This window comes from Lepus europaeus, chromosome 10, assembly GCF_033115175.1.
Source record: "Lepus europaeus isolate LE1 chromosome 10, mLepTim1.pri, whole genome shotgun sequence".
NCBI classification, from domain to species: Eukaryota; Metazoa; Chordata; class Mammalia; order Lagomorpha; family Leporidae; genus Lepus; species Lepus europaeus.
The window spans coordinates 55,275,691-55,564,048 of NC_084836.1; the positions used below are offsets into that span (position 1 = coordinate 55,275,691).

General features: G+C 40.9%; 2 protein-coding genes across 2 annotated transcripts; one reads left to right on the plus strand and one right to left on the minus strand.

Annotated features, from left to right (window-relative positions):
* Positions 1–70,942: 70,942 nt before the first annotated feature.
* HMGA2 (high mobility group AT-hook 2) lies at positions 70,943–202,961 on the minus strand. The gene is made up of 5 exons (XM_062202085.1): positions 202,851–202,961; positions 200,175–200,261; positions 189,534–189,584; positions 84,200–84,232; positions 70,943–71,085 (listed from the first exon to the last, which is right to left on the minus strand). The coding sequence occupies exons 1-5, from the start codon at positions 202,959–202,961 to the stop codon at positions 71,038–71,040; spliced, it is 330 nt and encodes a 109-aa protein (XP_062058069.1). The 3' UTR covers positions 70,943–71,037.
* A 54,419-nt stretch (positions 202,962–257,380) lies between these two features.
* On the plus strand, positions 257,381–258,942 carry LOC133768601 (acidic leucine-rich nuclear phosphoprotein 32 family member E-like). The gene is given in 2 exon segments (XM_062203290.1): positions 257,381–257,953; positions 257,955–258,942. Coding segments are annotated over 2 exon segments (792 nt in total). The 5' UTR covers positions 257,381–257,596; the 3' UTR covers positions 258,390–258,942.
* The last annotated feature ends 29,416 nt before the right edge of the window (positions 258,943–288,358 follow it).

Below are 288,358 nucleotides of genomic sequence, written 5' to 3' on the forward strand. Positions count from 1 at the left end.
AACCATCAGAGAGTTACTATACAATGATACTTGGAGCTCACAGAACAGAACGTGTTTCCACTTGTTTGAGTGAAGAAAAGTCAAAACACTATGACATCACGTGGAGTTCTCAGATAGGTCATGCCACAGTAGTGGGTTATGTTAGTGCTGGAATATAGGTTGCTCTGAATCTATACAAAGCTTAAAAGCAAACCCCCTCATGGATCAAACTGATCTGCAATAAGTTCCCAGTTCTTCAAAGGAAGACAACAAAACCTAGCACCCAACAAAAAATTTCACAATAGCTGTAGTCCAAAGAGTAGTTAGTTATGAGATATGTTGAGTATAAAAATATAATTTGTAATGACAGAAGAAATAATCAATGGAAACAGAATGAGAAATGACAGAGATAATGGAATCAGTAGTAAGGGTCTTAACAAAGCTTATCCTTCTGCTTAAAGATGTAAAAGGGAACATAAACACAATGAATCGAGAATAAAAGACATTTTAAAAAATCCCAATGGAACTTATAGAGAAGACAATGTAAGAATACTTCCAAAAGTTCATAGCAAAATGAAAATGAAGTTAAGTTTATTTTGTTGCAATTTTTTTTTAAATCTGGTGCTGGCACCATGGGTTAAGCTGCTTTTTGTTACATCGACATCCCATATTGGAGTGCAGGTTCCAGTTCCAGCTGCTTTGCTTTCAATCCAGCTTTCCACTAATGTGCCTGGGAAGGCAGTGGGTGATGACTCCTAATAGAGTTCCTGGCTCCTGGCTCCTGGCTCCTGGCTTCAGGCCTGACCCAGTTCTGGCTTATCATGGCCATTTGAGGAGTGAACCAGTGGATGGAAGCCCCCCTCCTCCCCAGTCCCCCATCTAGTTTCTCCCTCTCTCTCTGTCATTCTTTTTTATTATTTAAAATAAATCATAAATTTTTAACTCAATGTGTAGCTTTATCATGATGTACATTTACAATGAACTTTTCTTTCATATAAGTTATAAAAATAATAGGGTAGATAATATCACCAGTTTATTATATGATGCAGAAGTAAAAGACCATCATACATGAAAACATAGAAATAAGAAATATCCAAAATGAACTACAGATTAAAAAGAACTAAAAATAAAACCAAACACACACCCCCTAGTGAACTTTGAGATCATAATAAGCCATGTAACATATGTGTAATTGGAATCCTAGCAGTGTGATGTGGGGGGTAACCAGAACACTACTTGAAGAGGTAATGCCTAAGAGTTATCCAAATTTTATGAATATAAACCCAAGAAGCTCCATGCATTCTAAACAAAAGTTATATAAAGCAAACTACAGCAAGATGCATCATAATTAAATTTCTGAAATCAATGCTAAAGGAAAGAATCTAAATAACAGATAAAACAAAAAAGATGTATTAGGTACAGAGGAACACAAATGAGAATTACAGTAGATTTATCATCACAAACCACACAAACCACATTGGCCTAAAGACAATAGAAGTTCATCTTTCAAATGTAAAACAAAAACAAAACAGGATACAACCAAACAAATAAACTGCCATCCTAGATTTCTATACCCAGTGAAAGTATTTTTCATGGATAGAGGTTAAAGAAAGAGACCTTCATCATAAGAAATGTCAAAAATTTATTTCAACAGAAGTAACATGATCTCAGATGGAAATCTGGATCCACACAAAGAGGTAATGAACTCTTCAAGTGATAAATTTAGGGGTAAATGTTTTTTTAAAATGGGATAGTTTTCTTATTTTTCATTTCTTTATACTTATCCATCCTTCTATAAAGAAACTCCATGCTTTTCTACCACCCCTTTTTAGGTCAAGAGTGTCAAACTCTCTGTAGAGGCCCAAATGATGAGGTAAATTAATGATGCCTGTGTACACTTATAGAAAGAGAGAGGGACAGTGGACACTGGAAAATATATCTCTCTCTAAAAAGAGCATCTATTATTCAACATTAATTGATTGTTGTTAGGAGGGAATTGAGCACAGCTCTTCCTCTATTTAAATGTTAGCAACTAATTTAAATCAACCCAAACCAAAAATCTTAAATATATAACAAATTCATGGGCTGTATTTGGTGTTTGGACCAGCAGAATGTAATTACAACAATTACTGTTATATACATTCTTCATTTGTGGACTCTTAATACTCAGTAGATATCTCTGTTAAACTTATTAAAATGCATTTTAACGTTTGACATTAGAGTACTTCAAAAAGTTCATTGAAAGTGGAATTAAAAGATAGTGTACATTTTCCATGAACTTTGTGAAGACCTCTTGCATGTGTATCTTCCCAAATAAATTATAACAAACATATGGCAAAAAATACATATTATTCATTTTTATATTCAAAGTGACTAATATATAACCTGGAAATGTAAGTACCCTATAAGTGTTTATTAAAATTGAGGTTATTTTAATGAATTATTTTCACAAATGGGCTCATCATATCTGCCTGTCAGATAAGAGAAATGTTTAGAAGTTAAACACTTGAGTAAAATCTTGGTCGAGTACTCTGAATAATTTGGTTTATTCTTCCATTCAGTCTATAAGGTTATGCTATCCATATGGTGGAAATGTTCTGTGAGAATCACAAGTATGGGGGTTAAAGCAATATGGTGTTTTGGTAGCTGCAGCCTTACTTTTATTTTTGGAATAAAAAAAAACCCACAAAGGATGTCCCTGCTCTGCTCTAGGAAATGTCTCTCCTACGGTGGGTCACAGAGCTGCAGCTCTCACCGGGCAGCTTTCCATATGAGTATGAATGAAGATATAGATGGAGCTCCCTCTTTGTACTCCACTCCAGGTTTGCTTTTCTCCCCAGCTCTTACACCTGCCCCTCCACACACACATTCCATATCACCCTGTGCACCACAGTCTCTTAAAGAGCCACATAGACAAAGGACATCAGTCTTTCTGGAGGCTGATATACTACTCAAAGCAGTAAAAGTACACTGATGGTAGCTGATATCATTTGAGTGACTTGTATCCCACAGTCTCCACAGTCTTGTGTTAATGGCAGTAAGGTGGCAGAAACTTAATTCAACTCCACTGTTTAGAGGTGGGATCTTTGGAAAGTATACATTATTATACATTGGGGGATTGAGGCAGAGCGCTGTGATTGAATCCTTATGGCTATAAGGAAGGGGAGGGAGACTGTACCGTACAGATTTAGACAAACACCTGTTCTTCATATCTCTTGTTCACTTTTAGACTCTTGTCAGAAGAGGCCACTAGACCTTGCATCTCCATTACTATGAGCCAAAATAAACCTCTTTTCTTTATAAAGTTAGCCTGCCTCAGGTATTGTTTTACAGTAATGAAAACTGACTAATATTGTAGTTGATATGTGAAGTCCTTATTATGTGCTCAGTGACTGACATCATGCCATTTAATACAATAATCAGTACTATAGTACTTAAACAATCTCCATTTCGCAGATAAGAGCACTGAAGCCCAGCGTTTCACAGTTCTTACAAGTAAGTTCTGAAATTGGACTTTGTATTCTTACTTTCTACATTCTTGCTCAATTAAAGGATCATCATTTGAAAGTTTTTTTTTTTTTTAAGATTTATTTTATTTATTTGAAAGGCAGAGCCACGGGTGGGGGCTGGGTGTGGGGAGAGACACACAGAGAGAGGTTCTGCATCTGCTGGTTCACTTCCCAAATGGCTGCAACGACCAGGGCTGGGCCAGGCTGAAGTCAGAAGTCAGGAGCCAGGAGCCAGGATCCTCCTCAGGGTCTCCCACATGAGTGCAGGTGCCCAAACACTTGGGCTATCCTCCACTGCCTTCCCCGGTGCACCAGCCGGGAGCTGGATTGGAAGAGGAGCAGCCAGGACTCAAACCAGTGCCCACAAGGGATGCTGGCCTTGCAGGATGTAGCCTCACCCACCACGCCACAACACCAGCCTGTTGAAAACTTATATGAAAGTAGTATCTCAGATCTTGTCCCAGACTACCAAGTCAGAATCTGCATATTTGCAAGATGCCCAGCTGACTTATGTACACATTCAAATTTGAGAAGCAATAATCTACACTATACCACCTCCAATGAAGTACAAACGTCCTGATACTTTCTGTAGTTTGGAAGCTTCAACACACTTTCTAGTATGCCAGCTTTATCTCTAAGAGTGACTTAGGCAGCAAGATCCTGCTCATGGAATTCCATTGTGTTGGTGTGAATACTCACCCTGATACCCCTCCCTCCTTCCTACCATCAATCCATCATCATGTCTCATTTTCTGCTTCTGGGTATAGCTCAGGCACATGGACTTGGAGGACCAGGAGGTTTCCATGGAAGTAGATGAGCCATAGGATTTTCTGTGGCACTGGTGTTCCAAACAATCTATGACCTGAATTTCTGATTGATTTTGAAGAGTCACCTGTTAATGATTTCTCCAAGTTGCTGCTTCTGCCATGTGCATGCCAGGGCAGCATTATGGATGGGACGGCAAGGGAAACCTCATAGGAATCATTCATCAAGCAAAAATCTTAGCAGAACTGGAACCTTGAAAGTGTTTATGGGTCCAGAAATACACGGATGCTGGCAACTTTATTAATGCATGTTTTTACATGGATATCATCCACAAGCAGAAGTCTCACCGCATCATACACTTTTTATGGAGTCCAAAAGACTGTGGAACTGAGTTATTGTAAAAGTGGGCTTTCAAAATACTGCATAAGGTCAAAGTTGTTGGGTGGTCGATGAAAAATAATTTTTCCAGTTGACGTCCTTCACACACATTTGCTTTGCTATGGCAGTGGTGACAAAGGATGCTTTTATGACGTTCTTCTAAGGACCATTATGATGTTAATAAATAATGTATTAATGTTTTCTTCTTTTCAAGGGGTAGGGTGTCTCCAAGCTTTCTGTTTGCCAGTTCTCTCTTTAGAAACCTTTTGTATTCATCACCACCCTTGGGGGTTGAGTTGGGAAGAATGAGCTGCTGTAGAATTCTTTCCTCCTGAGACATGACCAGTTGGGGCAGAATGCTGGGACAGAGGCCAAGTTTTCTGCTACCAGTGTAGAGCGTGGAACTCTAGCATACTCTTTCATGTTGTTATTCATTTATTTTCAACATTAAGTTAATATAAATCCTTCATAGATTTTATAAAGCTGTTGAGTAGAGGCAGCATGGCATAACCAACACAGCCGTATTCCCAACCCTTCACCTTTTCATCCACCTGGATTGTAAAAAGACATCCTTTACAGGGTACTGCATTCACAAGAGTAAAATGTTATGGGAATATCATTATCATAGGAGGGTACTTCAGAAAATTCACGGAAAATTGAATAAAATATAAGTTTATTTTGGGGAGAACAATTGAAGTCCATGCATAATATGCATTTTTCATGAACTGCATGAAGACCTCTCTTTTGTATGGATTTCAAAATTTTTTGCATCAAAATAAACTTTTAATTCCATTTTCCATGGACGTTTTGAAGTACCCTCATACAATCAAAGTGCTCAAAGGGGGCGCTGTAAGATCATCTAATATGCTTTCTTCTTCAAAGATAGGCAGACATCCAGATTTTTACAGAGATGAGAGGCAGTGCGGTATAATGAAAAGAACAAGGAATTTGGGTGGATGCAAATCTTGGAATAAATCTTAGTTCTATTATTCATTAACATGACTTTGGGGGAAATTGTTCAACTTGTCTGATTTTTAATTTTCTCAAATTTAGAAATGAGGAAATGGGACTTTTATACTTTTGATCCTGAAAACATGCAGGCAAACTGATTGTAAGATAGTAAAACAATGGATTTAACATGAAAGGGAGGGGATGAAAGAGATCCTGTGTCTATGTAAGATTTGATTTTTAGACACATTATTTAAATGATTTAAATTCTAGTATCTCATGCACTGTTCTCTGATTTTGTTTTTCTTCACAGTTAAACATATAGTTAGCCTTTTTGAGTGAGGTTCTCACCAAGGTTAAAGATTTACCACTTTTAGGATTACTCCAGGCTTCTGGATCATAACACCTTAAAAAAGAAATTATATCCAAAACAAATCCTCTGGGGATAAATATAATGTGTTCTTCCTAGCTCTCCCACCTTCCAAACTAGTTGTCTTCAGTGAGAGTATACACTCTGTGGCTCTTGACTAGAATCATCTTCATTCTTGAAATCTATATGCCTTCCTATATGACTCAGTTTCCCACCCACATTTTTCTCCTCCTCTGAATCTCAGCGACAGTGAAAGAAAGGAGGATATGCCTGGCATCCTTGATAGTCCTGACATTGGTACTTACAACTTTATTTTTCTATTTTTCCACCATTTTAATAGAACAATAATGACAAATTCAACAGAATATTCAGATAATTACACAAATATTGATTTTTGGCTGGATTATTCTATCCATAGAAATTATTTGTTGGGGGTAGCTACTGTTAGTTATCATCGTTAAAAACAACTCCAAACGTCAGTGATTGATTTTTTTGCTGACAAGGGGCCCGAAGGGGCTGCTCTTGCTTGGGTAACTCTTTTTCAAGGTGGTATTCCCAGTTCCCAGCATCTTCTGCCAGTGGTTCTGCCATCCATTAGGGCCTCCCTGAGAGGTCTGTGCTGGGATCTGCAATATTCAGCAGCTGAAGAACAAAGAGAAGCAATGAACAGAATCTCGAGGATCTTTTTAAGTGCCAGAACTGGAAGTACCCACTCCACATCTGCTCACATTTCCCATTAGCCATCAGTTGTCACAAGACACCACGTAGGTGCCTAGGAACTGAGTGGGAGATGTAATTCTTCTGTGTGCCCAGGGGAGAAACTAAATGGACTGGGGAGTCCACGGCACTGCCTGCCTGCCAACACGGCCACCAAACAGAATTATTAGCTGGCAAGAAAGAAGTGAAGGATGTCAAAGTCTGCTCAGCAACTGTCAGACTTCTGGTGTGTGGCTTATAGGTGTCTGCACATGCTATATGGGAGCTGAATGCTTCACAGTTGAAGACTATCTGTCTACCTCTCTAAATTTTATCTATTTCTGAATTGTTGCAAAAAGCCCAGTCAGAAACTTGTGTGAAAATGCACACAGAGTTGGTGTTGATCATAAAAACAACTGGCAAGGACATTGATTTCCTTCTTTTCCTACAAGGAAGGGGATCCTCTTTTCAAAGAAAATGGATTCTTCCACAGACTTCTTTTGTAAACTTTTCTGGTGATGAATAAATTCCAGCTAGAATCTGCAATTTTTACGTATTGCCAAAATTGATTTTTCTACAGTTTAATCATATTCATCTTAAATTGTTCTCCTAGAAAAGAATGAAACATCTGATCATCACTCTTCCTGTGCCTCTCCATCAACGTCAAAGCCATTCGACCATCTGTAAGTCTTTTCTTTTGGCTCACTTAGAACTTTTTTTAATATGTCTAACATTTTCACACATGAGTCAAAGTATATTAACTGCTATTTTTTGTGGGTCTTTGTGTGTGAGAACTGAGACATTATGATAGATTTGTACCTGGGAAACTTCCCATTGGCTTTTGTTTTCCACTCAAAACTGGATGTTCATTTCCTCATTGCTCTTTCTAAAATAAGAATGTGTTTTATGTAAGAATACCATGGGAAAATAAGAATTTCTTTACAAATTTCAGAATGCTAATTTAGCCTAATGAGCTACTGCTTTCTGACATCCATCGGCCATACCCACTCAAACAAATGTTTTATAAATATAAGGCAATTTTCTATCCAGAACATATGAGTGACATCTTATCCCTTTCTTTAATCTTGTCTGCATCACAAAAGCAGGGTTACCCAGCACCTACTCTCTGCAGGGACTGAATGAGAATGTGACCTGAGCTTTTCTTCCTGAGTTGCCTGCAAAATTCATATCCTCATGAATCAGCAGCCACCTCGTAATGGGGACACTCCAGGATGGAGCCAGACAAGGTTCTCCTGGTCGGAATAGAAGCTGAGAGGGCTGATGTGCTCAATTACCAAGGTGTCCTGAGCAAGAAGAAAGGGAGCCACATTTCCTTGCTTACCAATCGACTTACTGGTTTCCTGTCCAACTCTCTTCCTTTGCATAGTAAGTTTCTGGGTATTTTCATTTATCCGTGCTTAAAAAAAAATGCCTTTTCTTGTGAATTACTCATTTGCACATTCAAATTAAGATTTTTCATTCTCCAGTTTTATCGCAGCTGGCATAATTAACATTGTCAAGTTTTAAAACTATATTGTGACAACATTTAAACTTGTTATACTTTGCCTGTGGATGTAATTAAGACAGTGTGTTTGGTATCAGTTTATTCTTAAAAAGCAAAGTAAAAGCAGATGAGGTATATTTATAGACTCATCAACCAATGAATGGATGAAAGAGAAAAAGAAATTAATGGGGAAATGTCAGCCAGAATGGAGGAGGGACCCTCTGCGAAGTTCATTTCCAGACCAACTATTTGGAATTTATTCCAAAGACAGCTGTCCCTTGATTTACAGTAGGGGGAGAAAATGACATTGTAAGACTATCAGGCCTCAAGTTAAGAAGCAGGCAAAGAGTAACACACTTCAAATAAACTTCTGCAGTTGGGGTGGGGGTGTAGGCACAATACTTTTAGTCAGAACCCCACCTGGAGGTGCATGCCCTCCTACAAAGATTGGGGCTGAGAAAAATCTGGGGAAGCAGGAAAATCTCTAGGAAATGTAGAGGCTTTGGAACTTGGTCCTGGCCACTTGAAAGCTGTTTTGATTTGGAGCCAAAGACTCCAGGGGTGGGGGAGGTGGTGGCGGGGATTGTGGAGGGGGGAGTAGAGAAAGGGGCAGAAGACGAAATTGTAGTATAAAACCCCAACTCAGGGAATTCAGTTTTCAGAACAAAGAAGAAAAATGAATTGCAGATCTTAAGGGATACAGATTGATTTCTCTGTTTCCGCGTGAGCTCGGGCAGCGCATTTCCCTGATTGTGAAATGAAACACAAAAGTTGTCAGAGCTTCTTGGGCATGTGTCTAACATTAGACACAGGTGAGGCAGAACAAATCTGCATTGTCTTGAGGATGTATAAAGGGGCAGTGTGGTGGGCGGAAGCATGGTTGCTTTATTGTCTTATTTTTAACCATCCATATTCCAGAGTCTGGGGGAAACGACTCGGATCCCCCCCACGTCCCCCCACCCTTACAGTGAACATCCTGGGCCCTGCAGTGGATCAGAAGGGGTGGGAGTGGGGGATGGCAGGGGAAATGGCTTCACCAGTTCTCTTCCCCAGAGGAAATAAAGGAGTATTCATGGATAACTTTTAGAAGAAAGATCCTTAGGTTTTCATGGGGGGAACGATCAAGAATCATTTTTCAAAACTCTTCTATTAAGAAAAGTGAAAAATTCCTTTTCTAGTTGATTAAAATTTATCGATCAAAGGTGAATTTAGTTCAGGAAAAAAAAAAAGTCCCCGGGAATTCAGGAACAATTTTGGGGGGTATGCTGGGGACATTTGTCTCTGTACCCTAGCTCCTGTGCATTTCCCAGCCATGGGTTTGTTTTCTGTACAGGCCTAATCTTTTACTCTTCCCTTCACCTCGGTGAATGCTATTGATGTGCATGAAGGCACATGCTTGGTTTAACTATTTAATGAAGTGAGAAGACGGTACTGTCTGTACACAGGAAAGAGACAAAGGAGGAAGGAAGGCAGGGAGGGAGAAAAAGAAGGAAGGCCTAGTAAGTCCGTTTGCTTCAATCATTTATTTATTTATTATTTGACAGGTAAAGTTATAGACAGTGAGAGAGACAGAGACAGAGAGAAAGGTCTTCCTTCCGTTGGTTCACCCCCCAAATGGCCGACACGGCTGGAGCGATGCCAATCCAAAGCCAGGAGCCAGGCACTTCCTCCTGGTCTCTCATGCAGGTGCAGGGCTCAAGCACTTGGGCCACCCTCCACTGCCCTCCCGGGCCACAGCAGAGAGCTGGACTGGAAGAGGAGCAACCGGGACTAGAACCCGGTGCCCATATGGGATGCCGGCGCCACAGGCAGAGGATTAACCAAGTGAGCCACAGCGCCGGTTCCTGCTTCAATCATTTAATCTGAACAGTCTCCTCAGCTGTGCCGCATCTGGAGAGACTGAGGAAATGTGTTCAGAGGGCTCTGCAGGTCATTTCTGCTGAGTTGGCTATTCTGTTATATGGCTAGGGCCTCGTGTGTGTGTGTGTGTGTGTGTGTACAAAATCCATATTTGGTTCACAAGACACTCACCTGACCATCCAGGTCACGTTGTACCTTAGGCCAGTGCACCTCAAACTGCCTGTGGCAAAGGGCTGGTTTCTAAAGCTCCAATTAGTTATGATCTGGTATTTTTTTAGAATGTGAGGCAAATGAGTTTCCAGAAATTTTAAATCAAATCAGGCAAACCTCAACCCTCTAATGTTTACTACTAGATTCAGCCCACACACACACACAGACACACACACATCCTGTGTCCAGTGACTCAGTTTCTACATGCTCATTCTCAATTTCTGTGCATAAGTCACTGAAGCATGGTGACAACCAACTCGAGGTCAGCTCTGCCAAAGAAAAGATCTCCAAACAAAAGGAAAAGAAAAATAGTTTATATTGTTTACATTGAGAACCATTCACTTGTTGTTGAAATACAGACAGTGGGATCAATCCTGGTATTTCTTAAATAACTTGGTTTTCTTATATAATTATGTACTCTTTTCCTTTGAAAGAAAATATTTAATTGGCTGGACAGTGCTGCTTCTTCTTATGTACCAGGAATTTCTCTGTTATTGTGTGGGCCCTGCTTGTACTCAAATGCTGGAAGAATGGCGACGTTAGCACTGAAATGGTTTTAAGAATGAAACAGTTTCTAACATGTCAATGAGGGTATGGTATTCTGAAAACACACAGCTGACTGATGAGATACACACATTTATGCATTCCATGCTATGCTTTTTTTCAACTGATCTTTCCTTACCCAAATATAATGAACTAATGTAGGCCATTTCCGTATCCAACACTGACTGAAGTAGTGAGAATCACACATTTCAATCACACAGATTGAAATGGACAGGAATACAGCAGAGAGCTGAAAAGATTCTGAAGATAGTTGTTTTCTCTTCTTAAACTCTAAGATGTTTACCAACTCTCCCTGATTCCAAGTTAACAGACTTTCCACACAGAGGCAAATGGAATTTATGTCCCCGAAAGCAGTAAGTTAAAGACATGAGTCACAAAGAAATTCCTTGCTATAAATTTATTATTTGCCAGGAAGAATTTCTTTTTTAACAAAAAAAATGCAGAGCAGAGCTATTGCTTATCATCCCCACATGGAACAAGTGGTGAAAGGACTGCGGCGTCGTGGAAATCATATTTATTGTTATCATATGTTTTCCTTAGCTGTGGCTATCAGAGCGAACTTTTGGGGAGGGTATCACTTACAATCCCCTATTGTTTGACATCCAGCTTTATGATGCTGTTTCAATAGTAGTTTATTACCATCATATCTTTCTTTTTTGTTTCCTTTCTAGATTTGACTTTAGATAAGTGTTGCACTCTAGTAATGAGATTTTTTAGAATTACTCAGTAATCAAACCATGTGAATTCAGTGATTTCCAAGCCTGGAGTCTTAAGAAATGACTGAGTAAGTAAATTTAGGATGGTGAGCATAAAAAGGGTTCACTGAAGTTGGAGGATTCTTCAAAAGTTCATGGAAAATGTATATTATGGAAAACCTATGCATGGATTTCAATTTTTTTTTTGCACCAAAATAAACTTATCTCTAATCTTAGCTTCCTACAAATTTATGTACCCTCTTATGTAACTTAAAAATAGAACTAAAGAAAGGCATTTGGTGGAAGTGGTTAGGACACTGCTTTGGATGCCCACATCCCATGTTGGAGTGCCTGGGTTGGAGTCCCGGCTCCCCTCCTGATCCCAGCTCCCTGCTAATGTGCACCCAGGGAGGCAGCAGGTGGTGGTTCAGGTAGTTGAGTCCCTGCCATTCACGGAGAGGGAGACCAGGAGAGGGGACGCCAGGATTGTGTTTCTGGCTCCTGGCGTCAGCCTGACCCAGCATCGGCTGTTGCAAGCATTCAGGGAGTGAACCAGTGGATGACAGCTCTATGTCTGTCTCTCTACCTTTCAAATAAATAAGTAAAAATGGAACTAAAATCCATCAGGCAGAAGTAGACTGATATGAACTGGCCCATGAGAGGAGCCAGCTCTTTGAGGGCTGAGTCACAAGCAGAGACAGGGACGTCAGAGCTGTGTGGAGACTGCGGTGGGTGGCACACAATGGCCACATGCACAGAGTGACTTTGACCCTGTGCTTTGGACAACTGCAGGATGCTGAAGCCTCTGGAAAACTGCCCTGTTTAACTTATTTGCCTCCATCGCAAGCTTTTCTGGTGTTCCTGGATGGCAGGAATTATCCAGTCCAAAGGCATAAATCTGAGCAGTTCTGGGTTTGGCGAGAGGAGGCCTCCTGGAGAAGACCATCATTCTCCCTGTCCTTCAGTCCCATCTGTTTTTGACCCCAGAGTGTGATTTGCCATCTTTTGGCACATGTTGAGCCTCTGTATTCCGTTCCTGCCCCCATTCTCGCAGGTGTCAATATACAGCCCCCAGCGGGCTGCTCCCTGCTTGCCAGTCACAATCCACATTTCTTCTGTGATGATGTCTGCTGCTCTGGTTTTAGAAACTGTCAGAAAAAACTATTAACCAGCAGAAAAAATAGCGAGCACTGGTTCTGAATGACTTGGTGAATGATGCTGGTTTTGTTGGCTTCATTTTCCCTTTGCCTCCTGGAAAATACTGAGCTATAAGGCAAACACTAAGAGAGGGTTGATGCCATGGCAACACCTGAACTTGGAAGAATGAGGATGAATTCTGTTGCCTTGTCTTCTTTCTATAGGATTTGCATGTTTTAGGCATTAGAACCAGGATATATTCTCTGATCAGGTCTGTTCTGTTCTTCACCTCATGTGCTTTTTTTTTTTTTTTTTTTTGGTACTGAGAATATTTAAAATATACTCTTTAGCATTTTGAAATACTCAATATACTATTACCAACTATAGCCATCATGCTGTGCAATGTATCTCCAAAACTTCTTTCTCTTGTCAAACTGAAACTCTACCCTTTGACTAATCTCTCTCCATTACACCCTTCCCCCATGTGAATAGCTTCTGAGAACCACTATTCTTTATTCTCTACAAGTTTGATTTTTTTTAAGATTCCGTATAGAAGCAAGATCATGTAGTATTTGTCTGTCTGGCTTATTTCACCTGACTTATTTCACAATGTCATTGACCTTCATCCATGTTGTCACAAGTAACAGAAGCAGCCTTTTTCTTAAGGGTTGAATTGCACATACATATCACATTTTCTTTGTCCTTTCATCTGTGAATGGATACTTAGGTGGATGCTGTATCTCAGCTCTTGTGAATAGTGCTGCAATGAACAGAGGAGAGCAGATATCTCTTCAGTGTGCTGATTTCAATTCCTTTGGATGTATACCCAGAAGGGAGACAGCTGGGTCATGTGGTATTCTATTTTTAGTTTTTTGATGAACCTCCATACTTCTCCATAAGGGCTGTACTGGCCGGCGCCGCTGCTCAATAGGCTAATCCTCCGCCTGCGGCGCCGGCATACCGGGTTCTAGTCCCAGTTGGGGCACCGGATTCTGTCTCAGTTGCCCCTTTTCCAGTCCAGCTCTCTGCTATGGCTTCGGATCAGCGCGGTGTGCCGGCCGCAGCGGCCATTGGAGGGTGAACCAACGGTAAAGGAAGACCTTTCTGTCTGTCTCTCTCTCTCACTGTCCACTCTGCCTGTCAAAAAAAAAGGGGGGGGGGTTGTACTAATTTACATCCTTACAAACAGTGTGCAATTATTCTCTTTTCTCCACATCCTTGCAAATATTTGTTATCTTTGGTTTTTTAATAATGGCCAACCCAACAAGACTGAAGTGATACTTCACTGTGGTTTTGATTTGTATTTCCCTGATGATTAATTATGTTCATCATCTTTTCATAAACCTATTGGCCATTTGTTTGTCTTTAAATAGCAAATCTAATGTGATGGATGATTCTCTCTCTCTCTCTCTCTCTCTCTCACACACACACACACACCCTACCCATTTTAGGTATTGATTGAGGTTGCAGTGGGAAAGATAATTATATAGCTATACCACTGCTTGAGTAGATTTTAAATTATTTGCAAGGCTTCTTCAAATCATATCCCAATAAACAGAAACATTTTGCTGAAGTAATGTTTCAAGATGGGAAATATTGGTTATTCACTACAGAAATGGTAATAAGTAATGCATTATGTTTTATTGCTGAGGTGTGTGAGATATAGAATTATAGAATTCCAAATGAGGGACTATCTTGAAGGGATGTTCTCCATGGAAACCTGTCACATTGTGAATTTGGAGAGTGCTAAGTGACTTCTGGTAAGGCCACATTCCTGGGAACGGTTATCACTTCACAGTGTTAGCACATGGCTCACTGTAATCCTGTGGTAACCACAGCCAACAACTCTTGGGTTTTTCTGGACAACTGCACAAATGTTTCTTTTTAGTGTGAAATTTAAAGGATTCTTCCCTAATTCTGAAGGCTTCTCTTAGGCCTCCGCATATGAAACAATTCAATGCTATCTTTATTTGAAGTCTCTCCTTGTTAGAGAGCTGGCTGTTGGTGATGTATCACATACTGTGGTTTCCCTGATGTGGTTACTGACCACTGCAAGATGAATGAGGATCACAATCACATTGAATTTGAGGACTAGGGTCAGACTTACACCATTATCCTTGAGGTGTATGGCTATTGATTTATCAATGTCTTCATTTTTAAGAATGAAATTTTCTCAAGATACCCTCTGTGTATGTTGTGTGTCAAATAAAGTATAATCTTATATTCTAGCATAACTTCATAAATAAAAATATATTGCTTTGAGGGACAGAATAAAATAACAAGTTTATTTTCATCTATATATTTAAAAGGTTACAAAGAGACTAATGGTTGTTGGCAGCTGATCAAATTTCTTTGACATACACTATTTTTTTTCCACTAGAATTCTGCACTTATCACTCCCCGGACGAGTTGCTCACACATTTGTGTATATAAATTTATGATGCATTTATTGTATCACTTTGAGCCTATCTAGATAAAGGCATGGTAGGATTTTTTTCCTTGAGTACAATTTCCATTTTGGTGGCGTTTCTACTTCCTAATAAATTCCAGCAAATCAAACTAAATACTCAAAGCTTGTTTTTATGTATTTCAGCTTTCTGTATTGAGTTACACTTTGTTTGCAAGATATCCTACTAGGAAGTTACTTAGATTTATGAATATTTGGAGAGTTCATCGCAGAAATGGGGGTCTGGAGATTCCTATAATCCCATTGTGTATAACATACCTTTATTTTAACACTGTATTTCAATTTTTGGTAATTTGGATGGGATATTTCATAATCTATCAACTTAATTGCATTGTTTACTAATGGTTTCAACTTTTATCTTTCTCTAGCTTATTATCAGAAGGGTGTTTAAAAAAGATCCAAAATGAACTCTGGGGCAGATCCAAAAGGTACCTTTTCTATTTATATTGCTTTTCTTTTGTCTTCAAAATAACTTCCCCCACTTTAATAGCATAGGATATAGAAGTCCCCAAATGTATGCCATTGACCTCAATCACACTAATCACTGTCTGATGCTTCTTTTCTTCATTCCCCTAAATTCTAGAGGCAGTCATCAATTTTTCAGTGACTCAAAACCAGTCTAAAGTAGGTGTGTCTACATATTTTTGTCTGGTGTTTATAATGTTCGAATGCCAACACAGCACTGAATAAACGTTTGATTGGCAAACAAAAATTCAATACAAATGCCAAGTTGATAAGGGAAGTTTTGTTTTTTTCTTTTTTTCATTTTGCTTAACAAATAGGAAAGTAAAAAATAAAAAATGTCACACTAAACATAGTAAGAATGTGGTATGATAAATTTTATTGGAGTTGGAAAGAAATCACTCCACCCTCCATGAAGATCTAAGTAACCATATAACTCCATTATCCAGCTTGATGAGTTCACAAAGATCCGGAGAAATATCAGGGCAAACTATTTTGTTCAGTAGTTTTAGCCACATCTAACCCATCTAATCTTCTCCTACTTGGATTTGCATTGCTCCCTGGTGAAGCTTCTCAGGGGCATCTTCAGAGGCTGGTGTGGGTGGGGGTTGCGTATGGATGTGGAGCAAACTTTTATCACCTGAACCAACAGACAGCTGAGTGATCAGAAAACTGACTCCAGTGCATGCAACACAGCCGACTTCAGTACTGAGCAACAACAACAGAAACACCTGGAACACAACGGGAGGAAGGGGCAGGACACCAGAAGGGTCCCATAGAGCAGACAACACCATGGACCTGTCTGCTCAAGTGCCAGGACCAAGATTCGGCACTGGGAAAACAGATGTTCTTTTCTCCCACTCTGGGTGCAGAAGTCCAAGACAATGGCCTTTCAGGGCTGGTTCCTGTGAGGCCTCTCTTCCTGGCTTGCTGACGGCTGCCTCCTGGCTATCTCCTCACGTGGATTTTCCCTGTGTGCCTGTGGAGGTAGAGAGAGATTTGGTGCCTCTTCCTCTTCCCTGAGAACGCTAGTCCTAATGGATCAGGGCCCCTTCCTTAAGACCTCTGGTAACCTTAATGATCTCCTTAAAGGACTTGTCCTCAGCCATAGTCACCCTAAAGGCTAGGGTTTCCATGTGTGCATTTCAGGGGGACATAACTCAGTCCACAACGATCCACAATTGCAGACACTTGTAACTCAGGGTGTTGTGAGTAACAGAGAGATGTGATCGGACTTTTCTTTTTTAAAGGATTGTCTTGGGGCAGCTGTCGTGTTGCCGTGGGCTAAGCTGCCACTTGTGAAGCCCACATCTCATATGAGAGCGCTTGTTCAACTCCTGGCTGTTCCTTGTCCTACCCAGCTTCCTGTTAATGCACCTGGGAATGCCGAGGAAGACGGCCCAAGTACTTGGACCCCTGCCACCCATGTGGAAGACCAGGATGGTTTCTGGCTTCGGCCTGACCCAAACTGGCTGTTGCAGTCATTTATGGAGTGAACCAGCAGATGGAAACTCTGTCTCTTTCTCTTCCCTCTTTCTGTTGCTCTGCTTTTCAAATAAATAAATAAGCCATGGCTCACTTGGTTAATCCTCCACCTGCGGCGCTGGCATCCCATATGGGCACCGGGTTCTAGTCCCAGTTGCTCCTCTTCCAGTCCAGCTCTCTGCTGTGGCCCGGGAGGGCAGTGGAGGATGGCCCAAGTGCTTGGGCCCCTGTACCCACGTGGGAGACCAGTTAGAAGCACCTAGCTCCTGGCTATGGATCAGCGCAGTGCTGGCCGTAGCGGCCATTTGGGGAGTAAACCAACGGAAGGAAGACCTTTCTCTCAGTCTCTCTCTCTCTCTCACTGTCTGTAACTCTACCTGTCAAATAAATATAAAATAAATAAATAAATAAATCATTTTTTATAAAGGGATTGTTTTGGTTGCTGGAAAACTGGGAGCCCAGTTGGACTAAAATGGGAGAGATAGATGGTGACAGACCAGTGTTTCAGCTCCTGTGCCGATGGAGTTGAGCATAACTTGATGGGTGTTTGCCAGGCCATTGAGCTCTTCCCTGAGCTTCTTGAGCTCTTTGTACATTAACCTGTCCTGATAAGACTTCTGAGTCTTAGTCTGTTGTGAAATGAGTAGGGAATTTCATATTAATTGTAGTCAAAATCTCACAGCTTGCCAACGAAACTTTAAAATTCAGATTGAACTAGTGTTATTCCTGTTCACTACCTTGCGAGCTAATAATTTATTTTAGGTGGAAGAAAAAACAAATTAAAGAGAAGTCCAATCATGTGTTTTAGTTGAAAACCTACTTCCCTCTGAACTTCGCACAGCTTGATATTCAGGGCTTAGCTCAAAGATGTCTGAAGCAGGCATTGTGTGTGGCACAGCTGCTTGGCTGCTGCTTGGGAGGCCACATACCTGTCAGAGTGCCTGCTCCACCTCTGATGCAGCTGCCTGCCCATGCACACCCTGAAAGGCAATGCTGAGGACTCCAGTCCTGTGTTCCTGCAACTCATGGGGGAGACTCAGATGGATTTCAGGGCTCCAGGCTTAGGCTGGTCCATACTGTGGGTATGTGAGGGAGGAAACTAGCAGATGATTGACTCTCTCTCTCTCTTTCTCTCTCTCCTCTCTCTCTTGCTCTGCCTTTCAAATAAATAAATTTTTAAAAAAATTATCCAGGCCGGCGCCACGGCTCACTAGGCTAATCCTCTGCCTTGCGGCGCCGGCACACAGGGTTCTAGTCCCGGTCGGGGCACCGATCCTGTCCTGGTTGCCCCTCTTCCAGGCCAGCTCTCTGCTGTGGCCAGGGAGTGCAGTGGAGGATGGCCCAAGTGCTTGGGCCCTGCACCCCATGGGAGACCAGGAGAAGCACCTGGCTCCTGCCATCGGATCAGCGCGGTGCGCCGGTCGCAGCGCGCCAGGTGCAGCGGCCATTGGAGGGTGAACCAACGGCAAAAGGAAGCCCTTTCTCTCTGTCTCTCTCTCTCACTGTCCACTCTGCCTGTCAAAAATTTAAAAAAAAAAATTATCCAAATCTCCTCTTAAGAGGCTCTCCTTAACTGCTCAGTTTAAAGCATGGCCTGCTGTCCCTTTCTGTCCTATTGCTCTGCTTTATAGTCCAGACACCACTTTCACCCAAAATATTTTCTCGTTTGTTGTTCATCACCCACCTGCACCTTTTAGAATCTGCACTCCAGGAGAACAAGTTGTTTGGGACACCGCGGTGTTGCCAGCATCTAGAACGGTATCTGACATGTAGTGGGCACTCAATAAATATTTAGCAAGTGAATTAAAGAATAAAAGAAAAAGAATATGGAGCCCTGCTCGTGCAGCCTAAAACAGCGTAAGGGGAAAGAAATCCCTTCTGGGTAGTGCAACAGCGAAGGTTGACAGGGGACCACACAGCAGTCAGAGGGTTGGGCACATTTCAGGACTAGAAGGTTTGTATTTTGATGGTTTATGTGCAGATCTGGGAATCCAGAGTTTGGGGGCTTGCATCTGCTCTATCTCCGACTCACTGAGTGACTCCAGTACAAATCATTAACTTCCGCAAGCGTTAGTTTCTCCATCTGTGTGGTGTTACTGGCTAGTTTAAACATTTAGAAACCTGCATTGGCAAATGTGACTCTATTTATGCTGCTTCTTTGAGGAGATTGAGTGCCTGTGGAAGGGAGCCCTGTTTTTCTCTTTGGTGCCTGAACTGCCCCTCCTCGCCAAGCAAGGTGATTCATTGCCTTGGATTTATCTTCCCCTGCTGACTTTCCCAGCCTTTCCCACACAGGGTCCTGATGCTGGCAGGGGCTACATAGCTTTGATGGGTAGGGCAAGGCCTGGAGCTCCCTAAGATGTACCTTGAGATGCCATTCTCTGCCTTCATTCCTATTCACTTGCCTGCCTCCGGATAACCCACCAGCTCACCACTATACAGACCCTGGAGTCTGTGTCGGGACCAGAAGGAGGCATAAAACTTATTCACCTCCTGCTTGATAGCATTGGGACGGTCAGTCTTTTTCCCAGACCCCAGAGCCTGCCCGTGCACCTCCCATTTTGCTTCCCTGCCAACCACAGCTGCTGTGCCAGGAGGGCCTCTTGACCCTGAGAGGGGCTGCCATGTGACTTCCTTCTTGATTGTGTTCTCACCTCCTGAGAGTCACCCCTCTCGCTAGGTTTGTCTCTGAACTCAGCCTCTGGCCCTGCCTAGCTCAGAAACAGGAGGGGCATTGGGTATAGCAGCTAAGAGCCCAAGTTTTGGACTCAGACAATCTTGGGCTGAAATTCCAACTGCACCACTAAATTTGGGATCTTGGGGAGCTTCCTGAATCCCTCTCTGTCTCCGTTTCCTCATCTGTATCAAGACTCTGAGGAGGGGTCGTGAGGATTCGGCAGAGCCTGTCACACAAGTCTGGTATGATCAGCTACGAGTGCTCTTTTCCCATCAGGGAAACCCACCTGAAAACGTGCCTTGCTCACTTTTTTTTATTATTATTCCTAAAGTTGTTATTGAGGGTTTAAATTTTTGGTCTAAGAGGTAGATGTTTTTCAAAGGATGTAAGATCCTGCTTGGAATGCCCACATTGCATGTTGGAATGCCTGCATCCATTTTTGAAGTGCCTGGGTTTAAGTCCTAGCTCTGCTTCCAAGTCCAGCTTCCTGCTGCTCTGTACCCTTGAAGGAAGCGGTGATGTATCAAGTATTTGAGTCCCTGTCACCCATTTGGGAGACCCAAATTGAGTTTCTAGCTTCTGACTTCATCTTGGCCCAGGCCTGGTTGTTGTGGGCATTTGGGAAGTAAACCCCTAGTGGGTGGAAGATCCCTGACTGTTTGTCTCTGTGTCTCTCTGCATTTCAAATAAATAAAAGATAGGGGCCAGCACTGTGGCAGAGTTGGTTTAGCTGCTGCCTGCGACATTGGCATCTCATATCAGAGAGCTGGTTCATGTCTCTACTGCTCCACTTCTCACCCAGATGCCTGTGAATGCTCCTGGGAAAACAGAAGATGGCCCAAGTACTTGGACCCCTGCACCCACATAGGAGACCCAGATGGAGCTGGGTTTTTTCAACTTGAAAAAACAAAAGCCTGGCTTTTGTCTTGCCCAGCTCCGTCTGTGCTGTCCATTTGAGGAGTGAACCAGCAGAAAGAAGATTCTCTCTCTTTCTTTCTCTCTCTCTCTCTCTCTCTCTCTCTTTCTCTCTCTCTCTGTGTGTGTGTGTGTGTGTCCCTCTCTCTGAAACTTTGCCTTTCAAATACATAAATCTTAAAAAAAAATAAAAGATAAGTACATAAATGAAACATTTTAAAAATTCACATGTAGCATTAAAAGATTTTTTTTAAATTTACGAACATTATGTCCACCTTAGTGAGACTTCTAATTTTTATAGTTGGGAAATCAAATTATTTTCAGCCCAGGCGATATCTACTCATCAGAGTCTGGTGGCTTGTTGTTACTGATGGACTTTGGCTGGTGCTCCGAATTGCAATGACCCTGAGAAAAGAAAATGCTATCTAAGGCTGCATCTACTCAGCCAAAATCAAGAAGTTCTTGTAATTTCTTGGAGAATGAGGAATACAGAGGCAGCCAATCTGGATGATTCCAATTGGATTATAATATGTGAATATTTTATGGACTACTTAACTTATCCTCAAATGTTTGATATTAGCGATATGTTTTAAATGACTTTATTCTAACTTGATCTAATCTGTTCCATGGAAATAATTCTGTATTGGTTTCCCATACAGCACAGATTGATGAAATATTTGCCTAGTCCCATAGATGGAATTTGTTTTCTCTCTTAAAAAAAATGCAGCTGATCAAGTTGTGCAGCAGGTTTTCTTTGGTGGTATGTAATGCTACCTTCTGATTTTAAGCTCCAACTTATCCTCTGGATTAGGGTGTGAAGGAGACCAGAACCTGTTGGTGTTGAGAAGTCAGTCTCAGCACTAAAAAGCAAAAAGAGAAGGAAAGAAAGAAAGAGAACAATGACAGCATTGTAAGAAATATTTGTATGTCAAACGTTACGGAGAAAAACCCCAAACCAAGACCTATTTAAAAAAAAAATGTTGGAGGAAATGGTATATCTTTTTATGTGCTTAAGAAAACAGAAAGAACTTCACAGCATTGGGTCTATTAAATACATTTATTCCAGTGATTTCCCAGATATTTCCAAGTTCCATTTAAAACAGAAGTCTCCTATCAAGCAATCCTTTGAAATTATTTACTCTTTTATGGTTGTAAAGTATGGAAACATAATACTTTTAATGGAAACCCTAATAAACGGCACATGCTACAGAGTGTCTACTGATGTGCTTTATAGGTTGAGATGCTTACATCACATGAACTCGCCAGTCTACATTTCTGGTCCCAGGCAATGCCCCGGCGATGAGGAAGAGGACACATGGAAGGGAAAGTCCATGCAAGGGCCCCAGGGGCCACTCATGCTCCCCAGAAAGATGCGGCAGCCGCAGGCCATCAGAAAAGGAGCAAGTCTGAAACAATCACGCAGATGAAGGACTTCTGCTCGAGGGACGGCGACTTGGTGGACAGCATAACTTGAAAAAACTTTTTTTATGTTTGATGTAAAGGATTGTTTTACAAAAAAAAAAAAGCTGATTGTGTAATATATTTAGCACATATTTAATTGGCGACAGAAAAATTAAAACCACTTGACTTATAAGGTTAAAATGGTATTCTGGATAAAATCAACTCCCAATTAAGAAAATTTAATTGTGCTCCTCCAAATGCACATGTTCATACAAATAAATATATTTTAGGATTATACATCCTTACTTTTACTCTGAAATAGTACCGGCAGCTCACAGATGGACTTTCTACCCCTGGCAAATTATTTTTCATTGAAATGTTTTCAAATTATTCTCACTTGGGTGTGCTTCGATTTAACAATTCTGGTTTCTGCATTAAATAATAATTGATTTATTGACATCTGATGGATTCATACTCACATTCCATGGTTAAAAAGTCTTGTTAAAATGTTGTTAATAATCTGTGGGCATATATTTCAAATAACTGTCATTAAATTTAGAATAACTGTCATTAAATTTAGAAAGGAATTAAATTTAATAGAGTAGTTGCTATATATTTAAATACCAATGAGTGATTAGAAGCAGACTTATTGAGGGTTCAATCATGGCTATATAGATTTCATGCCTTTTCAGCAAATACATTCATTTTGTTTCTTTTGTTTTATTTTTCTATTTTAAAGTAGTTATTTGACATTTATACTGGTAGTGCGTCAAAAGGTAAACTGTCAATTAGCATTCAAACTATACAGAATTCATTATATTACTCAAGACAATTCAAGACTGTACATTAATCCTTTGTGAACCTGGGAAAGTCCACCCCTATATACTCAGAGAAGTCCAAAGAAGAATTGCTGCTAGGAGTAGGGAGAGAGGAAATTCACCTGACTGTTCATATTGGCCACGTGGTCAAATGGTTGGCTAACTCCTATTAAAATGTGATGGGTAAAATATCAAAGACATACTTTTAATGACATTGCTCAGAAATGTCAGTTTGATACACTCAGACTATCATGTTTTACTTTTGTTTTATTTTTAAATAACAAGACATATCTCCCAAACTATCTGGGACGATTGGTTTCTTTTCACCGCCCTTCAGCCCACCCTACTCCCAGTTTGGAGCATTTTGTCAGATCTCTTTGATCTTCTGTTTGACTTCTGCTTCATGGAAAAATGCTCATAAAGCTTCAGAGAAAGGCTTTCTTTACTTTTAGCTTTATTCACGAATTATAAACAGTGGACAGGTCTATAGAAAGACGATTTTAAGAGCACTTAGGACCCACATGCTAATTTATTTGCTCACCACCAAAAAGAGGCTTGTTTGGTAAAAAGAAGTTTAAAAAGTTCAACTTTGCTTAGTGAAAAAGAGCTGCACTTTTAAGTGGCTGAAGTATTACATTTCGGGTTTTTTTTTTTTTGAAATATTAAGATCTCTAAAGCAACAATCTTTTTAAAGATGTTATGCACAAGGATTGGCATGACGTTTGAAATGGCTTCAAGAGCGCTGTTACTCTTGACATGCTGGCAAACTCTTCACAGATGTGCCTTCTCAATGCAGCCACGTCAAGAGAAAATACAAAATCTGCAACTACAAACAAGCCTTTGCATGCTAGTGTTACAAGGGCCCACAGGACATTGGGTTTAAGGGCACCCTAATCCACCATTATTCCAGCCTTATGATAGCTTTTCCACAAATGATGGGACCTACCAAATGAGCTCTACATTCTTAGACGTTGGATAACAACCATGGTCTCAGATAAAAAAAATATAAACAGATAAACAGAACTTTACATCTCTGCCATTGGCACTTTGCCATTTTAAAGAATATCTTTCTTTCAGTGTATTGGATGATAAAAAGTTACACATTATTTACACTACTCCTTTGTAAAAAATATAGTCCTCTCAAGTTCTATTGGGGTTGCAAACTGATGTCTCCTGGGCTGAATCCTTATTATTTGAGGGATTTTATTTAGAAAATCACTGAATTTCATGTAATTAAGACTTTGGCTTCTGAAAAATCAGATCTGATCATAAGCATTTTCTCCCCCAATACCAACTGGAAGTCCTAGTGGCTGCTTGTTTTATAGACAAATCAGTTTTTCATGGTCTTCCCCTACGCTTTAAGCATGGCTGTGGCCTTCTTGATTCATTTACTCAAATACCCCAAGTGCCTCCCAGTTGGCTTTTGAGTCTTCGGTCCCTTGCACATGCAAGTATCCTGATATATCAGCCATGTTACTGGTGTAACTGTATGAAGAGATCTGCAGAATTCAAATTGTTGATAAATATTCATGTTTCACAACTGGACCCTGTCCTTAGCAGAATATTATTATATTCATGAAATATTTGGAAATGTACAAGCCATTCTCCCAATAGGCCTAGTTCAGTGGCCTGAGTCATTACCAACGGAGCAGCAGTGGCATGAGAAATTCTACTCTGAGCTCAGTGGGAGAAATATCTGTTGCCATATGGGTGATATATAATAAATACACCTATAGAATGTTCCAGAAGAACACAGAGTTTTGTGGCTGTTTTTGTTTTTGTTTTTGTTTTGTTTTGTCTAATCCCATATACCTAGAAGAGTATTTGTGGCATCTAGTACGTACTCAATAAATATTTCTTGAATGGACCAGATAAATGTCCAAGTTTCAACTTAAACAGGAAATATAGTAAAATCCAGTTATATTTCAGTATGTGGGGATTGATTCCATGATTTCCCACACTTGAGTCCACATATATTCAGGTCCCCTAAATCGTATTTGCATATAACCTACACACATCTTCTTGTATACTTTAAATCATCGCTGGATCACTTATAATATCTAATGAAATGCAAAAGCTGTGTAAATAGGGGCTGCCATTTTGGTGTAGCCAGTAATGCTGCTGCCCGAGACACTAGCATCCCATTGGGTGCTTGTTTATATCTCAGCTGCTCCTCTTCTGATCCAGTCCCCTGCTAATGGCTTTGGAAAAGCAGCATAAATGGCCCAAGTGTTGGGGCCCCTGCTACCATGTGGAAGACCTGGAAAAAGCTCCTGGTTCCTGGCTTCAGCCTGGTCCAACCCTGGTCATTGTAGCCATCTGAGGATTAAACTAACTGACAGAAGATCTCTCCCTCTTTCTCTCTTTCTGTAATTCTGAATTTCAAGATAAATAAATAAATATTTTAAAAACCATGTAATAATTTTACTGCATTGTTCAAGGAATAGTGACAACAAAAGTCAGTATTTTTTCCAAATATTTTTGATCCATGGTTGGTTGAATCTACTGAACTGGACCTCATGAATATGGAGAGCTGGCTGTAAAAATCATTATTTATTATTGTTTATTGACTATTTCCTATGTAATAGATACTTTATGAACATTATGTCATTTATTTCTCTCAAAAGGCAGACATTGTTGATCCCATGTTCTTTATGGGGCAATAAGATTCAGAGATTTTTAACTGTCTATAGTCATGTACCTAGGAACAGCAGTGCTTTTTACTGAAGTTGGATTTCAATTTTTTTTTTTTTTGACAGGCAGAGTGGACAGTGAGAGAGAGAGACAGAGAGAAAGGTCTTCCTTTTTGCCGTTGGTTCACCCTCCAATCAAATTTTGTTCTTCCTGCTCCTCCATGTCTCTGTTTAAATATAAAATAATTTCTGGAAATGTTAAGCAAGAATGATTATGAATAGGCTCTGTCCTAGGAGCACCAACCATCTCACAAATTGATGACATGGCAACTCAATCAACTCCTGGGATTTTTTATTCCACAAAATCAGCTGTTTGGCTGAATTTACCAATCAGTTCTGGACCTTGACAGGGGAGCAGCGTGAGTGAATAAGCACACCAAGGCTAATCTGTGAATGAATCAAAAAATGTATAAGATACCACAGGTACAACCAGACTCTGTGCTAAGCTAGCAATTGGCTTCCCTGACCCCACCCACACTTTCTCAGCAGAAAGCCTGGAGGGTCAAATTTCCTCTGGATCTCGTCTTTGACCTCTGGCTTGTCCCACTATGGCTTGAAAGCCTGGTTCAGACTTTCAAAGCTCTTGGCCTTCCTTGCTTCCTGTTAACTGTGTCTGCTTTGTCTCAGATCTTCATCTCTGTATGTCTAGCTCTGCCTTGGTAATCTTACTCCAGCGCCTGATTTCTCCCTTAGCCAGGTTGTTTGGGTTGTATATTTTGACCTTGAGTAGTAGTAGCCAGACCCAGTTAGGACAATCACAAAAGTGCAGCAGATAAGACTCAGGTTGAATTGGTTTGTACTGGTTGGCTTAGCAATGAAGTTAGAAAATTTATTTGCCTTCTATGCCTCATGACTGCATTTGCTTCCCTTCTCATAGAATTGTGGAAACAGCTTTCATGGGGCTTATAAAGTCACTGATTGAAAACTGCTTATGATTTTAAGGTGGTACAATAATAACATCTCTTGCTAAATTTCTATTAGCTTACATAAGAAACAATCTTTCCACACAATCATCAAATGGAAACCCAGGTGGAAACTCAAGACTGAAGCAAATGTAGAAAGTGATGATAAAGTGAATAATTGAATGCCTGAGACTGGGATCCATTTTTTTTTTTTTTTTTGACAGGCATAGTGGACAGAGAGAGAGAGACAGAGAGAAAGGTCTTCCTTGTGCCGTTGGTTCACCCTCCAGTGGCCGCCGCGGCTGGACGCTGCGGCCGGCACACTGCGCTGATCCGAAGGCAGGAGCTAGGTGCTTCTCCTGGTCTCCCAGGGGGTGCAGGGCCCAAGCACTTGGGCCATCCTCCACTGCACTCCCGGGCCACAGCAGAGAGCTGGCCTGGAAGAGGAGCAACTAGGACAGAATCTGGCGCCCCAACTGGCGCTGCAGGTGGAGGATTAGCCTATTGAGCCACGGCACCGGCCTGGGATCCATTTTTAAAAACAATACTTTTATCTGTAACCTTCTCTACAATTTTTGCATTTAAAAAGTGTAGTTGAGATACAGTAAATTTTACTCTTTTGGGTAAAGATTTCCAGTTATGTCAAATGTATTCTATTATAACTGCCACCATATTCAAAATTTAAAAAATGTTATATCACCCCCAAAAACTTGGCTATACCTTTTTGTAGTCAAATTTCCCTCTCATTGCCAGTTCCTGGTTATCAGTGATAACCAGTATAAAATATGGGTGCCCTAACCACGGGCATTACATCTAGTCCTCATTAGGTTGCCCACTGTAAATTTTGTTGGAGGAATCAACACAAGAAAATGATGATACTCAGAAACTGCTATTGCAATAAAATACTTTTCTCTGGCCCAGTAAACCTATGGGTCCATGAAACCAGAGTAGGCTAAATTGATACTTTGAAATTAGGGTAACATTTCAGATTCCTTGTATTTTTCTTGACAACTCATTTCTCCCTTTCTAATTACATATGTTTTATTTGTATTGATTTTATTTGAGAGGTAATGAACAGAGAGGAGATAGGGCTGGCAGGACTCACATCCTATAGTTCATCCCCAGTTGCCATGATTGGCCCCCTGATTGGTACTGAAGTCGGAAGATCAGAACTGAATCTGGGTCTCTCATGTGGGTGCCAGAAGCCTGAAGTTTGCTTTGTTGCATGCGTTAGTAGGAAAGTGGAATCCAGAGCAGGAACTGGGAACTGAACCCATGAACTCAGATATAGAGCACGGACATTGTAAACAATATCTTATCTGCTATACCATAGGCCTGCTCTTGATTTTTAATTCCTTCTCTTCTATTCCTGCACTACTCAGGATTTCTGAGATAATGTTGACTAGGAGAGGTGAGGTTTTGTTAGAAGGTTTTTAATTACAAATGAATTTTCTTTAAAAGATGTAAGACCAGTCAGGTTATCCATTTCTTCTTAAAGGAGTTTTGGAGGTTGTTTCTTAAGAAATGTGTCCATTTTATCTGAGTTATCAAATCTGTGGTTATAGAGTTGTTCTTTGTTTTCTTTTCTTTTTTAAAAAATATTTATTTGAAAGGCAGAGTGACAGAGAGATAGGATGAGATGGGAGAGAGAGAGAGAGAGAGAGAGAGAGAGAGAGAGAGGAGAGAGAGAGAGAGAAATTGATTTTCCATCAGCTGATTCATTCCCCAATGGCCATAACTGCTGGGGCTGGGACAAGACCAAGCCAGGAGTCAGGAACTGCATCTAGGTCTCCCATGTGGATGGCAGGAACTCCAGGGCCTGGGCTATCACCTGCTACTTCCCAGCTGCATCAGCAGGGAGCTGTTTCCAAACTAGAGTAGCTAGGACTGAAACTGGCACAGAGGTGCGATATGGGTATCCCAAGCAGTGGATTAACTTGCTGTGCCACAACACTTTCTCCCCAACTTTTTTTTTTTTTATTATCGCTTAAATATCTATAGGTTACATTATGATGTTCCTTCTTTCATTTCTGATGTTTGCAATCTGTGTCTTCTCACTCTCATTTTTCTTCTTTGTAAATTTGACTAGAGGCTTACCAATTTTATGAATCTTTTCAAAAAATCATCTATTTTTACTAATATACCCCATGATTTTTCCATTATCAATTACATTGACTTCTGTTCAGATTTTTCCATTTTTCTTTCTCTTCTTTCTTTAGATTTAATTTGCTCTTTTCCAAGTTTCTTAAGGCAGAAGCTTACATCATTGGCTTGAAATCTCTCTTTTTGTCTAATATAAGCATGTTAGTGGTATACATTTACTTCAAGCATTATTTTGATTACATCTTACAAATTCTATTGTGTTGTATTTTTATGTTCTATTCCATTTAGAATATTCTTTAATTTTTTACTAAGACTTCCTTTCCTATTCATAGATCATTTAGAATGGGAAGAGTTTCCTAGCTCGAGTGCAAAGGGGGTAAGTCTTGTCTAACCACTCTTAAGTGACAGCAAGGGGAGGAGTTGCATGGCAAAATGGTAGTTGAAAGATTTCCCATTAAGGAAAAAGGTTCCCTTTTCCTCTGTGTTTCAGGCAAGTGTCACATCCAAACAGGCACAAGGAAAGTAGGAGATATCAGGAGAGAGTGTTAATCTTTTCATCCACAGTTATGAACTTTGCAATGAATAAGAAAAAAAATAACACCAGACAAGCAGTGAATAGTTTAGTTAAATCTATGGCTCCTATTTGTCTTTCACCATAACAAATGAGTAAGACCACAGTCAGATAAAAATGCAATACATTTACAACAAGATCCAAAACCAAATGAATCTTTTTTACACATCAATCACTAAGAAGTTGTTTTGCTTGGATTTTTCTAAGATGTGTGCTTAATTTTATTAATCTCTCAACATATGTGTTTCTCCAAGGCCCTAGATCATATTAGATCTTTCTTAAGCCTGGAATAGTTCCTTTCTATTTCCATTCTGCAACAGTAGGGTAGGCCTCCACCCTTAATTTGATTTGGGTATAAAGTCTGACAGTGCCATCCATATACTAAGAGGACATGAAAAGTTACTTACATAACTGAGGCTTTCCTGGGACGGGAAGGACAGGAAGATGGAGCAGGTCTGGAAATGGCTAGAACAATAAAGCAAGGCGACTGTTTAATATTTGTATGGTGTTTGGGTGTAGGTGCAGGCTTAGGGCTCCCATGTCATCGAGATCTTGTGAGGTTTGACTCTCTCACAGCACCTAAAAAAGGAATCCTTACTTTTTTAAATCAACTTGACCAGATGTGGGCCATGATAAAGAAGAGGGTGAAGCTTTAAAGTTGTCAGCAAACATCAGGAAATGGTGCCAGACTCCTGATGGAAGAAAGTTCTTTAGGAATGCACATCCTTGGTGTGTTACTTCTTCATCACTATAGCTAAGTACCTGAACCAAGCTGCTTATGAAGAAAAGTGAGATTTTTTTGACAGGCAGAGTTAGACAGTGAGAGAGAGAGAGAGAGACAGAGAGAAAGGTCTTCCTTCTGTGTTCACCCCCCAAATGGCCGCTACGGCTGGCACGCTGTGCCGATCCGAAGCCAGGAGCCAGGTGCTTCTCCTGGTCTCCCATGGGGTGCAGGGCCCAAGCACTTGGGCCATCCTCCACTGCATTTCTAGGCCACAGCAGATAGCTGGACTGGAAGAGGAGCAACCGGGACAGAATCCGGCACCCCAACCGGGACTAGAACCCGGGGTGCCGGGATTAGCCAAGTGAGTCACAGCGCCAGCTGAAAAGTGAGATTTATTTTGCCTCAGTTCTGGAAGTTCACAGTCTAAGGTCAGGCAGACCCCTTTTTTTTTTTTTTTTTTTTTTTTTTTTTTTTTTTTTTTTTTTTTTTTTGCTTCTTGCTGTTAGAGCCTTGAGGGGGCTCAAAGCAAGACAAAAGGTAGCCTACTCCTGTCTATGTCTACAGGGTCTCTGATAAAGCTACCAGGAGTTAGTCATAAGTGCTCCACCCAAATGACCCAATCCAATCTCTCACCAAAGGCCCCAGTTCCAAACAGCATAGTTTATGTTTCCACATATGACTCTGGGACCTAACTTTAGCACATGGGTCTTTGGGGGACATTGAACAGCCAAACTGCAATCCAAATCATGCACTTGGGAAAGTGCTTTGGATAGCCTGAGTCAGCCCTTGAGAGTTGAGTGGGAAAGCTCCAGGAAGCTGGCAACGAATGGAATAACCTCGCACACTCTTTTGCCAATATTAGCTACTAATTCTGGTTATGAATAAAATCAAATGGGCCGGCGCTGTGGCTTAACAGGCTAATCCTCAGCTTTGCGGCGCCGGCACACCAGGTTCTAGTCCCGGTTGGGGCGTCGGATTCTATCCCGGTTGCCCCTCTTCCAGGCCAGCTCTCTGCTGTGGCCTGGGAAGGCAGTGGAGGATGGCCCAAGTCCTTGGGCCTTGCACCCGCATGGGAGACCAGGAGAAGCACCTGGCTCCTGGCTTCGGATCAGCACGATGTGCCGGCTGCAGCGGCCATTGGAGGGTGAACCAACGGCAAAAAGGAAGACCTTTCTCTCTGTCTCTCTTTCACTATCCACTCTGCCTGTCAATAAATAAATAAATAAATAAATAAAATGAAATGGACGTGTATTTCATTTTCCTACTGCTGCTTCATAAGCAGGCTCTTCCTACCTCCTCAGTCCTCTGTCATTCACTAACTCTGGCTGCAGTGATGTTTTATTTTTTAAAATGCTTTACAGGTACAAAAGCATCTCATATTTTTACAAACCATGTTCTAAAATGCTTTCACAGGCCCACAGCTCAGATTGTAAACACAGAACTGATTCTCATTATTTGCAATCGTTAGGTTCTGTGAAGTCACTGTGAGCAGTGCATTAGTGAATATTGAACCACAGCTCCCAGGAGAAATGCAAGGTTAAGATTATGTGAGCCTCTGTTAATATATGCATTGACTGACCCAACATGTGACCTTGATTTATGTATGTTTCTGTTTAATGACATATTATTCAATATGTATGGTTGATTCTTTAACATTGAACTCATGACAGCAATACTGTAACTTGTGCCTGAACAAAGCTTAGTTAACAAAAATGTTTTCCCCAGGATGCATAATACAGATTTCTTGTGCTTAGGAACACTATACAGCACTTAAGCAAGATCCTTGGGGCATTTTAAAAAGGAAAATCACCAACAAAACACACAAAAACAAGACACTAAGTAGATCCTCCCCTAGGAAAACATTTGTTTCAAGTATGAGAGCTGAAACAGGAAGGCAGAGGGTTGCCTTGTTCCACTTCAGCTGGGAACATATACATACAGTGACCCAAATTCTTCACCACTCTGCACTTGTCCAAAATGACTGTAAACAAGCCACCAGTATTGATTTTGAGGTACAAATAAAGCATAGCAAGTAGATGAATTTGCTAAATATGGCATCCATGAATAGTGAAGACTGACTGTATATGTTAAAACATTAAATGTACTAACAATTTGACATTATTAAAGAAAAAAATACGGACTAAGAAAGAGCACTAAGAATGTGGTTTACTACCTAGTAAGAAGCCCAAACCAGCAATGAGTTTGAGCTCTGAAGGGAGAGGTTCAAGGGGAGTAAAATGAGGTAGATCAATAAAGCCACAAAACAAAAAACAAACAAACAAATAAATAAATGGTGGATTAGATTATCCAGAGAAACAGAACCAATAAGATATGTTGGGGCCGGTGCCATGGCTCAACAGGCTAATCCTCCACCTTGCGGTGCCGGCACCCCAGGTTCTAGTCCCGGTCAGGGCACCGATTCTGTCCTGGTTGCCCCTCTTCCAGGCCAGCTCTCTGCTGTGGCCAGGGAGTGCAGTGGAGGATGGCCCAAGTGCTTGGGCCCTGCACCCCATGGGAGACCAGGAGAAGCACCTGGCTCCTGCCATTGGATCAGCGCGGTGTGCTGGCCACAGCGCGCCAGGCGCAGCAGCCATTGGAGGGTGAACCAACGGCAAAGGAAGACTTTTCTCTCTGTCTCTCTCTCTCACTGTCCACTCTGCCTGTCAAATAAAAAAAAAAAAAAAGATATCTTGGAAATACAAAGAGAGAGCAAGAGGAGAGAGACACAGAGAAAGGAGGAGAGAGAAATTCATTATAAAATCTTTGGGGTGTCCTTGCAAACTGGAGACTCAGAGAGCTGGTGATGTAGTTCTGGTCCCAAAGCCTTCAGGCCCGAGGTGGAGGGAAGAGCTGATATTTTGAGTGTGGAGACAAGAGAACTCTGATGATGCTGTTTGCAAGCCATTGGACAGAAATAATATTGCCTTACTAGGGGGAGGTATGTTTTTTATTCTATCAAGATTGATAGGATGAAGCCAGCCCACATGAGGAAGGGCAATCTACTCAATTCAAAGTCCACTGATTTTTATGTGCTAATCTCATCCAAAAACTCCCTCTGACAGAGAGAACAATGTTTGACCAAATGTTGGGCATTGGTGGCCCAATCAGATTGACCCATGAGCAGTCACAACTGGGGACTATTTCTGTCTTACAAGGTTAAGGCATGTCTATAAGTGTGGTTGATGGACCAGTGACAGGTGAGAACTCAATTGGCTGGAGGTGACAAGCTCAGTGGGAAGGCTACTTCCGAATTATGGTGACCAGGGGCCATGCGTGTGACGTGTTCAGGTTCTGGTTTCCAGTTTTGCCTGTACTGGTCGTGAGGTTAGGCAGCCAGGTCAGTGCTATCATCTTTGTCTCAGATGTATTTCTTTAGCACTAAAATGTTATAGAGTTGGAGGTACTCCCTTGCTATTCTCTTTCCTCCCTCATCCAAAAGTATACTTGATTTTAGTTTTATATTTTTGTGGTTTTATTATATATGTATTTGTCCACAAATAATATGATATTTTACTTAATAAAATGTATCTTATTAAATCTATCACATATAATTTTGTAATTTCTTAAAGAAACTCGCTGTTATATTTATGGGATTTATCCATGTTGCATTTGTAAATTTGGCTCCTTTTAGAAATTACTTAATAGTAGTTCTACTAATCAGCATTAAATGTTTTCTTCAAATAGTTACAAAGTGCCACAATGAACACCACTCCTTTCACTTCTAGAAAGGAAACCACCATGGACAACACAAGCTCAAAATCCTTGTGATGAATCTCCTTTCAACTGGAAAGAATACGCTATCAAGGATGACTAGGCCACAGAAAAGGAAGGAAGATCTTTCACTTTTATCTGTAAGCCTTATCTTCTATTCACTTTCACCCTTGTTCCCTAAGATCAGTATAGATTTTTTTTCATTATTTAGAGAATACTTTATTAGTTCTGTAATCAAACCCACGTAGATAAGACCTTACATATTTAATACAGTGCGTTACCCCTGTACAAATGGAAAAAAAAATTAAGTTTAACGTTTCTAGACCAATATGGCTGTTAATTTCTGTACAATGCCAACTCAACATGGTAAACTGGGATACTTTTCTCAAAGTTGACAGCACAGCTAAAGTTTCCAAAAATTCAATTATATATATGTATATATATATATATTTATATAAAAAGACCAGTAATAGCAGTATGTTATGTATCAATAGCAGCAACAGCTTTTCCAGGTTCTGCAGTCATTTGAACAAAATTATAGAGACATCTAGCACACTCCATTAAAAAAAAAAAAGGAAAAAGGTAAAAAAACAAAACCCCGAAAACAGCAAAGTTTTGTTACTGTCGTGGTACCTGGCACCATTTTTTATAATTAGCTTCTCAATCATCTGGAAAGAAAACATTCTAGAATCATATCATTAAAAACAGCTCTGATAAAGCACAGTCACTACTACGTATCATGAAGCAGGTACAAGATATTTTACATTCACAGAGGTATGATACAGTACTGTCCTACATCTAAATCCTAGAGGATACAATTAAAAGGCATTATTTGAGACTTGATTCTACTTTCCCAGCAGAGTGCCCAAAGGATGGTATGACACAGCTCTGTAAAGAAATGTACCTTCTTTGATGAGATTTCCTTTCATTAGTGGCACAGTTCTAGGTACTCACTGCTCTTCAAGAACATCAGCTAAAAAACCGTTAAAAAAAAAAGGGGGGGGGGGCCACGCGTGAAAATTCGATTCATACAAAGATGACGGAGTGGAATAGGAATCTTCATACCACGATTATGCTGCTTTCCCAGAACCTCAGGGAATGGCAGGCAAGAGCTGTCCCAGCCTATCCCCAAGGCCCTCGCATGCCACCATCCTTACTCTCGTCTCCTGTGGGATTTTCCATAATGGAAAATATCTGAAACGCACTCTTTGAGGCAAAATGGCCCCAGGAGGAGAGTCAGGTTAATGTAACAAAGTCTGACAAGCAGTACAGCTCATTCAAACCCCTCATGCCTATCAGGATGCATATCTGAGAAAAACTGCCAAGTGCTTCGAAAAAAAGCAGCGCACAACTCCATTCTTGTGGTTTTTGTACCCCTAGTTCAGACAGGCTTGGACAAATTCTACTAACGCTAAGCGGTGCCTCTGAAGGCATTTCCAGCAACTCGAGGGAAAAAGGAGACAAGAAGGGAAGAGGCAAGGGGAGGTGGGTAAGGCAAGTCTGATGCACCCTGAGGGGACCACCCAACTGCTACAGGAAGCTGCTGCCACTCCGTTTTCAAACCTTTTGAAACTGGGCATCATGTTGGAAGAGATCAGTGAAGAATGAAGGAGAGCTCCTGAGGAGGGAAGGAAGGAATTGAAGCCCTCTTCTGCAAGGTGAAGTGCTCCAGTTTTGCAATACTGTGGACAGCAACTGTTGTGTTCAGATGCCCATTTGCTGGCTGAACTAGGTACCAGGTACCAGGTACCAGGGTTAATGCAAGCAGGCCTATGATTTTCAGTTTGGGGTATTCAACATGAAGTCTGGGGTAGGAGATACGGATGAGTCTGAAAAACCATTAAGTCTTCAGCATTTCATAGGCAATAAAACAAAAAGTTGGAAGCAAAGGGTGGGTAATCGGGCCTGGGGCAGGTTTAGGAAGCAAAATCTAGAAAAACCTCTCAGAGAGTACCTTTAAAGGGGATATCACAATGACCCCACAGGTGGGGTGGAGGGATGGAGATGGGGTGACAGCAGAGAGAGCCTGCCCTGATCATAGAAGTGAATTATAAGGGTTTTGCTCTCAAGGAATGTGCACACTGGAAGAGGAGACACCCATACAACAGATAGATGTATAGTAGATCACATGTGCAATGAGGGGTGTAATCTCTAAAGTACTAGGGTACAGAACAGAGGGGACTCAACAGACTGGTTATGGGGACAGCACCATGAGAAGCTTTGCAAAGGAGGGCATGGTTAGGCAGGATTTAGAGTGATGCTGGCAGATAGGGAGGTGAACAAGCCAGGATAACACGTGCATTGACACTGGAGGCATGAAACAGCATGGCATATAGGGAACTGCAGAGAAGGGAGAGGATCCTGGAGGGGAAGTGGGAGGGTGACAGTGAAGTCAAGACTAGAGAGACCAAACCACAGACTGGCATGGTGGAGAGCTTTGCATTCCACGCTAAGGCATTAGGTCATTTTACTTTTTAACAAAATACTTTGTGTGTTCCTAGGACTGTGTGAGTGATTATATCAGTTACAAGTGTTCAAAGGATCAATTCCTGAAAACAATAACTCTTCCCTTTTCTTATACTGCTCTTCTGTTTATCAGTGGTTTTTGAGTTTATCAATTAGTTGAATCATTGTTACAGTGGGAAACTCTGCAGCTGTAATAATGGAGAACTCTGCATTGCTGTCCTGGGGACCTGCCTCAGTGGGATCATGAAATGAACAAATGTCTATGCGGCCCCTGAGGGTGGGGTTGAGAAGAATACCTGTGATAGAGGCAGTCGACTCAGGTTGCAACTTGTGGGCTCCCGGAAATTCGTTGTCAGTCTCTCCGAAATGTGGGTTGAATAAAGATGAATGAACATTCAGTCTTGCTCAGAGGTTGAGCACGCATGTTAACACATCTGTCCTCACTTCCTAATTTATGAGTAAAAACATTGCAAATGCACCCACAAAGAAACATGTCAGGACCAAAGATTAATAAAGATATCTGAAGCCTTTGTAGAGATGAAAACTGTGACTAGTCTCTCCTACCTTCACCTGCCCAAGAGAAAGCTGGATGCAAGTACAGCAAGCAGTCAGGATTGTGGTTAAATACTTTGTTGGATTTTGTTCGCCTATATTTTTAATTTTATTAAGAATTTTAGTACTTCCTGAAGAAAGGATTTTATTTTTATTTATTTATTTTGAAAGGGAAAGACACACACTGAGAGAGAGAGAGAGAGAGAGAGAGATCACTCATCAGCTGGTTCACTTACCAAATGTCTGCAATAGTTCATATCCAGGTACTCGATCCAGGTCTCCCATGTGGATAGCAGGAGCCCGACTGCTTGAATCATCACTTCTGCCTTCCAGGGTGCACATTAGCAGGAAGCTAGAATCAAGAATGGAATCTGGACTTGTCTTAATCACTACTGCAAATATCCATCCTGGTTTTTGTTTTTAGTCTCCACAAAGGGGGAAAGGGCAGTATGTTTATGGTATAGACAATAAACAGTGTTGATAGAAACAGATAATCTGGAAGCGAGTCTCAGACGAGAGCCTGGTGGAGAGAATGGATCTGCATCTTGGTCTTAAGGGATTTAACATCCAGGGACCTGTAGTGCAGTATTTTTAGGCAGGTAACAAGAGATGCCTACGTGAGAATGCTTCTTAAAGTGAGCAGACTTCATGAAAACAAAGGCTGAACTTTATTTACTTACTTACTTACTTATTTATGAGATAGCAAGATGGACCAAAAATTCCCATCCACTGCTTCACTCTTCGACTGCTGATGATGGCCAGGATAGGTCAGGCCAAATCCAGAAATTAGGAACTCAAGCCCGGTTCCCGCAGGGATCACAAAGACCCATATTCTTGAGCCATCACTTGCTGCATCCCAGTGTATGTATTAGCAGGAAGCTGGAGTTGGAAGCAGAGCCATGACTAGAATCCAGGCACTCTTACTTGGCATGTGGGCTTCCCAAGGGGTATCTCACCAAATACCTGCTCCCAAATTCCTCTTCTTCTGTTCAGACACGGCCTGAACCACTGTGCATGACTTATCAAGAGAGCACTCACCAGATTTTGGTCTCATTTGCCACCGCAGCCAGGTACCCTTATGCAGTGGACAATCTGGACAGCCATACATGGTGGCCTGGCTCGCTCATCTTTCTCCAGCAAACCCTCCCATCATCTCTGGCTCCCACCAATCCAGATTCATCTGCAAGGAGGGAAATCTGTTCATCAAATTTTTGTACTTTGAGAAGTAATTTTTTCCTTCACGTAATATTCACATTCTTCTAGCCGGCGCCGTAGCTCAACAGGCTAATCCTCCGCCTTGCGGCGCCGGCACACTGGGTTCTAGTCCCGGTCGGGGCACCGATTCTGTCCCGGTTGCCCCTCTTCCAGGCCAGCTCTCTGCTGTGGCCAGGAAGTGCAGTGGAGGATGGCCCAAGTCTTTGGGCTCTGCACCCCATGGGAGACCAGGAGAAGCACCTGGCTCCTGCCATCGGATCAGCGCGGTGCGCCAGCTGCAGTGCACCAGCCGCAGCGGCCATTGGAGGGTGAACCAACGGAAAAGGAAGACCTTTGTCTCTGTCTCTCTCTCACTGTCCACTCTGCCTGTCAAAAAAATAAATAAATAAAAATTTAAAAAAATACAGCAAGGTGAGAAAATAAAGGACAAGATTTGTTATTTACTTACTCATTTTGAAATTTAAAAAGATTTATTAGAGTTAAAGACCTCCAGCCAGAGCAGCAAGGAAGGGAACTTCCAAGAGAGGAAAAGCCCAAAGGACCCTGTGGCACTGGGTTTTTTAAGTACAATGTTGAATAATAATAATAATAATAAAAAACTTGACAATCAGGTTGACATTCAATTACCAGGAGGGGGCAAAACCCATCAAAAGGCAAGCATTTGTTCTATCTGGCTTGCTCTTGAGAAAACAAAAACCATCCAGAAGGGTGGGATAGGTAACTTGCTTTCACAATAAACTGTGGTCACCATTCCCTTGCTGTTCTCATGGTCACTTTGGAGATTCCTAAGGAATCAAGGAGGTCAGTTTAGGGAATGAGGTCAGGACTCCTTAGGGCAGAGGATTCTGGGTTTGGGAAATGGAAAGTGTGAAGACTGCAAGAGTGACAGGTGCTTGAAGAATTTGGCAGACAGCAGAAGGCCCATGGTGGAGGATGGAAAAAGAGAGGCAGACAGGACGAAATAAAGGGCAGCTCTGCAGACTACTGAAAAGACCACAGATTTTATTCCAAACATGACATGAAGCATTGAAGGGATTTGCACAGGGGATTGACATGATGCTGCTCATATTTCAGAAGATGACTGCCAACTGTTATCAACATTAGGAGGGCGTGGGGAGTTGGGGGAAGAGAGGAGCAGATGAATTAGGAGACACAGCACAGCAACGGAGGTGAAGGATGGTGCCCTTGGGCTACTGTGGTAGTGCTGGAAGCTGGATACATGGTCAAATTCAAGAGTTATTTTTGATGTTAATGCTAATAGGCTTAGGAGAGGGGTTTGATACAGGATGTGAGGGGGGAAAAAGGAGTCGAGGGTAATTTCAAGGTTTCATGCTAGGGAAATAAGGGGAAAATTCCATCTGGCTAATAATATGTAAAGAATAATGGCGGTATGTCAACATACACACACACACACATCTTATTAAAAAGATCATCAACTCTGTTGCTTAGGATCTGGTACTCAATGTCTGCACATGTCTTGTAACCTTAAACATCCGCTCTCAACACTGACGTCCTTCCTGCCCCCAGGGAAATACTTCTCTCTATCTCCTGCCCCATATCCTGAGCTAGCACGCTTCTGACTGTCATGAAGGTGTAGAGGTTGTAACAGTGCCAACACTGCTTCAAGTGAGAACAGGAGGTGAGCAGAGGAAACACTGAAGGAAGAGACACAGACAAATGAACTTGTCACAACTTTCTTCTCTCATAGACAGCATGAATTCCCAGTGGTACCCAGCATCCCGTTTCTTGTTTCTTTTAGATCTGGGAGATGCTTGATAAATAGCTCATTATTCAATATGGTGGCATATGTCTTCCAGAGAAAACAACTTATAATCTTTTTTTTCTTTTTTAATTTAGTTTTTAAGGAATGGAAATTTCATATGTACAATGTTAGGAATATAGTTATTCTTATAATTTTTAAAAAAAATCTTGGCGCTGTGGCACAGCATCCCATGTGGGTGCCAGTTCAAGTCCCAGCTGCTCCTCTTCCCATCCAGCTTTCTGCCATGGCCTGGGAAAGCAGTAGGAGATGGCCCAAGTCCTTGGGTTCCTGCACCTGCGTGAGAGATCTGGAACAAGCTCCTGGCTCCTGGCTTCCAATTGCCTCAGCTCTGGCCGTTGCAGTCATTTGGGGAGTGAACCAGCAGAATGGAAGACCTCTCTCTCTCTCTGCCTCTCCTTCTCTCTGTGTGTAATTCTGACTTTCAAATAAATAAAATAATTTTTAAAATCTCATTACTCTTAAATTTATTTATGTGGGCTTAGGCCTAACATGTGAGATGTAATGTTTGATTCTCTATCCTGTTAACTAGATGAACACTGAACATTAGATTTATAAATACTTTATTTTATAAAAATATTCAAAAATATAACCAACTTTTCAAAAAGCTTAACTAAACATGTGAATATTAGAGGACAAAGGTGCAGAGCAACAGAGAAGCAAGCTTTAAACATGAGTTTCACAAAGGGATCAACTGAAGTTTCTTCTTGCTGGGGAACCATGCTAACCCCCACCACTTGGAATGAATGTTTCTGGAGATGGATTGATTTTATTTAAATATTTTTGATTTAAGATTTCTATATAAATTTTTGTACACATCTTTGCTTTTAATTTTATAGATAATTTAAAATATCTAGGTGAAATGACATTTTTGAAAGCAAATTTTTATATTTCTTGTAATGTACATTTTTATTAGGTATATTCAATTTTGTATTCATTGAAAACAACTACACTTTACTGTTTAATACTTTATGTCATTACTGTCAATATAATATCAAAAACTAATGAAAATCTTTGTAACAAAAATATTATACTAAGGTCAGGAAAAATCTATTTTAAGTGATAACTACATAAAATTTACATAATAATGTACAATAATATTAATTGTGTACATGGTTATCTTATTATTCATCCAAATATTTAGTCTATTAACTAAATAATGTTTAAGAATGATTATTACGTCTTCAGCATTTTGCTAATTCATAGTCATAGTAAACGATGTATTTACTCGCATACATATACATATGTGTATATATAGATAGTATTTGATAGGCAAGGAGATGGACTGAAATCTCCCATCTGCTGGCTCACTATCCAAACACTTGCAACAGCAAAGAGGAGCCAAGAACTCAATCCAGGTCTCCAACATGCCTGACAGGGACCCAGCTACCTGAGCCATCACCTGCTGCACCCCAGGGTACAGCAGAGAATAGGGCTGAGACTTAATCCAGCGCTCTGATATGCAAGCCTCCCAACCAGTGTGTTAACCACTAGTCCAAATGCCCACCCACTGTGTTTTTTATTCTGTTATTACAGATGGTATATTTGATAAGGAAGGAAGATTGAACCTATTTTCTTCGACCATTGGTTATCTTGATTTATAACTTCCTACACATTTAGACACATGATACATGGACCATTTACCGTCTTTCCAGGTCCCCTATATGTTCAGATTTGTTCACAGAGAAGAGTAACTATAAGGATGACCAGGGGAAGCTTCACTGAGAAGGTCCTTAATGGGGTTATCGGGGATGGTTAGGAACTTGTCAGTGGATGGCTTCCCATCAGACAACAGCACCCAGAGAGCAGGAAGCACACTTGCAAGTCTGGAAGCCCATGTCCTGTGAAATGCAGTAAGTTTGACATGGTCTGACATAAAATTGTATGGGAGGAAGGGGATGACTGACCATGGAGCTTGAGAGGAGACTCAGAGAGACATCTAGCACTGATATTTAGCTGTCTTGTAGGAACTCGTCATTTACCACCCTTATTCATTCGGAAGTCTTTGTGAACACTTACTGTATGCCAGGCAGTGAGCTAGATGCTGGAGGTGTAACTGAATAGTTTTTGCTCTGCAGGAGCTTATATGAGTGACTTTCTGTGCTACATGTTATGTCTAGTAACAGTCATGTGCACATCCTAAGAAATGACTTGAGTAAGGGAATCTTGGTACAAATATGTTTGCAATTCTACCCAGTTCAGCATCTTAGGCCAAGAGAACTCTTAATGAATATCTGCTGAATTAAAGTGAAAAAGCTACAATTGAAATATTTGAGTCCATTCTCCAGGTTATATTGCAGGAAGCACATTAGAGAACTATATTCCCCATGGTCCCAAGTCTGAGAGATGTTAGGAATCCATTAGCTGCTTATTAGAAATGCTACGAGAACGCTGAATCCTTGTGAGCCATGAAATATCAATGAAAATTAAACAATGAATTATTACCAATACCACCAACTGCCTCTGATCAGTAACTTCATATGTGCAGAGCACCCTGTTCAGTGCTCCACATGGATTATCTTTTTTTTTTTTTTGACAGGCAGAGTGGATAGTGAGAGAGAGAGAGACAGAGAGAAAGGTCTTCCTTCTGTTGGTTCACCCTCCAATGGCCGCTGCGGCCGGCGCATCGTGCTGATCCAAAGCCAGGAGCCAGGTGCTTCTCCTGGTCTCCCATGCGGGTGCAAGGCCCAAGGACTTGGGCCATCCTCCACTGCCTTCCCGGGCCATAGCAGAGAGCTGGCCTGGAAGAGGGGCAACTGGGATAGAATCCGGCACCCCAACCGGGACTAGAACTGGGTGTGCCGGTGCCGCAAGGCGGAGGATTAGCCTGTTAAGCCACGGCGCCGGCCATGGATTATCTTTTAATTCCCGCACCAGCCCCCTGATGTAGATGGGCGACCAAGGGGCAGTGAGATGAGCTAACTTGCCTTGATATAGCTAGTAAGTGAAAGTTCCAGGTCTTCTTGGATCTAGAAAGACATGGGAGGTGTTCCTCACTGCCACCTCTCCCCAAAAGAAACAGGCAGTGCTTTTTTTTTTTTTTTTTTTTTTGACAGGCAGAGTTAGTGAGAGAGACAGAGACAGAGAGAAAGGTCTTCCTTTTTCCGTTGGTTCACCTCCTAAGTGGCCGCCACAGCCGGTGCTTTGCGGCCGGCGCGCTGTGCTGATCCAAAGCCAGGAGCCAGGTGCTTCCTCCTGGTCTCTCATGCAGGTGCAGGACCCAAGGACCTGGACCATCCTCCACTGCACTCCCAGGCCACAGCAGAGAGCTGGACTGGAAGAGGAGCAACCGGGACAGAATCTGGCACCCCAACCGGGACTAGAACCCAGGTTCTGGGAGCCGCAGGCAGAGGATTAGCCAAGTGAGCCGCGGCGCCAGCAACAGGTAGTGCTTTTAAGGACTGAGATCACCCTCAAAATGCACTGCTTTGTGGAGTTTTTTCTTGTAGCAATTTTACAAGATTTGGACAATGGCCTTATCTCTATGATTAACAGATGAAGTCAGTTCTATGCACTGGTGCTGGGGTTTCTGTGATGGGTTAAGGGACCCCACCTCCCCAGCCAATAAGGAAACTGACTCACTCCACCGACAGAGCTAGACAACAATTTCCTTTTGCAGGGTTCCTAAGTCCCATTAGTGAAAGGATTTTTGCTCCATCAAGGAATCTGTGCTTTTTCCCCTCCTCAATGGAAAGCATTTGCTTCTACTAGAGGAGTATAGAAGAATGTAATTATTATTATTTTTTTTTGACAGGCAGAATGGACAGTGAGAGAGAGACAGAGAGAAAGGTCTTCCTTTTCCGTTGGTTCACCCTCCAATGGCCGCCGCGGCTGGAGCACTGCAGCCGGCGCACCGCGCTAATCCGATGGCAGGAGCCAGGTGCTTCTCCTGGTCTCCCATGGGGTGCAGAGCCCAAAGACTTGGGCCATCCTCCATCTGCACTTCCTGGGACTAGAACCCGGTGTGCCGGCGCCGCAAGGTGGAGGATTAGCCTATGAGCTGCGGCGCCGGCATCCTTGCTCTATTTTTTTTTTTTTTAATATTTATTTATTTTGAAATTCAGAGTTACAGAGAGAGAGAGGGAGAAACAGAGGGAGGGTGATCTTCCATCTGCTGGTCCACTCCCCAGATGTCTGTAACAGCCAGCACTGGGTCAGGCCATAGCTAGTAGCAGGAGCTTCGTCTGGGTCTCTCATGGGGGTGGCAGGGGTCCAGGCACTTAAGCCATCATCTGCTGCTTTTCCCAGGCCATTAGCAGGGAGCTGGATTGGAAGTGGAACATCCAGGAAACAAATTGGCACCCATATGGGATGCCAGCATCGCAGGCGGCAGCATTAACCCCCAGACCCAACGCCAGCCCCCAACACCAGCCCCACTTCTCTGTATTTTTGATTTTAAGTACATGTCTGAGACCAGAATGGCCATGGAGCATCCACAGTGAAACCTGTGAATTGCTCAACTTTTGGGAATAATTTCCCTTAGAGTATGGGGAATGTATCTAGTATAGAGATTCAGATTGCTTATTATTATATTATTATTATTATATTAATACTATCAGTGATCTTCAGAAAGTTTATGGAGAATGTGTATTAAGAAAAATTAAGCATAGATTTCAAAAGTTTTGCACCAAAATAAATTTATCTTTAAATTCCGTTTTCCACAAACTTTTTGAATGCCCTTGCATATTATCACATTGCATATTCTCTTTGGATGCATCAATCCTACAAATCCTACAAGTAAAATCTGATTTTACATCCTTGGATGAGAGTGTGGAGGCAAATACAGAAGCAGCACAGTATATTTTCATCAGAATCTTTTGAATGCAGCAAATAAAGCTGGCTTAAATGGAAAAAAAGAGGACTAATTGGATCATTTAACTGAAAATCCAGATGCTCAAACTATGTATTCATGCAACTCTCTTTCCTTCTCTTAGTTTTATTTTCCACTGTGTTGTCTTTATTTTCAAGCTCTCTGTCCCATACATGGCCACTGGTAGCATCAATTCAGCAATTCCATAAAAATCAGAGCTTCTAATTCTAACACATTTCTGTAATAGCACTAAATAAATGCTGTTTGCTTCACTTGCCTGAGACCAAACTAACCACTGTGAATAAACCTAGGTAGCATGTCCATTTCTGGAGCCACGGGATGTAGCAGACCCTTGAACTACCTCGAACAAACCTGAAAGGAGATGGCTCACACACAACTTTATTTTGGGGTAGGCTCTTGTGTTTCCAGATATTTCTGATTGCGATAAAAAAAAAAAAAAAACTATCTGAGAAGGAAAATGAACTAGACCTTAGCATCCTTGAAAATAGAATCAGTTCCCATATCAACCAGAAGAGGGCGGAGTCCCTGTGAGAATGTGACATCGGACAGATGTATTTTGAACCTGTGGAAAGTTTCCAGAGCACGTGACCCTGCCTCAGGAAGGTAGCTGTAAGTGGCAAACAGCATCTGATGGGGGACAAAGGAAGAAATAATCGGGTAAGAGGATAGGAGATCTTTTAAGGTTCTGTTTATCAAAATTCATGATTCATGTCTTAATTTCCTTCACCAACCATTATTGAGCACCTGCTGTGCGCTGGGCACTGTGCCTGGGACCAGCAATACGGAGATGAGGCCCTGCATCCTGGGACCAAAACTACCTCAGCTGGTCGATGCTCCTGGGTGTGGGCGCCCCTCTAATGGATGCCTTGTCTACCATAGTCCTGGGCATCACGGCAGTGGCCCTGGGTGCTCCAGGGCTCACGCTGCTGGAGACAGTCTTGGTTTTGCTGCTGCTCCACAGCAGTACTCAGAGTACCAGCCCAGAAATTGAAGCCCTCTTTCAAGAGGGAGGGACATTACTGGACCTGCCTTGCTACGCTTCAAATCTCTGGAGTTGAAAGGTCAGTGCCCAGCCGACCCCTTCTCTCTCCCACCTGGCTTTTCTGTAGAACATAGGAGAGTAGCCTCAACTTCTCCGGGGACTCCCAAGAGGAGCTTCCTTCATACCTTGGGGAGGGGTCAGGGACAAGGTTATTGCTAAAGGGAAGTTCCCTTCATCTCATCCCTGTTTCTCTTGGATGCAACCCATAGGCCTAAGTGAAAAGACCTCTGACCTGATGGGCTGCCCTGGAAGGCATGTGATAGATGTAGTTTTTCCACAGGGGGAAAAAAATTAAATGATCATAGTACTTATAGAACCTGCCAGAGGGAGCTTACAGACTAGTATGGACTACAGAAATTAAACCAATACGAACAAGTGATGTTACAAGTTTTGATAAGAACTATGGAAGAAAGTAACAGGACACTATCAGAATCACTCTAAGTCAGGAGAGATCTGTCTACTTGGTGAAATCTGAGGAATGTGGAGTCACATGGAAAGCTGGGAAGAAGCCTGTTCCCGACAGAAGGAATCATTTGAGTGAGAGCCCTGAGGTCAGAAGGAGGTTGGATGTCCAAGGAAGTCAAGAAGGTGGCTGCACAGAGTGAGGGATCATTGGCAAGAGATAAATGTGGAGAAACAGAGAGGACTCTGAAGGTCTTTTAAGCTGCACTAAAGAATCTGGATTTTTGGGGCCAGCACTGTGGCTCAGCGGGTTAATGCCCTGGCCTGAAGCGCTGGCATCCCATATGGGTGCCGGTTCTAGTCCTGGCTGCTCCTCTTCCGATCCAGCTCTCTGCTATGGCCTGGGAAAGCAGTAGAAGATGGCCCAAGTCCTTGGGCCCCTGCACCCACGTGGGAGACCCAAAAGAAGCTCCTGGCTCCTGGCTTCGGATCAGTGCAGCTCTGGCCGTTGCGGCCAATTGGGGAGTGAACCATCAGTTGGAAGACCTCTCTCTCTCTGCCTCTCCTCTCTCTATGTAACTCTCTGACTTTAGAATAAATAAATAAAAAATCTTAAAAAAAAAAAAAAGAATCTGGTATGAGCAACGGGAAGCTACTAAAGAGTTTTGATGTTGAGGAAAGACATTGTCTCATCCATGTTGTGAAAGATTGTCCTGGCTGCAGTGGGAAAATGGGCTGGAGGGGAGCTCTGGGGAAACAGGGCCATTAGTTAGGAAGCTGGTGCAGCAGCCCAAGGAAGAGAGGATGGCCCGGACTAGGGTGACGATGACAGGTGGAGAGGACTGGAGAGATAGAAGATGCATTTGTAGAGAAATCTGACAAGGCTTGGTCATCATATGTTGAAGACAGGTGAAGCATTTTCTGGCTAGCTTCTTCTGTGAGTAACTGGGGAAGAAAGGCAGGCTATGGGGTGGAGAACAGGAAATCAAGAGGTGAGTTTTGGAAGCATTATTGAAGATTGCCATGAGATAGACAGATGGAAATATTCTGGGATGGAGCTCTGACGGGAGGGCTATGTGAGAGATACAAACCTGTGAATGGGCAACATAAACAGACAGTATGTAAAGTCACACCTGGGGAGGGAGCTACAGAGCCAGGGAGATGGCAGTGGGGTAGGAAGATGTCCCAGGACTGCAACATGAGAAACTGCAGCAAAGGAAGGGATCACAAAGATTTACCATCCAGGGCCCTGAGGACTGACGGGAAGAGCGGTCTTTCAGAAATTGGTTCAGTCCATGGCTGCTTCATCTTTCTTCTTGTAAGGTAAACTAAGTATGTGTTTGTTTTCTGGAGGTCAGAAATCCAAAACAGGTCTTATTGGGCTAAAGTTGGAGTGAGCAGGACTCTGTTCCTTTGGAAGTCTTCAGGAACGTTTTCCTTCTTCAAAGTCAGCAAAGGCAGATTAAGGCTTTCCCATCCCGCATCCCTCTGATCCTAACTCTCCTGCCTCGCTCTTTCATTTTCCTGAGATCCTTTGTGATTTCATCCTGAGATAATTCAGGAGAATCTCCCCACCTCCAAGTCTCCTGAGTGGCAACCTCGGCTTCATCTGCAATGTTAATTCCTCCTTGCCATGCAGCAGGAACAGTGTTCATAGCTTCTGTAGATGAGGACATGGATATCTTCGGGGCTGTTAATCTGCCTACCATACTTAGCAAGTACTTGTTGATTTCCCTTAGGAAAAATATAAAAGAGTGCCTACCACTTATCATGCCACGGGAGAAAGTTCTTTCTGGTTGTTCAAAAAGGTAGCACTTGCTAGCATTTATTTGTATGTCTATGTGTGTTTGTGTACTCATAATATATTTATATTTAAGTTATATGCCCAATTGAACAAAAAAAATACAATGAGCAAAATTATTGATTAGGGAATTGTTGACTCTTCCTTTGTCAATCAGAATAGTTGTGTGTTCACAAGGGTCCTCAGGTTATTATCATCACAAACATCTCTTAAACAGTGTCACTTGGGGCCGGCACTGTGGTGTATTGGGTAAAGCCATCAGCTGCAGTGCCAGCATCCCATATGGGGGTCGGTTTGAGTCCCAGCTGCTCCACTTCCTATCCAGCTCTCTGCTATGGCCTCAGAAAGCAGTAAAAGATGGCCCAAGTCCTTGGGGACCCCTGCACCCATCTGGGAGACCTGGAAGAAGTTCCTGGCTCCTGGCTTTGGATTGGCACAGCTCTGGCCATTGTGGCCAATTGGGCAGTGAACCAGTGAATGGAAGACCTTTCTCTCTCTGTCTCTCCTTCTCTCTCTGCATAACTCTGACTTTCAAATAAATAAATAAATCTTTAAAAAAATCAAAACCAAAAAAACCAGTGTCACTTAACACATATTAGAATGGTGAAAAACACCCAAAAACCAAATCATCATAAAACAAAATAAACAACAAAACTCCTGACAATGCCTAGTGCTTGCAAGAATTACAGCAACTAGATCCCTCATTCATTGCAAGTGGGAATGCAAATGATACAGCACTCTGGAAAACAGCTCTTCAGAAGGTTCAACATGGAGCAATCCTACTTCTAAATATTTGCTCAAGAGAAATGAAAACCTGCTTGTAAGTGTTGACAATAGCTTTTATTGTAATCACCAAAAACTGGAAACAACTGAAATATCCCTTAATGAACAGTGGTACATTCATACAACGGAATACTACTCAGAAATAAAACATGAATGGACCGTGGAGACACAAAAACATGGATGAGGGACCAGCTCCTTGGCGCAATAGGTTAATCCTCCACCTGTGGTGCCGGCATCCCATATGGGCGCCGGTTCCAGTCCTGGCTGCCCCCTTGCTGTCTTGCTCTCTGCTATGGCCTGGGAAAGCAGTACAAGATGGCTCAAGTCCTTGGACCCCTGCACCCATGTGGGAGACTGGGAAGAAGTACCTGGCCTGGCTTCGGATTGGTGCAGCTCTGGCTGTTGCAGCCATCTGGGGAGCGAACCAACAGAAGGAAGACCTTTCTCTGTCTCTCCCTCTCACTGTCTGTAACTTTACCTCTCAAATAAATAAATCAAATCTTTAAAAAAAAAAAAGGATGAATTTCTAATACACAATGCTAAGAGAATGAAGCCAAAGTCAAAAGGCCACATACTGTGTCATTTTGGACTGTCTGTGAAAGTTAAAATTGTAGGGATATAAAATAGATCAGTGGTAGCCAACGATTGGGGATAAGAGAAGGAGTTGACTGTAAAGTGACAGAGAGGCATTTGAGGAGGTGATGGGACTTATTTTACATATTGATTTTGGTGATGCTCACATATCTATAGGTGTTTGTGAAAACTTGCAGAACTGCACACTAGATGGAGTTAATTGTTGTCTCAATGTAAATTATACTTATATAGTAATTTTTTAAAAACAGGAAGTATGCACAAATTCCACAGGTCTCACTGATCTAAGAAAGTTCTTATCTTAGGTCTAAATTTTTATAACATTAATTCTCCTAGTGTCTTAAAAGATAGGTAAGCAACCCTGTGTCCTCCTAGAATAAAGGTCCTTTACAACAGAGCTCCAGAGAGCAGTGCTGTTGAAACACATCCAAAGAAAGAACAAAGAACCAGGGAGTCAGGAAGTCAGGATTCCAATACCATACAGCCACTAACTAGTTTTATGATTTTAGACCAAGCACTTAAGCTCTCTGAGAATTAGCTGTCCTGCTGTAAAATGTGAATAAGGCCTGATCAAGTCTACCTCTTGGAGTGTTAGGAATTTTAAAAGCCAAGCAAAAAATGGACATTGTTGTGCTTGTCAAAATTAAGTCCCTGGGGCTGGTGCTGTGGCACAGTAGCCTAAGCCTCTGTCTGCAGTGCTGGCATCCCATATGGGTGCCGGTTGGTGTCCCAGCTGCTCCACTTCCTATCCAGCTCTCTGCTAATGGCCTGAGAAAACAGTAGAAGATGGCCCAAATCCTTGGGCCCCTGCGCCAACACAGAAGGAGCTCTTGGCTCCTTGCTTCAGATTGGTCCAGTTCCAGTCTTTGTAGTCATTTGGGGAGTGAACCAGTGGATGGAAGCCCTTTCTCTCTGTCTCTTCCTCTCTCTCTAACTTTACGTCTCAAATAAAAATAAAATAAAATCTTAGAAGAAAACAATTAAATTCCCTTCATTCATAATGTATGGACCTTTTTCTAATTCTACTAACTTACTATTTAGCCATGGTTAAGTCCGCTGAGCAACAGGGTGAATGTGGTGTGTACAGTAACTTGTGACTGTCTGTGGCTTGTACTGGTGGTGTGACAGCAACTCCAATTTACGGAGGTGGGACCTGAAGCGATTAGAGGTAAAGTGCAGCCAGAACTCCATGTGGTCCCCTGGACTCCAGGTCTTTTTGATTCGTCCATTCTTGCTTCTCTCAGTGCTCTTATCAATTTACAAACAACTTGTCCAAGTTGGATTCTGATATCTACCTCCAGAGATCATATTGCATATACATATAGATATGATAGCTACAAAATATATGTGGAAACCAAGTATCCACTAACCCACTGAAGTTTGTGATCAATACAGATAGTAAAAAGACTACAAGGGCAGAGCAAATCAAATCAGCACTTTTATTACTTAGCTGATAGAAATTTTACTTTGAGCAAATAAGGGCTTGTTTGTTTTCCTATTAATGTTTTGTATTAAGAAAAGATAAAATCTTACCTTTGTATCTAACTTTCCTTGGGTGACTTAATGTACTTTCTTAAAGTAAATGCTAATTTATTTTCAATACTTTTTAAAAAATACTTGAGGCTATATATTTATATCTAAAAACCACTTCATCTCTACCCCCATATATTCTAGTATATGATACTTTTACAGTTGTTTAAGTCTAAGAGTTTGGTAATTTCTATTGTCATTTCCTCTTTAAGTCATGAATTTTTTGGAGGCACATTTAATCAAAATGTGAATCAAATGTGTCTCATTTCCTAGATTGTTATTGTTGATATCTAATTTAGGGATCACACAGTTTTAAAATGTAATCTATAATATAAAACTTTTGAAAAAATTCGAGCCGTCCTTGATAATCTGGGATGTGGTCAGTTCTGATAGATGTTTTATGTGTGTTTGAGCAGGATTTGGAGAGTACAGAGTTTTATATTGCTGTAATGAGAGGATTGAATCTATGGTGTGTGCAGGCAACAAAAATGCAACCTTAAATGTATTCAGTGGGAGTACTTTCTCTTTTTCTGAATGTAAATTCTGGAAAATGTGCCATCTTTTCTGTGGACTGTTAAGTAATAAACAGTCCAACCCTCGCTTTGGTCCCTGCTGTGGTTTGAATGCCCCCTCCAGAATTCATGTTGAAATTTTATTGCCACTGTGATATTAAGAGGGGAGACCCTTAAGCGGTACTTAGGTCAAGAGCAGCTGACCCTCATTAGCGGAGTCATACAGTTAACATGTGGTAGGTTAATTATCAGGAGAGTGGGTGTGTTGTAAGTTTGTCCTGCTCTGGCTATTGCTGTCTCCCTCACACAGATGCTTGCTTGCCCCCCCCCCCCCCATGGTATGCTGCAGCAAGAGCCCTTGCCAGAAGCCAGTGCATGCTCTTGGACCTCCTGGCCTTCAGAATCATGCCTCAAATAAACCTCTGATCTTTCTAAATTACCCAGTCTTTGACTCTCTGTTACAGCAACAGAAATGAGCCAGGAAAGCCTCCAAATCACCTTCTCAAGTAGGTGTCCTATAGGAGATACCCATCAATGCGGCCATCTACCTTCTAGTGAGATTGTTCCTGCCTCCCTGTTGAGATCTGTCTGGCTGTAGCCTGCCTGGGTATGGGTAATTAGTTTCTGGTCTATTCTGTCTCCTCTCATCAGCTTCTTCTTAACCTGCTTTCTTCCTGGCTTTTTACTTAGTGAATGGTACCAGCACCCACTTACCTAGGTCAGGCCCAGGAACCACCTTTGGAATCCTCTTCCCACCCCCACCCCCACCTATAACAGATAACAAGACTCATCGACTCTATTTTCAAATAATGGTTCACTGCGCTTGCCTCTGATCAGGCCATCAGGATCTCTTCTTTGGACTACTGCAATCAGCTACTGACACCATCTGTTTTGCCCCTTCAGAATTCTTCCTACTGTAACCAGTGATAAATTGTTGCTCCACGGATATGAACTTTTACTTATGCAAGATGAATACAATCTAGAGATCTATGCATAACTTTGTGTCCATAGTCAACAATATTATATTATGAGATTGAAAATTTGTTGATGGTAGATCTCATGTTTTTGTTTTCTTAAGATTTTTTTATTTATTTGAAAGTCAGAGTTACACAAAGGGAGAAGGAGAGGCAAACAGAGAGAGAGAGAGAAAGAATTCTTTCATCTGCTGGTTCATTCCCCAAATGACCGCAACAGCCAGAACTGTGCCGATCTGAAGCCAGGAGCCAGGAGCTTCTTCTGGCTCTCCCATGCAGGTGCAGGGGCCCTGGCTGCTCCACTTCCAATCCTGCTCTCTGCTGTGGCTTGGGAAAGCAGCAGAAGATGTCCAAGTCCTTGGGCCCCTGCACCTGCATGGGGTGCAGATCTGACTCCTGGCTTCTGCCTGGCCCAGTCCAGCTGCTGCGCCCATATGGGGCATGAATCAGCAGATAGAAGATCTCTGTCTCTCCCACCCCGCTCCCTCCAGAACTCTGCCTTCCAAATAAATAAAATACATCTTTTTAAAAAAGTTCTTACTGCAATAACTAAAACTATGTTCTTTCACAGAAAAAAAAAATAGATAATCTGATTGCAGCATTCTCTGCTCAATGCAGCCAGTGGTTCTCTACAGATCACAGAATCTTAACTTTGATATGGACCTTTAGGGTCTGGTGGAGTTCCAAGCTACTGCATTCAGCCTAGCTCAGCCCCTACCGTTGCAGCCATTTGGGGGAGTGAATCAGTAGACAGGAGGTCTCTTTCTGTCTTTCCCTCTCTCTGTGGCGCTCTGCTCTTCAAATAAATAAAATTTTTTAAAAAATGATTTAGCAGAGCCGAAGAAGCTGCTGCTTTAACTACACACAAAGGTAGATAAAGACAAAAAAAAAAAAAAAAGATTTTCCCAGAGGAGTCCTGGGAATACAGGCTTCAGTTACAGGATGGAGACCCAGGTCTCAAAACAAGGAGATTGCCTGAGTCAGTTGGCTGCCATCCGTTTCTGTGGGCATAAAACGCCAAAGGCCTGATTTCTGTACCAAGCCTAGAGTGCAGGGGGCCTTTCCACGGACTTTCTGAGATCTTTCTCAGAAAGATCTCCATATCCTTGTTGCCTGTAGAGTTAAAAAAGTAAAATCAAGAAAGTCTGCCAGAGCACAGAACAAAAGATTGACAGAAAAAGACAACAAAGAAAATTCAAGCAGCAAAGATTAAAAGAGCAGAGTCAAATCCAACCCTGCTGTGATATAATCTGACTTTGAATATAATATTCAAAAAGATGAAATGGGGCCGGCACTGTGGCATAGTAGGTTAGACCTCTGCCTGTGGCATCAGCATCCCATGTGGGCTCTGGTTCAAGTCCTGGCTGCTCCACTTCTGATCCAGCTCTCTGCTGGTTGCCTGGGAAAGCAGTGGAGGATGGCTCAAGTGTTTGGGCCCCTGCACCTACATGGGAGACCTAGAAGAAGCTCTTGGCTCCTGGTTTCAGATCATCCCAGCTCTGGCCATGGCGGCCACTTGGAGATAGAAGCAGATAGAAGACCTCTCTGTGTCTTTTCCTCTCTCTGTCTGTAACTCTGCCTCTCAAGAAAATAAATCTTAAAAAAAGAAAAAAAAAAGATGGAATAGAGAAAATGAGTGAATAAATTATCAAAGAAACAACATAGGAAAAGTCTCAAGGTTAAAAATCTGTTTAACTATCAGCTTCTTGGGGAAGACATTTTGCCTAGTAATTAGGATGCCAGTTGGGATACCCACATATATTCCCATAGTGGAGTTTCAGCTCGCTCCTGGCTCATTTCCTGCTAATGCAGATCCTGGGAAGCAGCAATAATGGTTTAAGCAGTTGGGTTCTTGCTACCCATGGAGGAGACCTGGATTGAATTCCTGGCTCCAGACTTCAGCCTGGCCCAGCCCCAGCTGTTGGGGATGTGTGTGTGTGTGCGCGCATGTGTCAGTGTGTGTGGAGAAGAGGTTAATCAATGGATAGGAGCTCACTCTCTGTCTCTCTCTCTGCCTCTCAAATTAAAAAAGAAAAAAATCAGTTTCTCAATGAAGCTGTTGACCAATACATTTAAACTGTAGTCCTCTCCATTCAGTGCTCCTTGTCTCCTTTCCTGCTTAATTTTTCCCCCAGTGAATGCATAACCATGTGACACACCATGAGTTTCATGCGTCCAACGTGCCTTCTCCCCACTAGGATGTAAGCTCCTTACAGCAAGGATTTTTGTTAGCTTTGTTCACTGTGCTATCCTCAGTAGCTAGTTGGTGCTCGGCACAGTAGGAGTTGCATAATTATTTGCTGAGTTAATAAGTGCACAATGCAAGAGATCTAAATCCTCGTCTGCCATGTAAAGATGTCAGTGGATACTGCCTCCAGTTAGTTAATAACCATATATGGGCCTAGAGTGTAGACCTGAAAGAACAACTCAGAGTTAGGGGCACTTACTTACATCTGGGGAATGAAAGAAGCAGATGGAGTCAAGGCACTGCTGAGTTCATCATTAGTGTTTGAAAACTATTTGCTTTTTTCACCATGTGCTTATATTGTTGATTTGAAAATGGTGTACATGTCTTAGAAAGCATTTTGTATGTATTTACTGTAAATATGTCATATCAACAATAATAATAGCTAACATTTATTGAGCATTTATTGCATGCAAGGCATTGTGCTAAGCTTCCCATGGATTGTTGAAGAAAATATTACATACTGCTGTCATTTTACATGGATTGAAAACATCTGGATTTTAACCTAAAAACAAAGAAAAATTCAAGTCCAAAATATAAATATTTAGTATCATAAAACAAATTGAATAAATTCTGCATATCAGTCCTCATAATAGATATGCCTACTCAGGTCCTTAAAATGCAAAGGACAAAAACCAAAACCAAACCAAAGCATTGTTTGCTAGAACACAATTGTAGAGCTTGTCATCAGGACTTGGTGCGACAGGACCTGTAGAAAGTAAAAGGAAGTTTGGGTCCAGGCTGCTTTGGGAACCTCTGTCAGTGTCATCTGCTTGCTTTTGCGCCACACTTCTTTCCACGTTTCTTTTTCAGTCTGGAGCGCAAGTGACCTTTGTTTCAGGAAATTCAAGAGATTTTCGCAACATGCCATGGCTTCTGACCGTCCGCTTTAAGCTTCGGCTCGGACCCACTTCATCCGTTCTGTGCTGAGATTTGCTGCTGTGACCATAATTCACCAGTTGTTCAGGAACACACTGAGCCCCTTACCTCACAAATCATTCGCCAGTCATTTCGGGGGAGGAGGGGTGATCCAAAAAGCAGTTTTCAAAAAATCCTATGTGCCTCATTCTTTTGTTTGTGTTGGTCTGGTGTGTAGACCGTACCGAGGATTTCTCGGGGATCCTCTGCCTTCCCTGTTCCCTTCTGCTGGACTAACCTCCTCCTCATCTCTCGGACTCCCGGTTGGATGTGTGCTCTTCAGAGAGGACTTTCTCAACCGTGACACCTCCTGAATGGGGGTCTGTACTTCCAGCAGCTCCTGGCCCATCTTTTTGGCTTTGTACTCCCTGTACGTACTCCACTGTCTCTGCCATTGGCTTTTCTCCTCCCTCCTCTGGACTTCATGCTCTGTGGGTGCAGACATTGGATTGTTTTCTTGTTAGCCCAGTTCATGGCCCGGTACATAGTAGATGTTCAATAAACTTTGTTGAATGAATGAACATATGAGTAATAGTCACCGTCACTGTCTACAGTTCCACTTTAGCTCACACCTACTTGAGTTTGTGTGAGAAATGACACCCAAAATTATTGCATAGTCATGCTTAACACTGGCTAAGTTATGGCTAACGACTTAAAAAATATGGTCCTAACCCCAGAAGTTAAGGGAAAAACAGACAGAGAGACTGCAAGGCCTATTTCCTGTGTAACCTAGGAAATGGATATTTCCTCAGCTCCTCTCCTCCACCAATTTCCTAAGTAAATTGAGAATGCATCATATAATTTTATAGCCCCATGAAAGAAGAAAGGAAAATGCTTTCAAAACGGTTTGTGCCACATGCTATAATGAAGCCTCTTATTTATGACTTGACAAATAAGTGAGGGAAAGTTGTTATATTTTCCCATTTTTCTTCACAGCCTTTGAATAATAGTTAACAAAGGCCACATTGAAAACTTGACTTGCCTTATCACTCATGAGATCAGGTTCCGGGTTATGTGAAGCGAAAATGTTTTCAATACAGCCCCCTCCTGCTGCCCCTTCCTCCCATCAGCCCAGGCGTGGATGCCATAGAAGCCTCATAGACACTTCATGCTTTCCTATTGCTCCTCATTGGCCCACAGCTAATATGCACTGAATGCCCTTGCAAATGATATGAAAAACTTGAAAGAAAATCTGAGAGGTGGTTTTAACATTTTAATATGAGGCTGGTTGAAAAATGATTGTTTCAGGAGGTATGATTGCCTGTGATGATTGGGAAATTGAGCAAGATTTCATTACTTAGTTCAAGTCAGGCTCAGGAGTCACAACCCAAAGTGAAAACCATTCCGTGGAACTACTTTGTGGACCCACAAAGAATAGTAAGGAGGAAGAGAATGATGTGTTTTGTGTGTGGAGCTGGATTTTTCAGTTCATGTAGCTGAGGAAAGAGAGATACATTTGGGTGGGAGGATTTGCACTGACTTATCTTTTTTTTTTTTTTTTTTGACAGGCAGAGTGGACAGTGAGAGAGAGAGAGAGACAGAGAGAAAGGTCTTCCTTTTGCCGTTGGTTCATCCCCCAATGGATGGCCGCTGCGGCCGGCGCACCGTGCTGATCCGAAGCCAGGAGCCAGGTGCTTCTCCTGGTCTCCCATGCAGGTGCAGGGCCCAAGCACTTGGGCCATCTTCCACTGCCTTCCTGGGCCACAGCAGAGAGCTGGCCTGGAAGAGGGGCAACCGGGACAGAATTCGGTGCCCCAACCGGGACTAGAACCCGGTGTGCCAGCACTGCAGGTGGAGGATTAGCCTATTGAGCCGCGGTGCCGGCCTGCACTGACTTACCTTAATACGAGCCTCTGGCTCCACATCCATCTTCCTCTGGTAGCTTCTCCTTTTGTAAGAAAGCACTTCTTTGAAGCACACTGTACATTTGAGTCAAATGGTATTCCAGAGAATAGAGAGAAAAGTTACAATGGGCACGGTTGCACCTCTGCATTGTCACTCACTGTGAGCAGGGCAGCAGTCACATGGCCTCACCTCCAGCCGCGAGCTCTGGTGCCTGGCATTGCCTTCACTTTCTTCACCAGCTCTCCTTTGGTTACTAACCTCTGGCTAGAGTTTATAATTATTATTATTATGCTTCATAATGACTAATGGTATTTTTTAGTACCTTACATTTAAGAAAGGATATATCTCCTGCAAATGTTTTAATTTAAGGCAATATATAACATACACACACTCATATATATAAACATGTACAGATATAGGAATGTAAATATGGATATATACTCATATATGCATATACATACAAGAGTACTTCAAAATGTTTGTGGGAAAATGTAATTAAAAGATAAATTTATTTTGGTGTGAAAAATCTTTGGAAGCCTTACTTATGAGGGGTCTTCAGAAAGTTCGTGGCAAATGCATACCATGAAAATTTTCACATCAAAATAAACTTATCTTTTAAATCCATTTTTCATAAGCATTTTTCAAACTTTTTATTAATGTAAAGAGAACAGATTTCTTGTATTTCCTGGGTACAAACCTAAGAAGATAACCATATTTCCTTCCCTCCGTCAAAGCCCCTTCTTCCTTCCTTTCTTTGTGTTTTAATTTCTGCAAAAACATAATTTCAATCTACTCTGTAACCACAGGCTTCATGCACCACTATCCTTAAACACTTTGAAGTCCCCTCCTGCATGTACACCCACACACACAGCACGCGCGCGCGCGCACACACAAACACACACTCCTCTGCTGTCCCTGGGGTTGCTATTTTGTTATTTGTTGGCCTCAAACTCTGGCGGTTCTATTATCAGTCCAGGAAGTCCCTCGCTTCTCTAACCTGGAAATATACTAGGAAGCTGTGCACACGTGAGATATGGCAGGGCCAGGAAAGGTCCTCCATCCAGTGCTATTTCCTCTACAGGCTCTCAATCCAAGTTCTCACCACCGTGAACTAGCTCCTTTGTGTTTAAGCTTTGTGGCCACCTTGCCTCGCAGAATCCCAGAATTTTAAACCGAGACAGGATATTAAAGATCTGACCCAACCACCCTTGTCAGTCTGTAGGTAACGAGACTGAAACTCCGAGCTCTGAGATGAGAGCTGCAGAACCATGACAGGCCTCAGTTCTGCTGTTTTTCTCCAAATTCAAGGACTTACTCCTTCTTCCATTTGTGCCACAGTCGGGATTTTTCTGCGTGAAAGTGAGAGAAACCAAACCCTGAAAAAGTCAAAGATACTTTTTTTAAAAGATTTATTTTATTTATTTGAAAGACAGAGTTATAGAGAGAGGTACAGACAGAGAGAGAGGTCTTCCATCTGGTGGTTCACTCCTAGATGGCTGCAACAGCAGGAGCTGCGCTGATCCGAAGCCAGGAGCCAGGAGCTTCTTCTGGCTCTCCCACGAAGGTGCAGGGGCCCAAGGATTTGGGCCATCTTATTCTGCTTTCCCGGGCCACAGCAGAGAGCTGGATCAGAAGAGGAGCAGCCGGGTCTCGAACCAGCGCCCATATGATATGGGATGCCGGTGCTTCAGGCCAGGACTTTAACCCGCTGCACCATAGCGCCGGCCCCAAAGAGAAGATACTTGATGAGCTCCTGTGATGGAGAGTCTTCAGGCATGACAGGATCCAGTGACTCAAAAAAATGACTTCACTGCTTCCTCATGTCTCCACATCTTGTCTCTGCCTTCCTCTGTGCTGGATCCATTCTCAGGGAGGCTCATCGCAAGCTGCGGCCACATTCCTTCCTCCTTACCACCCTTCCCTCTGAAGCGCCAGGTGTGTGTCCTGCCGCTCTCCCAGGTGAGAAGCAGTGGCTCTCCTAGCAGCCCCAGAAAAGTGGCCACACTGTATCTCATGGGCTTGCCTTGGGTTGTATGCCTATTCTTGAACAAATCAGAGTGTTGAAATACATCAACCAGCCAGACCTGAGGCACATGCCCTCTTCTCACTAGGGAGTGATGAATATCCACAGACTGGGAGCAAACATTTTCTCAAAAATGGGTACTGTCAACTAGAGATAAAATAGTATAGATGCTGACTAGTTCGAGTAGTTCAAAGCAAGCTGTGCATCAAGTGCATCCTCTGTGAGAGACATGAGCTGTGGAGCATCTATCGTTCATTCATTTGATTATTGGATCTTGTTTTCAAGGTAAAGATGCTGCTAGAAAGTTGAACTTAGGGGCTGCGGCCGGCCTCATTTGGCTAATCCTCCGCCTGCGGCAACGGCACCATGTGTTCTAGTCCCGGCTGAGGCGCCAGATTCTGTCCCGGTTGCTCCTCTTCCAGTCCAGCTCTCTGCTGTGGCCAGGGAGTGCAGTGGAGGATGGCCCAAGTGCTTGGGCCCTGCACCCGCATGGGAGACCAGGAGGAAGCACCTGGCTCCTCCTGGCTTCAGATCGGCTCAGCTCCGGCCATAGCGGCCATTTGGGGAGTGAACCAACGGAATGCTGGGGAAGCAACACAGAGAGGTTTGGTGTGCAGAGCCCTGTGTACGGGAGAACTAGTGAGCTCTGAGTGACAGGACGGGGGAAGTCTGGAAAACGGCCCAGAGAGACCAGGAAGAGTCTTTGTGCTCAGAAGATCAGGCATGCTTCATTCATCCAGGGAGTCCTGGTGCTGCGCGCACGGAGCTGCGGAGACGTGGGCCTCAGGCTCCACAGGGCACATTCACTATACAACTGACTGACGACGAAGGCAGCAACCGCTAGCAGGGAGAAGCCTGGAGGACCTGACTCTGCCCCGCAGGACCGGACTCGTCAGATATGGAGGTGAGGTGTGGGGAGCGAGAAGGCAGAGAGGGTGCTCTAAAGAGAGACATTTATATGGAGACCTGAAGAATTAGGAAGAGGTTTGGTAGTGTGGAAGAAGGGCTGCGAGAAAGAGATGGATTCCAGGCGGGAAGTCTAGAGCCTGGGAGAAAATACTCGGGGCAAAGCGACGGATGCATGCAAGCTATCCCCGGAAGCCCAGGGGCACAGGCTGGGAAAGGAAGCCGGAGCCAGACCACTGCAGGCTATTTGGGCTGCAGGAAAGATTTTGAGGACTTTTTCTAGTAATATTTATTAATATATTTGAAAGATAAAGTTACAGAGAATCAGTGGGAGAGAGAGAGAGAGAGAAAGAGAAAGAGAGAAAGAGAGATGTCTTCTACCCTCTGACTCACTCCCCATATGACCACAATGGTCAGAGCTGTGCTGATTCAAAGCTAGGAGCCAGAAGCTTCTTCTGGGTCTCCCACGTGGGTGCAGGGGCCCAAGGACTTGGGCCATCTTCTACTGCTTTCCCAGGCCATAGCAGAGAGCTGGATCAGAAGTGGAGCAGCCAGGACTCAAACTGGCACCCATGTTGGATGCCGGCACTGCAGGCGGTGGTTTTACCCGCTACGCCACAGCGTCGGCCCCGGATTTTGAGTTTTGAGAGCATTAGATTTGTGATCAGATTTATGTTGTTGGAAAGATATCACTTGCGGTGAGCAGAGAAAGAACTGAAGTGGGGGGTAAGACCGCACAGTCATAGCATACAGGAGGTGAGGGTGGCTTCGATTGTAGTAGTGGCAATGAAGGTGAAGAGAAATCAGACACATGTAGGAGGCACTTACAGTTCTTAGTTTTATAATGGTAACTTCTTCTGCAATGGTTAGTCAGGCAGTACAATATATCTTCTGGATTTGTGTAAGTCTCACATTTTCATTAGCTGGTTAAATTGTAGGTTTTATTTTTCATGATAGTATTAAATTGACTGTAGATTAACCCAAATATAATTGTTTTATGGCTAAGCATGTCCAATTGTAATAAATAATGAACATATATCAGTCTGCCTACTGCCTGATTTAAGAGACAAGACCACATGAAAGTTTGTGGAGCCTAAAGATCCGGGGACTAAAATAAAATTAAAGGAATGGGACCTTAAATTCTGGTAGTCCTGCAGAATGTTCCAAGTCCTACAGCCAGCTTGCTTGCTGTAGTTTAGATAATCCCATAAATCTATTGGAGTTCTTATTCTCCTGTTGTGCTTTCTTGGATTGTTAAATGAGAGGAACAGGCAAGTGTAGGTGCTCTGCAATGAAATGAAAGAATTCTAGTGTATTGGGAGTGACAACCCAGAGACTGTGTTCTTATTTCAACAGTCCCTTGGAAAACCAGCTTTGGAAAATCAATTTTAAGCCTGGAAAACTAAGATGAAAAGTGTTAAGGCTGGGTTGTCTAAAGGAAAGCCTATGCTGAGCAGTGTTTCTGTAGGACACTACGGATGCTGCTAAGGTTTGAGTGTTCCTCAGGGGTCCATTATGATCAAAGACTTCATCTCCATATGGTGCTGTTGGGAGGTATTTGGACCTTTGTGAGGTGGGACCTTAGATCACTGGGAATGTATCCTTGGAAGGTGCTTCTCTGGATCTCTTTAGAAGTTCTCCCAATAGGGTTGTTATCCAAAGCTTGTTCGGCCTCATGGTCTTTCTTTCTCTGCTCCTGGTTTGAGGTGTAATCACTTCTTGGCTCCTTCATGCACTTTGCCCCCATTGCCATCTGCTGTTCGCCATGAAGTCCTCTCCAGCACTGAGCACACACAGGGACCCAACAGTGGAACCTCCCAAATTGTGAGATAAAGAAACGTCTTCTCTTTATAAGCCAGCTGCCTCAGGTGTGGTACTGATGGGAAGTCGACTCATAGAGACGTACATTAGTCTGAAGGACAAAGATTACTTGTGCCTCTACCATTTACGAGCTCTGTCTCCCCAAGTCAATCACTTATGCTCTCAGCTTCAGTTAACCCATTTGTAAAATAAGTACCTGCTGTATCATCCAGCACAGATGGAAAGATGAATCTTGCGAAAGTGGTTTGTAAGCCAAAAGTAAGGATGCAAAAAGAGTTGGCATTTGTTTCAGACTGGGGGAGGGGCAAGTGTTTGGTCCAGCAATTAAATGCCGATTAAGAAGCCCATGCCCCATGTCAGAATGCCTGATTCAATTCCCAGCTCCAAGTCTCGATTCCAGATCCTGCTAATGCAGACACTGGCAGCCAGCAGCAGTGATAACATAAGTAGATAGGTTCCTGCCACTCACATGGGAGACCTGGATTGAGTTCCTGGCTCTGGCCTCAGTCTCAGCCAGGGGCTGTTGCAGCCATGTGGGAAGTGAACTAGTTAATGTTCTATCTCTTCTTCTTCTCTCTCTCTCTGCCTCCCCCTAATTTTTTTTAAAAAATGGGCTCAAATGTGTTGTGGGAAGAAACAACAAAATCTCAATGGTTTAAAACAAGGCTTCTTTTGTGCCCCTAAAAAGTCCACTGCCAGACCAGCAACTCTGAAGGTGTTTGTCTTCCATTCACGTGAATTTTAAGGTATGTGATATTGTGGAGCTTTTTCACTTATCTCATCTCATTTCCTGGCCATTTAGTGAGAAATGCTGGCTGTACCATTGCAACATATTTTTTTAAAATTTATTTTATTTATTTGAAAGACAGAGAGAGAGGTCGAGACAGAGAGAGAGGTCTTCCATTCTCTGGTTCACTCCCCAGATGGCCGCAATGGAAGGATCTGCGCTGATCTGGCTGTTGCCAGGAGCCAGGAGCCAGGAGCCTCCTCTGGGTCTCCCACGTGGTTTTAACCCGCTGTGCCACAGCGCCGGCCCCACAGCTGCTTTTGTCTTTCCCTTCTTCTGTATTTATTTTCCCTTCTTCCAGATGTTTCCCTTCTCTTGATTTTTCTTTGGGGCATCATTCATGTTTCACATAGGGCTGGCCTTCCTTTCTTTCCTTCTGTCCCTTACAGAGGCTTCCTGGGTTGGCTCTGGTGACAGACAGGTACCCTGTATCTGGCCAATCAGTGTTTCTTTCCCTTGACCACAATGATTCATTGGCCTGAGATCCAAGTTAGCCCAATAATGTTCAAACCTAAGATTTTGTTGGAAACAGTAGAGGGGGAGAAATATCTTTCTGCAGCATTTTAAAAAAAGACTTATTGTTCGTTCATTTGAAAGGCAGAGTTACAGAGAGGCAGAGAGAGAGAGAGAGAGAGAGAGAGAGAGAGAGAAAGAGAGGTCTTCCACCCTCTGGTTCACTCCCCAAATGGCTGCAACAGCCAGAATTGGGCTTATTTGAAGCTAGGAGCTTCTGCCAGGTCTCCCACATGGGTGCTGGGGCTCAAGGACTTGGGCCATCTTCTACTGCTTTCCCAGGCCATAGCAGAGAGCTGGATTGCAAATGGAGCAGCCAGGACTCAAACCAGCGCCCATATGGGATGCTGGCACTGCAGGCCGATGGCTTTACCTGCTATGCCACAGCTCCAGCCCCATGGGGTCTGGGACTTTTCACAGCTACCTCATTACGCTAGAAGATAATCTATCTGAGGATGAAGCTAAGGTGGAGAAAAGTTGAACTGTGGGCTGATAGGGCCATATTCTTAGGTCCCTGGATTAAGCCATGCCTAAACATTCAGCATCCAGGAATTCTTGGTTGACCAGCTACTACATTTTGTTTTTGGTTCAAACCACTTTAAACTCATTTCACATCCCTTTCAGTCAAAGGAATTCTGAATATAGCATTCATTTCCAGTATAGGAGCTGCCAGTCTAAGGGTGTGGTAAAACAGGTAAAGACAGGCAGGTAGTCCCCTCACCCTGTCCCAGTTCTGATCAGCTAGGGGAAATCAAAAACAGGTGAATATGCTTCCTTGCCTACCCTCCTTTTTAAGTTTGTATTCTACTAAATATTCAATTATTCCTTTTCCCAGGATCCTGGTGTCCCTTTGGTAACCTATGGCACTAAAGGGATATAGAACAGTCTCAGTTCAATGGAAGTGGATGAGGCAGAAGAGGACAATATAAGTGGCCCAAAGAATGTGAATAAGGTACAGGTGCTGACTGCAGAAGTGTAGTTACTTTGATTCCATTAGGTGGGTGGGCTAAGCTAGAGGCTGAAATCTGAAGGAGTAACAGGAATTGTATGCTGCCAGCCAGGAGAAGGAGACCACCAAGAAACCCAGTACTCCAAGACTGTTATCCTTCCAACCAAGGCCAAAATCAAGAAGCTGAGCAACTAAGGCTGACAATGGCCTGGACCAAATGCAGGAAGACAGTGAGCAACCTTGCAAGCACGTCATTATTGCAGAGCTTCAGGGACCCCAAGGGCTGTCACTGCAGTGGAGGCAATTTGTAGTCTGCTCATTTTTCAGGAGTGACACCCTTTAATAGCTACATCCTTTGAGGTTGAACACAGTACAAACCACGTGGGAAAAGAAGTATGTGCACATAGTAATGATTTCCATGCATGGGATGTACAACCAAAATGGTGTTTGGAGCCCTGATAGGTTTTTGACCATGATCTGTGGCTATCCCTCTGTGCAAAAGATCAAATAATGATGGAGACTAGAAGAGGGGAAAAAGCTAGCTTTCAGGGCATTGCATAGGCAGTGGTAAGATAATAATAGCTAGCACTAGATAGTGCTAAGTGCTGTTAAGTATGCCACATATCTTGACTTATCTAGTCTCCACTACAAGATTTTAGGCAGTTTCAGTTGTTTTGATAAAAAAAAAGATCTCAGAATAGTAATGTAACTTGTCCAAGAGACCTGGCTAGTTATTGGCAGTGCTAGGATTCAAACCCAGAAGTCTATTCCCAGGCCCTACACTTCTAACTATTTGCATCCTGCAGTGCATTGAGATGTCTTATCCAGTGTCCCTAGACATTACTCATGACCACTTCTGAAAGGAGCTTTTCCTTTGTTTTGTGGTTTTCCTGGAGTGTCGTGGCTTAAATGGCAGCTCCTCTTCCTTAAGTTTCTCTAAGAGCTTGTTGACATGGCCAGCAGACAGAACAGCGAACACTGGTCAGTGACAAGGACACTGAAGTTTCTGAGATGTTGAGCATTCAGGGAAAAGCCATGGCATGCATTGAAGGCATCCTCTTCTCTCTCACCTCTCCAGGTTCTTAGGGGCAGAAACCTAGCTTGAATTAGATCTGAGTCTACCATTTTCCTCCCATGGCAAGTTTTGCCCAAGGTAGGTACCACATAACATGGGCTCTGCCACTGCAGTATTTGCAAATGTTGCCAAGAATGGCTAGTCCAGCTAGGACAAGGGCAGCCAAAAAGGCAGGCAAAACCTAAGAATGAGGAAATAGGTGATCAGTGACAGAAGGAGACAAGGTGTTGATAGATCCCAAGGGGTCATCCTCACAGTTGGTTGCAATACAGGAGAAGGAGTTCAGTCCCTTGGAAGGCTGTCATGAGTAAGCTAGGACCATATCAGGGCAGCAGGTCATTAAGTTGTTGAGTTAGGTTCGGAGGTAGAAAACAACTATGCAAGTATTGTAGACTAGATACCAGGTGGGGCAGTGCTCAGTGACATGAGGCCTCTTCCCTGTGACACCTCTGGGTCTTGGTTTGAGAGCAGAGCAGAGCAGAGGTTTGGCTGGCTTAGTGTGGAGGAGATCTGAACTCAGAGGAGGACTGAGGAATAGAGAACCGGCCAGAGGGCCCTGCTCAAGGTCATTTCCCACCTACTTTGGGAAGAGAACAGATTGTCTTACAGAAGAGTAAACTCGGACTAGGCTGTAGACCTTCGTTGGGGCCTTTTGACTCTCTAGTTGCTATTCATCTGCATTACATAGTTCCAAAGTAATTTTGATTTCATTCTTTCTCCTTTTAGGCCAGAGTTCCTAACTCTGAAGAGTAATTGTTCAAGGATGACCTTACCTAACTTTAAGAATTAGTCTTGTTCAATAAAAAGTCACCTCATGTAAATTAAACTTGAAAAGAAGTATATCCCATTCTGACCTCTTCTCCGATCTTGGACTTATTGTTTCATTTCTGTGAAGTTTCGTTAGTGTCTGAGCTTGCACCACATGCCCCCTGGCTGGAGTGTTATTCATTCCTTAGTTCTGTTTGTATTTCTGCCCATACTCTTAAAACCACTTACTCCTGAATTCACCAAAGAGTTGAGTGCTTTAGACTTGTTGAGAAATCCCTCCTCCTCCCTCCATATGAAATGTGACATTGGCTGAAACTGGTTATCCTTGCAGCCCCAGGATGCTTCTCCATGTTGACCTGTAAGCCTTTTCCCAAGAGGGCCTGAGACTTGTCCCCGATATTGGCAGGTGGTTCAGAATGCATCACTTTTCAAGGTAATGCATTAAAAGTCAGCTTACATAGATCTCCCTTAGGTATAGCTCCCTTATCAGAGGTTTTGTGTCTTTGGAAGCAAGGGTGAGTTTCATTTACCTTTATTGGCCCAGATACTACCTAGTATATGGTAGAGACTCCACTGTCATTGCAATGCATTGACAGATCTTTTGGGGGACACCCTCCTTGAGCCTTGATATAAATGTGTAGGAGCTCTTCATACAATACCTTTCTTGAGTGCACTACTCATTGTGTGAACTATTTTAATTAAAAACCAAGCCTATTTCAAAAATCATTTAGTGAAGAGCAACTCCATTTTATGGTAAAAATGTCATTCCAATCATTTATTTATTCTATTCTAGACATAAATCCTTTCTTTTTGAAGCCTAAGGTACTCTCTTGATTTATCTATTTTTTTTTATTTTTAAGAAATAACTGTGTCTTACATGCTTTCCTAGTGAAAATGAAAAGACCAAATATGGATTGTATTAAATGTGTTTGGCCTGTGTCCCTATCATTAGGCCAAGCTCAGGACGGTAAATGAAGGAAATGGTGTTTCCTCCTCTCAGTTCTTGCAAATGGTCACTAAATGATATTATTGGTTCTTTTCATATGCATCCAATATTGTTACTGTTTCTGTACTTGCAAGGTTTTTTCCAATGAGATAATCTTCTGAGGGGCCTCTTGGCCTGGGGCCTACTATATGGTAGGCATGCATAGAATATCAGTTGTGAGAATTTAAAAATGGAAGGGATGAAGTACTAACTTTCATGACAAAGTTCCCCTTCTAAGAAGCTAAATGAAGAAGTTTTAGTAACAATGGTGGTAGTACACACTGAAGGCTTTGCCTTTTTAAAAATGCCATGGTTTGCATCCAGTTTGAGTGTGTTCCCCAAGGATTCATGTCTTGGGAGCTTGGGCCACAGTGCGGTAGAGGTTAGGTGACAGAACATTTAAGAGATAGAGCCTCCTGGGAGGTGGTTATGTCTTTGGGGCCCTGCTCTTGGAAGGGGTTAAGGTAGTTCTCAGGGGACCCAGCTGAGTTCCTGTGAGGGTGGGTTGCTATAAAAAAGCAACACTCTACACCTTCTGGCTGCCTGTGTCACCACGGGATTTCTTCCACACTGTGCAGTCCTCTGCTGTGACGCTCTCATCTGGAGACCAAATCAGTGGAGCCACTGATATTGAACTTTTGACCTCCAAAACTGTGAGCTAAATAAACCTTTTCTTTTATAAGGTCTCCAGCTTCAGGGCTTTGGTTATAGACATGGAAAATGGACTAATTCTCGCATAATTCATAATCAGTGATTGAAGTGTAAAGAGGACCTTGAGCTTGGAGGAATAATTCTGAGTTTGCCAGCTTTTATAGAATTAAATAATTCGTACTTAGAAGAAATTCTGTGGCTTTTTTATTCTTTTTGTTCTTTTTATCAAACTTCTGAATTTCTTTCCAAATGTTATTTTAAGGCTAACTTGTATATCTGTTACTTCTCTTACAAACTCTGTATTTGCTAGCCTTAAGCAAAGACTCTGTAATTTTAAACCATAGTCTGTTTTTCCTTTATAGTTCTTCTATGGGTGTCTCTGTAGAATTCAATGTCAGACTATGAAAGCTGAGTTATGGGAAGTTGATTTAAGGGTGTAATACTTAAAGAACACACTTTATGTCAGTGGGTGCACAAATGTGGCCACACAATATGCAGAGGGTGCAACAAAATGACTTGTGAATGTCTCCCTCTTTGGCCTGTTTTGACCAAACTTTATTACTCGTTTAATGGAATTGTGACAAAGAGTAGGAATCAAAACACATGGGGATCACAGAGGCTGTTATGTTTATTGTGCAGAACAGACAGTGATAATCCACTAGAGAAATATTTTCAACAAGCAAGCGATTCAAAGTACAATCATAGACAGCAATTCTACATGAAGAACAAAGAATAAAGTTAGAAGACACTCAAAGGAACAGGGAGAAAGTCAACTGCAGTTAACGTCTTGATATTTTTCTCCTGCAAACATACCTAACTTGCAGAAATGGTAGAAAAGTTAAATGTCCAGTCTTATATAGCTGCGACCAACAACAGCAAAGAACAGTCCTATAAAATTTATCTCCCACAAAAATAAACTATATATATAAAAATTTTATGATGTTCTTACTGTTCCATTGGCCACCAGCTTTTTTTTTTTTTTTTTCAGTATGAAAAATGAGGTATACTGGGACTTAAGAGGTAGTAGTGTGTTTTGATTGTACAACGTACAGGAAATAAAAGAGTAACTTCATCAGAGATGGAAATCACTCGGTGTTCCGAGTTTGGCCAACATGAGCAAACTGCTTCAATTTTATGAGCTGGCCAACGAGGTTTCTAAAAAGCCCATCCAGAGATAGTGAATGGACTTTTGTTTTTATGAGCCACTATTTATTGAATGCACAGTTAACAGTAAACGTTGAGTTTTAATTCTCTCCATAGCTCCTTTGGTGATTCACGACAGTGAGCAATCTGCCAGTCTCAGGGAGGTCTAAAGCCTTTGCAGCTACCTCCCTGAAGTGGCTGGAAGAGAGATGGTTTTGAGTTTCATTTGGCTTCAGTACTAAAAGCCATACCGACACAAACCGTCATGAGAAACTACCTCCTGGCCCAGTTGATAATACCATGTTCAAAATCAGCACACTCACAAAAAGAGAAAGGCATAAAAACTCTACACAAGAAGCGTTTAAAATAAATCTGATTGAGACATATTACAAAAATCACATTTGTGTAAAATACATGAAAATATTTGTCAAGCATTTTCTTATATTCAACTAATCTCAAAAACACATATTTTGATTGCATTATGCAAAAGCTGAGCTTGTTGCATCTCACCTACAAAGCTTCAAGTTTCTTTGAAGGTTGGTTTTATTTTTTATTTATTCCTTTATTTTTTGCAAAAGTATGTAAAAATGCATTCCTTTCTATCAAATGTTTTACAAAAATAGTTTTGATTAAACATAGCTGCAGTCTGAACTACTTCAAACATTGAGAAAAAAATGAATGCTGCAAAGTAACGAGTTCATTCCTTTTGAAGTCTGGAGGTAGGTTTTTGCAAGTCAATTAGTCCATTTGCTTAAACAATTCATTTGAGGTACAGACTTGGAGGGTAACCTTTAAACATTACAGTCAAATTCTGTGTGATGTGTACTGTGATCACGGAAGATCATCTTTAAGAAGCTAGGAGCGACTTGGTTAAAAAATATTCAAGTTAATGTAGAAATCTAGCAGAGAAGCTGAAACAAGTATTTGTAAAATTTTAACTAAAAAAAATAGAAAAATACATAGCCATGCTGAAACACAGTAAGGAGACTGCTTCTATAACTGTATCAAAGTGTACAAAAAGAACTGCAGATGATGCGACTCACCTACCCAGTACGTTTTTTTCTTGCATTGCTTGTGTATAGCAGCATGTAATAAGTACTAGACTGTAAATTCATTGTAACATTCAGAGGTAGTATTGAGTAGTGGGGATATATTGCATCTCTGGCTAAAAGTGCAGTTTGAATGAAGGGATGGTGAACGGAAGCCAAAATAAAGCACCACGGTCAACCATCTTATGTCAAAACGTATTACTTGCAGTAACACATAAGCTTAATGTGAGGTAAGTGGTATTTAGGTCTTTCAAGGAAAACTGGTAACACAATGAAAAGAGAGAAAGACTGCCTTTTTTTTTTCTTTTTTTGCTTTTTTAAATTGTTGCCTAACTATAGCAAAAAGAAATGTAGATTTCGCGCGCTCCTCCCACCTCCTCATTCAGGTGAGTTTATCATGCATTAATTCTGTTGTACCTTTCCATCAAGTTACAAAGAGGATACTTTTCCTTGTCTAGGTTCCTTAAATGCTCTGAGGTCGACAAGTGTCACTTATCGCTAAGTGACATTTGGCTCTGTAGGAAGTGGATTTCCTGAAAACGAAGTGTTGTCCTGAACACGAGTGCTACGAGTAAATTTATTACTCCTGCTGATATGTGTGGTATCCATAAATACGGGAGTTGGCAACGTTTGTTTGCTTACTTCCCTTTTTGAAAAAAAAAAAAAATGAACGTAACCTTTTCTGGTTTGTTAGCTGAGTGAAAGGATACATCAGCATTTCGTCTCATTTAGAAATAAAAAAAACAACAACAAAAAGTTAAAAAAAAATCATCAAGTAAGTGTCTACAAGATTATACGAAAAGGAGAGTAGAATCTAGCCCTTATCTTTGGCGTTCTAAATGGGATTCACTACGGCGAGCGGGTGGGCTGGGACTGAGGTGTGCCCGGTGTCACACACCGCGCTTTTCCTATATGAATGCCCAAGGTCACGAGCGTGACTCGCTTCTTGTTTGTGTGCAGTGATTGACTAAACCCAATGCAGAGCTGCTCACCCACCCACTCTTGCTTATGGGATCAACAAAACTATTAGTAGGTTAAGAATAAAAAGAAAACAGTAATTAAAAGTTGCATTGTTAAACTGTGTCCCCTGTGTTTACAGCAGTTTTTCACTAAACCTGGGACTGTGAAGGGATTACAAAGAAGGTGATTAATATAGTCCTTTTCAAGGTTACGTGACTCCTCCCCGCCCCGCCCCCGCCCCGCGCCCGCCCCGCCCCGCCCCGCCCCAGAGGAAAGTGGAAAGACCATGGCAATAGAGAGTAAGTGGTCACTGCAGTGTCTTCTCCCTTCAAAAGATCCAACTGCTGCTGAGGTAGAAATGCGACGGCGGCGCCCCCTAGTCCTCTTCGGCCGACTCCTGTGAGGACGTCTCTTCCGTCTCCTCCTGCAACACAAAGTGCACAAGCCTGAGACGCCACCCTTGGCCCTGGCGGGGGCTGTGACCCCGCTTGCACAGCACACGATTGGCCTCTTAACGCCGTCATTGAGGAATCAAGGTGTTGTTTTTTCCCAGAGCGCTCATTAGCCGCTGTTGACTTAGCGCTTGACAGCATGGCGGCTGGTCAGCAAATTCAATTGTCCGCGGCCCGGGGAATGTCAGGCCCATGTCAGCTTACTCACCCACTGGGCTACAAACGAAATGGATAAATTTTTTTTCCCTACAGCAGGCCAGTCATCACTTTGAAAACCCGGCACACAAGCAAGAACAATATAGCTAGGGCGTTCCTCTCTTGAGGTACAAAGAAATCCACCTCCCAGACAAAAACTACTTTTTTCCCCTACATGGTGTTTACTAGATGCTTGGAAGGACTGCCTGCTCTGATTCCTGTTTTACAGATGAGAAAACCAAGGCCCCGAGCAGCAGCGTGCTGGAAGTCCCAGGGCCAGGATTTGAGCCGAGTCAGGCGGGTGCCAGAACCCGCGTGTGACCGCCACGCTCTGCGCAGGGGCGGCCAGGGAGCAGGCGCCGCCGCGGAGAGAGCCCGGAGAGCCGGCTGCGAACTTCCTTTCCAAATCTATTTCCTCCTTCTCGTATTTATTAAAGCACATTTTGAGACAATGACCGAAGTTTGGCATAAGTGCTCAATCTCAGCACTAAATCCGCATTGGCCAAACATTTAATGGTGGGCCAGCCAAGCAAAGAAAATCTAATATATATGTTTTTGCAGGGCCTCCTCTTCATATAAACCTTACTCCTCCTTTTCTTTCCCTTTTTCTGATTCCTTATGGCTCTGGAATTTGTTGGGGTTTCTGTAAGGCGGCTTGAACCGCAGAGTTCTCTTTCCTTTTGCTTATTTAACAAATGTGCAGTACCTTTCAGGACATGGGTGGTAAAGCGGAGACAATAAACATTTCTGATAAAAGCGTCGTTAGGGAGAGGATGATTTTTATCAAATGCTGCACGCTGTCTCCTAAAACGGCATGTGAAAAAGATCTGGGAGAAGAGGTAAACATTTACTCCTGCAGCAAACTAAGCCCCTTCAAGAATGGCCAGCTTACAATAGCTTATAACAGTCTTCATACTTTAATAGATTTGATTTTCCACATGGCTTCGTTTTGTCTGGGTGGCTAACTGACACAATTTATACCTCCCTTCCTTCCCCAGGTCACTACAGTACACCATTCAGTACAGCATGCCTTAAAGCTTGTCTGCATTATATGACCAAACTTCCATTCATTAGTGTTTGAAACACTTCAGCTGTGAAGGGGCTCCTAAATGCTACCATGTGTGACGCTTTTGCGTAAAAGCAGCAAACCGGAGGGAAAAAAAAGCCCACAGGAACCGGCACTCACACACTCACATGAGCGGTGGTTCGCACGCGCATGCACACACACACACACACAGAGGCTCCTACAGACTCTATCCCGGTCTTTAATCACAGGCCACTGCTTCCTGCAAGCCCTTTGCAAAAGGTTTCAAACATTCTCTTTCCCCCAAAGACTGAGAGAGCTGTAAATCCTGGGAATAAACACACATACAAATGAATGGATTACAGCTTAAAAAATAGAACCAGAACAGCATCAAGTCATGAGCTTTCACACCGGTTTTGTTTAGTCTGCTTTGGGTTTTGTGGGAAATGTGGAACGTATGAAGCTAACTCCCCTCTACCCCCAGCCCCCAAAACTGCAGGCCTCCCATATTTAAGCAGCAGGTTTATACCTCTTGACTAGGCAACAGGTCATGACCCTGAGATCCTCTGTGGAGTCCCGGCCACAGAGGGGACGCAGCATGATCAAAGCCACGGACAGACAAAAGGGAGTGGAGCCAGGGATCAGCTGCCCTGTGACATTGTCTTCTCCCGGAACATTTAAATTCCAGAAAGTCACTAAGCGGTTTGGCAGATACACTCTTCATCCACCCCCAAATGACTCACTCCTCATTATGACACCAGAGGTGCGGACACGGGTATCTACTCTGCATCAGAACACAGCACACAAGCCGGCAGGTATAATTTCCTCTTTCTCATGGTTAACAAATTAATAGAACTCCGCCGAGCTGAGCAACCTCCTGGGTCTAGCTGTGATTCGCCTATATTATCTGGAAACCAAGGTACTTCCAAATCCGGAAGGAAATAGAATTTTCAGGCCATGAACTCACAAAGACCTTGTGCTAGATGGAATGTGATCAGCTTTTCAAAAACATTCTCAGAAACTCTGCTTGATCTGAGCCCCGAGAAACTCCTGAGACTCAAATTGTTTAGACACAACTCAGCTGCAAATGATGGAGCTGCATTTTGTTTTCTTACTTAACAGTAAGGAAACATGCATAGTTGTTTTATTTACGTATCTTTCTGCTGACCTTGAAATTCTTCTACTAGTAACTATCAGTTAGTACTGGGAACATAACCAGGATGTCAGGAGTGGGAGTCTCACCCCGTTAAACTTTCGGTGGCAATGCAGCTCTCACACACTCGGCCGGATGGTTCTCTCAAACATCCAGTTAAGGGAGAGCTCTCTCTCTTCTTGGCATAGCTCCGACTGGCCACCCTCCAAAGGAAGGCATGGCTGCCAAGCGGATGACGCTGGCTGGGTGGGTGGCACTTCCCACCTCTGCAAACCTCAATTCTCACCTCTCCAGTGACTTGGCCTTCTGCTACATGTGTGGCTGCTGGGCCACAAATGTGTGTGCAATTAAGTGAAGACAAATCCTCCCTGTCAGGAATGAAGATGAAGTTGGAAAACCCACTGTGAGCTATCCTATGTGTTCTGATCTGGCCACACTTCACACTGCAAGGACTGCACAGACACAGGTGATGTGGGGAATAATCAGTCGACTCTAGTGTTCCCAAAAGAATCTTGTTTCCAGAGATAAGTAGTTGGTAGGGACTCAGGGCCCCTAAGCCTCAATCCTTTTTAGTAGCTTAGAATATAATGTGGCCATGTATTGCAGACAACAGCTTGCACCAAGAGATGATTTTTGAAAGTTGTATAATGTTTGCAACATAGAGCAAAGGATCTTTGAACCTATTTAGCTACCCACAGGCAGCCTTGAAGTAATAAGGAGATTGAAGCACTGTAGCCAAGAGTTTTACACATCTCATTAGGGGCGAGTTGATGGGGTGGGAAGGCCAAACAGCAGCTCTCTGGTCAAGAAGACTTACCTGTTGGAATGGGCTTCAGGAATGTTACGATAAAAGGACTTTTCAGAGTGGAAGTGCACAGTGACACTTTTATGAGCACCAGCCACTAAAACCTCTAAACACTGAACAGCTCCCAGCCATTCATGCAGCTACTTTGCAAAGACAATGGAGGCTGCCCCACACCAGGGTGAAATGGGGTTTTTTTTTGGCAGAAAACTGATGAGAGGGGGAAAGTGAATGGCAGAGTTGGAGAAACACACACACACACATACATAAAATAACTATTGGAAAATTGCACTCATTTTGCCTTACTTTTTCTTTTGTTCATGAAAAAACAAAATTTAATAAAAGTCACTTTCATTGCTTTAGTCAGCTTAAAACAAAACAAAACAAAACAGCACTGAAACCCAGAAATATGGCTTGCATGTATCACCGTTCTTTTCATCTGGCTCAGTGTGATACATGTGGTATATACCTTTAGGGACACTTAGACTAAGTAATTAAAAAGGAGGAATAAGATGGCCTAATGTCTAACCTTAACTTCTAATGCTTGATGGAATTTTCAGATGTCTTGAGTTTTATCATAGGTCTTACCACACAGGCACGTGTGAGGGTGTGGGCTGGAAGGAAGTGCAGAATGCAAGGCTGCAAGCTGAGGCTCTGGGTTTAATTTCCAAATGCAGACTAAACAGCAGGTCTGCAGTGGGAGAGAGCCGGCAATGGAAACGCTCTCCCTGCAAACCCTGCGGGTTGTGTCGCCGTGATGCCCCTCTGTGTAGAGTAAGGTGTGCAAAGTCACAGAAGCCCAGGTCAGCTTTAATAAGTGCTTCTGTTTTTGAGTTGACTGCAAATAATTCTGTAATCCTTTATTATATAATGCTGCAGACTAGAACTATGTCCAACTGTAATTTAAGTTAGCTTGCTGATGAAACTACTCATTCCGGGTAATTTAGAAAGCATAGTTTCAGTTGACCGACACTCTTGTTGTCATCTTAGTAAGTCCAACTGCTTAACGACTAATAATGACACCTTCATGAAGATCCTGACTTGGTCCTGTCAGAGCTGGAAAAAGGGGCTTTCTTCCTTCTCCACAGCAATGACCAGGAACCAATTTTTCAAGTTCCATCTGCAGCTAAGTGACCCGCAAGACCACAAAGCCAAGTTTTTCTACTTCTCTGTCAGATATTTTAATTTAAAATGGATTGGGGCTGTTTAACTTCATGGAAAGTGATTATTTCCTCCAACTAGGAAAACTTTGTAGCAGATTTTTAAAAACATGTTAAATGGAACATATATAAACCATATAGCGTGGCAAGTGCAAGGGATTCTAGAGGAAATGCTAAGAGGGAAATATGTTTTTCAAAAGAAGATTTGAGAAGTTGGGACATTTACATTTGTACTTGATCTTTTACACACACACGCATACACACACATATAAGCGGCAGGCTTACCAACTGTGTATTACTATTAACTTAGGAAAGTTGGTTTTAAGATCTTAATGGGGGTGCATTTAATATAAAGAAAGTTGGTCCTACATGCCACTGCCCACCCATGCCTTTAATGGGTTGAGTAACCTGTGCCTTAGTCCCACTGAGTCTGACACAGTCACAGGAAAACCCATGTGCAACACTGCAGGGCTGTGTGACAGAAAAAAAAAAAAAAAGAGAAAATCACATGAGAAAACTTTGAAAAAAAGGAACAAATCTAGTAAGACTATAGTGTGGAGCTATGATTGTTAATTTCAGTTACTCCTTCAGTGTTTATTTCTTTACCTGTGATTCAAAGATTCTCAAGCAAAAAGCTGTTATGAAACAATGTCCCCAAAAGAAAATAACACAAAATGCCTTAGAGTCCCAAAATGCATTCCTGTGTGTCTGGTTTGTGCCCTCAGCAGAGAACATCACTGAAGTTAACGAGATAGAGATAACACTGGATCCCAGAATAGGATGACTCTCTCTCTCCTGGGATCCAGGGCTATTTTTTAATTTTTATTTTTTCAAATTTTGAGATGGAAGTCACATTTTCCAGCCAGTGAAATAATTTTATGTGTAAAGTAACTGCAAGTTTCAGGAGTCATGATTTCTAAGGATCATGGGTTTGGTCAATTTTCCATGCCAGTTCCAATTCTCACTGAAGGAGCCTCACATCAAAAAATAGCTGAAGACATAGCAATAGGATGTTTGATCGAAGGAGGCATTCAAAAGAAGAGAATCTATTTCAATATCTCCAAACTGTTGAGGATTGTTCTTATTTTTACACAACATAGCTTTTGAAATATGGTTAGGTAGGCCGGCGCCGCGGCTCACTTGGCTAATCCTCCACCTGTGGCGCCGGCACACCGGGTTCTAGTCCCGGTCGGGGCGCCGGATTCTGTCCTGGTTGCTCCTCTTCCAGTCCAGCTCTCTGCTGTGGCCCGGGAAGGCAGTGGAGGATGGCCCAAGTGCTTGGGCCCTGCACCCCATGGGAGACCAGGAGAAGCACCTGGCTCCTGGCTTCGGATCGGCGCTGGGCGCCGGCCGTAGCAACCATTTGGGGGGTGAACCAACAGAAGGAAGACCTTTCTCTCTCTCTCTCTCTCTCTCTCTCTCTCTCACTGTCTAACTCTGCCTGTCAAAAAAAAAAAAAAAAAGAAATATGGTTAGGTTAAAGGCTGCTTCATGGTTATATTCCTGATGAGCTTATTGATGGCACAGAGCAGAAGAAATCTTTCTTCTTTGTTTCTTTTGTGTATAACATTTTGCTTAGCTGTTGAATGTGGTGCAAAAGAACAGAGTGATTCTGGATTTTAATCATTATTGCACCAATGCTTTTCATTATCCTAAATCAAGATTTTTAAATAAGATTATAAAAATAGTGATAATAACAGTAAGTCCACAAATAATGACTTAGTGGACATTTGAATGTCCAGTGCACCCTTCCTGAATGTAAAGGAAATGCATTAGACAAAGCCACATGTTTCTTATTTAACCGGCAGGAATTTTCTTAGAAAGACCAGGTTTAAAGCTAGCTACTATTTGTTCTATGTTAACTTGAATTAGCAGGCTTGGATAGTAAGAAGACAGTTTATGTATTGGATAAATGATTGGTTTTTCTCCAGCTCACACAAGAGGAAAAGCGCTGCACTCTGCAGTGGGAATAGGAAAAGCAGGCAGACACTGCCATTTTATTTTTAGACTCATCTACAGACTTCCTTACAGAGTTAAAAACAGTCATACTTAAAAAAATATTCCGATAGCAAATCCGTCAAGTCTATAACACTAAATTTTACCTTTTGGAGTTTTATAAGTTGCCCCAAACTGAGTGATGTTCTTTCATTTCTGTTAGAAGTTATGTCATCTCTACAAGTCATTCCCTGCCAAGAAAAAGCTGACTTCATCGTGCCAATATTCCTTTATTACAATGTTGGCGAAGTTAATTACTTCATCTGTTTACAGTTAATAATCATTTTGATATGCTTCCTTTGCCCTCCAATTTCCCTGTATAGTTATGTCCTTGAGCTACTTTAATAAGGATTAAACACTGGTTTCTGTTTTGCTCTCTCCTTTTCCTTTGACCTTTGCAGTGTCAGAGGTCAGAGGTTAAATCAAAAAGTATTTCCTATACAACAAAATAGTTGCCACTCAGGGCAGCTTTTGATAGGATCCTTCATGTTTTGCCAGTTGGTACCAAACATTTACTGGCCCACAAAATGTTTTACCAGCTTGAAAGAGCATAAGTAGGAAAATAAATAAATCAGCACTCTTTATGACTTCGCCGGTATAAATCACTGTGCTCCCTGAGTGAGCAGACAAGTAACTGTTTGCAAGTCTGATTTATTATGAACTATTTACTGCATCAGCCAAGGTACCACGTAAAAGATGAGTGTTAGAGTGAGAATGCTCTCTCCTCTCTCCTTCCTCCTTTGTATGCCTAGACTAAAAGCCCCCTGTAAAAAATGCCTTCTTTGAGAGTAAGATGCTGACTGCAATTCATCACTGGCTTGTCCCAAAATGAAATCTCTCATTTTGCTCCAAACAATGTTTAGGTTGTCTGAAATATAAACATTCTTAAAACTGCCCTTGAAGTCTCTGTAAAAACATTCAACATTTTTTTGAAAGGGGGGGAAATCCCATGATAACCAAGGCTTACTGCGACTTCTTTGCCCTACTGCACACCACCCACAAGATGCTCCTTGCAGGTGAAAGATCTACTGGGAAACAGAAAGCTTTGTCTGCAGTCATTCAGAAACCCAAGTCTTTCCAGTTCTCTCTTTGGGAAATGCAAAAGGAACAGGTTTTTACCCGTCCTAATTGCTAGAAGTACACAACAATGAGCAAAGTAGATTGAAATGGTGGAAATTTTTACAAATGGTGTTTTCCCTTTGGGTAAAGCTGAGGTGAGTAAAAACATCTGAATTATATATAAGAATCAAGAAGTCCCGACTAAGCTCAGGTGAAGCCTATGAAGGGAACACTGAGAAAAAGTGAGATATTTGATAAACCACAAAAGCTTTTGGGAGGCCTCAGATGGACAAAGATTTATTTTTATCAAAATAGAAACTTGAGAAAGAGAGCTCCTTCTATTAATAATAATAACCCAATACCTTTATGATGTTCCTTTTATTAAAAAAGAATGAGAAACCTACCCCTATTTCCTACTAAAGCTAAGAATATTCAAGTAACCCATATAGCTTAAGTTCTTCAAAGTATTTAAAACTAGCTAATTTCTATTTATTCCAAATAATTTCTAATTAGCTAATTTCTGTTTATTGCTTTTTAAAATGCTTTAAATGAAAATGTAATATCATTCTCTTGTAAGCTTTGTTTTCATTGGTTTTGGCATTTGAAAAAAGTTGATGTGAATTTTGCAGATTTTTCCCCCTTCAGATTTTTAAGACACTATTAACTTCCCTATTAGGAGTAGGGGACAGACTTGAGGTTTGCAGCTGAGGGCACCTGGTAGACTTTCCAAATACAAAGCCCCACAGTAGGGCTTCCCCTCAATGTTTATTCCTCTGTAGACACGTGCATTATATTGCACAAGCACAAATGCATTCCAGAGATGCTGAGGTTTGTTGTGATTCTAGATTTGTCTCCTTAGAATGAACTTTACTGCTTTGTATCCTCACTGAGAAATGTTTTTCCCATTTTTTAATTTGAAATGGAGAGAAAGAGAGAACGAGGGAGGGTGGGAGGAGGGAGAGAGAGAGAGAGAGAGAGAGAGAGATCCTTATGGACCAGTTCATTCCTCAGATGCCCATGATAGTTGGGACTGGGCCAGGTGGAAGCCAGGAGCCTGGAACTCCATCCAGGTCTCCCAGATGGTGGCAGGGAACCAAGCACTTGAGCCATCACTAGCTGCCTCCCAGGGTGCCATCAGCAGGAAGTTGGATCAGAAGTAGAGTCGTGACTCAACCCAGGTGCTCCGATATGGGACATGGGCGTCCCAAGTGGTATACTAACTGTTGGAGCCAAATGTCCACCTCAAAAGTTCTTAAGAGGTGTCAGAATGTGATGGGATGAGGATACTTTACCACAGAGTCTTTATAATCCTATATACATGCAATATATGTACAAGGAAGGTGATTCTGACTGCTTTAATCCAAAAATAGGATGTAGTGATTACAATAAAATCTCCCTTAGTTAAAAAAAAAAACTTATTTAAAAAACATGCAATGAAAACTATTGAGATAAAAAAGGTAGCAGTTTCTAATGAATTAAAATTCAAGAACTTTTTCAGAATATACATCTCTGGAAATGAAATGTTAAAGCCAAAAATAATTCAGAACATGACAGCACACTGCTGGAATTTATGTAATAAGGAACCTCTCACAATGTTCCTGGGAGCAAGAGCAGAGGCATTTGTTATCATCCCGTTGCCCTACATGGATAAACAGGACAAAGAGAGATTTATCAGCACAGGGATAGGGTCAGAACAAAAACCCAGGTCTCCTTACAGACTGTGCAGCCCTTTCCTTTAGGTGCAAGATACTTATTTGTGCTAAAATCTTCACTACCTCAAAACAGTATCTGAATGTAACTCCTCCAAGTGCTGCTGGTGAGGAAAAGACATGAGCCTAAATGAATCCAGGTTGCCACACGGAGAAGCCATTTGGGAGGGTATTTTGAGGTAACAGATGGAAAGGAAAGAAGTCTTCTAAAGGTGGTGTAAAATTTCTATCATCCTCCGCAAACTTCCATGTGTCCCCATGTTTACAGAATTCAGCACTGTGCCCTTTGACAATATAAATTAGGTAGTCCAGTGAGCTCATGTGCTTTTTCCTGATCCACATGTGAACTCCTTTCCTTGGATGGCTGACATGGAGCAGGGTCTGGACAACAAACAGATTGAACGGTAACAGCCCAGTCAATCCACTGAGGCTGCTTGGAGCTTCCTGATTATCTCAGCAACAGATAGATAAATAAATAAACAAATCTGTGCCTTCACTTACATTATCTTTAATGTTTTAATGCCCAACTGAGAATCAGTTCCAGACACATTAATGATCTCCACCTGGTGTACTAGGTCCTGCCTCGCCTACTTTTGTCTTTAACACTCATCTATTATATCTTCCTTTCTTTCCTTGAATTTATGTCTCCATTTTATCTTCTCCAACTAAACAACAACCAAAGCACAATACATCCCACTGTCCAGGGAATCATCCCTTTAACTACCCATGGAGTTGTATTCATTCATCGGTATCCCCTGTGGTCCCACGTACGTTGACATTTTGTGGTCATTTGCTCAAGAAATGTGCAAGCATCTTTTTGGGTGATTTTACTTTGTATCTTCATTCCCACCTACACGAAAAATAGTTCACGAAAAATATACTGGTACTTGGGTCTGCAGATCAAATAAACAGAATTGTTGAAGGGTGGGGATTTTTAGTTACTGGTCAATTTCATAGAGTAAATACTGGCACTATAATGTATTTCAAGCTACCTATTTGACCTCACCGAAGGTAGAGTCTGAACAGTTCCTAAGGGCTGGCTCTAGCACACCACTGAATAGAGCACAGACACAGCATATGGGTTAGTATATACTAAGTAAAGATTTCAACAGTTTGGGAGCATTATTTTTAAGAGACTCTAATATGCAGCCAGGGTAAAGAACCTCTGAATGAGACTACATACTTCTCAGTTGCAATAATTGTTTGTTTGGCTTATCTTTTCCTACAAAATCAAGAGCAGAATCAATGTTGTTAACAAACTACACAAGGTCATCACTCCAGTTCACAGCCTGTGTTGCAACAGGAAACACTCAGGTATCTTTTGACTCAAATGCACAGTATATTCCCGCCAATTAACTTTTTCTTGATTACTAATTAAGGATGACAAGCTAAATGTCTTTTGGATCTCCTATTTAAAATGTCAAGTCTTGGGGCCGGCGTTGTGGCACAGTAGGTTAATCCTCTGCCTGCGGTGCCGGCATCCCATATGGGCACCCGTTCGAGTCCTGGCTGCTCCACTTCTGATCCTGCTCTCTGCTATGGCCTGGGAAAGCAGTGGAAGATGGCCCAAGTCCTTGGGCCCCTGCACCCACATGGGAGACCTGGAAGAAGATCCTGGCTCCTGGCTTCGGATTGGCGCAGCTCCGGCTGTTGAGGCCAACTGGTGAGTGAACCAACAGAAGGAAGACCTTTCTGTCTCTCCCTCTCACTGTCTGCAACTCTGCCTCTTAAGTAAATAAAATCTTAAAAAAAAAAGTCAAGTATCTCATATTCTGTTTCATTTAATACTGTTTACAAATGAGTTTTTTTTTAAACATTCGTTTTATGTATTTGAAAGGCACAGTGACAAAGAGAGAGGGGAAGACAGAGAGAGAAAGAGATCTTCCATCAGCTGGTTCACTCCCCAAATGGCCCCAACAGCAAGGGCTGGGCCAGGCCAGAGCCAGGAGCCTGGAACTCTACAGTGTTGACAGGGGCCCAATTAGTTGGGTCATCTTATGCAGCTTCCCCAGGCTTATTAGTAGGGAGCTGGAACAGAAGTGGAGCATCTGGGATTCAAGCAGTGCTTCGATATGGGATGCTGGCATCGCAGATGGTGACTTCACCTGCCACAGCATAGCACTGGCCCCAAACGTGAGTACTTCTAGTGCTCCCTTACAACTCTGGGCTTTCAGGTATGGCAGTGACAGTGAAAAAGATAACTCTGATTTTATTCCATTTAAAGTATATGTATAATTAGCTGAATACAAATTCTTGCATTGTTACATGTGTTTAGAAGCTTTGGTTCTCTTCCAAGCAACATTTTAAAAGAACAGTGGACATATAAGATTTCCTGGATGGCCTTTCCTAGGCAAAGCAACATTCTTGTGCCAGGCAAATATTTAAAGGCCTCTTAGGAAAGGACTCCATGGATCTTTTAAATTACATAAATGTGATCTCTAGGGAACTTGGTAATTCATGACAGCGTTTAGTAACTTACTTCTTCAGGCTCTGCCTGATACAAACTAGATCTCTTGAGTCTATTTAAATTAAGAAGGGAAGAGAATACCAGGTCATTCTTATACTTTAATAGATTCTTGGCCATCACTTTTAACTTATTCTTCACTTTTGTTTTCTTCAAGATATACTTCCTCAATAAAGAGGACTTTTACATTTCTGTGTGTATCAGGACAAGGAACTCCATGCACATGGAACTAAAAAAGTAAAGTTGGGTCCTAATCTTGATGTTGCCAAAGGCTTCAGAGACTGTGACTTGGTCATTTAAGCAATACCTGAGTGTTCATGAATCTTCAGAATCAGGATAACTTAATTTCCCAGGGCTGTCATGGTGGCACAGCAGTTTAAGCCACCAATTGTGATGCCTGAATCCCATATCAGATTGCTGCTTCAAGTCCCTTCTACTCTGCCTCCAATCCAGATTCCTGCCAATGCACCTAGGAAGGCAGCAGATGATGGCCCAAGTGCTGAGGCCCTTGCCACCCATGTGGGAGACGAGGATGGAGTTCCTGGCTTCAGAATGTCCCAGCCCTAGCTGTTCCAAGCATTTGGGAAATGAACCAGTAAATGGAAGATCAATCAAATTTTTCTCTCTCTCATTCTGCCTTTTAAATAAATAAATAAATAAATAAATCCTTAAGCAAATTTCCCAATTTCTCAGTCTCCTTTGATGTGTTTTGGGATCATCATACGTTATGGAATAATTCAATGAACATATATTTTGCAACTAACAAATCCTGGATCAAGTCAAAGGAATATATACAGATGGAAAATAAAATCAAAATTTTTTTCATTTAAAATATTTATTTATCTATTCAAAAGAGTTATAGAGAGAAAGAGAGGGAGAGAACGAGATGGGGGAGGCAGAGAGGGAGAGAGAGGGGGAGAGAGAGATCTTCCATCTGCTAGTTCACTCTCCATTTGGTCACAACAGCCAGGATTGTGCCATGTTGAAGCTAGGAGCCAAGTTTCTCCCTCCCAGGTCTCCCCATGGGTATAGGAGCCCAAGCACTTGGGCCATCTGCTGCTGCTTTTCCCAAGCCATTAGCAGGGAGCTGATTGGAAGCAGAGCAGCCAGGACACGAACCAGCACCCATATGGGATGCCAGTGCTGCAGGTGGCAGCTTTGTCCTCTATTCTACAACACCAGCCCCGTGAAAATAAAACCAAAATTTAATTTTTAAAAATCAGCAAAGCACATGGTAAGATTTAACATTTGTTTTTCATTCAAGGGCACTAAATTAAATAGTGTTATTTTTAAACTCTTTGTACACTTAAGGCTTGTTTTGTTTTTTGGTTTTTAATGACACAGTCTTAGAATTTATATTTCTGACTTTGAAGGATACAACAATTTTTCAAAACTACTGCAGTGCTAAGCAAATCAAAATTAGAAAAATATTAGTTAATGGCTAAATATGGGACTTCTCCCAGGAAAACATCACTCTACTGTTTATATTAATTGAGAGGAAAAGAAAGTCTTGATCATGTCTTACCTGAGCAGGCTTCTTCTGAATGACTTGTTGTGGCTGAAGAAAAAACCAAGAAGAAATGTTATATTATAGAAATATATGTAATAAAAAAGTCTACAGAGTTTACACGCAGAATCTGTCTGCCAACCAGAGAAGAAAGTTTACAGTCCACGTGGTTTACCCAAGCTTAAAGAAGGTGTGTTCATGATCTCTATTTGTTAGGGTTATCTCAATTAAAGCAATTCCCAATTAGACTCTGGCAAACATCCCAACTCTATCCAAAGAAATTATTTGATTCCCTTTGTTTTTCATCTATCATGAAATTTGAAGAGTGAGTGGTCTAATTTGTTAGAAAATGGCTTTACTAAGGTATCTTTGACATGCCATAAAATTCTCTCATTTAATAATTTTATGCTTATAGTATAGTATTCTCTCATTTAATAATCTTATGCTTATAGTATATGTATATATGTAATTCAATTATATGTATACAATTCAAAATTTTTTTTAGTATATTCAGAGTTCTGCAACTATTACCACAATCTAACTTGAGAACATTTTAATCTTCCTTAAAACAAACCCTGTACCCCAATTTACAACCACTCCTTACTCACTTCACTGCCCCATGCCTAACTGACCACTGGTCTACTTTCTTTCTCGGCAATTTTCCCATTTGTGTGTGCAATCATATAATATATAGCTTCTTGAGTGTGGCTCCTTTCACTGGCATAGTGTTTTTTAGGGTCACCCATGTTGTATTATTAGTAGTGCATTTCTTTCTACACCAAATAATATTCCACTGTGCGGATATACCACATTGTTTCTAACTATTCACCAGCGGATGGATGTCTGGGTTGTTTCTACCTTTTGGCTATTATGAATCATTATGTTTTGTTTTGTTTTTTGTTTTGTGACAGGCAGAGTGGACAGTGAGAGAGAGAGACAGAGAGAAAGGTCTTCCTTTGCCGTTGGTTCACCCTCCAATGGCCGCCGCGGCTGGCGCGCTGCAGCCGGCGCACCGTGCTGATCCGAAGCGAGGAGCCAGATGCTTCTCCTGGTCTCCCATGTGGTTGCAGGGCCCAAGCACTTGGGCCATCCTCCACTGCACTCCCTGGCCACAGCAGAGAGCTGTCCTGGAAGAGGGGCAACCGGGACAGAATCTGGCCCCCCGACCGGGACTAGAACTTGGGGTGCCCGCGCCGCAGGTGGAGGATTAGCCTATGGAGCTGCGGCGCTGGCCATGAATCATTATGAATAATACTACTATGCACATTCATATACACAGTAGAGTGAGGATTTGTTTTTATTTCTCTTGGGTGTCCACCTAGGAGTGGAAATGCTGGGTGATATTGTAACTCTATGTTTCACTTAGATGCCAGTTTTTCAAAGCAGCTGCACCATTTTACAGTCCCACAAGCAAGGTTTGACATTTCCAGTTTCTCTACATACATGCCAACGTTTATTAATGTCTATGTTTTTTATTACAGACATCCAAATGTGTATGAAGTTGAATGTGTTCCAAATTGAATACCTCCTCCTGACCAAAGATGATGGACATTGTTCCATGTGCTTATGGACCATTTGTTTATCTTCTATGGATAAATCCATTCAAATCCTTTGCCCATTTGAAAATTTGAGGTTTATTTTTTAAGGTTTATGTATTTGTTTATTTTGAAAGTCAGAGTAACAGAGAGAGAGAGGGAAAGACAAACAGAGGAATCCGCTGGTTTACTCCCTAGATGGCTGCAACAGCCAGGGCTGGGCCAGACCAAGGCCAGGGGCCAGGAACTTCATCCAGGTCTCCCACATGGGTTGCAGGGGCCCAAACACTTAAGGTCATCTTCCCCTGCCTTTTCCAGGCCAATAGCAGAGAGCTGGATTGCAAGTGGAGCAGCAGGGAGCACCCATATGGAATGCTGGCATCAACCTGGTACAGTACTATGCTGGCCCCAAGTTGTTTTTCCATTGTTGAATTCTAAGGGTTCTTTTCATGTTCTGGACCCTAGTCCCTTATTAAATATATGACTTACAAATATTTGCTCCCATTCTGTGGGTTTGTTTACATCACTGAAATTTGCAAATATACCTGAGCCACATGGCTGTGGCCAGTGACATGCTTTCATGGTACGAATTCAAGAAACAAAATTAGTACCTTCCCCCAAATAAAGAGAAGTTAGGGTAGATTCACTGTATCATAAAGCTCTTATTCATTTCCTTTCCTCTCAGAATGTCTGTGTTAGGGTGATGTTTTATATCGCCTATATGTTTAAAACGTTATATAAAAATCATCAGAGCTGTTTTTAGATGAACAAGGTAAAAATAAAAGAGATGGCAAGGTAATTGTGCACATGGAAAACAAGAAAGCTCTTCCTTCTGACTTTACATCACAGTAGAGATGACATCACTGTAAAAGCCCAGCTTTGAGATGATGTTTCTTCCAGGTGGAATTGAACCAAGGACGGTTAGGACTTCTTGCCTCGTAGGAGGCAAAAGCCTGTGCTAAGAGGGTATCCATTTCAAAAGGGTCATTTGTAAGAACAGCACCCTTTTCTTCCTCCCCTTTCTTCCTGCCGATTACACCTGTACGCATGTTTACTCCAAGCCGTTTCAGATCCACACACATTCTCGCAGGCTGACTGGCTCCTACTGCTGAGAAGTCCCCCTCCTTTCTTGGCTGAGGATCCCGCATTCATGTGACTCCTGCACACTGCGGCTCAATGAAACCCTCCGAAAGGGCTGCCAGCTCACCCAATTTTCCATGAATTAGGTCCTGACACTTCAATGAGGGGAAAGACAATGTCTGAAACTCTGCCAGCCCTGGCTCCCGGCCTAGTCTGTGTCACTGAACTTCTACCAGCTCCCCTTAGACCCAGCACTTCATACTTTTCAGACCACCAAACAAACAGACCCTTGAATACTTCCAATGCTGGTTGCGGTTATGGCTGCCAAGATGTTTTCCCAGCCCCTGGCACCCACTGGCTCCAGACTGTGCTGAGAAAGTTTTGTGTTGTTGTTATTTTGTTTTGTTTTTATTTTTATGAATGGCTTTGGTAAAAAACGCAGACTGCAGCATAATACTACCGCCATTCATAAAAAGGGAAAGGAAACAAACTGCCGTCTGGAAAGCTTTTTGGACACCAGACTGCGAGTCTCTTATCTTCCGGGAGGCATCTCCCCGCTTAGCGCTAAGTGTTGATACTTGGAAACCAGTTGCTCCTCAGGGTTCTTGGCATTAAAAACACAGTTGGCCACTATGTTTTTGTACAGAGAACTGAATGATATCAACTGTGCATCTCCGTCTTTAGCGTGGCTAACCACACATGTTCACGCACCTTGACTCACATGCTGCATATTCATTCCCTTTATAGAAGCTAAAATCCTTTATATTTTTAACATCTGCCCCTTTGTGACTGGGAGGGCTCAGGCCTTGTTCTTTTCATTTTCTTACAGGGAAACTAAGGCATAGGAAATTTAGATAATCTCCCCAAGGTCATTTTCTAAAACTAAAACAACCAGAGTCTACTAATTCTCCTAATCCTCCATTGAGTGCTCTGGGGAAACGCGTTCTCTTCCTTGAAAGAAAAGAAGAAAAGGTCAAATCCAGAACAAGGAGGAGAAGCTTGTACTTCTGGCCGTAATTTCCACCTCCAGAATCACCTTCCTCACTGGGATTTCCCAGCTTCCTCAGTAGGGCCCAACCTGGACTCCCCAAGCGTCCTGATGAAAAGTGAATCTTCAGTGGGCGAGAGCTGGGCCTGCAAGGCCCAGGTGCCTCGGCCGGAGAGTCCTCTTCCTATCAGCTGTGGAGAAGCTGAGAGGCCCTTTCCAAGGTGTGGGTTGCAAGGGCTGTTCCACTGGACAGACAGCAAAGCCTGTTAGGTTGCTTTAGATCATTCTGACGACCATTTCTAAGTCTGTGCAAATGGTAAGTTTATACTCGTTAGGCACTCTGTCAATGCAGCATGCAAACCTTGCAACACACAGATTTTGAGTCTGTGAGGTTAACAGGCCATCTCCTGCCCTTCATGAAATGGTAGGCTCAATCCACTTGCTCATGGCCCTCTAGATTTACAGTTTAAAACTTCAGTATTCCAGGGGCTGATGTTGTTGCATAGTGGGTAACATGACAGCCTGCAACAACAGCATCCAATATGGGCACTGGTTCATGTCTCAGCTGCTCTACTTCCAATCCAGCTACCTGCCAATGAACAGGGAAAATTAGTAGAAGATGGCCCAAGTACTTGATTGAGCCCCTGCTACCCACATGGGAGATGCAGATGAAGCTCCTGGCTCCTGGTTTTGGCCTGGTCTTGTCCCAGCCATTGTAGCCATCTGGAGAGGGAACCAGTGGATAAAAGATCTCTATCTCTCTCTGCAACCCCGACTTTCAAATAAATAAATAAATCTCAAAAAAAAAAAAAAAAGCTTCAGTATTTTGGAGTGGCAAAATTTGTAGTTGGATCACTTTTTGAAAAAAAAAAAAAAAAAAAAAAAAGAACTTTGTACTCCAGAGGTTTTTGAACCATATTTTTCTTTCAGGTATAAGCATTTAAGCATTTTCTCTTTGGTTTTACACATCAAATTTTATGTGGAACCCTACAATAGGAAGCAGACGAAATGGTACTTCTCTTTGGGGTGCCAATGAAGGCTACCAAGACTTGCTCACCTGCCTCCCCTGCAACCTGCCTCTGCCCTCCCAGAATGCCTTGGAGACTCCCCCCCCCCCCCCCCAGTAGAATGCAGCGCTGCAGGAGAGGCCAGCTAAACATCTCTGGTTCCTACATGTAAATTCTGCAGCTCCTGTTTCACCAGGACAAGTGGAAGCACAGCCCATTCATAGCATTCACCTAAGGTGATTTACACTATCAGGGAGATCCTACATGAACTTGTCTTGTGCAGTCAAATGTCAAGGTACGATTTCTCTAATTCAGACATAAAATTTTCATGATTTGTCTTTAAGCTATGTTAGTTAACAGATTTGTTTGCCATCTGTACACCCAGACCCCACTCTCAATTTCCCTGCTTTCTACTCCCCAGCCTGTGAGCTGTCCCTTACATTTACTTTGCCATAGTCTAGAAGACTCTGTGGTAAAAAAACAAGATTTGCCTACACCAGGTGTGACATTCCACATTTCTGGCTTATGCTCCACCTCTTCATCCAGAGTACCCTGCCTGTCTTTGTGACCATCTGGTTAACTTCTCATACACATTCCAAGTCCATCTGAACTATACCTTCCCAGTGAAACTGATGCTGGGATAAATTACATGTACTAGTTCTCTATGGCTATTGGGAAACTCAAGAATTAAAACCATAAGTTCTAATTAAATTTAGAATTAATGGTTAAATCTCAGTTACTGTCACCAACATAAGGGAGTGGAGTTCAAGGCAATCTGTAATACAGAGTGGTCAAAACATATTCGATTTATCTCCGGAATGTAGTTCGACAGTTGATAGGAATATGGTTAAATTGGAAGCTGGAAGAATTTGTTTCGGTTCAAATATGGAAAAAGAATGTGACGAAGAGATTAGCTGTAACTGCACAAATCACATCCCCCTATGCTCTCTTCTGAGGTTAGTAGTTTTCTTGCTTTAGTGGCTTCCTCAGTTGAGAATGACCTTGCTCCCTAGTGATGTAGGCCTTGGTAAAGGGGAGAAACTACTCACCGTGAGAGCTAAGTGACAATTTTCTTTGAACTTGGAAAAAGCCTGGGATGGGTCATAACTTTGCTCTTTGTGGCTCCTTTGTTCACTTAGAGACAACTGTACAATGGGTGTACACAAAGTGCCACAGATAGTTACAACTCCACAGGAACATCTTGCCTCTACAGTGCAAAAGAGATTTTGTAGTTCTCTGCACAAAGTCTCCCAAGAAGTGATTAATCCAGGAGGAGTTTTGGTAAAATCTTCGGAATTTCTGCTTGGTATTGTGTAGGGGAAGGGGAAGTGTTCTTTGTTTTCTACACTACGTGGCTTTATTTTTAGCCTTTCATGCAAATGACAAATGTAAGCATCATTTCAAAAATATTTATTGGCTTGTTATGGCAAAATGGCCTTATGGCTGCTGGCCTCATTTCACGTGTTCAGAGATGAGGAAAGTCAAAACCTGCTCTTGTTAGTGTTGATTAACATCAGCCTGTGTGTGTACGGGAGAGTATGAGGACTGCTATTAAGACTGCAGCTTAAGGAGCCAGTGTTTGAGAGGTTTTGTCTTCTTCCTAGTGTCTTTGAGACAACTTTGGGTTAGAGGGGAAAAAAATCAATAAAAAATATTTAAAAATCATAGTATCCTGATTAGGTTCTAAATCATTCCTTCTGCAATCTGATCTAATGAAGTTATTCATTAGCTTATGAAATACCAACTGATATTTGATGGACTATACAGGTATATCAGACTTGGGTGACTGGGTGTACAAAAGAAATAAGAACTATTTCAAGAGGTCCAGGGTCTTACTGGGGATACAAATAAGAAAATAGACATCAGAGAACCATGCTCAAGTTTAGATTATTTTTTTTCTACAAGATATTCTTAGGTGGAGAGAGGCATGCTCATCAAATATAGAGAGGAACAATTATAGGAAAGTAGAAAGTGATGACCACAGACAATACGGCATCCATAGATTCAATCAGCCAGAGATTGAAAATACTCTAAAAAAGAACATTTTCTTTACTGAACATGAAGAGACTTATTTTTTTCTTCTTTTTAATCCCTAACCAATACAATAACAATGATTTACATAGCATTTCTATTGTATCAGGTATTATAGGTAATCTGGAGATGATTTAAAGGATATGGGAGGATGTGTATAGTCACATGCAAATACTACACCTTTTTATAAAAGGGACTTCAGCAACCAAGGATTTGGGTATCCACAAGGGTTCCTGGAACCAAAACCCTTCCAATACTGAAGAACAACTGTATTTTCTTTACTACAGAAAAAATGATAAAGTAGAGCAAGTTCATTGAAGAAGAAAAAAAAAAAAAAAACAGAAGAAATCCGAAGACAATATAGAATTATCACTTCTACACAAAGAAATATAGATTAAGAAAGAAACTCTTTACTTTTCACCTTAGAAAGCTAAAATTTTCAATTAAGCTTAAAAGTCAGAAAATGAGGAAACTAAAAGATGCAGTGATGAGAATAATGCTATTAAGGCACACGGCAGTACCTTGGTGTGTCAGAGCTGTAGCAGTTAAGCACTTATGTTCTACAGAAGATGTCCGTGCTCAGAGGAGCATAACACAGGCAGGAGTAAACAGCCACGCACAGGTGGGATGAAAGAATACCTGGTCTCTTAAGTCAACTTCTCATCTCAATTTTTAATATTCTGTAAGACTTAAGGGAGAAAAATTCACCCTCGGGCAAAGAAAGTTGCGAGATGAATGTCATTTCATAGAAAAATAATCAATCTGTTTCAGTTCTATTTCCTTATCCCACCAGATTTTTTTTTTTTAAAGAAACACTATATTTATATATTTTAAAGGCTTGGACTATTTACTCTGTACATATTTATTTTTCTGTGTATATAGTCATTCACAATGCAAGGTCCCTTTGCATACATACATTCTTACAAGAGCCAAAGGAAAATGCATAAATATTTGAAACACCATGCTGCTGGGTTTCAACAAATCAAACACATATGCATAGATGCTGTAGCCTCAGTTAAAACTTCAGCTTATGTAGACTTGGACCAGGTAGAAAGATTACTATTCAATATCAAGTGAAAAGGAGTTATCTATGAGATAATGAAAATGAAATATTTGAGTTACCATATTTGAAATGAGCAATAATTAATTAATATCCAGGTTTCTTTTTATTATTCTAATTTTGCTGGTGAAATATTTGTACATCATTGAAGTTACACATCTTCTCAACATTCGACCAATTGGTCAGGTACTGGCCACATTAAGTTGAACACAGAGTTGAGCCATATATACACGATTTTGTGTGTAACATGTATATCTTTCCTTATGTGCTTGCCTTTATGCTTATAATAGAAACAAAGCAATTTTTAAGGTTTTAATTATTTTCACTTTGAGTAAAGAGGTTTTGAACCAATACTCATAAAAGTTTCTTGGTTCTAAGAACATTTGTCTAGATCTTAGACTAAAATAATTGAAAATAGTTTTACAAAATGATTTGGCGAACTAGTTTTTCTCAGCAGCCAATATAGTAACACATGGAAACTGAATTTAAACAGCTGAATCATGATTTTAGGCATTTCCTTTCCTTAAGGAGAGAGTCAGTAAATTTATTTGTAATCTCTCTTATGTTCTCAAGGACTACAAAGGGATAGTTTATGAGTTGAGAGTTCTGTGATACTTAACTGAGTCATCTCTCTCCTAGCACCCTAATTTAGCGCTATTTTCTTGGCACTAGTTTAGGGCTGACTTTAGCAGTTGAGTTGTTTTCCTTGGAGGAAGCTTAATATTCAATCCGAGAAATGTTAACTATTCCCGAACATTAGCTTATATACTTAGACTTTTAAAACAGTCATAGAAAGGAGTTCTCTTTCTTCCACATTCTCACACTTCCACAGTGGCCCCAGCACCCTGGTCTTTCCAGAGGATACTTTCTGCCTGGATCTACACTCAAGGTTTTCTCTGTATTAATGTCCCTTTCCTTGGAATCCATTCCTTCTTTAGAGAATAAAATATTTCACTGGGCTGTCTCCCAAATCTACCCAATTTCAAATCTAAGCAGAGTTGCAAGAAACCTCCTGAACTACCTAACTCATCTCCACTTTCCTAAAGTAGATAACTCTTAGGTCAATATTCTGTTATCTTAGAAACTATACATCTTTGTCTAGAACTGTTTAGAATATTCCAGAATTGTCTCTAATTCTGTTTCATGATCACATCCACTGAACCAAACATTCTTCAAAGGCCATTCAGGATGAGATGAGAAGACTCTTTATTTTATATTTATATTGATCATATGATAACTTACAGCGTATAAAGTGATTTTATATGCACTGTATGATTTAATCCTCACAGCAGTCAGCAGAAGAAGTTCTGCCATTCTTTTGAAAAAATTCTTTCCCTCTATCTTTTATTTCTTATATGAATTCTCCAAATGTGCTAATCAACAGAAGAAATGAGGGACTGATTTTTTTTAACTTTAAATTTACTTATTTTCTTTTTTTTAAGATTATTTATTTGAAAGTCAGAGTTACGCAGAGAGAAGGAGAGGCAGAGATTGAGAGAGAGAGAGAGAGAGAGAGAGAGAGGTCTTCCATCCGCTGGTTCACTCCCCAATTGGCCGCAATGGCTGGAGCTGTGCTGATCTGAAGCCAGGAGCCAGGAGCTTCTTCTGGGTCTCCCATGAGGGTGCAGGGGCCCAAGCACTTGGGCCATCTTCTACTGCTTTCCCAGACCACAGCAGAGAGCCGGCTAGGAAATGGAGCAGCCGGGACTTGAACCAGCGCTCATATGGGATTCCAGCACTGCAGGCAGCTGCTATGCCAGAGCACCCATTCCCACTTATTTTCTTTATTTGAAGTTTGGAAGGGGGGAGAGAGAGAGAGAGAGAGAGAGAGAGAGATCTTCCATTCACTGGTTCATTCTCCAAATGCCCACAACAGCTGGGGCTGGGCCAGGCCAAAGCTGGGAGCTGGGAACTCAATCTATGTCTCCAATGTGGGTGGCAGGGGACTTCCCCTCACCATCATACTTACTTGAGCCATCCCCTGCTGCCTCCTAGTACGCACATTAACAGGAAGGTGGAATTGGGAGCAGAGGTGTTAACTTCAACCCAGGTACTCTGATATGGGACACAGAAATCCCAAGGAGAATCTTAAGTAATGTGCCCCGTGCCCACCCCAGTATTGCCATTCTTATTCATACATGAAGCAGCTAAGTCCTAAAGACAGTAAATGACTTGCAAAAGATTACATGGCTAGTAAGAATGAAGCCACAATGCCCACCAGCCCAGGTTGCAGGTTCCACAACTTTAGCTCTTTCTACTACATCACACTGCCCCAGAAAAGAATGTGAAGCAATCAGATAATTGTGTGCTTTTAATTTTTTATGAAAAAAATCATTGTTAAGTGTAACCATTCTGTTTTATCTGTAAAAATAGCATCATTTTACAAAAAAATAATAAAAATCTAGTCCCCTAGGACTGTAATTTCACTGAGAAGGGAAATGATCAAATAAGGAAGAAAACTGCATTTTAATTTTAATATAACAATTTTCAAGATATTAGTTTAAAAGAATGTTTCTAATATACTTTAAACACAGATACATATTAGAAAATTGTTTTATAACAGTTTTACTCTGAAAATAAACAAAGCTTTGCTCCTGTCAAAAAATTCAAGATGACTAGGAAAAAATACTTTGCACCTTGTTTCTCAGTAGATTTGTAGAAAAGTAGAAATTCTACCTTGAAATTCTTATCTATCTACCTATCTATCTTTTCCTTAATATTTTTATTTCTTACATTCCTTTCAAAAACACTAAGAAAAAAATTTCAGGTAAGGCTGTGAACGTTAAATATCTTCAATAAATGCCAGTTTCTTTCCCCTTTGGTTTATCACTTACTCTAATATTTGATTGGGCTAGGAATATTAGCTATAAATTCCATAGTATCTATGACACAGGAAATGAATGGATGCAGCTCCAGTGTCTACAGATTTGTAATTTCTTAATTTATATTTTACTATCCAGGATCCACACTTGAGGAGAAAAATGCACGCTTCCCATACGGATGTTATGCAGGTCCCTTCTACGCATGCCTGGCTACAGCACCAGACATCTTGCTTTCTCATCTCTGTGCAAGGAATCTGCACATCTCTTACCTTGACTCTCTTGTCCACTACAGGCTGTGCATCCCATGGCTGCTGCCTTTGCGCATACATTCATTTCTTTGGAATGTGACCACCCATGACACTTATTTTTTATTCATGATATATATATATGTATATATATATATATAAATACACACTGCCATACAGAGGGGGGCATTTCAAACACACCATTTAAACAAACACACATATATATTTATATTTCTTTGTATTAAGGCCCAATTACTAGACAAAGCTACTGGTACTGACCACTTCATGCCCCAATAGCAGAAAAGCTGTGTCTACCAGGGAAACTGCCCACCCACTTCACTTGGTCTTCACACGCTTCCCGTCTTCTGTGTGGAGTCAATGTAAAAAAATGCTTTCAATGAATTTCTTAACCCTCTTACAGCCTGTACATTCTCCTCCCTGTCAAACTCCTTTTCCTCAACTGGTAAGTCATGCCTTTCACAGATCTCATGAAAGGGTGCTTGTTAGAAATGCAGATTCCTGAATTCCACTCTTAGATTCAGGAAGTGCCCAGTGATTTTTTTCAAAAAAATATGAAAGGCATACTCTGAGAAACATTATCATAGGAAAACAATGCTTACACAGCTACCGTTCCTCCCTCCAACAGGGAAGCAGTTGACGAAGGGAGAGAATGCTTTTTTGAAACCCAAAAGTGGGGGAGGAGAAATAAAATGGGCATCCTTAGAAACATGACAAGACATACTAAATATGATTTTATCTTCCTATATTTCCTGTAAAACAGTGTCTGTGAGGAAGAGCAATGGACACTAATACAATCTGCAAGAACCTAGATAAAGAATTAATGCTGTGTCTCAGGGAGCCAACCAAAGAAAACTTCTCTTGTATGCTTTTGGGCATAACAGGGAGCCCCACTTTGAATGGATTTAAGCACATTAAATAATTATTTAATATAATAATTTAATAATTAGATAATTATAATTTAAGCACATTATTTAATGTGCTTAAATCTAGCATAACAAAATGCCTAGAGACGATGCACCCCAATGTTGGTAAATTCAGTGGGTCAAGAATCCTCAGAGCTTCCCATTCCTCCCATGATTCTGTGTCATCATCTTCAATCTATTCTCAGTTCATCCTCCTCGGAGTGAGGAGGATGGCTGTTCATGGTGGCACTTCCAGAAATGTCAACGTCCAGCACAAGGAGAAACAGTCTCTTACTAGGGCCCCAGCAGATTTCCCTGCCATCTGCAACAAGCCAGGCCGTCCCTGCAAGGACAATGGGATCACTTTGACCAGCTCAGACAAATCAGATGTGCCCTGGGATCCAAGAAAGGGTAATTTTCTGTGCATGAGGGGACATGAAGGATGGATATAGAGTAGCAACTGGTTTGGCATTGCACGTGTTACTATTCTCTGTGATGGGTCTGTCTTTGAGGACTGGTAAGAAAAGCCCTCTTGACTCAGAAATCAGCTGCACTACATTTCTTTTTTGTATTGTTTGTCATGGGCTAGAGCACAAAGCTCCTACCTTTATCAAGCTGTTTCTGAGGTGGCAGACAGTCCTCTTTGTAGAATGTACATGTTTCTGAGTTACAATTACTACGGAGATGGTGTCGGTGGTTTTTGCTTTCCTGGTCTGTTTGGAGTTTTCCTCTGGTACAACCAGATTTGTGTTCATTTCATTGTGGACCAAAGGGTGTAGCTGCTCCTGACAGCTAGTTAATGAGTGCGCCATGCTGCCTAAAATCCAGCTGAAACTCACTGGTCATGTCCAAAAGGAATTCCAAAGATGGGTAGTAAATAACTAACATGAGCTTCTGCACACAATCAGGAAGCGACTAAGCCCACTACGGACTCTTTTTAAAGGGAGTCAACCAGCGTTCTGCCTGGTTACACCTGAGAAGAGCAGACCCTGAGGGTGTGCTTGGGGCCTTTTGCTGCCCAGCCGATAACTGCTCTCTTTGTTTTCGACTGCTCTTCAGTGGTGTTCAAGTCCTTGGCTCTAGATAATGCATGTTCTGGTATGTCTGGGCTTATAGCCATCCGTGTGTAGGTATTTCTGATCTTGGGAGACACTGTTGGTGTTGGGAGCTTTTAAAAAAAAAAATCTTAATTTTTTTTAAATAGAGGAAAGATGTTTGTAAGGTTCCATCTTTGATTGTACTTGCTGTTTTCAGGATTATTACAGACACAATTTTTTTGGTACTGGGGAAAATTCTCCCTAAAGGAATTCCATTTGCTTAAGAGTTAGGACTAACATCTTGGAAACTTAAAGAGTTCCACTCCCTGCATATCCAGGGCGAGAAAGTTCTAGATAGGGGTGGCAAAGAATAGGGCCCAGAAAGACCTCCGAGGTCAGATCAGGTCTGGGACCGACTATGCACAAACTGAGTGACTCAGTAGCAGTTTAAACCTCAGTTTCCTAACTTGTGTAATGTGGATAACCTCACTGAATTGTTGGAGTGATTAAATACAATGAATACCACTAAAGTGCACAGTAAAACTGCTGGCTATAAGAAGTTAATAGACAGCATTTAGTAGCACTAGGGAGAGTGGCAGTGGTGGCAGTAATAGAAACAGCAGCTGCACTGGTACTGCAATCCTCAATGTTTATGATTTGCATTGTTCAGCATCAAAGAACCTGGTATCACCCTGGTGAATGATTACAGAACTCTCCGCATTCTAAACTTAAAGTCCACATTCTCTGATTTGTTCATTTGTCACTTAAGCCTTGCCATTTCAGTGACCTTTAAGATTCCGATTTCAGCTGTACAGGAATATGCATGGCAACCAGAATGGGATTTTTGATCTACTTTGTTCACCTAACTTGCACAGGACAATAGCAATTTCCTTTGTATTGTGTGATGCAGAGTTCATAGGCATACATTTCACAAAGATGTTATCTAGACTGATTTCCTTCATTCAGCTCTAGCATGGCTATTTTAAGCACTTGATTTGTGGATCGAGATGTCCTCCCCCAACATTCTTGTAAGGCAGGAAAAAAAAAATGAATGGAACAAAAGATTTACAGAGAGAGCAAAGAACACACTCATTCATAATATTAACAAGGAACCATTACTTAATAGTAAAAGTAAAACAGCTTAGTAATAGTGGCTTGCAAACTGCATCTGACCCACAGATCCCATTTGTGAATGAATCCAGCCATGTGAACATTAAAGCTATATGTACTAGGCACGGATGAGAATTCCCTGTAGCTTTTTTTTCATAATATTACTGTAACATGATGCTGCATCAAGAATGCAGTGCCTTAAGCACTTAACTGCAACCCTGCAAAACTTTATAGCTTAAAATACTTCCCTTGTTCTCCTCCTATCTTCAAAACACTCTGGGCTGCTGGGAAAAAGAACGAGGCTTTAAAAGGTGCTATTGTCAGAAATTTCTTTTGAGAGGAATCTATATTTTACTCAATTTAATTAATGACTACCAATTATACTTCAGATCTTAAAAGAAAAAAAAAACTTTCAGCAAGTCATAAAATTAAAATTTCAATAAAGCAAACAATTCTTCCATGTTCAAAATTATATGTTGCTTGCAAACTACCATTAAGAGTTAGGAAAACTTTCTTTAAGATAACAGCAGTAAATGATCACATTATGATGCCTGCATCTGTGTTACAAAGACAAAAGAAAACAAAAACCCAAATTCAAACAGATGCTGTTAGGCTATAATGAGCATGCATAATGTATTGCAATTACACAGATATTTCTGTCAAAAATATTTTATATACTCAACAAATTTTCAAGTACCTACTCTGTGCTAAGATTATTTTTGAACACCTGTTAAACAATCATCTAACAGATCACGTTCTACTCTAAGTGTATTGTTTAGCAACATTTATTAATGGTTTAATAACTGATAACACCCCCCTATAAATATATGTAAGCTAATTTTGAACCTATGGCTTGATATCAAACAGAATGCATGGCTAATAGAGAAGAGCTTGAGTCCTTGAACAACATGATTTTCCTGATGTTTCCCCAACAGACTCAACAACTGTACAGTATCTTCAGGATGCAAAGCTATAAACACTTAAAGTTTCCTTCTACTGGGAGACAATAAAGCCACCACTCCCAGCTATGGTGACAAAGGGAGAAGAATCAAAGCAAGAAGAGGGGTTTGGTTCTGTTCAGAACACTGACTTCTCTGCATTTTCTGAACCCTAGCAGAAGAAACCACCCCTTGGTTTTTCTTGCTCAAATCCTATAGGGTAACACCTGCTTCATGCTGCCACACAGATAGCCCAAGTCTAAATCTCCAAATACTTTAATGGATACTCACCACTCATTGAGGCTCTGTGGGAAGAAAATAAGGAAATCAATAGCCAACAGCATGAAGAATGCCAGCCTCTAAGTTGAGAATTTGCATTACAAGTTCCTTAACCTATATGCAGACCACTTTCAACCAATTAACTTTCATTCACATGAACAAAGGTAGGCATCACAAGAAAAGCTGTCCAGTACTACTCATCACTAAGAGATGATATTTCTGGGTGCTCCCATGGCTTTTTACAGAGAATGGATGCATGATGAACTATGAGTTGGTGGAAAAGGTAGAGACCAATGATCTCATGAAAGTAAATTTGGCATCGTCCAATGATAGCCACAACACATCAGATTGTAAAATCACAGGAATGTAAATGCACAAGTAGGTTGATGTAAGAAAAGAGCCACTCATAGCATGAGTCCTGGTACCACTCTAATGAAAAGCAGGGAGACCTATGTATTAGGAAGATGTTAATGTTATGAAATAATATGGTCATTGCTATACAGTTGGAAAAAGCACAGAGAAATGCCACTGGATCCAGGCAACCCTACCTTTATCTACTCTACTATGGGTGCTTAGGAAGTGCCACAGTTGAAAATCTTATAAATTTTTGATTACTTGAGTCTGGCATTGTGGTGTGGCGAGTTAAGAAGCTGCCTGTGACTCTGGCATCCCATGTGGGTTTGTGTCCTGGCTGCTCCACTTCCTATCCAGCTCCCTGCTAATGACCTGGGAAGGCAGTGGAAGACACCCAGGTTGCCCCTGTCACCCAAGTGGGAGACACAGAAGTTCCTGGCTCCTGGCTCTGGTCTGGCCCAGCCTTGGATGTTGAGGCCATCTGGGAAGTGAACCCGTGGATGAAAGATCTCTTCCTCTCTCTCTCTTTGTCTTTCACTCTCTCTTGCTGTAGCTCTGACTTTCAAATAAATAGATAAACCTTAAAAAATTAAATTTTTGCTTAGTCATACTGGAGTAGTATTTCACAATGCATTCACTTGGATCTTAATTAAAACACTGATAGCACATTTAATTAAAACATTTATAGCACTCTCTCGCACTCTCTTATAGTACATTCTTTTTAGGTGGTTCTTTTTAAGAAGATGTGAAAATTCTCCTTCTTTTTCTGAGGGTTACTGTCCGGTGAATACACGAACAAATGTTAACATTTCCTGAGGAGCTCAAACAGCTGACAGAGACTTACACATCTTCAGAAACTGACAATACTGTTGCAAACTAAGGCAGAAAAGGAGGTTGACAGAAGAATTTACAGCAGATTTCTGTTGTTTCCTTTTTTCCCCTAAGAACTCATTTCTGGCTGGACAGTCTCTGTCCTGGAGGTTTTATATTACTGTAAAATGGGGCTCTGTTGACATTGCGTTCTGCACCTAGTCTAGTGCTAGTGAACCACGACCTCATTGGTTTAAGATGAAGGATGGTTAACACATCTTTGAAATGGTAAATTAAAGTTTAGTGATCAGAAAAATATATCTTTGTTTACTGTTTACCCAGTGCACACCCATGTTATAAAAATAGACATTTTTGGTGGCTAGCTCCCATCATGTTGTGTATTCTTTCAGTGAATAATAATTTCAGAACGATAGTGCATAGTTACTGAGGAAGCAGTGTATGATTTTGTGAATATTTCTACAATCTTTTTATATCAGCATAATTACCTCTGATTCACTGTCTGGGTCACTCAATATGCGAAATGTTGTTACAAATGGATTTCATGAGAAACTAAGTTATTTTGCAGACTATATGTAGATAGTTGAGAATGAAATGAAATGAAACAAAGGGGTATACTGCACTATCTCTGATGCTTAATGGACAAATGTTAAGGAAACCTAAAATATACTTCTAGTTTGGTATTGTGTCTGACCAGGCGTATGTAATCTTTAGTACGATAATACACACAAACTTCCATGGAGCTCTGCAGAAGCTTTTCTCTATGTCACTATGTTTAGGAGAGTACCACCTTTACGGAGCACTGACATTTCCATGGTCACCCATGCAGCTAGTAACTGACAAAGCAAACATCCAAACCTATGCCCTTCTCCCTCCAGAGGCAACACCTTCCCCTCACATCACACAGGATAGAAGTGTCATGTAGGAATGTAATTCATCTCCAAAATATCCCAGCCCCAATTCTCAAAGTGAGGGGAATATTCCTCTCTCAGTCCAGGAATAAACTTACTGTACATGGAATGAAAGTTTGGTGGAAAAACCAATGACTTGGTGTCTGAGGTCTGTGCTAAGAATGTCAAAATCACTGATGATCTGAATGGCAGAGGCAAGGAAAACCTCACTGGCTTTGATTGTCCTGGTAATTGTTTTTTAGAAAGTAAGGAAAACTTTTTGGAAAATGGTTGCTTTAGATCATGAGTTGAACAGGAACTTTTGCTAACAGTGGCTCAATCGGTCCTTCAGCCGCATACATTTCTTTTAGTTTCATGCAAAGGTGAGCACTCTCAAGTCTAGATGAGTTTTCAAGGAGGGACAGGGCACCACTGCTTGCTATTGAACACATACACCTCTATATTCCACATTATTAAGACCATAGAGTTGCAGCTACAGTCACAGCACTGTGAATGGTCCTCTATCCCAAATAAGGTTGCTGAATTTCATTTACCCTTATGACTATCCATTGAACTCATTGTGCATCTTTTCTTTGTTTATTCACACACATTCATTAAGGACCTTTCCTACACCAAGGAGAGGGTACATAGTTCTTGGCATATAGTCAGATCTCAAGAAACAAGGAAGGAAAAAAGGATGAAAGAATATGATCTTTCCCACTCCATACATCTAGCAATGCTTACACCAGTAGTCAAACATTATCAACACATAAACTTATACTCATTGCATTCATAGATATAGATACACACATATAGATATAGAAGCAGAGACACACATATCATGTACATTAGCCAGACTTTCATACACAGCATTAATAATATTTTAAGTTAAAAATTGAAGACATTAACTCAACTATTTGGAAAATTAATATTCTTGAACAGTCCAAGATTGAATGAACTTTTACAAGACTAGGTTTTGAACCTACCTCTCACTTTTCCTTCCTTCTGGGAAGGAGGAGTGCAATGACAATTAATGTGAAGGTTAAATGAAATATATTGTCTTGCTTTACGTTTTTAGGATGAAAATGTAGTTTTTTATACTTGAAAAGCTGGAATTTGAAGCCAAATTTATGCTACAAAACAATTAAAGAGTAAAGATAACAATCCAAGTTTAGATAATGTGTCCAAGTAATTTAAACTACTTAAGTTTAAACTATTCAAACAAACCTCAATTTCTTGGATTTGTTAAATATTTTAGTCCTCCACTGACTGCGTCAATCTGGCCCCATCAACTAATAGGTCCAACACTCGGGATTTTTGCAGGAAAAAAAGAATATAAATGCCTAATCTGCCATGTTAAAAACACTGTGTAAATTTGGACACACACACACACACACACACACACACTTCTATTAACTTAGCTCCTGAGCTCCATTCTTGTTGCCCTCGATAAGCAGAGACGCTATAATCATATAAAGGCTATTTATAGGAACAAGGATCTCTTAAGTCTTTCAACATTGTATTGCTTTACGTAGTTGTGAGATGATGGTTTTGGGAGGGAGTGAAGAAGGAAATTCCAAAATGTGAATGGTATTTAAACCTCTTAAATTTTGTCTTCAAAAGAAGAGAAAAGAAATAAAATTATGTTTTCCCTTTTCAACAAGATGGCATGCAGAAGGGCTGTGGGCAGAAAAATAACTAAAAAGAATATAAAGACCCAGTGACTTGAGTCCCTTTCATGAAATATGTAGGTTAAAAAAAATCCAATAACCATAAAACAACCTTTTCTTTGATGCTGAACAAAAAACAAGCTTGAAATTTAGTGCTGCTGAGCAAATGAATGAAAAATACAGATGTCTTTACCTTCAGCTCAACCCATCTGAATAGCCTCACATTTAACTCTTTGTGAACTAAATGTATCAAAGCATTAGTTAACAGTAAAGGTTTAAAATAACACTTAAAAATGTTTTCTTTCTTTTAAAAATTTTCTTAATGAATTAGAACGTCCAGTTGTGTCATATCCCTTTTCTTGTCCTTCCTGAATTAAAAACTTAAAATAACACATGAAAGTAAAATACATATGTCTTTTCTTGAAGTAGTACTCCAGTCTAATTTTTAAAAATTAAGATATTGTTATATTTAAAATGTAGGACTTTGATGCTATTTTCATTTTCCAAAGTCAGCTCATAAGACCAATTTCCCCAAAGGTCAGAAACAATATATTAAGGAAATACCACCTGCTACTTAGAGCTTGCACAGGAAATTTGCATTTCCACTTTGTAATGTATTATTTAGGGGGAGGAAATGACAGCCTGCTTCATTATCCCAAGGCAAAGAATCCCAACTGCAAAGCAGCAGACAAAAAGAAAGACGGCTAGCATCCATTTTCCTACCGAACTCTGTGAAAATTAAAAATTCAGTAGGTGAAGGCCAAAAGCATGTGCTGAAGGTGCCAAAGGTGACCCCAAGCTCTCTTGTCTGTTCTCATTGAAGTCAGTCTTGCTGGCCAGTCCACTTGGGTTGGGCTAGTTGCACAGAAAGGCAGGTATGAGTGCCGAGCATATTTTTCAATCTACTATAAACAATCCCTGAAGGATAAGGTGGTGGTCATGGCTGTATCTTTTAACCTGCCTCAAAGAGTGAGGGAGAGCACATGGTGCCTGCCTGTCCAAAGTTCAGTAGACCCTGTCCACAGTTTTATTTACAAACCAAACAAAGTTGAAGATAGATTACTTCCTACTGTCCAGCCCACAGGAAAGAAGCATTTTGCTCAAATGTAGTATGTACATTAAGAAACAAAGGGGTTGCTGAAAGTATCTCTTCTTAAAAGCACTCAATTATGTTGAGTTGTACCACATATTTTACCCTGAAATAGGCTCTGTTCATTCAGCTTTTCCTGAGTGCAACATTGCTCCTCTCTCTCCATCTTTCATGGCTTCTCTCTCTTTATAGTTCTTACTACAAATAAGAACATCCTGCCGTTTCTGCCACTATCACATATTTAATGTCTGTGCTAGTTACAGCTACCTATGTCTTGACACATTATAAAAATTCATTCATTGTCAATGACTATATTTGGGTAAGGTCAAAGAATCAGTCTAATCAATTATTTTTCTTGATGAGTTGACTGAATATCCCCCTGAAAGTATAGAATATTTTCAGTTGAATTTAGTTTAAAATTGAGTAGAAATGTGTATTCATAAAAATACCTGACATAAAACCTTGGTTTATTGGTTTATTGTGTTATCTACCTGTGCAACTTAGCTACTTAAATATGCATCTCTTTTGAAAGATCAGATTGATAAGCTTTTTTTTTTTTTTTTTTGCAACAAGCATAGATTTTTAAAAAATTAACCCTATCTTCCTTTCACCTTTAAAGAGGAAAATGATTTAAATTTTGTGGTCATGATACACTATGAGCCAGTGAAACAGAACACTGCTTCAAAAAATCAAATGTTTGAAGGATGCAACACTAAATAAAAGAGATAGAAAGCATAAAGAAGTATTGCTCTTGAGAGCAATGGCTCAACGAACTTTGGTTAGAGAACAACCCCAGTGTTTACCTAGGAAGCAGCTTGCAGAGCTGAGAAATGTAGAACTTGACTGCACAGTATCCAAAGACATATATAAAAATTTTCCTAATTCTCTATTTCAGTTCAGATTCAGAAAGTTTGCATAGACCAGGTTAAAAATGAGAAGATTAGAAAAAAGAAATCTGAAAATAAGTGGGAAAAACTGGATTGTTGGGTCTGAAGGAGGTCAGAATGTTGGTGATTTGACAGGTGTCTTGGAGATACATGTTTCTGTCTTGGAGACCGTGTAGATGTGAATGATGGATGAAGACTAGCAAGCAGATATCTTCCATGAGGGCAGGTCAGAAGAAGTATTTATTAAACCAGCACAGATGATGTTTGCACAGCTGAAAACACAACCCCCCAAGGATCCTGGCTTCTAACCAATTTTCTGCTTCTAACTTGCTGTGAGATCTTGGGCAAGTCTCTTGAACTCTGTATGTTTCTACTTTTTCCATATGCAGTGGAGTTCACTATCAAATTGTGCAGTTCTCTAAGACATAAAGAACTAGTGGGTCCTGTCTTCTTGGAAACTGATCTAACAACCAATTGTGTCTATGACCCAGCTGCTTAAAAGCAAAGGACTGTCTTTTCCAGTGTGGATTATCTACCTGGTGGTGAGAACGAACACCCAGTAGAGGCAGAATGAGGAATCAAAAGGCTCGCTGCTGGGCTGGAGAAGCAATTCCTCTTTCCGGAAAGTTGTGATTCCCTCCTGGAGGCTGGCCTGACCACGGATTGTAATGCATAAGGCCAAATTTCACAATCAATGCTGTTCCAACAATGTAGCAGTTAACAGGCACCTGTGATCATCCTGTCTGAGGAGAAGGGGGCCATTTTGTAAAAAAACAATGCAAGGCTGGGACTCAGGCTGGTTCAAAAATGGTGTGAAGTTATGTTTTTAAAATGAGTGATAAAATGCCCACATGTTGAAAGAAGGCCATTAAAAGAGGAAGGGGGGGAGGTGGAGGTGGTGGAGGAGAGGGAAAGGGAGAGGGAAGAGAAGGAAGAAGAAAGGAGGAGAAGGAAGAAAGAAAATACTGACTCCTCCTTGTTTTCCCAAGAAGTAACATTCAGTCTTTCCTTCACCTGTGGATCCGCAAGGCGCTACCTGCCCCACGGTACAGGTGAGCTGCAGGAAGACCTCAATTACCCGCAACAACAGCGATCAACAGGGCCATGCGAGAGGGTAAATGCAAGGCCCCCTTTTGTTCCTCTCCTTGAATGAACAGAGGGCTGCTTCTGGAACTGGGGGTTGTATTCTTCTCACCACGTCCCTCCCTCCGAGCCGAGTGTGCGAGGGAGACAGCTGAAGCAGCGTCTAGTGGAACATTTCATGTGACAATGGGGCATTTCAGAGCTTCCTGCTGCTGCGGGTGATCCCGCTAACCTTTCCTTTGTGATCCTTGCAGTTAACGAGACTGTAAACCAGCATCCCAGCTGATTGAACGCACGTTTAAAGGGCGAAAGAAAATGGTCGTTGTTTAATGATTAAATAACTTTTTATGGCTAAACATTTAATTGTTTTATTTTAACATTTAAATCAACGTGCTCACAGGATGCAGACTGCTTTCAGAAGGAAACAGGACTCAGGGAGAAAATGCAGCCATTGCCGTAAATCTCAAATGTGTGAACTTGCCTTGAAAGCTCCCACTCCACTCTGCTCTGCCCGCCTCCCATGAATTAATTCTATAGAGACCAAGTTAAACACATAATTTGTAAAAGTAATGAGAAGTAAACGTCTCCTTCCACAGTAACTGGAGTAGTTGCCAAAGGCAGATAAATCTTCACCCAGAGGAGGACACCCCCGTGCTATTTTGAAAACAATTCCTGAACGCGGCCCTGGTGAAATGGATTGAGTGCTCAAGCCAGGCACCACCAATCCTTTGCTCTCACTATTTTTAGAGGTAAAGTTAGCACTTTTCAAAAATCAGCGCTTCCTTAATAAAGGTAGTGATTTAGTGGAGATTTTGATTGTCTTGGATTGATATTCCTGAGAACAGAATAGTTTACTTTGCTCGATGTGTAATGAGAATAGAGGCTGTGTTGATAAGAGATCCTTGGGAGTGGGTAATATATGATTGTCTGCAATTTCTTCCCAAAATAGACTTCATGGAAAGAGGATGCACAATATACCCCTTCTCAAAGGAAGCATTCCCCAATACAACAGAAGCAGTCATTCTAAAAACAGCTTTACGGCTCTTCAGTCAATAGCTCTATTTTCTCCTCTTTCACGACTTCCTTCCTTCTGCTATGTAAGAACCTATGAGGGGACACACACACACACACATTCACATCTCTGTGCACAGCTGGAAATGCCCCAGAGATCTGCATCCTCTTTCAAAGACCTGGAAACTCATGGAAGATTTAATGATTGTTGGACACAGTTTAACCTGAGTACTTTACAACGTTTTCATTTAATTTCATTCAACTTCGTATCTGATAGTGAAGAACTGTGATTCTGCCTCGTTTTCATTCAATTCAGAGAGTGACTGCTAAGCACCTACTGCGTTTGAAGCTCTATATTAGACACACGGGCAGATAAGACACCATGTTTGCAAAACAGCATATCACGCATGGAAACAAGAACGCTTCTCCAGAAATAAAGAGGATGGCAAGAGCGGGATCAGAACTCCAGTGTCCAAACTGCAGGTTCTCAGTCCTGCTCACACACCGAAGTTGCCAATCAGGTTGCCTGCCAGTCTTTTGGAGACATTTCCTTGCGGTACCCTAAGGTGTTTTCCTCAGCTGCATTCCGCACATCAGAGGAACATTTTCCCCTGTTCACCGCTAACCAAATCGTTATTAGACTAGAAGTGGCCCAATGTTGTCACAGTAATTGGGTATAAATTATTTCAAAGTTGCAACATGTTTTACTTTGTAGGAACAAAAGGTAGACATAGTAGTTAAGAGTCTTGGGTTGGTGACAAAAGCCTATGACCTAAAATGTAGTACATTTACAAAAGAAATTGTAGAGGCAGCACTGCGGCTCGCTAGGCTAATCCTCCACCTGTGGCACTGGCACCCCGGGTTCTAGTCCTGATCGGGGCACCGAATTCTGTCCTGGTTGCTCTTCTTCCAGTCCAGCTCTCTGCTGTGGCCCGGGAGTGCAGTGGAGGATGGCCCAGGTCCTTGGGCCCTGCACCCGCATGAGAGACCAGGAGGAAGCATCTGGCTCTTGGCTTCAGATCGGTGCAGCACGCCAGCCACAACGCGCCGGCCGTAGCGGCCACTTAGGGGGTGAACCAACAGAAAAAGGAAGACCTTTCTCTCTGTCTCTCTCTCTCTCACTGTCTAACTCTGCCTGTTAAAAAAAAAAGAAAAAAGAAAAAGAAAAGAAATTGGAGAAAAAAATGCTTTTCTGAGCTATTTTCAAGGAATTAAAAGAATTACAGAAGTTTATAAGAAATATTTTAAAAATTCGTCTCGGAATTTGACATTTGAGAAATACCAGGGTTTAATAAAAGACAGTGGAAGGAAACTTTCATGGAGGGTATGAATGGAAGCTTCTGGGCATTTTCAAGGGTAGGAGATAAACAGAATTCTTTATTTATTCTGTTACATTTTACTTCAAATTATGGTTTCTCCCTTCCCTGATACCTTTAATACCTGTGCTCCTCTGGAAATATGACAAGATGGTAGAAAAGGTATGGAAGAAAATGGGAAGATATATTCTGAAAGACCTGGAAGACCTGGAAGAGAGAGAAAAGTGGGGGGGGGTAGGGAGATGGAGAGAGAGAGAGAGAGAGAGATGAAGGAAGGGAACGTAAATTGGATACTTGTGTGTATAAAATACATGCAAGAACATAATCTCGAGGGGATGGAAAGGCAGGAAGAATCTCTGAGCCATCATACAGCAAGGTACCCTTTGTCAAAGACCCCATAGTTATTGCTATCTAGAGCAAATTCAGGGGTGTGTGTGTGTTTGTGTGTTGTGGGAGGCCGAAGCAACACAGAAGGCAATTGGTGATTTGTAATCCAAGGGCATTTACAAATTTGAGTGCCTGTCTTATCTCCAACTTATAGCCCAGAAATTAACATATTGCAAATTTGGAGACTATTTTCAGATACAGTGAAAAGAACAATGAGGTTGTAAGCAGGTGAGATGAAGAAATATTATCTTTTATGTTTGAATTTGAAGTTGGTTTGCTTAAAAATAACTTCAAAACCATGAAAGGGAATAGGAAGTGGGTAACCTTTCATTACCCCAAATAGACCAAGACAAAACTTCATTACAGTGAGAGGGATTTAAGTTAGTATTAAAGTAATATTGTTTCCCAGGCAGGCTGGGAGTGGATCTGAGGATGGCTTTTTTAGGAGTGATGAAGTTTTTTACTTTTTTAAAAATGGGATTCTCAGGCCTGGCTCCACATTTAAGTCACCTGTGAATCCTTTTTAAGTCAGAATTACAAAGAGAGAGAAGAGGGTGGGAGATAGGGAGAGAGGGAGAGAAAGAGCTATCTTCCATCCACTGGTTCACTCCCTAGATGGCCACAATATCCAGGGCTGGGCCAGGCAGCTCTCCCATGAGGGTGCAGAGGCCCAAAGATCTGGGCCATCTTCCACTGCTTTCCCAGGCATATGAGCAGGGAGCTGGATCGAAGTGGAGCAGTTGGAATGTGAACCGGCACCCACATGGGATGCAGCCTTGCAGACGGTGGCTTAACCCACTACACCACAGCGCCAGCCTAAGCAGTACTGAAATTTGGTATTTTGGGTGGCACAAATTCTAGAGCTCCCATTGCAAGCCACAAAAGGGCACTTACACCAGAGTCCTAATCCACTCTTTGGGGCCCCGCTGGGTTCAATTACACAAGTTATTCACCAAGCAAGTCAAGGAGTTGTTTGGTCTTCAACATGAGCATGGATTTGGTTTTACTGGTCCAGTGTTATAGCTGGCAAGGGAAGCCCCACTGCACCAACGGAATCCCCAAAAGCCTGGAGATTGGAAGGTGGCCTTCATGGGATACAGGGAAGTCCACAGTGGGTGATGCGTGTTCCTTCCATGTCCCCATCCTCTCCCACACACATCATCCTATATAAATGACAAAAACAGCGTTGCTCTGCCTTGAGGATAGCTGAGGACCCAAAATTTTGTCTGTGATTCCTTGAGGAGCCTTTTTTAGTAACGCTCATAGGGTTTTTTGTTTTTTGGTTTTTTTTTTTTTGCTTCTCTTTTACTTGACTGGACCCAAGTTTATCAATTAACTCTGCAAAAGGAGCAAGCTGCCTTTCTTTGAGGTACACCAAAGAAAGGGGTGAGCAGTTTGGGGACAAGAAGTTTCATTTTGTTTCTAATTGGAGAAGCCAAGGAAATGGTCATAGAAGTTTCCCAAAGTCATGTGGTCAGTAGGAGGATAGGATTTAAAATATACATTTTAAGCAAATCCTTTAGTTCCCTTGTCTTTTTCTCTGGAGTCTTCTACTATATTTTAGTATGCCCTTGATGTTTTTAAGGACTTGGCAAACCCCCAAACTCACAGTCTCTAAATTTGGGAGTCCAGGAAATATTTTGCTCAGGTTTAGAGATTTCTCCTGAAACTGTATTACTATCTAGAGGCAAGCATTTCCTGTACATATCCTCATACCACAAGTTAACCCCCTTTCCAACTTCTATCAAGGACTCATTTCTCACTTTATGGCTACTTTCACAAAGAAACAACCACCACAAAAATGGTATCGTCTCTTTAAGAAAGTTACTGTGTAAACTCAGATTCGGAAACAATCCAGCCACACTGGGATGTGACTTCTTGAATGTTGTTGGCTCACAGACTAATGATTTTCTTCCAAACATGAGCTTCCAGGAGCCAGAATTCAACTTTGTGCCTGAGAAAAACGACAAATTATTAAATGTCGCAGATCTCACGGTCCATCTTTGGTCATTGAAAACCGGTTGTCTGAGGTCCATTTGTTCTTTGTAAGGAGCCTTGAATCCTTTGTGCATTGAGGAACAACAGGATAATATTAAATAGGTCACAAACAAACAAGCAGTGTATCTGAACACCATCTGGTGAAAAAGTCTTGCTGTGCTTTTCCATTTACATACATATTCAACCACCTATTTGGTTCTATTGTATGTCTTCCAGTGGTACAGCAGAATTCAGACACCGTAATTCTCATCAGTTTAGTGGCAAGAAATAAAATATGCTACAACTCTCCACATGATTCTCTGTCTTCTAGGATTGGGAAAGCTAGCAGATTTACATAAATGTTTAAGTGCCCAAGACTTTAAAATTAATGCTTACTGTCTATTTCTAAAACTATTTCATCTGCAAAAAAAAAAAAAAAAAAAAAAAAAAACAACAAAACTGCCCTGGCAACTTCTCATTACTGAAGCATCTCCTAGGTCACCAGCATATGTACTACCTTGCTTCTACAGCTTGGGATTAACTGACTCTAGTTACCTGCCTTCTGCAACGCTTTCTCAATTTCACAGTCACTCACTCTTCTGGCAATCAGAGAAGTTCAGAAATAGGAGTGGAGCAGCACAATTGGTTTTCCATTAGGACCACTGTCATCTTTTTAATAGATGTCTTGTCTAATACATTGTTGCTCTCTTTTGAGCCAGGAGCTCAGGGTCTACTGTCATATTTGCATTAGTGACACTGTCTCATGTGTCATTTAAAAAAAAATTCCAAAATGCCTAATGTACTCACATGTGTTAGAGTGCATAATAAAGACTGGTTATTGTTTTTCCCAGTCTATACATTTTATCGTGCTTTCTGTATTCTATTTTGGGACAGATCTATGCCACATGATGTTCCCACAGGGAACAGATCTGTGTGAGGTCTGATAAACACTCATATTTGATATTTGTCCATCTTCCATGTGAAAATTCTTTCAGATGAAGCAAGCCTGTCTGGGTCTCCCTTTTCCTCTTCACCCTGTTAAGAGATGCACTGGAATGGTGCCCTTTGATTTTTTCACATCTCTAGGTGCTTTAAACATCTTGGTCAGGGTCTGGCACTGTGGCATAGTGGGTTAAGCCACCATCTGCAGCATCAGCATTCCAAATGGGCACAGGTTCAATCCTGGCTGCTCCATTTCCAATACAGCTCCCTGCTAATGTGCCTGCGAAAGCAGTGGAAGATGGCCCAAGCACTTGGGCCCCGTACCCATGTGAGAACTGAAAGAAGCTCCTGGCACCTTCCTTGGCCTGGCTCAGCTCCAGCTGTTGCGGCCATTTGGAGAGTGAACCAGCAGATGGAAGACCTCTCTGTCTCTTTCTGTCTCTCTCTCTCTGTGTGTGTGTGTGTCTTTGTGTGTGCAACTCTGACATAAATAAATAACTTTTAAAAAGTTATAATCAAATCAAGGGTAGGTATCTCCTACTAAACTCACTTCTAAAACAGAAATTACTACCCAGAAATGGACACAAACAACCCTGGTATATTCAATAAAATGAGTAACATTTTCCAGCTATTTCTCCATTGCTCTTATAGGAGCATTTGTGGTAGGACATTATAAAGTCAAGCACAGAAGCCACTCACTCCGCGACTTTCAGAATCAGCTTCTTAAATTGGCAGTACTTTCATCTTGATAATTAGCAAAAGGTGAATTGTGTTTCTTAAAAGTTTGAAAAACATGTTCATATGTTGTTAAAGTATATGAACGTGCAAATTGCTTTTTTTATTTTTACAAGAGCATTTTCTTTCTTTTAAAAATTTTTTTTGTTTACTTATTTGAGAGGCAGAGAGAGAAACTCCCATCCATTGATTCACTCCCCCAAATGCTTGCAAAAGCCAGGGCTGGGCCAGGGTGAAGAACTCAACCTCACCTGGGTGGCAGAGCCCCAACTACATACAGTCATGACTGCTGCCTCTTAGGGTCTGAATCTGCAAGAAGCTGAAGTCAGGTGCCAGTGCTGAGAATTAAACCCAGTCACTACGATGTGAGATGTGAGTATCTTAACCTCTAGGCTGAACACCTGTCCCAATACCATTTGTTTTACTTTTATATCATTATTGCATATAAACTAATGAATACAGAAAAGTTGAAGTTTTACAAGTATCCAGGCAAAAGGAGATCTGGTAGACTAACTATTGGAGTATTTCCCACGTTCAAAATTAACTGCTACCACCAAGTTTTCTCAACAGCCCTCTTTTGCTCCCACATATACACATCACCTTACGAAGTAAGCTCAAGTTCTCTTTGTAGGTCGTTATATCACAATATTAAAACAAAGTGATTTCCTTCCAGAATAACATTGCCTTGAATTCATCTGCATACACTGGTGGGTATTTCTATGAACAGCCACAAAAGAAGTGCGGGAAGACAGAAGCTTAACTCAAATTTCTTAGGCTCATTTCTTCATATTGTTAACATTGTGCAGCCCACCTAGAAGGACATTTCACACATGACACATTTAACAACTCTCCTAGAGATAGGAGTTTGAATAAATTATTTAGAAAATCAAAGTTGAAAAGTTTCTGAGGAGCCAGCGCTGTCGCGTAGCAGGTTAAGCCACTGCCTGCAGTGCTGGCATCCCATATGGGTGCTGGTTTGAGACCCAGCTGCTCCACTTCCAATCCAGCTCTCTGCGATGGCTTGGGAAAGCAGTAGAAGATAGCCCAAGTCCTTGGGCCCCTGCACACAAGTGGGAGACGCGGAAGAAGCTCCTGGCTCCTGGCTTTGGATCAGCACAGCTCCAGCTGTTGCAGGCAATTGGGGAGTGAACAAGCAGATGGAAGACTCCCCCCCCCCCCCCCCCCGCTTCTCCTTCTCTCTGTTTGTAACTCTAACTTTCAAATAAACAAAAAAGTAAATCTTAAAAAAAAAAGTGAGTGAAGAAAGGATTTAGTTTGATTTATTAACACTGGATGTTTTCACTGATGAAATTTCTGTATAATTATTCATTTTTAGAAATTACTGAAAACTTCCCTTTCTTTCTCTTCACCTATCATCAAGTGTGGAGTAAATCTTGTAGAACTGTATCAGGTATGAAGGAAATACACAAAAATAGTTCTGCCTTTGCCCAGAAGCTTGAAGTCAGAGAAACCAGGTCAATGTCTAAGAAACAATTAGAAATACAAAACAAATTAAAGGCTCAAGCCAGAGATGCAGGTTGTCCTGCACACTCCAGGAAGTGCCTGGCCTTCTTCACTCCCTGCTGTGGCCTTCTTTCTTCCCTGTCTACGGTGTTTCCTTCTTTTTCTCAACTCCTTTCCCACCTCACTCCAGTTTTGCATATTAGGTCTGCTAGTGATGTTTAAAGGCACTGTTTAGTATTGTGCTCTCAGTTATTAAAGAATCCATGATTGCCTATATTGGCTTGTTTTTTTGATTCATTTACTGCTTCCCTCACTAATTCATGAAACAAATGCTGTCTTCACAGAGCACTGTAGTGGTTCACAGAGAGGGACCAAGATGCCCTGAGCAAGATTTTGCCCTAGTTTTGCCTCTCCTTTCTGTAGTCCTAGCTTTTGTTTTTGGATTCTGTGACAGCTGTCAAATACCCTGGCTCCTTACAGACGTTCTCAAGTGGCTTCCTGGTTCTAGAGTTCCATGCCATCTTCCCCGTGGTGATGGACTTCTCGGCATTCTCAGAGCCTCCATGGCAGGGCCCTGGGCCCTGGGGCTTCTCAGACAGTTCCATCTGCTTGCTCTTTCTTCTGCCTTCTCCCTCCTCCCTTCAGGAGTTACCACCTCATGTCTCAGGAGTCAGGCAGGGGCTCCTTGCTCATCTTTTCCTTCTCTATATAATCCCTTAGGATACCCACATGAATTCAATTAGCACCTGCACTCAGATGAGCCCCAACCTTCAGGCCTGATCTTTCTTTTCAATCTCACATTTCTCAAGGCCTACAAAATATATAGACTGGATATTTCACTACTATATACAACAAACATGTCAAAATTAGATTGCATCATCTCTCCCCCAAAGCTGCCTCTTCTGGCACCTCCTCACGTGCAGCACAGCACGCATGCCCCAGTACCTAAGGTCTATACCTTCACCAGCCTCCTCACTCTGTTCACTGTCCTCACACTTCCTCCCAGTTTTTTATGAGTGCCAAGCCCTACTCACTCACTTTCTCTGTGATTTTCTAAGACTAAACTCTTTATGTCTAGCTCTAAAGATAAACAACAATCCCAGGCATTCGCTATCTCAATGTTGAAAATACATATATTAGTACACTTAAAGAAGCAACAAACAAGAAAGCTTTCTTGGAGCATTCTTTTATCCTAAGATCAGAAATGGTTCTGCTCACACATTCTAGTGACTCACAGAACAGAAAGACATGCTTCAAGCTGGAGTTACATGAATATTTATTAGGCTTTTCTACTTATTCAATTCAATAGTTGTTAATTACTTTTATAATCCCAGGAAGGCACTGGCCTCATAAGTACTTTGGAAATAAATGAAAAGAGATATACACAAGGTAAATTCTATAATGGCATCCCAAGAATAACCATCAAGAGATCCAACTGCACTCCATAACACCACTTTGTCATGAAACTTTGCGTCTGGCTCATCTTCAAGTTTCTCATTTCTTAATTTTCAGACTTTTTAACACTTTTTTTGCATTAATGTATTCTTCTTCCTCAAAATGAATTTAAAAACACTTAAATTGGATATAAGAACAAGCTGGCTGAGATCTGCAGATTCACTGATCAACAGAGCTGATTTGATTGAGCCCTGTTAGTGTATGGCTGCACCCCATTATTATTCTATGGAAGACTTGGTCAAAGTTCAAGCTTGATGTTAAGACAGTGCCATACTCCTCAAGAGAACTACTCAACTCCTTCTTCCTAGGCAATTATCAGTGTGTGCATTATCTAAATCTCTTCTTAAGCCCCTACCCTTTCTCCTCCCCTCCCACTATCTTGGTATAGGTCAGTTTGATGCTTATTTCTTGTAGAGATATGGCAGAGAAGAGGGAACAGCAACAACACTGCATGAAACAACAACCTAGATTTTGTCCATTTGCTATTAGCAAGAATCTATAAACAGGATGCTGGAATTCTGGGTAAATCTATGTGGCTCAATCTTCAAATGCCCAAAGTTTTGAACTCAAAGAGTAACTCCACAAAAAAGTAAGTTCAAGTAGGCATTCAAAGATGCACACAAAAAGCTAGAACTGGCAGAAGTTAACTGGAGCCCATTTGATGCAGTGAATGAAGTGCCATTTACAAATTGCATAGCGGATAACAGATACAGAAAGAAAGCCAATGGGATGAGAAAGAAAGGTTGATACCAGATGCCATCAAAGAAATAGGGGCAGAGAACACTTTCTGAGCACGTATTTTATGCACAAAAGAGCCAACACTGGTTTTGGAGAAAAAGTTAATCCCAGTGCTAGGGTTCCTGAAGTCCAGCCTGCGCTCAACTCTCTAAGCTATTCTCCCAGGCATGACTCTGCACTGGTCTAGAGTGGGTGCACAGGATGCCATCTTACAGTGTAGCAGGGACACTGCATCCTGTGGCTGGAAACCTAAGAATGAGTGATTCAGTGTTTTTAAATGACTTGAAGGCCACTTGATGGATGCCTATCTTGGAAAGTGTCATAAACAGACCTCCTAGGGGTAGCTTGGGAAATTCCTCCAGGTTAAGAGCTTGCCTGCACTCCTCCGATGCCACTGAAATGCACCTTTTCATCTTGCTTTCCCTCTTTGTTCTTTTCTCAGAGCTGGTTTCTGCGAGTAGCTGGTTCCTATAGGAACAACAGCAGACCCCAGGGACATACAGAAGTGACATAAATACTTCAGAGGAGTCCAGTGATGGGAAAAATTTTTTACAGCATGAATTCTGGGGGTAAGGCAATGGAGAGAGAGAATTATTTCCAATTCCAAACACTGTGTTCAAGCCTGAGCCTCATAACCAATAAGAAATAGTGATCTGATATACAGAAGAGGAGGAGGGAAGAAGACTAACATTTATTAGAGCATTGACTACACACAATCAGTGTTACATGTATGATAATTTCTGACAAGGACCCTGTAAAATAGGCCCCAGGAACCTCACCTGACAGATGAGGAAACTGAAGTTCAGAGAAGTAAGGGGCACCGACTGGGGTCAGACAGCGAATGAGTGACTAATACGGCCCAGATTCAAACCCAGGTCTAACAACAAAGCCCATCTTCTTTCAATTACACCATGTTGTTTATTAAAAGACTGAATAATACGCCTTATGAGAAAAAGTTAAAGGAAGTTCTATAACTCATGCTTGACAAAAAAGACTGAAAAGTGATATAATGTTTTTGAAGTACTGTCTAGGAAGGATTAACCTAAAGGATGGTGACCAGCTGTTTTGAAACTTGTTCTGAAGAAATACGGATAGGAAATGGGCTTCAACTGCAGCATGAAGGGATGTTTCCTCACCAGCAGGGCTGCACGTATTTGAGTCAGTGGCTGAGGAACACTGTGGAATCTTCTTCCTGTGCAGAGGTCAAGACGCCTGACCCCAGAGAGAGGAGGAGTTTGTTGAAAATGGAGAAAATCACTGAAGAGGTTGGCCAGAGAAAAGGAATGGGAGGAAAACTCACAGAAAGAGATGCTACGACATAGCACAAAATGGAAGAAGGAATGGAGGCCTAGAAGAAATGTTAAGTGGCAACAAAGGCAGAAAACAAAAGAACCATGATGAACCATAAACAATTAATGAAAAGGCTTCTCCTGTGGAGCAAAACCCTACAGCACCTCCTCCTCTGAAGGAATTTTCCAGCAATATAGATTTTTATCTGAATAGAAGCATTTAAGGGTCATCCTGCCTCAGAGGAGGAATACGTGCATGCTACATGACCACCTCTGGGATTTTTGTAATATTCAAAATCTTTATAAAGAGACTTAACAGTGTTCTCACTTTTTTTTTTTAGCTCTATATATATTTTAAAATGATATGCATTTTAAAAACTATATACTATCATTCTATGACAATCTACAATTTAGACTTGTGATAATTGTGAGGTCAAGAGATACATCCAATTAATAGCTGAGAACGTTAAGACTTGACATTAAGTTCTTGAACTGATTCCAAATCCAGCATTCTTTCTACAATCTAAATCTGTATCTTCAGGTACAATCTGAAGATTAGCTTATGGGTCAACCATACCATCTTTTACTTTAACTTTGAGATGAATCATTTATAAATCTAGATATTGTTCACATTGGTGGCAGGAGAATTGGTAAATAAAATAAAAAATCCAGAATAGCAGAAAAATAAGAAGGACCTAGGTACGTAGAACATTCATGTCACTTTGCAGACACACTGGTAAGACCAGCTTCCTCACGGGTCTAAGAGAGGGAAGCCACATCTACAAGTTTTTGTTCTTTATGTTGTTGAGGCCCACCGTGAAGGCTACTCCCAGAGAATATTCTTTACTTCACTTGTTTATTCATTCATTTATTCAAATTTAAAACAGACGAGGTCACAATTTTTGGGTTATTTTTGTAGCACAGAAAAATAGTGTTTCTTAGGAAGAAATACTTGCTAGAATATTTACAACAAATCACATTCACTTTATTTATTTATTTATTTATTTATTTATTTATTTATTTTTACAGGCAGAGTGGACAGTGAGAGAGAGACAGAGAGAAAGGTCTTCCTTTTTGCCGTTGGTTCACCCTTCAATGGCCGCGGCGGCAGGCGCACCGCACTGATCCGAAGCCAGGAGCCAGGTGCTTCTCCTGGTCTCCCATGGGGTGCAGGGTCCAAGCACTTGGGCCATCCTCCACTGCACTCCCGGGCCACAACAGAGAGCTGGACTGGAAGAGGAGCAACCGGGACAGAATCCAGCGTCCCGACTGGGACTAGAACCCGGTGTGCCGGCGCCACTAGGCGGAGGATTAACCTATTGAGCCGCGGCGCCGGCCTACATTCACTTTAACATTAAGAAAACATTTTAATTGACTGGCTTGCTGAAATAACATACATACATTTAGAACTTTTAATATTTGTTATGTATCTTAAGAATCATTCTGTGAAATGTGGTAAAATTTTCAGCTGCTGGGTATTTGGAGATTATAAAGAGAATGTAAATAGAAAGACTAGTGGAAGAAAGCACAGTTATAGTTAATACATTTTGAGGAAGTGTGGCATCTAAAGCAGAGATTACCAGTCTTAAGCCCTGACACTAGAGCTTCTATGTAATGAATTATCTTTAAGTATAGATATGCCCAGCTCCATAGAAGGCAGACATTAGTATAGAGATGCCACAACACTAGCCTCATTCCTGTTTGGCCATGCTTATAACATAACTTCAAGCATGAAATTGTTAATAAACATACTGCTTAATGGGATGAATCCAAAATTGTGGACACTCAATAGTACTTTACCACGGTATGCCATCATTTCTACACAGATGTCCAGGATCTCTGTGGGGATGGGGTGGGGTGAGGTTTACAGTACAAGGGATCCGCCATCTCAAAAATGACAAGGAAGATCAGGAGGAGTCCCAAATGGATTCTGGTTTGTTATTGATGGGAATTTAAATGACCAAGAGCTCAATAGGAGGTTTGGTTTTAGGGATAAGCAGTGTTAGTGGAATCAACCATGCTAAGGGACCAGGAGAAATAGCTTAGTGCATATGACCCGGTCCCACTTCCTGTATCCTAACCTTACTGTCATTGCATAGCTTTTCTGGGAGCTCTGCCAAGCAATGTGCCAGCAGAGAAGCTGCTCTGTTGAGTAGAGGATGTGAATGCTAACTACCCTGTCACCTACTTCTGGAAAAGGCTGAAAGCATGTGAAGGTTTGTAGAAGTCTGATCCTCCCAGCAACCAGTCCCATTATTAAGCTATCGTTTTATCTAAGAACGAATTTTAAGGAAAGTGATAGAGAAGGTGCATCTATTATCCCAGCCTTCGGACATCTGTTTTTCTACAACCAGCTCCCTCTCGTACCCAGTGCTTGAGCCCAGAGGCAACCTCTAAACTTGCTTCTACCATAGATGTTAGTATAAGACATCAAAGTAGTCCAAGTGAATGCGATATACAGCGTTGTTTGAAATAAAGAGCTAAGTCTCTATTAGTTATACATCAGCTTTTAGGACTGGAAAATGCCCTACGTGTATTGGAAGCCTTATTTCTTAATGCAGTTTCTCCCAAGGACCTCATCCATTGCTGCAGAGTCTGAGGGGCTTCACTGTCAAAAGGAATATGGTGACTGGGGTGTGAGACCAAGGGAGGGCAAAACACCAGCTCTCTTCACCATTGATGTTCAGGGATTACTAATTGTTCCTTTTTAGTCTGCACAGTTCAACATCTTAAGAATTGAATCTGAGCCTTTGGATTCAGTCATCCCTCGGAATGAGTACTTAACCTTTTTAAGGCAAAAGAAAACTTGTAAGATACCAAAAGAAAAGCATAAAGGTGCGTATTTCAATTTAAATTAAACTGCACTCTAAGAACTAATAAGGAGCTATTTTTTTAAAAAAAAGGTAACTGTAAAAAGTGGTCCAGAAGCCATGAAAAAACAGGGGCCTTAGAAAACAAATGGACAGAAACTCATGCAGGTGCTAAAGCAAAACAGCAACATCTTCTATAGAATTATCAACAACATGGATTTTGTTCATGGGTAGAGATTCATAACAACCCAAAGATGTGATGAGGATTGAGTGAGATGCACACATTTTAAGTAAGATATGAAAGACTTGGCACATTGTCTCAGTCCGTGGTAACATTGTTCACGGTTATATTAATCTTTGAGAGAATATCTAGATTACTGGACAAAAAAGAAAGACCTAGAGAAAGTACTATTCTTGGATGATGACTTACCTTACAATATTGGTCAGACAATGTCTGAGTCAGTCCTAAGCAGAAGCTCCTTCCACCCAAGGGGAGCAGGGAAGGGAGCATTTTTATCAAGCTGCGGCTGAGCATGGCAGAGTGCCACCTGGGCTAGATGGGCTGGCCATAGGGCATCAGGGATGCCAGCAGGGGGATTTGGTCATTGGTCATTGAGGGTATGAATGGCTATGGAGGGCTAGAGCTCACTCATTCATTCTCTCTCTCTCTCTCTCTCAGCAACTGGCTTGGCAGGTGCTATGTTTTGGATATAATTTCTCCCCCAGGGGCTGATGTGTTGGAGGCTTAGTACTCAGTATTGAGGTCTGACCTCTAAGAGGCAGGGCCTGATAGGAGGGCCTTTAGTCATTGGGGGATGAAGGTAGTTTTCATAGGATCGCTAAGCTGTTGAGAGAGTTCTAAGAGAGAGCCTGACCCCTAGATGGCTCTCTGTCTTCCTGTTTCTTTTCTTCCCACATGTGCTCACAGCACTGTGATGCCATATGTCACAAGGTCCTTACTAGAGCCAAACTACTGCCAGTGCCATTCCCCTGGACCTCCAGAACTATAAGCTAAATAAACCTCCTTTCTTTATAAAATTAACCTGCCTCAAGGATTTCATTATAGTTAGGAGAAACAGGCTCACAGTGTATGTGTTCTTGCCACACATTTAAAGTCCAACATCTTGGAGGCCAGCATTGTGGCAGAGCTGGCTATGCTACCACCTACATTGCTAACATCCCATAAAAATTCTAGTTCAAGTTCCAGCTGCTCCATTTTCAATCCAGTTCCCTGTTAATGCACCTGGGAAAGCAGTGGAAGATGGCCCAAGAACTTGGGCCCCTGCCACCTACATGGGAAACCCAGATGGAACTCCAGGCCCCTGGCTTCTGCCTCACCCAGCCCTGGCTGTTGCTGCCATTTGGAGAGTGAGCCAGCAGAAGGGGGAGCTCTCTCTCTGTCTCTCCCTCTCGCTCTCTGTAAATTCTGCCTTTCAAATAAATAAAATAAATCTTTAACAAAAAAGTCTAACATCTTGGTCTTACAAGCAGTGTACAAAATTGTATTCAATGAATTTACAAATGGGAGATTATGTCTGCATATTCTGCTCACGGATGTTCTATTCCTCTGTTCATGTCTATATAGACAAAACAGAGGCAAGACATCAGGCTCGAAGCATGATGATTTGATTAAATTAGGTCAAGGACTCCTATTTTTCCTCATCATCCTGGCTGAGTTTTTTTGTTTGTTGTTGTTGTTGTTGTTTCTAAATAGACTTTCTCAGATAATGAAATCTCTTTCTCACTTCACCATGATACCACTAGCTTTAGATATTTTTCATTCCCAAGTTTGCTTGAGAGTATATAAGAATTTTTAACTTGTCTTTTGAATGAATGCAAAATTCAAACTATTCCTGCAAAAAGATTAATCAGAAAATATGGGATGTTAAATATGCCACATTACAGGAACAAACCAGAGATTAAAAAAAAAAAGACAGCCTGTAGTTTAAATTTCCTACCTGCAGAGCATGCTACACCTTACATCCTCTTAAATTTCACAGGTAATAAAATTTATATTAAATATGGCAGGCCCCAACAGAAGTTTGTACTGGCGCCAGGCAAAACAATTACTTTGATGTGTACTTTTTGAAAGTATTGTGGCTCCTAGGTATGAAGTTTATAAACAAACAGTATAGAAGATTTAGGTGTACTTTTTCCTACTAAAATTACTAAATTGCTAACATGATTATTGTGCATAATATACAACTTAAAATTAATGTATTCATTTTTTAAAATAATTTAGGCCAGGAGTTATGAAGTAAGAAACATTTAAGTCAGATAGTATAATAGTTTGCTAAGCTACAGTTTCCTAGAAAAGAAAGAAAACAAATTCCCTGCCAGAAGATGTGTTCAGAACTGAACCTTTTTTTTCACTTTTATTTAATAAATATAAATTTCCAAAGTACAGCTTATGGATTACAATGGTTTTTTCCCCCCATAACTTCCCTCCCACCCACAACCCTCCCATCTCCCGCTCCCTCTTCCATTCATTCACATCAAGATTCATTTTCAATTCTCTTTATATACAGATGATCAATTTAGTATATATTAAGTAGAGATTTCAACAGTTTGCATCCACACAGAAACATATAGCGTAAAATACTGTTTGAGTACTAGTTATAGCATTAATTCACATTGAACAACACATTAAGGACAGAGATCCTACATGAGGAGTAAGTGCACAGTGACTCCTGTTGTTGACTTAACATATTGGCACTCTTGTTTATGGCGTCAGTAATCTCCCTAGGCTCTTGTCATGAGTTGCCAAGGCTATGGAAACCTTTTGAGTTCGCCGACTCCGATCTTATTTAGACAAGGTTATAGGAAGTCTACAGCCATACCACCCTGAACGTGCCCGATCTCGTCTGATCTCGGAAGCTAAGCAGGGTCGGGCCTGGTTAGTACTTGGGTGGGAGAACTAAACCTTCTTAAGATGATGGCAGGATATATGTTGTAAAGGCAATTACAGTGGAATTCAGGTAGGGCCAAAGTACATCAAGATTAGTCTTATAATAAAACACCTTTTGCTATAGGTTGCTACAGGATGTTATCAACCTATATGGGAGTCAGGTTCCAAAGTCTATTAGTAAATTGACTATCTGGAAAGCAGGGTAACATTTCTTACTAAAATTATGACAGTTCAAGACAGGAGCATCTTCTAATTTCCTATTAGATGCCAAGAAAGTCGCTGAAGACAAATGCTCCCTTGAGGCAGAACCAGATGTATCAACAAATCATTACAGAACAGTGTCCCCTGTGTGGAGAGGAACAGCTCTGTCCACTCCCCTGCAACAGTCGGGGTCAGAGTTAACTCACACTGAGCATGCCAAGAGGGAAAGAACAAAGAGAAAATCAAAGGAAAGAAAAGAAGGCGCTATGTAGAAAAGGGAAACCGTAGAGACAAATTCACAAGACATTAAATAGGTGGGAAAAGATCTAGAGAAGATGTTGAAACCAATGAGAAAGAAACTGCACAAAATGAGGCAGCGGATGGAACCACAGTGCAGGTGTGGTAGCCTACGTAGAAAGGAATGGCTCAGGCCATCAGTTAGTGCCTGTTTCCGAGGAGGAAGGGGAGTCCCAAGCTGTGTGTAGGCTTTGCATTTACACATGATAGCTCTTCGAAGTTTCAGAGATAGGTATCTTTTTTATGCCATCCCATAATTCGCTGTAAGAATAAGGTAAATATCTTACAAAATTATACCAGACTGATCTGAAGCTGGGAGCCAGGAATTTCTTTTGGATCTCCCAAAGTGCAGGGGCGCAAGGACTTGAGCCATCTTCAGCTACTTTCCCAGGTGTAATAGCAGGGGGCTGGATCAGAAGTGGAGCAGCCGACTTGAATCAGTGCCAGCACTCTAGATGGTGGCTTAACCTGCTGTGCCGCAGCACTGGCCCTATGAATAAGGTAAACTAATACAAAATTATATGAAATCTTAGGCAGATCCTTGGGCCACTTGATTGTCTAATTTGGTCCTTTATGTTCATAAAGAAAGAACATTTTGTTTCCTCTAACTGCTTAATTGGAAGACTCTACATATAGTGTCACTTTTATTTAAATAGACAAGATTCAATGTGAAGAGGCAGTCAAGTCACCTTTGTAAAGACTGAGAAGCAATGGGAGAAGTAAAAATAGACTGCCAAAAGGAACGTAGGTCATATGGCAGTTGATGCCACCCAGGAGCAGTTAGCAAGCCTGGAAATGATGTTGGAAACCCAATTACATCATTACTACCAGGGCAGCTGCTTAATTCCACATCTACCACTTCCCAGAACTACCTACCACAACAGGATTGTTACCTGGAAACATCCTTACTGGAAAAATTAAGCTCTTGTCCAATCATTTCCTGTTAATGACCAATTTTCCTAACTGTTGGCTTGTATGTCTCATAAGTGACCACTCCATCTTTCTGCTCCCCATCCCAAATTGCTGTGCACAAATAAAGACGTTCCCAAAGAACAGGCTTTCTTGGTGCTTCCAAAGAGGGAAACAGCCTCCTCTTTCAATTTTTCTGTCACTTTTCCCTGGTGCTTAATAGTTGTTTAACGTAGGACAAATCCACTGATGTGGGTCCAGTGCTGTGAGGCCCTAAACTCTCAGCATACATCTTACCACTTTTTGCTGATATAAACAAACAATTCACATTAAATAGTAGGACAATTACACTCATTTTTAGTGATAAGGACTGCCCATTCACCGTTGGGAGAAAGGTGCTAAGAGGCCCTGACACACTCTAGTTGATCAGCAATTTTGAAAGCAGCACAGTTCGAGAGGGTCTTGTGTTTGTAGCGCTCACGACACTGTATTTGATGTTGCACCACTGGAACGCCTGTAGACAATGGCATCAGCTCCTAAGCTTGTAATACCTTCTAAGCATGGTTTTCTGCCCTCAAAGAACTTATAATCTAAACAAAGAGTGATAAAAGAAAACTTTTAATGTTCAGCATGATTTGTTATTTTAAACCTCTTTCTTTTTGATCTTCTCTAATGCCCTTGCCTCTCCCCTCCATCCCTCTAACCATACCACTGACTCTAATCAGAGTCAAACAAAATATCCCCAAGGAGCATTTTGTGAGTTAAATCAGCTCACAGCCCCACATCTAAATGCTGGTGGGGAAGATAGCTGAGTCGCCTTCTCACTGAAGTATGAAAAGCAAAGCCACAGAGCAGCAGCTGACTTCTTAGCTTTTCTCTTCTAATGCACACAGCCTGCTAATAAACACAAAGATGCATCTAAACACTTATAAATGAATGTTGCTGGGAGACTGCAAACCCACTCCTGTAGGAACTCACCTAAAATGGCAACAAATCTGTGTGCCCATAAGATGCTATCACCAGAGGCACTGACCCCTTGGGCGACCCCTTGACAGTCCCCTCACCTCTCTCACAAGACTTCCAAAGGCACTCCCCCTCTGGCCATTGTTCCACGTGACCTCATGGCAACTTCCCGACATGAGTTTAGCTGCAGGCTGATGTCTAAAAGTTCAGGCACTATAAAAACTGGTTTATTGGATGCAAAAGAGAATTAGGACTTCAAAGACTCTTACTCTGTCAAATTAAATTAACATATGGAACAGCAACTAAGCTATGATTGGTATTCATAGCATCAGCTCTTTAGTAAGGCCCTGGCTGGGTTTTAATGCAGCTTGTGCACTGTTTTAAGTGAACTATTGCTGAGCTATTATGGTTCCTTAGGAGAATATTCAGTGACATGGGAAATGCTCATGGTAGAGTGTGAAGTGTGACAAGCGTGATACAAAATGATATGCAAGGTAACACAAATTTTCTAAATGAGATAGACTCTAGATTATAGCTTTTAAAAAAGCCTTTACTTCATATATGAAAAATATTAGACAAAACTATAACTCTGACTTTCTCTGGGTAGTAGGATTAAGGGAACAATTTTATTTCATTCATTGTACTTTTATGAAATATTCAAAATATTTACAGAGAACATATTACTTTCATAATCAGAGAAAACATATGTTTTAAGTAAAAATATTTTTAAAGAAAAATGCCCCTTGTGTAAGTAGAAATATGCAAAAATATTGTGCATGAGCAGGGCCAATCATTTGCATGGATATTACAGGCCCTGTGTGGTTATTCTCGGAAAAAAATGTAGTTGAGGGCTAATCTGCCCATGCGACATAGCTACCCACATGGGTTTCGACGAGGGGTATTTTATTTACCTTTTTGTTTACTTTTCTTTCTATTCATCAACCTGTTGTAATAATCAGCAAGCAAAGAATGAAAGCAGTGGCAAGAATTATTTCTCTCTTTTTTTTCCTGAAAGATGAATTAGTTTCAAAATATAGTGGCATGCCATTAAAGAAGCTTAATAAAAATAAAAACAAAATCAAGAAGGCTGAAGCATAAGAAACGGACCACATTCAGTCATTTTTGCTTTACAAAAGCAGCAATTTCATTTCATTTATCTGACTATATCAATATTGCTAGTTGTATATAATAAATGTTCATTTTAGTATTTATCTTTATTTCCCTGTCAGATATAAATATGTATATATACGTATGTATATGGATTAAGTCAACTTATTATAACCCACTTCCAAGATAGTCAGAAAGCCTAGTTTCAAAGAAATAAAAATTAGGACATGCATTTGAAAGTTGGATATAGATGAATTCCTATTTCTTTGCATTTTTAAATTTTTTGTGCTGTTTCACTCCACATCTAATCAGAAGCTAACTTGGTTATAGAATTATACATATAATGCTTAAGAGTTTTAAAATAAGTAGTTAATACCATCAAATTAGCAAGCAATTTAATTCTTAAAATATAAGAATAATTATTCTCTAGACAGTATCATTCAGAATCATCAGACCAATGAATTGGGTATCTTGGACTCATTCTATACTAACCTTGTCTTATTCATTTATAAATTAACATTACTTTAAATGTAAGGTTGAAACAAAAAATCAATTATAGAATAACTGCTAAAAAGTGAAAAAGATGGCTTGCACTGTTACCTTAATTCTGGATGTTTTGGCTGTGGAAAACAGAATATGCTATAATTATATGTGAAAGAGATTGCTTGATAGTTGTACACTGCCGCATATTAGAAGTCATTTTAAAATGAATTACTCTTCAGCTTGTATTTATTAGCTGAGTCTACAATCTCGAAGAAGATATAGTGACGCCAATGCTTCAGTGAGCGGATCGCTTTAACCAACAGATAGCCTTGAGTGCAAGCAGTAATCCAGATTCCAGTATTAGCCTCACAGTTTTTGAGTTCTGTGACCTTGGAAAAATCTCCCAAACTTCCTTAGCCTGGGATCCTCTGGAAAATGAAACTAATGACTTAAAATTGTCTGATTAAGTGGTGCTTTGTAAATTATAAATCTGAGATATTATAACCACTCACGACTGTCACTATGACATAAGTGGTCTTGTTATTTACTGTTACTGGCAAACATAACTCTACCTCCCTCAAATTCCTCAATGTTGAATACTATTTCATTTCAGCAACAATGAGGAATATTATCTGTTATCTGCTAATTGTTCACAGAAGCCGGAATCTCACCAATCAACGAGCCAAAAGACATGACATAAGTATGTGTTCATATATTAGTGACTTAATACAAATTCCTTCTTGGGATGAAGGAAACCTGCCCTTGGGACACTAACACCCTTTCTGGGTTTTCTGCCACAGTGTTTGACAGTGCTGTCCAGAACATTTTGCTAACACTTGACATATAGCAATGTTCACTGTGACAACACTTGGACATTGGCTCCTTCCTACAGTGGCCCTTCTTGTACCCTTCTACGACTCTGTGAAATAAGCACTTTTGGTGTATCAGTGTGTTCATTCCACTCTTGTGACTACTGTCTTATTGTCTTTCCCTAAAAGATCTTTTCTTTCCTTGCTAAATCCATTTCACAGTGAGTTTCTGCATTTCTCCAATGCTTCTTAACAGCCTGCAACTTACGTTGCTTCAAACTGATAGCCAAAAAAGAAATCAATTAATTAAAAAAAATCCTGTATCTCATCTTCTTTCCTAGTTTTCATTGGCCATATATACATTTAACTTTGGGACATGATTTTTCCTGCACTGCTGTGGTGAAGGGATACATTTCAATCTTCTTCCATCAGTGAAGTCACTGGTTTCAAACCGTTTTCCAAACTGTTTTGTGCAGAATACAGAAATAAACAAGTCCTAGATCAATTTGCAGTGGTATATAAAGCAGTTAAAGGGAAATGATATTTCCAATGACATCTCACGTCCTGATATTTGTTACATTTTTAAAAAATGTATGCACACACACACACGTATGTTTGTATTCTTGAACCAACATTTATAAATAATCTCTCTCCTTTCTTTTATATCACACTTCAGTATGCTATATTATCTTTCTAATCATACTAACTGGCTTAAAGTAGGGGTCTTTCATGGAAAGCACATATTACGAAAAGACAGGCTTAGATTTCAAAATGTTTTTTGCATCAAAATAATTGATCTTCTAATTCCATTTCCATGAATTTATTGAAGTTCCCTCTGATAGCCATCTTACTGCACCAAACGTAGATAAGATGCTTTGAATGAATACTGGTGAGCAGTGTGCTACCGTGCCGTACAGCACGCGAGGACAGTGAGGAAGTTGCAATGACCTCAGACCACACTGCAAATGGAATCACTAAGTCTTGTTGCCTCAGTAGGCCAAACACTTAGTTGTACTGGGGATGCCCAACAAGTTCAAACTAGAATTCTCTGCTTTCTTCCAAATGTAAACTGATCAGACAACATACTGCTGCCTGTTGCACTCTCTCATTTCTGGGCAGCGGTTTTTTCATAGTGGGCTGTCCACAACAGACACAGATCTGGCTACCCAGCTGTCACCTAGTGTTTTTTCTCACACTTTTTGAAAAGCATTTCCCTGGGCTCAGTGTGTGTTCAGGGATGATACACACACAAAAATATAACTTTGGTTTGTTCGTTTTCTTTTCTCTTTCCGGGGCCCTTGGGGCAAAAATATTTTCAAAAAGAACAAAGAATTTTTAATTCAGAGAAACCTGAATTCACACTCCATCTCTATCATGTATTACTGTTATCAAAAGTCCTACTTTTGTGTAAGATCAAAGTATTAGAATCTAGCTCAATCTCAGGCATGGAAAGACAAAACACTGTGGCAAAAAATGGCCTACATCAAAGATCTTTGTGAGTGAAATCCCAGTGGATAGAAGGGGCCATCAAAGAAGGAGGTACCTTTCTCTGAAGGGACGAGAAAACTTCCACTTTGCTTATGACCCTGTCTAAATAATGACAGAGTTTGTGGACTCAAAAGGCTTCCATAGCTTGGCAACTCATGACAAGAGCCTCAGGTGGTCACTGACATCATAAATAAGAGTGTCAATTGTTAAATCAACAACAGGAGTCACTGTGCACTTGCTCCCCATGCTCTGTCCTTAATGAGTTGTACTATAAGACTTGATGGTAAAACTAGTCTTCAAACAGTACTTTATACTTGGTATGTCTGTGTGTGTGCAAACTGCTGAAATCTTTACTTAGTATAGAGTTGATCTTCTACATATAAAGGTAATTAAAAATGAATATTATGAAGAATGGGATGGGAGAGGGAGTAGGAGGTGGAACAGGAGTGGGATGGGTAGGCAGGTATGGGGGAAGAACTGCTATATTTCAAAAGCTATACCTATGATATTTATATCTATTAAATAAAGGCTTTCTTAAAAAAGAATCTATCTCAAAGAATTCCTTAAAAGATGGATTTTATGACACACGCCTGGTACAGAATGGAGCACATAACAGGTATTGAAGTGGTTAGTTTGCAATGACCATTCTATGGAAGACAAACCCTGCTTATAACTAAATCTCACAAATTCACACCACTTATTTTAAGAAATTGAATTGACTCTTAACTTTTGGCTATTTATCTGGAATGAAAGCAAAATTTTTAAAGTTGGTTGATCCCTATCATGAACACACATTTGAGTTTGACTTGCAAAACAGAGACCAAGTCTAACTTGGACAAAGCTTGGTACATAGGTGGTTATCAGCAAATAAATTAAAGGCTTTTGTTTGTTGTTTTACAAATTAATAAATGCCATCAATTTTGACTTTACTCAAAACACTGTTGTATGGCCTCACATAAAAGACTTGGTTTTCATATACTTCAGTATATTTCAGTTATAAATACTTTGAATATAATGTTTTCAAAAACAAAACAGGTTGACAGAGATGGCTTTTCTTTCTTAGCTTTTGTGTGTGTACACACACAGGTACGTGCACATGAGTGTTTTCATTCAGTTTGAAAAGTTCTGCTTGTGTCCTTGGAATAAAGGGACCTAAAAACAGGGCTTGACAACAAATGACAGAGGATTTATGGATTCAGGTCATAGGCTTCCATTGTCGTTCATTATCTAGTAAATGTTTAATACCAGGCTTTCTGGGAGAAGAAAAAATGCATACATACATACATTTACAAGCTTGTTATAAATTTTGTGATATAAAAATATATGAAAAATAATTTACAAATGATAATAAAAGATATGATTCTCTATGTGGAAATATTATACATCTATAATGTCCTTCTCACTATTTTGCTATATCTTGCAAAATTCACTATCAGTTTCTATAATTCTATCACCAACAACAGAGTCACAAAGTCAGTCTACAAACAAGTGCTTGGTTACTATTCAATTCAGCAGAGAGATACCTCATGTCATTCACAAAAAAGCATAGTTCCAACATGCACATTAGTTAATGTTTTCATTTACGTTAACAAGTAAGACCAAAGTGAAACAATGAAGTCAGAACTTGACTCACTCATCAGTAATATGAGTGACTTCTTTGCTAAATTAAATGATAGCTTTTGAAAACTCAATATTTCCTTAACTTTCTTATGCTACTCACAGTGTAAGAGCTATAGACATAAGACTTTTTGAGGTTAACCTGTATTATTAAATTATTCCCAATAACATTCTTCAGTCTAGAAAGTCATCAAAACAATAGATCAAACCTTATTTATAGTATTTGTTAATTTCTGCAGGGCAAATGCTCCCACTATGGTTGATGTCAAGGTGCCAATGTTTCAACCCTGAATGAGTTGAGAAGATATGAGCAGTGGAACACTACTATATAGTATTTTGTCCATACAGATAAAACAAACAGCAGAAATCATAGTAAGATATGGAAAAATAATTTGAAAACAGTGAGCTTTGCATATTATATTTGGTACTAATAATTTTTAAATGATACATTTATGTACATTTATTTGTAATGATGGCCATGTTTTATAAGCAGGTCTCAAAACTCTTAAATATTTATAATTCTATTTATAAATAGCAAGCTGAACACAAGAGCCCTTGCTCTTTTTTTTGTTTCGTTTAATTTTTTTTTTTTTTTTTTGACAGGCAGAGTTAGACAGTGAGAGAGAGAGAGACAGAGAGAAAGGTCTTCCTTTTTCCGTTGGTTCACCCCCCCCACTGGGCGTGTCGCCTATCTGAAGCCAAGAGCCAGATGCTTCCTCCTGGTCTCCTATGCGGGTGCAGGGCCCACGGACCTGGGCCATCCTCCACTGCACTCCCTGGCCACAGCAGAGAGCTGGCCTGGAAGAGGAGCAACCAGGACAGAATCCGGTGCCCCAACTGGGACTAGAACCTAGGGTGCCGGCGCCGCAGGCGGAGGATTAGCCTAGTGAGCTGCGGCGCCGGCCAAAACTCTTAAATATTTAATAATTGGCTCGGGCTAGCACTAGCACATCACACAATCTCCCTACAAAACTGGCCAATTTGGGTGTATCGCGTTTTAGCTGTAACAGGTGAATTTAATGAACACTCAGAAATTACTAGTTTTACTACAAAAATTGTGCTAATTTTCCTCTTAGTTGTCTCTTTCAGAACAGAAAGAAATTGAATAGTTTTTGTAGACTCAGTAGCCTACCTTGTGCATTATCACAGTCCAATGTACTGGGAAATCTCTTTCTACAGTCTTTCACTAGCCAGTGGCTACTGTGAACTCATTGTAGCTACAGAGAAGAATCAGCAGTGACAGTTATTAGGTTCCTACCTGAACTGTGCTCAAGATTCTGGTCCTAGAAGCTCTGACTACTGGCATTCAGTTATATTCCCAACAAGGAACCGACTCTACTTGAAAACACCCTGCAAAAAGCCTTGAAAAAAAGAGCCTGACTCTATCTTGGGAGTAAGAACAAAAATGAGCCCTTGTAATAGCAGCAGTGTGCGTTTAGTCATGTAAAATCCAGTACTTTCATAACAAACCCATCATATACAAATTTAGAGAGCATTAAGGCCATACTACAGAGGGAGCAGTAAGCGAAATAATCCAGGGAGACTTCAGTTCAAACAAGTCCTGCAGTTTGTCTACGGAATAAACTTGACCTAATTTGTAATGGGAATTAACACAAAAATTTAAATTTATATATGCAAAACAATATGAAATTATACGTAATTATCCTATAGAAATCAAGATTTTTGAAAAAATACAAAGTATTCAGATGACTGAGACAAAAGATTTTTCCCTTTTATTGTCTGCTTAATTTCCGTGCATGCCTGCTTCAATGTGTGACTTTGAGAGAAGTAGAAAAATCCAAATGTTGGGAAACTAATTATTTAGGTAGCAAAAATGTAGGCAGGTGAAATGTGATGGGTGAGATTATGAGCCTGGAAATAGTAGCTTTCCTAAGATGCAGTGGGAGATCTGTAAATTAAAATGAAAACTATCTGGAGTTGAAAGACCTTCAAGTCTCATCATAAAAATAACACAGTTTGGGAAATAATAGCTTTCATTCTCAGACTATAAAATCCTGAAGGGTACTGACCACGGTAAAACATATAGGAAGTAGAGAATAATCTGTTGATTTAGGTGTTCTCTTAGTCAGCATTCACAAAATTGACCAGGATGTTTCCATTGAATTCCCTAGGGCAGAATACTGATCCAGAGAGAAATCTCATTCAAACTTCCATTTTCCTCTACTCCAGTCTTCCATAATTCAGAAAATATCCCATGATTATCACATCATAAGGTAGTTTTTCCAAAGTGCATACCTGTCATGGTAAAGAAGGAGCTCAGTGAAATAATGAAGTGAATTCTGAAGCAGGGAGAAGTACGATCTGAGGTCATTATGGGAAGAGGGAGTAAATAGAAGTATTATAGAGAATAAATAAAGATTGGAAAGGACTTGCTCCCAAAGGCAGCATAAACTCCAAGCTATATAATTCAAGGACACTTGAAAACATTTGGATATTTGCCTAAACTTTCAAGTTCTCATCTGTTTGGAAGCATGAGTTGCAAACTGATGAGAAGGCAGAATAAGAACATAGTCAATGCAATTTGCCAGACATAGTTGGACTCTGGCTCCACTGCCCTTTGGTACTATACTCTCCTTGAGCCTGTTACTTCATCTTTGAAATGGGAATAATCATAACATGATTCTTCAGAGTTGCTAAAAGGATTAAGGAAAATGTGAATCAAGTGCTCAAGACAGTAGATCCTTGATGTGTATATTGCTACCACTGGGATTACAGTAGATATACATAAAATTAAGGCACTTCAAGATGGTCAAATATATTCAATAAACCATACATGTGAATATCTAAATATTAAATCACATAGATATTTAGAATCTTGAAGTGATTTCTTAATGGGAAAACATGATACCTTGTTAGCTACTTTGCAGGATTATCATATTAGGGCACGCCACAGGAAACACTAGCCACTGTATGGTTCCACTGAGGCTGGGAAGATCCACTTTTCAAGTTGCAAAAGTCATTTGAAAGAGATTTGAACACTGGATTTATAATTTACAATAAATTATACTGAGCAGATTATAATAACATTCATTTATATGGCACCTGTATATTCTGCAAATATACTGAGGAGGGGCTATTACACAGCAATACCACATCTTGGCTAGGAAATATATCTGTGAAGAGACTGAGACTTGTACTCTAACGTGACTTAACGGCATGGCACCCAAATTAACATGAAGAATTAACATCAGGGGCTTGTGGGAACATGAAGACACTGCGCCATCCTTTCCTATGGAGGAATCTCTTAACTTTCTTATCTTTTAGGAGAATTGATAAGCATTGTTCCTCACCATCATCCCTGACCTCACAGCCCTTTGGAGTTTTAACACTGTGCTGCGTGCATCCCTGCTCTGTGGTCTCCCAAAAATTTCCTTCCTCTTTTTTCTGTCCTTCTGTTCGTACTCCAGCACTAAAACTGAAGATAAGAAAATTTACCAAAAATAAGTAAAATACTCCTAGAAGGTTGCCTAAATCTCTCCTTATTCCCAAGTTACATCACAAAGATTCCCATTTAAAATAAGAAATGTATTCCTTAATTTTTCTCAGAAATATTTAAAATAATATAGATGACATGACTTGCATGTTCTCTAATTTGTGATGTCAGTTTATTTAATCAAAAGATGGTGTTATGTCACTAAAATTAAGAACAGGGCTTTTCATTTTTTGCTTTTGTGGGAGTCAAGTTTTCAACTCACTAGCTTTGCATTCTTAGAAGCGAGTTAGTAGGATACAACAGCAACAACAACAGCCACTGATGTTGCCCCATGAAGTCTGACACTGATAACACAGTCAGAAATGCACCAGGCAGAGGAGCCACATGAGGTCAGATTCTTTGCTGAAGTGTTGGTTCTCACAGACTCATCTGTCTCAACTACCAGTTAGGAGAGTATTTCAAAAAGTTTGTGGAAAGTGGAGTTAAAAAGTTAGTTTATTTGGGAACGCAACTTTTTGAAACATATGCATGGTTTTCTCACAACATGTATTTTCCATGAACTTTTTGAATACCCTCATATGTGTGGATGTCAAAATTCTTTACATCAAAATAAATGTAATCTTTAATTCCATTTTCCATCAACATTTTGAAGTACCCTTGTATTATCAGTAATTAAATGCCAACATGTAGGAAAGATCCCTAAATCAGATTCTTCATGCAATGTTCCTCCACTATTTAATCAAGTAGGAAAACACAGACCTCCCCACAGGCTGCAGAACTACTGTAGATCAGTTTATAGAATAATCTCGAGTCCCACAAAGGCCTGCAACTGGCTTTTGACTTGTGAGCAGCAGTAAAGGTCAGAAGATCTGCCTCTAGAAATGGCGGTGCTGCACACACACAGATACACACTCACACACAAATGTACATTCAAGGGAAGAAAGAAGAGGAAAGGACGAAGAGGAAGGAGAAAGGAGAGAGAGAGAGAGCACCACACCTCCAGACAACAGCAGCGTTGTGATCCCTCTGGTAATGTTACCCAGTTTTGTTTATCATGAAAAGATCCCATTAAGGCCTCAGTCCTATCAAACAGCAGCCCAAGACCATGAATGGCACCTATCAGAGCCCAGGGTAAATCCAGTGATTAGAGGGAATTCGCCAAAGGGCCTTTGTAGCTGAGAAAAATGCCTACTCCAGAGAGGAATGCAGAAAATTCCTGGGAGCACAGGCCCTTCTTTGTTGGCGGTCTGGCGGTATTCTGGAGCAAATAAAGGAACAAAAATGGGATCTTAGATGCAATGAACATTTGAAGAAAATGGTTTTCAAAGACCTCCTTGAAACATTCCATTTTAAGACCCCTCAAAAAGAAAAAAATAGGAAAACTATAATGCTGATAGAACTATAGAGTTTCTACCCAAACCACCATTTTATAGTATTGGATAACCGTGGAGATTCTCAATAGAAATACAGTTTTAGTGAGATCTCCTTTGTCCTGCTGAGTTTCCTGGTTAAACAGTAAGCCAAAGTTAAAACTTAACAGATAAGAAAACACACACATGCATATACACACACATACACTCACTAACTTCAACTTTACTGGTATAATAAACTGAGATTTAGCATAACATAAAGGACCAGGCAAAGAAATAGGAAGCATACAACACCACATTGAGTGTATCAATCATCAGAGCAGAACAAAGCATAAGGAAGCTGCACTATCACCATTACCCAAATGCGCACACAACTAACCAGAAAATCTGTTAGGCAGACTAAGTAGGATGAAAAGGGGAAGTTAAGGCATAAGTACCCTAGACAGCAATAAGCTCTGCTTTTATCGACTTCTGCACACGAGCAAAGTTGGTTTGCTAAAACCCCCTAATATATAGCAAATATGGCATGCCTGTATTGTTTCTACCATACAATACCTTCCGTCTGTCTACCAGCACACACAAAGGAGTGCTAGCTAGGCCTACTGTACCCCCTTAGTAAAATGTTTCAGCTTTGTTCAGTGGAAAGAAGTTGACATAATAGGGAATGAATCCGAACCTCAAGGTACAACGGCTTTTTAAAAACCTAAAGGCTTAGGCAGCCATCAGCAAGGCATTTGGTACATCTGAGTTTCTCATTTTTCTCAAAAGGGTTTCCCTGCCCCCCTTCCTAAGGCCCAAACAATGTTAATGACTTTTCTGCACAATGTGCCCCTAAGTGTAATACCTTTCCTCATAAATCTTGTTATAGACTTATTTTATGTTCCATTTTAATGTTTGCTGGGTTGCGGGAGAAGCAAAGTAATAATCATGTAATTCTAGTTGAAGGTTTTCCTCCCCTTTCTCCTAGACTGAAATCTAATAAAATATTATTTATTTGCATCTTTGGAGAGCTATTCACTAACATTTTCAAAACTGTAGTAAAGTGGTTGCAAAGGTGGTGTCTTTACTGCTTTGCAAACGTTGTTCATTTTACTATTTGTTTTAAATGCCATTTTACTGGTACCAGTGGATTTGCATTATAAAGCTGTATTAGGATGCTATTTGGGGTTTACACAACAAATGCAAACCTTTAGACTGTGCTTCTCCACACTCACTGCTTGTCTGCCCATATGACCAATATAAAACACTTCTCCCAGACTTCCCTTCAAATAATTGAGCATACAAAATAGTGGGGTTATTGCATCACTGTTTATGGCCAACCTTGCCCTTTCTAAGAGTTACTCCAATAAGTCTCTACCTGGGGGTGTACTCCCATAAAGTTTATACATCTGTGCACCAAAAGGGAGAGGTCGATTTTACTTTTGCATCATTAAATATATAGTTTTGCAAACACTAATGAATACAATATTTTCTCAGCATACATGATGGCTTGAAAAACAATTGGCATACTTTCCTGATGCATTTTGTAAATTTCCTCTTATGTCTGGACTGAAAAGGCTTTATTATTAGAATTCTTATGAACAAAATGCTGAGTTCTGCCAACGTTAAAAAAGATCCATTTGAAAGAAATGTCCAGAGCACAAATAAATTTAAGCACAGAATGAAATAAATGCTCCGGAATGACCCTGTTCAGGATTTCCTATAAATGAAGTGTACCTCTCCACCACTATAGAGTTCTCTGAAATCTTGCCAAATGCATAAATCCTGGAAACATCTTCTAAAAGATAAGAATGAGCTTGGAAAACAGATCATCAAAGAAATATGCAGTGCCAATAAAATAAACCACACACATACACACACAATTTTCATTTACCAGATCCTCTTTCACAAATGTAGCAGATGGTAGAGTTTTAAGACTAAATTTTTCAAACTGAAATCTGATTTTCTATTTAAACCAGAATCCTTAATGTGTTTTTTTTTTTCTAAATGTGCTGGATGCAATACAGACACCAGAGGCGTATAACCATGCTCATGTTAAGTTTATCAGTGACAAGAGAAAGAGGAATAGTGAATTCAAAAACATAACACCTATTGTGAGCTATATAAATTTTTTATCCCTCTGTATCATTTCTTTATAATTTTACTCTATTTTAAAAAGTGAATTAAAAATACCATCACAAACACAGTGCTACCGCTAGGATTTTTTTGAGGGGTACTGTAGACAAAGCAAGCACAATGATAAGGAGAATGTGACCCATGAAGACTGGACTCTAAATGCAGTAGGACAGTCAACCACCAGTCTCACTGTTTTTCATCTTAGAAGACCAAAACTATTCTAATGTCTTCCCCCTTTTAAACAATAATGTATTATTACTTACTTGAAGAGGCAGAGAGGCAAAAGAGAGAAAGAGAGGTCTTCCATCCACTGGTTCACTCCCCCCAAATGGCAGCAACAGCCAGGGCTGGCTGTGGGAAGCTGGGGGCTGACAATTCAGTCCAGGTGTCGCCAATGGGTGGCAGGGACCTGACTACTTGAGAATCATCTATCACCTCCCAAGGTGTGCATTAGCAGGAATCTGGAACTGGAAGTGGGACCGGAAACTGTGATACAGATGCAGGCATCTGAGGTGGGCATCTTAACCACTGGAGCAGAGAACTGCCCCATTTTTGGTGTCCCTTTTTGACGTTCATTCTCCAATATTAGACCAATGATATCTTTGTCACTTGGTGCTTAACTCTTGGAACCACAGCTCTGATTGATCTCTTCTCCAGGAAGATCACCTTACCAGGACTCACAGGCTAGCTCAAGGGCAAGGTTCAACAGAAAGGGGTTCTCAGGGGCCCTGCTTCTGAAACCCTACAAATGTTCCCTAAGGATGAAAATGTCAGACAAGGAGGTGGTTTCAAAAACAAGCTCTATTCTGCATCCATTTACAAATATTAACATTCAAGCAGATTCAATGCTACCTTTTGGAAAACTTTTCTCACATTTTAACTTGCACTCTGGGGAACAAAACATAACCACTTTGAAGAGACAAAACCTCTAACAAAAGAGGCTATTTGCTCTTCTCCATTTGGCCTCTACTTTCACAGCGATGAGTTCTGGAGTGCCCCATCCCAGTAGATCTTGTCACTAAACAAAACGCCTTAGATTTTCGTATAAGCACATCTTGGTGAAGAGACAGTGCATGTTGCTAGGAACAAAGAGGGTCTTGCCATGGCCCTTAAGGGTCCTCCTGGATTAGCAGCAATTAGAGAGCTGAGATGTAATTTCACCCTTCTTCATGCAGACCCTGCCTCACCTTCCACAGGAAATGGGAGCTGAGTCAGTGGGGCATGACTATAGTGGGAGTCTGTGGCCGGGATGTAGTGTAGCCATCAGCATAAATCTGTCATGGACACTCTCGCAGAGGAAGAGGGACTTCCACACACTGCAGTCTTTACACTTTCTGATGCAGATACAGATTTATGGCACACGGGAAGCAGAGGGCCTTTGAGCCAAAGGGCCCTGTGAATCAAGGCCATTCTGTAGGTTTCCGCTGCCCGAAAGAGCCATACATTTATAATTGTGCTTGAAGGCAGCCCCCTTCCAGCCCCAGGAGGCAGCACCATTTGGTTGAAATAAAACGAAGACATTTCTCAACAGCTGGCCAGCTCTAGTTTTAAGTTTTAACAACAGGATGAATGGATGGAGTACGGCTGAAGGGATCAAAAGGCGTTATTGCCAGACTTTGAGACCCTGTCCCCCACTATGCCATTCCCACATAGCAGATTCACACAAGGAAGAGCAACTCTACTTTGAAGAGTTCCCTTATTTTCTTGTTCACCCAAATCAGATAACTCTTGCACCAAAAATACTTATGAACGATCTGGCTGAGACCTTACAGAAATATCTAAAAATGTGTCAGGCAAGAAAAGAAAAAAGGGAGTCAGCTACAAGTCAATGGAAAAAAAAAAAAAAAGCCTAGAGTTGGTGTTAATGAATTAAAAACACAATTTCAAAGCATCCTTAATAGAAGACTTCCTCCACGCAGCTAGTATCTGATTCAGGGAGTGACTCAAGCAATAAAATCACAGTTGGGACGACTCTCATGGTGCTGGCGGGCCAAGTTCAATATTTTCCCTGTGAGGCATGCCTGTACTATAAAAAGAATGTGATGTTTGAAAATGAGTGTCTCTGCTCTCTGAGTGCTGGCATTAGAAGCCTTTCCTAGCCCTCCTGCCACATTGCGAGAGTACAGTATGAATCACAATCATGTGACGAGCTGCTCCTTGCCAAACTCTTTCATGCTGCTACTACGGTGGTGCGTTCCCTCCTAGGTTTCTGCCAACAGCCTCTGTCGCCCAGCCAAGACCATCGTTGTGAGTGTCGGTGGAGAGGCACGGCGCTCTGCTCCAGACTCACCCGTGAGGAGACAAGGAGGCACATTATTGTAATATCTGTAATCGCTGACTTGACTAAGTGGGCAGGAAGGGATAAAAGTCAGCTGAGAGACGAAGCAAAGAGGCTGCCAGACAGGGTGAGATGCACAAAAAAGGAACTGATGCCTTTGGAGGGTAACTTTTGTTGTGCCCAGCATGGAGTTAGGCTCCTTAAATCCATGCTCTCTTTAGTACTCCTGAGCAAACAATTCCTATATATGGGTGAGGAGTCTGAGGACACACAGTAGCATAGGCTGGAATCCAAGCTAGGGTCCCTGACTCCTTCCTCTCTCCCCTGCCATCTCTGATTCCCAAGCTCACACTTGGAAAAGCCAAGAAACTGCTCTTCTCCTTCTTGGACTTTTTTTTATTTATTTATTTTTTATTTTTTTATTTTTTTATTTTTTGACAGGCAGAGTGGACAGTGAGAGAGAGAGACAGAGAGAAAAGTCTTCCTTTGCCGTTGGTTCACCCTCCAATGGCCGCCGCGGTTAGCGCACTGCGGCCGGCGCACCGCGCTGATCCGATGGCAGGAGCCAGGTGCCTATCCTGGTCTCCCATGGGGTGCAGGGCCCAAGCACTTGGACCATCCTCCACTGCACTCCCTGGCCACAGCAGAGAGCTGGCCTGGAAGAGGGGCAACCGGGACAGAATCCGGTGCCCCGACCGGGACTAGAACCCGGTGTGCCGGCGCCGCAAGGCGGAGGATTAGCCTGTTGAGCCACGGCGCCGGCTGGACTTTTTAATAGTAGTCCACTCTTTTAACTGCCTCTGTCCCCTAAGTGTCTATAATGCCACTTTCAACAATCCTTGTTTATGAAAATTCTGTCAGCCAGATTAAGAGCCGTAGGACCAATTTTGCACAGCCACAACCGCAAGCCCAACAGTCATCCCCAAATGCTGCCCCAGGGTCACAACGGGAACGGGGAGTGTGTATGGAGAAAAATATTATTGTAGTTCAACATCATGAATCACTACTGATGGAGCCACTCAAAGTTTATCCCCTACTTACATCTGCATTTCCTTTGTGCTCATTTATTGCTGTGGTTAACTACAGATTAATCGACTTCCAGTTTTCTGGCTGAGCCTCCCATAAGCCTTGCACTGTCTGGCCCCTAAGAGGCAGAAACAGATCATGAAGCCAGAAAGCTCTCTGAAGATTCAATACTTGTTCATCCCAGTCTTCCTAAATGGCCTGTTAGGTACACAGATTTGACATCAAAACTGTTGGAGAGCCCAGGTTTCTCTCCTGTACATTAAAAAGACAACTTGTTCCAGTGGATGGCAGAGGAGGTAGGAGAAGGCGCAGAAGGCTCAATTCCCAAGGACTCTACAGAAGAAGCAGTACAGTGTTCCCCTAGACCTCAGCCTAACCCAGGGACCCAGCTTTTCTTGGACTTCTGTTCCACATGAAAGCAGCTGGGTTGGGGTTTCGGTGGGGAGAGACAGTGTCAATTTTCATGGCATACGTGATTAGTTTGAAGCAGTTGTGTAAAATGAATGCTTCCCCCACAAAACATTTACATGTTAGGCATCATTATAGAAATATAGCATATAGACTACTATTACATGATGGTCTTGCACTTTTATGCATTGATCAAATCATAAGAATATATGAGTATGATTTACTCATACTCATAATCTAGCAAGATTTTGAAAAGACTGAAAACCAATCCTATGAATTTATCTAGTCCTTCATTTATTAACAAGCATAAGTTGTACAGCCATCATGTCTTAGGCACTGTGCTGAGGGCTGGTCATAAAAGACACATAAAACACGATCTCTGTTCTATTGGAGTTGAGGATGTTGGGGTAATGCAATGTTTTACGTGTCATACTTAAATAGTGGGCTGCAACTGGTAAATACTAACTTTGGAGTATAATTTGGGTAACTTCTATCTTGCTAAGTGTTTTTTGATAAAATTAGCCATGAGGAATATGTAATTTTCTTTGCTGCTTTTCTACTCTGTGAGCTGGTGCTGCTATGGCTGCATGGAGCCTTATTTGTAGTAATTTAGAAATAAAAGGTAAGGATTAGTAGGAAGACAGGCTGGATTTTCTTTAGTGAATGAGGCAGAAGCATTTCTCAGAGTCACCTGCTATGTAAGTAGAAGTAGCATGGAGAGAGAAATAGGTAGTAAAATATGACAACTCTGAAACCAAGCTGCCCTTCTTGGCTCTACCATTTATTAGCTGTTGAGTTCTCCAGCAAGTTACTTTACCTCTCTCTGTGCCTTGGTTTCTTCAACAGAAGAACAGGGGTGATAACAGTATCTACTTAAGAGCTATTATGAGAAAGAAGTGAGATCATCATCTTCATAGCAGCCCTGGCACTTACTTTCCCATAACCTAAACCATTTCAAACTAAGTCCAAATCTACTTACCTCAGAGTCCAACTCATTCGCCATTCCACCAAGCTGTAACATTCTGTTCTGTATCTTGTTGTCTTCATGTACTGTGTTTTCAGTTAGCATTCTTAGAATGGGAGCTTTATAGAACACTCACCTGTTTTAATCTTTAGTTTATTTATTAATGATGCATTTACTATCTATTTACTATACTAAGAGTCATCGGTAGACATCCACAATATATCTGAGCATTCTTGATTCAGTGCTAAGGTGACTTACTAAGAAAGAAGGAACAAATGTCAGGTAATACTGGCAGCTCCTAGTGTGCCCAGCTTTGTTTCTTTTTCTGGGATTTGAGAAGAAAACAAATTACCCTTGATCCTGTATCAATGACAACAATAAGTCTTACCAAAATCCATTTGAAGGAAGTCTGAAATTCTAGTTGAATACTGAAGTTTATGTGACAAGGGAAATAAAAAAGTTTAGGAGAGTAATGGGCACAATTAGTATTTAAGAAATGTTTAACACTTTGGATATTTTGGTGGAGACAGGTGTAGGGTGGCAGTAAAATTCAAAAGTATAATAAAGGGTAGGCATTTTTGGCACAGCAGTGAGACGCTGTTTGGGATAACCTGCGGCCCATATTGACTGCCTGGGTTCAAGTACTGGCTCCATTCCACATTCCAGTTTCTTGTTAATGTGTCCTCTGGAAGTCATCAGACGACAGAGCACAATTACTTGGGTCCCTACCAACCATGTGGGAGACCTGGATTGAGTTACTGGCTCCTGGCTTTGGTCTGACACAGCTCTGGCTGTTGCGAGCACTCAGAGTGAATCAGAGATCTCTATCTATCTCTGCCCTTTCAAATAAATAGAATACATTTTTTTAAAGACTTCTAAAACAAGATGTCAAGCATGTAGTTTTTCTTGCAAGTAGAGATGGAGCCAGCTAGACATTGGTGGAAGAAGGCCAGGATGTGAAGTCAGCCAAGCTGAACAAGAGTGGAACTCAAGGGGATGTGGTCCGTGGGTCTCCATGTCGTTGTTGTGATAACAGTTAGCTCACTACAGGCTCCCAATGTATTTGGTGAATGAACCAATGAGTCAAAATTACAAAGTTTTAGGCAAATACTTCTTTTAAAGGAAATATTTGTGTCTCCTCAAATCACAAACTATTTCCTACATAACTGCTATTTTGAAAAGGGGGATTAATAACCTCAGAAAAACCAATGGCTATTTCCTGTGGTTTGTGTAAAGGTGTGAGTGTGACTGTGTGTTTGTGTGTGTGTGTCTACATACATGAGAGAGATAAATAAGGACTCTAATATTAAACCTTTAGGGGACAGTCTAAAAGACACATTGTTGCCTTAAACTCAAAAGCAAGGAAGAAGCTTTTAGATAATAAGTTCAAATGTTATTACTGTTTTTGTTTTTATAAAAAAAGCTTGTCTATGGCAAGCTAATGTTGGTTTCTGTACAGTACCTTAACAGAAGTCTTAATCAAACTCCAAAGAATCTTTACTATTTAATTATTTTAACAATGGGAGTAAAGATCTGGCTAATGTTCTTTAAAATTTTAGAATTTCAAAAATTCTATGTATAAAATATTTTTCCTAAGCAAATGATGACTCACTGGAATACCAGCTTTAAAAAGAACAGTCAAGATGAGGTCTCCATTGCTTCATTGCAAGTCATCAAGCTCTTCCCTCTCCGAAACTCTTCCCTGAAATATCATCCATTGCACAGGGGGCCATTTGTGTAGTGACCTCTTTACAGAAAAGGCAGCACATAAATTGCCAAATAGAGTGAAGTAATTGGCCTTGTACAATCCTGGGCCAGGGGGAACATGCATTATTTTCTAAATGAGCCATTAAAAATCCTAAGAATTTCATAACTTACAGTTCAAGAGATTCTTGCTTGTTAAGGGGTACTGAAAAAGGCAATTAATAAAACAGGAAATGGGGAATTCAGTGGGCTGTGCCTTCAAAAGGCAAGAGTATGCTCAAGAAAAAACAGAAAGTGAAAGTGACTACTGCTGCCTGGGTCTGGGCTAGTGGACTGAGCGCTTTACTGGAAATTTCCCTTGGACTTAACGGTATACCTTGGCTGCATTTGTACCTCTTTGCCTAAACCCCCAGTGTTGCCAACGACCTTCCCAGTAATTCCTGCAGAAATGATGGATTGAGAGATTGAGAGAAGCTCCCACCAGAGGGAGTAAACGGGGGCTGAGGGTACCTGAGAGGTTTTTTTTTTTGGACAGGCAGAGGGAACAGTGAGAGAGAGAAACAGAGAGAAAGGTCCTCCTTTGCCGTTGGTTCACCCTCAATGGCCGCCACGGCTGGCGCACCGCACTGATCCAAAGCCAGGGGCCAGGTGCTTCTCCTGGTCTCCCATGGGGTGCAGCGCCCAAGCACTTGGGCCATCCTCCACTGCACTCCTGGGCCACAGCAGAGAGCTGGCCTAGAAGAGGGGCAACCAGGACAGAATCTGGCACCCCGACCAGGACTAGAACCCAGTGTGCTGGTATCGCAGGTAGAGGATTAGCCTATTGAGCCGTGGCGCCGGCTGGTACCTGAGAGTTTTAACCATAAGGGAGATGTAGCGTTGGAGAAGTTTGAGAACAGTCCGGTTTACATTCCACTCAACATTCTAGCCTCTTAAAACTCTACCTCCACTCAATGAGTATTTTGTAAGAATGGAAAGGATTGAGCAACAAAGATGTACATGTAAGCCCAGTCTAACATGTCTGACTTCTTTTTCTTGATTCAGTTACCTAGTGATTTTCCTCAAGGGAAAAAGAGATTTTCATGGCACAAATATTTGATATCATCAGGTCACATTTTAACCTAATTTTGAAACCCTGACTCTCAATTTACAGTCATTAGTTATAGAAATAGCCTCTTGTTGTTGTGATTATTTGGACCAAAAGATATGGGAAGGGCAGCCCACCTTAAGATTCCTTTTAAAAAAAGAGACTGGTTTGAGTTCCTTAGTATTCGCTGTAAGGTGCGTAAGTGAGGCTGTTGCCTTGAAGCAAACTATTTTCCAGTGTGTTATTTATTCCCAGGGATTGTACACATTCCAGATGATATCACCAGGGCTGCTAGTGCACAAGAAAATAAGCAAATGAGACACACATTAGCTCATGTGGCAAATCACTGGGTCTGCCAAGTGGAAAAGAACAAAAACTTAGAGGAAAAACATTTTGTTTTCAATCTACAAGGATATTAATAAAACTCAAACCCAGCATTCTGTGGCTACATTTCCCAGGAAGAAGAGTCTCTTCTGGCCAAAAGAACATAACAACAAACTTTTGTATCTGAAAAATATGTATCTCATGATATCATTCAAAAACCCACTATTTATCATGACCGAGGCTAAAAACATGTTTCTCTGAGACTTGGGCACCAGGAAAAAAATTGAGTACGAATTCTACCTAAAATCATCTGTAATTCAGAGTGAATAAATTCAGTGAGTGCAACTGGATCCATTATATGTCAGCTTAAAGCCACAATTTTCTCTAGATAAAATTCTAAGGAACAAACAGGAAGAAGCTACTACACTGCTAAAGAGAAGATGAAGTAGAATATGAAAATTTCTTGAAAGACAAAGCTTTCTGTATGTAATTTGCATACACCAGAGAGAAATGAAGGAAGCAGATTACACTAACAAATATCAATTAAAAATAAAATTGGAGGGGCCACAGCAGGTTAAGCCGCTGCCTGCAACTCTTGCATCACATATGGGTCCTAGTTCGCATCCCAGCTGCACCACTTCTGATCTAGCTCCCTGCTAATGGCCTGGGAAAGCAACAGAAGACAGCCCAAGTGTTTGAGCCCCCACCACCCACATGGAAAATCCAGATTAAGCTCCTGGCTCCTGGCTTCAGCCTGGCCCAGCCATGACTATTGCAGCCATGTGAGGAATGAACCAGTGGATGGAAGATCTCCATTTCTGTCTCTCATTTTCTCTCTTTAACTATGACTTTAAAATAAACAAATCTTTAAAAAAAATACAATCAGTTAGAAAGGTGATTATGACTTAAAACTTACTTCAACATTTCTAAGATTTCATTTTAGAAATCACAAGTGATGCAATTTGAAGACTTTATATAATTAACTCATTTAATGGTCTCAACAACCCATTACAATAATATGATGGCACCATTATCAGCCTCATTCTGTAGCTGAGACAACTAAGGCGCAGAGAGATTAAGAAACATGTCCCAGGTCACACAGGTAGCCATTACTAGCATATATCAATCCAGATGAGTCTAATTCACACATTTTCAAAGATACTAAGAAAATAGTGAAAACTTAGAGGCATAATCCCACTAAGACATGAAAAATTATCACAAATTTCAATTAGTAAAGTAAGAATGCTTAATGATCCTGATGATATGAAATTGCATGCAAAATACACCATCTTGCTTAGACATGAAGGTCATCTCAGATGAAGTTTAAACTCTGCCCATGAGAGCAAAAGGAGATGTACCTGTACATTAATATTGATTGGTCACTGTCAAGTATTTCCTGACAGGCACTGGGCATGCACATATATATCAAAACATCATAGGAAATTATTTTTCCCAGTTTTCCACCCTTCCTGAATTCTCTCTTAAACAATACTTACCTATGAAAGGGATAATTGTTTCATTGCTTTTAATAAGGCAGAACTTATTTGGAAAACAAGATTGTTCACAGTAAATTATGCCTCTTTCTGGAAACACGTAGAAATTTGAAAGAAGTAGCCAGTCGACAATGCAGTTCAGCTCTGAATTTACAGGTGGAAAAAGAGCAATGCATAGAGATCAGCCTAATTCAAGTTAAGATTAAGGGGCAGGCAGGACATAGCACAGTGGTTAAGAACACAGGCACCCTTACTTGCTGTACAACCTTGGACAAGTTAACTTTTCTAAACTTCCCTTTCTCAATATGAAAGGGAAGAATATTGCATAGGGTTGCTATGGAAATTTAGTGAGCTAAGGTATACAGAATATTTTGTGCAATATCTGACATCCAGTAAGGGCTGAATAAATCTTGACTATTATTGTTACTATTATCTTTATTAAGTGACTCACAACCAGTTAGTGCCAGAACAAGCAATGGCCCTCCACACACCTGGGCCCAAGGAGTCAAATCACATATCCTTATGTTTTCTCCAAACGTGCTACTGTTGACCACCTCTTCTCTTTTTATATCCCCAGAACAATCCCTCAACCTTTTAGCAAGTGTTTTTTATTAGAATACAACTTTGAAGTTGAACTTTTAAAACTCAGGAGGGTTCAAATACACATTTGCAAAGAGGACAAATGCAGATTTAGGAAATCTGAAGGAGATGATGCCTTGCCTCCTATAACCTGCTCCCTCCTGATTCCAACTGTGTTCTTCCTGGAAGTGGGAGGTGAGCTGGCCATTTGATTGGACTCTTCAACATCAAAACTGAACAAAACATGCAGCCGCTATGATCTCAGTTCAAGTGTGCTTAATGCTCCTTTGAAAAGTGGTCTGTGTTAAAAAAAAAAAAAAAAAAAAAAAAAAAAAAAAAAAAAAAAAACATGTTCCTGGGGACAGGTATTGTGGCACAACAGACAAAGCATCCTGTATGGGATGTGACACCAGCATCCTGTATGGGTATCAGTTTGTGTCTTGGCTGCACCACTTCTAATCCAGCTCCCTGCTAATATGACTGGGAAAATAGCAGGCGATGACCCAAGTACTTGGGCTCCTGCACCTAGTGGAAGACCAGGATTGAGTTCCCAGCTCCTGGCTTCAGCCTGGCTCAGCCCCAGCTTTTGTGGCCATCTGGGGAGTGAGCCAGACCTCTCTCTCTCTGTCTCTCCTTCTCTCTCTAACTCTGACTTTCAAAATAAATAAATAAATCTTAACAACAAAAAACATTTCCTTAAGAGATCAAGCACTTGGAGGCAACACCCTAGCTTTCCTGCTTCACTTGCGATTTGAATCTCAAGCTCTGGTTCACTAACACTGGCCAACATTTACTGAGGGCTTACTAAGTGGCCAGGTATTGTGCCTAGTGCTTTGTTTACACTTGTCATTTAATTCTTGGGGTATTAGTCTCATTTCCATTTTGCAGATGTGGTAACTGAAGCCTAGATTACTTGTTCAGGGTAACACCGTCAATGAGCAGCACAGCTACTAAAACTAAACATTAGGGTGGATTAGCCACCCCTACCTCCCCAGCAGCCACTGCCCACCCAGATATGTCACACTGTCTCTGGGCCTCAGTTTCCCTGCATGCAAGCCACGCTCCAAGCTTCTGATCAGCCTGACATTCCACCACCGCCTGCTGCTGCCACACTCAGCTGCCCCGGCTGGGCCTCCCTGGGCCCTCCCCTGCTTTGTTTTTGCTGCGGGATCTACTACAGACGCACCCTTGGCAGCGCAGCCCAGAGCCCAGCCGAGGCTTCCTCTCTCCCTTAGTGCTTGGCTGCTTCAGTATGAACAGGAAAGGTGGGCAGAGGCCAACTGGCAGAAGCCACAGAAAGAGCAGCACGTGATTCTCACAGGAGCAGCAGACAGCCAGCAGGCAGGGCCTTGCCAAGCTGCCCAGCTCACTCATTGACTAAGGTTGCTTTTGGCCTGCAGTCACCGGGGGTTCCCGTGCTCACTTCCCTCTGGCAGCGCAGCCAGCTAGGGAGACAAACAACTGGGAGGCACCAGAGGCATGGCTCCAACCACCCAGGAACAGGAGACAGAGACATTCAGCTATAAACACCATGCAGGCACCCCTCAATCTGAACCTCCCGGGGAGCCCACCAGGGGCCGGCTTAGGCAACGTCTTATCATGTGGGACAAGCGAGTAGTTTAAGGAAGGGGGGCTGTGAGTCATCCCAGCACACGTGAGGAAGGCCCACTGGGGGCTCAGCAGACTTCCTCGCCCAGCCGCCTAAGCCTCAAGCTCCCCTCAGCCCTGCTTCTCTGTCTCTCACTGTCTCTGTCACTGTCTTCCTCCCTCCCTCTGGGTCGTGGGTCCTACTTAGGCTACGACAGGTCCAGCCATAGCCAGATCTTTCCCCTGCTAAGTAGCACACACAAGGATTTGTTGGAATGGCTTTTTTTCCCCTTTGTTTTGTTTTGCTACTATTAAGCAAGATTGCTTCATAATCCTTTAAGTGTTTTTTAGCCAAGTCTTATTTACATACCCTGGCCAGCAGGCACGTGATTAACCCAAGGGAAGGCAGATGCTACATCTGAAAAATAATCTGAAGCCGTCTCATTCAAGACATGAACAGCTGAACTGTGAGAAGGGCAACTGTCTCTTGGGCCAATGACACAAAAACTCAGCCTCTGGAGATCCTCAGGGATGAGAAAGAGGAGCTGCTCAGGTAGGGGCACAGGAATCAACTGGATCTGACCTGTCTGTCTGTCTGTCTGTCTATCTATCTATCTTACCTCCTCTCTGGGGATAAAGCTGTAGGAGAGCTCAGTGCCCATAGGATTTAACACACAGCAGTAGCAGAACTTGCCTATTTCATGGTATCACCCTGCTATGTCTCAAATGTAGTGCCTTCCTACCCTTTACTTACCTCCCAGAAAACAAACAAGTGACAGTGTCAGAAAGGAAATTCGAAGTATTTCCCTAAATGTATTGTTTCAATCAATAGTTTACCAGGTGATTTTATGGGATAGCTTTTCCCAGTTTTCACCCGATGATAAGAACACAGAGAACCAGTTATGATCATTATCATTTCTCAAACATAAGTCTAATGCTCCACCAGAAGGCTGAAAGGGTTATTAGTCAAAATTAAAATGATACAAGAAATAAGTCCCAAGACCCCAGAAATGAGGAACAAGGACCTCTTCTTCAAGGAGAAATCCTTAAACATTAAATAAACACATGCCAGAAATAAGACCAGTGGGGTCTTGACTGTCGATTGTCTGATTCTCAGCCAAAACATACCACAACACGAACACCAGCCTTCTGTCCCCAACTCTCATCCTGCCGTACTATCCAGCTATCTGACCATGCACAAGTCATTTATCTTCTCTAAGCACACCTTTTATTGCCTTTCACATGAAGAGGCCCCATGAGGGATCTCTACTTTCCCACCTATCTCTAAGATGAAATATTTGCTTAAAGAATCGATTAACAATTTCAATGCCAGTTTTAATCTTCAAATACAAAGGGCAATACATGCTTCATAACACAAGAACATCTCCTTGCTATCATATTTGAAAGAAATATTTTTGCAATCTTTTCCTTGCTCTTCTTGGGAAATAAGATCACACCACTAGACTCTGTGGATGAGGACATGCCAATGACATGGGAAGGGGGCAAAAGGTCTTATTTATTTGCTTTGAGATGAAATGCTTTGAAAGACCTAGGGTTTTCCCCAAGGAAAATGCATTTGCCTCTAATATTGTCTCCAGTGATCAAGAGTTAGTGTCAAAGGTTTGTGAATGGAGTTCAGAATGTACAAGTGGCACCTCCCATCGTTAGTTGTCTACATTTTTTTATAACCACTTGCATACTTTTGGTCAACCACTGTAAAATAAACAGCCCTTCCCAAATGTTTTTGTTTTCTTTGACAGCACAGCAATAATTCACTTGGAATGCTGTAGAATAGAATCACACTCTAACGCTGCCATAAGGCTGGCTTTTTATGATTTCTATTCATCAAGTTGTTTTTAAGTTAAAAGACGCTAGACCGAAAAGGACATAAAAACACTTTAGAGATGTGTCATGCTTATATCTTCACTCCCTGTTCCCACCAAAACATACATATATATATATATATATGTGCAAACACATGTGCGTATGTGCACAAATATGGGTACATGCACACTACATATGTATTTCTAAGTGCTCATCTAAAGTGCTTGCTATTTTTGTTTTTGTACTTGTACTTTTGTTTCAGACTTGAGAAGTACAACTTCTAAATGTTGCGACAGTGAATTTTATGTTCATGTAAATTATGGTGTAAATTAATAGTTATTCTGTCTGGAAAACTTCTGTTTAAAAATGTGCTAAACATGCCCTCTGTGGCCTTACTTGGTAATACCCTCGAAACCTTCTCTCCAGAAGAGGTTTAGAAAAAAACTTCATATGGATTTTGTTTCAAACCTGATACCAAAGCAAAACAAAACAAAACAAAAACCCTTTTATTTTCTTTCTCTTGGGGTGTGTGTTTGTGGGGGAGGGTTATTATCTCAGATGTACTTAACAAAATAAAATGTATATGTGGGAAAATGAAAGGATGAAAAATGATTGGAGAAATGACACAGCCTCTAGGCCTCATTGTATAAGACACCTTTCCAAAAGGCAGCATTTGAAGTAAGAAATGGGAGTTTGGACACTGTTAGGTTTTCATGTTCTTCATCCTCCTCTCTAAGAAACCCATTTCTAGCCTGCACAACGTTGCTTGTAACTTGTGATCTACAACTGGCATGAATAAGTCTTGTGATGAGTTTAATTTCAGAGGCCTGGAGTTTATCAACTGAGCCATCTCACCTGCATTCCTTGCAGTGATTAGAGTCTCAGATGCTGGGCCTGGCTTTGGGCTTCTCCAGCAGAGAGCAGTGAAACACTGTCAATAAACCTCATCCTGGAAACCAGAGTAGATTCGAAGCAAGGAAAAAGTCAAAGGCAGAACTGGCAGGCTCATCTGAGTTGCAAAAAACTTGGGGAAAATGTGCTTGTAGATTTTTAAAAACTGGATCTGTGTTAATAATTTGATGTCACTATTATTAACAGCATTGCCTGTGTTCAGATATTTGTTAGTCAAAGTGTCTCCAGAGTATGGTAGATGATATAGAAGAGAAAGTGTGTCCTTTCCAAAATTAGCTTCTCATTTTAATCCTGCAATTACTATCCTGCTGAACACTCATTGGCTTTACTGTTACACATTTATTAGGTTGTTTTCATTTGCACTCAGTATTATCCCAAAGTCAACTCTCAGATCCCAATCTCCTGCCACCTACCTTGGCAATTCTTCAGCATCCCTTGTTTACAGCACAATAAAGGCTTAGTAAATCAAGTACAAGAAGTTTATACATATTCTACAAGAAACATCACTGCAGAGAACCATTTGGAGAAGTCTGGAAGCATATTGCTATGGCTCCAGTTCAAAATGAGGCTCGTCCTGGGGATGTATAACTGACACTTCCAGGTAAAATGATTTATGACATTACACATGAACTTGTTAACAGTATAACACAAAAGTGTGAATACTCCCTGGATACCTGATCCTTGGCTGCAATGCCAGTAGATTTTTCTCCTTGCAATCTACAATAGTATGATGACAGAAAACATTAGCAAATAGAAGATGTTTGTGCTCAGCTGTTCTTAAAGAAAACATATATTTTCACAAACAGAAGTCTGAGCATTTATAATTCCATGATGTTTTATATATGATCTGATCTGTTACTTTTCTCAGAAGAAAAATGATTTAATCTTGTTTTTAATGCACAGATATCAGAGATCTAAAAATCCAGGCAGATCATTCGTTTGCTCTATCGAAATGGGAGCTAACACCTTATGCATAAATCACACAAACTTTTGGCCAGTGGCTTGATGAGTTCCCATTCCAGAAGTTTTTTGCTATCTTCAAAGCACAGGGCTCAAATGCCAGCCTCTGGGTGCAGGCTGCCAAAATGCTAAGTGAAGCATGGGGCACTACACATTAAAGGGGAGAGGTCAGCATGGCACCATGCCCGAAACGCATGCTGTACAGCAGGATGAACTTTGAAGAGACCGGCTCACATCAAAAGTCACTGCGTGTTTTACTTTCTCCCAGTGACCAGTGTTATTCTACCTTCTCCTGGAATCTCCTCCTAGCCATTCCATCTCCTTCTCTCCTCTTTCTCTCCCCCTCCCCAAACTCCTCTCTCCAGTACCACCCCAGCTAAGAAAAAAAAAGAAACAAAAACAGCTCCTTCAAACCAGGACAGCACCTGCACCAGGCTAATCAAGCTCCAGCAAGCACATGTACTGGCAAGGCTTCCCTGTGACTGAGAACAAGACAGAAGCAAAGGCCGCTTTGCTTGGGAAAGCACAGCTCTGCTGCTCCATGTCCACATTCCACCCCCTTGGCTTTTCCCAAGGTCTCAGTGAGAAAACCCTTTTTTTCCCCTTTCTTTTTTTCTTTTACTTTCTTTCTTTTTTTTGTCCTTATCAGTTCAAACAAGAACAATGAATTCCTCCAGCCCACAAGAATGTGACAAGGTGTCAACAAAGCCAACCAGGAAGGTGATGTATGGCCTGTGCAGCTCTCATAAATCACTTCCCGACCAGGGCTACAAAGAACAAGCCCAGCAATCCAGAGCCCAGAGTGTTAGTTCTCTGCACCCTCATTCGCACCCCCCCACATCCTCCTTCCTCCTGCCGCCTCACTGACACCCACCTGTCAGCCCCTACCCACCAAGAGGCCTGCTGAGGGATTGAGACAAGGTTTTTTTTCCCTTTTGTTTCACATACTACACATACGCGCTAGAGCGCTATATAATTTAATGTGTTTTAGGGACATGTGTTGACATGGCTTTCTTGAAGGCTGTCTGGAAAGTTCTACTAAAAGCCTTAATTTTAAGAGTTTATGAATGGCAAAAGCATTTGTTTTCAGGTTAAAATTTGATTTAGAAAGTTTGGACTTAAGTGCTGAAATGACTATATGGCTCTCAAAAATTGGAGGCAAGAAATTGTTTTGCCTACTTTTGAGAGGATTCAAAAAGAGAAAATGAGAATTACCAATAGAGATTTCCCTCCTGGGATAACAGGATTTGTGGGTTTTTTTTTTTTTTTTTTTTTTTTTGGACAGAATGACTGGATGTGTACTTAAATGCACATTAAAATTAGGAGGCAGTGAGAGTATTTAACATGGCATAATGCAATGAAATTGGCAAATACAGAATTATCAAAAAACATTATTTTCTGTCACTGTTTTAATATATCTAGCTGAGATACTATTGACACCAGATTTGGGAATGGAGTATTTTATTACATGGTAAATTTCTAATGCAAAAACTACTGACAATATTTAAATAAAAATTAACTAATTTTGCTTGTGATTTGGAATCCATTCATTGAAAATCATGATTCAGAATTTCTATTTTTTAAAGCATGACTTAAGTACATATTTAACAGACCAGAACGGCTGAGTAAATGATTTATAAACATGCATTCATACGATAGGTTGACTTGTTGTAGCTACTACATTCTCTTTTAACAAAATTTAGGAGGGTAAAAAAGGAACATCAAAAGAAATTATTTTGTTGAACAACAGAGAAAAAACTCACCAGTCCCCATTTTCCCTCCACCCACTTTCTAAAAATCAGAGATGCTAAAAATAGCTGGAGCAACAGGGATGATCTCATTCTCTACTCACTCACCTTGCTCATTCTCTAATGATAGTGGAACTAATTCAAAGAAAAAAGCAAATAAAAAAGAGCATCAACTTTCAGAGAAAGTTCACAATGGTTGACATAACTCTTGATATTAAAAAAAACTGAATACTTGAGAATCAGAATAAAGGATTCTTTGCAGCACAGCATGGTCTTTGAAATAATAAACTGAAGGTTATAACAAATTGCAAGTTCTAGTGCATATAAATATATCAACTTAGAATAATATCACTTGTCCATTCAGAAAAGTTATTCAATTAAATGAAATACATCTGGCACCACTGATAATATGACAACCAAGACAAACACTTAGTGAGCTAGTGTCAGTATGTCATCTAGGTTGAGGATGGAAGAGTAAAAATTCAATTGGACTATTTTGGAAGAATTACTTGTTGTCTTGAGTCCACTTAAATATGAGAAGACTAGAGATAGCAGGGAAACCAGGAGGCTCTAGCAAATAGTTCAAGAGAGGGATGATGAGGGCCTGTGCAAAGAAAATAGCAGTGGCAATGGCGAAAAGGAAAACTCGAAACACATGGCTCTGGACACAGCTAGGAGCAATAAATGGCAAGACTGTGTGAGTGTTGAAACTGGAGAAAGAAGGGAGTCAAGGTGGACAATGACACTCTCAAATAAACTAAGAATACAGTCACTGAAATGCAGACGTGAGACAGCTGGCCGAGAATGAATACATACAGTGAAAAATAGACAGGGCTTGAGACACAGCCCTGGAGATGAGCAACATGCAGAGGGCAGGTAGAGAGAGAAGATCCTGGCAGATCCAACAAGGTTCGAGGACAAGTTTTTGTTCTGGGATCGAAGGAGGGCAGGTTTGAAATAGGGAAGCACTGCTGACTTGCCGGAAATTTCAGAAAACCCACCAGGATGAGGAGTGAGATGTGGCCTTTGGATTGTGTCGTTTAGAGGCATCTGGTGGCCTAATTTAGAGTACTTCCTGTGGGGTAGGGTGTTCTATGAAGGATGAAGGGGGTGGAAGCCAGATCAGGAGTGGCTGAAACACACACAGGAAAGCAGCTTGCATTTGGCATTATGTTGCCTCCCTGCCACTTCAGAATGGCTTCCATCTACAAATTTCAGGTGGACTGTCCCCCACCTCCTTTGGCCAGAACCAATGCCTCCTCGATCCAAGAAAGTCATGACACAGTGACGTAAAACTGCCAAGGACACAGGCTTTGATCTATCATTCTCCTGCTCAGAAATCTTTAACAGCTTCCAATTTCTCATTGGTAGGTGACTGCGACATTAGCAAGCCAAATAGGAGAGTTAAGTACATTGTTCATAATCAAAAATTATTCTGCTATCCTGAGCTTTCAGACAAAAACTAACTGGACTGAGGGACAGGCAGACATTGACCTGGAAGAGATTTTTTAAGAGACTCTATGAAGTACATTTGACATTGTTCTGTGGAGCTGACAGTCTTGAGTGTGCACTAAACATGGAGTGTGCCTAGAGAAAAGAACGTGGTTCTCTAACCTAAAGGGAAAACCACACTTTCAGAATTCCCATAGGAAAGATGTACAGTAATGGATAAAACATATTCCACCTCATTATTTTTCAGTTTTAAGAATCTAGATAGAGAACAGTCAAAATCCTCAAGAGAAGGGGAAAAATATCAGAAGACAAAGCTAAAGGTTCCTTCTATTAATAAACTTAAATCATTTTCCATTCACACACCAAAAGTAAGAAACCCATTTAGATGTATCAAGAGGGCCAAAAGACACATTGCTATGGGTCATGTATTTTAGTAAATATTTTAGGCTTTGTTGGTCAGATGGCCTCTGGCAGGTTTCAATCTGCCACTTTCATACAAAAGCAGCCAGCGACAACATGTGAACAAACAGGAGTGACTGTGTCCACTTAAACTTTATTTGTTGATACTGGCACTTGAATCTCACATAATTTTCACATGTCACAAAATATTACTATTCTTTTGGATTCTTTCAACCATTTAAAAATGCACAGACCTGTACTATAAATACATACTATAAAAACTGATTGCTGGGGCCAGCGCTGTGACATAGTGGGTAAAGCTGCCACCTGCAGTTCCAGCATCCCATATGGATGCCAGTCCAAGTCCTGGCAGCTCCACTTCCGATCCAGCTCTCTGCTACAGCCTGGGAAAGCAGTGGAAGATGGCCCAAGTCATTGGACTCCTGCACCCATGTGGGAGACATAGAAGAAGCTCCTGGCTTTGGATAGGCACAGCTCCAGCTGTTGTGGCCATTTGGGGAGTGAACCAGCAGATGGAAGACCTCTTTTTCTCTGCCTCTACCTCTGCCTCTCTGTAACTCTTTCAAATAAAATAAATAAATCTTTTTTAAAAAACTGATTTCTAAAGAAGAAAATTAGTGTAGCTAATAATTACGACACACTGATCTTTAAACTATAGCTAATGATGTAGAGTTTGATTGAGTCTGCATTTTTTCTAAATGAAATCAGATTTGACCTGTCCTTTTGCTTTAGAAATCTGTAAGCTTCCCACTTCCCATAGCATCCAATCTCATGCATGCTATACAAAGCCCTTGTGACCCATTATCACTTACTGTTTAGCTTCATTGTTTACATGCACTGCACCGTGTTACCCAGGCTATGATCCTAATTTACACTATCCAACCCAAACTAGCTGCTCTTTTTTGAATATCCGTGCACTTCCCTGCCTGCGATGATCTGTTTCTACTTTTCATATGGCATGGAAGGCTCTCTCCAGGAAAATTCCTCTTCCCGTTGTCCCAATCCTTCTCTAGGCCTCAGCTGAAGTATTACTCCTCTCTGTTACAAAGCTTTCCCTAGTTGGAACAAAGACCACATGATCTAGCTTTTGGTAAAAAGTTTATAAAGCCACAAACTGACAAGGATTTTGTAAAGATTAAATAACAAGGCAAGACAAAGTTTCTAATGCACCTAGCATAACATCTAACACATAGTTGGAGTTCAAAATACACAGGACTGGTATGGGCATGCATTTCTTTTCTTTTTTTATTTTCTTCCTTTTTTAAAAGATTTATTTGAAAGGCAGAGTAACTGACAGAGAGAGAGAGAAAGAGAAGCAGAGAGAAAGGTCTTCCATCTTCTGATTCACTCCCCAAATGGCCACAATGGCCTGAGCTGGGCTGATCTGAAGTCAGGAGCCAAGAACTTCTTTCAGATCTCCTACATGGGTGCAGGGGCCCAAGGATTTGGGTCATCTTCTGCTGCTTTCCCAGGCCATTAGCAGGGAGCTAGATCAGAAGTGGAGCAGTCAGGACTCGAATTGGTGCCCATAAGGGTTGCTGGCACTGCAGGCAGAAGCTTAACCTACTATAGCACAGTGCCAGCCCCAGGGCATGCATTTCTATACTGTAAGTTCTTGAAGCTAAGTACCCTATTTTGTTTGCTTACACAAAAGCCTATAACAATGAGCTGCACATACAGGTTAAAATGCTCAGTAAGTGTTTATTAAATAATATTAATTAGAATGATGAGCACTGCATTCTTTATAAAGCATAACCAATGTTTTCAAGCCTAAAGCTAAGTATAAGAAGAGCTGAAATTCGAAGATTTCCATAATCTTTCTAATTGAGCTTGCCACATAGTTTAGAAAATCACAGGCTATGAAGTCTGATGGACCTGGGTTAAGATTCAGTCTTACTACTTTCAAGCTTGTGTATTTGTGGTGTTATTTAAATTTTTCTGAGACTCATCTTCTTCTCCCTTTATAAAATTGTTAATCAAATGTGCATTTACAGTTCTATTTTAAGGTCTCTAGAATAATCAGGTATTTGGTAGGCATTTAATAAGTCTTGATTAAGAATCTTAAACAAGATTATACTTAAATGCCTCTATTTATATCGCCTACAGTGTGAAATGATGCTCAAAATGGTGCACATGGGATGAAATGTAAATTGTGCTTTGTTTAAAGGTTTATTTATTTATTTATAAGTCAGAAATACAGAGAAAGAGGGAGAGAGAGAGACAGAGAGAGAAAGAAAGATCTTCCATCCGCTGGTTCACTTCCCAGATGGCCGCAATAGCCAGGGCTGGGCCAGGCTGAAGCCAGGAGCTTCTTCCAAGTCCCCCAAGCACATGGGCCATCACATGCTGATTTCCCAGGCCATTTAGCAGGGAGCTCGATCAGAAGTGGAACAGCCATATGGCATGCCAGCACTGTAGAACACGGTTTAAACCGCTGTGCCACAGCACCAGTCCCAAATTGTCTTTCTTGATTATTCTTTCTTACACACATTAATAGAGAAGCAGCCTCTAGCTCATTCTAAGGGAAAGAGCCCGTGCAATGGAGGGTGATTTGCTTTGATCTCTGAGGAGTGACCCTATTGATGGCATCCTCTTCAATTTCTCCATGGTAAGGTCAGGAGACAGCAAGAGGTGGATGTGGACAAGGACATTAGATTAGACTGCAGGGTCCATCAACTCACCAGGTGGGGCTTTAAATGCTATGATAGCTCCATTTTCAGAGAGTGGTCCCTGAAATACAACCATTGTGTTTCTTTTCCATTTCCTAGTTGCAACTGTCACCTGTCTGAGTTGCTCTGTGATACATCATATTCTTTCTCCTATTTTGCTTTGATTTATGAATGTACGTGATTATGGTTACAGCAGTATGCTATTTCAAGCATAAAGTAATCTGGTTCAGGAAACCCCATACAAAACTGAATAAAAATCTACTTGATATTGATTTGAACTAACTGAATCATAAAAGAACAATTCCTAGATGCTTTCTAGCTAATCTTTTCATCAGCTGAATGTTTTGCAAAGATGTTTTTGCCTCATTCATCAAGAAAGTGTAACTGCCTACCAATGCCAATTTCCTAAAGTGTACGAAACAAAGAATCAGTGATAATCAGTTAGATTCACTTGTACACAACGTATATAGGGCACTGGTATTTATATATGACGTTGTCTATATTTTGGTTTTGGTACAAATTCTTAATTTTCTTTTAACTTCAAAATGAAATGATTCTATTGTTCTCTCAAGAATTACCAATACACACCACTAATTACCTAGCTGACAACTTATTAAAATTGATATCAGCATTCCTATCGATTCTAAAGAAGATTCAGGTGAAGAAATTCAGAACAGGCAAGACGGGCAAGATCTGGGTTTTTGTGCCATCTCATGCTTCACTAAACCATCCTTTAAGATGTACTGGATTGGACAAGAACCACAGAGAAAGCAGCAATTACCAATGCAGTATCTATAAGAAGAAACTCTTGTTTTAAGTTTCCTCTATATTCAAGGTAAATGGTATTTTGGGCCCAACTGAGGTGACTCACTGCCTCAGTTCTCCCGTTCCTGTTTCATGTTCAGACACAGCCAAGACTGGAACGTAATCTGACTCTTCCCTGCTCGTAATGGACTGCTTCCAGGATGATACTTAGTTTTCATTCTGCTTTTGCTCTGTAAAACCACCTACTGCTCAGAGAAGCTCTATGACATGTTCTGAACTCTCCGAACAAATGAAAATGGCATTTTGGAAAAAAAAAATGAAAGCAGAACAAAGAAGTCAGAAACATGATACTGCAAGATCAGGCACTTATCTGCGTAGCAAGTGAAAAAAGCTTCAGACTCAAAGAACTTAGCAATTTAACCACTAGTTTTCTCCTGAGACCTCACTGTCACAAGAGATCCTTACATTTCCAGTGGCATTCAACAGAGTCTCCCCTTTTAGTGAGGCCAGCTGCAGAAGGTTACTGGATATTTACTCCTTCTCAGATGCAGAGATTCTTTTGTGAGCACTATTGGAGGGAGACAGAGCTCAAAAAAAGAAAGAAAAAAAAAAGAGAGAATGAAACTCTTAAGACAAAAGCACAAATCTAGAAGGTACTTGTGATGTCTGTTTCACTTTGTGCTGTGGCCGGTGACAGAATAGAAGACCAAAGTTTAATTAAATTTTTAAGATAAAATTTTCATTTATTTATTTGAGAGACATAGAGGCATAAAGAAAGAGACAGAGACAATGAGCTCCCATTAGCTGGTCCACTCCCCCACAGCCTCTGAGCTTCCGGCTTGGCTGAAGCTTGGAGCTGAGAGCTCAACCCAGGTCTCCCTTGTAGGTGGCAGAAACACAACTTGAGCCATCTCTGCTGCCTCCAAGGGTCTGCATAGGCAGAGAGCTGGGCTGAGGAGTCAGAGCCAATGATCAAAGCAATGCACTTGATATGGAACAGGAGTGAATTAACCCCTAGACTAAACTTCCACTCCAAACTAGAACCAGTTTAACAACATGGTGCCCAAGTCCAGCCATCCAAGTCTTGGTAAACCCTGTAATAGAGAGCCAAACAAGAAGCAAGGGAATTCTGTGAATATGGAAGAAAAAAAAAACATGTCTTTGCTCTAAAGATGCTTGCAGTCTTGCGTAGGTGGCAAACTTTATGTACATTAACGCAAATATTTTCCTCACTTCCTTCAAAACTCCACCCCAAATCCTTCCCTTGTAGACAGCCCTCCAATACTGACTAATAGCTCATGCCTCAGCTCTGTGTCCCCACAAGACTCATATCCTCTACTTTTACACAATTTGAACTTGGCAGAAGTGTTCTTTAGTTGATTCATGCATACTCAGTCCAACTGATTTGTCAGTATCATGAGGATAGGGTTTCCGTCTTCTCATTCCTTTATGTATTTTCACAGTAATTAGTTCTGTAGCTTAAACATAATAAACACTCACTCAGGGAAGACTGGACAGCCAGTTCTGATGACTCTTGCTCAGATACCACCCCAAGTGTGCTGGTTCCTGGCTCTACTCTTAGCAGATTAAGTTCCTAGAAGTTTCTCTTCCTGAGAAGGCCCCTGGATTTTCATGCTGTCCTTGGATCCATCCAAAAGCAGACATTCTCACCAGCACACAAAGTCAGACAAGAATCCAAGGCCTCTGTAGGCTGGACTTCTGCTCATCAGTCAAACAGGACAAGCAGCTATTTCTACACAGTTTGTGCCCTAAGGTCTGTACAGATACTTCAGCTAAGATGAACGGTAGGTCCTAAATCCATAAGGCCCACATTTTTTTGTTCATGTGAGCAGGTAATTTAACTCAAAGATAAGAAATCTTGTGTATCTCTTTCCACGTCTTTCTTCACAAACTCTCTTTTCCCCTCTAATGTATTCTTCTGTAGTGTCCAGAAACCAGAAAAACAGAACTGACTTCTTCCCTTCCTCTCCCTCTTCCCTCCCCAAACCACTCCTCTACAGAGAAAACAGCAGTAGACAAGCAATGTTGATACATATCTCAGTTAGGTGCCAGTAACTTTTTAAGTCATCATGGTTAACTAGAATAAAGCAATTTGAATGTGTTCAGTATAAATAAATGTGAAATGTTTGAGGAAATGTTTGCCCTGATTGGGTATTATGGTGTACACATGTATAGAAACATCAAATAGGATCCTAATCCTATAAATAATGTATAACTTTGTAAGTCAGTTAAAAATTTCAAATAAAGTTCGCGATGTTAAAAAAATGTCTGCATTAATGATTGCTTCCTTAAATTTGTGATGAAGAGTGAGAGGCAGGCTATGGTAGAAGAGGTAACATTTCACTTTGAGGTTTGCAAATAATCATGCAGGTGTTACCAAAAGAACAGACACAATGAGTCATTTTACCTTTTACCTGCCTCTTAGTATACCTGCAAGTGTTCTGCCTGTGTCATTTTTCATAACCCAAAGGGTAAAAAAAAAAAAAAAAAGTAAGTGAATGCTCAGTTAGTTCCTCTCTCCTGTTTGCTGTTAATATCACCAACGATCTACCACAACAACCTGGCTCCTTCTTGTCCTTCAGGGCTATAGGCTCACACATGACCTCCTCCATCAAGCCCACTCAGTCTCTCTCCCTCATTGTTCTCCATCACATTAACTTGGTTCACTTTCCTTCTTTGCTGTTATCACTCCTTGAAATTACCAGCTTTCTTTTTTAAATAGCTAGACCATCACAAACAATACTTTTCTAGAATGTCAGAGCACTAAGAGCAGGCACCTCCAGATGATCTGCAGTGCCTCTCCGATATCCAGCCCAGAGCCCAGCATTAGCTGGGATGTGATCTGTGTTGGTTGAGTGAATAAACAGATGTCTCTCTAGGAGTCATTTCCAATTCTCCTCCTCCTATGTTTTTGAATTCTTTTTCTCTCCAATATGGAGACCCACCTTCCTGGGGCACAAAGAAATTTTATATTTGGTATGATGTTTAGAATTCACAAACTGATTCTCCACGATTTTAGCCAGTCACTATTGCTTGAATATTGGTGGGGATAAAGATGTTGAAAATGAGTATCTTGCTATCTTGATGGTGGAGAAACAGAAAAATGTCATTCCATAGAATACTCCAAGTCTAATTTAAAACTTCAGAAAGCCTCAAGATGAGCTTAGATTTAAGCTTAATGTAAGAGTTATCTTAACATCTATAATATTTTCAATGCATATTTAATTATTATAGAGTAACTTGGATTTCTACCTATAAATGCATAGTACAAAAATCTCACCCTTGTGAAATCCAATAAAATCACACCCGTGTGCCAGAGAGATAAAGTCATAAAATGGATCAAAACAATTCTAATCACAGTTAAGTAAGTTAAGAAATATGTGTTGTGGTGCAGCAGCTTAAGCTGTTTGCAACACCAGCATTCTATGTTGGAGCACTGGATCAAGTCCTGGCTGCTCCACTTCCAATAGGGCTCACTGCTAAAATGCCTGGAAAAGCAGTGGGTCCCTGCCACCAATGTGAGAGACACAAATGCAGTTCCAATCTCTTGGCTTCAGGTTGGGCAGCCTCAGCCATTGTGGCCATTTGGGGAGTAAACCAGAAAATGGAAGATCTCTCTCTCTCTCTCTCTCTGTCTTTCAAATAAATAAATCTTAAAAAAAAGGCCACTGACAATTTTATGCTGCTATTCAATGATCACTGCATATACAATCCAAACCTACTATGTATGTTAAATATGAACACTATAAAATCATTTGCAGTATATCCTAGGAAAAGAGGATTACATTATCATCACAATATTAATGTTAGTTTCATGAATGCAAGTCATTTTTTCCAATATGTTAAAAACTTCCTTATATTAAAAACTATCATGGCTGGCCAGCGCCACGGCTCACTGGGCTAATCCTCCACCTGCAGTGCTGGAACACCGGGTTCTAGTCCCGGTTGGGGCACCGGATTTTGTCCCGGTTGCTCCTCTTCTGGTCCAGCTCTCTGCTGTGGCCCGGGAAGGCAGTGGAGGATGGCCCAAGTGCTTGGGCCCTGCACCCACATGGATACCGGGAGGAAGCATCTGGCTCCTGGCTTTGGATTGGCACAGCGCTGGCCGTGGTGGCCATTTTGGGGGTGGGCCAGTGAAGGGAAGACCTTTCTCTTGTCTCTCTCTCTCTCACTGTCTAACTCTGCCTGTCAAAAAAAACAAAAAACAAAAAAAAACAAAACAAAAAAAAAAAAACCACAACTATCATGGCTGTTAATAGTAAAGTGGCATTCCTTGCCAAATACAAAGTGACAGTGTGCTACCTACAAAACAGCAAACAATGGAGTTAGTAACATATATTTTAAGGAGGCACAAGAAAACACTGTTATTTTCCTAATAATCATAATTCTGTTTCTGGCTATGTGATTTTTGTCTTTATAACACTACTCACTTAAATTGACAGTTGGGCTACTAATTAGCATGTTGCTTACTATGTGGCATTCTTGAAACCTCTTAAAATTCCTTGCTTACGTTTGCTTTTTCTGAAAAGCACTTACCTGTTCTCTGGGGTGTTCTGTGACTTAGGAATCCTGGAGTCCGTGGAGTCTAAACATGGCTAGCAGTTGGAAACTAACAAGAACAGTGGAAATGGGTCCTACTTAGTTACTATGGTGACCTCAGATATAAAGGATTCCTATTTGTGGTACTCATCAACAACTACCAGCACAAAATCCCTCATGCTGCTTGGACCTAAATATGATCATAAATGTTTACTGGGCATACATAATATTCACGGAGCTGTTCCAACACCTCCCTTCAGCGTGTTTGGGGGTCCTGTTTTCTATCTGAAGAAGTTAAGGTTTTGTTCTCCCATTAGCTCTACAGAATACAGTATTTTGTTGGGTTGTTAAAACCACTTAGCCAAAATCGGGCACAACTGTGACTTGTGTCAAGCCATCTTACCTAGAAACACTGAACCCTTCAAAAGATTTGAAAGCCTCATGTTGTCTGTTTGGTGTGAAGGTTACCACAACTGTGATCTGAAGACTAAGATCTCCGGTAGGATGGAAAGATTGGCTGGGCACAGAGCCTGGTGCTCCTGAACCCTTACAGTCCCATTCATGTGAAAATCTTACATGTCTTTTCTTGTGAATGAATCCCAATTACAACTCAAGTTTTTCACCATCAGATCCAGGCAAAGGATATTGCTGTAGGTTGTTTTTTTTTTTTTTTTTTTTTTTTTCTTTTGAAATCCAATGATCCTTGAAGCCAAGGCAGTCAGTTTAAACACATTGGGGACTTTTCACTCTTCTTTACAGATGTTCAGTTAGTACTGCAGAAAGGAAGGTGTAGCCAGCTTCTGGGACCAGCACTTGCACTTGTGCCCTATTTTGGCTTAGCAGTTTTTAGTAAACCAACAGAAATGTTTCCATCCTGTAAAGCTAATTGCACAACAAAACTCTAAGTTTTCCAGATGGAAAATGGAATGTCACTTGCTGTGACTTAATGATCTGGCCGAAAGGATTCTCCCCAGTTTCATTCCCGTTCTCCTTGAGTGTTGATAGCATCCCCCAAATTTAGGGTTTGCTGCTGTTCTCGGTATTCCTCAATGGTGAGCTAAGTCTAGTGAACTAACAGAGAAGTAACAACTGTGCTGAATGTGATGAGCTAAGCATGAGGGGCCAGGGAACGCTACTTTAGTTCTTGTGTTTGATGAGACGGCTGGAGAAAGATGTAGTTATGACCACTGGTACACAGGCACTGTTGGTAGCTGACAAACCTAGCTTTTACCTCCATGTTGTGCAATGGCACCCATTACTTCTTCACTTTCTGTATCCTTATTCTCGTGGACCTTCGCGGTTTCAGCTCCTATACCATTAATGGCTCCCAAATCTTTACCTTTGGCTTAGCTATCTCTGTGACACTTCACACCTGCATAACCAAATATATGAGAGCTTCAATTCTGCCTGGAACTCTGCATCCAGTCTTCTTTTTCCTGAGTTTTTCCTATAGTTTGGTTTCTGGCCATCCACCAACTGACCCAGGTTTGTAGTACAGGTATAATCCTTGATCCTTAACACTTTTAAATTTTTTGGTGTGGGGGCCAATGTTGTGGCACAATGGGTTAAGCTGCTTCCTGCGACACTAGCAATCTTTTTTTTTTTTTATTTAATTTTTGACAGGCAGAGTGGACAGTGAGAGAGAGAGACAGAGAGAAAGGTCTTCCCTTTTTGCCGTTGGTTCACCCTCCAATGGCCGCCGTGGTAGGCACGCTGCGGCCGGCGCACTGCGCCGATCCCATGGCAGGAGCCAGGTGCTTCTCCTGGTCTCCCTTGGGGTGCAGGGCCCAAGCACTTGGGCCATCCTCCACTGCACTCCCTGGCCACAGCAGAGAGCTGGCCTGGAAGAGGGGCAACCGGGACAGGATCGGTGCCCCGACCGGGACTAGAACCCGGTGTGCCGGTGCCGCAAGGCGGAGGATTAGCCTAGTGAGCCGCGGCGCCGGCCGACACTAGCAATCTTTATGGGCCTCAGGTTCGAATCCTGGCTGCTCCACTTCTGATCCTGGTGCTAATGTACCTGGGAAAGCAGCAGAAGATGGATCAAGTGCTTGTGCTCCAGCACCTATGTGGTAGACTGGGATTGAGTTCCCAGCTCTTGGCTTTGGCCTGGCTCAGCCCCAGCTGTTTCAGTCATTTGGAGAGTTAGCCAGTGGATGGAAGATTCCTTTTCTCTCTCTCTCTTTCTCTTTCTCTTTCTCTTTCTCATTCTCTCTCTCTCTCTCTTTTTCTTTCTTTCTTTCTTTCCTTCTTTCTTTCTCTTTCTCTCTCTCTCTCTCTCCCTCCCTCTCTCTGTAACTCTGCCTTTCAAGTAAATAAATAAATCTTTATTTTTATTAAAATAAAGAGAGAAGGAGAAGTAGAGAGAGAGAGAGAGAGAGAGAGGTCTTCCATCTGATGGTTCATTGCCCAGTTGGCCACAATGGCTGGAGCTGTGCCAATCCGAAGCCAGGAGCCAGGAGCTTCTTCCAGGTCTCCCATGCGAGTGCAGGGGCCCAAGGACTTGGGCCATCTTCTACTGCTCTCCCAGGCCATAGCAGAGAGCTGGATTGAAAGTGAAGCAGCCGGGACTCAAACCGGCACCCATATGGGATGCTGGCACTGTAGGTGGTGGCTTTACCCGTCACACCACAGCACTGGCCCCAATAAATAAATATTTAAATAAATAAATGTGTTTGGTGTACAAGAGATTTCTAACACTTGGACTCTAAATTGTATACCCAAGTAGATCAATTGTTCTAAAATAGTATGCATTTTCAGGATAACTTAGCTTTTCCTCAATTCCTGTGTAATAAAATGTAAAACTACCTAAAATATTTCAGCCTATTGGTAGTAGTTGTGAGGTACTGATTGTGGGAAGCAGGAGAGAAGCAAGCAGGTAGAAATCAATGCTCTATTGTTTGAGGCTGCAGTGTGTGTGTCTGTGTGTGTGTGTGTTACCGAGCTTGCTATAAGACTGCAAGAAAAGGTAAACATATCCAATACTTATCCTTTTGTTCATATCCTTTACATTTTCAAGTTACACTATGAAATTAGTAACATGTCCATGCATAAATTCATATTTTTCAAAAAGTATGTTGATAGGCTAAATTTCAAAGTATTATCTTTTCACACACTGAATATTTCTTTACTTGATTTACTCTTAAGAATTTATTTACAAGACACTTATAAATACAGATAATATGTAGGTTTTAACCAATTTAGGAGAAACTGACATACCTTAAAAAGAGAAGAAACACCAATACAATATTCTGACAGGAAAAAAACTAATTTATTTCCTGAATGTAGTGTTCCACATATCTAAAACAGTGATTAAAGAATAAGAAATACATTCACATACATAAGTTTTTTTACATGGAACTCATTTTTCCTTACCAATCAGCAAGTATTATTTCTTTAACTGATCTTTCTTTTTTAATCTATCATTGATGCATTGTTTGTTTTATGATTTAGAGGAAAACTCTCCCAAAAGAGAACCACCTCTTTCCCATCCCACATAGGAGCTGACCACCATGCTGTCCAATGCCCCGGTGGACAGCCTCATCCAGACTGCATCCCTGAACCAAGCCGAGCAATATGTCCTGCATTTTGTTATCTTTGAAGACATTTCTCCAACATCTGCTTCTAGGTCAGCTTTCTATTTTGTAATCTCATTGAGTGCAGTAGCAGTGTTAATGTCAATTATATTTCTGTTTCTAACCATTCGCTCCAAGAGATTAGCAGTAGCAATAACTCCTCAGGGCACAGTAATTAATGACATCATACTGTGGAAATGCTTTCTTATAAACTTCCAATTACACAATTTAAGAAATCCTTTTGTGGGAATGACCCGAGTAACGAGCCATGTAATTTTTTTTTTTTGTCCATTCAACAAACATGTATTAAGCAACTACTGTGTACCACTGTCCTAGGTTTTGAAGAAAATGCAAAAATCTTAACGAGCTTATAAAACTTTTTAAAAAATTAGAAATGCTCAAAAGTATCAGCACAAGAGAAAATGGATAATGCGATGAGGAAAGCATTCATAATGTGGTTCTGTGCTCTGTGAGGAGTCAGCCCACTCTGACAGGAGAGTCAGGGCTAGTGCCTGAGAGATCGCCTCTGACCTGGGCTTTGAGGATGTTAAATAGCTGACACTGGGAGAATGAGATTCCAGGAAAAAAGTGAAGCTGAGAAAGTATCTGTCCTGTTTACAGAATAGAAAATCTACTCACTTGGCTCCATAAAATGAGGAAAATAGCAAAGCAAGAGCCGAATAATTCTATTCATGAAGACAGAAAAATTTATAAATTATTCAGCCAGTTAGTAGTTTCTGAAGAGAAAAATGGCATGATGTAATCATGACATGAAAGAAAAATCTGAAAGTGACTCCAGAACACACATGTAACAAGATTAGGGAAGGCTCAAGGTATATGCATGAAAAACAGGCAAGTAATAGGTGGAGTTATCATACAAATACCATAGGTTATTTTGAGAGTGAAAAAAGTGCTACATCTGGAGAGTGTAAGTGAAATTTGGTAGAGAAAGAAGAGAAGTAGGACAAGATCTTGAAGGCCCAGCAGGACAAGAGGCCTTGGCTTGATTCTTGTTTCATTTAGTGCAGACCTGTGTCCTTCAAGTTTTTAAATCCCCCACCGAGCCTGGCACATAGCCGATGCTTGATAAGCATGCCAACTAATGATACGTAAAAACAGTCCCCGGACACCATGCCTGGGTGATACCATATTCACTTTTCCATAAGATCATGGGTGGCATTATTCCAGGATTGTCAAGGTTTGCCCTTTTATGATTTTCATAATATATTTGAAAAGCTTTGTTAATAATGAAATAGTGCAACAGGCCCATTCATCTAAATCACAGTAGAAATACAAGGACTAGCTCTTCAAAAGAATCAGAAAAGAGCATGACGGGCAATATTTGACACTTTGGCTTTAGCTTTAGGAGAATTTCTTGTGGTTTTCTGTTGAAGGATTTCCCATTATTGCTCTACTTAATATACTTTTATAAAACCCTGCAATGGGGAACAAGCATTTAAGCCTAGAGGTTAAGACATTCACATTCCACAACAAGGTGCCTGGATTTGGTTCCAGGCTCAGGCTCCTGACTTCACCTTCCTGCTAATGCAGACCCTGGGAGGAGGCAGTGATGGCTCAGGTAACAATTCCTGCCGTGTCTGTGGGAAACCTGAATTGTGTTCCCAGCTCCTGGCTTCAGTTCCTGCACAGCTCTAGCCATTATAAGCATTTCAGGAGTAAACCAGCAGGTGGAAGCTCGCTCTATCTGTTGTCTGTCTCCCCCACCCACTCCTACCCGCCATGCCTCTTAAACAGAGATAGACCCCAAAATTGGAAATAACAATAAAACCCTGGAATATGGGATAACTAGGGTGCACATTACTCTCTTGTGGATTCAGTATGTAAATACAAGGCTGCCTGTTAAGCCAACTGCAGGAGAAAAATTAAAGAAACACAATAAAATCATTACAGAGGTTCCCCACCCCATTTTTGGCAGCATTTATTCAAAAAATAATTTTCAGCACAGAATTAGAAAATAAACTTTATTTCCCTTCAGGTCGTATGTGAAATTTGAATATTATTTGAAGTTGATAACAGAAACTGGTGCTTGTAAATGTCACTGAACAACCCTACTAAGCCTCAAACCAATTCAGGAATTGCTGAATCAAATTTTCTTCCTTTTTTCCTATGTGGGAAAGGTAGGGAACTGTAAAACCAGTCATAAAACATATGGGATACTGAGGGAGGATTCAAATGATCTGACTTGCTATTGTATATACACACATTCATTTTCTCGAATTAGTACATGCCATTGGAAACTGTATCAATCCATAAAAATAACTCATATGCCTATTATGTTTTTCCATTTTAAGCCTATAATAGCAATAACGACCTCGGCAAAAGACATTTCCTTGGAATTAATGGCTGGCTGGGAGGCAGAGCCAAGGGCCACTGGTTCCTCCCAGCTGGTCATTAATCCTCAGGAAATGCCTGCACCGCCATCATTGTTGCTAAAGCACCATTCTAGAAAATTCTCACAGTTCCAATATATGGAAATTTGAGGCTATTTTGCAAGCCCACGGTATTCATGTGAGTTAATAGGCCACCACTGAGCACAGAGGACGTAATTATCCAAATGACAGAAGGGAAAATATTGTTCTCCTAGGTCTGTAAGATTATAGGAAATGGGGACTAGCCTTATGGGAAGAGGTATATTTGAAGCTAAAATACATTAAAGGGAGATTTGGAATCACATACATAAAAGTTAATAAAAGACATGCAATTCATTCTCATTACTTTGCTTAAAAATATTTTTTGAAAAATGTACAAATTGAAGTTATATGTACATTTCCTCCCAAATTGATCAAATTATATTGAAGGGAGTCAGGTCAGGAAGATTGTCTTTGAACACAAATTCTTAGAGCCAAGCAGAGTTTTGGGGGACGTGTACAGTTGAAGAGTGTTGAGTGAGTAGGATTTTGTTCTTTTTAAGTTTTATTTAAAATTTGTACACACACTATCAAATATTGTATAGCAAGCATTTTTATTCTGGACTTCAGTGCTGCAAAACTAACAGCAACAACAACAACAAAAATCCTAAGGTTCTACTTTTTTATCTTGGCTAAGAGGCTTTGCACATGTAGACAAAACTTTATTAAAACTGAAGACTGAAATAATAAACAAATACCGTGCTAGTGTTCTGCAAGAGTTTCTAGCTTAGATAAAAAACATTGGCCTTCAGGCTAAATTGAAAAATGAACATTAGGTGTTTTCAGATCTATTCATTCCCTCCCTTAAAAAAACTGGGCCCCCAAAAAATGGTTTCAAAGGAGGGAATTAATTCAAAATCACATCCCAAATGGTCCATAAATCTTTTCAATGTGTTACTGCAGCAAACTGCAAATGCTGAATATGATGCTTTACACTTAATGAAATTCATTGCAGGTTCTCTCTTTTTTTTTTTTTTTTTTTTTTTTTTTTTTGACAGGCAGAGTGGACAGTGAGAGAGAGAGAGACAGAGAGAAAGGTCTTCCTTTTACCGTTGGTTCACCCTCCAATGGCCGCCGCGGTAGCGCGCTGCGGCCGGCGCACCGCGCTGTTCCAATGGCAGGAGCCAGGTGCTTCTCCTGGTCCCCCATGGGGTGCAGGGCCCAAGGACTTGGGCCATCCTCCACTGCACTCCCTGGCCACAGCAGAGAGCTGGCCTGGAAGAGGGGCAACCGGGACAGGATCGGTGCCCCGACCGGGACTAGAACCCGGTGTGCCGGCGCCGCAAGGCGGAGGATTAGCCTAGTGAGCCGCGGCGCCGGCCGCAGGTTCTCTTTTTGCATTACAAACACCCACCTGGTTCTAAAAATGATTTTAAAGCTAGAGACCTTGTATGTGTTGAACTGTGTCCCAGTAAAAGATACATTAAAGTCCTAACCCACCTTGTATCTACACACCTGATTATATTTGGAAACAGGGTCTTTAGAGCTGTAATCAAGTTAAGATGAGGTCGTTAGGATAGACCCTAATTAAGCTGGCTGGCAGCCTCATAAAAGAAGAATAGTTGCACAGACAGAAAGATCACTGCGCAACATGGAAAGGCAGAGAGTTGAGTGATGCACGCTACAACCAAGCAACCCCAAGGCTGACCAAGCACATCAGAAGCTAAGGAAAAGCATGAACCAGATTCCCCCTTACAGCCTTGGGAGTGAGTATGGCCCTGCTGACTCCTTGATTTTAGACTTCCAGCTCCCAGAAATTGGACAGAACAAATTCCTGTTCTGTTAAGGCACCCGTGTTTGTGATACTTTGTTACAGCAACCCTAAGAAAAAGAACCCTAATACAGGACCTAAGGGAAGAAAGAATTGTGGTCAACACTGCAAATGGAAAAGGAAGGAAGGACAGTGAGATAAGAGTAAGCTGCTCGTTACTGGGAAGCAATAGACTGGAAGTCAGGAAACTTGATTCTTGTCAGAGCTGATGAGATTGTGTGACCCTGAGCTGGACACTTAATTACTGTCAGCTTTGATGTTGTCACCTGCAGAAATGAGAGGATTCCAGTATATAACCTTTGGACCAAATCTGGAGTTAGCATGGAGAAGAACACTCACCAAACAGACCAACATTCTAACAGTTTCAAAGCACAGTCTGGCATTGTTTAGACCTCAGTGATAGAGAGCAGGATGCAGGAAGTAGAAACCACCATCTTCCAAGTGTCCCCCAGCCATTCCCCTACCAGCAGTTAAGCAGGAATAACTAGTAGCTATTTGGGTTACATAATGTCCAAAGAAGTCTGTGATAGAAGCAATAGCAGATGGCGCTGGCGCTGTGATGTATTGGGTAAAGCTGCCGCCTGCAGTGCTGGCATCCCATATGGGCACCAGTTTGAGATCCGGCTGCTCCACTTCTGATCCAGCTCTCTGCTATGGCCTGGGAAAGCAGTAGAAGATGGCCCAAGTCCTTGGGCGCCTTCTTCTGCATGGGAAGACCTGGAAGAAGCTCCTGGCTCCTGGCTTTGGATTGGCGCAGCTCCGGCCATTGCGGCCAATTGGGGATTGAACCAGTGAACAGAAGACCCCCTCTCCCTCTCCCTGCCTCTCCTTCTCTCTGTGTGTAACTCTGACTTTCAAATAAACAAATCTTAAAAAAAAAAAAAGAAGTAATAGCAGCCTATCCCGATATTCTTTTATAATTTTTTTCTTTTAAACACAGTTTTCCCAAAATTCTCAAACATGTCTCTGGAGAGTTTAAAACTAAGATTATGTTTATATGAGAAAATAGCACCAAAAATAAAGAATGTCAATTGTAATTCATGGATTTTTAGAGTTCCATGAGGAAAAGGATCAGTCCAAAGAAAGGAAATTTACCTCGTTGTATGCTAAAGCATGGCTGGGATTTAGATTCAATAGGGCATTGGATCCAAACACAATAAATATACTTTTGAAAGGCTCCCGTGATGATCACATTTATGTTGTTTTGACCAGTCATCATCACCATCATCATCACCATCACCATCATCATCATCACTATCTAACCAAACACTCAGATGCCAGGAGTGATGAGTTAGACACAATAAACTGTTACCATTCTCAGTTTTCATGTTCACAGCCTGAGCAATGCAAGTCTAATTTTTCTCAAATTTAGCTTGAGAAGTGGCTTAGCCACCTGTCCAGTGTTAACATCTCAGCATGGCTTTGCTGTGTGTGTGCGTGCAAGACAGTTGCATTTTTTTTTAAATTGGTGAGCCTAAATTATGGTAGCAATCTCAAATGTAGATATTCCTTGTCAAGATGACCCAGTTCTACTCTAGAGACTAGGCCAAACAGCCAATGTACAATTATCAGGACAGTTTCCCCAATGAGTATCTCTCATGAACATGTTAAAACAAAAGTTTCTGGGTGTGTGGGGGGAGGTATTTATATACAACTTCAGAACTCTAGAGCAAACAGGTACTCAAATAGGTATGTTTTTCGTGACCTCAGGAAAAGCAGGTGTGCTACATTTCTAAGCCAACTTTTTGCTTCCTGGCCTCTGAAATTGGCAGAACTCTTACTGCAGTACAAAAGCATAAGTTACTCCAGGCAAGTAATTAGCTGTGTGCCAAGCCCACCTATGAATTTCCCTGGACAGCCAGCACTTTATAACGAGGGAAAGTGAAATAGAAACTGCACAGCCAGGGACAAGAACCGTCAGCCAGATTCCACTTTCCCCATTTCTACAGCCATGCAAAGATCTGGTGCATCCAGGGGAGAAGACACATCTTAATGTCAGCCGTCATGTGAATGTGCTGAGTACTGTCAAGCAACCAGCAGCTTTAAAAGGCAATACCTCTGATGGTGGCTGCATGTACCCATATATCCACACAGAAACACACACACACACACACAGTATACATAAAATGGGAAATCTGGATGTGATGAGTGGACTGTACTAATGCCAACATCCCTAGTTGAAATAGTGTACTATAGCTTCACAAAATTGGGAGAAACTGGTTAAAGCATACAAGGCACTTCTCTGTGTAATTTCCTACAACTGCATGTGAATCTACAATTATCACAATTAACATGAAAGATAAGAACATATTTGCTGGAACTTAGAATAAAGGAGAAAGGAAGCAAAAAAGTTTAATTTTTCTCTTGACCAGAGAAAGTATAGGGAAGAACATTTCTAAAGAAAAAATATATGTGCTACATTATTAAAATGTTCCTTTCTAGCTTGAGGTTTTTCTCATCTTGAGATTTGGAGAAAATGTGGAATGCCTTCCTTCTGAACCCTTGTGGGGGCAGTGTAGTCAATAACACACCAACAAAGTAGGGAGAACAAAGAATGCCTCTAAATGTGTAACTCCATCAGTTATTTTTCATAGCAAATACTTTCAAATGTTATCATATTACATATAGTTTAAAATGTTTACATCAAGTTAAAACTCATTTATCCCACAAAAGATTTCATTATGATTCACAAGCATGGGAAGTCTAGTTGTAAACTCAGTGCAATCATCTTTCCTAGATTCATGGAAGGGTCTAGGACTATGTATCCCACACGTCAGCCTCAGATGTCGCTGTGGATTTTAGTTGGAGAACTGAATGCAACGGTGGCATCCTCAAATCTGGATATTCTTATTCGAGATCCAGAGTGAGACAAGAGAAGCAACTAAATTTATTGCATGCTCACCATGCTCCAAGCACTATGCATGGAGCTGCCTAGACCAGGAAGGGTGGGATCTATGTGCGGTGAGGATACAGTCTCATGCCCCAGACATGACATCACACTACCACCCTGCCCGCTCAGAATCACTGACTTAGAAGGCCAAGAATGACTTAGTGAGTCAATGGCTAGGGTCACAGGCAGCCATGGAGGAAAGGCCTTCAGGAAACCAACATCTACAAATCCCCTACAGACAGCTGGATCACAGTGGCTGCTTTGATTGGAATACCGAACTATGGAAAACAATTGGCAGGGCTATTTAACCAAATTCTACCCTCGACATATGTATTTTCAGACCCATAATTAAACATGAGACAAAACTGAATTAGGGCAACAAAACAAAGATTAATATAATACAAATATGGGGACAGCTCTTTGTTTCTGCAAACTCTTAGCCGTAAATTCCACATATTTAAAATATAAAATCAATAGCACATGTAAGTATGCACTTCAGCATTACTACGCCCATTCCACCTTCTTCTTTCCTGCAGTTTCAGGGCTCGCAGTCTCCACGGTTCAGCTTTCCCAGGGCCACTTCCGCTCCAGGCAATTCCAACATCCCAACCAACGTTTCCCTCTGCTACACTGGTCTATGACATTCACTTGTTAGGCCTTGGCAGTGACCATCTGAAGAGAAGTAGTTCTACAGACCTCCCCTCTCGTGTCCCCCCCCAGGAGAAATCTCTTCTTATCTCCCTCTGCTGGATCATGCTCCTCTTTGCTCCCACTTAGATGCCCACCCCTGCTTATTTACTCAGTACCTCTGCACACCAATACACCGATATGCAACGCTGGAAATGTTTCAGGATGTATGTGTAGTATATCTGAAAATTGGTCGGTTTTAGCCTTTCGGTCATAACAGAAATGACAAAAGAGTAAATACCTCATAACTGCTACAAAGGGTGAGGGAGAGGCTGAAGATAATGAGCTAAGTTTTAGAAGTTACATATAGGGGCAGGTATTTGGCACAGCAGTTAACATAGCTGCCTGCATCCCATATCAGAGTGCCTGGGTTGAAGCCCTGTCTTTGCTCCCCATTTCAGCTTCCTGCTAATATGCACCTGAGAGGCAGCAGTTGATGTTTGAAATACTTTGTTTGGTCTCTTCCACCCACAAGGGGCAGCTGGATGGAGTTCCGGGCTCTTGGGTTTGGCCTTGGTTGTGGACATTTGGAGAGTGAACTAGTGATTGGGAGATCTCTCTCTCTCTCTCTCTCTCTCTCTCTCTCTCTTCTAAAAAGTTACAGACATAGAGAGGGAGAGACAGAGAGAAAGGTCTTCCATTTGCTGGTTCACTCCCAAATGGCCGCAACAGCCAGAGCTGAGCTGATCCAAAGCCAGGAGTCAGGAGCTTCCTCAGGTCCCCCATGCAGGTGCAGGGGCCCAAGCCCTTGGGCCATTTTTCACTGCTTCCCCAGGCCATAGCAGAGAGCTAGATCAGAAGAGGAGCAGCTGGGACATGAACCTGCGCCCATATTGGATGCTGGCACCACAGGAGGAGCCCGACCCAAAAGTTTAATTTTTAAAAAATTATATATAGGAGCCAGTGCTGTGGCGTAGTGGGATAAAGCCCTGGCCTGAAGTGCTGGCATCTCATATGGGCGCTGGTTCAAGTCCCAGCTGCTCCTCTTCTGATCCAGCTCTCTGCTATGGCCTGGGAAAGCAGTAGAAGATGTTTCAAGTCCTTGGGCCCCTGCACCCATGTGGGAGACCTGGAAGAAGCTCCTGGCTCCTGGCTTCAGATCGGCATAGATCCGACCGTTGCAGCCATCTGGGGAGTGAACCAGCGGATGGAAGACCTCTCTCTGACTCTACCTCTCTCTGTAACTCTGTCTTTCAAATAAATATAATAAATCTAAAAAAGAATTATATATATGCTGAAACTAATTTCAATCACTCTATTGACTCTTAATTACTTATCCTTACTGCTATCACCTTACAACTGTATGATGATTTACAATATAAATTATGTTCTTATGTTATCCTAACTTCAATCCAGGGAGGAAAACAGAGAAGCCATGATAATTATTATTTCCATTTTGTATATGAACCAACTGGCTTAAGAATGTTAAGTGATCTGTCAAACCTCACAACATTAGAAATTCATTAAGTCAAAAACAAGTCAGATAGACCTTTTATTTGCAAACCTAGTGTGCCATCTACAATACCATCTGAAGACTCGTGTAGAAACCTTTAGTGGGTTGGAAAAATAGGACATCGTCAGAGAGATCCAGGAATGCTACTGCAGAAAAGAGAAAGCTGACTTGATACAGTCTTACAAATTATAATAATAATGATAAGAGGGATCATATTTTGAGCATTCACTAGGCACTGTGCACTTTACCTAAAAATATCAAAGAAGGTATTATCAGCTTTGTTTTACAAAAGAAGATATTTAGGCTCAGAGAGGCAACAAAGGCCCAAGTTTAGTGAGTGACAGGGCTCACAACCAAACCAGATCTGTTAGGACCAAAGTGTGTACTCTCCATACTACCCCAAATAGAAAGGTTTATTTTGAAGAAGAACATAGCAGATGTTTTCTCTCACCTTTAAGAACATGACAAGAGGAAATAGACTGAGCACCATTTAAGGAGAAATTTATGTTGACTATATGAAGATGCTCCTGTTACAGGAAATATGATTAAACCTGTATACCATTATCAAGAGTGCATATGAAATCTCCTTTCTAGTTGGCTGTTTTCATATACACAAGGATACTTTCCTACTAAACATAATGTCAAACCAGCAAGTAAATGAACCCAAACATTTTCTGAGTCTCACAAATCTCTTCGATTCAAAAGTAAAAGTACCCCCTCAAAAAAAAAAAAAAAAAAACCCACACAATTAAACTTTCACACAAATTGAAAATTTTATGTTTGTCTTATGGACTCAAAATGCCGGCTTCTCAAATATGGGTCTGAATGTTTATTATAATGTATTTCCTAAGTGACTAGCAAATAGTAATTCTGAATACATTATAATAATCCCAGGCACAAATGAGGTCTATTTATTTTTTAGAAAAAATCATTTTCAGTCAAAAGACAATTCTTCATCCTGTTACTGGGGATGCCCTCTCAAACTATACAACCTATGTGCACTGAGCATCCCACTAACCCAACAGTGGGTGCAGAAACTCATTTGTTTTATCATAGCTAGCAGGAAAATATGATCTGAGTTCACAAGGCTTGGTTCCCTATGAATACTAAGGATCTCTAAGAAGTTCCAACAATACAAATAATATTTACAACAGTTGTCTCCATCGATGTTAACTCTTAAAAAGCATCTCAATTGATCTATACTAAGATCAGTGATTTATCAGCAAAGCAGATTATATATTAAATTAAGTCAACATTTTATTGTTTATAAAATTCTGGATTTTAAGTAGTTTAAGTTGTCTAAACAGGGAGAAAAGCAAAAGCCCTAAGCTTGACTGATTCACTGACAAATTTTAATACATTTATTACTAAATAAAAAATATATAATCCATCCTTGTCTTTGTTTGACAGGCTGGAAGTGAACAATTGTAAGTGGCAAATCCATACAGAATGTTGTTAAATTCTATGCTATGGATATGAAAAGAATTATAAGGAGTGAATCAGAATTGGAAATGAGATTGTTTTCATCGAATACATGTGCAAATTTCCAGATCCAAAGATAAGAAAAGGGAATGAAGGAATTAAATCAACCTCTATTTATTCCTCAAAGGGAAATTTAAGTAAGAGCATAGTAGAATGAAAAATTATAGGATAGAGAGAGTATCACCATGCATTGCTTTTCACCCTTTCTTTAAAACTCATAAGGTATACATCCTGTGCCACTAACGTCAGTCTCACAAGAGAATGGGAGATCATGGAGGCAGCCAGGTCCATACATTCCAATTCCACCCCCCGGATCCATCAGTGAGAGTGGGCCTGATGAGACGCAAACATTTCCCCAGCTTTCCATTAGAGAATATAAAGAACAGCGTAGCTGACTACCTGATAGAATAATGGCAGGAAAGGAACTGCAGGGACTGAGACCCTGTAATAAGGAAATTATACTCCAGGATCAGCTTCTGACACAACCTGGGTGGTACACACGATCTCTGACATCAGAATCATCTGAAACATAATAAAAGGCTGCCAAACAAATGGTACTTCATCAAACATTATCAGCTGTAATCATGAATCCGTGTTCCTCCCACAGTTACTCTCTCGCCTCTCTGGCCTACCGTGCTTCCTGCAACAAGTAGCTCCCGCAGGACCAAAAACATTTGAGTTGTCTGGGAACCTGGCAAACCTGCACTTCCTTTATTGGTAATGTTAATGCTTAAACTTGGAAGGTATGCTACACTGCTACCTATGTTATTCCGACTGTGAATTCTTATTCCTGTGGTGCTGTAAGCCTGGGTTTCAGGTCTTTTTTTCCTTAATGAATCCCTTGTTGTCTACCTTACTGCCTTAGTGTGTCACTCCAAGTGCTTCAAAATGCCCTTGAAAGAAGTCCCAGAAGCAATAGTTATTAACGTATTTTGCCCCTTTCTTTCTTTTTAGTACTGAGAATTAAGTGAAGAATGGAACACAAATAGGCCATTAAAATGAATTTTTGTAGGAAAAAAAATAAGAAATTACCCTAGAAAATTATTTTGAGATGTTTGACCAACAAAGTTCTTCTGCATTTCTCATGATCCAAAGCTGTGACAAAATTCATTCAAGGTACAGGAGTAGAGTCTATTTTGGAGAACAGGAATGAGGGAATGGAAACAGTAATAGAGGTCAAGGCATTCAAAGTCTGGCTGATAGTGGCTGATGGCTCACTTCCTAAGTGGAAAGACATAGCTGGGGTTTGAAATTATTGCAAAGACTGATTTCACGTCTATGGGTTGTACTTTTAAACCCAGTGCAGTCTCCTGGAAAACACAAATCATCAAATTAAAAAAAAAAAAAGCCAAAGGATGCAATTCAAATGCACATTTACTACTTGAAAACAAAAACAAAAACAAACAACACTAACAAAGGCAGTGCTTTATATAGACTAGAGGAAAAACTGTCCTTCTATTCGCTAGGTATATATTAGTGCTACTACGGGCCTGGAACTGTTCTAATATGATCAACTCTGACCTTTTGAGTGTCTGCTGCAAGTTGAACAAAATTTTTTGAAGGCTTCACATTTGACTCTTAGAAAGCAATCCTGTAAGATGAGTATTATGATTTCTCCTTGTCTTATACACAGGGAAAGCGACCAGTGACAATGAGCCACTTGCCTTGATTAGGCTGACACTTGAACCCAGGCAGTCTGAGCTCTTAATCACTTTACTGAATTCCCTCCTATGTCCCAAGTACTGAGGGTAAGAACATAAATATGATATGCTTTCATGCTATTAAAAAATACTGAAGTCTTTCATTAAGTTGCTTTAAGAGCTAGTGATTTAAAAGTTACTTGATCATAAACTATATTCAGCATGAACAAAAAGAAAAAATAAGATCAACATATGGTGGTGGCTCGATAGAATTATTATGGTCTTTGTGATGCCTTCTCCTGCCCCACCTCTTTTTGGAGCTTGTATGTGATCGTGTAACATATCTTTTGAAGCCTATCTTAACTAGATAAAATATGACTCATGATTTTGACATATCAAAACTGTGTACATTTGATACTAGCCTGCATATCTGCTATGACGATAAGGAGAGAAGGTAACCCCAGGCCCACACAGTACAACTAATTCATACATCATATATACACAAATTCAAATAATGGTATATAGAGTGCTTTTAGGATTTGGAACACAACATAATTACTTGTAAGGAAGAACTGGAATTCCAAAGAGCTCAAAATACTTGAAAACTATAGTTTAATTTATCCTCACCACATCTGAAGCGCAGACTAGTAATCAGCCTAGCAGGCATCAGTTCCCTTTGAGAATTCCACCAGACTGAGCTCCAGCCCCACTTGTCTACCCCTAGAAACTAGCCCAGGGCTTGATCCTTAACACTGTCAGAAGATGTTAGCAAAACGTTTAGACAAACAAAAAAAACCCACAAAATCGGAAGCCCAGGGTTTAAATGGTCCAGCCAAGAAAGAGAAAAGCAAACAAACAGGGGAATATAAAGGTGTTTAAATAGTCTTTGACTCTAGCAGTATTGACTGTCTTACATGCTATGCCTTCCACAGGATACTGCATTCACAGAGGTACTCCACAGTACTTCATCTGGGTGAAAGCATTAAAATTGCAGTACAGGGGTGGGTGTTTGGTCTAGCAGTTAGGATGCCCACATCCCATATCAGAATGCCCAGGTTCAAGCCCTGGCTCTGCTTCCACCTTCCTGCCAATGTGCAACCAGAGAAGCAGCAGTAATAGCTCAAGTAATTGAGCTCCTGCAACCCATGTGGAAGACTTGGATTGAGTTCCTGACTCCCAGCTCAGTCTTCAGCCCAGCTGCAAACATTTGAGGAGTGGAGCCAGTAGATGGAAATGCTCTCTTTCTCTCTTTTGCGCTGTCTCTCTGTCTCTGTGTCTCTGTCTCTCTCTAATAAATAAATTAAAACTTGGGGGAAAAAAGAAACTGCAGTATGAAGTGGTAACATGAACTTCCCTTGGTCATAACCTTTCAGTACCCAGATGGGAGCCCTCTGAGCATCATAAAACAATCTCCCTTTACCTGAATTTAAAGAAATACCATTCCACAACCAAGTCCAATGTAAAAATGAATTCAGTGCAGTTCTTCTGAATGTGAATATGAGTGAATGACTTGCTAGACTGAGCTTGATCTGCAATCACTTACCTATACTAAATAAATAATAAATATAGGCTATTGTTTTTAGTATCCTGAAAAAGATGTCTTCTCTCACGTGTGAAGTTCTATTTATTATAAGAACAAATACCTAATGAAAACACACCTCAGTGTCATGGCTGCATGGAACTATTTCCAAGGACAGACCTTGTGAAGCTTCCAGGCTGGACACTTCACATCCATAGATGATCTGAAAACCTTATGTTGGCCATTACTCCCAGCTTCATTCCCACCAAGCCTTTTACCAGAGCTGACCCCCTGTTCCTGATCCTGCTCGCCATCTGGTGGAGGCGCTAATGAGCAGTGAAATGGCCAAAGGGCAGGCAGCAGGGGGGAGCAGGGAAAACAAAGCAAAAAGGGGACAAGGGGCTGGAGCATCGACAAACTCAGTAACCAGTCCCTGATGGTGGAGCTGGTTGTGGCAATAAAGGTTTTTGTGTTTTACAACCATCAGTGCTTGACAGCCATTAGCTGTGGACAGAACGTTCCTGTCAGGTACTTAAATACAAGAAAATGCATGGGCAAATTAAGCAACCTGCCCAAAGGTATTCAGCTCATAAAATGCAGAGGTACTAGTTCCACTTAGAGAATTGGCTTGATTTAATCCTATTGGATTAAAAATTTGCCAAAATATGTGTTATGAATCATAAAAGTGATTAAATATCTGTGCCCAAAATTGAAACGTTTGGATTCAAAAATTCTTTGATTAAAAAAAATCCTAAAATAAAGAGACTCCACCCTTAAAAATATTACAAAAACGCTCTTTTGGAATATGCATTTACCTGCTTACCTAGTAAAAAACATAATAAAATGTGTAGGATACTAATTTTACTTATATACAACATGAAGATTTCTAAATTTGCATGAATACAAGTAAATATGTATATAGGGAGTATAGTACCTTAAAAAGGAAAATTCCAATTCACATTTGCTGTCATATAAAATTGTCATTGAATTCCAAAATATCTGTCATTTTATTAGAGTGAAATTAAGGTGACTGTCTTAGCCAGGAGTCTATAGATCTGAGATATCATATAGAGAAACAGGCATTCATCTGAATTCTTTCCTGTCTAGAATTTTCCACTACTTCACCAGTGAAAGAATAACATGTCCTTCCTTGATTACAGTTTAATTAGCTCACAAGGGTTTGTGGCACTGCAATAGCACTGCTTGAGCTGTGGACTCTGCAGTCCATGTCTTTATAATTCTAAATGGTTAAAGTCTGGTAGAGGTTGGCCAGACGCAACAGAACTGGATGACTGCATAGTGCAGATTATCAAACTCTATTTAAAGACTTCACTTTACAGAATCATTAAAATAATTATTTTTATCCAAAATAGCACTTCGATATTAAAACAAACAAAAAGGATTGATCTTGAATTCATATACTAATAATGATCAAGTCCAATTCTTACTATCTGGGTGTGACTTATTGTTTTGATGTTGAATCTCGCACTTTTAAGTAACCATTTTAGTGAATTTTGCAGTAAGCTACTAAAACAAGCTGAAGTTACTTTGCCCCACAGAGTTCTATTAAGAATTCGGAAGTATTCCATTTTTATCACAAAATATATCAAAGAAAGAGATCATTTCAGAAGATATTACTTACCAGTTTTAAATGAAATATATGCATTAGAAAATTTCTTTGTAGTTACTCAGCATACATCAAAGATACACTGCTTTAAAGAGATCATCTCCTGTTTTTTAAAGCATGTTATGATTGTAAGTTTCTAAGGGAAAATGATTTCACCTTCACACTCCATTAGCAGTTTTTTATGTTCTATCAAAGTTATTTCTTCTCTTCTGATTCCAGCATAAAATTACAATAATTGGGAATATATATATTATTGAATATTCCTTTCCAAACACCAAAGTTATATATCAGTTTAAACAAAGCAAGTGTTAAGTTATAAATAGTCTAAAGTTTTTTTATTTATTTATTTATTTATTTTTTTAAGTAACAAACATCTGGAGAGGAAAAGTAATGGAAATGAAAGCCTAGTGCTTTAACTTCAAAATTAGATTTCCAGGTTCTTCAGTACATGAATGCTTGAGATCTTTAGAAGACTATCAAAGAACTTGAATCTGGCTGGTTGTAGTGGATTTTATTCTGATTTACTTCCTCCCACTCAATCCTCAAATCATCACTTAAGTTTCTATGTTTCTACAAACCAGGAAAAACAAAAAGCCCTTGTTGCCTCTTTAGAAACTTACATGTTTCACTAACAAATGAAATTACATCACTTTCCTGTGTATCACAGACTCTTTAATAAAAGAAAGACAACTGCCCCCCCACAAGAGCTAGAATGGAAATGCATACTTTTAAATTCACATAAACTGCCACATCCTGTTAACAAATGAGAGAATCAGCATCCCCAGAAAACAGCTGGAAATTGCTAGTAACTTTTGAGTGACCAATGGAAGTGAAGTTCCAGCATCTGGTCCTTGGGTAAATTTCTAAGTCAATCTCAGTATCTCCAGAATGATATTTCTCCCCTTAAACAATCCATTCATATTGGGGAGTATCTTCCTTTTGTTGGAAATTTCCTTTCTTGCAGAAATATTCAGACAACAAAACACCTGAAGGCATTGCCTATTCTCACTAATGTATCTGTTGTTATTCTGTCCTTGCTGCCTTTCTTCCAGAAACACTAGCTGCTTCACTACACAACATCTGGATGGAGCATTTCATATGTGAGGTTAACATCTTCATTATTTCATTGTATTCTTAAGTCTTAGATCCACTACACAAAAACTTTCTTTCCAGATATTTTCCATCACTAAGCTAGTAATGTGAGGAGCACATTTCCTAGGCAAAAATTGAGAAAAGCAAATATTAGATGCCTGAATTCAATTAGAAGAAAGCCTGGCTAATGAAATTCTACACAGGTTCTGAGAACCAGTGCATCTCTACATGTGCATATAGGTGCACAGCAGAAATACCACTTTTCAAATGGACTAACACACATCACTGAACCTTTCTAAGAAAAAAGCCTTAGAACTGCAATATAAAAATTTCTACTACAAATAGACTGAAAATGCACTTCCATATTATTTATTACTAATTCTTAAGCTTGATAGGTTTCAGCATAGAAAAACTGAAGATGTCACAATACAGCCAAGGAATCTTGTTTAGTTTGACTCATATCTCCCCAGGAGTAACTGCAGTGGCTATAAGTAATTAGAGCTTAGGCTATGGTTGATAATAATATGAAAGTATGAAGTGGAATTAATCATGATTTCTAACATTCTACACTTTTTGAGTATTTATTATGTGCCATGCCCTTTATTAAGTACTTGTATGCATTATTTCACTTAATCTTCAAAAAATTCACACAAGAAATGTATCTGGACTTTGGAAAAAAGACAAGCAATCTGCTTCTGCTGGCCAGGTGGTAGGCTTGGATTTGAACCTCAAGCCACCTGAATCCAGATCTTGAGCTCCTAACAACAAAAAGCAGAAAAGTTAGGCCCTACTCCTCCTCTCTCTTTTCTGTGCCTCCTACACTTTCTACACATCTACACACACAAATGAAAATCCAGAGACCATTTCATCAAGATAACAGACCTGAAATCTAATGCATACTAATAGTGGGGACAGCAGACAAAGGAAAATGAAGTAAAGAGTAGAAGTGCTCTTAACCAAATCCAGCTGACATGCTTTGGATGACTGGATTAGCCAATGCTCCATCCTCTCCACAAGCAAAGCTGATCAAAGTTTCTCTCCTATTCTCACAGATTTTTGGTTAATCAACTTCTGATTAACCTACCAACTACTGATCCCAACTACATCAGAGGAGAGGGTTACACCACAGGCATTTTTTTTTTCTGGGTGTGTTACATGAATCTATAAGATTTATAGGACATAGTTTTAAATCAAAAGAACTTTAAAACAAAACAAGAATAAAGGAGGAGGGAATTTGGCTTCTAAATCATGTATCTAGCAAATCCAGTCAGTTCAAAAATATATCTCTAACTCAAGGAAATCAATGAATGACACTGTTGGAAAGAATTGAACTTAACATAAAGTGCAAGCTCATTTCCTATGGAAAAATGCAATGATTTATTTCTTCAGTACAAGCCACTGAAGGGACTGTCTTACTGTGACTGGCTGCAGTCTACCCAACAGAAGATATGCAAGCAAAGAGGAAACACACTGTTGAGAAAAAATACACAGTTTCCTTTTGTTTCCTTTACTAAACAGAATGACTCTTCTTTGGGGACCAAATCAAGGACTTGTAACAATTGACCACACGGTATTTTCCATGCTTGCAGCCAGTAAAAATTAGAAACTAAGAAAGTCAATGAGAATCCAGTTATTCCCAGAAAGGCAAGAGTTTCTATGGTGGATGCCTCCTCACATGGGCTTCTCACCCAGCAGCAAGATCTGATGTCTTGGATTCCAGATTTCCCTCACTCCAAATTAACAAGAAGCTATTAAGAAAAAATCATGCACATCCTTTTCTTATTCTATGTTTTACTCCACCTTGGCTGAAACATCAACTGTGGGAGGGAGAAGGGTGTGAACAGATGGGGAGGTATTAAACTGTGGTGCTTGGAAGTGCTGGGGAAGTTGTAATCAACCCATTGGCCAGTGGGGGAGCCACAGGAAGAAAGCTACAGGACTAAGACAAATGGATGGTAACTGGCAAATACTATAGGATAGCCCAAAGGTAGACTGATGAAAAGGTGGAGGAGTTAAAAGGCCTGCTTTGACAGAGGCTATGTTGCTGATAAATTTTCATTGTATCTGCTTACAATTTATTTTATTTCACTTTAGCCACAGTAATCCCATGAATTCAAAAAGCTCATCTATTTCCTATTATGTTGCCTTTTAGAAAGCCCATATAGGGGGTGGCACTGTGGCGTAGTGGGTAAAGCTGCTGCCCGCCGTGCCAGCATCCCATATGGGTGCCAGTTTGAGTCCTTGCTGCTCCACTTCCGATCCACCTCTCTGGTGTGGCCTGGGAAAGCAGTAGAAGATGGCCCAAGTCCTTAAGCCCCTGCACCTGCGTGGGAGATCTGGAGAAACTCCTGGCTCCTGGCTTCGCATCAGCCCAGCTCCAGCCATTGCAGCCAACTGGGGAGTGAACCAGCGGATGGAAAACCTCTCTCTTTTCTCTGTCTGTCTGTCTGTCTGTCTCTCTCTCTCTCTCTCTCTCTCTGCTTTCCCTTCCTCTGTTTAACTCTTTCAAATAAAATAAATATTTTTTTAAAAAATCATACAGGTTTTTCTTATTAATTGGTTCAATTGGATGGGATGTCTTTTCAGAGTTCTGATGGTTATAAAATATCAGACCTATATTTGATTTTTCTGTCATTGATTTAGTCCACAGTGTACTCGCTAATGTTTAATGGATGTAGCACTTTTTGAATTAAAAGTCTGCAGTTTCCCCCTCAGTTACCAGAACACTCTCTCTGAGAGGCCTGAGTGCACACAAGAAAGCTGATAACCTGAGACCACCAAGCGTGGCAGGCCACGTGTGAGCTGTCTAGTGGACATTCCCACGTATGCCCAGACTTCCAGCCAATCTGACAAAGCACCTGTCTTGCAAGATCAGAAGCCTACAGATTTTAGACCCCAAGAATTAGCCCCGTGAGTCTTTCCATTGGTGGTCCCAGATATCCTTGAAGCAGAAACAGGCCCTTCTGCTCTGCCTTGATCATACTCTTGACCCAAAGCATCCATGAGCATAATAAAATCTTTTTTTTACACTATTAAGTTTTGAAACAGTTGATGAAGCAGCAACAGATAACTGGAACCATATGTACAATAAGGGAGGTGATAAACCCACTGGTTATGGAACCCACACCTGGAATATGATACTTAGTTCTGGGTGATATATTTCAAAGATTAGAAAACAAACACATTCAGAAAAGAATAACAAGCATGTTCTTTTACGGGGGAAAAAAATGAAAGGATTAAAGATATTCAAAGCAGAAAAGAGAACAAAGAGTATGTGTTAACTGTCCTCAAATATCTGAAGTGTTATCATGAATGAAAGTGAAAACAATTACTCTGTATATTCCCAGGAGGGAGGCCTAGAGACAGTGACCAAGAGGTACAGGCAGTCAGATGGAAGAATATTTCAATGTTCAGAGTTTCTGAGGAAAAAAGAGGCAGCCTTAAGGACTAGTGAGTTCCCTAACATTAAAGGTAATCAAGCAAGGGCCAGATGAGCAGCATATGATGGGCAGGCTTAGGAGAATGCATTTATGGAACACAAGATTGAATGAAATCCCCTTACTTGAAGGTTACGCTCTAACACTGAGATGTTTTTAATCTAAAGATCATCCCTATTTCCTTGTGCTAAGAAATCTAATCCCAACACATGTTGAGCAGAGGAAAAAAAAAAAGATGAATAAATTAAATGAAAGGCAATACCAAAGTATAAATAGAAAGTGATGCAGAACTGTAGAGGAGAAAGGAATGGCAAACAGGAAAATATAACCCAGAATGGCAGGGGAAAAAAATGTGAAAAGAGATGGGACACGAAGAAAAAACAAGAGAAAAGAGAGGAAGAAGGCCAAAGAAGCCCTCACACACAGCAGTGGCTGCAAAGGTGCCTTCAGCCCTCTTGAGAAATGGATTTATTTGTTTGCAAGAGTTTTCTCCCCCATCAGTAGGTGACACAGGCCACAAGACTGAGAGTGGTATAGAAACAAAAGGATCAGGATTCAAGCGCTAAAATGAGCGCAGCTCTTCAGCGATGCCTGAATTTCTGGCCTTAAAAGGTACAGGACCTGTGTGTCTATAGGACCAAGCACACTAGTATGGGCGTAGTTGTCTCTAATGTCAGCATGTAGAGTGTGACCATTGAGGGAAGCAAGAAAAAGTGGAAACTAAACCCTCATTCCTTAACCAAGCCATATGAAAAAGGAAACCAGAACCACACAGAAAAGGAGAGATGTCCAAAACAAAGCCATGGAGGAAATTAAAAAGAAAGAAGGGAGGGAGGGAGGAAGAGAGAGAGAGAGGAAGGAAGGGAGAGAAGGAGGAAGGAAGAAAGAGGTTAAAAAGTTATCTCATAAACATTTCATATGAATTTTATCACCATTTGTAATCAACTTCCAAGGTTTCATGATACCCTTTAACCTTAGTTACTCCACCCACTGAACAAGCCATTTCATTGTTAGCCCCTTTGAAGGAAGAGTGGGCACCCTTTTGATGTTGATAAGAGAAAGAAAAAGGGGGTCACGTTCAGGAAAGGAAAGTGTTCTGAGTAAACACCTGGTCTAATGGTGATAATTTGTCATTCGCCTTAACCCTTTCAAGATTCATCAAACCAGAACCTAGAAATTCATGTCGTTGATGACATAAGAATATTTTTTTTCATTTAGAAAAAGCAAGGTTTTGGGTTTTTTTTTTTTTTTTTCAAATAAAAAACGTAAATGACACTTTATAACTCACCCATTTCCTAGGTCTGCCTCTTGGCCGTTTTTCTCCAGTGGCTTCTGCTTTCTGCAAAATAAAAAAGAAGTCACATAGTCTCCTCCCTGACACTATTGACAAGTGCAGAGCTCAGGGACACATTTCAAGAAACAATGTTCTGGTCTGCAGATGAGGTACCAGGATTGTCTTAACAACCTCCTTCCCCTTTAAGGATCACGTTCTGCACCCCTGGTTTTCACTGAGTAATGTAAAGATCCATCCATGCAACCCCTTACCCTAAAAGACTCCCAAGTAATGGCCTTTGCAGTACATGAAAAAAGTTCTTTAAAAGATATGTTGCTTTTGTTTCTGTCCATAAATTAAAACATTATCCTCACATTTCCTAACTACTGACTTAATATTTTGGAAAATTTATGTTTCTAACTTAATCAGGATTTTATTTCTGTATTGTATCTAAAGTTATAAAAATTAGTTGATATAGAAATTTAGATTTACAAAGCACATCCACTCACACTGCTAATCACAAGCAAGTCTAAACATAAAAAAAATACATTAAGCATTGGAATTCAAAATAACAAATATTTGTCCACTTCTTCATGGTTAATTTCCTGCTCTTAGCCAAAAACAATCATCTGTCAATCAGTTTAACTAAAGGGGGGGAGGGGGTGAAGAGCTGGCATAAATCATCATTATGGGCATTTAAAAATAATAATTAGTAAAAACATACATTAATAATAATTTTACACTCTGAAGAGCTGATACCAATATATTCAGAGTGTTTCATTGCTTTACTTTACGTAAGACTTTCTTGGTATCATAGTTTTTTTTTTTTTTTTTTTTTAGTTTTTGACAGGCAGAGTGGACAGTGAGAGAGAGAGACAGAGAGAAAGGTCTTCCTTTGCCGCTGGTTCACCCTCCAATGGCCGCCGCGGTTGGTGCGCTGCGGCCGGCGCACCGCGCTGATCCGATGGCAGGAGCCAGGTGCTTCTCCTGGTCTCCCATGGGGTGCAGGGCCCAAGCACTTGGGCCATCCTCCACTGCACTCCCTGGCCACAGCAGAGAGCTGGCCTGGAAGAGGGGCAACCGGGACAGGATCGGTGCCCCGACCGGGACTAGAACCCGGTGTGCCGGCGCCGCAAGGCGGAGGATTAGCCTATTGAGCCACGGCGCCGGCGAGTTTTTTTTTTTTTTTTTAATCCTTTTTGAATCAATCTTAACATTATAAATAAAGCATTAACCTTTTCTCTGTATTTGTGACCCTACTCTAATCCCCAGGTACGCCAACACACTAGCACACACACCTCACATAAATCGGAAAAAACATGTCTATGCTTTTCAGTATAAAGAGATCTTAGTCATACTGTTCTACGCATGTAAATCATCCCAATGCTACCTCAACAGAAGAATACAGGCATCTGAGCTAGGACAACTTGTTTACCATTTTACTTCTGTTTTGTGGGTTACCAGCCAGTGGTTACTTGGCACAATGATACTAAAACGACACTGAGAAATAAAACTTCCCTCTTCTTGTTAAAAATAAGTGGACATAAATGATGATGGATAGATAAATGACAGATAACAAAGGCTACAAGATTTCTCATCAAACAATATCTCATTGATCTGGCTTCATTGTCCAACAGGTCCCATGAATTAGCCCTAACTGTATATGATTGTTATGTCAGCTCCCATTTATTGAGCATTTAAAATATTTCAAACACTGAGCATTTAAAATATTTCAAACACTGCACTGTTAATCAGACGTGCTACTTTACTCCTTAAAGCAGCCTTATTAAGTGGGTGTAATTATTTCTCTTGTTTTGTAGAACTAATTCTAATAATTAGAAAGGTTAAGTAAGTAAATCACTCAGGGTCACATGAGATTGGAATACAGTTCTGTTTGGTTCTAAAAACGGTGTCTTCCTTCTAAACAATGTTATTTCCCTTAGTACTCAAGCTAGTGCTACCATAGAAAATATTTCCGAAAGCTAAAATTGTAGGTGATTCAGCTAATTGTCACTAAATCAGAGCACAAGGGAAGCTGGTCACCTTCAGAAGTTCTGTTCGACTCTCAGATTTGGGCTCTCTGATGTTGCTCACTACTTCTGAGCGATCACAGGTTAGTGGCATTGTCTCACCTTCCGTCCTAAGGGCATGAGTGAACTGAGAGCCAGGTATGCTCAGTAAAACCCCACCATCTTTCTTTGTTGTCCTGGACGGAGAGAGGAGCGCCAAGTGGAACACACGCTCCGCTCACCTCTAGAAAGCTTAGGTTCAAATGCCTGCTCTTCCATTTGAGTGTGACGACTTTGGGCAGGCTCCTGAAAACCTGAATTTGATTTCATCTGTAAAATGGAGATAACCTCCCGGGAGAAGTCACTGAGCTATGTGAAAATGCCCACCACAAATGAGGGGCTCAGCAATTTTTAGTTTTCTCTTTTAAGTCAGTCCAATCTCACAAAAGGTTCAGTCAATGCAAATATCCCATTACACCCATCTGTCACCTTTAAAATGAAGCTTTTAGGAAATGCTCTGGCTAGTGCATAGCGAATTGTGGGAGTACAGAGCTCCCTAGTACAGAGGCAGCACCTGCTTGAATCTTTGGGAGCAACTCCAAGATTGCACAGTTTATCCAGTAGTAAATTACACAAACATGGCAGATAGAAACTTTTCTAATAGCAATGGGTATGGTAGGTGGGGTTGGGGTAGCAGGCTGTTGACCTTGGAGGCTAACAGGGCTACCCCAGGTTTTTGCTGTGCAGTTGTTATGTTTCAGGGGCCATGATGAGATCTGGGTAAGCCTGAAATCCATTGAAGAGAGGCTTTTTTTTTTTTTTTTTTTTTCTCTGAAAGGAGTCTTCTTTTCAAAGTCAGAGGAAACAAATCTCTCAAAGAGAAAAACCTGCAAGTAAGAAGACTTCTAAATGATCGCCTCATTTACAAAAAGCCTATTGAGAAATAAAATTCGCACCATTAACTAAAGGGCAAAATATCACGATTATCACTCAGACTTGTTAAAAGCAAGCTTGCTCCTTGGACGTTGAGGCCAGTGTTACATGTAAAATGAAACCCTCTTCTGAGACTACATCTAGAAGAAATACATTAGTTGCACTGTGTGGCATCTATCTGGGAGGTTTTCATTGTTCTTTAAAACCCACATTATTTAATCATTCTAATCAAACTCCACAAAGTCTGCAAAACAAGCTAGGATTTTAGTTTGTAAACCAGCACAGATCCAGGATTTTTACATATTGGAAAACACTGACTTTAACGTTGTTCTGCTGTGTTTAATGCTCTTCAGGATATTATTTTTCAAAGAAGACAAAACAAAACATTCAAGGGGCGTGTTTTGTTTTAATATGTCAACATGTAATTCTGTAAAAGCATATATTTGGTTTTCCTTTGCTGGAGTACAATTTGAGTCTATACTACAAACTCCTGTATAATCGAGACATGACTACCAAGTTCTATTTATTTCTTATATACAGGGAGAAAAGAGTTTTGATAACTCCGCATTTGTTAAGGACTGAAATATCAGACTATCAACAATATGATTAAGCTTATTTTCAAAACTATCATATCATTAAAAATGTTCTTTTTTCATGTTTGTCATCACTCATAACTTTTGTTTTTTTTTAAGGTTTAGATTCAGAACTATCTACTTAATTTTACAATATGTTTAGGACAACTTGACTGGGATCGGGAGGAACTCTAAATGGGAAATGTATTTCTTTCTCTGAGAAGTTCTGGTAGTCTAGGCTCTTAAGTGTACTTCAGAGTAAAAAAAAAAAAATTTAAGGAACTTCATCTAGCAAGAAGATCACTTGAACCTGAAAATAGTGCTTACTGCTAGCATCTGATGTCCAGGAACATCTCAGTGCAAGGAAGGAAAAGGGGGGCAGGGAGGGTAAGAACTAGTCCTCATATTATACAAGGACGTTTCAAAAGGTGGAAAATGGAACTGGAAGTTGAGTTTATTTGGGCACAAAGAATTTTGAAATGCATGCGTAGTGTTTTTTTTTTTTTTTCATAGTATGCACGTTCCTTGAACTTTACACCCCACGTATGTATGTTTTATTTCCCTTTTACCATCAGAATTCCGGAACCTGGTAAAACTTTAAAAATCATTTTATCTAGCTCTCTTATTTAACAAATAAGAAAACTTCTAGATTAACAAATCCCCAAAGGCACGGCCTATAGTTTATTTGGGGGTCAGACGTCTGTGGGTATCAGTTGCAGGAGGCACACATTGCCAATGTCTTTATAAGCTTGCAGACCCTGCCAAAGGTTTCTCCAAACCCAATTTCCAAACTGCACTTCAGATCACTGGCGATATCAGAAATCTACCTTCTGAAATCGCCTGTCTATAGAATAGTTACAGTTGTGAAAAGGGCCTAAGTTTAGAGTCAAAGTCAAATTCAAACCCCAGTGCCACCATCTTCTGGAGCTAGGTATTAAACATGTCACAATTTACATCTCTGGGTCAGTTTTCTCATCTGTGGCATGGAGATCACAATTCTGACTCAGAAGATTAAAAGAGCTAAATGTATGAGGGGGACTTCAAAAAGTTCGTCGACAACACAATTTAAAGATAATGAAAAGGTTTCTGGGGAAAAAATAAATAAAAAATAAAGATAATGTCATTTTTAATGAACTTTCTTAAGACCACTCATATGTGAAGAGTTTGACAAAAGTCATGGCATTTGACAGGTACTCAAACATAATTTTCCTCTCTCTTATTTAAAAATGACACCCTTAAAAAAGAATACTGACCAACTCTACAAATTTGCACATCAATTTCCAAATGTTTTCTTACTTAATTAGGGCAGCTATTATTTCGCCTGTTTCCAGCTTCATGGGAGATTAAGTGACCTGCCCATGTTCATAAGTAGTAGAACTGAGATCCAATTTGATTTTATGGCAGTAAAGGGTCAGTTCTTTGGGAAGAGATTCCCATATAAAATAAAGTCACCATGGGGCAAATTTTAAAAGTAAAACAAAACTTTCTAGGGTGAAATCAAATGAGAAGTTAAAAGTAAAATGTTTCCAATTTTGTTATAAAGACTTGGACAAAAGCAAAGATGGGCAACCAAGAAAATAATTCTATTCTGACTTCAGGATCAAATTTAGTTAGCTGCTCAATTTTTGCTATTCTTAACGCTCTCATCATATCTTATATTAATTGTGCTAGAAGCAGAACTCCCTTGCTCCAAATCAATCCATGCATCTGAACAAGAAAGAGCTAGGAAAATACCTAATTATGATGGTACTTTCTTATGTTTTCAGGGTTTTGGTTTTTGTTTTTTGTAGGACTAAGATCAATGGACCTAAGAGTGTATGAAACAAACTAAGCAAAGTCTATGAAGTCACATTTTATTTCTTTTAGAGGCTCTTTTAAAAACTATAAACTGTGTGAATCAGTGTGCATTGGCATCAAAATCAACTGGACTAATCAATCAGACCAGGCATTGAGTAAATTCTCATTTTACTCTTTCGATAGCACAGTTCTGTGAGTTTCTCAATTTTAAGTGGAACCATTTTTAATCTTCAGAAGGCATCACAATTTTCTCTCACACTATATTTTTCAATAGGAAACATAAAAGTCCATAATCCATTGCAGTTCATACTCATTTTTCCCAAGGAATCCCTTGTTGTCAACTCTCTTGTCATCATTTTTCATACACATGTCTTCATGTACATAAGCATTAAATTAAAACCAAGACCAAAATGATAGGAGTATATTTCATTTCCAAAGTTTGAAATTCTCTTCTAAATCCTCCATCTACCTCTTTTGTAATCACAAAAATCAATAGGAGTAGGAGTTACCTTCTGAGCAAACTGCTTCCTATAATATCCTGTGGAAAAGAGAATGGCCTTACAGATTCTGATTAAATCAAATAGAATATGCCATTGAATATCCTTAGTATATTAAAGTAACACAAAAATCAACAATAGCCTAAAATGCAGTCAGTTCTCCACTCACTTTGCTCTAGTTAGCATAATAAAAATTCATAACAAAAGCCTTCAGAATCTAGGACAATAAAATTCAGTTTCTACCCTGGTGCCTAGCAATGTGGTTCTGAGTTCCGAAAACTACAGAAAGTCAGCTAACGAGACATGACAGCTTTGAATGATTTAACTGACACAAGGCGCTCTTCAGTACGTATCTACTGTCAAGGAAGAGCTGCAATGCAATAGAATACCAATCTGGTATATTCAATCTCCTGAGCGAAATGATCCCTTGAGATCTTGAGGTAGATATGAGCTAGAGATATAGGTCAGCCAAAGTAATGAGGAGCTCTTGATGAAAGAGTTCAGAAGGATGACAGTTTTTGGAGAATTAGAACTATGGGGCCCTTGAAATATGATTACTGCACAAAATAATTCATATATATATTTGAATCGTCCATTGTTGGGTCATAATCTATGCTGATTCAAAGGCATTACCAGAAAGAATTTACGGATGCCATTATAGGTCAGGAAGGTTTAATAACTCCTTAATGAAGTTAAGCAAACAAAAATTCAATGTTTTGGAGAAGTTAGCCTAAAATATCAAGATAACTGCGACAACAGTCGGGCTTTACTTGATTGCACCTACCTGAAATCATTTGTGTACTCAGACAGGCACCTGAATCCCACAATGGAACTTACATGCTCATTAAACATAGAGGAATAAAATTAAATCATACTAGTACTGTACAAACCATTGGCCCTGTATGACAACTTCTGGTGTCATCTATCCCTGACTTACCTTTAACTATGCCTTTGGTTACTCCAATTGGGCTACTACAGTCTAGGGAAAACTCTATCCTTACTCAGCATCTGTGCTCTAAGATTCATCTGAAAGGACGATTAAAATCCACAGTCTCTCTTCCTAATATATCTATAATGGGTAGTAGAAATAATTTATGAAAAATCAAATACATTTTAGGAATGCAAATGAGTAGAAGGAGCATGGACCTGTCTTTAGAGGATTCAGTTAACATCAGACCTTCTTTTTCCAGCAAATTGGACATAGAAATTAAATGTTTATTCTGACCACATTATTGGAAGTACACATACTTCACCGAGATGATATTTTCATTGTGCACTTTGTCTGCTGGGTCTGGACATTACACAAAAAGTCAGAAGGAAGGTCAAGCAAATAAATGCATGACATTAGGGCTCGGTCACATCTGAGATTTTTTTCTATTACTCATTTTCATTGTATCAAAATTTCATGAAACATCAGAAAAATATTTTTCTTCCTAACAATATTTGAATGAAGTTGACTTGAAATTTAAGGATGAATTTGACATGTGACCATTAACACTGAAGAATTAGTGAGCGCCCCCTCCAGTGTTCTCTCATGAGTAAAAAGGATCAGCAAAACTCTAAACAGAAAGAAGATTGTGTCTTCCTACTGTCTAAACATGGGAAATATTAAAATACAAAGTACTTCCACCCAGCACAGCCATGAGAAAACAAAACAAAAAGCAAATTTAGAGACAACTGGTCATAGGTATACCTCAAACTAAAAGATAAAAGGGTAAAGACACACATATGAGTATAAACACGCACATACACATACATACACACACACACAGATAAATTATTTATTTGGAGAAACAATTTGTGATTTCTTTTATTAAGGTAATGACATGAAACTGGTTCAGGGGCAGATTCTGAGCAGTCAGACTGGCATTCTCAGGAATGGCTAGAACTGCACACAATGATCATCCCTGGAAATTCATTTGAATGGAACATAAGTGGAGTGAGGAATAAATATCTTTTTTTCTACAAGTTCCAAGCACAATAAATTGTATTTTTATACTCTTGTCTGTTTGACATATTATATAAACCCATTTTTGATTGAATGTGGTCTGAAATTAAAGTGATAGCTAATTTAGTAGTCGTCCACATGATCTTGCTACATTCTGAATGCATTGTCAAGTTTCACACTGTTAATTTTCTAACAAGCAGTTTTGTTTTTAAATGCCCCAAGGCCAGTTATAGAGTCCAAACACACTTTGTAAGCAGCAAGAAATTTTAAACACACAACATCATCAAGATTTCAGTATATAGTGCATCTCCTCTAATTTTACAGCTCTTTTCTCTCATATACTTACCAGTTTTTGTAACAGATTTTTTCAATGTGATGTGTCTCAGCTTGCAGGAAAATACCCAATTTATTAATTACAGAAGACCCCCCCCATATCTACTCTGATCAGTCTAGTAGGATATGTTTATCTTACATGTTATGAACAATATAGCATTTTCTAAAAATATTGGCATTTCAAACTCCTAGCAAGCTTATATTTTGTGAGAATACAATATGTGTTTGACAAACAAGTATATATTCAATAATTATGTTAATATAGGGTAGTAGCATGCTCAATAAATACTTATTTGAATGTGAAAATACTTTGTTAACACATGGCATGAACAATTCATCAATGTCATTCATTATTTTGCAAAGTATTATCTTCTCCAAATGAAGCATAATTTATAAAACTGAAGAAAAATAACATATTATGGCAAATGTATTTATTCATTGTATTGGAAAAGGAACTTTTATAGCAGAATTGTATGAAATAATTGTGTCTGGGAAAATGAAAGATTTCAGAGATCTTCTCTGAGCAAAAGAAAACCCACTTCTCTTTTGGAACTTATAACAGTGCATGCATCCACATGAAGAATTATGCAGAAGATGAAAGGGTGGGTCATTTGTAAACAGCTATCACTAAAGTCACTAAAACTAAATGAAACTTTACTAAGGAATAGATTAACCTTTTTGTTGTATTTTTCTGTAGGTAGTAAATCAGGCATAAGTCCCAGATTTGTTTGTCTTCCTTTCTCTCCCTTCCTTCCTTTTTTTCCTTCCTTCCTTTCTTTTCTTTCTTTCTTTCTTTCTTTCTTTCTTTCTCTCTTTCTCTCTTTCTCTCTTTCTTTCTTTCTTCTTTTGTCAAAGATTTTGTACTCAGTGGTAAATTTTTTTTATTAAATGAAGAGAATGTGATGGGATTATTTCTATCTACTCATCTAACAAAATGTAATACAATGAGATCTGGAAAATAATAGTTTTCCATTTATGTAGTAACCTTTAAGTAATTATTTATGGTAAGACAATGATTTCTTCCTGGGGGATATCATAATGATGCAGTCTTCAAAGCAGTTGCATCATAGCTTAAGTGCTTGTTAACTACCTACCAAGATATTTCTTTGCCATCTCCTTAGAGTAAAATTAGGTTGGATAAACTCCATATTATGCAACATAGAAAAACTCCTTGGTAAAATCAGTCCTTTTAAGTTGATTTATAAACCAGTTAGAATGGGACAATAGAAAATAATCATATTAAGAAAACCAGTTTAAATAATCAGGTTATCTAATGTCCTTTAAAGTTTGTTGATTAAATATTAATCACAATTAAATCTAAACTCCAAGAAGGCATTCAGTTTAAATATATTAGAAGGCTGTTCCTTTAACTCAGCTGAAAACTGTGAAAACAAAACAGACAAGAGCTCACAGCTCCCTCCTAAATAATTTTATATGTATCACTAGTTGCTATGGCAGTTTACTTCACATGAAAACTATCACATTTAACATGGTTAATGCCCATAGTTACAGAGAAAGCCACATAAAACATTAATTTCAAAAAAGATGAGCATATAGCCTTTTAAAAAAATACTGTACCTGATGTACTCAAATCTACTAAAAACATGTATCAAAGTTTACTGTTAATTTTTTAACCTTTGTTTTCAACTAATATACAAACCTACAAATAAAATGAAGGAATTTTTTTTCAATTTACTTAGAAAGTCAAAAAAAGTGACTTCTATGTTGATCTTCACTTCTCTATACATGCATTGACCTGAGATATTTCCCCTTGGTTAACTCAAATACAACCAACATAAAGTTATTTTAAACTCTAATTTAAAATGTACTAAGAAAAACACAGAATGTCACATTTCATTGTGTTCTATCCTGCTCAAAAATATAGGATAAATCAAATATTTGTTTAAAAAATTTTTTCTCATTGTCTAATTCTGAGTAGATCACTTGATGGAAAGGCTTTTTGAGATTATGATAAACTGTATGGCAACTTTCTTGTAAAACAAATGGTATTCCTTATCATCACACTTAAAGATCTAATATTGAAAAAAATTTTTCCAGTATCCCATAATTGGGTTTACTCCTAATTATCATCTATCTGGTAAAGTACTAAACTTTAATAGAGGGACTTAGTTTTCAGCAGTCAAGTAAAGAAGCACAAAGTAAATTCATCTCTACTATTTTGCAGTAGAAGTTGCATAAATTTCACCACCAGGCAGGCAAAATCTATAGTTTTAGTTTGTCTTTAACTGTTTCATTACCATTGCAAATGCTGTGTTAATTTCCACCTCCTCTTCCCTTCTCATCCCCCCTCCTCGTTTTATTATTTGGTTTTTGTTTCTGGTTTTGGGTTTTTAAATAAAACATTTTATCTCCATGAACTTTAAATGCAAGGCATCTGCTTAGAAAAAAAGGTTAATTCTCACCAAACTAATGTCAAATGTAGGAAATGAGTCTTGGGTTACACAGGTGGGCCAAGTCCTTAGTTGTGGACTGAGAATGGGAAACTTACAGGAAGGTCCCTGTAAGTTATTGATGAAATTAGAAGAGCTTGACTTTAAAGATCTCACCTTTTGAGCTGCTTTAGAGGGACTCTTGTTTTTGCTGCCTTTAGGTCTTCCCCTGGGTCTCTTAGGAGAGGGCTCACAGGTTGGCTCCTAATTGTAAAGGAAAAAGAAAAAAATGCTGTTGTGGCAGGATGTCTGAAAGAAATTGACCCTGACTCTTTAGCTATATTTTCTGCTCAACAGAGTAGTTGTTAGAACACATTCAGTTCAAGCGTAAAGGGATGATGATGGCACAGAGTTTCCAAAAAGGGGAAGTAACCACACTTTCAATCCAAGAGTTTAAAGAGGAAACTATTTTGCATATGAAAACTGGATTCCAGTTCTAACCTAAAATGCTAACAAAGTGCGGAAAAAAAAAACGATGCAAGTTCTAGAAGGTCATATATTTTTAAGATGCAATTTGACAGGCTATGCATTTGGAAACTTAGAGCAACAGCAAGCCTTTTATAAGAATACCAGCATCCATTCTAGCAGATTTCACACAGAAACGAAAAACTAACAGCAGCTATTCCAGTCACCCTCCACACTGCGAAGGTGGCTTGTACCTGGATTCTAGGGTGAGTATGACACAATCGACACATTCTAAGTCAAACTTTGGAGCGATTATCCAAGCTCTTCAGCTCAGAATAACTCTATTCTCCCTAAAAATTCCAAATAATTAGGGTAAAGCTGTGGTGGGAGGTTTTGCTTGAATTATCTGGATAATTGCTTCAATAATTCTCCGCTTCCTTTTGGAGATGGCAGGCATGGCCTCCTGTCTAAACGTAAATATCTTTCGATACAAATAAACATATTTTCTTCAAAGCTTTTTTTGAGAAAACTCTTCTGGGGGTGAATTGGAGAAAACCAAAAGGGGACAGGGGTGGGGTGTGAGGAAGAATAGAAAGGAGAAAAAGAAGCAATCATTAGATTTAGCAAAACTGCAAAAGGCTCTTATGCCCAGTTGTAAATACTCCAGTGGTTAAGAGAATGTGACGATGAATATTCCAGATCCTAAATGATTGTCCAGTGAATCATCTATTCAGATTCGGTGATTAGACGAGACTCGTGAACCGAAAACTCAGGAAAGTGCTCATCAATGAAGATTTGCATCCTATTACCGAATCTGGGGCCAGCTTCACTACCAGCGTCTACGGGGCCGCCAGCGCCAGGGGGCACATCCAGAGCACACACACATCCGAGCCACTGGCTTCTTTCTTTGTGAATTCCTCCTTAACCCGAAAGGTAAAATCTCCAAGCGCCTCCAGATCCCATTGCATTTTCTTTCGTAGACAGGGGCGGGGGTGCCATTAGGAATTTAGAGAAAGCCAAAGCGGAGTGCCGGGTGGGAAGTGAGAGGGGGAAGGCAGAGACTTCTTGGGAGGTGTAAAACAGGATCCTAACGCGGGATACTGTGTCGCTTGGACAGAGCGGGAAAGCTCAGGCGCCTCTACATTGGCTTGTTCCCTTTGATGATTTCAAAAAGGTACAGCCCTCTCGCTTTTCTAAATCGCACGGGGCAAGCAAACGTTGTGCAGGGTCCCCACCTGGCTCTGAGGCACCTTTGGGACTCTGGAATGAATTTCTAACCGGCCTATTTGCCACGAAGGAAGCGATCTGAGGCTAAAGGACGAAGGGGAAGCTTTAAAGCCCGAGCAAGTGGAGTTTAAATGCTCTGCATAGACATGTCCCGCTCCAACCCTGCCCGCCAAGGCTTGGAAATTGCCGCGAACAAAACCCTCAGTCCTGGGCGCTGCGCGCAGCTCTGCAAGCGCCGGCTGCACGCTTAATTGGTTGCATCCGCAGACAAAACCCTCTACTCCGCGGGGTCCCGGGAGCCCCTCGAAAGCCGCTCCCAACCCCCCGCCACTCGCCCTGGAGAAGAACATTTACTGCCTGCAGCTCGGAGGTGCGGGATTCAGGGGGCAAAGGCGGCCAGGGGCGCCTGGCGAGGAAGTGACCCCAGCTACCGTATACCCTCCGGGACACTCCTTCCAACGTGCCTTTGGCGGAGCGAGGTCACCCCGTCCCGCGGGGGCCCAGGCTCCCCCGTAGCCCCTTCTCCAGGCCACCTCTGGCGGCCGCTGCGCCGCAATAAAATAAAGCCCTGAGAGGACCGGTCAGCCCGGGTCTCCACGCGTTCTTTGTCGGGAGGGCGCGAGTCTCGGGCCACCGAAAGCGCAGGGAGGGCGCCAAGGGGGCGGCTGCGGCACTCCAGCTTCCAGCCGCCTAGCAGCCCGGAGAGGCGTGAGAAAGAGCCTCGGGTCCCCAGGGCTCCAGCCCCATCCGCCCTGACCGGCTGGAGCTCCCCTGTCCCCAGCACCCCCGTCCCCCGCGGCAGCCGCAAGAGCGGCTGCAAAGCGCTGGCGAGCCGTGGTCCGCGGGACCCCGAGCGCCTCCAGTCACCAGGCGACACCGCGCCACTCAGGGCCGTGCACAATAGCGAAAGTCTGCGGACGCACTGCGCCTGACCCCACCTCCCGCCTTTCCCGGCCGCCCGCCGCGGCTCCCATCTCCCGGCGCGGAGGGACGCGGGCGCCCGGGGCTCGGCGGCGCCCTCGTGGGGGACTCTGCCGGCGGCCCTCGGGGCCCGGGGGCAGCGGTCACTGGGTTCCCGCGCTCGGGTGGCCCCCGCGCGCCGCGGGGCCCCTGCTGAGGGGCCGGGGTGGCCCGGCGCCCCCGCGGCGCCCGCGTACTGACTTGCTGCTGCTTCCTGGGTCGGCCGCGTCCTCTCTTCTGAGGCGTCGGGGCGGCAGGTTGTCCCTGGGCTGAAGTGGACGGCTGCCCGGTGCCTTCCCCGCGTGCGCTCATCCTGCGTCCCGCCGCCGCCGCCGCCGCCGCCGCTACCGCTGCCGCCGCCGCCGCCGCCGCTGCGCCTCGGCCGCCCGAATCTGCCCGGCACCTTTCGGAGACGGGGTGGAGGGTGGAGGAGCGGGCGCGCTGAGCACGGGCGGGCGCGCTGCGAGGGCTGCTGTGGCTCAGGCTGCCGCCGCTGCCACCATCCACACCGGACGTCCAGCGGCTGCCAAAAAGAGAGAGAGGAGGGGAGGAGGAGAGAAGGAGGCGCTGCCGGCGGCGGCGGCGGCGGCGGCGGCGGCGGCGGCGGTGGGTGGGTGCCGGAGGTGGAGGTGGCGGCAGAGGTGGAGGTAGCGAGAGGAGGAGGGGAGCGAGTGAGGAGGAGGAGAGGTCTGGGCTTTGGGGAGGCTCCCCTGTCGGGTCGGGATCAGGACGTGCGGGCACCGGGAGCACTTGGGAAGCAGATTGGAAGGGGAAGAGACTTGGAGTGAATTGTGTCCCTTGAAATGTTAGGCGGGGAAAGAATTCCTCCTCCTCTTCCCCTCCGCGCCGAGAGAGAGAGAGAGAGAGAGAGAGAGAGAGAGAGAGAGAGAGAGAGAGAGAGAGACAGGAGTGCTCTGGGCAGGCAGCAAAAGGAGGATGGAAAGATTGGCCGCGATCGGGTCGGGCACCCAGCGCAAGCAAGGGACAGAGCAGTGGGTGGCACCGCGCCTCCTCGGGTGGCGGGAGCAGGCGGCGGCGGCACTGCAGAGTCGAAGCGGGACCGCTGCTCGCTCCTGCGTCCTGCAGCAAGCGCGCGCGGCCGGGGCTGGAAGTTTTCTGAGCCCCTGGCCCGGGATCCGAGCGGGATGAGAGTGTGGGGGGGTGTGTGGGGGTGTGTGTGTGCGCGCGCGCGCTCGCCGGGGGCCGGGTGTGGGGGGGGGGGGGCGGCAGGGGGAGTGCCCACCTCTAATCGGGGGCGGATAAAGGGGAGGGGGCTGCGCAGGAGTAAAGTATGAGGAGGAGGGAGGCCAGGCGGACCGCGGAGCCCAGGCGCCTGGCCGCGGGCCAGACGCAGTGTTCGAAATACAACTGCCTTGGCGGCGGCGGCGCCCGGGTGCCACCCGGAGCCCGGCTCACGTGCTCCGGCCCGGCGGCGGGGTTAAAGGGACAGACCGGGGATCCCGGGCCCGCCCGCCGCGGGCCTCGCCCCACCGGCTGCCCGAGGTCATAGCAGGGCGGTCGTCCAGGGCAGGCGCGAGAGCGTTGACTGTCCCAGAAGCACGCTGCCGGGGCTCGGCCTTTACCTGTGCCTCCCCAGTACGGAGCCACCACTTTGTCGGAAGCGCCTAGCTGCCCCGACTTCAGCGTCCCGGTCCCCTGGGAGTGGGAAGCGACTGCCGGGCAGCAGGAGCAGGACCTCAGACAGCCCGCGGCCGCCGCAGGATGCCCTCCCTGCCTTGCGCGCAGTCCGGCGCGCACGGCAACCACGCGCACAAAGATGCACTCTTACAAACGTGTGGGCACGGGCACAGTGGCTCGAACGCAGATACACGGGCACGCACGCACTCCTAAACACACGCGAACCCCCACGCAAACACGCAGGCACGCAGATATGCCCATGCACTTTCGCAGACACGGGCACACGTGCACACAATGTGCACACGGCACGCCGAGCGCGCCCGACTCTGCGCCGAGTTCTTTCCTCAGCGAAAGTCCAGAGACTACACGAAGTCTCCCCAGGGCTCACGCTGCGTATCCCTGGTTCCAAAGATCGCGGGGTAAAGGGAACCGCGCGGGTCCCTAACATCACAATTACATCAGCTGCCCAACGTTCCCTTGAATTTGAATTTGCCTCCATTCAACCTTCTCCCTAAGAACTTTTTTTTTTTTTTTTTTTTTTTGCAAAGTCCTAATTTTATAGCCTGGGCTGTTTCTGAGTTACGTGAGTTACCATAATGGCCACAGTCCGTTTTTAGAAGGTGGAGTCCATTTAAAAACGTACCTCATTTCATCCTTGAAAAACACAAAACTCTTAAAAAAAAATTAGGTTCAGATTTTCACACATCACACCCAAAATTATTTTGGATTGATTCCAAAATAAAAACTTTCACCCAGGGAAGAATTTTTCTTTCAGAGATACAGACCACCGTGGAATACAAACGCCTACTTTCAGTCCTAAACAGCGAGTTAGGAACCGCCAGGTTCCGCTGTGCCTGTGGAGGAGGCGCAATGGCGCTGATTGGTCCGCGTTGCCATTTTAAATCCATTTCCAGCTGCCCTCTGCTGAGCTGGGACACTTCGCAGCCCGTTGAGTGCTCTGCAGGAACTAGGGTTTCTCCGGGATCTGGGAACGCTTAGCTAGGGTAGAGAGGGAGAGCCCCCATCCCTCCAGATGGAGCCCAACAGCCAACTGGGCAGGGAGGGCTCTAACAGGAACCCAAGGTTTTCTGTCAGAGCATGGTTGAAAGATGGTATCTTCATCAAAGGGACTGAAATTTCACCTCCTGACGGTTGCAGTAACACTTCCTAGCTGCCAAGCGTGCACATTTTAAATTCTGATCACGTATTTGCACGGCGGTGTGCACAGTGTGCACACACATGCACACTGGCTTCTGGGTTTGTTTTTGTTTACTTGCCTTTCATCAGGAGTGGACATAAACTAAGAATGAATGTAGGTGGAAGTTGCCAAAAATTTCTGCCACCCAGTTTTATACTCACTGTATCCTTTTTTAAAAAAAAAAATGTACACAGAGGTTGGCAAGGAGAGTATTCCAAAGTTTTATTTTATGCATTAATCCCTGAATCTACAAGAATCACAGAAAAATTGGGGCTTGGGGATTGTCCAGCCACTTGTTTTCAGGACACTTTGCTATCAAACTGTTTGTCTGCTTTTAAATTTATAACAAGATACAAAACAAATATTGCATCCTTTTGTCTCAATCAGTTTTGTGTATTTTCATTCTTTGGACTGTGTTTATTTAAATTTTTCAGATTTCTTTATATTTTCTGTAAGTGAGACATTATCATTTGTTTTCAATTTTGGAGTGATTGAGACTTTTACTGAAAGATGTTGTCCTTACATATTCGTTTTATAAAGTTAAATAGTTAGATCTTATTTTTAACCTTCCCCTACCCCCAGTTTCCCAATGGTTCACTTTCTCTTTGCTTTTCACTGCTTTACTATAGATTATCCATCCATCCAAGTTAAACTCTTCTTTTTAATTGGAGAACTTTGCAGGGGCTCCTATCCACGTTAAACTCTTGCTTTTCTTCTTCTGCATTTACTATCAAATTGAACAATACCTTGGTTGTTTATGTTAATAAGGTTTTTGATTATCTGTCACATAATTTAGAATAGTGTTTAGACCAGGTTAAGCAATTATTGGGTGGTAAAATTAATTTAGTGGAACCCAAAGATTATTTAAAAAAATAAATAAAATTGGGAAGAGACGATCATATGTAAATTTTCTCTTTTAGTTATATATCACATGTGCATGTTTCAAGGTGGATTTATTTTCATCTTTTACTGTCTTGAAAATCAGGATATATCCTGAAGTCCCAGGTATCTTAGTACTTGGCTATGCCACTATGCTGTGGCACAAGACAGTTTCTGTTTTGGTAGTCCACATAACACTAGTGTGTCTTGTAATCAATGGCATGGTGGTATGTACAGAGTATGTGTAAAATTGATTTCTTACTGTGAGTTACACTGAAAAATGTTTAAACTTCATTGACTTAGACAGTTACTGAGACCTGAGTGCCTCCACAACTCCACAAAACTGAATCTTTGTCACCTCTGTGAAGTTTGGCAAATTATTCCTCCTCTCTGTATCTCAGCATCTTCATTTCTAAAATAAAAGATCAGTGTAATCTCTGAGGGTTCCTCTGGTTTTACCAGACTGCAAAACATACCTAATATCTTATTATTTAATTATGTCAAGTTTATATGTAAATTATATGTGTATATTCCCTGGAGACAGGTGGTATTTTTTTTTTTTTTACACTTCTGGTTTGTATTGATTTTGTCTAGGGATCATAATTTTCATAATAGAATTTGCTACTTATTAATTGATTACTATTACAAAGTGGCTTCCAATAAGATTGCTATTCTACTGCATGCCGCACACAGAACAAGAAAAGCATTACATGTATTAGATTATCTTCAAGATCACTTTGACAAAAGGAAGATTCATCTGTGATAAAGGGATTGAGGTTTTCACATCGAATTTACACTCCAATACATTTGCAAATGGAAGAATCATTTAAGGATTTCCTCAGATTACAACTGATTGCATTCATCTTAGATGTATTTCATATGTAAACAGAAATTTATCCTAACCAGATATTTTGGATGTCACAGAAAAAAATTATAAAAAATATTTATTGAACTGAATACATTGCATACATAAAGGTATATCTGCATCCAATCTCAGTATAGTACAAAGAAAATGCCTTCAGCGTCTTGTATTCTAATTTGGCTAAAAAACCGTTTCAAGTATTTTTTAAATAAGCTCATTTACTCTACTTAATTCCATTATTTAGAAGTTATATCTCTTTGAATATATCCAGTATTTAATGGAACGCAGGAGATGTCTCTGAGGGTTTTCCTCCAGTAGCACTGAGAATGGGTTTGTGCTGCCCAGCTAGCCTGCTTCCTCTTTTCTCTTTCTTTCTCTTTTTTGGGGGGAGAGCAGCCTTCATAGTCCTATAATCAGATCACCAAACAAAATGAATCTGTCCATTCATTCAACATATTCTGAGTTGGTTTTGCTGGAATCTCACTTAAAATTCTTTCAGGGCTGCAGAAAGTAATTCATGTAAAACTAGAGAGAATTTCTTTTTAAAAATAACTATGTGCTCATTTAAAAATCCATAGTTTATTCAACAGCTACTTTTTGAGGACTTAATGTGTGCTGGAATTCATAGAACATTCCTTTGGACAAGAGTCATGGAAGCAGAACAGAAGTAAAAGACTTTACACTCTCTAACTCATCCATTGACTCCCTTTTGTCAACTCCAAACATTCCTAGTCTCTATACTTACCAAGCAGCTTTGATATAAAGAAGAATGGGGGCTTTGAAATCAGATTTAGAGACGGGGGTTTGGTAGGCAAGACAAAATGGCCCACAAGATCTCCTGCCATGTCCCCATGCCGTGCACAGGCATACATAATTCCTGGGCCTATAAAATACTGAATCTTATCTCCATGGTTAGGTTGTGTTACGCGGCATAGTTGACCTTAAGGCAGAAAAATATCCAGACAAGCCTGACCTGATTGTACATGTCTGAAATGCTCAGTTTTCTCTGGCTCCTTTTTGGAGATGAAATTGGAGATCTGAAGTAAAGGAAGGTTTTGACTCCTCATTGCTGCTTTGAAAGATGGAGAGGATGCATGGCAAAGAAGGGTGTGGCCTCTGGAAACAGCGCAGCCCAGTCTAACAGCAGGTGAGGCCAGAAGGACCTCGTTTCTGCAGCTACAAGGAACCAACAAACACAGAAGTGTGTGAAGGTGCCATCTTCCCCAGAACCTCCAGATGAGAACTCAGTGCTGCTGACACCTTGATTTCAGCCAGGTGACACCCAAGCAGAGAAACCAACCACTCCCTACCTGACTTTTGACATAGAAAACTTGACCTAATAGATGGGTATTTTAAGCTATTACATTTGTAGTATTTTTTTTTTTTTCATTTTATTTGAAAAGAAGAGACACAGAGGGAGAGACAGGCAAGGAGTTCTTTCACCTGCTGGATCAATCCCCAAATGCCACAGCAGCCATGTCTGGATCAGGCTGAAGCCAGGAGACCAGAATTCAATCCAGGCTTCCCATGTTCACTACAGGAACCTAAATACTTGTATCATCATCTGCTGCCTTTCAGGATGTATGTTATCAGGAAGCTGCACCAGAAGTGCGGGAGATGGGACTCAACCAGGCACTCCAATAGGGGATGCAGGTGTTCCGAATCAGGTGTTAAGTGGTGCGCCACATGCCCATCCCTGTGGTAATTTGTTATGCAGCAGTGGGAAATGAATACAAGAGGAATGTAGCCAAACAGTCTTCCTCTCCTTTCCAACCTAAGCACCATTCGTCGTACAATTCATCTAGACACGTTCCACATGGTTGCACCATCCCAATAAACCATTTTCCCTACTTATTTGGGTTTATTGAGAAGTAGTGGCCAGCAACTGAAATCCAACTTTGGGGTAGGTGTTGTGGCACAGTGGGTTAAGCTGCCACTTAGGATGCCCTCATCCCATATCAGAGTGCTGGTTCAAGTCCTGGCTGCTCTACTTCTGATCCAGCTCCCTGCTAATAAACCCAGGAGGGAGAAGATGATGATCAAAGTACTTGAGTCTCTGTCACCCATGTAGAAAACCCTGATGGAATTCCTAGCTCCTGGCTTCAGCCTGGCCCAGCTCTGGATATTGTAGCCATTTGGGGAGTGAACCAGCAGATGGAAGATCTTTCTCTCTCTCTCTCTCTCTCTCTCTGACATTCCTCCCACAAAAGATACAATTGAATTTCCTTCCATTGATTAAGAGTCAGCTTTACGAACTTGTTTGTAATAAATAAAAGGTTATAGAAGTGATGTTGTATAATTTTGGAAGTTAGATAAGAAAAGGCTACAAGGATAATGTAACTACTGCTTGATCCCAATCTTTTGCTTCTGGTCTCCCTTTCTCCTCTCTCTGCACCTTGAAATCCCTGAGCCAACATATAAGAAGCTTAGCTACTTTGAAGCCACCATGCTGGAAAGACCACAGGGAGAGGCCACACAGAGATGGACATGCCAAGGAGCCCTGGATATGCCAGCTCCTAGATATTGGTCTTCTCATCAGCTGCGTAACAGATGAATGTATGAGGGGCCAGCATTGTGGCTCTCAGTGAGTTAAGCTACTGCCTGCAACACCGGCATCCCCATAGTAGTGTTAATTCGAGTCTTGGATGCTCCTCGCTAAGGCACCTGGGAAGACAGCAGATAATGGCCTAGGTACTTGGGTCACCCACATGGGAGACCCAAATGGAATTGCAGGTTTCTGGCTTTAGCCTGGCTGCTATGGCCATTTTGGGAGTGAACCAGTGGATGGAAGATCCCTCTCTCTCCCTCCCTGTCGCTCTCTGTAACTCTGCTTTTCAAATAAATCAGTTATTAAATCTTTAAAAAATAAATGGCTGCATGCATATTCCAATAAATCTTGGTCCTTGAGAGGAACAGGACCAGTGGTTGGGACCACTGACATTAAGCCACCCCGAGCTAATGTGATGTATAGCAAATGGAACTTTGTTGAACTCTTCCCCAGCAGATGATGTATGTGAGTTGTATTATGTGTTGATTTGTACTTAAGGCACTAGGTTTTTTGGTGGATTGTTACATAACCATAGAAACTGACCTATCATTTTCTCCTCAAAAGTAATTTATTTCTTTATTTACCTCATCTCTATATTGTAAATTGGGAAAATAAAATAAAAAGCTCAAGTGAGTGCTTTAATTAATTAAAGATCACTCTAAATTGGAACTCACACTTAGCTAGGAACCACTTTAGGTCCTCCTTCTCTTTCCACGTCGAATGATCACCTCTTAAATATCTCTTGATTCATCTACTCTCTCCCTCAGCTGTCACTGTCCTAAGTAGGGCTCTTTTCATATTCCTTTTGAGTTACTTCAATATATTTCTTTCTAAACTTCTAGTCTTCAGTCTTACATTTTAAAAAACTATTCTTCATACAGCTTTCAGAAGAATGTATTTCTTCCTTTGATCAGTTATTTGTATAGTTTTTTCTTTCTTTTTTTTTTTTTTTTTTTTTGACAGGCAGAGTGGACATTGAGAGAGAGAGAGACAGAGAGAAAGGTCCTCCTTTTTGCCGTTGGTGCACCCTCCAATGGCCGCTGCAGCCAGCGCATTGTGCTGATCCGAAGCCAGGAGCCAGGTGCCTCTCTTGGTCTCCCATGTGGGTACAGGGCCCAAGGACTTGGGCCATCCTCCACTGCCTTCCTGGGCCATAGCAGAGAGCTGGCCTGGAAGAGGGGCAACCAGGACAGAATCCGGCGCCCTAACCGGGACTAGAACCCAGTGTGCCGGCGCCGCAAGGCGGAGGATTAGCCTGTTAAGCCACGGCGCTGGCCAGGTTTTTTTTCTTATCACAAGTATAATAGACAATACACTGCTGAAAATTCAGATGAAAGGGGTGGGTGTTTGGCCTTGCGGTTAAATAGACAGAATGCCCACATCCTACATTGGAGTCTGGAGGTCTGACTCCTTGCTCCAGTGACTCCTTGCTCCAGTGACTCCTTGCTCCAGCTCCTGAATCCCACTTTCTGTTAATGTGCATCCTGGAAGGCAACAGGTGATGGCTCAAGTGGTTGATCCCTGGCACTCACATGGGAGACCTGGAGTGCATGTCTGGCTCCTAACTTCAGGCCCCTGGATATAATGGAAATTTTGGGAGTGAACTCTTCGACAGCTCTCTTGCTCTCTCCTCTCTCCATCTCTCAAATAAGTTTAAAAAATTACAAAGAAAATGCAGGTGACATAAAAGTAGAGAAAAATTTTCTCCAGTCACCCTACCACTAAGAGATAATCCTCAACCATTTTAATCCTTTTAGACTTTAAGTGGACCAATACAGCTTTGCAATGACATTCAGTTTCATAACTGAATATTTTTGAATGTTCTATAACACCATTTATTTTTGGGGGGAGATAACATTTCTATTTTTTTATTTGTTTGTTTATTTTTCCCCAAAGAAACCTTTTATTTAAGGAATACAGACATCAGCATTTCGTAAGTACAACTTTAGGAATATAGTGATTCTTCTCACCGTACCCACACTCCCACCCACTCTCCTACCTCTCCTCCTCTTCCTTCTCCCATTCTCAGTTCCATTCTCCACTAAGATCCATTTTTTACTAACTTTGTACATGGAAGACCAATTCTATACTAGGTACAGAGTTCAACAATTTGCATGGTAAAAAAAAAAATCAAAAAACAAAGGGCCAGCACTGTGGCTCAGCGGGTTAACGCCCTAGCCTGAAGCGCCAGCATCCCATATGGGCACCAGTTCGATTCCCAGCTGCTCCACTTCTGATCCAGCTCTCTGCTATGGCCTGGGAAAGCAGTAGAAGATGGCCCAGGTCCTTGGGCCCCTGCACCCATATGGGAGACCCAGAAGAAGCTCCTGGCTCCTGGCTTTGGCTTGGTGCAGCTCTGGCCATTGCGGCCAACTGGGGAGTGAACCAACAGATAGAAGACCTCTCTCTCTCTGTCTCTGCCTCTCCTCTCTCTGTGTAACTCTGACTTTCAAATAAATAAATAAATAAATCTTTTTTTAAAAAAGACAAAACAAACAAACAAAAAAACACTGTTCCTCAACAGTTGAGAAAAGAGCTGTTGAAAGTCATTGAATCTTGAAGTTAATTTCTCTTCTTCCCCTTCCTCTTCCTCTTCCTCCTCGTCCTCTCCTCTCTTCCTCCTTCTCCTTCTCCTTCTCCTCTTCTTTAGAAACTTAATTAACTTCAACAAAGTACCCACAAATGACACATCTTTGGGAGCACTTATATATAGTTATAATACAACTCTTTGAGGACAGAGGTCCTACTTGGGGAGTTAGTGCACAATGACTCTTGTGAATTTAGCACTTAATACTCTTACATATGACATCAGTGATCACCCGAGGCTCTTGACATGAGCTGCCTAGGCTATGGAAGCCTTCTGAATCCACAAACTCCATCAGTATTTAGATAAGGCCATAAGCAAAGTGGAAGTTCTTGCCTCCCTTCAGAGAAAAGTACCTCCTTCTTTGATGAACACTTCTTTCCATTGGGGTCTGACCCACTGAGATCCTTCATGTAGGACATTTTTTGCCTGAGTGTCTTGGCTTTCCATGCCTAAAATGCTCTCGTGGGCTCTTAAGCCAGATCAAAATGCCTTAAGTGTTGATTCTGAAGTCAGATATAACACCATTTCTAATACATCTATTATATATATGTATTATATATATATATATATATATATACACAAATGAAATAGAACACCTGGCATTAAATAAGCATTTGAAAAAAAATTTATGACATCCTTGTAGAAAGCTGGAGAAATATGGCTTGGATGTTACGCATTCTTTTGTACTGAGATCAACTTCAAAGGCAGTCTCTTTTATCAGAATCCTGGTATAATTTTCAAATTTTCAGATATCCTAAAGGTAGAAAGGATAGCTAATTGGACCAATATCCAAACTAAACTTTAAAAAAAAACCTCAACAAAACCATCATACAATTTAAGAAGATAAATACAAAGAAGATAAATAATTAGTTCCAAGAGGAAAAAAAAAATAGCCATACTAGAATGGGGCAAGTGACTCTAAAATAATTCCTATAATCACATATAAAACAAAGATACAGATATTATGAAAATTACACCTAATATTCATTATTGCCCTCTGATTGAGTAATAGAACACTTATGATATTAGGTACAGCAAAATGTCCAACCATAAAATCACATTTCATGACCTCCCTTCTAGATTGGAGCTGTGAATTAAATATAAGCACAAGTATTTGGAAAGTTATTCTGGGAAAGACTTTTAAAGGCACTGTTTCAACTGGGAAGCTTCTCCTAATGTCCTTCCCACATCTTCCTTTTTTCTTTTCCTGCCAGGAATGCAAACAACTGAATTTCCAGTAGCCATCTTGGATTGTGTGGTAACTGCGAAAAGGGAAGCCACATTTTAAGGCTGGTGGAACGGAAAGATAGAAAGAGGATTGGTCCCTGATGACTTCATGGGGCTATGCTGATAGCCCTGACCTGCCTATCAATAGACTTAATTTATTCATCTTCTATTTTTTTAAAGGTTCTTCTAAGTTCTGTTAGAATTTTGATTCCATCATAAACATCCAAATGTAAGTCTTAACTGATAGAAAGTTCAATTAGTGCATATCTGGCATAAGTTACAGTGTACTGCTTAAAATTATTAATAAAAAATTTTAGGGACGTTTTAGGTTCATATTAGAATTGGACACAAAGTATAGAAAATCTTCAATTACCTCATCTTCATACACACACAACCTCTTTAGCCACCATCATATCAGCACAGGGTATTCCATTTGTGATAATCAATAAGCCTACATTGCCACATTTTATCACCCAAAGTTCATAGTTCACATTAGAGTTTACTCCAGCACACACTTTATGGGTTTAGACAAATATATAAGGACACAAATTCTCCATTGTAGTCTCATTCAGAATAGTTTCACTGCCCTAAAATTTCTGTCTTTTGCCTAGTCATTCCTCTCCCACAAATCCCTGACAAATGTTAATCATTTTATTGTATTCACAGTCTTATCTTTTCCAGAATTTGATAAAGCTGGAAGAACACAGTATGTATTCTTTCCATATTTGCTTCTTTCACTTAGCAATTTGAATTTAAGTTTCCTGCATGTTTTTTTCTTGTCTAAATAGCTCACTTCGTTTTAGGGCTCAATAATACTCCATTGTCAGAATGCACCAGGGTTTATCTGCTCACAAACTGAAAAACATCTTGGTTGCTTCCAAATTATGGCAATTATGACAAAGTTGACATGAGTACCTGTGGGCAGGTTTTCAACTCATTTGTGAAAATACCAAGGAGAGTAATTGCTGGATCACACAGTGAGAGTATGCTCAGTATTCAGAAACTTCCAAACTGTCTTCCAAAATGGCTGCAAAATTACCGTTTGGTCTTCCCACAAACAAGGAAGAAGGGTTCCTCTTGTAGGGACTGACATTGTGGCATAGCAGTAAAGCCTCCTCCTGAGACATTGGCATCCCATATGGGCACCAGTTCCAGTTCCAGCTGATCCACTTCTGATCCAGCTCCTGCTAATGGCCTGGGAAAAACAGCAGATGATGACCTTGGGCTCCTGCCACCCACGTGGGAGACCTGGATGAAGATCACGGCTCCTGGCTCTGGCCTGGCACAGCTACTGTTGTTGTGGCCATCTGGGAAGTGAACCAGCAGATGGAAGACCTCTCTCTCTGTAACTCTGACTTTCAAATAAATTGATAAATATTAAAAAAAAAATTTCCTCTTGCTCTGCATCCTCATCAGCTTTTGGTATTGTGAGTTTTAGGTTTTGGCCATTCTAATAGGTGTGTAGTTATACCTCATTGTGGTTTCAATGTGCAATTCACTAATGACATATAATATGGTTGCTATCTGTAGAACTTCTTTGGTGGGATGTGTGGTCAGGTTTTTTGCTCAATTTTAAAAAAGGATTGTTAATTTTTATTGTGAAGTTCAAAGAGTTTGTTTATTCGGATAATAGTCCTTTATTAGATGTGTCTTTTGCAAACATTTTCTCCTAGTTTGTGGCTTGTTTCTCGTTCTCTTGAAATTGTCTTTCTCAGAACAGAAGTTTTTAATTTAATTTATTTTTTAAAGATTTATTTTATTTATTTGAAAGAGTTACACAGAGAAAGAAGGAGAGGCAGAAAGAAAGAGAGGTCTTCCATCCGCTGGTTCACCCCCTAGTTGGCCATAACAGCTGGAGCTGCACCTATCTGAAGTGAGGAACCAGGAGCTTCTTCTGGGTCTCCCATGTAGGTACAGGGGCCCAAAGACTTGGGCCATCTTCTACTGCTTTCCCAGGCAATAGCAGAGAGCTGGATCAGAAGTGGAGCAGCTGGGACTTGAACCGGCGCCCATATGATATGGTAGCACTGCAGGCGGTGGCTTTACAAACTACACCACAACGCCAGCTCCAGAAGTTTTTAATTTTAATAAAATCTAAATTATTAATTATTTCTTTTATGAATCATGCCTTTTATGTTGTATGTAAAACATCATCGCCATACCCAAGGCCACTCAGGTTTCCTCCTATGATATCTTCTAGAAGTTTTATGACATTTTACATTTATATCTATGATATATTTTGAGTTAATTTTTGTAAAGGATATAAGGTCTGTGTCGCAATTCATTTTTTTGCATGTGGATGTCCAGTTGCTCCAGCACTGTTTGCTGAAAACATTATGTTTTCCCTATTGTATTGCTTTGCTATTTTGTCAGAGATCAGATGGCTAGTTATATGCATCTATTTTTGTACTCTATTCTGTCCCATTAAATCTATTTGCTTATTTTTCACCAGTATCACAGAGCTCTGGTTAATATAGATTGACAGTAAATCCTGGAGTCAGTGTTAATCCTCTGACTTCTTCTTCAATATTGATTTGGCTATTCTGAGTCTTTACTCTCTCCCTATAAACTTTGAAATCAGTTTGTTGACATTCACATTATAACTTGCTGGGATTTTCATTGGAAATGCATTGAATCTGTAATCGAATTAGGAAGAACTGGAATCTTGGCAATATTAAGTCTTCCTATTCATGAACATGGAATATTTCTCCATCTATTTAATTCTTCTTTGTTTTCATAAGGATTTTATAGTTTCTTTATGAAGATCTTATACACATTCTGTTAGATTTCTACTTAAGAATTTCATTTTGGGCAGTGATATTATATACAGTAATGTTTTTCATTTCAAATTCTATTCCTTCATTTCTGGAATATAAGAACAGAATTTACTTCAGTGGGTTAGCCTTATTCCTTGCTACAATAACTCACTAGTTCCAGGAGATTATCTGCTGATTCTTTCAATTTTATGCATAGAGGATCATGTTATCTGCAAACAAAAATAACTTTATTTTTTTCCTTTCTAATCTTATGCTTTTTATACCCTTTTCTTTAATTAGATTAGGACTTCCAGTACAGGTAGAAGGGGACAATGTTGGCTTGTTGGTAAACTTAGTAGGAAAGTCACAAGTTTCCCATCAAGTGTGTTAGCTAAAAGGCTTTTGTAGGGGTTCTTGATCAAGTTGAGGAAGTTTCTCTCCATTCTAGTTTGTTGAGGGTTTTTTTTTCTTATCATGAATGACTGTTGGATTTTGTCAAGTGGTTTTTCTTCATCTATATTGCTATGATCTTGATATTTTTCTTCTTTTATTTGTGATTATATAATTGATTTTCAAATGTTGAAACAGCCTTGCATGCCTGGGGTAATTCCCACTTGATCATGATGCATAGCTAATATTTTGCTGAGGATTTTTATATCTATGCTCATGAGATACACTGTTCTGTAGTTTTCCTTTCTTTTAATGTCTTTATTTGGTTTTGGTATTAGTAATGCTTTCAGAAAATGTTAGGAAATAATCTCTCAGCTTCTATTTTCTGGAAAAAATTATAGAGAATAGACATAATTTATTTAAAATTTTGGTATAATACAATAGTTAGTCCATCTGGACCTTATTTCTGTTTTAAAGGTTATTAATTATTAATTCAATTTATTTAATAGGCATAGGCCTATTTAAATTGTCTATTTCTTCTTTTATGCCTTGTAGAAGATTACTGTCTTTCAGTGATTTGGTTCATTTCATATAGTTTATCAAGTTTTGGGGCACAGAGTTGTTTGTAGTATTCCTTTATCAACTTTTCAATGTCCATAATATCTTTAGTGATGTCTTCTTCTTTAATTCTTCTTTAATATTAATAATTTATATCTTCTCTTCTTTTTCTTGATCTTGCTAGAGGCTTATGGATTTTACAGGTATTTTCAATGAACTATATTTTGGTTTTGTTGTTTTCCCAGTTCAACTTCTTTGATTTCTTGTCCATTTTTAAAAATTTATTTTCTTCTGTTTAGTTTGGCTTTAACTTACTCATCTACTCGCTTTCTAAAGTGGAAGCATATATGATTCATTTTAGATCTTCCTTCCTTTTTAATGTATGTATTCATTACTATAAATTTTCCTCTAAGCACTACTTTTGCCATATCACATTTTAATAATTTTGCAATCACTTAATTAGAAATATTTTAAAAATTTTCCATGAGGTTTATTTTTTGATCAATGTGTTATTTAGAAATGTATTGTTGTTTAACCTGCAAACATAGTTGGATTTTCCAGCTACGTTTCTGCTATTGATTTCTGATTTTATTCCCTATGGTCTGAGGGCAGATAGTTTATGATTTCTCTTCCTTTATGACCCAGAATTTGGTCTATCTCAAGAAACTGCTTCATGGGAAGTTGAGCAAAATGTGTATTCTGCTATTTTTAGATAAAAAGTATTCTATAGATCTCAATCATATCCAGTTGATTGATTTTGGTGCTGGAAATTGTTCTTGCTAATTTCCATGTGCTGCATCTATTCATTTCTGATGAAGAGGTGTTAAAGTCTCCAACTCTAATAGCAGATTTATCTATTTTTTTTTTTTTGCAGCTGTAAGCTTCATGAAGTTCTGCCTCATGCATTTTGATGTTCTGTTGTTATGCACATACACAAAGGGTTAATTTGTCTTATTGGAGATTTTGTTCCTTCATTCCTTATGTAATGCCTTTCTTTGTCTCTGATAACATTCTTTGCTCCAAAGTCTACTGTGTATGAAATCAATATAGCTACTTCTGCTTTTTTAAAAAAAATTAGTGTTAAAATGTTATATAATTCTTTTATTTTTAAGGGTTTGCTTCGTTACTCATTAATTTGAAGGACAGAGAGAAGGAGAAGCACAGAGAGATTGTTCATGTACTGGCTCACCCTCCAAATGGCTGGAGCAGCCATGTCTGGGCCAGGTCAAACCCAGGAATCAGAGGGTCCATCCTGGTCTCCTACATGGAAGGCAGAAGCCTAAGTGCTGGGGCTATCCTCCACTGCCTTTCAGGTACTTGAGCAGGAAGTTGGATTGGGACTTGAATGACATTCCAAAATGGGATGTGGCAGCTTAATCTGCTGCACGACAATGTTGGCCCCAATACGATATCTTTCTTCATCCATTTTCTTTTAATTTATATACATCTTTGTATCTAAAGTGGGTTTTTTGAAAACAACACATAAATATACCTCAAAATATTCATGGGAAAGTGGAATTAAAAGTAGGAGTTTGTTTTAGCTCAAATTTTTTAAAAATCTATGCAAAGTTTTTGCATAAAACACATTTTCCATGTATTTTGACCCACTGTGATGTTGAATTGGGGGGTGGGGAAGCAGGCAGAGACCACAGAAGCAGAAGCTAATCGGAGAACGTCAGAGAGCTAGAGAGGGAGACAGGTGGACACACAGACTTTTCCCACCCACTGGTTCACTCTCCAAATGCCCACAGTGGCCAGTTCCTGCTGGGCCGGAGTCAAAGTCAAGGGGCAGGAATGCAACCAGGTTTCCAATGTGGATAACAGAGATTCAAGCACTTGAATCTTGCTTGCTACTCTGTTCCTTTAATTAGTGTATGTAGACTATTCTTGTTCAAAGTGATTACTAACATAGTTAGATTTTATATATGATATTTGTTATCATTTTCCTTTATTGCCAATTGTCTTAGTTTCTATTTTTTAAACTTTGTATAGTCATTTTATTTGAAAGGGGGAGAGAGGGAGAGAGCTCTTCCATCCACTGGTTCACTCCCCAAATGCTTGAAATAGTCAAGGCAGGGCTAGGCCAAAGCCTAGCCTGGTTACTTATAAGTCAAGTGTAATTCTAATCTTTGCTCCTTTATAGATCAGGTATTTTACTCCTCTGTCTTCTTTTAAGATTATCTTTGATTTCCTGATGTTGGAATATGATATGCTTAGCTGTAGGAGGTTTTATTGTCAGGTTTTTTGTTTGTTTTGCTTTGTATGCACTTATCCTTGTCGGTGTTCTCTGAGCTTTCTGAATCTTTGGTTTGGTGTCTGACATTAACTTGGGAAAAATGCCCATTATTGCTTCAGACATTGCATCTCTTCTTCTCAGCCTTTCTTCCTTGGGTATTCCTTTTGTGTGCATTTTATACCTTGTGTAATTATTCCACAACTCTTGCATCTTTTTTTCAACCTGTTTTCTCCCTGCTTTGCAGTGTGGGAACTATCTATTGTCATCTTTATCAGGTTCAGAGATTTCTCAACCACGTCAAGTCTAGTAATGAACTTACCAAAGATGTTCTTCATTTCCGTTGGAGTAATTTTGATCTCTGGTGTTTCTTTTTGATTGTTCCTTGGAATTTCCATCTTTCATCCTCTATTAGCCATACGTTCTTGTATGCTGTCTATTTTTTCTGTTAAAGCCCTTTACATATTAATTAAAGGGTTTTGAGACTCTGTTCTGATAATTCCAACTTTCATGCCATATCTGACTCTGATTCTAATATTTATTCAGTAAGTTCTAACTGTGCCTTTGCCTTCCAGTATGCCTTGCTAGTTTCTGTTGGAAGTGAGCATGATGTACTGAGCAACAAGGAATGAGGTAGAGAGGCCTTCTATTGAGGTTAGGTGCAGAGGGCAGGGAAGCCTGCTGCAGTCCTGTCCTGTGATGAGGCTGTGCTCTTGCTGAGGGTTGTGCCCTTGCACTGTGAACAGCAGAAATGCTTCTCGCCTCCTTCCCTTGCCTTTAAGTAGTACCAGGTATCCAGAACATGAAGCAGTTGGATATTTCCCTTCCTGAAGCCCAGCTAGGCTCTAATAAAACCCCAGCAGGTTTAGCTCTAGTTAAATAGCTTCCCTCTCTCTTCCCAGCAGGCTAGGCTCTGATTAGATAGTTGAGAGAGACAAAGAGAGAGAGGGATCACATTTACATAACTTTCATTGAAGTACAGTGTTATGATTTTTCTCTTTTATTCTTAGGTATGTTGTTAATATCTTACTGTGCCTAACTTATTAACTTACTCATTGAACTTTATTGTAAGTATGCATATATAGGAAAAAGAACAGTAATTATATATAGATTTTGGTACTATTCACAATATCCAGCATCCACTAGGAGTATGTACCCCTTGTGCATAAGGTGAGACAACTGTAATATCATTATATTTTGCCCTGGGCAAAGTATGTCAGAAAAATCATTTATGGTCCTAGGCATCATGTTTGAAAAGGAATATTGACAAATAAAAATGTGACCAGAATGGGTTTTCCAAACATGTCATATAAAGACCATTTAAAGGAAATGGATAGTTTTAACATGAAGAAAGACCGGTGGCAGTGTGATCACCATTTCCACTGTCAATTTTGAGGGTGTCAATTTATATTTATTCTTTGTTATTTCAAGCAGAGAAATGATAGGCAGTAAGATTTTAGCTGAGTATAAGACAAAATGTTCTGGAAACATACTTGTATGGTTTAGGTAAGTGGTTAAGTGAATTCCCAGTTGGTGGAGGTGTTATGGCAGAAAGTTAGTTACCGAAGAGAGAGACACTGTGGTAATGTTTAGTGCAGGGGGCTAGAATAGATAATTTCCACTCTTTTTGAAAACTAGATCCCTTTGTTCAAGTGAGAGCTAGTTGAAGGCTTTTCACCCTATATCCACTCTTGGGAAAACTCTCTAGAACTTCCCAGAGCAGAGACTAAAAACATTGGAAGAAAAGATAACTCTGCTTTTGAATCCAATCCCTAGTGGTCGATAACCTAAATTACAGGTGAATATCGGACCTTAATAATTTTTTTCTTTTTAAAGGAATTATTTATTTTATTTATCTGAAAGACAGAAAGAGAGAGATTTTCCATAGCTGGTTCACTCCTCAAATGGCCAGGGGAGAGCCAGGCAGAAGCCAGGAACTAGGAACGCCTTCCAGATCTCCTATGTGGATAGCAGAGGCCCAAATATTTGGGCCATACTCTGCTGCTTCCCCAGGCCTATTAAGGAGCTGGATCTGCAGCAGAGCAGGTGGGACTCCAATTGGTGCTACTATATTGGATACCAACATTGAAAGCCGTGCTTAACCCACTGTGCCATAAGGACAGACCCCATGAATTCTTTGATATCCAAGAAAAGTATTAGGAAACAAGCAGATTTATAACTTGGAAATTTTTATATAAGAGTATAGTCTTGTGGGGCTGGTGCTGTGGGGCAGTGGGTTAAAGCCCAGACCTGCAGCGCCGGTGGGTGCCGTTTGGAGTCCCGGCTGCTCCACTGCTCCACTTAGATCCAACTCTCTGCTATGGCCTGGGAAGGCAGTAGAAGATGGTCCAAGTCCTTAGGGCCCTGCACGGGCATGGGAGACCCAGAAGAAACTCCTGGCTCCTGGCTTCAGCTCAGCTCAGCTCTAGTGGTTACCGTCATTTGGGGAGTGAACCAGCGGATGAAAGACCTCTCTCTCTTGGGTTCTACCTCTCTCTGTAATTCTGTATTTCAAATAAATAAAATAAATCTTTAAAAAAATAGAAGAATATAGTCTTGTATCCTATGTTATTGATTCTCCATACTGCAGGTTCTATATCCATGGATCCAACCAATCATAGTTTGAAGATATTGGGGGAAAAAAAAAGTGTCCATACTAAACATATAAAGGGGTTGTTTTTTTTCTTGTTCCCTAAAGTATAACTTCTATTTTTGTTGTATTTACATTGTATTAGAAATTGTAAGAAATTTAGAGATGATTTAAAGTATCCAGGAGGGCATAGGCATTTGGCCTGGTGGGTAAAACACATGTTTCCCACATCTAACTGCTTGGGTTCAATTCTAGGCTCTAGTTTCTGACATTCAAACTTCCTGATAATGTTGACCTTGGGAGGTAGGAGTGACAGCACAAGTGATTGGGTTCCTGCCACCTATTTGGGAGACCTGGATTAAGTTTCTGGATCTCAACATTGGCCCACTTCTGGCCATAATGGGTATCTGAGGAGTAAACTGGCAGAGGGGAGCTTTTGTTCTCTCTCTCTCTCTCTGTGTATGTCTCAGCTTCTCAAAAACAATAAATAAGTAAGTAAAGTGTACAGGAAGATGTGGGTAAATTTTATAGCAATGCCATGCCCTTCTATATAAGAGACTTGAGCAGGCAGGTTTTCAGTATCATTGTGTGGTCCTGGAACCAGCTCTTTCAGGAATACCAAAGGGTGACTGTGTGTCTCATAGAAAAATGACTGTTGCATAGTTTAAGTGCAATAAATTCATTATTTGTATCACCAAAGGGTAATTTCAGCCTGTTCCAAAATTTTCATAGTTTTTTAAGGTGTATAGTGTAACTGTTATCTATTATAGTATTAACAAGAAGCAGTAATAAGTAGTAATAAGAATGAATGATAGAACACTGATTTTATGTCAAACCTAGTTTCAGGTGCTTTTGGGAGAGGGAAGCAAAGGTAGAACAGAAACAGAAAGAGAGAAAAACAAAAACATATCAGACCTGGATTTGGGTTCAGACTTCAAAGAGTTTACAAACTGTCCAGAGCTACATGTATGAGTACGTAAGTCACTATAATTTAAAGCAGAAAAAGATAATCACTATCAAGTATATGCTGAGTGAGTTCAAGGAAAGAAGAGATTTCCCCTGGTGTGGGGATTAAGGAAGGCTACTTGGGAGCTATAGCATTTGAGGGGGCCTTGAAGGACAGTTTGACACAGAGATGGGAGGAAAGGGATTTCAAGCAAAGGGGGGATTATGAGAAAAGTTGCCGAAATGCAAACCCAAAACGCATGTACCAGGAGAGGTTTTACTGTGTTAGTCAGATGGCAGCTGGAAACAATTCACTGCAGATGTTTCTGGTGAAGGCACTTAAATGCAAGGACCATGTATAGCGAGTGGGCAGGGCTATAGGAAAGGAAAAGAGATGTTGAGGCATCCAGACACTAGCAGCATTGAGAAGCTATTATCACCCTAGGGCTTAAATGGTAAGGGAAGGAAGTAATACTGAGGAACCTGGTGTGAGTTGGAGCCCAGGAGAAGGGGCCTGTCTGGTTGCTGCAGAGGTCAGGGAGGCATGTGTCCACTGCCAGAGAGAAGACACCAAAGCAGGGAGGAGGTGGGAAGAAATGCCTTGGCCCATGCATCCCATCCATATAAGTGGCCAAAAAACAAGGCAAGTTGGGTGACTTAGACTACCAGATTCAGCCTTCAATTGGTGCAGAAAAAGATGAAGAATCAATCTTGGACAGGTGGGTGGTGAGGGATCAAAGAATGACCATGAGATGAAAATTTAGAATCTGTTTAGAGATTTTGGAACATATTATTATCCTATAAAGAAGCTTGCAAATTATTTGATAGATAATGTAAAGGTTCTGGTGCTTTATCAACAAAAGTGGAACATGACAGAAAAATCCAGAAGTGGGCAGGCCAGGCGGGGCAGAACTCCATGATGTATCAGAGTTCACATTTCTTCATACATTTTGGGCCCAGTTCTTAGCATCCACCTTTAGTCTACATGCTCACCTCACGGCTAAAGCATGTCCACTCCACCTGTAGTTTCATATCATGGACTAGACAATACAATGAGAAGAAAATGAGAAGAAAAACAAGCTTTTCAAAAAATCTACAGCAGATTTTTTACCATGGGGTCAGCCCCAGATGTAGATAAAGAGACTGGGGAAAAAGCACATTGCTACACTGAATTTGTTAAGGTGGTTTTTCTTTTTCTTTTTTTTTTTTTTAGAAGAAAGGAAATATATATACCAGCAAGAAACATTCAGCACAAAAGAAGACAGGACCTAATGGAAGAAAGGCATTCTAATTCTCAACCATTTGGACTTTTAATAATTCCAAATTTTAAACACTGTTGCCCTAAATGGAAAAATTGAGAGAAGCAATTATTTGGGGGAATGAAGAGGGTTTTGAGACACACTGCATTTTGATGATGGCAATATGTAACACACAATGATTAAGCAGAGTTAGAAAACAGGAAGAGGAAGGAGTAGCGATAGAGAACCGAGTGGGGAGGCAGATTGGATCATTGTTCCCAACACTTCACTTCCTTATTAAAATCATCCACTCTTGCCCTGGCCATTGCAAGCCACATGTGCTTACTGGCTCTATTTCAGTAGGGTTTAGTGACATGGATTTTTGGACAATGGTTTGAGAACAGAAATAAAGTGCACAGCTCCGACCTGCAGAGTAGTTGTGTTTGCTGCTTCAGATCCTCAGCTTCACTGTGAGAGGAGCAGGCCCAGTCCCAGGATCAAAATATTCATGTATCAGAGTCTAGAATCAGAACTGATGCCCAGCTAAGCCCATGAGGGAGAAGTAGATGTCAGTGGAAAAAGTCATCGAATTCAGAGCTTGTTTACTATGCAATGCTGCTTGAGCAGAAGCCTAATTAATTCAGGTGGACATCTTTCGGAACACAAAAACATATGGAAACCACTTCACCCCAACTAGGATGATTATGATCAAAAAGAAGACAAAAGAAGTGTTGGCAAGGATACAGAGAAATTGGAACACTCTTATATTGCTGGAGGGAATGCACATAAAATGGTGCAGCCACTTGGGAAAAGAGTCTGGCAGTTTCCTAACGTGTTAAAAGTAGAATTACCATGTGACCCAACAATTCCTCTCTCTCTCTCTCTCTCTCTATATATATATATATATATATATGCAATACATATGAATATTACATCCATACAAAAACTTTTTGCATCTGTTTATGATAGTAAACACAGCACAAATATCCATCAACTAATGAATAGACAAGCTGTTATATGGTAATATAATAAAATATTACTTAGCAATAAAAAAATGAAATAATGCACATGCTAAAACATAGATGCCCCTTGAAAACACAATGCTAACTGAAATAATCCAGAACCAAAAGGCCACATATTATACAATTCCATTTATATGAAATGTCCAGAAAGGGCAAATCTATTGAAACAGAAAGTAGATTCAAGGTTTATGAAGAATGAGGGGATGGAGGAGGAGTTTCACTTCGAGGTGATAAAAAAATATTCTAGGGGCCGGCACTGGTACAACAGGTTAATGCCCTGGCCTGAAGCGCCAGCATCCCATATGGGTGCTGATTCAAGACCCAGCTGCTCCACTTCCCATCCAGCTCTATGCTATGGTCTGGGAAAGCAGTAGAAGATGGCCCAAGTCCTTGGGCCCCTGCACCCACGTGGGAAACCTGGAAGAAGCTCCTGGCTTCAGAACAGCACAGCTCTGACCATTTTGGCCAATTGGGGAGTGAACCATCAGATGGAAGACCTCTCTCTGCCTCTCCTCTCTCTGTGTGACTCTTTCAAATAAATAAATAAATCTTTAAAAAAATGTTCTAATATCTGTTATGGTGACGGTTTCACAACTCTGTTAGTACAAAATAAAACCAGTGAGCTATATACTATAAATGGGTAAATTGTGTAATATACAAATTATATATCAATAAAGCCATTTAAAACAAAGAACACAAGGTGAGACTCGCCTTGTGGCTTAGCAAGTTAAGCTGCCACCTAAAATGCTGGCATCCATATGGGCACTGGTTCAAGTCCCAGATGCTCCACTTTTGATTCAGCTCCCTGTTAACGCACCTGAGAAAGCAGTGGAAGATGGCCCAAGTGCTTGGGCCCCTGCACCCACGTGGGAAACCTAAAAGTTCCTGGCTTTCTGGATTTGGCATGACCCTGGCTCAGCCCCAGCCCCAGTCCCAGCCATTGCAGACATTTTGAGAATGAACCAGCAGATGAAAAATCTCTCTCTCTCTCACCCTCTCTCTGAAATTCTACCATTCAAATAGATAAATCTTTTAATTTTTTTATTTGAAAGGCAGAGTTACACAGAGAGAGGAGAGGTAGAGAGAGAGAGAGAGGTCTTCCATCTGTTGGTTCACTCCCCAATTGGCCGCTATGGCTGGAGCTGCACTGATCCGAAGCCAGGAGCCAGGAGCTTCCTCCGGGTCTCCCACATGGGTGCAGGGGCCCAAGGACTTGGGCCATCTTCTACTGCTTTCCCAGGCCATAGCAGAGAGCTGGATTGGAAGTGGAGCAGCCAGGTCTCGAACTGGAGCCCATATGGGATGCCGGCACTTTAGGCCAGGGCATTAACCTGCTGAGCCACAGCACAGGCTCCAAAATAAATAAAGCTTTAAAACAAAGAACATAAAATTAAGACACAGCCTGCAACATCAGCATCCCAAATAGGCACCAGTTCCAGTCCTTGCTGCTCCACTTCCGATCCAGCTCCCCGCTAATGGTCCTTGGGCCATGTTCCATCTCTTTTCCCATACCATTAGTAGGGAGCTGGAATGGAAGAGGAGCAGCAGGGACTGAAACTGGCACCCACAGGGGATGGCAATGTTGCAGGTGACAGCTTTACCCATTACACCACAATGCCAGCCCCATTCCACAAACTTTTTGGAGTATCCTCATACAAATTTGTTTCATAAATAGGACTATTCTACACACATTTTATTGAAACTTGCTTTTTAAAAACATAACATGTCCTAACGTTATTTCCATGAATATTTACCAGTTATACAGTATTTCACAATGTGATTATACCACAGCTCGATTAACTATTCTCCTGCTGAAGAATATTGGGTGGTTCTCTCAGTTTCCTGCTCTACAAAGCAATGACAAAGAAGCTCTTGGTCCTTACATCTTATGGCACGTGTGCGAGTATTTCTGGGGCAGAGTTTCTAAAGGTTCTATTTGGAGTTACAGAGAATGTGTATTTGAACTTTAAAATCATTAAGTTTTCCATTAGCAGAAACCTTTTTCCAAACAAATTTTTATACAACAATTTTTATGCAAAATTAAAAGCAAATTTATTGAGGTGGGGCAGGGATACAGAGCTTTGAAATTCCCAGCCTTCCCTCTCAATCCCTGCCTCTTGCTGCCCCAGTGCATTCTGCAGAGCCCTGAAGTTCTGCAGAACACAGATTGGAAGCCGTTACTTTCATTAACTGAGCTGACATATGTCAGAACTTAAGGATAGATTTCAAACAAGATTTGCATAACAAATTATGTCTAAGTCAAAGAGTTTTAACTACCTATGAGAGTAATGTATTATTTTCTGTCAACCAATTGGGCCATTGTCAACCAGGACTACTTTATGAAGCAGGAGTAGCTCTACGTTTCTAAATGGACGGTAAACTGACCAAAGAAGGGACTGGACTGATCCTGCTGCCACACTGGCAAAGCGCGTTCTTTGCCTGAGGCGGCTTTGGGCACTGAGAATGATCACCAGGAGTGGGATAAACTCTTACAGCTACTGCTAAGCTCAAACATGTCATAGATGTTTCATAAAGCAAAAGTAGATGTCAGGGAGACAGCATAATTTCCATGCTACATTTTTATACACATCTTTATTACCTACGTCTTGTATTAAGTCCCAGGTTTAGAATTCGGAATTTTTAGGATCCTAATATTACAATCAGCTAATGGAATACATCTGAATAGCCATATGTCTTTTGTAAACCAGCAGAAAACAAGGTGGTGTTATCTAGTTCTAATGAAATCCTTAAAAATCAAATTCAAGAGCATAAAATATTTCCACAGTAACTCATTTCAGAGATACCAATGTCACTTAACTTGGAGATCATCATGAAGATATACATATTCCATGTATTGAGAAAAAATATAAATAAATCTAGCTAACACTGCATAGTTAAGGACAATTATTATCTGAAATTAAAGTCTTGTCAATATTTAAGAAAATAAAACAACCCCCTCACATTCAAGGATATCTCATTCCTACTTCTTGCAATAATCATTAACTCCTTTCTTGAGATAAGAGGCTCAGTCTTTTATCTTTATATCTCTGGGGCTTTGAACAAATATCTGCCAATGAGTGAAAAATATTACTGGTAGCCACCAAATCAGAGTGATCTTTCTTGGAATAAAAGGGTACATAATTTAATTAAAACATTATCTTAAAAGCAGTCTTAAATAAAGGTATGTGTATTTTTCAAAAAGCAATCCAGTTCTTTAAAATAAAAAAGAAATATGTGCCCTTATAAATTCTCAAATACTACAGAAAGATATAACATGAGAAAATTCTTCCCCCAGCCACTCCCCAAATTCTAGCCTAGTTCCACTCTCCAGAGGTAATTCCTGCTAATAACTTATTGTTAATACTAGAAGTCTTATCCATGTGGACTATCTGTGGTGAATACCTCTTACTTTTCTGTTGTTGTTGTTGTTTGTTTTTTGTCCACACAGAGCAGCATCCTCTTCCTGTGGTTTGGGAATTCCTAATTAACACTAAATAGATAGATCTTGCTCTCAATAAATAAGCCAACACTTTTCTTGAACTTTTTAAAAAGATATATTTATTTATTTGAAAGACTTACACAGAGAGAAGGAGGAGGGAGAGACGGAGAGATCTTCCATCTGGTGGTTTACTCCCCAGATGGCCACAACGGCTGGAGCTGGGCCGATCTGAAGCCAGTAGTCAGGAGATTCTTCCGAATCTCCCACGTGGGTGCAGGGGCCCAAGCTCATGGACTATCTTCCATTGTTTTTCTGAGCTGCATTAGCAGGGAGCAGCAAGGACTTGAACTGGTGCCCGTATGGGATGCCGGCACTGCATGTGGTGGCTTTATCCACTCAGTCACAGTACCAGCCCCTTCTTGAACCTTTTGCTGCAGAGATATAGACACATATTCCAGCCTCTATCACTTAACTCCTGAGACTTTAGGAGTTGGAAACACCAAGAGCAGGAGACAGGTGAAATCCATGCTGGGTAGAGTGGGGCAGCAGTTACATTCAGCAATAGAAGAAGCCGCAGTGGGTTAGTGGTGCTGGCAGTGCGCCAGCCACCTCAGAGATTTCCTTGATGCTGAGTGGACAATTGAATCATGTGGTCTGAAGCTCTGTGACTGTGTGATTCAAAGCTGATTGCGCCAGAGCAGTGCATTGTGTTTGTGCTTTGCCCACATCTCACTGTGCACTGTGATCTCCCTCTCCTATATCTTAATGTGCTTTCACTTCCAAAATGCAGCAACTGCATCTTTTTCCTCAAGGACTGTTCTCTAGCTCCTGGAGTTAGTTTTTACCAGAATGAATGGAAAATCAAACATCCTGGAAACTTGCCCTGCAGGAGCACCCTGAACCAATGACTCATAGGTACGGAGTAGAAAATCCCAGTTCCCATGCATTGGGTTGAGGCAACACTGAAACATAACTTCTGGTACAAAGTTCTCCTGTGGAAATCAACCCTACTTCCTCCTCCCTTGCTGGTTTCTCTTGATATCTTTCAATAAATCACTATGGTGCAAATCTTCTGGGAAATGCTCTTGGTGGTCTGACTTAAGGCATCCAACGTCCCTGAAGATTCTGCACCAAATTCTTTTTTTTTTTTTTTTAAGTCTCCTTTTCTTGGGAGGGACTTTAGCCTAGCCATCGAGAAGTCAGTTAAGATAACTATGTTTCATAACAGACAGCCTATGTTCTATACTCAGTTCTAGCTCCTGACTCCAGATTCCTGCTAATGTGATCCTGGGAGACAGTAGTGATGACTCAAGTACTTTGGTTCCTGCTGCCCATGTGGGAGCTGGGTTAAGTTCCTGGCCCCTGGATCTTCCCCATAATTTCATTTTTCTCACTTTCTCTCCCCTCTTAAAACTTGAAGGACATGGGAATGCAGTTTAGAATCAGGGAAAGAAACTCGGAAAGGTGATGAAAATGCTTTCACAACTTTTTAAAGCTTGATCTCTTTCTATTTTTTTTTTTTTTTTTTTGACAGGCAGAGTTAGACAGTGAGAGAGAGAAAGGTCTTCCTTCCGTTGGTTCACCCCCCGAATGGCCGCTATGGCCGGTGCTGCGCTGAGCCAATCCGAAGCCAGGAGCCAGGTGCTTCCTCCCGGTCTCCCATGGGGTGCAGGGCCCATGCACTTGGGCCATCCTCCACTGCCTTCCCGGGCCACAGCAGAGAGCTGGACTGGAAGAGGAGCAACCGGGACAGAATCCGGCGCCCCAACCGGGACTAGAACCCAGTGTGCCGGCGCCACAGGTGGAAGATTAGCCTAGTGAGCTGCAGCACCAGCAATCTTTTTTTTTTTTTTTTGACACATAGAGTTAGACAGTGAGACAGAGAGACGGAGAGAAAGGTCTTCCTTCCATTGGTTCACCCCCAAATGGTCGCTATGGCCGGAACTACGCTGATCCGAAGCCAGGAGCCAGGTGCTTCCTCCTGGTCTCCCACGCGGGTGCAGGGCCCAAGCACTTGGGCCATTCCTCCACTGCCCTCCCAGGCCACAGCAGAGAGCTGGACTGGAAGAGGAGCAACCGGGACTAGAACCCCGCACCCATATGGGATGCCGCTGCACCCTCCCCCCAATCTCTTTCTATTTTTTTTTTTTTTTGACAGGCAGAGTGGACAGTGAAAGAGAGAGAGACAGAGAGAAAAGTCTTCCTTTACCTTTGGTTCACCCCTCAATGGCCACAGCGGCTGGCGCACTGCAGCCGGTGCACCGCGCTGATCCGAAGCCAGGAGCCAGGTGCCTTTCCTGGTCTCCCACGTGGATGCAGGGCCCAAACACTTGCGCTATCCTCCACTGCCCTCCTGGGCCACAGCAGAGAGCTGGACTGGAAGAGGAGTAACCGGGACAGAATCTGGTGCCCCGATCGGGACTAGAACTGGTGTGCCGGTGCCACAGGAGGAGGATTAGACTATTGAACCGCGGCGCTGGCCAATCTCTTTCTATTTTACACTCAATCTAATTTATCTATCATTTTTGGTTCTTAGAGTTATGATACTTCAAAGGCTTTGTTGGTAACAAGCAAATAGTAATCAAAGATTGGAACATGAGTATTTGTGAAAGCATATTACTGCTCCATCACTTACTGAATGAACATCTCCCAGAAAAGTCAATTGCTCTTCCTTTTGGTTCAATTATATGAAGGGTTTTATAATATTTTACACTTTTTTCAGTGTTTTCCTTTTCAGATAAATCTTTCCACTAAATATTCATTAGTTTTTCTCTATGTGTTTAGTTGAGCAATTGTATAGAACAAAGAAAAAGTTCTGCTGAAGTATTTGGATATCTTCACAGCACAGAGAACTGAATTTTTAGTAGCTTGTCACCAGAACTTTAGGATAAAATTGCTTTTGTGGTATAGTCTTAGTCTTAAAGTATACAATTCTCCAAAATCTTATTGTAGAGAGGTAATAATAAAAATAACATTAATATTGATATGGGAGCAAACTTGTAGCCTAGACATCTATATCCCATGGTGGTGGACTGGGGTTTGAATGCTGGCTCTGGCCCTCAACTTCAGCTTCCCACAACTGCAGAGCCTGCAAGGCAATGGCTGTGGCTCAGATAGTTGGGTCCTTAGTGTCTTCATGGGAGACCTACATTGTATTCCAAGTTCTGGTGCTGGCCCCAGCCCAGCCCCAGTTGTTGTGGGCGTTTGGGGAATGAAGCAGTGGATGGGAGCTTTCTGTTGGTCTCTCTCTGCCTCTCATAAAATAAAAAGTCATAAAATATTTTAAATAACAATTATGACTTATTATTTATAATATGGTCTGTTGTAAGTCTGACTTCCCTTAGAACATATAATCACTTTAACTGAAACATTTTAGCTGGGAATATTTTGGTTAAATTTTAATACCAAGTAAAGATATAAAATGATTTAAAGAACAGTATTTTTCTCACAAAGCACTAATTACATGTGAATAAAATATATTTTCCCTATATATGTCTTCCCAAGACATTATTTAATGCTCATCTTTCAGTTTTAATCTACTCATAATTTATTCATTTGTATTTGTAGTCAACAAATAACTGTTGAGTATCTGTTATGCACAAAGTACTGTGTGAAGTTCTTTTCTTTTTAAGATTTATTTATTTATTTGAAAGTCAGATTTACACAGAGAGAGGAGAGGCAGTGAGAGAGAGAGAAGTCTTCCACCCGATGGTTCACTCCCAATTGGCCACAATGGCCGGAGCTGCACCAATCTGTAGCCAGAAGCTGGGAGGTTCCTCCGGGTCTCCCACTTGGGTGCAGGGGCCCAAGGACTTGGGCCATCTTCTACTGCTTTCCCAGACCATAGCATAGAGCTGGATGGGAAGTGGAGCGGCCGGGTCTCAAACCAGCAACCATATGGGATGCTGGCGCTTCAGGCCAGGGCATTAACGTGCTGTGCCACAACACCGGCCCCAGGTGTGAAGTTCTAATATAAAGGGTTGAGAGCTAAAAGTGAGTAAGTCTCCACCTACAGCTCAGCTTATGTTGAGTAGAGCTGAGATCCAACATAGAAATAACTAAAAAAATTATGTATGGACATGAAATATGAGGCAAGAAGGCAGACCAAACCAGGGAGTACTTAATCAAAGGGAGAAAGGGAAAAGCATGATGTATATGTGTGACTTCTCCTATTCCATCTGGAAGAGTATGTGCAGAGGAGCAGTGAAATGTAAGGGCAGACAGGGTAGGGCAAACCATAGGGATCTTGCAGATCAGTCTGAGCACTTCATGCTAGAGAAAAGCCAAAAGTCATTGGTATGGGTTCAAAGAATTAAATCTGGATTTTAGGGATTATAATGTCAGAATGGCACACAATGAAATACAAATCAATACGAAGTAGAGGCATTATCATTGATGGTGTTGTGCAAATACTTAATTTGCCTTAGACAAATATATATATATATATATATATATATATATATATATATATGTATAGTTCATCCAACATCAGTACTTCACTAAATAACACTCTTGAATAAATATTGGAGCTTATGGAGAATGATGGGCCTGAATTTCATCAATAGCTAAAAATATAGTCATTTTGTGGAATCTAAAGAGTCTGCTAGACTTGCTGAGAATGCTTAAAATGACTCTGCAAGGAGCAGGTTTTCACCACTCCTGGGACATTGTGGATGGAGATGGCAAATTGGATCCACCATTCTTTTAAGCCCATCAAGTCGCACCATATGTTTATAAATAGTGTTTTTGTTATGACCCTAATTGAGGGAGATTTAGTGCTGTAACTGGCCTATTTCTGACTTGCTATTGCCTAAGATCTTGCATTCTTTTAAAAGTTGAAACAGAAAGCTCAAGTAAATTACACATATCTGCTGCCCAAAGGATTTATATTTTCCCTTTGTTTGCTCTTAAATACCATCATTCTACTCATCTGCTGACTATTCAATTGCAGGGCATAGCAGTATAAAGCCAGATATCCTGTCCCGTGATTCCTCCCCCCTCAAGAGACTAACAGGGAAGGAGGGTATGGAGGGGAAAGAGGAAAAAGGCAAGGAAGTTACTCTGTTTTACAGAAGACCTGACCCCAAAAATAAAAGAAAAATATGTTCACACAAACACCACTACAAAGAAAATTTCTGATTAGCTTTCAGTGTTGTAGCTGGTGAGGGTCCACTTATTCTACACAATGGGAAACATAGACAACATGAATTTCAACAGCACATTGAAGTACTTCGTAATAGCACCAAATCTCAGACTAGCAGGCAGATGGAAGGGGCCTGCCTCCATTGCCACCTAGGGTCTGAATTTAAAGTGCTGCTTCTCTTCAGAGGCTGGGCTGCTAGCGTCCCTTGCCACTGTTCTCCTTGGGACCCCTCTGTATTGTGTAGGTCATCTGTGCCTATGCCTTTGTCTTTCTATAGTCAACTGAGATAGGCAAGGTCAGATTTTAATAATACCTTAAAATATGTTCTTTTATGAGAGCAATCTGAATTACATGCTTACTATGTAATAGTCCACATGCAAATATCAGCAGGGCTCTCCCTTCCTCCATCTCTCTCTGTTTTTCTGTCTTTCCTCGTCACCCCATCTTTCTACTTTGCCTCCCTTCCTTCTCCCTTTCTCTCCCTTCTTCCTTCCTTTTTTGCTATATTCTTTTTCTGAAGGGGCAGTAAGTCATTTCATATTATTCAGTTTAACAGGAATTAAAAGGAGTGACTATTTGGCACAGGGCTAAGATGCTTCTTGGGATGCCAGCAGTGCTGATCAGAGTGCTTGGAGTTCGGCAGTGGCTGTACTTCCAAATCCGGCTTTCTGCTAGTGCACACTCTGGGAGGCAGTGGTGATGATGTGAGGACTTGGGTCCCTGCCACTCACATGGGAGACCCTGGATTGAGCTTCCTGGTTCAATCTCAGCTGTTGCAGGTGTTTGGGGGAGTGAACCAGCAGATGGAAGATATCTCCTCTGTATCTCTCTGTCTTTCAAATAAAATCACTAAATGTTTTTAAAAAATAAACAGAAACTAAAAAGATGAATTGTATTATGCTCAGGAAACTTGTGCTACCTTCAGGGAATGATAGGTTTTGTTGCAGAGAACATAGGTTTGTCTTTAGTTATATATATATATATATATATATATATATATATATATATATTTTAAATTTTTGACAGGCAGAGTGGACAGTGAGATAGAGACAGAGAGAAAGGTCTTCCTTTTGCTGTTGGTTCACCCTCCAATGGCCGCCGCGGTAGGCGCACTGCGGCTGGCGCACGGCGCTGATCCGATGGCAGGAGCCAGGTGCTTCTCCTGGTCTCCCATGGGGTGCAGGGCCCAAGCACTTGGGCCATCCTCCACTGCACTCCCTGGCCACAGCAGAGTGCTGGCCTGGAAGAGGGGCAACCGGGACAGGATCGGTGCCCCGACCGGGACTAGAACCCGGTGTGCCGGCGCCGCAAGGCGGAGGATTAGCCTAGTGAGCTGCAGCGCCGGCCCTTTAGTTATATTTTTTTTAAAGATTTATTTATTTGAGAGGCAGAGTTACAGAGAGAGAGAGAGAGGAAGACAGAGAAAGAGAGAGAGAGAGAGAGAGAATCTTCCATCTGCTGGTTCACGCCCCAAATGGCCACAATGTTGGAACTCCTGTCTAAAGCTAGGAGCCAAGAGCTTCCTCCAGGTCTCCCACATGGGTCCAGGGGCCCAAGCACTTTCACCCATCCTCCACTGTTTCCACAGGCCATTAGCAGAGAGCTGGATTGGAAGTGGAGTAGTGGGGACATGAACTGATACCCATATAGGATGCCAGCACCATAGGCAGAAGCTTAACTTACTATACCATGGTGTCAGCCCCTAGATTTCTAACTGTAGGCATTTGGTGTTGGCATTCCTAGCTAAGGAAAGCTGTACTTGAAGGATATGGGAGAAATTGGGTTGTTATCCATGACACTGATATTTGCGAGCAAAGAATAAATTTTTATTCTGGCCCTAGGCTTCCAGCCACTGAAGCCAACATAAAATGGTGTGGGTTCTCATTTTGGGAAGAACATATCTGATGGGGAAACATCAGTTGTGCCGTCTATAGATGCAACTGCATCACATTCTAACAGCTTCTAAAACAAAAGAACTATCCCATGTGCCACTAAGGAGACTTATGGTGTGTATAAGTTTCCTAGGGCTGACAGAACTAATTACCATAAACTGGGTGGCCCAAAGGAAGAATACATTTTCTTCTTCTTTTTTTTTTTATTTGACAGAGTTAGACAGTGAGAGAGGCAGAGAGAAAGGTCTTCCTTCCATTGGTCACCCCCCAAATGGTCGCTACAGCAGGCGCTGCGCTGATCCGAAGCCAGGAGCCAGGTGCTTCTTTCTGGTCTCCCATGCGGGTGCAGGTGCCCTAGCACTTGGGCCATCCTCACTGCCTTCCCGGGCCACAGCAGAGAGCTGGACTGGAAGAGGCGCAGCCGGGACTAGAACCGGCGCCCATGTGGGATGCCGGCACTGCAGGCAGAGAATTAACCAAGTGAGCTAAGGCGCCGGCCCCAGAATATATTTTCTTATTCTAGAGACCAAAAGTCAGAAATCAGGACCTTAGCACAGTCGGTTTCTTCTGGAGGCTCTCAGGGAGAATGTGCTCCTTGCCTCCCTTCCAGTTTGGGTGACTACTGGGAATTCTTGCTACAGAGATCACTGCTGCAATCTAGCCCCCATTTTTACCTGGCTTTCCCCTCTGTGTGTGTGCCTGTCTCCTGTTTCAGAACTTCCTCTCCTTTTCCTTCAAAGGCACCAGTCTTTATATTCAGCGATCACCTTGAATCTAGGGCAATGTCATCATAATATACTTAATTACACCCAGCATGACCCTATTTCCAGGTAGCAGGGGTTAGGATTTGGACAAATCTGTTTTGGGGGATGTGGGGGGTGAAGGGGAAGGAACAAAACTCAATCCACAACACATTGTTACCTTAAAACAAAAATTCAAAGATTAGAATCTGTAAAACAACTCCAAAACATAATCAACATTCAAGTGGGAAAGGAAACTTGAGCTCCAGAAATTAATCTGAGCCTTGTCACTAAGCAAAAATATACCCATTTACTTTTTGTCTAGAGCGATTTTTGTTGGGTTTTGTAAACAATGCTCTCCTTAAATACTGATGTCATATTTACAGTCACTTCAGAAACCCAGCAGAGGAAAACAATGCTGTTAACTTGCTTCTGAAATTTGTATTAAAGCTACAAGAAGAGGCCGGCGCCGCGGTTCAATAGGCTAATCCTCCACCTGTGGCACCGGCACACCGGGTTCTAGTCCCAGTTGGGGCACCGGATTCTGTCCCGGTTGCTCCTCTTACAGGCCAGCTCTCTGCTGTGGCCCCGGAGGGCAGTGGAGGATGGCCCAAGTGCTTGGGCCCTGCACCCCATGGGAGACCAGGAGAAGCACCTGACTCCCGGCTTCGGATCTGCGTGGTGCGCTGGTTGCAGTGGCCATTGAGGGGTGAACCAACGGTAAAGGAAGACCTTTCTCCCTGTCTCTCTCTCACTGTCCACTCTGCCTGTCGGGGAAAAAAAAAAAAAGACTACAAGAAGAAAAACCACGTGCATGGCTTCACTAAAGATTTTCTTGGGGTTAAGAACCATGCTCTGTTAGCTGAGGCTCGATCTCTCAGGAGACACAATCCAGAGGAAAGTCAAGGGCAGTATTGATTAAATCAATTTAGCAGTCTTAGTGCGCTAAAGTTAAATGGTCGGTTTGAAAGAAAAAATTAATCTGTCAACTTCATTGTTTTAATTCTAAACTAAAATCAAATGGTAGGTTTCATTTAACCATCAGAAAGTCTCTGATGGACCATAACTTTTTCATGCTTCTATTATTATAATCATGCTTGTTCCCCTACCTCAGAGCAGAGTAAAAAGTAAGTGAATGGCTCAAATACATGGGCGTTTTCTGTGAGCAGAGCAGCCAGCACGATTTTATTATTGCTCAAAACTCCTTCTTTACCATTTCTACACACTTGATGTTTTCTGGATTGAAAACCCCCAGTTATTTATGTACAAATTTTCCGACATCTCAACAACTGACTTTGTATGCAGAGAAGCCCTTTGGAAAGCAAATACCCAAGGAAAATAACTCAGTGAGCACAAATGGTCATTATTTGGAAAGATGGAGTCTTCCGGGTAACTAACTCAAGTTCCTGGAGCCAAGCACACTAATAGGACCTTAAGCTGGAATTTAATTATTCATGGCCTCATTCAAATACTACTACAACAATGTACACCCCTAACATGCCTTTCACACGGTCTGTCAGTTCAGTTGACCCGTGCCTCGGGGACTACTCACTCCTCACCTCCAGTGTGAAACAGCACAGCCGAATTTATGTTTACACCTAATTTTGAGGGCCATTCCAACCTGATCCCATTAGCTAGAAAATGGTTAAAGTTGATATTGTAATGTAATTCTGATACAAATGTTACTTTGAAGATGAGGCAGCACTCAGATTTTGGCAGTAATTTGACAAGAATATATGGCAATAATGTGACATGACTTCAACAAGAAAAATCTTGTCTGTTATAATTATTGGCTATACAGACATTTGGAATTACATATAAGACTTCTTCAAAAAATCACTGAAAAATAGAATTGAGGTAGAGAGTATAGAATTGAGGTAGAGAAGTTTATCTTGATTCAGAAACATTTGGAAATCCAGGCATAGTTTTCTCACAATACACACTTTCCACCTTTTTGAAGATGCACTATTAAAAACACAAATAGGGGCCAGCACTGTGGCATAGCTGGCAAAGCCTCCACCAGCAGTGCCAGCATCCCATGGACACCAGTTTGAGTGCTGGCAGCTCCTCTTCCAATACAGCTCTCTGCTGTGGCCTGGGAAAGCAGTAGAAGATGGCCCAAGTCCTTGGGCCCCTGCACCTCCTTGGGAAGATCCAGAAGAAGCTCCTGGCTCTTGGCTTTGGATCGGCCCAGCTCTGGCCGTTGCTGCTATTTGGGGAGTGAACCAGTGGATAGAAGATTTCTCTCTATCCCTCTCTCTCTCTCTCTCTCTCTCTCTCTGCCTCTCTGTAACTCTGCCTTTCAAATAAATAAATAAATCTTTAAAAAAAATACACATGGGAGCCTCTTATACAGGCATGTGATCTTGGGAGTAATTATGGATCTAGGTACTAACACCTGTAAAAATACATATGGAATATAAACCTTAATTGAAATGTGCTCATCATGTTTAATTGAAGAATGCTCCCATAGAAAGCAGATGAGGTTTATGCTCACATAAAAAATTGCAGACTAGGGTCCAAAGGTAACACAACATTCTTCGTTTAATAGGGCTTTATTATTTAACAAAACTGTAACACAAATATCTAATGTACTTGGCTCATTAACAATACTTATTTTTTTATCAGAATTAATATTCTACTATATTTTCTTTGGAAACAGTAATATTGATGTTTATATGAAATGTAAACAAATGATGCAATGTTTCACATTTTCCAGTTTTTCACTGTGATATATTCATTCTTTAAAACTTTATGTTAGCTCAACTTAAAAAAATTGCTTCCACAGTTCATTTCAAGATAATATATTGCTCTGTTATAGCAAATGCAATATGACTTAGGCTTAGGAATTGGAAGTTAAAAAGCAATCTTTGTACATGTGTTCATTATATCCTGAACAAGGCTCATTTGGTAGGTCTTGGACCACTGATAAGTTATTAAAAAACACAGTTTCAAGAAAGTGGCATTACCTTTTAAATTCATAGTTGTAGGTATTGATATAGACATTGATGAATTTCAGTTGTTGTTTTGCCAGCTTTGCCTGAACTATTAAAATATTTAGAAGGACCATCCTTGCAGAAAACAGAAAATTGGAAATATATAATTATGAGAAGCTAAATAAACTTTACAAGACAAGACAAAGTTGACTTTGACTTTCTATATTTTACTTGGTCTTAAATTACACATTTCATTCAGCATAACCACATGTCTCTAACCGCTATCCATTTACTTTATCACTAAAGTATATTAAAAAGAGCTTTGTTGGGCCGGCGCCGCAGCTCACTAGGCTAATCCTCCGCCTTGCGGCGCCGGCACACCAGGTTCTAGTCCCGGTCGGGGCACCGATCCTGTCCCGGTTGCCCCTCTTCCAGGCCAGCTCTCTGCTGTGGCCAGGGAGTGCAGTGGAGGATGGCCCAAGTGCTTGGGCCCTGCACCCGCATGGGAGACCAGGAGAAGCACCTGGCTCCTGCCATCGGAACAGCGCGGTGCGCCGGCCGCAGCGCGCCTACCGCGGCGGCCATTGGAGGGTGAACCAACGGCAAAAGGAAGACCTTTCTCTCTGTCTCTCTCTCTCACTATCCACTCTGCCTGTCAAAAAAAAAAAAAAAAAAAAAGCTTTGTTGGTGTACATCTGGGTTGATTCCATATCTTAGATATTGTGAATTGAGCTGGTATAAACATGGGGGTACAACCAGATGTCCATCAGCTGATGACTGGATAAAGAAAATGTAGTGCATATATGCATGATGGATACTACTCAGCCATAAAAAAAGAATGAAATCCTACCTTTTGTAACAAAACTGATGCAACCGAGATCACTAGGATTAGTGAAATAAGCCAGTTACAAAGAGTCAAATATGTTCTCTCTGATATGTGGTAGTTAATATAGAATATAAAAAACAACGTGTAAGAACAAAACCGGGGGCCAGTATTGTGACATAGTATGTAAAGCCACTGCCTCTGATGACAGTATCCCATATGAAAGCTGATTCGAGTCCCGGCTACTCCATTTCCTATCCAACTCCCTGCTAATGTGCCTGGGAAAGCAGCAGAAGATGGCCCAAGTGGAAGCGGAAGATGGTGCCTGCACCCATGTGGGAGACCAGAGAAAGCGCCTGACTCCTAGCTTCAGTCTTGCACAGCCCTGGCCATTGTGGCCATTTGGACAGTGAACCAGAGGATGGAAGATCTCTCTCTCTCTCTCTCTCTCTCTGTCCTTCCCCCATTTTCTGTAGCTCTGACTTTCAAGTAAATAAAATAAATCTTTAAAAAAAAGAAACTGATATCTTATGATTGGTTATCATTTATAATCTTTGTCTATAGTCCTGTGAAACAATGGTCTTTCTACTTTTTACTTGTTGAACATTATGGTCACTGGTGCATTAAGCCTGTGATTATAAAGTAAACTGAAAGTATGTTATTGCGAAAATCAAATGGAAAAAAGAAAAAAAGGGAGGAAGGAAGATGGATGGAGGGAAGTATGGTTATCTTAGAATTGCTTCTATGAAATACATAAACTCTGTTCTCCTTTTATTAATAAACATTTTTTAAAAATTAAAAAAGTATTTTGCATATCATTTTATGTAATGTTTCATGAGACTTGTAAAAAATTTGGGGGCTGGCACTGTGGCATAGTGAGTAAAACTGTTGCCTACAGTGCCGGTATCCCACATGGGCTCTGATTCGAGTCCCAGCTACTCTACTTCCGGTCCAGCTCTCTGCTAGGGCCTGGGAAAGCAGTAGAGGATGGCCCAAATGCTTGTGCCCCTGTTCCCACGTGGGAGACCCGGAGGAAGCTCCTTGCTCCTGGCTTTGGATCAGCCCAGCTCCGGCCATTTCTGACATTTGGGGAGTGAACCAGCAGATGGAAGACCTCTCTCTCTGCCTCTCTTTCTCTCTTGGTGTAACTTTGATTTTCAAATAAATAAATAAATCTTTAAAAAAAATCTTAAGGAGGCCTGCACTGTGGCATAACTGGTTAAGCCTCTGTTCTACATTGCTGGCATTCCATACGGGCACTTTTCAAGTCCCAGCTCCTCCATTTCCAATCCAGCTCCCTGCTAATGGCCTGAGAAACGTAACAGAAGATAGCTCAATTTCTTGGGCCCCTGCCCCCATGTGGGAGACCTGGATGAAGCTCCTGGCTCCTGGCTCCTGGATTTGGTCTGCCTCAGCCCCAGCCATTGCAGCCATTTGGGAAGTGAACCAGAAGGTGGAAGCTCCCTCTCCTCTCTCTCTCTCTCTCTCTTTCTCTCTCTCTCTCTCTCTTTCTCTCCCCCTCCCCACCCCATAACTCTTCCTTTCAAATAAATAAAATAAATCTTTTAAAAAAAAATTTAAGGAAACCCAGTTAAAAATTCTAAACCAATAAATTGGGAAATTTTGATAGAAAATTTGAGAGATTTACATCAAATTATAAGTAGCTGAACTCAGATAGTAATGTCTATAATACATCCTTACATTATATTAAGTTCTTACTGTCTGTCAAGCACACAGAAAAAAAAGTAATAATTCTCATGACAATCCTTTGAAGTAGCTATCTTGAATTTTAAAACAAACAAAGCTGAAACTTAATTTTCCACCTTTTTACTTCAAGTAAATGGTTGAATCTTCCCTTTTAACCACAATCTGGGGGCCGGCACTGTGGCATAGCGGGTAAAGACGCCACCTGCAGTGCCAGCATCCATATGGGTTGCTGGTTCGAGTCCTAGCTGCTTCACTTCCAATTCAGCTCTCTGCTATTGCCTGGGAAAGCAGTAGAAGATGGCCCAGCTTGGGCCCCTGCACACTCGTGGGAGACCCAAAAGAAGCTCCTGGCTGCTGGCTTCAGATAGGTCCATTTCTGGCCATGGCAGTCATCTGGGGAGTGAACCAGTGGATGGAAGATTCTCTCTCTCTCTCTCTTTCTCTATCTTTCTCTGCCTCTCTGTAACTCTGCCTTTCAAATAAATAAATAAATCTCTAAAAAAAGTTATTAAAAAAACACCACAGTCTGTATTGTCTCTCTAGAGATGATTGATTCACTTTATATATATATCATTAGGGTCATTTACATTCTTAAATGTTGTATATACTATTTATTATATTTAAATGAACAAAATAATTCTCTTATTTAAATGGAAAAATGTAGGTAAAAAAAGAGAACTTTAGATTGTTGAAGTAGTTGAGCAATGTGCATTAGTGCCAGAGACTAAACAGTAAGGACTGCATATTTTTTTAGGTATACATTCTTCCTAAAAGATCATAAATTTAAAGCATAAACACACAGTAGAGTGACAACCAAAATAATTCTTGATTCAGTGTGCAATTTTTTTTCTCTTTTAGATTGCTAACTACACAGTCTGAATTTATTTATCAATTGCTAAATATCCACTTTGCCCTGAATGTTCAGCTATAGCCTTTATTCGAGACCTTAACTTACAAGATACTTAATCTTCAAGACCTCTAGAAGACCTTGTGAAATTAATTCATGAAAGGAGATCGTCTACAAGAATCCATTGTTATAGCCTTAATTAATATAATTCAAGTACTTCAGCCATTACCAACCATTACCCCACTTCATTATTTTTGTAATCGTTTTAAGTTTACAATCTTATTTATTAATCATGTATGTGCATGAAATTGTTGGGTTTACCTCAAATATCCATTCTTCCATTCTTCCTCAAAAAGAGAACTCCTGGAGAAGTGTAGTGGCACAGCAGGCAATGCTGTCAGTATCCCATATCAGAGCACCTGGTTCAAGCCCTGATGTCACTGCTTCTGATTCAGCTTGCTGTTCATGGCCCGGAAGGCAGCAGATGCTGGTCTAAGTACTAGGGACTCTGTGACATCTATGGGAGACCAGGATAGAGGTTCAGGCTCCTGGCCCAGCCCTGTCTACTACAGACATTGGGAGTGAAGCAGAAGATAAAAGTTTCTCTCTCTCTTTCTCTCCCACCCCCTCCTTGTCTCTGCCTCTCTTCTGTCACTCTGCCTTTCAAACAAATAAATCTTTATAAAGAAAAAGAAAATCTCTGAGTTTTAACTGGACACATTTCTTTCTAGAAAAAAGACTACTTTTTTTTTTAAGCTTCCCTAGCAGCTAAGTGAGGCCCTTTGCGTATTCTAGCCAATGGAAAGTAAATGGAAGAACAGGGCTAACGCATTGCCTTTCTTAGTGTCTTTCCTTGTAGAATAAAACGTAGACACAACATTTGGAGCTTTAACTACAGTCTCTGAGCATGAAGTTATCTCGAAATGGAGGCTGACTTTACATAGGGAGGTAACCACCTGGCAGGAGGCAAATCTATCCCTTTGGGAATTCTATTCCAATCAGGACCAATGGCCTCCTGACTTCTAAACATAAGAGATATATTTCCAGCTTGTTTAATTCACCTCTTGCATCTTACAACCAAGCCAATTTATCTGAAACAATACACAATTTAATATACAATTTGATCTCCATTGCTTATACAGCGCCATGACAATGACTAGAATAGTTTAGTTTTATATTCTTGTAGAAGGCATTAACAAAGACCTCAGAGAATTACAACGTTGCTGAGTTTTTATTGATTATGAATTGACTTGCTGGTTTATAGCCTATGTATTTTACATGATACAAAATGACTTTTCTCTGTCCTTCACAGCCACTGACAATGTGTAGTTCATCAGGTTTTGCAGGTAAGATGCCCTTTGAAATGATTAGCTATATTATAAGTCTACCTTATAAAGCTTCCTGAAAGTGTATTTGTGTGGACAACATGGAGATTCACCCACATGCAAAAAAAATCTAGTGTTCTTCATTCTCTGGTTAGGTATGTGAAGTGAGATATTTAACTTTAAGGCTGAAGAAGAACTTGGAACCTGTAGATCCTAGGAAACTGCTGAGGTCACCTTAAAGATTCAAAAAAAAAAAAAAAAAAAAAAAAGATTTTCCTCAGTAGGAACAAATCACTAAAAGTAAAGAGGCAGGGGCCAGCCTTGTAATGTAGTAGGTTAAGCCACTGCCTGCGGCACCTGAATCCCATACTGGCGCCACTTCAAGTCCTAGCTGTTCCACTTCCAATCCAGCTCTCTGCTAATGGCCTAGGGAAGCAGTGGAAGATAGCCCAGGTCCCTGGACCCCTGCACCCATGTGGGAGACCTAGAAGAAGCTCTTGGCTCCTGGCTTTGGATCAGCCCAGCTCCGGCAGCAGTTGCAGTCACTTGGGGAGTGACCCAGCAGATGGAAGACTTCTCTTTCTGTCTCAAATAAATAAATAAAAATCTTAAAAAAAAAAAGTAAAGAGGCAAATCCTAACATGACAACCTTGCTAGCTTTGCCATGGGCCTTAATGGTATTTGAACAGAGGGGACTACGACATTTTTATCTTGACTCCATGAGTGGTTATGGAAATACATTAGTATTTAAATACTTGATTGAAGAATCAAACTTCAATCATGTGTTTAGTCAAATCAATCAAACTGTAATTCTATAACATTATGTCCACTTTTACTCTAAACTTTTAATATGGCAAACAATTTATTGAACTTTGTAAAATTCTATATAAATTTTTTTCCTAATTTCCCATAGAGCAAACAGATCAATAATTGAGTGCTACCCAACTTTATATAATATTTTAAGTATTTAAAAGTTTGAGTCTTGTGGTATTTATAGTTAAAGAACTTTGAAAAAAGTAGCTGAATAACTATTTCCTTCTTGGATGGAGAAACAAATTTTCCTTTCAGTTAAAAAAAATTGCATTTGGGAGGCAGCCACCAGGGACAGTTTCACTTGGAAAGAGAATTTTTGAGAAAGTTCCAAGTGACTGAGAAAAGAGAATTATAATGGAATTTGCACCACAACTTTTATTCTGACAGAGGGGCTATTCATCCTATGGAATTCTTTTAAAATCACTGACCTGAACAATATGCTTCTGAGAATGTTTTCCTGCTTAGCTTATAAAGATATTATTATGTATCTATGATATAATCACTAGAAAATGCTCCCTCTGGGGCATGTGTTGTTTCTCTAATTATCTTAGTTGATTGTAGAATTGATATACCTGACATGCTTCAAGGTAAAAGGAGAAAGTCAATACAATCCTTTAAGCAAACTTCATGTTCTGTTTTTATACCGAAATATATTACACATAATCGTTCTGTCAATTAAATGAGACTATAGACAGAATTTTCTTAATTTAAGAGAATAAAAATTATGGTAAAATAATGATTCCTGTAGTTATTTGTGATTCTGATGCCAAGACAAATCAAATTTCCACTCTAATCTGTGATTTGTTACTTGTCTGAGCCTCAGTTTCCTTTTGGTGAAATAGAGATTCCTCCAAGCTCAAAGGACTGATTTGAGTCTAAAGAGAGATGATATTGGAAAGGGTCTAGCTCTGTGCTTAATTCATTTCTAACAGTGTTTTTTTAGAAGCTGTACACTTATAAAGCACAGAGCTACAAATAATAGAGGTACATATTTTATTATACTGATTTTCATCATTTTGATTGTGAAACTGAAGGAGAGTAACTACAAGATTGACCAACCACAGAAAAATCAGTCTTTGTCACTTAGATATCAGTTATTCAAACTATATGGGAAGATTACAGATCAGGTTAATGTAAAACAGCCATGAAACTAATTTTTTTTCACATTTGGTTTTGGAATGTGTTTGATTCTTATATTTGAAAATAGTGTGTGTGCTGGTCTAGATATTTACTTCCAAGAAGACAATGAAGACATATTGAGGTGAGGAGATATGGTTGTGCAAGAAAAACGTCCATTCCTCCCAACTAGCCTCTTGTCTAACTCTTCCCTTAACCCATCAATGCTAAAAAAAAATTCTACTTTTGTCCTTCACTGACAAGAAAATTTGTGCTATACCAAAACTTTCTTCAAGGAAGGAGCCAGCTCAGTATTTGAGCTTCAAAGGACTTCTCTGGATGCACATTAAGTAGAGGAAATTGAAATGGATAAAAAGCTACAAGTAAGCAAGTGCAATAGTAACGGCATGGAACTTAAAAGCAAGTTTATTATGGATAATCCCAAACTCTGATAAACCACCCAAGGAAATACTGATTAATGTCTGTGTGCTTTGAATAGTTATGAAGCATAAATGTGAATTTACTAAGGCAAATTCTGCATCAATGGTTTTATTATTCATTTACAAGATTTAAGTTACTTGTAAATGTTTAGCTTCTAAAGAGCTGACATAGTAATAATACTAAGCTAGAAAGATTTTGAAGGGGGGCATAATCAATTCCAGGAAATTCTCAAATTCCTTTATTTTATATCAAATATTTCATGCTTGATTTTGAATTTAATCAAATTAATTTAGCTGCACTAATTTACAGTCCCACCAACAGCATGTAAGTGTTCCCTTTTATTCACATTCTTACCAGCATTTGTTACTCTCTGTGTTTTGGATTGCAGACATTCTGACAGGGGTGAGGTGCTATTTCATTATGGTTTTGATTCACATTTCCCTGACAGTGATGCTAAGCATTTTTTCATATATTTGTTGGACATCTGTATTTCTTCTTTTGAGAATTATATATTGAAGTCCTTTGACCATTTCTCAACTGGATTTGTTGTTGTTTTTTTTTTGTTGTTGTTGTTGAGTTTTTAAAGTTGATGATATATTCAGGATATTAATCCTTTGCTGGATAGGGGATTGCAAATATTTTTCCCATTCTGCTGGATGTCTCTTCACTCTATTGGTAACTTTTTGGCTGTGCAGAAGCTTCTGAGTTTGATATAGTCCCATTTACTTAATTTTACTTTTGTTGCCTGCACTTATCCAAGAAGTCATCACATACACCAGTGTCTTGGAGTGTTTCCCCTATGTTTTCTTTCAGGAACTTCATAATCTCAGGTCTTAAATTTAAGTCTTTGGTCAACCTTGAGTTTATTTTTGTATTTAGTGAGAGATACAGATCTAATTTCATTCTTCTACATGTATAAATCCAGTTTTGCTGGCACCATTTGTTGAAGAGACTACCCTTACTCCACTGTATGATCTGAGTACTTCTGTCAAAAATCAATTGGTTCAATGAATGTGGATTAATTTCTGGGTTTTCTATTCTGTTCTACTGATCTACGTATTGGTATGTACACTAGTACTATGCTGTTTTGATTACTATAGCTTTGTAGCATTCTTTGAATTCAGGTATTATGATGCCTCCAGCTTGATTTTTCTTGTTCAGAATCACTTTGGCTATTCAGGGACTTTTGTGTTCAAGTACCAAAGAGATACTTGAACTACCATGTTTATAGCAACACTGTTCACAATAGCCAAAATCTTGAATCACTGAAGGTGTCCATCAGCAAATGAATAGATAAAGAAAATGTGGTATATATATACACAATGGAATATTATTCAGCTATAAAAACGAATGAAATTTTACCATTTGCAGCAAAATGGATGCAACTGGAGGACATTTCAACCAATGGTTCATCAGCACATGGAACATTTTCTAGGATAGACCACATATTAGGCTAGAAATCAAGTCTCAGCCAATTTTAAAAAATGGAAATCATACCATTTATCTTCTCATACCATAAAAAAATAAAACTAGAAATCAACAACAATAAGAATAGAGCACTCACAAATACTTAGAAATTAAACAACATTCTACTGAATGATCAATGGGCCATTGAAAAATTAAAAAGGAAATCAAAAACTTTCTTAAAATAAATGAAAATGAAAACACAACATATCAAATTCTATGGGAAGTTTATAGCATTAAGTGTTACATTTAAAAAAGAAAAATGTCTAAAATTAAAGACCTAATGATATATCTTGAAGGTTTAGAAAAACAATAACAAACCAAACCCAAAATTAGCAGGAGGCAAGAAATAATGAGGATCAGTGCAGATATAAATGAAATTGAAACTTTAAAAAATTACAAAAGATCTGCAAAACAAAAAGTTGGTTTTTTGAGAAGATAAACAAAATAGTTAAACCTCTAGCCAGAAAAAGAAAAAAGGAGAAAATCCTCAAATAAATGAAATTAGAGGTGAAAAGGGGACATTACAACCAAGATCACAGAAATACAAAGAATCATAAGAAACTACTATGAAGAACTACATACTGATGAACTGGAAAACCTCAAAGAAATGAGTAATTTCCTGGATTCATCTAACCTACCAAGATTAAATCAAGAAGATACAGATAACCTAAACAGACCCATAACAAGCAATGAGATTGAAGCAGTAATCAAAAATCTTCTTGATAAATAGAACCTTTTATCAAAACTATAATGTTCTTCTTCATCTCTTTTTACAGTTTTTGATTTAAACTTTTTTTAATTTTTATTTTATTTATTTATTTTTTTTTGACAGGCAGAGTTAGACAGTGAGAGAGAGGAGACAGAGAGAGAGGTCTTCCTTTTCTGTTGGTTCACCCCCGAAATGGCCGCCAGGTGCTTCCTCCTGGTTTCCCATGGGGTGCAGGGCCCAAGCACCTAGGCCATCCTCCACTGCACTCCTGGGCCACAGCAGAGAGCTGGACTGGAAGAGGAGCAACCAGGACAGAATCTGGTGCCCCAACTGGGACTAGAACCCAGGGTACCAGCACTACAGGCAGAGGATTAGCCAAGTGAGCTGCGGCGCCGGCCAAAACTTTTTTTTTAACATCAGGGTAGCTATGTCTGCTTGCTTTTTGTTTCCATTTGCTTGGTCTATCTTTTCCCAACCCTTCACTTTCAGTCTGCATGTATCTTTGTGAACTGAGTTTCTTGTAGGCAGCATATTGTGTGGTCATGGTTTTTTATCCATTCAACCAACCTAAGTCTTTCAGTTGGTGAATTTAATCCGCCTACATTCAAGGTTAGTTTTGATAGATAAGAACTAAGAGTTGTCATTTTGTTGATTGGATAATGATTCCACCTGCTCTATCAGTGAATTTGATGGTGACATGTGTTTCATGTTTAATTCCAGTGCAGGACATCCTTCAGAATTTCTCATAAGCCTGGTCTGGTGGTGAATTCTCTCTGTTTTTGCTTATCTCAAAAATACTTCACTTTTATAGGATAACTTCATTGGATATAATTTTCTTGGTTGAAAGTTTTTTTAAGACCTTGAATATATCATCCCACTCTCTTCTGGCCTGTAATGTTTCCACTAAGGAGCCTTGTGATCTAACTGGTTTTCTTTTATATGTAACTTGACACTTTTCTCTTACTGTCTTTATGATTCTTTCCTTGTCTTTAACTTTCAACAATTTGATGACAATATGCCTTGGAGAAGATCTTTTTTGGTTGAGTATGCTTGGGGTTCTTCAAGCTTATTATATCTGGTTGTCCACATCTTTTTAAAGACTTTGAGAAACACTGGCTTACCACTACCATCACAAAGAAAAATATATGTATTTTTCAAGGTTACAATATGTGATATTATTAGCTGTTAGGATGGCAAGTCATTATTATCCTCGTGCTAGATACAGATTTCTGGATCTTAGTCAATTTTAGTCAATAAATGTTTATCATTGCTTTTGTGTGCCAGGTACTGTGCTAATAGTTGGCTACTTAAAGTCAAATAAGAAATTGCCACTGTTCCTGATGAGCTACAAAATTAGACACAAGACAAAACAGTTACCATGAAGTAATGGCAAAGTTGTATAGTGTTCAGTTCTAAGTGCTTTTTACAATTAGTTCAATTAGCCCCTACAACAACCCTATGAAATAGATCTCTCTTTGACAGATGAGAAAATTAAGGCTGGGAAAATTTAAATAGCTTACTCAAAGTGATACAACTGCCAAGTGTCAGAGCTAGGATTCAAATGAAAGGGAAGTCTGCCCACCAAGTTTAGCTCTTAGAATTGTGAGCATGCCTGATAAGTGATGTTCTTCCAGATGTTTATAGGAACAAAAGGAAGGTTGCCAATATCTCTGGGATAGGGCGCTAGGAGAAGCATCACAGCAGAAGTTCTCATTTTGGCCAGATTGTAAAGGGTAACAGAGTTAGCCGGGTGGAGAAAAGCGAAAGCTTCAGCCTTTGGACTCCACATTCCCAAAGGCACAGAGCCCTGTCCCTGAATTGTGGGTTTAGAGAATTCTCGTGTGAACTGAGACGACCACAAATGACAGGGGATCCTAAGACAAAGAAGTGAAGCTATGTTAACTATCTGGGAAGTGAAACTTGGAACAACAGTATTATTTAGCTCTTATCTGCAAGCATTTGATATAAGTATTCACCTTTGCAAACAGTGATTCACCAAGCCAGGAATTTCTGGTTAAGAGATACTTGAAGATCAGGCATGGTAGACACTGTGATGTGCCACCCAGAACCCCTTGCATGGCCAATGTGCTAACCCCCTTATGGAGAGTTTTTTGGCTAAAGAGCACTGCCTTTCCCAGAAGTATGCCTTTTCCCAGGACAGTTGCTTCCAATAACTGACAAGTGTTAGGGTATAACGGCTGCCTCCACTCCACCTCACGGTAGCACCACAGTTTCAGAGGTCTCTGTGTAGTCATGTACAGCCTGAGCTGAGATGAGTTGTCACAGACTGCCCCCTCTGCCTAATCCTGTTTTCATCTCTTTTCCCAGGTAGCAGCCCTAGGAGCCTTCCTAATAAACTTCCTGTGCTCTAGTCTCCACCTCAGAAACTGCTTCCTGGGAAACTCAACCAGTTGACACCATGAATAGTTAAGAAAGCAGGGACTGGGCTGTAATTTGGGAGCCTTGGCTGGCAATTCAAATCCCATCATGGGGGAGATGGTACCCAAGGTGCCCTCTGATTCAAGATAGCAGCACAATTGTTAACAGCTCTGCCAGTGGTCATCTGGGGGTTGGTGACCAATGGAAGGGAGAAGGCTAACTGCTATGTTTCAAAGGAGTTGGAGAAATGCTTGAGGAAATATAATTAAAGGAAGATTGAACATTTTTTAAAAAAAGATTTATTTACTTATTTATTTGCAAGTTAAAGTTATAGAGAAAGGTGGGAAGAGACACACAGAGAGATCTTCCATTCACTGGTTCATTCTCCATATGGCTGCAATGCCTGTGGCTGGGCCAGGCTGAAGCCAGGGGCCAGGAGTTTCTTCCATGTCTCCAACATGGGTAACAGAGGCTCAAGCACTTGAGCCATCTTCTTCTGCTTTTTCCAGGCCATTAGCAGGGAGCTGGTTTTTTGGAAGTGGAGCAGCCTGGACATGAACCGGCACCCATAAGGGATGCTGACACTGCAGGTGGTGGTTTTACCCACCATGCCACAATGCTAGCTTCTTGGTTGGCTATTCTTAAGCTCTACTGGCATCCTGGGGGAAAATATTATGACAAAAACCTGATGAGAGTGACTAATTAACAAAAAGCTATAATTGGCTGAAAGCTAAGTGACAGAACCAAAAAGAGGCCTCATCTCCAGGGGAGACTGAAGACCAGACTCAGGACTTCATCCTAATGGTAGCAGTGCTCTAAAGAAGGTCAAGCTCCCAAGCAAGGCAAATCTGAACAGGGGGACTGCTGTCTCTAGCACATGGATGGGACATTGGGGTCACTGTGCCTAAGACTCATGAATTCCTGTATTTCCCTAAAACCACTGAACCTGAACAGTTGCATACTTTTCCCAAGGATTAGCATGTCTCCTTGCCTGATACTGAGCCAATATCTAGGACTCAGTCATAAAATAACCAAGCCCAAGGACATATTCAAGCCTGATAAGAAGGAAAGAAATCAGACTCTCAAAGAGCTGGCGAACCAGCAGGAGCCAGATGAAGGTATACAGGACTGAATTCTGCAGTTGCTTTATCAAAGGTGCTTGAATGTAATGTGTAACAGAGAATTTATCCAGGATATAGGAGTTAACACCCTTGCAAGGACCCTAGGAAATACAAACACACTACTAAAGATGATCCTAGAAAAAGCAATAGATCACACTAAGAAGGCATGTGTGGAAATACCAGAATTGCCATGATAGGCGGTGTGATAGGGAATTTGAAAACTCAGAGAAATAGGCATGCTAGAGTGTATTTACTATGTAAGACCAAAAAACCACCAGAGCCCTTGACCCACAAGATGCCTGGGAGGAAGCATCATCTGCCAACCAACAAGGGATACACTAAGAGAGGGTATCAACATCCCTAAGGAGTTCAGCAGTGACTGCCCCTAGTGGCTAGGTATAATGGTAAGAGACCATCTGTGAGAGTGATGGAGGTGATAAGACCCCCAGGTAGAACCAATCATTCTAATGAGAAGCAAAGTCATAAAGGTAGGCAGAGGATTCTCTTGCTCAAAAAGTTATGGGCATTCTAAACTGAATAGTGCCCTAAGGTCAAGATAGATGCACATACAGCAAGAGTATTACTCAATTCATAAAACCAAAAGACATGAAAAAATGAATGACTGGGAGGCTAAGGGTCTGTCACTCCAGTAAAATGTTTTTTAGTCAGGGGGCCAGCATCCCATATGGGCACTGGTTCAAATCCTGGCTGCTCCACGTCCAATCTAGCTCTCTGCTATGGCCCGGGAAAGCAGTGGAAGATGGCCCAATTCCTTAGGCCCCTGCACCCACAAGGGAGACCCAGAAGAAGCTCCTGTCTCCAGGCTTTGGATCAGCTCAGCTCCGGTCGTTGTGGCCATTTAGGTATGAACCAGCAGATGAAAGACCTCTCTCTCTCTGCTTCTGCCTCTGTCACTCCATAACTCTGCCTTTCAAATAAATAAATAAATCAGATTAAAAAAAAAAGTTTCTGAATCTGAGTCAGTTACTGAACCTGAATCTCAGCTACTGAAGAGGTCAAGTCTCCCAACATACCACAACAAATGAACACAGCAATGATTCCCTCTGTCATTCCCTAAAGACGCCTATGGCCATTTACTGAAGAAAGGGGACATTGCTAACCAAGAGACCCAAAGTTTGGCCTTATCTTTTTGTAAGCATGTGGCCACATAGGGATCAAGTATTTTTTAAAATAAACTTTTAAAATGCATTTATTTATTTTCATTTTATTTGAAAGGGGGAGAGAGAGAGAGAGAAAGAGAGAGAAAATATCTTCCATATGTTGGCTACACACACACACACACACACATACACACACACACCCAGCAAATGGACCAAGTTAAAGACAGGAGCCAGGAACTCAATATGGGTCTCCCACATGGATGGCAAAGACCCAAGTACTTGACCTATCTTCTACTGCCTTTCTAGAGTGCACATTCAGAGGAAGGTGGATTGGAAGCAGAGCTGGGACTCAAACCATGCACTTCCATATGGGATGTAGGGTCCCACACAGTGTCTCAACAACTGTGCCAACTGTCTGCTCCAGAAGCCAAGTACTAAATAGAGTTCTGACTCAGATCTGGCTTCCAGTGGGTCCACTACAACTACAGACCCATCCGTGTGGTAATTTCTCCAGTCCTCAATTCTATAACTGAAATAGATACAGTTGGTAGCTAGTCAACACCTGTACTGGTCTCTAAAACTATAGAGTCAGAATTGTTAAAAAGGCTAAGAAAAGGCCAAGTAGAAATGCCCCAACTGCCACCTCCCCCTACATCCAAAATAGTAAACCAACATTACTTCCCAAAGGAATGATAGAAATTAGGGAAGGAGGGGCCGGGCTGTGGCACAGCCAGTTAACGCCCTGGCCTGAAGCGCCAGCATACCATATGGGCAACTATTCTAGTCCCAGCTGCTCCACTTCCAATCCAGCTCTCTGTTATGGCCTGGGAAAGCAGTAGAAGATGAACCAAATCCTTCGGCCCCTGCACCCACATGGGAAGCCCGGAAGAGCTCATGGCTCCTGGCTTCAGATCAGCGCAGCTCCAGCTGTTGAGGCAGGCCAATTGGGGAGTGAACCATCAGATGGAAGACCTCTCTCTCTGCCTCTCCTTCTCTCTCTGTGTAACTCTGACTTTCAAATAAATAAATAGATCTTTTTTTTTAAAAAAAAAAAAAAAGAAATTAGGGAAGGAAAGGATGTTTGAACTCTCTTGTGTATTTCATACTGAGGTAAATGTACTTCTTAGGTGGTTCACTTAAGAAGATGGAAAAAAAGCCTATATCATTTCCAAAGCCTCTGAATTGAAAAAAAAAAATTCCTAGAGATGATTTTACTATAACACAATACTATTACAGCTAAATGATTTAGAGAAATCCACAAAAAAAATTTTTGGTTTTGCCTATATATGCTGTTGATACAAATACTCTTGAAAGCATTCCAGTAAAATAATTTTAATTTTGTTTGCTGAAAAGCAAAGTTTCTCTTAAGAAAAAAACTATTTTTATTAAGTGTGTGTGTGTGTGTGTGTGTAGAAGTTATAATGGTCCTATTGATTTGACCTCAATTCCTAAAATATCAAATCTTAGAGAAAATAGTAAAATGGGCACACTTGGTGTTTGTCCTTCCTTTTCTTCTCTACCTCTTCAAACTTTTCTCAACCTTCTTTTTTTAAAAAAAAATTTTGCTTTATTTGAAAGGTTGAGAGACTAGTTCAGTGAACTGCCACTGGTTCACTTCCCAATGCCTGCAACAGCCAAGACTGAACCAGGCAGAAGCCAGGGGACTGGGACTCCAACTGGGTCTCCCATATAAGTGGCAGGGTCTCAAGTACTCGGGTCATCACTGGCTTTCTCCAACAGTGAGGATTAACAGAAAACTGGAACATAAGTGGAGTGGCCTGGACTCAAATCAGGCACTCCTATATGGGATGCAGGTGCCTCAAGTGGTGGTGTCCTAACAGCTGTTCCACATACCCACCCTGAGTTTTCTTAATACTGTCTGCAAGTCCAGAAAAGTGAGGTCACATTATGATATTTGGCATTTGATATGCTATTGGCTATCTTTTTCAACAAGGGTTTACTTTTTGTTCTTGATAATGTTTAAAAACACAATTAAGGAGGGGGCAGCATTATGGCATCCTGTGAAGAAGCAGGAGATCAAGAATGTGATAAATACCCCCTTGAGGAAAGGCCTAAGAACTTTGACTTCCAGCCCAAAAGGGACCTCACTGAATTGGTCAAATGGCCCTGCTACACTCAGCTGCATTGGCAGAGGGCCATCCTGTATAAGAAGCCGAAAGTGCCTCCTGCCATCAACCAGTCACTCAGGCCCTCCAGCTCCTGACAACTACTCAACTGCTGAATCAGGCTCCAAGTACAGACCAGAAATGAAATAAGATAAAAATCAGAGGCTGTTGGCCCACACTGAGAAGAAAGCTTCTGGCAAAGGGGATATTCCCACTAAGAGATCACCTGTCGGGCCAACATTGTGGTACAGTGGGTAAAGCAGCTACCTGCAATGCTGGAATCCCATATTCATATCAGTGCCAGTTCATTTCCCAGCTGCTCCATTTCCAATCTATCTCCTTGTTAATGGCCTAGGAAAAGCAGTAGAAGGTGGTCCAATTGTTTGGGCCCCTATACCCACATGGGAAACCCCAATGAAGCTTCTGGCTCCTGACTTCAGCCTGCAGTCTAGCCCTGGCCATTGCAGTCATTTGGGGAGTGAAACAAGTGGATAGAAGATCTCCGCCCCCCACACCCCATCACTCTGTAATTCTGCATTTCAAATAAATAAGTCTTAAAAAAACAGAATTAAGGGATGAGTGTTTGCCCCAGCAATTAAAAGACACTGGCTGACACACACCCTTGCCATTTTGGAGTGCCTGTGTTCAAGTCCTGGTTCTGGTTCCTAACTCCAGCTCCTGCTAACGCAGATCTTAGGAGGCAGCAGTTGTCACTCAATGGTTGGATCCATGGCACCCAAACCGGGAGACCCAGACTGAGTTACCAGCTCCTAGCTTTTGGAGAGGGAAGTGAATGGGTACTCTCACTCGCTGTCTCTCTTTCTCAAGGAAACATCTAATGGGACATTTTAGTCACCACTGGTGGACAATTTGTATAACTTCAGTGGAGTGACACTCCTGGACCCTTCTCAGACAGCAATTGATAGAATTCTCAGAAATTACAGACTGTACCCTTCTCACATCTATGAACGCCCCACAACTGATGCAATGCTTGGTGCATGGCAATGAAAGGCATGGGCTCAGACAGACAGATCTGACCTCCCTACTTCTTCCATAAATATTCATAGGTACTCCACATTCATCTTAGCAGGGTACACAAGGCCCTGTTTGACCTCATTTCCATTCCAGGCACTTGTTTAAATAGTCTAGGACATAATTAAGAAGAATTGAGACCCAATTGTCGAGTTTTTTTTTTTTTCCTCCAATATTGTGCTTAAAAACCCCAGTACCACCAGCCCCGTCAGGTTTATCCTCTCTTGGGGCACCCCTCCATGACACTCTGACTGGAGGTCTCTTATCTAAATAAATACATCTTGCTTTTGTCAAAAAAAAAAAAAAGAGGAATTGAGGACAGTTATTTAGAATTATCTATACGTTAAGCCGGCGCCGCGGTTCACTAGGCTAATCCTCTGCCTTGCGGCGCCGGTACACCGGGTTCTAGTCCTGGTCGGGGCACTGGATTCTGTCCCGGTTGCCCCTCTTCCAGGCCAGCTCTCTGCTGTGGCCAGGGAGTGCAGTGGAGGATGGCCCAGGTCCTTGGGCCCTGCACCCCATGGGAGACCAGGAGAAGCACCTGGCTTCTGCCATCGGATCAGCGCGGTGTGCTGGCTGCAGTGCGCCAACCGCGGTGGCCATTGGAGGGTGAACCAATGGCAAAGGAAGACCTTTCTCTCTGTCTCTCTCTCACTGTCCACTCTGCCTGTCAAAAATAAAAAAATTAAAATAAATTAAAAAAAGAATTATCTATACGTTAATGTTATTTTTGCTTCTGAAACACAAAAGCATAAAGTCATACAGTATATTGGACTCTTGATGTTAATGTGATGCTATATATTATTTTGAATTAAAAGAGCTAATGCCTGAGTGTGTGTGTATGTGTGTGTGCATGTGTGTGCACGCGCGGGTGTGTGGACAAGGAAGTGGGGGCAGCTGAGTTAGAGTCCCAACTCCTTGGACTCCATTTGCTATTCTTTTCTTTCTCCTTCACACCTATCTGGTGGTAGTAGGCGTTTATATTTGCATTTCTTTTCATTCATTTCCAAACCTTTAAAATTTTTTTAGGGTTGGGGGTAGTGGGAAAGGCAGGAAAGGGGTAGGGAGGAGAGTAGTCGCAGAAGAGCAGGAGGAGGACATGGAGATGAAGAAGAGGATTAACCTGGAGTTAAGGAACAGAGCCCCAGAGGAGGTGACAGAGTTAGTCCTTGATAACTGCCTTTGTATCAATGGGGAGATTGAAGGTCTCAATGATACTTTTAAAGAACTGGAGTTTCTGAGTATGGCTAATGTGGAACTCAGTTCTTTGGCCCAGCTTCCCAGCTTAAATAAACTTCGAAAGCTGGAACTTAGTGACAATATAATTTCTGGAGGCTTGGAAGTCCTGGCAGAGAAATGCCCAAATCTTACCTACCTCAATCTGAGTGGAAACAAAATCAAAGATCTCAGTACGGTTGAAGCTCTGCAAAATCTTAAAAATTTGAAAAGTCTTGACTCTGTTTAACTGTGAGATCACAAACCTGGAAGATTACAGAGGAAGCATTTTTGAACTGCTGCAGCAAATCACATACTTGGATGGGTTTGATCAGGAGGATAACGAAGCCCCAGACTCTGAAGAAGAGGATGACCAGGATGGTGATGAAGATGATGATGAAGAAGAAGATGAAGCCGGTCCACCTGAAGGATTTGAGGAAGAGGAGGAAGAAGAAGAGGAGGATGAGGATGAGGATGAAGATGAAGCAGGCTCAGAAGTGGGAGAGGGAGAAGAAGTGGGCCTCTCCTACTTAATGAAAGATGAAATTCAGGATGAAGAAGATGATGATGACTATGTTGAAGAAGGGGAAGAAGAGGAAGATGAAGAAGAAGAGTGTCTTCGAGGGGAGAAGAGGAAACGAGATGCTGAAGATGATGGAGAGGAAGAAGATGACTAGATCATTCTGAGACGGAGTCCCTAATGTTCCTGGGTGTGCAATGGAGTGATCACTTCTTCCTCTGTTTCTCTGTGTACAATAGCTGTCCCTTCAGAAGAGATTGTGTAACTTTTTATAGGAGAAGTTTGGTTTTACTATTTTTGCCTTATCATTCCAAATAAGAGTTACTAGTATGTTAATGATCATATTGTATGTAGAGAATAATTTCCATCGGCCCCCATTGTGAAATTCCCTAGCAGTTTATTTAGAATCTTAATTTCTCTAATTCAGGCTCACTGTATTAGTCATTTTTAGCTCATAATTAAAACATGATCGCTTTTACACAGGTGTAGTTTGGTGCATTTCATTCATAAGGTTTTAAAGTTATTTATAAATTAACTAAGATTACAGTCAGTTGTAATATGAAATAACAATCGTCGCTTGAATAAGCTGGTTATTTTTTTAGAGGTGATCCAGAGATCTTCAGTTGAAGGAAATGACTTGTTTTTGGGCTGAGGACATTTGGGTGCTTTCTCTGTCACAAGAGTAACTTGGAAAGGAGCAGAGTAGTACAGGTCCTATTCAGCAATCTGGTTCATGGTTGTGTGGAGGTTCTGTTCAGTAATGTAGTCCATGGCTTTTGTTGTGACTGATGATTTTATCTTTGAAGGAAGAGTCGCTCAAACTAAATCTGTAGCCATGCAGGTGAGCCCTCTCCTCAGGCTGCAGATCACAGCATGCCAACGCTTGGCTAGTTTTTTGTTTCTAGCTGTGAGCGTTCTTTTTCCTCTCAGCAGTTCCTTTATGATCACCTTCTTTCAATATTTTACTCCCTCCTTTATCCCAAAATAAAGTAGGAAACTTGTGGAGATACCCAGGAAAACTTCTAGTTTTAAATCTTACCTCCCTTTTCAGACCTGAGTTTTAAACAAGGAAAGGAAAAGAAATGGACTGTCTTCTGAGGCACAGATATTATTATTGATATGATTTTATGCAACAAGCTGTGCTTACTGTAGGTCTTTCCTGGTCGACAACAGCTCAGACTGCATTTCTTGACTGATAACATGTGAGACTGTAAGAGAGGATGAAGAGAGAAAAGAAGCAGAGGCGGCTTTGGGGAGCACATTCGTGTTCTGAGAAGTCAGAAAATTGCCTGTTGATCATTATGATGTGTTCAAATGAAACTTTTAACTTGGCTTCTCAAATGATTTGCATACCACTCTACAAAGTATTGATAACACTGAGTAGAACCTTTAATTATTTTTCCTATAGTTTTAAAGCATTGTGGATATGGCATTTAATTGAAATACACTAGGCAGCTGGAAAATATTTTAAACTAAATTGATACTAAAATTGAGTTGCTTTCAAGTGGATGTCCATTAAAATTACAAAGTATCTGGGATAAGTGTGAGTGTCTGTTTCCTTCCATGGCTACTAAATAAAGTTCACCGAGTAGACGAGTGCATTTCCCTTGTCACTGAGGCTCCGTGTTCAAGGCAATTGCTTTTTTTAACTTCAATTATCTAAAGTTTTGTTTGTTAAAAATTTTCATCATACTAATTGAAATTTCGCTTCAATACTGGGACACATTTAAATTACTGAGTATAGTTTTTCTGCTGCTTTATTAGTTTAAAATGTATGCTTTATGTTTTAAAGTAAAAGTGAAGTTATTTGTGGAGAAACTGAAAAAGTTGCACAACTGACTGTAAGTTTAGTGGAGGGATCGGGCTCTTCCAAAAGACTTTCACATTTTCCTCCTAATTTCCAGAGTTGAAATGCCCTGTTTTAGTCCCTAAGAATTCTCATTGCGTACTATGCCAGATTATAAAATACTTATTTTTAAAATGAAATCTATATATTGACTTTCTTATAAATCATCATATTGTGCAATCAAAATTAAGAGTTCTTTGGTTTGAAAACAACACCTAGAATCTCCAGATAACTTTTAAGACTTCTGTAGTTTTGTGGGTGGTATTTTCATGCAAACAGGTAAGGGTGGGTTTTATATTTTGTAGACGTTTTTGGTCCTACTTTAATGCCCTTTGTATGGCAGTATGTAGGTAGTGTGTTAAGTTCCTCAAGAATCTCTCCTTAAAAACTTTGAAGTTAATACTTTTGTGCAACTGTGTTTTTGAATAAAGCCATGACAGTGTTAAAAAATACAGTAAAAAAAATAAAAATAAAAGAGCTAATGCCTGTGAAACACCTAACTACAGGTGCTCGCAAGCACTGTAATAGAATCTGAACCAGGACCGGCGCTGTGGTGTAGCTGGTAAAGCCACTACCTGCTGTGCCAGCATCCCATATGGGCACCGGTTCATGTCCTGGCAGCTTCTCTTCCGATCCCGCTCTCTGCTATGGCTTGGGAAAGCAGTAGAAGATGGTCCAGGTCCTTGGGCCCTTGCACCCATGTAGGAGACCCAGAAGAAGCTCCTAGCTCCTGGCTTCAGATTGATGCAGCTTTGGCCATTGTAGCCATCTGGGGAGTGAATGAGTGGATGGAAGACCTCTCTCTCTCCCTCTCTCTGTCTCTCTCTGTCTCTCTGTAACTCTGCCTTTCAAATAAATAAATAAATCTAAAAAAAAATCTGAACCAAAATAAATTATATTATTACCATTGCCATCATCATTGTTGTTGGCTGAAAAATATCTTAGTCATATACCACGGATCATAGAGCACAATGTTTATTTGATCAAGACAGTGTTTTAAACTTTGAAAATAAGTTGGCAACATTTTAAAGTTTAGGGCTTTACAAAGCATAGATGTTTCACCTGCAGGATCCACTTTCTCATGTGGGACAATCAGCAAGCCCTGACTGTGGAATAGGCTGAAGCTCACCCTGCTCCCTGACACCAAAGCAGAGTGTCAATAGCTATTCATTGTAGCACTTGCATTTGCACTTTTATTGTAACTTCCTACTTCCCTTGTTCTTTTTGTTTTTTCAATTTTCCAGGTTGCCATGGGTATTTCAACTTGTATGTCTATTATAGAGCACAGTATTAGCAAGTTGAAAGGTACCTTACAGAATTGCTCCATCATTTTCCCTCCTTTCTGCTTTTGTCACTGCATGATTGCGCCTACCAACCTGCTTCCTCATTTGGACAACGTGGTCTGAATAAAGGCTGCAAGCTGGTGACATAGCCCTGTTGGAAAAATGTGTGGCCTCCTTGCCCAGTCACCTCACTGACTTGTCTGGGTCTCATCACTGCTGCAAGTATCATTTCTAGTAGGAAGGCTGGAGCAGACAATAGGCTGTCTCATGGAATCTGGGTGTTTTTGCACTTATTCCCAGCATAACTCCTCCAAATAACCCTTCCACTCTCCAACTATGTTTACATTCACCACATACAGTAGGTAGAAGTTTAAATTCTTTTTAACAAGAAATCTATGACTGTATACTTGTACGGTTCCAAACAAAAAATAACTTGTGTAATTTAGAAGACAACTGTTATTTGATGTTGTGTAACTGCAAGTAATTACATATGTTTATTTTCACCTCCTAACTCCTTACTGTGTAAGTATTTAGACAACCTATGGAAAATTGTGGCACTTCAAAAAGTCCATGGAAAATGAGTATTATAAAAAAGTTCACCAAAAATGTGTATTATGAAAAAATTATAGACTCTAAAATTTTTTGCACTAGAATGAACTTATTTTTTTTAATTCTTTTTAATTTTTATTTATTTATTTTAATAAATAAATAAATAAGAGAAAGAGACAGACAAATAGAAATCTTCGATCTGCTGGTTTACTCCTCAAAAGCCCACAAGCAGCCACCACTGGAAGCCAGAAGCCTGGCACTCAATCTGGGTTTCCTGCATGCATGGCATGGCATGGCATGGGATGAAGGCTTCCGCTTTGTTTCTTTTTTTTATTTTCAATTATCTTTATATACAGAAGATCAATTTAATATATATTAAGTAAAGATTTCAACAGTTTGCACCCACACAGAAACACAAAGTGTAAAGTACTGTTTAAGTACTAGTTATAGCATTGAATCACAATGTACAGCACATTAAGGACAGAGATCCTACATGGGGAGTAAGTGCACAGTGACTCCCATTGTTGACTTAACAATTGACACTCTTGTTTATGGTGTCAGTAATCACCCTAGGCTCTTGTCATGGGTTGCTAAGGCCTTTTGAGTTCGCCAACTCCGATCTTATTTAGACAAGGTCATAGTCATAGTGGAAGTTCTCTCCTCCCTTCAGAGAAAGATACCTCCTTCTTTGATGGCCCATTCTTTCCACTGGGATTTCACTCGCAGAGATCTTTCATTTAGTTTTTGTTTGTTTGTTTGTTTTTTGCCAGAGTGTCTTGGCTTTCCATGCCTAAAATATTCTCATGGGCTCTTCAGCCAGATCCAAATGCCTTAAGGGTTGATTCTGAGGCCAGAGTGCTGTTTAGGACATCTGCTGTTCTATGAGTCTGCTGTGTATCCTGCTTCCCATGCTGGATCATTCTCTCCTTTTTAATTCTATCAGTTAGTATTAGCAGACACTAGTCTTGTTTATGTGATCCCTTTGACTCTTAATCCTTTCATTATGATCAATTGTGAACTGAAACTGCTCACTTGGACTAGTGAGATGGCATTGGTACATGCAACCTTGATGGGATTGAATTGGAATCCCCTGGCACGTTTCTAACTCTACCATTTGGGGCAAGTTCGATTGAGCATGTCCCAAACTGTATATCTCCTCCCTCTCTTATTCCCATTCTTATATTTAACAGGGATCATTTTTCAGTTAAATTTAAACACCTAAGAATAATTATGTGTTAATTAAAGAGTGAATGAATTTATGTTTAAATTCCATTTTCCAAGAAATTCTTGAAGTGTCTTTCTCTTCAAATTTTTAATTATTTTCATTTTTATTTGAAGGGCGGAAAGACAGAGAGATGTATTGTATCTGCTGGTTCACTCCCCAAATGGCTGCAACAGCTAGGGTTAGGCCAGGCTGAAGACAAGAGCCTGGAATTCCATCTTCCCTGTGGGTAGCAGGGACCCAACATCTTGAGCATTATCAGCTGCTTCCAAGGGTGTGCTTTAGCAGGAAGCTGGATCAGAAGGGGAGTAGCTAGACTTGAATCAGACTCTGATACGTCATGTTATCATACAAAGCAGTGATTTATGCTGCTGCACCAAAATGGCCACCCATGAAGCACGGTCTTATTGACTCGAATTTTTCTAAGTCAGCTTATCTTTTCCTATGATCTTCTTGGGGACTAAGATCTATCAGAACTGAGGGTGAAAGCTTGGCACCCAACCACAAGATTCTTTGTGGAATACTTCAATATTTACTTCTGAAAGTCACTCTATATTTTTTATTGTACATTACTTAAGATTCTTATTCTTGGGTCTGGCATTAGTGGGTTAAGCTGCTGCCTGCAATGCCAACATCCTATGTGGGTGCCAATTTGAGTCCTGGCTGCCCCACATCTAATCCAGCTCCCTGCTAATGTGCCTGGGAAAGCAGTGGAGGATGGCCCAAATCCCTGGGTCCCTGCATCTATACAGGAGACCGGAAGAAGCTGCTAGCTCTTGGCTTCAGCCTGGCCCAGCTCCGGCAGTTGCAGCCATTTGGGGAGTGAACCAGAGGATGAAAGATCTCTCTCTCTGTATCTCCCTCTCTCTTTGTGACTCTGCATTTTGAATAAAATAAAATAAATCTTTAAAAGAAATTCTTATTTCTCAAAGATGTTCCATCCTGATGAATGTGACTTACCTTCATCATTATTTTAAGTGGTAATTTATTAAGGTTTTGGACTTAATGTCTTCAGAAAATCTTTTGAAAAAGAAAGCTAACATTTGTAATCAGTAGTCTGACTGATTTTGTATTAAAAAGTTATGAGGAAAAACCAAATTCCTAATGTTGTTCTTCTTCTGCTCTTCAAATTTGACTTATGGATTCCTTCCTATCCCTCTCCCACATTATGTAGACAGTTTGTCTAGTTTTTTCCATTGCTCTTGGATAACAAATGAAGAGTCCTTCATTTGGGCACTAGAAATGATCCACTCCCTAAACACATGGCTTTATATTCAGTCTACTGTAATATGCACAACTGCACATTTTTATGCAATTGAAAGCATTCTGTGTCAACTTTAGTGGGGCTTGGGCACTGCTGTTGTATTTTCCTTCCTCATTTAACTTTTGCCTCCCTCATCGCTGTAGCTGCTGTTTCTTGACTCCTGGAGAACTGGCTCAAGAGTCACAGGAGAGGAAAGGAAGAGCTGTAACATAGCACTAGTAGCAGAAAATGGTCCTGGCCCTTGGACCTCTGTCCCATGCAGGAGACTTGCATGGAGTTCCTGGTTCCTGGCTTCGGTCTGGCCCCAGCTGTTGTAGCCATTTGGGGAGTGAATCAGTGAATGGAGGTCTTCTCTCTCCCTCTGTCTCTGTAACTCTGCCTTTCTAATAAATAAATATTTTTTAAAAAGATAACAAAGATAGTTGGCATCCATATCTCCAGGTTCCAAATCCACAAAGTTGACATATGTTGATTTGACCAACGTTGGAAGGAAAATATTTCTGTAAATAGTGTCTGTACTGAACATATAAAGACTTTTCTTGTCATGATTCTCTAAAGAATACAACAGCTATTTACATAGCATTTGCACTGTATTAAATTGTAAGTAATCTAGACATGATTTAAAGTATCTAAGTGATACTTTTTTTTAAAGATTTGTTTATTTGAAAGTCAGAGCTACACAGAGAGAGAAGGAAAGGCAGAGAGAGAGAGAGACAGAGGTCTTCCACCTGCTGGTTCACTCCCCAATTGGCTGCAACGGCCGGAGATGCGCCGATCTGAAGCCAGGAGCCAGGAGCTTCTTCCAGGTCTTCCCACGCAGGTTCAGGGGCCCAAGGACCTGGGCCACCTTCTACTGCTTTCTCAGGCTGTAGCAGAGAGCTGAATCAGATGTGGAGCAGCCAGGATACGAACTGGCACCAATATGGGATGCTGGCACTGTAGGCAGCAGCTTTACCCACTATGCCACAGCACCAGTCCCTAAGTGATACTTTGAATATACACTAATATTGTGCCATTCTTACAAAGGGAACTTAAGCACCTTGGACTTTTGGTATCTTTGGCATGCAGTTCTGAAACCAACTCCCATGGATGCTGAGGGATGACTGTTTAAAGGTCATAACTTCCTAATTATTTCATCTAATTTTACTATGATTTGGAATCTTAAAATTATTTAATCTATTGTCTCTATATGGTAAAAAGTATTATAGGATGCTGTGCCACTGAACACTTTCCCCTAACTCTGTATTCAGTGATCTAACTGGTAACTTGAAATTAGCTTTGGCAGGAGTATTTACATCAAGGAAATTGGCTAGTCTCTCCAACTCCCAAGCTTGTTGTTAAATATTTATCAATGCAACACTGTTCCGGATGCACTCTTCAAAGACGTCTAAGGGCTAACAAGATAGCAGGTGCAGTCTAAGTTCATTTCAATAGAAAGGGGCTGCTTCCTGGGTACTAACACTTCCTAGCTCCAATAGATTTCAGCGTGTTCAAACAAAGTGTGTCCTATTCTCCAATGCTTGTAATTCTTAAGAGATCAAATTGGTTCCTCTTCACAGGTATCCACCCTTAATACATTTTCAAGTACAAGTCTGAGATTAGAGAAAGAAGCTCCTGCAGCTGCACATTCCTTGGCAGCCCACATCATAAATGCTTTTGCAAAAATGCCTCACCCAATTTTTTAAACTGTTCTGGGCTACATTTAATAGATGATGAAAATAATGACTTTTAAATATGCCACTGCACAATTAGGCTACTAAACCAACTGAGACACTTTGCAAAACTTGAACCTAGGAAACAATACAAAAATACCTGCAGGAACAAAGCAAGCTATCTGCAGGAAAAAAACGTTGGAGAATACGTAGGTCAAAATTTGCATCTACACAGTCAAACCAAGTAAATATGAATGACACTGTGAAAGAAACGACCTCTCATTTCTTTTTGACTAGTATATATTTGAGCATTAAGTCATGTCTCCATTTTTTTTCTCCTGAGCAGACTAAGGGAAGAGCTAATGGTATCATTGTTTCTCAGAAGTGGGAAGGGTGTCAGGAATGCACATTTGTTAAAAGTAGAATCAATTTCACAAATTTTACAAAGAATATATTAATGTGATGGTTTTTGAAAATTTGAGACATTTTTAAAGTACAGGAGAAAGCAAAACTCTGAGCCTTACAGAGAAGTTGTAGATTGGAAGGGTCTCCCTTACGAACTTGACCTCTCCTCTCCTTGACCTAGACGCAGGCTTTCACACATGGGTATTTGAACTTGGAAATACCTTTCCCAACTGTCCTACAAGAAATATTGCCAGGTAACCAGTGTGACCATACTGCAATGACCAGCATCCTGCACTGACTGATTGTTAAACATTTTGAATGCAAGTTGAGCATCCCTAATCCAAAAATCTGAAATTATTGTATTTTGGAACATTTCAGATTTTTGGATTTAGGGGTGCTCAACCTATAAATATATACAAATATTCTCACCTGAAAAACTCCACAATCTGGTCCCAATCCTTTCTGATAAAGGATACTCACTCTATATCACCTTTAGATAGCCTTTTGTGTTCCACGAGAACATTCCACTGTTTCGGACAAACTTCACAGCTATTCTTTCAGATAGGACACACAACTACTATAGCTCCAATTTGAAAATGAACTGCCCCAGTCCTCTGAGCCAGTACCTGATGGAGCAACACATAGAATCTGAATTTTCTATCACCTGACTATAAGTCCAGCAGAGCCTAGTTGAAGGGACATGTATTATTTTCTATTGAAGTGCAACAATGTCCCACAGACTCAGCCGGTTAAACAGTACTCCTCCCCATTATTTCACAGTTTCTGTATACTGGAAATTTTGTCATGAAAATTCTAAGTTCTCTGCTCAGGGTCTCACAAGCCCGAAATCAAGATGTTGGCCATGCTATGGTTCTCATCTAGAGCACAGGCCTCTTCCAAGCTCATGCAGATAGTTCCGAGTTCAGTATCTTGTGGTTGTAGGACTGAGGTCCCTGTGCCCTGCTGGTTATTGGTCAAGAGTCACCCTCAGCTCCCAACCACTTGGCTCTGTCTCATGGCAGCTAATTTCTTCAAAGCCAGTAGGAGGATCGCTCTGACTTCTTTCAAACAAACTCTTAAATCTGTAATGAGGACACAGGAATGACTATCCCATTGTATTCACAAATCCCACCTACAGTCAAGGGCAGATGTTTGGAGGCATGGGAAACTTGGGAACCATTTTGGAATTCTGCCTATCCCAGGGGATGAACCTCCTACAAACAAAAGTGGATCCGCTCTCAGCTCTTCACTTGCTAGCTTTGTGGCTTAGCTTTTCTGAGCCTCATGTTCCTCAACATCAAGGTAACACTGCTCCCTCCTAGAGGTTCTGAGAAATCAAAGTGCTAACATCTGGATAGTATTTGGCACAGGAAACTCATTTGAAAAATGCTTTCCCCTGCCCTTACCGCTGCATGTATGTCCACTAGATAAGTTCCCTGTTTCTTTTGTCATAACAGTCACCAAGTAGCATGTTGCAAACTATGACGGTCAACCTTGAGCATTAACATTGGAATTTGGAAAGTAAAAATTGATCCAGTCATTACTCATTCAATCGTTGATGGGGATCTCCTTCATGGATTCTTCTCCCATTATCTGTCCCGTTAATCCCCCAAACCCGGCTCAGTAGGTATCACTATCCCCATTTCTTAGGTGAGGAAATTGAGGCTCATAAACTTCCTTGAGTGCTCAAATGCACACAGTGAATACGTGGTAGAGCTCACAACGGGCACTCTGCGCTTGTGACAGGACAGCCCACCAAAGAGCTACTGACAAACTAAGAAATCGTGTGTGTGTGTGTGTGTGTGTGTGTGAGAGAGAGAGAGAGAGAGAGAGAGAGAGAGATTCATGAGGATGGAATGTAAAGAATTTCCCTTCCCCTCAGGGAGAAGGCTGGGCCCCTTTACCCTCAACACAGAGTGCACAGATTTTAAAATGTTGCAAAGGGCCATCAGCTCCTATTGTGAGAGAAAAGGAGCTTTGAAAGAATATTTTGTGAATACTACTCCAGAGTAGGAGCTGAATTAGTGACCACCATCTATTTCTCACAATTTAATGCTATTTTCAAGGTATAACCCAATCCTTTGTTGTTGCAATGTCATTGTTTCCATATTTAAAAAATTTTTGAAATCAGAAACAAGGTCAATGGTACAAGTACTTAATTCCCAATTAAAAAAATAAACTGTGCAATGAATCTTTCCGTTCAAAGGATTAAAATTTTTATTTTAAAAAAAGATATGTTCACTTAGAAAGATTATTCAAAAGCTTTCAGAAAGGGAAGGGAAATTCGTAACTGACAAGGCAAAGTTGATACTGTAGAAATGATTTTTATGGGATTTTTGTTGTGTTTGCTTTTATTTATTTTATATTCATTCAGATACATGTGCAATGAATCAAGAATGCATTGTGTTGATAGAAAAATTGGCAAGAAAAAGAAAGTATTAAACAAAGTAGTTTTTTTCTTTTTTAAAATTCTAATTAAATGTTATTAAAAATTTTGTCAAGGGAAACTATTCACAATTTTACATCTTTGCCCAATTAGCTATGCAAAGAATTGAACAAAAATTGTTCCAAAAGATCTCAAAGTGCTGGAATAAGAGATGTACACTTTAGAAGCTGGAAATCTCAGATGTACACTTTAGAAGCTGGAAGTCTATCTCTGGAGATAGATTATTGCCACCACTTCATCATTTCCCCAACTACCATAGAGTCAGAAAGAGCTCTTCAACAGCCAACTTTTAAATTACATTTTACAGGGGCCGGCTCTGTGGTGTAGTGGGTAAAGCTGCAGCCTGCAATTCCAGCATTCCATATGGGCACCGGTTCAAGTCCTGGCTGCTCCACTTCTGGTCCAGCTCCCTGCTAATGCATCAGGGAAGGCAGCGGAAGATCACCCAAGACCTTGGGCCCATGCACATGTGAGAGACCTGAAGGAAGCTACTGGCTCCTCACTTCAGCTTGGCCCAGCCCTGGCCATTGCAGCCATCAAGGGAGTGAACCAGTAGATGGAAGACCTCTCACTTTGCCTTTGCCTCTCCCTCTCTGTAACCCTGACCTCCAAATAAAATAAACACCTTTAAAAATTATATTTTATAGGTGATTTACTTCCAAACAATAATGAATATATTGAATATAAAAAGATTTTCCTAGGCTGAAATGAAAACTCAGTTCTAATCAGGTAAAGTTTAGGGTCCTTTACTTGAGTGCAAAACCTAATGGTAGCTATAAACTGAGGACAGAAACATGTTGTATATTAACAATAATATACAACAGACAGAGATGGCATGTTGTCTATCAATTCCCCCACCCTGCTTCTTCAATAATAAAATCTGAGTATTATTTGCAGCAGAAATATGCTTACCTATGACTGTGTTTTCATCTTCTTTTTTAAAATTCTTTTTCCCACTAAGTTTTTGTTTATTTATTTATTTTTTTTTATTTATTTGACAGGTAGAGTTATAGACAGTGAGAGAGAGAGACAGAGAGAAAGGTCTTCCTTCCGTTGGTTCACCCCCAAATGGCCGCTACCGCCGGTGCTGTGCCGATCCAAAGCCAGGAGCCAGGTGCTTCCTCCTGGTGTCCCATGCAGGTGCAGGGCCCAAGCACTTGGGCCATCCTCCACTGCCCTCCCAGGCCACAGCAGAGAGCTGGAATGGAAGAGGAGCAACCGGGACTAGAACCCGGCGCCCATATGGGATGCCGGTGCTGCAGGCGGAGGATTAACCAAGTGAGCCACGGTGCCAGCCCCTGTTTTCATCCTCTTATGAAGAAAGATTTGGTCAATGAGATATTAATAGAATCTTCGCAAATAATTTTTAAGAGGGCTATTTAAAAGGTTATGACTCATCTGGGAGGGATGTCTCTTTGGCTCTTCCTCTTCTTCCTGTCTGTAATATATATGTAATGGCTGGAGCATGAGTAGCCACACTGTATCACTGATGATGGATGAGAGTAAAGGTAGAGAACAGAAAGACAAGGGAGCATTTAATCTCTGCTGACTCATAGAGTTCCTGTACTAGCTCTGGACTTCCTTTATATGAGGAAGTCATATAACCAGCTATCCCTAGTTAAGTTCTGAAACTAGCAGAGAAACTCAATTTCTGATACAGTCCAGCAATATAACATGATTATGCAAATGATCCAAGTAATCCAAGACTACATTAATCAATGTATAAATAACTAAAAGCATACATAAATGATTAAGAGAAAACAAAACAAAGCAATAATCACAGAATAACAATCACAACAGAAATTAATGTCAGAATTTTCCTCTACTAGAATATCCAAAAATGAGACAAAACTGATCTTTAAGGCTTCTGAAGGTAAATGATGTTGGGCTGATCCAGATTTGGGGAAATTCAAAGATATGCTTGGAGGGTAAATACTCCCCTTGGAAGAGGGGAGTTCTGTAAGCCTGGAATGGAGGAGATGTTGTGGCATCCACAGGAGGAAGGGAGCCTTAGAAATGGCTACATGGTGCAGCAACCACATTGCCTTAGCCAAAACCCCAAGACTCACTCCTAGAAGGAAAAAGACCAGGGTTTCCTCTCTTCACATGGAGCAAAATGGACTTGAACAATCAACTTCTCAGGGGGAATTAAGGTGACCCAAAGATAAGAGACACATTCCATACCTTTCAGGACCCACACAATTCCTTCTCAACCTACCTTTATATGACCCTAAAGCAGCTGTACTGGATAACACTGAAGTTTTCATCAGCATAGTAAAAGAAGTCTCACTGATTTCATTAGATTTAGAAAAGAAAAAATATTTTACCACATCTATATGTGATGAAATGAAACTCCTACTTTCAAAGTGTGGTACATTTAAAAGGCAAAAAGATTTATGCACTCTGAAGAGAAACCAAGTATATAAAAGTGTGGTACATTTGAAAAAGAAAATCAGGCAACAATAGTTCTGCTCAGATTTGGTTCAGCATTGCATGAGAGGCAGCGAGCTCAGTGGGATAGTATGGTAAACAGAGCTGGTTGCTTTCAAAATTCATTATTCTGGGACAGGCATTTTGGCTTAGTAGTTAAGCTGCCAGTTGGGGTGTCTCCTTTCTGTAGTGGAGTGCCTGGGTTTGAGCCCTGACTTTGCTCCTGGTTCCAGCTTCCTGCTGATGAGCGCTCTGGAACACAATAGATGATGGTCCAAGTGGTTAGGTTCCTGCTTTGGGAGACCTTATTGAGTTTTGGTTCCTAGATTTAGCCTCGTGGGTATTAGGGGGATGAACCTGTGGGTGGAAACATGTGCACTCTCTCTAAAAATAATTTTAAAAATGTCCATCACCCCTTCTTCAAAAAAAAAAAAAAACAACAGTATCTACATCCAATTTCTAGGGGGGCCTATAGCTTCCTAGAATACATTGCATTTCCTCATCTTTCATTTATCCAGTAGCAGACTTGTCACTAAATTTGAATCAAGGAAACAAGCAGCGGCATCAGCTTCTGCACACATTTCCTAAGGGGTTGTGTGTGCCTTTTCATCCTTCTCTTTCCCCTCCTGCATCCTGCCATACAGAGCTTGGGTGCTACCATTCAGACCTGGAAACATAAGCCATGTGCCGGACGGATCCCAAGCCTTACCAGATAGAGATCACTGCCGGAAACTTTACAAAGAGAAAAAAATGGCACCCTCTCATTGCACGCTCCAGCACCGAATGCCCATCCTAGATAAGGGATCTTTGAGGACTGATGTTCTCCCCGCATTCCCATCTTGTTGATACCACTATCGGTCAGGTTTTCAGTTACTCATAGCAAAACCCACCTGCTGCAGAGATCTGAGAAAATTCATCATTATGTGAGAGTGTTGGAGGAGCTGGGTCTAGTTAGCCAGGAGGAGAGCTCAGTCAGAGTTAAGAGGGGCCGGTTCTGTGGTTAAGCCTCTGCCTGCAGCGCCGGCATCCCATACGGGCATCAGCTCAAGCTTCAGCCGCTCCTGTTCCAACCCAGCTCCCTGCTGATGGCCTGGGAAAGCAGTGGAAGATGGCCCAAGTGCTTGGGCCTCTGCATCACGTGGGAGACCTGGTGGAAATTCCTTGCTCCTGACTTCAAACTGGCCCTTGCGGCCATTTGGGGAGTGAGCCAGCAGATGGAAGACCTCTCTCTCTGCCTCTCCCTCTCTCTGTCTGTAACTCTGCCTTTCAAATAAACAAATAAGTGTCAAAAAAACAAAAACAAAAACTTAGAGTTAGAAGTTGGCTCTTTCCTAAAACTTCTTGCAGAAGGGAGATGTCTTATTCCATGTTGTTCCAAGAGCCAAATCCAGCACCATGGAAGGAAATTCTAGACAAAAAAGATATGGGTAAAATATAGGATGAACTGACTGATTAGAACTTTTAATCATGGCAAGCTTCTGACTTACACACCATCACTGGCTCTGTCACATGATGTAACCGCTAATTTAATCTTTGAACTATAAGATTATGGGGGAAAGGAGAGCAGCCCCTCCACCCCACTTACCAGGGTTAGTTTTGTGGGTGAAAGGACAAAGTGTAACTGCAAGGTGGAGTGAGAGGCTTTTGCACAGGCAAGAGAAAAGTTCTCTTTTTCTGCTGTTAATGTGTTTATTTGAGAAGCAGAGAGAGAAAGGGGAGGCAGAGGGTTAGAGGGAAAAATAGGCAGGCAGACAAGGGGAGAGAGCTTTCATCCTGGTTCACTCTCCGAATGTCTACAATGGCCATGATGACTGATGCCAAGAGCTAGGAACTCAGTCTAGGTCTTCCACCTGAGTGCTTGGAACCCAGTCGCTAGCACAATCACTGATGCCTCTCAGGGTCTCCATCAGCAGGAAGCTGGAATCAAGAGCCAGAGCTGGGTATTGAATTCAGGTACCGTGCTGTGCAAGGGCAGCATGTTAACTGATGTTTTCATTGCTAGGGCAAATGCCTGCCCTGGAGAACAAATACTTGAGGACAGATCTTTCTCAGCAGTGAGCAGTATTTCATTTCTGTTTGAATTCAATCCTTTTTCTTATTTGATAAAGTCAAAACAAAATCTGCAGGAGGCACTGGAGTGTTAGTGTTTAACAGGTACAGAGTTTCAGCTCTGCAAGATGAAAACCGCTCTGGAGATAGAAAGTGGTGATGGATGCACAGCTTTACAAATGTACTTAATAGCACTAAACAGCACACCTAAAAGATGGCTAATATGGTAAATTTTGTTATGGATCTTTTACAACAATTAAAAATCTTAAAAGACTTATTTAAAAATTACTTACAGAAGTAAAGGCTGGAAAGTAAGTTACCAAACAGTAATGATTGTAGGGCACAGACAGGGAAATTCTCCATTTGCTTTCCCCACTGTGTGTGTCCATATGTGGAAATATCTAAGGAGAAACACAGCAGGAAATATGGTATAAGACCTTCACCACTAGTGCTCTCAGAAATGTAGACATTTCAGTCACATTTCAAACCATGCCATCTTGATCCCATTCAGAAAATTTGAACTTTGCAAGTAAAACTATATCAGATGTTTTCCCCACAATCAATTTTCTTTGTATTCCTTTTATCCCCAAAGCTAATTCAGGTGTGCCTGGTTTTAAGTGAGCCAAATACAGTGTACTGAAACTCAAACTTGACAACATATAAATTAGGGGGTGAAAATTTACATTACAAAAAGTTTCGGAATACTAACTTCTTGGGAGAAAGAGCAAACATATTGAAACCACAGCTGCTTCATTTGAATAAAATTTAAATATCTCTGAAATTATGTCAAAAACCAATGGGAAAATACTATTTCAAGGACAAAAATTCACTTGAGACATTTTTGTAATTAGGCCATTTAGTTGTTAATAGACATGGAGATACGTTTGGAGTCTGACAAGAAATGAAAACCTATGATACACAGAGCTTTCTGTAAAGGGAGGTTTCCCTGTGCTATTTTGGATGTTATTTTATATAAGACAGACTTGTATATAGTCTCAGGAATGACACAACACTGTGTTTTCCACCATGCTTTTATATAAGGCGTTCTTTGAAGCAGAAAGTTGGTCATTCAGGAATTCATTTCTTCAGTAAACATTAAGTAGAGTCCACTGTTCCTGGCCCTAAACGGATGCTGAGTAATCAAGGAACGAGTCTTCGTTACTTTCAAATAGTCCATTCTTGACAAGTAATCGTAGCAGTTGTGTAATTAAGTATTACTAATCTTGACATCAGCTTTCCAAAATAGTGTTTGTGGCTTAGGCCACTTCCTGGTCTTTAGAGTGATTTGATGTATGCTTCTCTGACCCAGTTTCCACCAGCTAACACTGGGGTCAGTGGAGGAGGCTAGAAGAAAAATCACAGCCTCTAAGGGTCTTCATTATTCCCACAGCAATCATATTGACAATTGACTCTGGGAGAGTTTCTGTTTATGTGTTGTGCTATGTAACAGAAACTTTGTTCACATTAGGTTAGATACGAAAAATGGAAATCAATGTTTCTTAATATCTTTTATGTGTTGGGCATTGTCCCAGGAATACTGATAAAAGATGTTCTGAAAAGTAGCCATAATATGAATAACACTCCATTCTTTTTTAAATATTTATTTTATTTATTTGAAAGGAAGAGTTACAGAGAAAAAGAGGGAGAGATAGAAAGGTCTTCCATCCGCTGGTTCACTTCCCAAATGGCTGCAATGGCCAGGACTGGACCAGGCTGAAGCCACGAACTTCATCCTGGTCTCCCGTGTGGATGCAGAGGCCCAGGGACTTAGGCCATCTTCCACATTTTCTACTGCTATCCCAGGCACATCAGCAGGGAGCAGCTGGGACTCAAACTGGTGCCCATATGGAATGCTGGTGCTGCAAGCAGAGGCTTAACCTTCTATGCCACAGTGCTGGCCCCAACACTCCATTCTAGAAGATAAAGTGTATGAGGTGGCACAGTAAGAAATTGGCAGAATCAGGGGCCGGTGCCATGGCTCACTAGGTTGATCCTCCGCCTACGGTGCCGGCATCCCATATGGACGCTGGGTTCTAGTCGGTTGCTCCTCTTCCAGGCCAGCTCTCTGCTGTGGCCCAGGAAGGCAGTGGAGGATGACCCAAATGCTTGGGTACCTGCACCCGCATGGGAGACTGGGAAGAAGCATCTGGCTCTTGGCTTCGGATTGGTGCAGCACCGGCCGTGGCAGCCATTTGTGGGGTGAACCAACAGAAGGAAGACCTTTCTCTCTGTTTTTCTCTCTCACTGTCTAACTCTATCTGTCAAAATAAATTAAAAAATTAAAAAAAAAAAAAGAAATGGGCAGAATCAGGCTGGGAGCTCTTGGATATTTCATGCCAAAGCCCATGCTCTCTCCCCAAAGCTCAAAGTATACTATTTTCAAATCTGTAGCAAAAGATTGCTTGCTTCTCCATAATTCCAGAAACCAAAGTTGGGTGAAGGGACTCTGTATGCCTTTTCATATGTTCCCAGTCCAAAGAGTTTTTCTATCATGAGATCTTCAGACTGAGACCCAACTGGTGCAAACAGTAGGTAAATATGTGCAGCTGGAAGAGACTGAAACCCTTGTCCACAGAGGAGGGGAGAGTGGAGACCGAGCATCAGCTCACCCCATGGTGGCCTCTTGAAGGGGATGTTGTCAGGGAAGGAATCAGGATAAGGATCAGGCAGGCTTTCACTCGGACAGAGTTTTAGAAGAAAAGAACTGAGCAGAAGACTTAACCAGGAGAAGGAGTGACTTGCCTGATTGCTGAGTTTGGAAAGAGAAACTGGGCATACACTGTCCATGCCTTCCTCTTTGTCTTACTTTTGGGAGCTACCTGTCTTTGTCTCCCTTTTCATGTTACACATTTTCCAGAGGCGAGTCCCCTCTCAGGGGAGGAGTTACGGTTGCCAAATGCCAATGATGACTGGGTTGGTAAGTCTGTCTAACCCTGGAAGCCAATTTGCTCATAGAGGAAGTATTGGCATCATCATTTTTCCGAGTAAAAAAGTATTGTTTATTACACTCATCTCTGCTTTAGCCTTTTTACTTCTCACTTTCAGTCCAAAATTTAAGTAGGAGAGAGCAAGTGTGTTACCAGTTGGGCCCCCTCAAATTTCAGTGATGTGAAAGGGAGGAGAAAGCACCATCGGGGAGATGAAATAGCTTGAGTGCTGGAGACAGGAAGAATTTGAACCCACACAACTGACAGGAGGGAGACAACCAGTCCAAATAGCAGGAAGGCCTGTAGACAGTGTCATCTGAAACTCTTGTCTTCTGGAGAGATGGGCTCTGCAGGAAGGACCTCCTGCAGATCCGTCAAGCAGGCATGCAACTCAGCAGAGGAAAAAGGAAGCCAGGAGTTTCAGATTAGCCCAGTTTCTGCTCCAAGCCTACGCAGGTATGTTCTTTTCTTTTAAAATCCCTTTCACTCTGTTACTTGCTGTCAGAAGGCCAAATAGAAGACAATTCAGCTTGTTTCTCTCCCAGGATTTTAGCCAGAGGACCAGAATCCATTTGGAAGCACACCATCAACAACTAAGCCTTTGGAGCTATCTCTGAGTACAAAACGAAGCGGCAGGAGGAGGATGACTGGCTCTGTAATTCAGGATTTGATTCTCCCTTCTCTGGATGAGTAGAAAAGGAAAGAAAAAAATGTCCTACCTCAGCTTTAGACTAAATATTTTCTTCACAACCAACTTCAAGTGATTGCACACATACACACATATACTACATATGTTCATTGTAGAAAATGATAGGTTGAAAAAAGAAGAAGAAAATTCCAAAGTATCCATCTGTTAGGATCACACATTGGCTGCAACAGTAAGTTCATAGGAAGTAATATAAAAATGGTGCAGCAGATCTATGATGCCTTTAAGACCCACGTTGTAGCTTTCCATTTCACCTTACTTATGAATGCTTATGCTTCATAATTGGTGCCTCATGTTCACAAAATGGCTGCTGTGGTTCAAGGCCTCATATCTTTCTAGGCAGGGAAAAGCAAAGCAGGAAAGGGCGGTGCCTGTATCAGAAAAATAAAAGCTTCTTAAGAGGGATAGGCATTTCCCACAGTGGTTAAGATTTCAGTTGGGATGCTGGCATCCCATATCAGAGTGCCTGAGTTCAAGTCCTGACTTCATTCCCAATTGTACCTTCTTGTTAATGAAGATCTTGGGAGGCAGCAGCTCAAGTAGTTGTGTTTCTGCCACCTACCTGGGAAACCTAGATTGAATTCTTTGCTCCTGGTCATTTGGGGAGCAAACCAGTGGTTGCTAGGGTGAGCTCTCTCTCTCTCTCTCTTTCTCTTGCTCTCACTCTTGCTCTCTCTCTGCCTCTCAAATAAATGAAAAAGTTTTTTAAAAGGTTTTTTAGACAACTTCATTTGAGTTCTCATTGACCAGAACTTTTCACACAATCTCCTAATTCGAAAGGTGAACTTAATGAAATGGGGATTTTGTTGGAAGAAATGGAGACTGTCAGCTTCTAAAGTTGTACATCTCTTACTCCAGCACTTTGAGATCTTTTGGAACAATTTTTGTTTTCCTTTTGAAGAGACTTCTGTTGTTAGAGAGATATAATTTTTATCTAAAAAATAAAACCACAGGGGCCGGTGCTGTGGCGCAGTGGGTTAACGCCCTGACCTGAAGTGCTGGCATCCCATATAGGCGCTGGTTCGAGTCCTGGCTGCTCCTCTTCATCCAGCTCTCTGCTATGGCCTGGGAAAGCAGTAGAAGATGGTCCAAGTGCATGGGCCCCTGCACCTATGTGGGAGACCGAGAAGAAACTCCTGGCTCCTGGCTTCGGATCGGTGCAGCTCCGGCCGTCATGGCCAATTGGGGAGTGAACCATCAGATGGAAGACCTCTCTCTCTCTCTCTGCTTATCCTCTCTCTGTGTAACTCTGACTTTCATATAAAAATAAAATATTTTAAAAAAATAAAACCACAACAAGCCTGGGAACCATTTTGTAATCTGCTCTTTTCTTTTACTGTTGTATTGTCAGGGGCTTTGTCAGCAGATTAAATTAATTGCATCTCAGTGGCACAGTGTACTTCCTTGACTCACATTTGTAAATCCCAAGCAGTACTGGAGCTGCTAGGGGTAGACAGTGAATAAGACACATCTCAGGCTTCATGGAGCTGATATTCTAGTTGGAGACCAGACTGGACAGACAAATGAGGAAATACATAATATATCAGATGGTGAAAAGCATCAGGGAGAAGAGCAAAGCAGAGTTGGGTAGGTAGGGAGAAGAGCCTTATGGTATAGACACAATGGCTGGGGAAGGCTACATTGATGAGTTGAGGACCCAAATATGAAAGAGGCCAAGTTGTGTGCACGTCTTGATGTCTTCCAAGCGAGGGAATACTACATGCAAAGGCCCTGAGATGGAGCATTATGCCTGGATCAACAGAGCATTTATGCCTGGATCAGGGTTTGCAGTGTGACAGTATTCAGAGAGTAGGCAAAGAGGTAGCACTGGAGATTCAAAATGGCATCAACAGAATATTTTTATCAGTTACGTTGTATTTAATCATTTTGTGGGACATTCAAGTTCTTTGCAGTTTTTCATATCTAAATGAGTGAGGCAGAGAAAGCGCCCAGGTCTCCCATATGGGTGGTGGGAACCCAATTACTTGAGCTATCCCTGTTGTCTGCCAAGAACTGCATTGGCAGAAAGATGGAGTAAGGAGCTAGGGCTGGAAATTAAACCCAGGTATGTTGATGTAAGATGCAGGTGTCTTAACTGCTAGGCTAAACATCCACTCCCTAATTTAGTTTTTTACAAGAAAATTTTAAGTACAATTCATATTCTTCTAAAATAACAAACAAGTGGGAGGAAGTACCAAACCTCATTTACAAACCAATATATATATATATAGGGACCAGCATTGTGGCATAGTGGGTTAAGCAGCCATTCCGAACGCTGGCATCCTATATAGGTGCTGGATCCAGTCCTGGCTGCTCCACTTCTGATTCAGCTCCCTGCTTTTGGCATGGGAAAACAGCAGCTGATGACCCAAGTGTGTGGGCCCCTGAGCCCATGTGGGAAACCTGGATGAAGCTCCTGGTTCCTGGCTTCAGCTTGGCCCAGCCCTAGAATTGAGACCATTTCAGCGGTGAACCAGCTGATGGAAGATCTAGCATTCTGTCTGTAACTTTGCCTTTCAAGTAGATAAGTAAATCTTTTTAAAAGTCTACTCATTAATTTTTTTTAAATATTAAAATATATAGTTATATTAGTATAGTGGACAGGGGAAAATAGTGATGACAGATGGGGAAAAAGAAATAAGAAAAAAGGATGTAGAAAAACACAGGAGGGGCTGGTGCTGTGGTACAGCGAGTAAAGTCTGCCTGCAGTGTTAGTATCACATATGGTTGCCAGTTCGAGTCCTGGCTGCTCCACTTCTGATCCACCTCCCTGCTAATGCACCTGGGAAAGCAGCAGAAGATGGCCCAAGTGCTTGGGCCCTTGCACCCATATGGGAGACCCAAATGAAGCTTCTGGATCCTGGCTTCAGCCTGGCCCAGCCCTGGGCATTGTGGCCATTTGGGAAGTGAATCAGCAGATGGAAAACCTCTCTGTTTCTCCCTCTCTCTCTGCCTCTGCCACTCTCCCTCTGTAACTCTGCCTTTCAAACAAATTTTTAAAAAAAGGAAGAAAGAAAAACAAAAAAAAAGAGGGGAAAAAATAAAGGAAGGAAAGGGGGGTAAAGTTTCCAAAGTAGAAGAAAAGCTGTTAGTTCTGCTTTCTATTATGTAACCAACCATCTCAACGTGGTGATGTGAAACCATTCTCCTTCACTGACTTTGTGGTTTTGTGGGTCAAGAGTTCATGTAAGGCACAGCAAATATGGCTGGCTTCTGCTCCACGGTGTCCAAAGTCTCAGAGAAAATGGCTTGAATGGCTGGAATTGACAGGGCCAGCTCAGTTAGGGCCCTACAGCTGGAGTTTCCATGCTGGATTTTGGGTTAGTACCTTCCAATGTCATTTTCCAGTGCTGATATGTCCAAGATGGCTTACACATAGAACGTGCCCAAGCTGGGTTGGCAGAGTGGCTGGAAGACTTCACTCTTTCTCTCTTGGCACACTACCTCTCCACATGGCTATTTTTGTCTTCCACTTAACATGGCAATGTTAGGATAGTCCAACTTGTTCAATGGTGATTGACTTTCATTAAGCTAGAGTGGACGTTATCAGTCCTCTTTAAGGATAGACCTGGAACTGGTATGGTATTATTTCTGTTATATTCTGTTGATCAGAGCAGTCATAGGCCAGCCCAGATCCTGGGAAAGGGGAAATAGATACTACCTATCAATGGAAAGAGTGTCAAAGAGTTTGAAGCTATTTTAAATTTACCACAATATCAAAGAAGAGAGAGATGGATTCCTAACTTTTTCCTATGAGAGTTCCATAGCTGTGGTTACACAGAGATGACAAATAGGACAAGACTCAGGGTCATTCTGGCTCACAGCCATGAAATGTCTCCTCAAAACCCAACCACATCTTGTATATGGCTTATACTTTTCTAGATCTTGCTAAATAATCAATTACAGACCTCTATAATCTTTAGAAAAATACTTACCATCCTGCAAAGCTTTTGTTTTATTTTGCTTTTCACTCTTTCTTGGTGATATACTACTTTTTTTTTTCTTTATTTGGCTTTTAGAGTAAGTTCATGTATACAGTTTTTTAAATGGTAACATGTCCAAACTAACAGCTTATGCTAAGAGAGTCTAAGAAAATGTTGATTGCATTTATTTTACTACCTGTGTACTTCCTGAAAGGAGGACAGTTTGATAAAATATTACTGTGAAGCTTCTCTGTTTTGGGTACTTATTTGCAAGGCTGCATTAGCTAATTCCCTCCAGACTTTAGGATTCATGTCATCTGGTCTCACTGATTTGTGTATGCTCAGATTTTTCAAGTATTCCTTTACCTGCGTTGACAGAGCATATATTTGGCAGAATAATATTAAAAAATATAAGATGGCAAGCAGATGGTCAGAATCTTGACTGGAAAGAGATCTCATTGAAAATGGTTGTGAATGCAGCCCATTCTTTTGTTTACTGGAATGTCCTTTTAAATATTTGGCTTGATCACCAATGCAGGTCTTGAAAGAGTCCAATGCCCACAGGAATATGTTAGCTGATATCTTCTACCTGAAATAATGGTTCCCTTACCAAAAAAAAAAAAAAAAAAAAAAAAAAAGAATAAAGTAAAGGAGTTTTTTTTTTTTTTTTTTTTCATACTCCTTGCTGCCAGATGTCTGTATTACTACCTAAATCATGGAGGTGGAAAAACTTTTCTTGATCCCCGATGCCTGGTGCAGCTCTTTTGTCAGTGAAGAAAGGCATGGAATTCAATACAGTGAAAACAAGAGGAGAAAAAAAGAAATGGAAAGATAAAGACTCAAACCAAGAAGAATTTCTGAGGCTCTTAAGTTTAGTCCCTTGGTGTTAGCAGGACAGATCAGTAAGAGGTCTCTGCTCCCTGGAAGAGAAAGCTAACACTTTTTAATTTAAAGAATTAAAAAAAAAAAAAAAAACTAAATTCCTGGATACGTCGCACAAGTTGCAAAGGGAGACTTGTTAGTATAGAAACGCTCGAGTTTTTTCTAAAAAGATTTTTCTCCTGTGGATGCCTGTGTCCTGATACTAGAAAAAAAAAATGTAGATTGATATTTTGGCAGTAACACCTCATACCTTTCATTATTTGTAGAGTCAGTTCTAGAACCTTCTTGCCATCAGTCTCTGGTTGTCACCATTGAAAACATTAGTGGAGATGAGTTTGTTCAGTGCCATTAGAATGTCTGACTTAATGCCCTTCTTTATAGTCCTTGGATTGTCATTTCAATTGCTAAGTATATGGACCAAGTGATATCAACAAAACAAACCTGGAAATTGCTTGTATCTATTACCAACAATATGTTGTTGAATAGTTTGGAGAAGTTGAATGTTTGGGGAAAGCGGATTTTATATTGTTAATACATACGTAACTGTCTTTGTCTCATACCAAGATACACACCCATCTACATGAAGCACACAACTTTAATGGCACTATGCATTTTATTTTTCTCAGACATCATCTACTTATTAGTCTTAGTATTTTTACTCATCTTTTCCATATATATTCCTCCCTCATCTTTTTATATATACTGAAACTCTTTTTACTTCCTAGTCTACACCTCTATGGGGTTATGAATAAGCCTTTATAGTAGTTAAAATGAAACTTCATTTTTAATGCTATCTCAGTGAAATGTTCAATGACTAAAAATATCCTTCAGTTTCTCCAAAAAGACAACTTAAAGAGATATTTTCTGTATATGGAGTGCAATTTATCATTGTGAATCTACAGGACTGGGAATTACAGCAGAAGTTTCATTCATCTACTTCCAGATAGACTGTTTTTGGCAATTCAGGTAAGTAGGTCTCTCTTGGGAGATGGAAGATGATTTCATAAAAGGCAGACTAGTGTGTAGAAAATAAGTCAAACAGTAAGTCATTGATCACTAATTCATCAAAAATCTAATTTGCCAAAAGTAGCTTTTAGTACAACTGCTTGAAAAATTGCAAGGTTAAAACCATTGATTATTTACACATATGTATCTTCACTCTCTCATTAAATCAACACATGCACCAGAACCCTCCTCATCCATGTAGGAAAACATTCTTAGTAGACTGCTTATAATTCAATTCATTTCCCTCCTTATCAAGAAAGAAAATCTTCAAATCATGGGAAAAGCAATAGATTGCATTGAAAATATATTGAAAGATAAAAACTCACCATATTTTTTAAATAAATGAAATTAGTAACATCCATACATTAAAAAAAAAAAACAAGAAATAGTCTTCTTCCAAAGTAAGCTATATATTGACAAAGCCACACTGAAACACAAATTCCTGTTATTCTATTACTTGTTATAAAAAATTGTGAGTCATTAAGTGAGCAAATAAGTCATTGGGCCTATTAATCTATTAACAAATTGCTATTACATGAAATCAATTTTAATGTATTCATGTGGAACCATTACTTAAGTTCTCTTTTAAACAATTTCAGAACTTATATAAATCCTCTCTCCAGAATTTTTCTGCCTAAAAGCATAAGCTCATTCCTTTTTGGGGAGGAGGTAGTATAATTCCCAGTAAGTATGCTGATGAGCTGATTGAAATGAAGTCATTTATTAATAAATAGCTATTAACCTAACATTTTAGTATTATTTACAGGTGAATTAAAGAGAGGAAATCTTAAAGAAATAGATGATGAAAATTCATTTGCTTGCCGATTCAGAAGACAAAATATTTCTCTGTTGGTTACCTTGAAAATAATTACAAAACATCCTATCAACAAGTTCACAATGATGCTGCACCTTTAATGCCAGACAGCTGCGACCTCCTGCTGGGTCATGCCCACAACCCGTCCCAGTGTTCCTGCATGAAACAAATTATTTTTCCTCTGGCATGGTGTTTTTTCCTTTGAAAGTAAGAAAACCTCTTCGCTATTTGCAAATCATAAGATATTTTTCTCCCCATGAAAATTATTCTAGACATTAGATATTTTTACCATCTACTTTTTGATTCACAGGTGTCTTTTTCTTATTTTAAATTCAAGAGGAAAAACAAATTCAAGAGGGTGGCTGGCACTGTGGGGTAAAGCTGCCGACTGCAATGCCGTTATCTTATATGGGCACCAGTTAGAGTCTAGGCTGCTCCACTTCCAGTTCAGCTCTCTGAATGGCCTGGGAAAGCAGTAGAAGATGGCCTAAGACCTTGGGCCTCTGCACCTGTGTGGGAGACCCAGAAGAAGCTCCCAGCTCCTGGCTTTAGATCAGTGCAGCTCCTGCCATTGTGACCATCTGGGGAGTGAAGCAGTGGATGGAAGACCTCTCTCTCTCTCTCTCTGCCTCTCCTTCTCTCTCTGTGTAACTCTGACTTTCAAATAAATAAATAAATACATCTTTTTTAAAATTTCATGAGAAAAATATTTTGAATTCAGCATATTTCCTACCATGGAAATATACTAAGCTAATATATTTTTAAATGTGCACATATTTGTAAATGATGTTTTTAAGCTATATGAACATCAAGGATCAGATATCTTTAAAATCTACTTTTGAAATCCTTATTGTATTCAGAGAAAGTTTGGCTCAAGCTAAAAGACCAGGTGACTAACCAGTGAACCAAATGAAGATCTACAGAGAATACAGGAGGCTTAAAAAAAAACTGTACTCAAAAGATGACTTTTCTAATTAAAATGCAGCTAAAGTTCCCAGGGATGCAGAAAGGAATCCAGCCGGTGTTAGGTCCCAAGGTTTTGAGCCTCTGACATTATGCATAATTTTTCTGACATGCATCTTAATTACTCGGAAATACCTTTAAAAATAACCAAAACGTTACAACGGGTCTTGAGGCATGAGGAAAGAGTCCCAGAATGGAGCAAACACAGTCCTCCAGGGTAGTGACCACATTTCCTCTATTGTTTCATGTAACCGTGTGCATAACATTGATGGGCAATAAATAAATTAATAAAACATTCCCATAATTATGAGCTTCCATGACTGCAGGGAGTTTCACAGAAGATATGAATAATATTTTACAAATACCGACAAGCAAAATGGTACAATTATGCAGACAGATTTTCCTCAAATACTTACTGATGTCAATATAATCAGACATGGCCCACTTCCATGTATTCAGCCTTTACTCTCTTTAGAGACTATTCAAAATTTAACTAATGTACTGAATGCCTAGTTTGCTATGGTTAAGCATTAGCACAGTAAGAATTGATAAAACAGAAATGCCTGTTTTTAAAATACCCATTGCACTCTAAGATTTGTTACAGGTCCACATCTGCTGTCCTGGTCCTACCTCATCTGCTTAATTTATGAGAAAAAAAATCTATAAGGCTGAATTTTTAAGTCCTTGAAATGCAGGGTTGGAAGAGCCTTTAAAGATGTTCTAGTCCAGCCATCCAAGTCCAAATTCCTCCACATTCAAGTCTAGACACAGATTCATTGCTGGACTGCAACATTGAAACATATTTGGTCTGCCTAGAGCAGGGGTCAGCAAATTATTTCTGTAGAGGGTCAGAAAGAAATATTTTAGGCTTTGTGGGCCATTAAGTCTTTCTTGCAGCTACTTTTCTCTGCCTTTGTTGTGTGAAAATAGCTACAAACAAAACATAAATGAATGAGCATGGCTGTGTTCCATTAAAACGCTATTTACAAAAAGAGGCAATGGGTTACATTCTGCCGACCTGTGATCTGAAGAATTTGCTATGAAACCTGCAACATCAAAATGGGTGTGGTGGCAGGGGGGAACTAAATAGTTCAAATAAAATATTATGAGTACCAATAAAAACTCACCTCTGGCTTCTCAATCCAGAAGACAGAGTTTTCTGAAATAAATTTGGCTCCTTGCAAAACACTTTTCTTGGGTTATATTAAGTAAAGATCACCTCCCCTATCCATCTCCCTTCTCTTGCCAACCAAAGTCCAGGTAAAAGAAAGAAGCTAGCAGACATCTAAGCAATTTTGTATGTGTATTCTGGATATTCTTAAAGTTGACATTATACTAAAATAAAATTAGATCATCTCTGCTTGAGAAGCCAAGGATGTTATAACGGTGTCCTAAGTGGATGATACCCAGTGACATGCAGATAAGAGAGAACTAGGAACACAGAATCAGGAAGTGAAAGCAGAGATCAATTCCAAGTGTAGGATCACTTGGTGAAACTGATTTTGAAGACAAGGAGCAACATGGCTTTTGGAGTCAGAACCATTTGTATCTGATTGAATTCTGCAATTTAGCAAACCTGAGACATTGGACATTTTCACTAACCTTCTTGAGCCAATGGTGCCTTATCTAAAAGTTGCAGACTATTACAAGAGTTTTTGTTAAGATTTATTTTTTTATTATTTGAAAGGCAGAGTTACAAAGAGAGAGGGAAAATAGAGAAACAGAGAGAGAGAGGGAGAGAGAGAGATCGATCTTCGATCTGTTGGTTCACTCCCCTAATGGCTTCAATGGCTGAGGCTGGGCCAGGCCAAAGCCAGGAGCCAATATCTTCCGGGTCTCCCACATGAATGGCAGGACCTAAGCACTTGGGTCATCCTTTACCACTTTCCCAGGCGCATCAGCAGGGAGCTGGATCAGAAGTGGAGTAGCCAGGTCTCAAACTGATGCCCAAATGGGTGCTGCCCTCACAGGCAGTGGCTTAACCCACTAAGCCACAATGCCAGCCCATATTATGAGAGTTGTTATTACCAGGGTCACATTAGATAAGTTCTACAAAGAATCTAGCACAGTTCTGGTACACAAGAAGCACTGACATTCTACACTGGAAGAATAACAAATGCTCTGTTTTGAAATTTTGCCAACTGATTGCCATTCGGAAAAATCCGCAATGTGAGATGCAAAAGCCCAAATTTTAAGGAAATAGTCTGCTTCTGTATTTCTAGGGGAAAAATGTCAACTGCTTCCACCTTGCTAAGTAACAATTATGATCAACAGCTTGTAGAAAGGCATTGAACTTAGCACAGAAGTCTCCTGCTTCTATTCAATCAGGTTTGGGGCCTATTTAGTCACTTGGGTTTTCTTTCAAGTGAGAATTCATTTACTCAATAAATTGAGATTCCAGAACATGGTCTCATTGTATGCTAACCAGGTCCTCAAATGATTAGCAATGAGAGAAATGTCCAATTTGTTTTGCTTTGAAGGCAGCCCTAAGACCACCCAGGAGCTTGCCAAGCTCAAGAAAATAGTGGCATGTTTATGTAAGAATGTGAGCTGTAGAGAACATGGAACACCTGTGCTCTGTGGGCTTCACAGTCCCAATTAGCTTCTGGAAAGAATTCAGTGTAGAAATTCTTAATGGGATGTCCCAGAAATGGCCTCAATTCTGAGCACCAAAATCATTTCTTTTATCTATTAATAAAACATATTCTTTAATAACTACTTGATTATCCAAATGAGTACCATAAAAGAATATTCAACATTCATAAAAGAGACATGACTTATTTATAATGAGAGCTTACTGTGTTTGTTCAGGGAACACATTTGGGACTTAATATGAGAAAGACTTTCAAAATCCAGAACCATTTAAATAAAGACGGGGTTGCTCTGTGGGGTAAAAGTGATCAGATCTTATAAAAAGTATTCCTCTAAGAGAAAGGACGAAGATTTAGATAAATTATTCTTACATGTGTATTTAACAAGTACATTTAAGCTTCTAAAATGAGCTGGAACTTCTAGCACATTAATAAGGGCTAATAACACAAAAATAAATATGATAATATATTTACCCTTAAAGGACTTAAAGTTTAGGTAGGAAGATAGACAAGGAGCCACTAATCACAATATAGCACAGATGCCATGACAGAGTAAGGCACATAGTTGGAGAAACTAACTTAGCAGGTAATGATCAGAGAATGGTTCCAGGAGCAGCTGACATTGAGTCGCAAATGATGAACTGGCCAGACAGATGAAGGAGGCAAGAAGTCATTCCAAGCAGAAGGAACAGCAGAAAGAAAGGGACAAGATCATTTGAAACTAAGTAATGCTTCAGTCAGTCTAGAGGATTGTCATGGGTGGTGGGTCACAGAGTTCTGTCACCAATCTGCCCTATGCACCCTGGTAACAGACATTGTATATGAAGGATCCCTAATCAAATCTGCAATTAATGTGAGTCTGAAAGAATAACAACAGGTTTAAGTAGCAAATCTAAGAGGACACCGTAGGGACTGAATAGATAATTATTGAATTAATAACTGTTGACAGAAATGGGTGCAGAAATACAACCACAGGAGAATTTGGCAGAAATGGCAGATAAAAGCGTATATAAGAAAGATTTAGTAATCTAAGGGGAAAAGGCAAGTGGTTAACATACATTAATCTTGGTGATGAGTTCATGGAATCTGCTATTTTATTTTCTGCATATTTAAATATTTCATAGCTTTAGAAAACACTTAAGACTTGAGAACCTGTAGCTCAACAATAA

What these genes read in the sequence shown, in the direction of transcription:
- HMGA2 (XM_062202085.1), bottom strand. Translation starts at nt 202,961, where the DNA reads ATGAGCGCACGCGGGGAAGGCACCGGGCAGCCGTCCACTTCAGCCCAG. An exon ending in CCTCTAAAGCAGCTCAAAAG is followed by an intron (nt 189,585 to 200,174) that starts GTGAGATCTTTA and finishes TTTATTTTGCAG; the next exon opens with AAAGCAGAAGCCACTGGAGA. An exon ending in TTCAGAAGAAGCCTGCTCAG is followed by an intron (nt 71,086 to 84,199) that starts GTAAGACATGAT and finishes TTTGTGTTGCAG; the next exon opens with GAGGAGACGGAAGAGACGTC.